General features: G+C 42.3%; 3 protein-coding genes across 5 annotated transcripts; all 3 read left to right on the top strand.

Annotated features, from left to right (window-relative positions):
• The first annotated feature begins 7,856 nt into the window (after positions 1–7,856).
• wdr89 (WD repeat domain 89) lies at positions 7,857–31,578 on the top strand. 3 transcript variants are annotated; one of them, XM_068038771.1, is made up of 2 exons: positions 7,857–7,882; positions 15,869–31,578. In XM_068038771.1, the coding sequence occupies exon 2, from the start codon at positions 15,897–15,899 to the stop codon at positions 17,061–17,063; it is 1,167 nt and encodes a 388-aa protein (XP_067894872.1). In that variant the 5' UTR covers positions 7,857–7,882; positions 15,869–15,896; the 3' UTR covers positions 17,064–31,578. The 3 variants fall into 3 exon arrangements, with proteins under 3 accessions (XP_067894872.1, XP_067894870.1, XP_067894871.1); XM_068038769.1 differs by lacking the exon at positions 7,857–7,882 and adding an exon at positions 9,862–10,071; XM_068038770.1 differs by lacking the exon at positions 7,857–7,882 and adding an exon at positions 15,394–15,553.
• A 20,586-nt stretch (positions 31,579–52,164) lies between these two features.
• ppp2r5eb (protein phosphatase 2, regulatory subunit B', epsilon isoform b) lies at positions 52,165–174,685 on the top strand. The gene is made up of 13 exons (XM_068038772.1): positions 52,165–52,463; positions 122,413–122,609; positions 126,949–127,050; positions 131,812–131,904; positions 135,606–135,736; positions 138,551–138,610; positions 140,555–140,663; positions 155,751–155,804; positions 155,900–155,950; positions 159,207–159,326; positions 164,818–164,945; positions 171,198–171,299; positions 172,182–174,685. Exons 1-13 carry the CDS (start codon positions 52,310–52,312, stop codon positions 172,273–172,275), a joined length of 1,395 nt encoding a protein of 464 aa, XP_067894873.1. The 5' UTR covers positions 52,165–52,309; the 3' UTR covers positions 172,276–174,685.
• A 77,889-nt stretch (positions 174,686–252,574) lies between these two features.
• Positions 252,575–259,131, top strand: gphb5 (glycoprotein hormone subunit beta 5). The gene is made up of 3 exons (XM_068038273.1): positions 252,575–252,588; positions 256,981–257,185; positions 258,943–259,131. Exons 1-3 carry the CDS (start codon positions 252,575–252,577, stop codon positions 259,129–259,131), a joined length of 408 nt encoding a protein of 135 aa, XP_067894374.1.
• The last annotated feature ends 29,227 nt before the right edge of the window (positions 259,132–288,358 follow it).

A 288,358-nucleotide genomic window follows, 5' to 3' on the forward strand; every position in this document is an offset into this window, starting at 1 on the left:
TCTTCAAATAGTACCATGGGATCTTTCACATCCACCTGAGTAGGCAGCCAGGCCTAGGTTTAACATCTCGCTTGCATTCCCTCTAGTTATTGCATAGTCAGTCTAGATTATGTCCTGAAGGCTCTGGAGTGGGCCTTGAATGCACAATCTTCTGTCTCAGACGCAAGAGTGCTATCACAGTGCTTAGGTTGACAGTCAAAACTCTGGAAACAAATAACAGTACAAGCTTGCTGGCTGTTTTCTTCCCCAGAACACTCAAAACTGAGATGACGGTACTGGTAAATATCATTAAGAAAAAAAAAAGCAATTTGGTAGGTCTGAGAATGCTGAAGAACAAAGAGCGAATGGCACTCATTTAGAAGTGAAAACCCAATAACAGACTTAATGGTCAAGTCGCCTTGTTTCTACCCGCCAATTTCTATGATGTGAAGAATTTATTACAATCCAGCCTTCCGTTCCAACACCCTTTATTCATGATCACTACAAAAGGACAGCTTCCAGAGCCACACCTGCGATTCCATACAGAAGCCTCAAGTGGCATTCCAGATAAACTTAACCTGATAAGGGACCATTTGCAAAGACATGAACAATGGCGACCCCACATCCTTTGTCAAACACAGACAATATGCATATTTACTCATACCTAGGCATAACAGAGAGTATCTTATTCAAAACAGCAGGCATGGTTTCCATTTTATATACCTCAGTACTGATGCTTACTAACAATTCAAATAAAAAAATGATGTAGAAATAATTTATAATTTGAAACAGTACAGACCCCCAATTCCAACACATATCCAGATGTGAAAATATTGACAGATAGGAACTGAATTTCTTTTCAACACAATAATATAGTTTAAAAGAGTTTGACAGAGTATTGAATTTGTGAAGAATTTTAATTAAACTGGATATTTTTGGTTTAATTCAGGTAAAATGCCTTTCAAATATTTCTTTAGAATATGTGTTTCTCAGGTAATAAAAGTTTATAACGACCCCTCACCTAGATTTCTCAACAAAGGGTTAAAAGCTTCTGAACAGCTAGCGTTGTGTGTTATTGTGCGAGAGTGAATATAAAAATCTGTGATGTGCACATATCATCTTCTTTGGCCTCCTTAGCTCGAGAGACAATGGGTAAGCGCCTGGAGGTGGTCAGTGGTGTGTGGAGCAGCGTCTGGAGTGGCTATAAGGGCCAATTCTAGAGTGACAGGCTCTTCCACAGGTGCTGCAGAAAAATTTGATTGTCGGGGCTGTTACACAGTTGGCTCTTCCCTTGCGCCTCTGTCTTTTTTCCTGCCAACTGCTAAGTCTCTTCGACTCGCCACACTTTAGCCCCGCCTTTATGGCTGTCCGCACATATCACTTATAGTTTTTCATGTGCTGCATTCTTCACAAAACTGAACAGCCCTTTGAGCATTGGTGCAATAGCTAAAAGTAGCTCTGACAGCAGAACTGATACTGCAGCCTCATCACCGTAGTAATGATTAACAACAATGATATTCTACAAATACAAATTATCTCTGCTTGAAAATGTAAAATGTCAACAAAAATTATTGTCGCTGGGTCAAAATCCTGGAACTCCCTTCCTAACAGCACCGTGGAAGTACCTACACCCTACAGACTACAGCGGTTCAAGAAGACAACTCACTGTCACCTTCTCAAGGGCAATTAGGGATGGGCAATATATGCTGGCCTTGCCAGCAATAGGCACATCCCACGAATGAATTTAAAAAAGTGAAATCAATAGAGTGGTCCATTGATGGTGTATTGTGGAAGCTCTTTACCTCATACAGGTGAAATAAGCCCACTAAAAAATTCCAATCCATGCAAGATTTGCTTATTCAAGGCCTGTGTTTTCAATAACAATTGCTAAATTGTCACTGTAGAATTTTATTTGGAAGGCATTTAAAATTTATGGAGTTGCTCTCCAATGTAGTCTGGAGATGATTATATTTTGGAGAAAAAGGTCTTTGGATAAATAAGATCTAGTTCCCTAGTGACTGTAGCACACTCTCTTGCGCAAAAACATATAGAATCATCGAAATTTATAGCACAGAAGGAGGCCATTCAGCCCATCATGACTATGCTAGCCGAAAAAGAGCAATCCAGCCTAATCCCACTTTCCAGCTCTTGGTCTGTAGCCTTGTAGGTTATGGTATTTCAAGTGCGTATCCAAGTATTTTTTAAGTGCATTGAGTGTTTCTGCCTCTACCACCCTCTCAGCCAGTGAGGTCCAGACTCCCAACACCCTCTGGGTGAAAAAATTTCTCTTCGACTCCCCTCTAATCCTTCGATCAATTTCTTTAAATCTATGGTATCTGGTTATTGACCTCTCTGCTAAGAGAAATATCCACTATTCCTATCCACTCTTTCTAGGCCCTTCATAATTTTATACACTTCAATTAAATCTCCCCTCAGCCTCCTCTGTTTTGAAGTAAACAGACTGAGCCTATCTAATCTTTCCTCATAGCTAAAATTCTCCAGTCCTGGCAACATCCTTGTAAATCTCCGCTATACCCTCTCTTGTGCGATCACATCCTTCCTGTAATGCAGTGACCAGAACTGTAAGCAGTACTCTAGCTGTGGTCTAACTAGTATTTTATACAGTTCTAGCATAACCTCCATATTCTTATATTCTAGGCCTTGCCTAATAAAGGAAAGTATCCCCTCTTGCTTCTTAACCACCTTATGTACCTGTCCTGCTACCTGCAGGGATCTATGGACATGCACTCTAAGGTCCCTCTGTTATTTCACACTTCTCAGTAACCTACCATTTATTGTGTATTTCTTGTTTGTTCTCCCCAAATGCATTACCACACACTTCTCCAACTGAATTCCATTTGCCAGTGGTCCATCTGACCAGTTCAATGATATCTTCCTACAGTCTACAGCTTTCTCAGTCTACAGCTTTCTTCCTCACTATCAATCAAACAACCAATTTTTGTATTATCTGCAAACTTCTTAATCATGCCCAGACATTTAAGTTTAAATCATTGATATATACAACGAAAAGCAAAGGACCTATTTATGAGATCTGAGGAACCTCACTGGAAACAGCTTTCTGGGCACAAAAAACATCCATCAATTATTATCTTTTGCTTCCTGCCATTGAGCCAATTTTGGATCCAACTTGTCACTGCCCTTCGGATTCTATAGGCTTTTACTTTTCTGACTAGTCTGCTATGTGGAGCCTTGTGAAAAGCCTTGCTAAAATCCATGTAGACTACATCAAACGCATTTCACTCATTGACCCTCCTTGTTACTGTCTCAAAAAATTCAATCAAGTTAGTCAGACAAAACCTTCCCTTAACAAACCTGTGATCACTGTCCTTAATCCATGCCTTCCTAAAAGATGAATACTGTCCCTCAGAATTTTTTACACCAATGTGCCCACCACCAAAGTTAGGCAGACTGACCTGTAATTATTCAGTCTATCCCTTTCTCCCTTTTTAAACAACAGTACAAGATTAGCAGTCTTCCAGCACCATGCCTGTAGCGAAAGAGGATTGGAAAATGATGGCTGGGGCCTTTGTTATTTCCTCCCTTGCTTCAGTTAACAGCTGGAGACATATTTCATCCAGGCTTGATGATTTATCTACTTTCAAAAATGCTAAGTTCATTAATATTTTTCTCTCGCTTTGTTCATCCCATCCAATATTTCACACTCCTCCTCCCTAATTACAATGTCTGCATCGCCACACTCTTTTGTGAAGACATAGGAACATAGGAAAAGGAGTAGGCCATTCAGCCCTTCGAGCCTGTTCTGCCTTTCTAGATCATAGCTGATTGTCTACCTCAATGCCATATTCCCATACCATCCCCATATCCCTTGATGTCATTAGCAACTAGAAATCTAATAATCTCTGTTGAACTTACTCAGTGACTGAGCTTCCACCACCCTCTGGGGCAGAGAATTCCAAAGATTCACCACCCTCTGAAGAAGTTCCTCCATACCTCAGTCCTAAATCGCTTGCCCTTTATTCTAAGATTGTGTCCCCTGGTTCTCGGCCCCACAGCCAGAGGAAACGTCCTTTCTGTATCTACCCTGTCTATCCCTTTAAGAATTTTGTAAGTTTCTATGAGATCACCTCTCATTCTTCTAAACTCCAGATAATAGAGGCCCAGTTTCCTCAATCTCTCCTCATAGGACAATCCCACCAACCCAGGAATCAGTCTGGTGAACCTCCACTGCACTCCCTCTATGGTAAGTATATCCTTCCTCAGGCAAGGGGAACAAAACTGCACACAATATTCCAGGTGCGGCCTCACCAATGCTCTATACAATTGAAACAAGACTTCTTTGCTCCTGTACTCAAATCCTCTTGCGATAAAGGCTATGTCATGAACAGATGAGAACCAACTGTAAATTGTGTTTTTGTGCACTTGGGTGTTGTCAACTGCCATTTTACACAGCCTGTTTATTTTACTTCTGTGTTCCACTTGTTAAAATAGAGGAGGAAAATCAAATGGGACAGCTATTTGAAGGAGTCCAGTCACATGACCCAGACCCTTTTCAGCCTGCCTGGATTTGAAACAGTAGTAGTTGAGGGAACAGCTTCTTCAAACCACAGCTGCCTTCAAGCTGCATTCTGACTTCTCTCTGAGGCCTTCCTGCAAAAAGCAGCAAGAAAATTTAAAACAAGATACAGGCTGCAAAACAGCAAGAAAATGAATAAGAAGATACAGTGTGCAAAGCAGCAGAAAAGTCTGCTCTCTGCCAGTTTCCTCTCCATCTAAAAAAGGTGACTTCAGAAATTAAGTTGCCTCCATTTACCTCCGAGAGTGCAAAGAAGAAAGTGTAACAGAAGAGGTATTTCCAACGACTCCTACCCCACTTGGCATTTCCAGTTGGTGACCTCCAGTGTTGCACTTTTTGTTAATTAAAACAGACTCCAGTTTCAACTGAAACCCATGTTAGTTTATAGTTAAGCTAATTTTCTATTTTGTAAATGTCCTTGCCTTTTTATGCCTTTATCCTTTCCTTGTATGTTTGTGAGTGTGCATTGCGAAGTTAATCCCCTTCCCGAGTTTAAGAGTGTGTGTTAATAAACCCTCTTCTCTGTTTTAACTTTAACAACAGTGTTGTTGCGGTCCTTTACAAGTCAAGGTTCAAGGGAGGGGAAAATTCAATCTTAATCTGTTCACGGACAGTTTGTGGGAAATACAGAGAAATTTGTTTTAAAAAAATTAATTACCTGTTTGTAATAGCTAACACACCGTTTGCCTTCCTAATTGCTTGCTGCACCTGCATGCTAGCTTTCAGTGACTTATGAACAAGGACACCTAGGTCCCTTTTGACATCAACACTTTCCAATCTCTCACCATTTAAGAAATACTCTGCACCTCCGTTACTCCTACCAAAGTGGATAACCTCACACTTATCCACATTATATTCCATCTGCCATGTTCTTGCCCACGCACTCAGCCTGTCCAAATCCCCTGGAAGCCTCTTTGCATCCTCCTCACAACTCGCATTCTCACCAAGTTTTGCGTCATCTGTACACTTGGAAATATTACAATTGGCCCCCACATCCAAATCACTGATATAGATTGTGAACAGCTGGGGCCCAAGCACTGATCTTTGCGGTACCCCACTGGTCACAGCCTGCCAACCTGAGAATGACCCATTTATTCCTACTCTTTGTCTTCTGCCTGTTCCCCAATCCACAATCCATGCTAATATATTACCCCCAAACCCATGTACTTTAATATTGCTTACTAACCTTCTGTGTAGGACTTTATCAAAAGCCATCTGAAAGTTCAAATATACAACATCCACTGGTTCCTCCTTATCCACTCTGCTAGTAACATCCACAAAAACGCTAACAAGTTTGTCAAACATGATTTCCCCAAAGTATTCATTCAGAACCATGGCCACCTCTTGCACCTCCACAAACAGGTTACCTTTTTGATTTTTAGTAGGTCGTACTCTTTCCCTAGTTATCTTCTTGCTCTTTATGTATTTATAAAACATCTTTGGGTTTTCCTTGACTGAGGCCTATCTGCTGTCTGAGGTGGATGTAAAGGATCCCATGGCACTATTCAAAGAGCAGGGGAGTTCTCCCAGACCTGGCCAACACTTATCCATCAACCAACTCCTAAAACAGATGATCTGGCCATTTATTTCATTGTTGTTTGTGGGAGTTTGATGTGAGCTCCTACATTACAACAATAACTACATTTTAAAAAGTGCTTTCTTGGTTGTAAGGCACTGTGGTACATCCTGAGATTGTGAAAGGCATTATATAAATGAAAAGTCTTACTTTTAAAGCAAGGAGAAGCAAGGGCTCCCTCAAGTGGTGGCATGCGCAATGTAACAAGATGTATTCAACACATCAGCATTTATCTTAAACCAAATAACATCTGATTCTGTGAATCAGCAAGTGAAATGCTGCACATTTCAACTGAAACTACACAAGATTCTATTTCAACCCCAAATTGGTAAGATGTATAATAGGGCTGATTTCAGCTGGAGTTGTGACCCTTCAGAGATTTAGAAAAGGGTATTTTTTTAGTTTGACTACCTATTAAAATTAATTACAGCTGGTAGTCCTGCCACTGCTGGTCCGCTTGTGTCTACTATGTAGAACGTTTGCAGTTTCCATGCCGCCTTGCCATAGTTGCATTGCATTGTTAGTGTGCCACTGCACGGGATGGGCGACCTGTTGTACGCAGATAACTTGGAAGCTGTCGGTTGTATCACTGATTTCCAACAACTCCGGTACATGTCTTTCAGGATCCAGACTGGTCGGACATTAGCGCCAGTGTCAATCTTGACCCTGAGTGTGTGTTTGCCCGCTTTCTTTGGGCACATGATGTTAATAGTGGTGAAAGCTTCCAGTTGTTTGACGTCATCAACACTATGTGTCAGATCACAATGTGGAACACCTTCTCCTCTTTTGCTGAGAATTGTTTCTCTCTGAGCCTTGTCTCAGGTCTGTTTCCCTGTGGACTTCGTGTACCAGCTTGCGTTTACACAGGTCTCTGGCACTCTCCTTGCTGCTGTTGCCCTGTTGCTGTGCCTGGCATCTGTTTGCTTGTGTCCTACTGTGACTTCTGGCTGCATCTTTGGAGACAGAATTTTTGCATAGGCAGGGCTAGTGTTCTTTTGCACCACACGCCTTACACAAGTCTTGAAATGCAAGAGAACTTTGCCTTGAGTGGAACCAACCACACTTACCACACAGCTTTCTTGCATTTTTCGACCTTGTTATGGTGCCGATACTGTTGGTTACAACTAGTGCTTGCAGGTGCTGTTGTCCAGCTACAATGGCTTCGTATTTCCTGTCACCTTCCAGCAGTGCATTAATGCTGTGACCTTTCTTTTTCCCCAAGAGGCCATTTTGAAACACTTCAATTGGTGTTGATATAATCACCAGCTCCATTATTCAGTCTGACAGCTCAGCTTCTGAAAAATTGCATTCCACGATCCCTTTAATACCACGGCATCTACTGACAAACTGGTCTATTGATTCCTGTGGCTGTTGCCTGTAGGACATCAATTCCAGCTGGTGAATTCTAAAATTTACTCTTGTTGGCCAGGGGCTGCAAGAAATACAGAATCAGTTACAAACTGCTGGGATTGTTTGACCTGTAGTAACCTGGAGCTCGGACATTGGCCTGTGCTGGTAAAAATCAGTTTGAACTAATTACTTTATGAGACAAGACAAAGGATCGATCACAGGAAAACAGCCTTATTTGGACACAGTGTGATACCGGGGTCTTTGGGCCTGGGCCAATTAGGAGAAGATGCGAACGAGGTGAGCAGGCTTAAACCAACCGGAAAGAGACAGCTCAGTTTTGGAGAGAATAATAATAGAGCTTTTTGGGCATAGAACCAGCGAAGACTCCGGAGATCAACCATCGTGGAAGTGGAAGACCCTGCGTGAGTAACGCGGCGACGACGTAAAAGAGAGAGAGAACAGAACGCCTGGCCAGCGTTAACTCTCCCTTTTTCGGGTATTATCCTTTGTTTTCTGTGACTAGGTCAGGGAAAGATCAGAGGAACCTAGTGGGTGTGCTTATGAATTCTAGCTAGTTTTGTTATTAACTGTATAACTCAGTTTGAGTTGCATGCTTTTGTCTAACTAAGTGTATAAGCCTTATTCTTACATTGTGCAACAACGTGAATAAAGTAAATTGATAGTTAAAGAAAGGACTGAGTTTCCTCCTCTTTGTACGAAGCCATTAACTGCAGCTGTGGATTAAGCTGGAGGGTGGCTCTCCTGTAACCCGATATCCCAAACACCCAGCCTGAGCCTGAATTAAGTGGACCTAGTCCCACGTGACGGCCAGGATCAAGTGGGTATAGGGAATAAAGGGGCAAGGGGGAGTTGACTCCGCGCCACGGTTTACACTCTTGATCGGAGCTGATCTTCTTTGCGGGACCTTTCTGTTCCTCTTCAAATAAGCCTGAGGTATTGATTCTGTGCAATTCCTCATTTCCAACTGCTATTATTATTTTTAGAGCTTACCTCTCTGGCTCTACTATCATTTGGTCAGTGAAGCATAACTGCATTCTCTGCTTGAAAGTTGGAACTCAAATAGGATATCCATGGTCTTCCATTTCATACTGGGAAATTTGGTGTCCATCTTTTTATTTATTTTATTTTATTTAGAGATACAGCACTGAAACAGGCTCTTCGGCCCACCGAGTCTGTGCCGACCATCAACCCATTTATACTAATCCTACACTAAGCCCATATTCCTACCACATCCCCACCTGTTCCTATATTCCCCTACCAGCTACCTATACTAGGGGCAATTTATAATGGCCAATTTACCTATCAACCTGCAAGTCTTTGGCTGTGGGAGGAAACCGGAGCACCCGGCAAAAACCCACGCAGACACAGGGAGAACTTGCAAACTCCACACAGGCAGTACCCAGAATTGAACCCGGGTCGCTGGAGCTGTGAGGCTGCGGTGCTAACCACTGCACCACTGTGCCACCCATTATTTTGCTTATCTGGCTTTAAGAACTTGCTCTATGATTCTGTACTGTTTCCTCTTTAAAAAAACTCTCTTGGCTGCTTTGATTGACAGGAGCAGGTGTTTAGGGGTGCTTGTCTGTTTTTCTAGCTTCCAGCACTCTAGTCTGTCGGTTTACACAGCTGTGCAATAGGCATTTCAAGTGCTCTTTTTCTCTGCTAGAGTTTGTTTATAAAGTCATTCAATAGGCAATTCTTCACACTTGAGTGGCTTTATGTTTTTTTAAACCTTTGTTTGAGTGAGTATAGGCCCTGCAGTGTTGGAGTGGTTTAATAGTTTCTTTTCGTAGCTTTAGCTGTGAGCTGTGCAAATGGAGGATTCCTACGCTTTTTCTCACGGATGCCTCCTATAATGGCGTCGACTTCGATCAGCCTTGGAGATAAGTCAGGTCTTCCCCATTTTTTTTATATGGAGCTTTTGCAAAAAAATTAATTCTTGAGGCACTTTAGGCACTACAGAGCTGCTTTTTTTAAAAACAGGATTGCTTGACCATCAGCACAATGACTCACCCAATTGACTTGCAGCTTGACATTCTGGGCTCTGTCTGCTACATCTTGACGTAAGTTCTTTATTTTTTACTGTTTGAGCCAGTATTTTGTTTTGAACTTTCTCTCTTCTGGCTGCAGGAAAGTCATTTTCAAAGCTGCTTCACCTGTGGTCTTCAACTTACTGACTTTTCTTCTCGCCACCATGAAATTTTTTTTTTATGTTGTTCTATGCAACATAAATGAGATGCATGGAGTCCAGTTGGCTGAAGATCTCAAATAGGTCAGTGCCCGCTGTCCCTTTAATAGTCACTGCTCACAGTCCCCTGAACATAGTCAGTGCCTGCATCCCCTTAAATACCAGTAGAGTGCTCGCAGTTCCTATAATACCCAAACAGTGCCCACGGTTCATTTAATACCCAGTGAGTGCCCACAGTCCCTTTAATACCTGGTCAGTGCCCGCGGTCCCTTTAATACCCGAGCTATGGGTTACAGGAAACAGCAACAACAAGCGTCCTCGATGTTTAATTCTCGAGCCCGCGTCGGCGCCACTTCCTCCGGAAATTAAGCGTGGATGCTTAGCCGGTCGAGGGGACACATGGTCAGTAAGGGGGAAGAGGGGGAGATAGACAGATAGACGGAGCCCTGAACTCGGCATCGCGGCTCCGGGATTCGCGGCCTTGCGCTTCCCCCGGGCGGTTGCATGGGAGTTTTTGGCAGTTTTCGTGAGGAGAAGTTGAGGGATGGGCTGGTGTTGGAATTGGAGGTGGGAGAGATTAAGGGAAGTGGTTATTTGGGTGGGGGCGTGCAGAGGGTCAAGGGGTAGGGGTGGGATTTGACGGACGGGGGTGGGGGGGGGTTGAGGGACAAGGGTGGAGGGGGGAGTTTGAGGGACAAGGGGGGAGGGGTGGAGGGGGGAGTTTGAGGGACAAGGGGGGAGGGGGGAGTTTGAGGGACAAGGGGGGAGGGGGGAGTTTGAGGGACAAGGGGGGAGGGGGGAGTTTGAGGGACAAGGGTGGAGGGGGGGAGTTTGAGGGACAAGGGGTGGAGGGGGGGTTTGAGGGACAAGGAGGTAGGTGGAGGGGGGGAGTTTGAGGGACAAGGGGGTAGGGGTGGAGGGGGGAGTTTGAGGGACAAGGGGGTAGGGGTGGAGGGGGGAGTTTGAGGGACAAGGGGGTAGGGGTGGAGGGGGGAGTTTGAGGGACAAGGGGGTAGGGGTGGAGGTTTGAGGGACAAGGGTGGAGGGGGGGAGTTTGAGGGACAAGGTTGGAGGGGGGGGAAGTTTGAGGGACAAGGGGGCGGGGGGGGTTTGAGGGACAAGGGGGCGGGGGGGGGTTTGAGGGACAAGGGGGTAGGGGTGGAGGGGGGGGAGTTTGAGGGACAAGGGTGGAGGGGGGGGAGTTTGAGGGACAAGGGTGGAGGGGGGGGGAGTTTGAGGGACAAGGGTGGAGGGGGGGGAGTTTGAGGGACAAGGGGGTAGGGGTGGGATTTGATGGACAAAGGGGTAGGGGTGGAGGGGTGGGAGTTTGAGGGACAAGGGGGTAGGGGGGGGAGTGGAGGGGGGGGAGTTTGAGGGACGGGGGGAGTTTGAGGGACAGGGGGGGAGTGGAGGGGGGGGAGTTTGAGGGACAAGGGGGGAGTTTGAGGGACAAGGGGGGAGTTTGAGGGACAAGGGGGGAGGGGGGGAGTTTGAGGGACAAGGGTGGAGGGGGGGAGTTTGAGGGACAAGGGTGGAGGGGGGGGGGAGTTTGAGGGACAAGGGTGGAGGGGGGAGTTTGAGGGACAAGGGGGTAGGGGTGGGATTTGATGGACAAGGGGGGAGGGGTGGAGGGGTGGGAGTTTGAGGGACAAGGGGGTAGGGGGGGGAGTTTGAGGGACGGGGGGGAGTTTGAGGGACGGGGGGGAGTTTGAGGGACAAGGGGGGAGGGGGGGGAGTTTGAGGGACAAGGGGGGAGGGGGGGAGTTTGAGGGACAAGGGGGGAGGGGGGGGAGTTTGAGGGACAAGGGGGGAGGGGGGGGAGTTTGAGGGACAAGGGGGGAGGGGGGGGAGTTTGAGGGACAAGGGGGGAGGGGGGGGAGTTTGAGGGACAAGGGGGGAGGGGGGGGAGTTTGAGGGACAAGGGGGGAGGGGGGGGAGTTTGAGGGACAAGGGGGGAGGGGGGGGAGTTTGAGGGACAAGGGGGGAGGGGGGGGAGTTTGAGGGACAAGGGGGGAGGGGGGGGAGGGGGGGAGTTTGAGGGACAAGGGGGGAGGGGGGGAGTTTGAGGGACAAGGGGGGAGGGGGAGGAGTTTGAGGGACAAGGGGGGAGGGGGAGGAGTTTGAGGGACAAGGGGGTAGGGGTGGGATTTGATGGACAAGGGGGGGAGGGGAGGGGGGAGTTTGAGGGACAAGGGTGGAGGGGGGGAGTTTGAGGGACAAGGGTGGAGGGGGGGGAGTTTGAGGGACAAGGGGGTAGGGGTGGAGGGGGGGGGAGTTTGAGGGACAAGGGGGCGGGGGGGAGTTTGAGGGACAAGGGGGTAGGGGTGGAGGGGGGGGAGTTTGAGGGACAAGGGGGGAGGGGGGTAGTTTGAGGGACAAGGGTGGAGGGGGGGGAGTTTGAGGGACAAGGGGGTAGGGGTGGAGGGGGGAGTTTGAGGGACAAGGGGGTAGGGGTGGGGGGGGGAGTTTGAGGGACAAGGGGGTAGGAGTGGAGGGGGGGTTTGAGGGACAAGGGGGTAGGTGGAAGGGGGGAGGTTGAGGGGGTAGGGGTGGAGGGGGGAGTTTGAGGGACAAGGGGGTAGGGGTGGAGGGGGGGGGAGTTTGAGGGACAAGGGTGGAGGGGGGGAGTTTGAGGGACAAGGGTGGAGGGGGGGAGAGGGGGGAGTTTGAGGGACAAGGGGGTAGGGGTGGAGAGGGGGGAGTTTGAGGGACAAGGGGGCGGGGGGGGAGTTTGAGGGACAAGGGGGTAGGGGTGGGATTTGATGGACAAGGGGGGAGGGGTGGGAGTTTGAGGGACAAGGGGGGAAATTGAGGGACAGGGGGGGAGTGGAGGGGGGGGGGAAATTGAGGGACAGGGGGGGAGTGGAGGGGGGGGGAGTTTGAGGGACAAGGGGGGAGGGGGTGAGTTTGAGGGACAAGGGTGGAGGGGGTGGAGTTTGAGGGACAAGGAGGCGGGGGGGAGATTGAGGGACAAGGGGGTAGGGGTGGAGGGGGGGGAGTTTGAGGGACAAGGGGGCGGGGGGGAGTTTGAGGGACAAGGGGGTAGGGGTGGAGGGGGGGAAGTTTGAGGGACAAGGGGGCAGGGGGGGAAGTTTGAGGGACAAGGGGGCGGGGGGGAGTTTGATGGACAAGGGGGAGGGGGGGAGTTTGAGGGACAAGGGGGAGGGGGGGGGGAGTTTGAGGGACAAGGGGGAGGGGGGGGAGTTTGAGGGACAAGGGGGTAGGGGTGGAGGGGGGGGAGTTTGAGGGACAAGGGGGTAGGGGTGGAGGGGGGGGAGTTTGAGGGGCAGGGGTGGAAGGGGGGATGAGTTTGAGGGGGCAGGGGTGGAGGGGGGGGAGTTTGAGGGACAAGGGGGCAGGGGTGGAGGGGGGGGAGTTTGAGGGACAAGGGGGCAGGGGTGGAGGGGGGGGGAGTTTGAGGGACAAGGGGGCAGGCGTGGAGGGGGGGGGAGTTTGAGGGACAAGGGTGGAGAGGGGGAGTTTGAGGGACAAGGGGGCAGGCGTGGAGGGGGGGGGGGAGTCTGAGGGACAAGGGTGGAGGGGGGGGAGTTTGAGGGACAAGGGGGTAGGGGTGGAGGGGGGGGGGGGGGAGTTTGAGGGACAAGGGTGGAGGGGGGGAGTTTGAGGGACAAGGGGGTAGGGGTGGAGGGGGGGGGGGAGTTTGAGGGGGAGGGGGGGGGAGTTTGAGGGACAAGGGTGGCGGGGGGGAGTTTGAGGGACAAGGGTGGCGGGGGGGGAGTTTGAGGGACAAGGGTGGCGGGGGGGGAGTTTGAGGGACAAGGGTGGCGGGGGGGGAGTTTGAGGGACAAGGGGGCGGGGGGGAGTTTGAGGGACAAGGGGGCGGGGGGGGTTTGAGGGACAAGGGGGTAGGGGTGGAGGGGGGGGTTTGAGGGACAAGGGGGTAGGGGTGGAGGGGGGGGTTTGAGGGACAAGGGGGTAGGGGTGGAGGGGGGGGGTTTGAGGGACAAGGGTGGAGGGGGGGGTTTGAGGGACAAGGGGGTAGGCGTGGAGGGGGGGGAGTTTGAGGGACAAGGGGGTAGGGGTGGAGGGGGGGTTTGAGGGACAAGGGGGTAGGGGTGATGGGGGGTTTGAGGGTAGGGGTGGAGGGGGGGTTTGAGGGACAAGGGTGGAGGGGGGGTTTGAGGGACAAGGGGGTAGGGGTGATGGGGGGTTTGAGGGTAGAGGTGGAGGGGGGGGTTTGAGGGACAAGGGGGTAGGGGTGGAGGGGGGGGTTTGAGGGACGAGGGGGGTGAGTTTGAGGGACAAGGGGGTGGAGGGGGGAGTTTGAGGGACAAGGGGGTAGGGGTGGAGGGGGGGGAGTTTGAGGGACAAGGGTGGAGGGGGGGAGTTTGAGGGACAAGGGTGGAGGGGGGGGGGGAGTTTGAGGGTGGAGGGGGGGGGAGTTTGAGGGTGGAGGGGGGGGAGTTTGAGGGACAAGGGGGTAGGGGTGATGGGGGGTTTGAGGGTAGGGGTGGAGGGGGGGGGTTTGAGGGACAAGGGGGTAGGGGTGGAGGGGGGGGAGTTTGAGAGACAAGGGGGTAGGGGTGGAGGGGGGAGTTTGAGGGACAAGGGGGTAGGGGTGGAGGGGGGGGTTTGAGTGACAAGGGTGGAGGGGGGGTTTGAGGGACAAGGGTGGAGGGGGGGGAGTTTGAGGGACAAGGGTGGAGGGGGGGGGGAGTTTGAGGGACAAGGGGGTAGGGGTGGAGAGGTGGGAGTTTGAGGGACAAGGGGGCGGGGGGGGAGTTTGAGGGACAAGGGGGTAGGGGGGTTTGGGACATGGGGGGGGTTTTGAGGGACTAGGGGTGGAGGGGGGGTTTGAGGGACAAGGGGGTAGGGGTGGAGGGGGGGGTTTGAGGGTAGGGGTGGAGGGGGGGGTTTGAGGGACAAGGGGGTAGGTGGAGGGGGGGAGTTTGAGGGACAAGGGTGGAGGGGGGAGTTTGAGGGACAAGGGTGGAGGGGGGGGGAGTTTGAGGGACAAGGAGGTGGGGGGGGGAGTTTGAGGGACAAGGGGGTAGGGGTGGAGGGGGGGGTTTGAGGGACAAGGGGTGGGGGGGGAATTTGAGGGACAAGGGGGTAGGGGTGGAGGGGGGGGAGTTTGAGGGACAAGGGTGGAGGGGGGTTTGGGACAAGGGGGGGGTGTTTGAGGGACAAGGGTGGAGGGGGGTTTGGGACAAGGGGGGGGTTTTGAGGGACAAGGGTGGAGGGGGGGTTTGAGAGACAAGGGTGGAGGGGGGGTTTGAGAGACAAGGGTGGAGGGGGGGGGTTTGAGGGACAAGGGGGTAGGGGTGGAGGGGGGGTTTGAGGGACAAGGGGTGGAGGGGGGGGTTTGAGGGACAAGGGGGTAGGGGTGGAGGGGGGTGTTTGAGGGACAAGGGGGTAGGGGTGATGGGGGGTTTGAGGGTAGGGGTGGGGGGGGGGCTTTGAGGGACAAGGGGGTAGGGGTGGAGGGGGGGGCTTTGAGGGACAAGGGGTGGGGGGGGTGTTTGAGGGACAGGGGGTTAGGGGTGGAGGGGGGGGGTTTGAGGGCCAAGGGTGGAGGGGGGGGGTTTGAGGGCCAAGGGGGTAGAGGTGGAGGGGGGTGTTTGAGGGACAAGCGGGTAGAGGTGGTGTCAGTGCTTAAGAGGGTGGGATGGGTTGGGGGGGGCGGTGGTGGGGCATTGGTCAGGATAGGTTTCAGGGTGTAGGGTGGTATCATTTTTCCAGAAGAAATTTGGAAGGAAAATATCTCTCTTGAACTGATGATCAGTGTAATCTGAATTGGGATGGCCCTTTGTACCAATGAGCTGCGATGTTACATTTTAGATCAGGATGTTTATTAGCTCCCTGATGGAGATTGAGTGAATTCGTTGTCTGACCTGGGACAGAATTCACAGATGTCAATTGGGTAAGGACACTACAACTAGCTTCTGTGTTTGAGTCAAAAAAAATTGACAGGGTTTCTGCACCTGATTGTCATCCAGTGGTGTGTACTCATTGTTAGTCTCATAAGAGACAGTCTCCGTTTTGATGGCCATTGCCTTCGCTATGAAACTTGTTCTGAAAGGTTCAGAGATGGAAATTTGAGCGACTGCTTCAGCTGCAGAATGCATTAAACTTGGAGTTGAGATTTTGGAGAACAGCACAAAAGAATAAATCTCTTCAGCACCAAATCAGGATGTACTTTGGCAATTTACTCATGTATGCTTATTTATTTGAACAGCTAACATTGTAGAGGGAGCCATTCACCCATGGAGGAGATTGAGCAGTGGTTTAATAACCTACGCATTGCAAAACGATCCACGCAGAAAGCTGAAGATTTAACCTACCTGCTGAATATTGATTGCCTAAAGGCACCCACAAGAAAAAGCGGTCAACTAGTTGCTGTTTCGTGTTCTAACTACTGTGTCCGGGTATACAATAAACAGACACTGACTCTAGTTCAACATTTCCAGGGCCACTCTGCTCCAATTAGTGGCATTAGGTTTGCACAAACCAATAGCCAATTGTTGTTCTCTGCATCATGTGATGGGACAGTGAAGTGTTGGGATGTGCGTTCATCCAGCACAGATGCAGTTCAGACTTATAAAGGCTACCCTAATAACACATTTATCAGCTTTGATATTAGCTGTAATGATTTGATTATCTGCGCTGGAACAGAAAAGGTTGATGAAGATGCTTTCATGGTTTTCTGGGATGCTCGAAGTGGGACAAACGTGGATAGTCCTGGAGGTCAGGAACCTCTCGGGGTTTATTCGGAGACCCACAACAATGACATCACCCAGGTATGTTTCCACCCCTCGAATCCCAACATGGTGGCATCAGGGTCAACTGATGGGTTGGTCAACATTTTTGACATCAGCCAAGAAACAGAAGATGATGCTCTTCTTGCAACTTGCAACTCTGATTCCTCAGTCAGTTTTGTTGGCTGGTCTGGTAAGGAGCAGGAGCAGGTTTTTTGCATGACCTATGATGAAGGTTTCTTTCTGTGGGACCTTGCCCACCTGCACAATGATGAGCCCATCACTCTCGTGAAAATGCAGGATGCCAGAGAAAGCTTGAAGCTTGACAGTGGCAACCTAGACTACCTGATTGGGGGTTTTTACCATAAAAAGGCTGAAAGATTGTTTGTATTAGGTGGCACCCATACTGGGAAGCTTCATTTTTTAAACTGTGACGTTGATGGCCTTGCCCACCTGTACACACTGCGCGACAGACACTCTGCTACAGTTCGTGCCTTTTACTGGGATTCTGAGGATAATTCTTTGCTGACATGTGGGGAAGATGCTCAGCTGTTTTTATGGAAAGAAAATGCCACAGAATTAACTACAGAAAAGAAGACATCAATGAAGCTTCCATCTGATGTGCATAGGAAAATGAGAGTTCACAGCAAAAATGCTTACAAAAGCAATAAGTAAGATATACAAGCAACTCCTCACACTTACCTACAGCTGAGTTCCATTGAGACTGGTTTCCGTTTTTCTAAGAGGATAATATATCTTCCTGTCTCTCAGGAATTCAGCCGTTCAACAGTTACTAATTGACTCCAGATTGCTTTTAAATAAAGTAGCTTTAATTGGGGAACCCTAGAAAGTGCAACATGAAAACATTCTAAAAGATGGAGCAAGAGATATCTGCTCAGAGCTGGAATTTCATTCAGATGATTCTTAGTTTTAGTTTAGTTAAGAGATACAGCACTGAAACAGGCCCTTCGGCCCACCGAGTCTGTGCCGACCACCAACCACCCATTTATACTAATCCTACACTAATTCCATATTCCTAACACATCCCCACCTGTCCCTATATTTCCATACCACCTACCTATACTAGGGGCAATTTATAATGGCCAATTTACCTATCAACCTGCAAGTCTTTGGCATGTGGGAGGAAACCCACGCAGACACAGGGAGAACTTGCAAACTCCACACAGGCAGTACCCAGAATTGAACCCGGGTCGCTGGAGCTGTGAGGCTGCGGTGCTAGCCACTGTGCCGCCCTAATTTTCTTATTTTAATTAAACAATCTTTAAAATCAGGAATTTAGTATCTTTGTAAAAACTGGCAAAATTTCTGCAAATATGGTCTATTGGGATTAAGTTCTCGAGTTGCATATAAATTAAAGGTATTGATTCTACAGTAATGAAAGATTCAAAGTGAATTGTTTGGTTGTAGAAGACATTGGTTTATTTTCTTTTGTAACTCATTTAAAACTGGACTGTTCGTTTTGTGTTGACACGGTCACTTTTTTCAAAATGGTCTCGTTATATAGATTTATCAAACGTCTCATGATATAGTGTGGGGCAGGACCCACATCACTGTAATCATAACTTCACTTTTTTAATGTTCTCTCATCATGTTGCTAATGAAAATTGTTCTGCACTGGAAGAGGTAAGATATGCTGCTGATAATTTTGAGTGCATGGGGCTAATTTTGACTTTGATAATGTTGATATCAACTGTTTTACACTATGTTCCTTTTCTGAGTTTTTATTTCCATTGTCTTCAATGCAAATCAGTATTAGTAGAGAAATGGTGTTGGGGAAGTTGATGGGATTGAAGGCCGATAAATCCCCAGGGCCTGATGGTATGCATCCCAGAGTAATTAAGGAAGTGACCCTAGAAATAGTGGATGCATTGGTGGTCATCTTCCAAGATTCTATAGACTCTGGAACAGTTCCTACAGATTGGAGGGTAGCAAATGTAACCCCACTATTTAAAAAGGGAGGTAGAAAGAAAACAGGGAATTATAGACCAGTCAGCCTGACGTGGGGAAAATTCTAGAGTCCATTATCAAAGATTTTGGAGAACAGTGATAGAATCGGGCAGAGTCAGTATGGATTTACGAAAGGGAAATCATACTTGATAAATCTATCAGAATTCTTCGAGGATGTAACTAGTAAAGTTGATGAGGGGGAGCCAGTGGGTGTGTTTTATTTGGACTTTCAGAAGGCTTTCGACAAAGTCCCATATAAGAGGTTAGCATGTAAAATTAAAGCGCATGGGATTGGGGGTAGTGTATTGCGATGGATAGAAAATTGGTTGGCGGACAGAAAACAAAGAAATAAATGGGTCTTTTTCCGAATGGCAGCAGTGACTAGTGGGGTACTGCAGGGATCGGTGCTAGGACTCCAGCTATTCACAATATACATTAATGATTTAGATGAGGGAACTAAATGTAATATCTTCAGATTTGCAGATGACACAAAACTGGGCAGGAGGGTGAGTCGTGCGGAGGATGCAGAGAGGCTTCAGGGTGATTTGGACAAGAGTGAGTGAGCAAATGCATGGCAGATGCAGTATAATGTGGATAAATGTGAGGTTATCCACTTTGGTAGCAAAAACAGAAAGGCAGATTATTATCTGAACGGCCATAAACTGAGAGAGGGGAATATGCAGCGAGATCTGGGTTTTCTCGTACACCAGTCGCTGAAGGTAAGCATGCAGGTGCAACAGGCGGTAAAAAAATCCTGGAACTCCCTTCCTAACAGCACTGTGGGTGTACCTACCCCACATGGACTGCAGCGATTCAAGAAGGGAGCTCATCACCTTCTCGAGGGCAATTAGGGATGGGCAATAAATGCTGGCCTGGCCAATGACGCCCACATCTCATGAATGAATATTTTTTTAAAAAGGCAAATGGTATGTTGGCCTTCATAGTGAGAGGATTAGAGTACAGGAGCAGGGATGCCTTGCTGCAATTATACAGGGCCTTGGTGAGGCCACACCTGGAATACTGTGTGCAGTTTTGGTCTCCTTATCTTGGGAAGGATGTTCTTGCTATAGAGGGAGTGTAGCGAAGGTTTACCAGACTGATTCCTCGGATGGCGGGACTGACATATGAGAAGTGATTGAGTCTGTTAGGACTATATTCGTTGGAGTTCATAAGAGTGAGGGGGGATCTCATAGAAACCTATAAAATTCTAACAGGACTTGACAGGGTAGATAGATGCAGGAAGGATGTTCCCGATGGTGGGGGAGTCCAGAACCAGGGGTCATAGTCTAAGGATGTGGGGTAAACCTTTCAGGATTGAGATGAGGAGAAATGTCCTCACCCGGAGAGTAGTGACTTGTGGAATTTGCTACCACAGAAAGCAGTTGAGGCCAAAACATTGTATGTTTTCAAGAAGGAGTTAGATATAGCTCTTGGGTCTAAAGGGATCAAAGGGTATGGGGAGAAAGCGGGGACGGGTTACTGAGTTGGATGATCAGCCATGATCATAATGAATGGCGGAGCAGGCTCGAAGGGCCAAATGGCCTACTCCTGCTCCTATTTTCCATGTTTCTATGTAACTTTCCTATGGGTCCTAGTTAAGCCTGTCTTTTTGCGGGTTATGTCGAACATTCCTTGTTCCAGTCCTACTCGGGCCCCCTCCCCCAACTCTATTTCCAGTACAATGATGACTGTATCGGTCCCGTTTCCTGCGCTCGCCTCAAACTTGAAAACTTCATTAACTTTGCTTCCAATTTCTACCCTTTTCACCTTCACAAGGTCCATCTCTGACACTTCCCTTCCCTTTCTTGACTTCTCTGTCTCCATTCCTGGCGTTAGGCTGTCACTAATCTACATTATAAGCCCACTGACTCCCACAGCTACCTCGACTACACTTCCTCACACCCTGCCTCCTTAAGAACTCCATTCCATTCTCCCAGTTTCTCTGTATCTGATGCATCTATTCTGATGATACAACCTTCCACAACAGTGCTTCTGATGTGTCTTCCTCAACTGAGGATCCCTTCTTCCCCACCCACTGTGGTTGACAGGGCCCTCGACTGTGTCTGACCCATTTCCTGCACTTCTGCCCTCACCCTTCCCCGTCCCTCCCAGAACCACGACAGGATTCCCCTATCCTCACTTTCCACCCCACCAGCCTTCACATCCAAAGTATCATCCTCCGCCATTTCCGCCACCTCCAGTGTGATCCACCAAACACATGTTCCCCTCCTATCCCCTGTCTGCATTCTGAAGGGATCGTTCCTTCCGCGGCACCCTGGTCCTCACTAACGTCACCTCTTCCCCTTTCCCTGCGATCACAGGAGGTGTAATACCTGCCCTTTTGCCTTGTCTCTCACCATCTAAGGTTCCAAATACTCCTTCCAAGTGATGTGGCCATTTACTTGTACTTCTTTCAATTTAGTATACTGTATTTGCTGCTCAAAATGTGGTCTCCTCTACATTGGGGAGACCAAACACATATTGGTTGAGCGCTTTGCAGGAACACCTGCACTCATCCATAAGCATGACCCCGAGCTTCCAGTTGCTTGCCATTTTAATTCACCACATTGCTCGCATGCCCACATTTCTGTCCTGGGCCTGGTGCAGTGTTCCACTGAAGCTCAGTGCAAGCTCGAGGAACAGCACCTCATCTTCCGATTAGGCACTCTACAGTCTTCTGGACTCAACATCGAGTTCAACAATTTCAGAGCCTTTATTTTATTTTAACTATGGGCCTATATTGTTTTTCAGGTTTTTGCTTTGGGACAGGGGCAGGAGTGGCGCAGTGGTTAGCACTGCAGCCTCACAGCTCCAGGGACCCGGGTTCAATTCTGGGTACTGCCTGTGCGGAGTTTGCAAGTTCTCCCTGTGACCGCGTGGGTTTTCGCCGGGTGCTCCAGTTTCCTCCCACCGCCAAAAACTTGCAGGTGATAGGTAATTGCAAATTGCCCCTGGTGTAAGGAATATGGGATTATCGAAGGTTTAGTATAAATGGGTGATTCTTGGTCGGCACAGACTCGGTGGGCCGAAGGGCCTGTTTCAGTGCTGTATCTGTAAATAAATAAAAATAAATTTTGCCATGAGCACTCTCTGGACTAATGCTTTGTTTTTTACCACAACTATTGGCACTCCCTTTTGCCTTTGTTCTGTGACATCTTTGTCATTTAAAATCTCCTGCCCTCTGCCTATCACACGCCTTACATTTTGTGCTTCTTTACCCCCCCCGATCCATTTCACTTGTTCAAAGCCTATTACATTTCTAACCTTTACTAGTTCTGATGAAAGGTCACAGACCTGAAATCTTAACTCTGTTTCTCTGCACAGATGCTGCCTGACCTGCTGAGTATTTCCAACACTTTGTTTTTATAACTTTCCTAATGTTCAGTACTCAAAAGTGCCCACTCCAGATGAGGTCTGCCCAAGGCTCTAAAACTATATCACTTCCTCACTTTTGAATTCCAGCCCCCTTGACATAAAGGCCAACACTCCATTAGGCACTAGCTTTAGTGCCTTGTAAATCCCTTTGCTTCTCCTGTCACGTCACCATTTGGAAAATAATCTGATTTCACTTTCTTGGCTCCAAAGTAACAGACACAGGTCTTCTCTTTCCACCCCCCCCCCCCTCCCCCCCACCCCACATATTGAACTCCATCTGCGTAGTTTTGCCCATTCACTGGGCGGATTTAAATCTGGCCTATGGGAGTGGATAGTGAGGGGGGGGGTGGGGGAGAGAAGGCGGGGGTGGGGTGCCTCACTCCATTCAATTAGGGGCGAGGAAGGTAGTGGATGGTCTTCCTGTCCAGAGGCCAATTGAAGAGCTTAAGTAGCCACTTAAGGGCCTCTTCCCACTGTTGCTGGTATTCTACCAGCAGCTTTCGGTGGGGCGGGATCCTCTGCCATGTGAGGATACCACTCAGTAAACGCTGGCAGCCTCTCTCCGGGCTTAGAGTGGGGTGGGGACGCTCCTGATCGGACACCCTCCCCCTTTCCTCTTGCCCATGATATCCTCGTCGTGGCCAGCCCGACCCGACTTACTTGAGGACTGCTCAATCTTGCTGGTAGTGCCAGGGTGCAGTCCCAGCAATGGGCACCGCTCCCAGTGATGCTGCTGGCCCTCTGATCGGCCGGCAGCTCTTGGGGGCTGGATCTTCTCCCTTAAAGGGATGGAAGCTTTGGTAGACAATTAGTTGCATGATGGGTACAGAATCACATCAGTGCTCCTGGAAACGGCCATGGCAAGGTTTCCCCTGGCTTTCTGGGCTGCCGTTGGGGGTCACTGCCACTGGCATTAAATTCAGCCCACTCAGTCTGTCTATCCCCTCTGTAACTTTCCACTCCTATCCACATAACTTACTGTGCTTCCTAACCCAACCCAGCTATTTGCATGTTACAGCAAGAGACTACTCCATTTCAAGAGTTGCCTTAGAGTTGCAGAACAATGGACTGTTATAAATGGTCTTGTGCTGTATAGTATATTGTCTGTATCTTTGCTTCTGTAAATCATTGAATTTTTCTCCAAAGTTTAACTTAGACAAATGGATACAGTAGCCTAGTGGCTATGGTAATACACGAATAACTCAACGATATTTGATTCAAATCCTACCCCGGTAAAGTGTGAAATTGAATAAAATAATATCTAATAAGTTCTAGTGCTAATAAGCACTAGAAAATGACCATTCAAGCTACATGAGTGTTAAAAGCCTAAACTGATTTGCTAATGTCCTTCAGGGAAGATAACCTGCCACCCCTACCTGGTCTGGCCTACATGTGACTCCTGTTCCATACTATGGTTGACTCATTGTCCTTAGTGCAATAAATACTACCTTGCCAGTATTACCCACATCTTAAACAAAAGGTGTTGGCCCACATCTTAAACAAAAGGTGTTGGCATATTCTGATTTTGTGGTTAATTATTGGACCTAGACTATACTGACTCAGTTCAACAGAAAGTAAATGTTGCATGTTTCAGCTTAGCAGAACCACATTCTGCTTGCCAAATCCTAGGCTGAGGAACAAGTGTTGTAAAGGCAGAACTATATTACCGAATCAGTTGGGTTTCATCCTAAACGTGTTATGGAATCAAGCAGCTGAGAAGGTGACCATTTGGCCCATCGTGTCTATGCCAGCTCTTTGAAAAATCCATCTACTTAGTCCCATACCCTTGCTCTTTCCCTGTACCCTGGAATTTTTTCCCCTTCAATATTATGCTGAAGCTGTTCAGTTCTCTTGTCAAGCCACACTTAAAGTGCTGTATTCCTTTCTGGTTACCAAGTTGCAAGGAAAATATCTAAGCCTTGAAAGAAGCACAGGACAACAAGGCAGGTCCCTGGTTTCAGAGGACTGAGTTATGAGGAAATGTTAGAAAAATGCAGTCTTCACCCGTGAAAAAAGTTGAATGACTGTTAGTTACTGGGCCCCAAAATGCACACCAAATTGGCTTAGTGATTAAGGTAGGTGAGAGCACGTGGGGCAGAAAATAGGACGGGACCGAGTTCTGGTAAGTCCCCACCCCATTTGCCATATGCTGGTAGTGGGGATGGATGTTTCTTGCATCTGTCCTATTGAATCCCAGTGTCACAGATGGGACTGGTAAGATGATATCATCCACCAGTTCTGTCTCCATTGTCCTCCAAGTGATGTATGCCTGCATGAAGCAGGTGGACACAATACGCCAGGACTTCATTGCTGGAAGTGGGGCCTGCAATATTTTGAAAAGTCAACTGCACTATAGCAACCAATCATTTTAGAAATGGAATGCTTTTTGTTTTAAATCTGTCAGCGATCATCGCCACTCCAATTTGATAGGGCCCATCAGTCAGGGTTTGAAATGGAAGAAGAATGTAAAGAAATATGTAGAGTAAATGAAGGAATCAGCTGTGAAATAGACAGAAGCAAGAGATAAAAGGTGAATTTAATGTATATTAGATTTAAAAGGTTCAGCACAAGTGTACTCAAAGGAAAGTGCAAACCTTATGTTCATTAATGCCAAGAATATGTAGAGGAAGCTGGTTGGACTGTTTCAGAAATGATATCTTGTATAAATAACATTCCTCAGAAATTTTGGATTGTGTTAGGCAGAGGACATAACTAGTTTTACATGATGCATTGAAGGAAATGAGATAGATAGGCCAAATGGCCTTTTTATAGCTCAGTCATGAAACAAATTTAATTATTTCTGTACTTTTCTTGTTCTCGTGTCCGTCTATAAAAGAAAGCATCTGCTTTTATAAAGCACCTTTCACAATCTCAGGGCAACCCCCACAGTATTTCAGTCAGTGAAGTACTTTTAAATGTAGGTAAACAGAATTTGCACAAAGCAAGGTTGTACAAACAGCATTGAGATATGACCAAACAATCTGTTTTTAGTGATGTTGAGGTCAGATAATGGGTGGGCCCCTGACCAGGATTCCTGCCTGTGTAGGCAGGCACCTTTCAGGAAGCGTGTGGGATTGGGTGGGGAGGAAAATTGTTGCCGCAGCTTTTGGCTGTAGGTAGCAGATGGTAGTGGCCTGTGAAGAAATTGACTTTTTTTAATTAAAGCATAGGGAGTGTAATTGATGACTACAATTTATTGCATTCCCTTAGGACCATTAAAATTTAAATCCCCGCACTTCCTAGCCATAGCAATGCAGTATAGCAGGAAACCATGTCATTCAGATTATTGTGATGCACCTGATGGGAAATACATTGCATAACCTCTTCCTGCCACTGGCATATTATCATAACATGTCCACCCATATTTGGGCAAACTTATTGGGAACCCACAGTCACTTTTTTTGGCAAATAATGCCAGAAGTGGGTGGCTACTTTCTCCTTCCCACCTGCTGAGTTACCCTGGGGAGCTGGGTCAGCTCCAGAAGAAAATCTGCCTCAACACGTTCTATGCAGAACTGATATAAAGAAACAGATGCAAGTGCAAAAACAGACCAAGGTTAAGCTTTCTTTGTCGGTTTTCCTTGGCCTTCCCTCATATCCAGTACCAGAATGAAAGGAATCCACTTTAATAATCATTATGATGTACATTTCTCTCATCTACTTTGAAAAATCAGCACTATGTCGTACATTGGAAGAGAGCTAGCAGTGACTCACTTGAAACCAAGAGTCCTGTTTTGATAAAATTAGATCCTTATGTGGCTCGGTGTCAAATGTTGCTTTATAATGCTCCTGTGAAGTGCCTTGGAACATTTTTATTATGTTAAAGGTACTATTATTACAACCAAGGTGGGACGAGTGAACTGTTTTTTCTAGTTCCACTTCTCCACAGGTCACAACATATATTTAAATGTTTACCTGGTTACTGATATGGTCAATCATAGACCTTACTCTTTATCCCAAAATAAAATACACCAACCAGGTTTCTTTAATAAACAACAAAATTATCAGTTTATTATAAAACTAGACTTATCTAGTAACGAAGCAAAGCATCAACACACACAGATTGAAATGTGAAAGTTCCCTTTTTACCTTAGCTCCTCACACACACACACATAACTGAAAAAATAGAAATATTCTCTTTAGATCTCTGTTACAAAGAAAAGGCCAGAAAGAATACTTTGGCCAAATACTTGCTAATTCTTGAAGAAAAAAAAAAGATATGGAAAGATGTCAGTTGTCCCTTTTTGGTTTGGCGCCCCAAATCCGCATAGACTGCTGTCACTAGGATCTTTCTAGAGCAGTTCTTTTCAGGTGATGTTGAAGATTAGTTTGGCAGGCTTTCCTGGCGAAATGTGGCATCTGGTTTCTGGCAGGCTTTCCAGGAGAAATGCAGCATCAGTTTCTCTTCCTTACACTTGATTCTCAGGAAGTTCTCAAAGAGATGGAAGAGGGTGAGCTGATGGTGACTGCTCTCTTGGCTGTTTAATTCCAACTGCCTTCAAAACAGTTCACACCCAACACACTGTCCAAAGTATAAATCTTGACCTGCCACTTCTCGGTAAACATCTTCCCCCAAGTCAAAAAGCCCCTTCTGGGTATTTATCTGAAGTCAGGTGATTTCCGGTGAAGGTTATTTACAAACCAAGCTCAAAAGATCTTCTGATGACCCCAATGAAAAAAATCCATGGAATCCTTTTCAGTTTTCCCAAATAAAACAATGTCCATAATTCTAAAATACATGAGTTCTTAAAAAAAAACGTTAAAAATATAGAACTGTCATAATGCTATATAAATATAAGTTGTTAGATAACTGATGACCCGTTTTAAAAAAAAAAAAAAAATTGCGAAAACAGGAGTTTTCAAATGTGCAATGTCTAAAACTTGTGATTTTTATACTGGGCCATTATTTTTGAAGAATTAGCCCTGTCTCTATATCAGGCTCTCCTACTCAGCTTGGATTAATCTGCTATATTAATGTGATGGGGAGGTCTTTCCTCAAATCAAATGGTCAAACTGAATATTAATACAATTGAAACAGAAAATGCTGGAAATGCAGCAGTGGATCAGCCAGTAGTAAAAAGAAAAGATGGGTTAACTGTTCAAGATTTATAACCTCCTACAGAACTGAAGACTAAAGCTGGGCGGCACAGTGGCGCAGTGGTTAGCACTGCAGCCTCACAGCTCCAGGGACCCGAGTTCGATTCTGGGTACTGCCTGTGTGGAGTTTGCAAGTTCTCCCTGTGTCTGCGTGGGTTTTCTCCGGGTGCTCCGGTTTCCTCCCACAAGCCAAAAGACTTGCAGGTTGGTAGGTAAATTGGCCATTATAAATTGTCACTAGTATAGGTAGGTGGTAGGGAAATATAGGGAGAGGTGGGGATGTTTGGTAGGAATATGGGATTAGTGTAGGATTAGTATAAATGGGTGGTTGATGGTCGGCACAGACTCGGTGGGCCGAAGGGCCTGTTTCAGTGCTGTATCTCTAATCTAATCTAATCTAAAAAGCAAGCAGGTTAGTTAAGTTGGGAAAAGTAGAGAGAAGGGTGAGGGAGAGAATCAAATGCATAGCCACAAATAGGGAATAGGGATAACATTTTGAACAGGATGAAAGAGGCAAATGAAGATCATAAAAAGGGAAAGATGGCAACTTTAAGGCTGGCGTTGCTAAAAGAAGCGGCAGTAAAGCAAACGATACAAACAAAAAGGAAAAACAGACTGCAAACGCTGGATATCTAAAATTAAATGACAATGCTGGAAATGCTTGTCAGCCAGCAGTGCTAATCTTGTTTGTAGCCACTAGATGGTACTAACAGTTCTGACTACATTCTTAGTTCCTCACCAAGTTGAGTGAGGTTTTGGAGAACATCTGGTGACTTGATAACTGCAGCAGGTTTACATTTTGAGTCAATGTATTGGTTGTATTAATCCACACCTCTGGTGCTTTATTTTTACACATTTACTTCTGTCTTATAGTATCCTGTAATTTGCTGAAAACAACTGTCAGAAAGCCTGTAGTAACAGTAAATACCTCCCTGCCAAGTCTTTCAGCAGCACAATTGAGACACTGCAATCAGATCTGAAAATTGCAAGGAACCCACGAACTTAAGTGAAAATGCAAGCTATCTAAAAATTCAATACTTAGTATCACTGCTTCATAAAATATTATGAACCAAGGGGCACCGAGACAAATTGTGGTGGTGCTGCCGCTCCTTTGGCAGAGATCAGCTCAGCCACATACTGGATAAGGTTGCTGAGTTAATAGGGTGAGCCTTAAACTTCAAAATCATCAAATTAGATCTTGCATAAAATATTTTAGATCAAGCATAAATGCTTTAGATGGAAGTTTCACATCAGCAGAAAACTGAGGTCAATTAATTGCTCACTGGATAAACTCGCTGAGCCGTCAGTCAACTTGAGAACCATTTGCAGTAGGTAAACATTTTGAGCTGTTAAACCAGAATTAATCATCCGGGGATTGAGGGCATATAACACAGGTATAGTACAGGCAGTATTGCCATGGTACCAATCAGTGTCTGATACTTTGGAGGTACAGCCCTCATTTATCTGCCCTTTCAATTCAGGTACAGTAATTTTCTTAATCAAAATAAATTCATTGGAGATGGGCAGTGTTCTGTTTCAGCCAATTATTATGGAGATTTTGTTTTTAATCGAGCGCAAAGTTAATCATTCTCAACAACACTATCGTTATTATTGATGTTGAGGTTTGGGAGGAATTGTTGGCTCTGACATGATCTTGAACGAGGCAGATAGCCTGCAGTGAGACACTGGCATAGAGAAATTAGATTTTTTTTCTACTTTATCATTTTCTGGTGTCTACAGATGCCTCATTCCCATTTATTTTATAACAAGGTAGCAGGAGTAGACACAATCTCATTAAAAATTTCAGATAGATTACCACAGTCAACAGATGTAAGAAAATTATCATTAAAATATTTTATTTTTAATCATGTGAGAATTTTTTTTTAACAGCAAGCAAAGAACTTTGCTAGGAACAGCTGTGTAAGCCTATTAAAGTTACAGGTTAGATGCACCAGAAATTGGGCATTTTTCATTTTTTTTTTAAGAAGGTGTCTCAAGATACTGCACATATTCAAGCTGATCTTTTTCACCCAAGAGTTTTATAGCTACAAAACAAAATGTCACCTCGAAAGGAGGACGTGTTCTGAGTTATTCCTGCCCCATCTGTTTCTTGGGGTGGGAAGGGAGGACTTCAGATTAAATAATATTTCCTCTTTCCTAGAGTATATGTAGTATTTTGCTTTTGATTTAAAAGCTGTTTAAGGTGAAAACTCCTCCCCTAGTATTGGCTGTATTTGTCCTTAGATGGATGATCATCTCTGAGTGAAGTTTCATTTAATGTCATTTCTATTAGACTCAAGGGCCCTAAATTTCCAGGATCACAATTACTCAAATTATGCAATATTTACAGCAGTTTCTGTGCTGTTCCTACTGTTGGAAATTTAAGCTGAAATTTCCTGTGGAGCTCATTTTCCTAGCATGGGTTGTAAAAACCTGAAACAAACACCACCAATTGTTTCTCATTTATGTTACCACTGTTGATGCTTTTTTTAAATGGTGAATTCTCCATAAAACCTAAAGACATTTTGTATTGTATTGCTTAGTGGAGATTTTCTTTCTTGTAAAATTTGGACACTTGCCTGTGTGGAGTATGAATCAGAACACAGTAGCAGTGCACACAAGCAGTGGGCTGGCAAGAACCACCAAAACTTGCATAATGTGTGGATGGAAGTGTGAATTGTAGTTAAATTTGGGTTTGAAGTCACTACTTCCCATTTGAGATCCCTGACATTTTATCACCAGGCATAATGGAGAGGAACCTATTTCCATTTTAGCCTCATTTCCATATGCAACTGAAAAGGCAGTGACTCCATCACTACACATAGTGACAAACATTAATTTGCACACCTTCACCATTTGGGAAGCATCTAGCAATAATGTTTGAATTATTCAGTTACCTTAAGGGTAACATCCTCAAACAGATTTTTTTTCCACTTTTGAGTAATTGGCTGAAAAATTTCTCAGAGCTACTCCAGCTTTGCTGGCATTATTTCACCGGAACTGCAGCAACAAGTTGCTTTGCATATGCAAATGAAGATTCCACCACACTTCTGCTGAAGTAATGCCAACAGAGTGGGATCAGCTCTGAGGAGCTTCCTGGCCATTGTGTTGCTGTGCCAGTGATGTCAGTGCCAATACTTTCTGTAATGGTGCCCTTAGAGTGTCTTATCTCTGCTGTTCCTTTACCTCTTGCATTGTAGTACAGAACAGGGAACAGGGGTAAGCCCAGTGGGAAAGTCACCCTATTTGCTTAGCCCTTCTGCCTGCATGGGAAGGAGAGGTCGTTGAAAAGTTTAGGTGCACTGAGACTAAATGCAGGTCACAGTAAGAAAATGTGGGGGAGAAAAAGCTTGGAATCCCACTCCAGAAATCTTAATTACACCAAACTCCAGATGACTTTGGTTCGGGTTGTGCTACAGGCTATCCTGCCTTGGAACTATATTGTTGTTCCTTCGCTGGCGGTGGGTCAAAAACCTGGATAAAAGCAAAATACTGCGGATGCTGGAAATCTGAAATAAAAACAGAAAGTACAGGAAATACTCAGCAGGTCTGGCAGCATCTGTAGTGAGAGGAGCAGAGTTAACATTTACAGGTCTGTGACCGTTCATCCGAACTCAAAAACCTGAAACTCCTTTCCTAACAGTACTGTCAGTATACATACAGCGGGTTCAAGAAGATGGCTCACCACCATTTTCTCAAGGGCAATAAATGCTGGCCTTTCCAGTAATACATCTCATGAATGAATAAAAAAGAATTCCTTCTGGATGTAGATCTATGTCAGCAAATCCAGGAAACTCACGCAACTGGTCTTTTGTATAAGGGTGGGGCGATGTAAATGAGCAGCGGAGGTTTCAGCAGACGGAAGAAATGCACATTGAGGAAATTCGCACATACAGCTGTTTAGTGTGAAACTGGCATAAATCAGTTACAAATGCTTAAACTTTCCAGGAAATTCAGGGCCAAGGTGGGGCGGGGGAGAGCAGTGCTTTGATTCCACCACCTCCTCGCACCGGAGCGGGCCACAGCCATGGTCACAGATCTTCCTGTGGTGGGGTTTTCCCTCCACGTTGATGAACTGGCAGCTTGGCTGGTGGTGAGAAGGGCCCTCCCCGTCAGATCCTTCATGCACGCTCGAAGTCTCGCCCCCTCCGTGCAATGCCCCCGCGGTGGCTGTGGTGGGGAAGAGACGGTTGCCCATCTCCTCCTGGAATGTGTCTTTGCAAAGCAGGTGTGGAAAGAGATGCAGTGGTTTTTGTCGAGGTTCATCCCAAGCAGCTCTGTAACACAGGAGTCTGTGCTCTACCGGCTGTTCCCAGGAACGCACACCAAGACAAACATCAACTGCTGCTGGAGGACTATCAATTCGGTGAAAGACGCCCTTTGGTCTGCCCGAAACTTGCTGGTCTTCCAGCGCAAAGAGTTGTCCACCGCCGAATGTTGCAGACTGGCACATTCCAAGGTCCAGGACTACGTGCTGAGGGACGCATTAAAGCTTGGGGTAGCCGCAGCAAAGGCTCAATGGGGAAAGACCACAGTGTAAGGTCCCCCCACCAAGCTGAACTGAGGGGCTGGATCCATGGGAAACCCCTCGAACTGTATCGGGAAAATTTTGTGTGCTGTAAATGTAAAAATGTATATGGCATAACAATGAAATGGAAGGGTTGTGAGGCAACTCATGATTGTATAGAAGGAAACTGATCACCTTTGCACTTTGTATTTTTCTGACTTGATGCTGTTTTAAACTGTTTGGGAATGTAATTTTTACAGATTTTTATGAATAAAGTATATTTTGGAAATTTAAAAAAAAGTTGATGAACTGGCAGCTGTGGACACAGGGATTTTTAAAAACATCACAATTCTTCAGAAGGCACCTCGATTGTGAGGTGCCCTCCTGGTCTCTTCTCTCCCAGTGACGCTCTTTAAAAAAAAAAAAAATTTAAAAAGCCTATCTAATGTGGTGAGGCCATGATGATTGTCACCATGAAGCATCAATAAGCCATATCATCCTCAAATATGGCAAATTGTACTAAAATACCATGCATTGAGTGAATTTGTCTATGTAGGACCCTTGTACAGGAACATAAATGAAAGATTGTTGCTTTTCTTGTGTGCAGAAGCCGAAGTCTTTTTTCAAATCGTTCCAAATTGCATTGGCTAACCAGATGCTTATTAGTTAAAGGTATACAATTATTTGACAGGAAGACAGTACTGCAACACATCAGCTGTCTCCCTCTTTTAGTAACAAATGCACACATAACATTCACACTGGCTGCTGAGAGGGTTGTGGATCCACTGAGGATCCATGTTGAGCCAAAAAAATGGATGAATTCCAACTCCCTATATAAATGAGCGAAACCCCACTGGCCCAGGCAAGTTACCTGCAATCTGACCCTTGACTCTCAAAAAGGTGTGGTACAGTGACAGATGGATAAACTCACCTATGTGCTGCTCCCAGATGAACTCTGGAGAGAGAGGCCGCACTAGCTGAGTTAAAGACATACTAGAAAAGAAACCTTCGCTAAAATATCTGGCAGGATAAAGGCACAAAATGCTATGAACAAAAACTGTTGATACTATTTATGAGTAGTTCCACACACTGTAGATTACATAGTCATAGGCTTGTTATTAAATATTCATACAGCTGCTACTGATAGAACTAAATGAATGCTAATGCTACATTTCACACTGTGCTGTACTTGCTTTGACAATTTGTTTGCACATTAGAACTTTCCATACTCTCAAAAAAAAAATGGTTTGCACCAATAGTTCTACACATGGCGAAAACTGTGCCTATACATGTCATGTTTTACCATGGAGAGATTATTACTCAGTTTAAAAGTCTAACAGGGACTGAGCGGAATTTTTGGCAGGCTATCAAATTTAATGCCCAGTTAACCCGATCAGTCAACATAACAAATGAATTTATACTCTTGCAAAGAATCATTATGTTGATTTGATCACTTTTTATCCCTCACAGATCAGTCATTCGTAAAGACTGCACCCTCAAAAGGTTCACAACTTAATTATGGGCATTCCTAGCAGATGATTGTGGTGTTGCAAAACTATTTGTAGTTATTTAATAGGTTCACAGGATCAGTTTGCATTTAGATAGAATTACTCAACAGCTTTATTCAGTGACAAACAGATTTAGAAGATATAATCAAAATATTAATCATGTACATACTATGAATATTTTTTTTCTCCACAGTGTGGAAAAACTTTTGAAGATTATGTGAAAAGAAATGCTCCATGGAAATAATGGCATTAATATAATTAAATGCATTGTGAAACCTTTTTTATTTATCATATAACTAATTACGATGATGTCACTAATGACAATCCTCCTGAATGGACAGTTTCACACAGAATTACATAGAACTTACAGGACAAAAACAGGCCATTCAGCCCATCTGGGTTGTACTGGTGTTTATGCTCCACACAAACAACCTCCCACCCTAGTTCTAACCCTATCTGCATATACTTCTATTCTTTTCTCCTAAAATTACAAAATAAAGTCCCTGTTCCTTGGCAGTGTTTGATTATTCCAGCAATACTAATACACTACATTGAGCATTGAAGCCAACTTTAGCAGGCCTACCACTGTCCCAGCTGAGGTCAACTAGCATAGCACAGATTGAGAACTGAGCCTCTGTTTGTATTATGACACAGAATCTTCATTTGGCAGAAACATTCCCACCAACAGCACACAGGCTGGAAAATGGTGCGTAAGTGAAATTCACTGTCTCTCTGCTCATTATGTGTTGTGTCTTATGTTCCATATCAACAGTGTTGATCATTCTTGCAGAGAGTCTGCAACTGCTTAAAAAAACATCAATGTTACGTGATATAGGATTATCATGAATCTTAGTGTAAAATCCTGAACATTGCAGGAATTGTGCAATGTACTCTGCTTTCCATTGGTAATGGAGCTTGAAGTCCAATCATGGTTTGAACTTTCAGGAAATCTTCCTTAAAGATGAATCACTGTAGTTTTGGTTGAGCAACCAAAATTGAAATAGATATTGCATTGAGTACTTCTCTCAAACTTTTCAGAGGTGGAAAAGAAAAGAAAAGAATAATGTGAGAGTGATTTGCTTGCACCTAACCCTCATTGTTATGTGCTGCATAACTTTGTCATCTACAGTAAAGGCCGGCTACCTGACCCTAACCCGACGGGACCCAAAGACATGTGTCAGGTTCGAGTCGGATCGCACTTCCGGGTCCGGCATTTGGGCTCAGGTCGGGCCGGGTCGGACACGCTCTATTACCACCTCCGGAAAGTGGCTACGATGTTAATGTACTTTTTGGACTGAAAGGTGGTTTTGTTGCAGTTATTTTAAGCTTGTGCAGATAGGCAAGGAAGTGAAAAATGGAAATAAAAACAAGAAATGCTGGAAAAACTCAGCAGGTCTGACAGCATCTGTGGAGAGAGAAAGCAGAGTTAATATTTCAGGTCAGTGACCCTTCTTCCGAACTGGCAAATATTAGAAATGTCAAAGGTTATAAGCAAGTAAAGTGGGGGTGGGGCAAGAGATAACAAAGGAGAAGGTGTAGATTGGACAAGGCCACAGATTAGCTGACCAGAACGTCATGGAGCAAAGGCAAACAATATGTTAATGGTGTGTTGAAAGACAAAGCATTAGTACAGATAGGGTGTTAACGGACTGAAGATTGAACAGCAGCAAGTACAAACATAAAAAAAAAGTGGGTAAGCAAACCGAACAAACTAAGATGAAATAAAATAAACATACAAAAAAAATGTAAAAAAGAAAAAATAACTAAAAATAAAAGTAAAATGGGGGGCCCCGTCATGCTCTGAAATTATTGAACTCAATGTTCAGTCCGGCAGGCTGTAGTGTGCCTAATCGGTAAATGAGATGCTGTTCCTCGAGCTTGCGTTGATGTTCAGTGGAACACTGCAGCAATCCCAGGATAGAGATGTGAGCATGAGAGCAGGGGGGAGTGTTGAAATGGCAAGCAACCGGAAGCAAACGCAGACTGGGTGACCGTTTTGCGGAACATCTCCGCTCAGTCCGCAAGCAGAACCCTGAGCTTCCGGTTGCTTGCCATTTCAACACTCCCCCCTGCTCTCATGCTCACATCTCTATCCTGGGATTGCTGCAGTGTTCCACTGAACATCAACGCAAGCTCGAGGAACAGCATCTCATTTACCGATTAGGCACACTACAGCCTGCCGGACTGAACATTGAGTTCAATAATTTCAGAGCATGACGGGGCCCCCCATTTTACTTTTATTTTTAGTTATTTTTTCTTTTTTACATTTTTTTTGTATGTTTATTTTATTTCATCTTAGTTTGTTCGGTTTGCTTACCCACTTTTTTTTTATGTTTGTACTTGCTGCTGTTCAATCTTCAGTCCGTTAACACCCTATCTGTACTAATGCTTTGTCTTTCAACACACCATTAACATATTGTTTGCCTTTGCTCCATGACGTTCTGGTCAGCTAATCTGTGGCCTTGTCCAATCTACACCTTCTCCTTTGTTATCTCTTGCCCCACCCCCACTTTACTTGCTTATAACCTTTGACATTTCTAATATTTGCCAGTTCGGAAGAAGGGTCACTGACCTGAAATATTAACTCTGCTTTCTCTCTCCACAGATGCTGTCAGACCTGCTGAGTTTTTCCAGCATTTCTTGTTTTTATGTCAGATTTCCAGCATCCACAGTATTTTGCTTTTATTTTAGTGAAAAATGGAAGGTAGGTTAACTGATGGTCGGGTCGGGGGCGGGAAAAAAAAATGAAAGGACTCGGGCTGGATCGGGCGCGGGGTCGGATGTGGTTCTGTCGGGCTTGGGTGGGGTTTCATTTGCAGACCTGAGCCAGCCTTTAATCCAAACAGCTCTAACAATGAGGTGGGTCAGAACAGCACACTGACAATGACCAGAGAATGTTGTCACTGGAACATCTTTACAACAACACAAAAGGAGGCCATTCAACTCATCATGGCTGCTGGTAGAGCTATCCAACCCTGTAAATTTTTTCTCTTCAAGAAGTTATACCAGGCTTGTCCAACATACGGCCCGCTAAAGGTTTCCATGTGGCCCGCCAATCTGCCTATGGCTCAGCTCTGATGCTCCCCTCTACATCCGGCAGACGGTGTAGGTGGGAACTGTGTCTGACGGGCAGGGGTACCCCTGTCTGTGATTGGTCACTCCCTGTGACTGATAGGGCTGCCCTGGCAGCGATAGCACTGATTGGTGGAATGCGCGCAGGCGCCCTGGGATCCGCCACCCCTGCTGCTTCCGCACGATTCAGTAAATGTTCTGAATCCTGCTCACTAGGCAGGTTTCCGCCTCCACTCTCCCCAACTTAAATAATACAGGCATGGTAAACATCTGGCTGTGGGAATGGCTACTGCAGGGAACACGGAGCGGGGAGCATTACCTTCCTTTTTAGGATCACAACTAAACAAGTTTCATGAACTTTGCTGGTATTTGAATCCACTAATGTGATCTTGTCAAAAGGTGATGACAAATTCCTCAGTCCTACCCAAGAATGCTATGCACTGTTGGTTGAATGCTGCACTTGCACAACCAGCTATTACCACCCAGTGTAGCACTAAGCCAAGCAGAGCAAAATGGCATGAGATTGATTCTTGGTCTATGCCAAGAGAGCTGATATTATCTCAGTGACCTTGGGCTAGAGAGGAGAAAAGTCAGCCTATGTTCCTGTTACTAACTCTTAGGTACTGACTCTGGTGACTGTCAGGTGGAGTGGATCAGAATCAGCTGTGATGCTGTACATAATTAAATAGTCCATCAATGTTTGCTATCTAGGTTCACACCTAAAAAAAATGGCTACTTAGCCAAGTAGTCCATGGCAGATGGCTCCCATGGGACCATATTATACATTGAAGAGTCAGCATCCACAGCAGAAGGAGAGAAATGTAAGAAAATAACAATAACTTTAGGAAAGATGTGAAGGCTTCGGAGAGGGTACAAAGAAATTTACTAAAATGGTTTCAGGGATGAGGGATTATAGTTACATGGATAGACTGGAGAAGCTGGGATTGTTCTCCTTAGAACAGAGAAGGCTAACAGGAGATTTGATAGGGATATTTATAATCATGAATGGTTTAGATAGAGTAAATAAAGAGAAACTGTCTCCAATGGTTGAAGGGCCAATCACCAATGGGAACAGATTTAAAGTGATTGGCAAAAGAACAAGAGGCAGCATGAGGAAAAACATTTTATGCAGTGAGTGTTTAGGATTTGGAATGCACTGCCTGACAGGGTGGTGAAAACAAATTCAGTAGTAGCTTCCAAAAAGGAATTGGATAAATGCTTGAAGGAGAAATTTTTTTTAGGGATATGGGAAAGAGAAAGGAAATGGGACCAACTGGATTGCTCTTCAAAAGATCCGTTGCAGACTAATGGGCTGAATGGTCTCCTGTGCTGTACTATTCTATGATTGTATGAACAATGCACTGAGGAGCAAATGGTTACCCATGGAGGAAATAGTACAGGTAGTAAGAATATGCAAGTAGTGATTGTGGGAGATTTTATAATCAGGGTAGTAAGTAGATAGCTTCTGGATGTGATCCAGAGTCCCATATGGTATGTTACAGAGACCTGGCTACAAGCTAGGCATGATTGGGAGATAAATATTCCAGATTACAGGATCTTTAGAAAGGATGGAAAAATTGGGAAAGGATGGGAAGTAGCAAAACAGATCAAAGACACAATACAGCAATAGAAAAGAATGGATTTCAGTAGGTAGTCAGACAGTGGAGACACTGCAAGTATAGTTAAGGAAGAGCGAAGCATGTAAGACTCTGGCAGGAGTTGTCTACAGACTTCCTGATAGTGATGTGTTGTGGGGAGGCGGTGTGGGTGGGTGGTGCTGGTGATGAATAAATACGCAGATCAGGGAAGCATGTAGCAAAAACAATGTGGTTATAATGAGAGATTTTGATGATCACATAGACTGGGAGAAGCAAAACAGATCAAGTAGTAAAGGTAATGAATTTCTAGAATGTATTTAGGACAGTTTTCTCGAACATTATTGCTTTTGAAGTGAAAAGGGAGCAGACCATACTAGATTTAGCAACAAACTAGAATTAGTTAACAGTCTGACAGTAAAGGAAGTAGCTTGGAAGTCGTAACTATGATATGTTTGAAGTTGATATTAGGTTTGAGTGGTAGAGGTACAAAAGAGGGTTTTAAATTTTATTAAGGTAAATTCAAAGGGATGAGAAATAAAATCACTACAGTGAACTGGCTGTACTGTTAATGGGTAAATCTACAGACAAACAGTGAAAAGTATTTGATACCATTAAAAACCAGAACATATTGCTAAAAGGAAAAAGACTCCACTTGTGCAGTTAAATCACATTTATCAACAAATGCAGGCTAAATGAAAACACTTACAAAGATGAAAGAAAAAGTGGAAATCCAGTAGACTCAGAGCTTTTAGAAAACGGTCCTCATAATTTACTCTTGAGGCCTGGTATTATTCTTGTCGATCTCGGCTGTAACCCCTCCAAGGCCAATATATACTTCCTGAATTGCGGTGCCCAAAACAGATGGGGTCTGACCAAATCTGTGCAACTGAAGCATCACTTCCTAACTTTTTTATTGCTAAAGGGGAACATTCCATTAACCCTTTTGATTACTTTTAGTGATTCAAGTGTTTGGACACCCAATCCCTTTGCCCCTCCACAGCTCTTAGCTTCTCACTGTAAAGAAAATATTCCAATTTGTCTTTCTCATATCCAAAGTGAATGACCTCACACTTGCCCACGAGTACTGCTCTCCCTCCTTCCTGGACAACCCGTATGCACAGTATCTGTATCCCTGCCGGCTAGCTTTCCTCTTCCCTATGCACACTGCCACTTGGCGCACAAATTGCACATCAAGCAAGCTGGTCGTGTCCTGATGGCACAAGAAGGCCAATTTCACGTGGGCCTTTTGTGTCATTGGTTGCTGTTGTTGCTCAATGTTGCGCCGGAATTTGTGAGCAAATCAATTTCCAGGCCCATGTTCTGCCTACTGCAGTTTTGTTATATTTTTTTCAGGTGTATTGTTTTGGAGCATACTGCACTTAAATGCAAGACTCTAAGGGAAATTTGAACTGGCTTGTTAAACTTGTTTTGTATCTCATATTGCTTACAATGCCAAAACAGGTATCATCAGTCTGGTGATAATTAGAACAGGTTTGTCTGTGAAGAGGCACGAGCCACATAAAGATCTGCTTCTGCCCGATCCCCTCCACATTCTGAACATACTGCTCATTAAACACATTTCAGAACTGAATTTTAAAAAAATTGAAATTTGAGAAATTTCACTTCAAGCAACCTTTCTCACACTGACCCATGAACTTTAATTTATTTTGCTATATAGTTTTGAGTAAACAACAGCAATGTAAGCTTACAGATAATGCAAATTATGTATTTAACATAAAATGATTTTATCCTTTTCAAACTGAATTAACTTTTTGAGAAACTTAAGGATATTTTGCCCTTAGGGAACTGATGTCTCATGATCTGATTAATGTTACAATTCTCTACCCTGCCTGAATTGCAGTGATAGGCACACCTAAATTGAGTATGCATGGTATGTCTTCGAAAGTCATTTCTTTTACCTGAGCAAAGCAGAATGTGGATGATTAGCTCCGTAAGAATCAGACTCTACAGCCAGAGTGTGAATTTGAATTCCTGTCTTGTGAGCTGTACACATACACATTTCAGCTTTAGTTCCTTGATTATATGAGGATGCACTGTTCAAGCTTAGGTAACACAGTGGACAATAGCAGAATACATTTGCTGTTACAAGACAACAAGATGTATAAAGGTGAAGTTTCAAGCTAATACTTAAATATGAGGTTCTTTAACTGCTTGCTTCAAAGTATCTAATGCCCATGAATCCCTCCTTTACTGTAATTGCAAAGCTCCATTTCCTTTAAGCCCTTCTAGAATGTTTGTTTCATAATATGACTTTTATTTTCCTCTAGCCACCTTGCCTTTCTCAACTGAAGAGACGAGTCAAAGATTGCTCCCACATTTCTGTATGGATAACTTAAGAGCTGGCCAATAAAGATTGGGCCCTGGGTCACTTACCCTCTAATTTTCCCTGCTTGTTTGCACAGTTAAGAGTGGGGACATAGCTTGAGAAAAATTGCATTGTCTATAAAAGCTACAAAGAAATGCCATCTCTTGGATATCTACATTATTATAGCCAAAAATGTGAATGCTTTCCTGATTTTTTTTCTAAAACAGAAAAGCCTGAGTTCAAAAGCAAAGAAGCTTATATTCTTGTGTCTTTCTCTGTAAAAATTTAGCAAGTGTGAAGCTATTTGATTTTTTTTCTAAAATTATTTCACATCACTCTAACCTCAGTGGGTACAATGAATCATATGGCATGGCACTGAGGCAGACAGATCAAGCTAATCCTAATTCCATTCTCTAATTTGTGCTGAGTTTGCCAGTCTCACCCAGTGGCACTACTATTGGTCTCATTAGTCCTGGATTGGAAGGGAAAGCTAAAATATCCAACTTTGGGATCCTGATTGCTATCCTTCACTGCTGTTGAAAAGTGCACCTGTCCATGCTTAATGAGGACAGGATTAGGTCGACTGTGAAGTTCACTTGCTGACAGAAACTGTCCAAGCTCACAGGAGAAGATTATCCTCTTATCAGGGTGCCAGATGACTGCCAGCACCTAGGACTTGCTCTCTTCAAGAAGAAAGGGTAAGGAGAGAAAGTTGGAAAATAACTTGACCCTTTTAGTAATCGTTGCTTTATTCTTTATGGTAAATAATCTGAGGCACATATCAGATCCTCACTGACAGGATGGGGAACAATGTAATCCTCATAATCTATCTAGTATTGTAACTGAAAACAGCCTGATTTTACTCCTCCATGAAGAAAAATATACATGCCCTATCCCAACTGATCTGACTGAGTTTTGGAAGTTTCTGTTAGGGAAAAAAAGAAAAACTACATTTATAGCTCACCTTCCATGACAGAAGAATGTCCTAAATTACTTTATGGCCAGTGAAGTACGATTGAGGGATATATTGGCCAGGACACTGGGGAGGAATCCACTGCTCTTCTTCAAAATGTAGCCATGGGATCGTCCAACTGAGAGGGCAGATGGGACCTTGGTTTAACATCTCATTTGGAAGCTTGCCTCCATTTTGCCATGGGTAAACACGACTATCGCTGTCTCTCACTTAAATTTGTAATGTGGGCCACTAGTGTGACTTCTCTGGGGAAGCTCAACTTGGTAAATAATATTCAGAATTCAATATGCTTCATGAGAGATGGAGTAAAAAAAGAATTGACAACCAGATCATACAATAGAAATTAATGCCAGGTAGGTAGTCTGAGCAAATTTCTTTGAAAAGTGTCTTCAGTGATTAACATGCCTCCCTCGGAAATGCTATGACTCATGTGGAAGTATCATTATATGAGTATACTGGCCTTACAGTAGTGCCATTCTTTGTGCATAAGCCTACACAGTGAATATTACTAAACTAATTGACAAACGTTTCATCTGGAAGCTTGGGTCTTTCTAACCTGATTGCATGTATTTCCAGCAGGGTTCATCAGATAGAGATCAGAAGCAAAATCCCTGACATTATAACCATAAAGGAGGCTATTCAGCTCACTGTGTCTGTGCCAGCTTCGTTAGAACAAATCAAACTAATCCCACTACCCTACTCTCTACTATTAGAACTCAATCCTCATCGAACTAATTTTTCCCTTCTCCAAATTAGAGATGTTTAGGCTAACTGTATTACCCCTACTGCCACCATAGATCAGGGATTGAACTTGGACATTTCCTTGTCTTTGTAACTCAGTACCACAAAGCACATTATCAAACTACAATTTTATAATACGTAGAGGTATTTAAAGACAAGAAAGAACTTGCAGTTATAGAGCACCGTATATCTCAGGACATCACAAAGTGCTTCACAGACAATCAAGTACTGTTTCTGATCTTGTGAAGCCTGCTGGAAATACATGTGGACATGCACTCCATTCCTCTACACTTCTCAGTATCCAACCATTTATTGCATATCCCCTTGCCTTGTTCGCCTACTCCAAATGCATTACCTCACACTTCTCCGGATTGAACTTCATTTGCCCCTGTTCCGCCTACCTGAGTAATCCATTGATAGCTTCCTGCAGTCTACAGCTTTCTTCTTCATTATCAACCACATGGCCAATTTTTGTATGATCTGTAAACTTCTTAATCATACCGACTACATTCAAGTTCAAATCATTGGTATATACCACAAAAAGCAAGGCACCTGTTACTGAGCCCTGCGGAACACCAATGGAAACAGCCTCCCATTCACAAAAATACAAATCGACCATTACCCTTTGCTATAATAAAAACAAGAAATGCTGGAACCACTCAGCAGGTCTGGCAGCATCTGTGAAAAGAGAAGCAGAGTTAACGTTTCGGGTCAGTGACCCTTCTTCGGAACTGACAAATATTAGAAAAGTCACAGGTTATAAGCAAGTGAGGTGGAGGTGGGGCAAGAGATAACAAAGGAGGTCTAGATTGGACCAGGCCACATAGCTGACCAAAAGGTCACGGAGCAAAGGCAAACAATATGTTAATGGTGTGTTGAAAGACAAAGCATTAGTACAGATTAGGTGTTAATACACTGAATATTGAACCTGCAAGTGCAAACCTGAAAAAAAAACAAGCAAATTGAACAAACTAAGATGAAATGAAATAAATGCAAAAAAAAATTGTAAAAAATGTGAAAAAGAATGTAAAAAAAAAGGAAGAAAAAATAACTAAAAATGAAAGTAAAATGGGGGGCTGTCATGCTCTGAAATTATTGAACTCAATGTTCAGTCCGGCAGGCTGTAGTGTGCCTAATCGGTAGATGAGATGCTGTTCCTCGAGCTTGCGTTGATGTTCAGTGGAACACTGCAGCAATCCCAGGACAGAGATGTGAGCATGAGAGCAGGGGGGAGTGTTGAAATGGCAAGCAACCGGAAGCTCAGGGTCCTGCTTGCGGACTGAGCGGAGGTGTTCCGCCTTTGCTTCCTGCCTCTTAGCCAGTTTTGGATCCCACTTGCCACTTTGCCTTGGATCCCATGGGCTTTTACTTTTGTGACCAGTCTGTCATGTGGGGCCTTATCAAAAGCCTTGCTAAAATCCACATAGAATACATCAAATGCACTACCCTCATCGACCCTACTTGTTACCTCCTCAAAAATTCAATGTAAGTCAGACATGACCTTCTCCTAACAAATATGTGTTGACTGTCTTTGATAATCTGTGCCTTTTTAAATGAAGATTCATCCTGTCCCTCAGAATTTTTTCCATCTAGGTTAGGCTGACTGGTCTGTAATTATTCAGTCTATCCCTTTCTCCTCTTTTAAACAATGGCACAATTGTTAGCTGTCCTCCAGTCCTCTGGCACCAAGTCTGTAGCCAGAGAGGACGGACAATGATATTCAGAGCCTCCGTTATTTCTTCTTTTGCTTCCCTTACCAGCCTAGACATGCTGGCTGTACTTAAAGTTGATAAGTCACTAGGACTGGATGAGATGCATTACTGAGGCAAGTGAGGGTGGAAATTGCGGGGGTACTGGCCATAATCTTCCAATCCTCCTTGGGTACAGGGGTGGTGCCAGAGGACTGGAGAATTGCAAATGTTACACCCTTGTTCAAAAAGGGTGTAAGGATAGGCCCAACAATTACAGGCCAATCAGTATAACCTTGCTGGTGGGAAAGATTTTAGAAATGATAATTTGGGACAAAATTAAAAGTCACTTGGACAAATTTGGTTTAATTAAGGAAAGCCAGCACAGATTTTTTAAGGGCAAATCATGTTTAACTAACATGATTGAGTTTTTTTGATGAGGAAACAGATTGCGTTGATGAGGCTAATGTGGTTGATCTGGTCTACATGGACTTTGTTGATAAAATGCCACATAACAGGCTTGGCAGCAAAGTTAAAGTCCATGGAATAAAGGGGACACTGGCAGCATGGGTATGAAATTGGCTGAGTGACAGGAAACAGAGAGTAGTTGTGAACAGTTGTTTTTCGGACTGGAGGAAGGTATGCAATGGTATTCCCCAGGGGTTGGTGTTAGGACCACTGTTTTTCTTGATATATATTAATGAGCTAGACTTAGGTGTGCAGGACACAGTATCAAAATTTGCAGATGACACAAAACTTGGAAGTATTGTGAACTGTAAGGAGGATAGTGATAAACTTCAAGAGGACATAGACAGACTGGTGGAATGAGTGGACAGGTGGCTGATAAAATATAATGCAGAGAAGTGTAAAGTGATTCATTTTGATAGGAAGAATGAGGAGAGGCAAGATAAGATAAAGTATACCATTCTAAAGGGGGTGAAGGAGCAGAGGGACCTGGAGGTATATGTGTACAAATCATTGAAGGTGGCAGGGCAGGTTGAGAAAGTGGTTAATAAAGCAAAGGGGATCCTGAGCTTTATGAATAGGCACATAGAATACAAGAGCAAGGAAGTTATGATGAACCTTCATAAAATACTGGTTTGGCCTCAATTGGAGTATTGTGTCTAATTCTGGGCACCACGCTTTAGTAAGGATGTGAAGCCATTAGAGAGGGTGCAGAAAAGATTTACAAGAATGTTTCCAGGGATGAGGAACTTTAGTTAAATGGATAGATCAGAAAAGCTGGGGCTGTTCTCCTTAGGGAAGAGAAGATTAACCAACTAGAGATAAAGCTATTTTAGATCTAATATTGTGTAATGAGGTATGGTTATTTAGTAATCTCATACAAAAAAAATAGCTGGGAAATAATGATCAAAATACAATTGAATTCCATGTTAAGTTTGAAATCGACATACTCCAATCACAAACAAGAAGCTGAAACTTAGACAAAGCCAATTACATAAGTATGAGGAGAGAGCTGGCTGAGGTTGATTTGGTAAGTAGACTAAAAGGTATGACAGTAAATAAGTACTGAGAAACATTTAAATAAACAATCCAAAATGTTCAAAAAACTGCATTTCATTGTAAAATAAAAACTCAGCAAGAAAGATCCATCTGTGGCTTACTCAGGAAGTTAAGGATAGCATTCTCTCTTCTCTCTCTTTGGCCTCCTTGTCTCGAGAGACAATGGGTAAGCACCTGCAGGTGGTCAGTAGTTTGTGAAGCAGCACCTGGAGTGGCTATAAAGGCCAATTCTAGAGTGACAGACTCTTCCACAGGCGCTGCAGATAAAATTAGTTGTCGAGGCTGTTACACAGTTGGCTCTCTCCTTGTGCTTCTGTCTTTTTTCCTGCCAACAGCTAAGTCTCTTCAACTCGCCATTCTTTAGCCCCGCCTTTATGGCTGTCTGCCAACTCTGGCGATCACTGGCAACTGACTCCCATGACTTGTGGTCAATGTCACAGGACTTCACGTCACGTTTGCAGGCGTCTTTAAAACAGAGACATGGATGGCCGGTGGGTCTGATACCAGTGACGAGTTCGCTGTACAATGTGTCCTTGAGGATCCTGCCATCTTCCGTGCGGCTCACATGGCCAAGCCATTTCAAGCGCCGTAGGGTGTATATGCTGGGATGTTGGCTGCCTCGAGGACTTCTGCGTTGGAGATACAGTCCTGCCACCTGATGCCAAGGATTCTCCAGAGGCAGCGAAGATAGAATGAATTGAGACGTCGCTCTTGGCTGACATACTGTCCAGGCCTTGCTGCCATAGAGCAAGGTACTGAGGACACAGGCTTGATACACTCGGACTTTTGTGTTCCATGTCAGTGTGCCATTTTCCCACACCCTCTTGGCCAGTCTGGACATAGCAGCGGACACCTTTCCCATGCGCATGTTGATTTCTGCATTGAGAGATGGGTTACTGGTGATAGTTGAGCCTAGGTAGGTGAACTCTTGAACCACTTCCAGAGCGTGGTTGCCAATATTGATGGATGGAGCATTTCTGACGTTCTGCCCCATGATGTTCGTTTTCTTGAGGCTGATGGTTAGGCCAAATTTGTTGCAGGCAGCCGCAATCCTGTCGATGAGTCTCTGCAGACACTCTTCTGTGTGGGATGTTATTGCAGCATCGTCAGCAAAGAGGAATTCTCTGATGAGGACCTTCTGTACTTTGGTCTTCGCTCTAAGACAGGCAAGGTTGAACAACCTGCCATCTGATCTTGTGTGGAGGAAAATTCCTTCTTCTGGATAGTATTAGATTAAAAGAAAAGGCTTATAATGTTGCAAAGAATAGTAGCAAGTCTGAGGATTGGAAGTGCTTAAAACCCAGCAAAGGGCCACCAAAAAGTTGATAAAAAGTGAAAAAATAGAGTACGAAAGTAAACTAGCCAGGAATATAAAAACAGATTGTAAGAGCTTTTACAAGTATATAAAAAGGAAGAGAGAAGCTGAAGTAAATGTTGGTCCCTTAGAAGAAGAGACAGGAGAAATTATTATGGAGAATGAGGCAATGGCAGAGACATTGAACAAATATTTTGTGTCTGTCTTCACAATAGAAGACACAAGATGCACACCAGAAATAGAATGAGGAAATTAAGGTAATTAATAGCAGTCGGGAAAAATGGATTGAAGAAACTTAAGGGGCTAAAATCTGACAAATCCCCAGGACCTGATGGTTTGCATCCTCGGGTTTTAAAAGATATAGCTGTGGAGATAGTGGATGCACTGGCTATGATTTTCCAATATTCCCTAGATTTTAGAACAGTCCCAGCAGATTGGAAGTTAGCAAATGTAACACTGCTATTCAAGAACAGAGGGTGAGAGAACACCGGGAACTACAGGCCATTTAGCCTGACGTCAGTCATTGGGAAAGTGCTGGAATCTATTATTAAGGAAGTTTTAACAATGCATTTAGAAAATCATGGAACAATCAGGCAAAGTCAACATGGTTTTTTACAAAAGGAAAATCATGTTTTGACAAATTTATTAGAGTTTTTTGAGGATGTAACTAGTAGGGTAGATTAACGGGAACCAGTAGATATAGTATACCTGGATTTCCAAAAGGCATTTGATCAGGTTAATAGGCAAGATAAGGGGCTGAATTTTACCAGCCCCTCGACGCCATGGATCGTGGCGGGAGGGCCTGTAAAATTCTGTGGGGAGAGGCCCACCTCGACGCCCGACATTGAGAAGGGCCCGCTGCATATTACCGGCGGTGGGGGGACCTCGGTGCCGCCCCCTGCTGCCAAGTGGCAGGGCCTTCATCTAAATATTTAAATTAACATAAATGCAATGCAAATGACCCTAGCTGCTGGTGGCGGACGTCCCACACTGATTTTACAGCCGACAATTGCAACTTGCATACCGTACAGAGTTCCAAGGCGAGAAACTAGTGGGGAGGGGGGAGGAATAAAATTTTCAGGGTGGGGGAGTGGGGAAAACAATTTTTATTGGCTGTAGGGAAGGTGGGAAGGGCACATGTCAGAAGGTTGGGTGGGGGGGAAGTTCAGGTCGGGAATAAAATAGGGCAATATAGGGCAATGAAAAGACCTTTGGGGGGTTGGGAAAGGGCCTCCATCTCCTAAGCATTTATTTAAATAAAAATTAACTCTAATACACCTTTAAAAATTTAACTCTTTGCTAAGGGCTTGGAGGCCTTTAAAAATGGCACCGGCACCTGCACGGTGGCATTGGACGGCATTGCCGGAGATGTGGCGGCCACCCCATCGATGTCAATGGGGGTGGCCGCTCCACCTCCTCTATTTAAATGAGGCCCTGCGCAATTTTTCAGGGGCTTGGATGCGGCACTTCCGTGTCGAAAGGCCACCGCTTTCACAGTGCTCTGCTGCAGAGCGCGGTACACTGATAAAGTTCAGCTCAAGGGCTCATGGAGTTGGGGGTAATATATTAGCATGAATAGAGGATTGGTTAAAGGACAGGAAGCAACGTCTAGGCATAAATGGGGCATTGTCAAGTTGGCAGGCAGTGACTAGTGGAATGCCACAAGGATCAATGCTGGGTCTTCAGCTATTTACTGAGGCAGGAGGAGTGTACTGTCTTTTCTAGTTCCACTTCTCCACAGGTCACAATATATATTTAAATGTTTACCCAGTTACCGATACAGTCAATCAGATACTCTACTCTTTATCCCTGAATAAAATACACCAACCAGGTTTCTTTAATGAACAACAAAATTATCAGTTTATTATAAAACAAGACTTATCCAGTAACAAAGCAAGCATCAACACAGAGATTGAAATATGAAAGTTCCCTTTTTACCTTAGCACCACCCCCCCCCCCCAGCCCCACACACACACACTGGTTAATCGAAAAATGGGGATTTTCTCTGCAAAGCTCTTTTACAAAAAAAAGAGAATACTCTGGCCAAGTACTTGTTAATTCTTGAAGAAAATGGAAGAAGATAGATGGGTTACGGCGATCTTTTCCGGAGCAGTTTTTTTCAGGCCATGTCGAGAATTAGTCTGGCAAGCTTTCCAGGAGCTCCTCAGGCAAAACACAGCATTTCACAGATTCAAGAGGAAGGCGGCCAGCTGAGTGTTTCTTTCTTGGCAGGTTAATCTCCAACTGCTTTTAAACACAGTCCACACCCCAACTGAACCAAAACAATATCTCAGAAACGAAACATAGCAGCAAGTCAGAACCTCCTGATCCTCATAAATTGTGACATGTCACTTCTCTGTAAACATCTCTGCCTAGTCACCAAGGTTTCTATTGTTTATGGAACTTAAGGCATGTTCTTCTTTGGCCTCCTTGTCTCGAGAGACAATGGGTAAGCGCCTGAAGGTGGTCAGTGGTGTGTGTAGCAGCGCCTGGAGTGGCTATAAAGGCCAATTCTAGAGTGACAGACTCTTCCGCAGGTGCTGCAGAAAAATGTGTTTGTCGGGGCTGTTACACAGTTGGCTTTCTCCTTGCGCCTCTGTCTTTTTTCCTGTCAACTGCTAAGTCTCTTCGACTTGCCACACTTTAGCCCCACTTTTATGGCTGCCCGCCAGCTCTGGCGAATGCTGGCAACTGACTCCCACGACTTTTGATCAATGTCACAGGACTTCATGTCGCGTTTGCAGACGTCTTTAAAGTGGAGACATGGACGGCTGGTGGGTCTGATACCAGTGGCGAGCTCGCTGTACAATGTGTCTTTGGGGATCCTGCCATCTTCCATGCGGCTCACATGGCCAAGCCATCTCAAGCGCCGCTGACTCAGTAGTGTGTATAAGCTGGGGATGTTGGCCGCCTCGAGGACTTCTGTGTTGGAGATACGGTCCTGTCACCTGATGCCAAGTATTCTCCGGAGGCAGCGAAGATGGAATGAATTGAGATGTCGCTCTTGGCTGACATACGTTGTCCAGGCCTCGCTGCCATAGAGCAAGGTACTGAGGACACAGGCTTGATACACTCGGACTTTTGTGTTCCGTGTCAGTGCGCCATTTTCCCACACTCTCTTGGCCAGTCTGGACATAGCAGTAGAAGCCTTTCCCATGCGCTTGTTGATTTCTGCATCTAGAGACAGGTTACTGGTGATAGTTGAGCCTAGGTAGGTGAACTCTTGAACCACTTCCAGAGCGTGGTTGCCAATATTGATGGATGGAGCATTTCTGACGTTCTGCCCCATGATGTTCGTTTTCTTGAGGCTGATGGTTAGGCCAAATTCATTACAGGCAGCCGCAAACCTGTCGATGAAACTCTGCAGGTACTCTTCAGTGTGAGATGTTAAAGCAGCATCGTCAGCAAAGAGGAGTTTCCTGATGAGGACTTTCCGTACTTTGGACTTTGCTCTTAGACGGGCAAGGTTGAACAACCTGCCCCCTGATCTTGTGTGGAGGAAAATTCCTTCTTCAGAGGACTTGAACGCATGTGAAAGCAGCAGGGAGAAGAAAATCCCAAAAAGTGTGGGTGCGAGAACACAGCCCTGTTTCACGCCACTCAGTATAGGAAAGGGGTCTGATGAGGAGCCACCATGTTGAATTGTGCCTTTCATATTGTCATGGAATGAGGTGATGATATTTAGTAGCTTTGGTGGACATCCAATCTTTTCTAGTAGTCTGAAGAAACCACGTGTGCTGACCAGGTCAAAGGCTTTGGTGAGATCAATGAAAGCAATGTAGAGTCTTTGACAAGATGGCTCCTGGGCTGTTAAGGCATGTGACCTCCAGTAAAGGTTGTTTCCAAACAAGACCTCAAGTGTTCTTCCAGTGACCTCTTTTAAAAAACAAAGTCCAACATCTATGGAATTACTTCAGTTCTCCAATGAATCCATGTTCACAATTCTAACACATGAATTCTCAAAAAAAAATGTAAAAAAGAAGCAACTTCATAACACAATCTATATTAATGACTGAGATGAAAAGACAGTAATGTATCTAAGTTTATTGATGATGATGTAGGGCGGCAAAGTGGTGCAGTGGTTAGCACCACAGCCTCACAGCTCCAGTGACCCGGGTTCAATTCTGGGTACTGCCTGTGTGGAGTTTGCAAGTTCTCCCTGTGACCGTGTGGGTTTTCGCCGGGTGCTCCGGTTTCCTCCCAGGTTGATAGGTGAATTGGCCATTATAAATTGCACCTAGTATAGGTAGGTGGTAGGAGAATATAGGGACAGGTGGGGATGTGGTGGGAATATGGGATTACTGTAGAATTAGTATCAATGGGTGGTTGATGGTCGGCACAGACTCGGTGGGCCAAAGGGCCTGTTTCAGTGCTGTATCTCTAAATAAATAAAATAAATGATACAAAGGTAGGTAAAACTGCAAGCTGTGAGCAGAACTCAATGTCAGTTCTGATGAAGGATCACTGACCTGAAATGTTAACTCTGCTTCTTTCTCCACAGATGCTGCCAGACCTGCTGAGTATTTCCAGCATTTCTTGTTCGTGTTCTACATTTTCTGGAGTTTAGAAGTATGAGAGATGATCCAATTGAAACTTACAAGATTCTGAAGGGGCTGGACAGGGTAGAATCTGAGAAGTTGTTTCTGCTGGTTGGGGAATCTAAACCACAGGGGCACTGTCTTCGAATAAAGGGAAAATCATTTAGGACTGAGATGAGAAGAAATTTCTTCACTCAAATGGTTGTGAATCTTTAGAATTCTGTACCTCAGAGGGTACTGGATGCTCCATCGTTAAATATATGTAAGGCTGGGATAGACAGATGTTTGGCCTTTCAGGGAATCAAGGGATATGGGGAGCAGGCAGGAAAGTGGAGTTGAATCCCAAGATCAGCCATGATCATCTTGAATGATGGAGCAGACTTGATGGACCATATGGTCAACAATTGTTTCTAATTCTTATATTCACATTAAGATTAAGAGGTTTGATAGATCTGTTCAAAATCATGAGGAGGCTGGAGAGAGTAGATAGCGAGAAACTTCCAGTTGGTGAAAGGGTGGAGAACCAGAGGACGTCGATTTAAGGTGATTGGCAAAAGAAGCAACGGTGACATGAGGAAAAACTTTTTTATACTGCAAGTGGATAGGATCAGGAATGCACTGCCTGAGAGTGTGGTGGAGGCCGATTCAATCCTGGCTTTCAAAAGAGAATGAATTATAATTTGAAGAGACAAATTTGCAGCCTTATGGGGAAAAGGGGGGGGGGGGGGGTGGGTGCAGGAGAAGTGGGACTAAGTGAGTTGCTCTCAAAAAGCTCAGCGGCCTCCTTCTGTGCTGTACCAATTCTATGATTTCATCTGGGCCTGAAGACTTAAACCAGTTAAAAAGCTGTAAAGCCCTTAATACATCCTCCCTCGCTATGTTAATAATATTTCAGCTCCTCCTCCCTGACTGCATTGCCTGCCCCGCCCCCCGCGCACAAATAACCTTCTCGCCTTTGTGACGTCTTTGGATTGACGTCGATATCGACCACTCAGAATGGCTATCGGTGTGACGACACATAGATTGACATGTCAAATTGACCAGTCAGCATACTACGTCATCGGCATTGGGGCGGGTTTCACCAATAGACGAGCGGCAAAGGGGAAGGACAATTCACATCGCCCCGCCCACATCGTCGTCGAAGCCCTCCTCCCCTCCCGCACGGATCTGACCACAACCCCATATTGGAAATGGAAGTGGCCTGTCAGTGTTGACACAAAAGGAAGAGGAACACAATAGAGGGAGAGTAAAACACACACAAACACACAGCAACTGAGGCAGAGAAGCGAGGTGCAGGGAGAGCAAGTGTGCTCGAGGAATGTGACAGTTTAAAAAAATAAATCAATTCGGTCAAACAGGAGGAGGATCCGATCCTAAAACACACGCCTTCGCCAGAATTTAATGGGCGCTTGAAGTGAACGAGAGGAGAGTGGGCGCCCGGACTCCGGCTCGAGCCCTGTGGGCACTGACTAGAGACAAGCCTGAGTGAACTCGGCCAACGCGACACCGAGGGCCGGGGTTTGGGGGTTTGGGGGGGTGGGGGGGGGAAGGAGGCCAGCCCTGTTCACCCGTGTGTGATCTGGTCTGGGCTGGGCTAGGGGGAGGAGGTGGCTGACTTTCCGCCTGTTTGTGGGCTGCCGTTCAACACCGCTCTCCCGAGGTGAGGTGACTCGGCTCGGTAGAGAGGGGATATGTCCTCGCCCACCGTCACCACGCCAGTGGAGAAAGTGGACGGATTTTCTCGGAAGTCCGTTCGCAAGGCCAAGCAGAAGCGCTCGCAGAGCTCCTCGCAGTACAAGATCCAAGGCAAATCCGTCGACTTGAACCCCCTGCCTCTGCTAAAAGGTAAGGGCCGGAAAAATCCAGGCCTCCCCCTCACAGCCGCTGCAGCATCATTTCAGCTTTGCTTTTATTTGCCAGTTCTCCTTCATGCGGTTTATCTTCGGTGGCTAGGCTTTAACAGTCCATTCAATCAGAAAAATAACTTTTCTTCAGCTGCTGGAGAGGTTACCATAGTAAAATGTAAGGAGGATGACTGGTGTAGTTTACTTGGGTGTAAATGTCCAACCTAGTTATTTAAACGTCAGTTGGAAGAAGACTATGTGCGTCGGTTCCACTCTCTTCTCCCCCCGCTCCCTCCCCCAATACTTTAATGGTTAAAGTACTTAAAACCTCACCAGATTGTTCTTTGCAAGTTTTCTGTGCGGCTTGTTGTGAGTTTTTAAAATCTGGATCATTTGTAAAGGACAGGATTATTACTCCCCTCCTGTCCAGGTGACCCAGCGCCATTGTGTGGTTGCCAGGCTGACAATGACTTGCTGAAGTAACAAAAGCGATGACTTTTGTAATTGTTTCCTTGTGGGGTGCCAGAGTTGAGTTTAGAAATAGTTCTGGTTTGATTACTGACTTCTGAGTTGTGTGTACCGGTAACATTTAACTAAATCACATTGATCAAGTGAGTGATTCTGTTACCAGTATATTAGGTGAGCATGGGTATTCTAATAGCCTTCGAAAGGCTGTATGTTGCCAAATCTGTTGTGGTTTGCCTCCTAAATCTAGAATAAACTGTAGCTAGCTGAAATTGACAACTTCAAAAATTGATGGGAGCTGGGGTTCTACAGGAGCATTTACAAATTGTCTTATTACAATTTCTTACTGTTGATTCTCATAAAGGAGGTCTACAGTCCTCATACCCAGGATTGTTTTAGGGAAGGGCAAGTAAGGATCAGAAAAGTCAGCCATAGATTGTACTGTTAGATTTTATGTTGCAAAGGACCATATGTATAATGTGGCTAATGAATGCCATGCATTTTCTTAAGATTGCGAGTGCTAAAATGCTAAAGATTTTGCATATGTGATTTAAAATTAATTACACATGCTGATTGGGCAATACTGTTTTACAGTTGGCTCTATTTTACTCGTAGTTGTGTGGAAATTGTGTTTGAAGTGTTCTCTACCACATTGTTAATAGAAATTAGAATATTGTACAGTTAATCACTTATTTTGGATACTATTATAGACAAGCATTTGTGTTAATGGAGACAAAGTTGGTTGTTACATTTTGATGGAAATCAGTCTATAACTCTTGTTTGAATTGCTGTTTTATAATGGAAGTGTAACTTTTTTTTTTACAGTCGTTGGCTTTGATATACAGACAGAATATATACTTAATTTAAAATAAACTGATTTTCCTCCTTCCCCAGAGCTTCCTCCCACATCTTTGCTAAAGGCACTGACTTTTTCCGGGGTTCAATTCTACAGGTACTGGCAGTTCTACAGTATCTTGTCTAAGGTACCATCCTTCGCTCCGTAATGGTGATTGTTAGTAACCTATTTATTGGTGGGAAATGGGGGGTGGGGTGGTAAGTATCATGACTACCAAGGCGAATGCCGCTCTCGCACACCCTTTCTGGTAGGGGTTACTGGATAATAATTGAGTATGAACCTGGTTGTTCATTTTTGCTTCACCCTTCCTTCTAGCCCTGGGTCTCTGAAGCCCAAATGCTCCAGTTATTGAGATTACTTATCTTTGGCACAGACTACCAATTGAATCTGGGACATCTTGTTTCCATATAGCTCAAGTGGTAAAGTGGCTTTACCCAGAAAGCAGGTTTTCAAAGAAAAAAATGTTAGCAGCCAACAATGTAAAATAAATGCAATAAGTAAACTTACTGCAAATGTATTACTTAAAGTAGGATTTTCCCTTGCAGGGCACTTGATAACATGCATCTTGTTTTAAGCAGGAGTGCAGTACTGCCTGAACTTGAAAATCCACAAGTGCTGTTAAATATTGCTTTGTAATTGTTCCTTAGGAAGCCTTACTTCGGTAGGGTTAGTGAGAAAACATTAGCGTTATCTTTATTTCAGCTCCTTCCCAAAGGTTGTACTGATTTTAGGCCCAATTGATCCAGTTGTTGGCATAAGAAGGTAGCAAGGACTTCTCTGTGTAGAAGACATATTTCAATTGAGTGGTTCAATTAACTGCCAGATCCTAAGAGTGGGATTAGAGTAATTTAAGTCCAACACTTAAATCCTGAAATTATTACTACTTTAAATTCACCAAGAAATTGTTGATAATATGTGCACCATAGTTTTTCTTAATCCAGTTAGTTGATATTTAAAGAACCCATCTAGCATCTGAAAAGATTACATGATGCCCATATTGTATATTGCTGTTCTAGTTTGGGATGGTGTGGAAAGTGTGACAATAAAAACATTCTTCATTATAAATACAATTCTAGTATGTACTTTGCTTTGATTTTGTAGCATTGAAAACATTTTACAAAACCGTTGAAATAAGCATCACTTACAGGTTATTGCTTTCTTCCTCAGTTTTTCAAACTCACGTTTAATTGTTTTATTTTCCCATATCCTATGTTGCTGTACCATTAAAAGTCATACCATTATGTTCTTGTCTCCAGTCAATTTTTCTTGGCAAAGAATATTCTTACAAGAAATGCTGTCTTGAAACGAGTAACATGTTTGTTTGAAAAGTGACATGTAATTTGCACATACCGCATCCATTATTTCTCCTGTATAGAAATGTTTACAAAGGACAGGATATTGAGGGAAAAAAACGTTTATTTGTGTGTTCTAGTTCCAATCTCTCGTAGGTTTTGGCTTGTGCTGGATGTTTCATAGACAATGATAATGTTGTTCAGTGAGAGGTGGGGTGGTTGAGTTTAATCTTCACTCAGTGTTCATATCTATTTATTTCAGTAGTGGTCACAAATGGAGTGAGAGCCCTGACTAAATTTCTTCCCGACCTTTCCCCCCCTCAAATTTATTTTATATTGAACATTGCTTTGGGACCAGTTCTGGGGCAGGACGCACCTATTCAAAAGGGATGGGTTGCACCTCAACAAGACTGGGACCAATATTCTTACAAGAATATTCTTATTGCTGAGAAATTCTAGGTGAAGGACAAAGGACTGCAGTACAGATCAGCACCAAGGTTGGAAATCATGAGACACAAAATGAGGTATATCAGGAGTTAATGATTACGACAAACCTAACCCATTAGGTTGTAGAGGAAACGAAAGGCTGAGGGAGGCAAGTAGTGATTAGGTGATGCCAAGCCTGGAAAGTTGTAGTGGCACTGAGGTCTTGTTGTATTGCCCCTACTGTGCTCCAGCCGAGATTAGCTAACTCAGCATAGACCAGAGGTGAAACCTGGCACTTTGATTGTTTACATGGCTGAGGCACTCGATGGATAGATAACCCCACTTAAGCCATCAGGACAATCAGTATTGACCTTTCCACCTTTCCTACAAGAAGGATAAATTTTCTGGTACTATGTGCCAATCTGACAGAGTGAGATTATTTTAATGCACTGGAATGTCTCTGCTTTTCTGGGAATTGCTTGATAATCACTTTGCTTTAGTTAACATGCCATAATAGTTGGGGTGTGATTAATCATAAATTACTTTTGTGAATTTTTCTTGACCAACAGATTTCATATAAATAACTTTAAATCCTAGTGGTTGTCTCTTTAGTCATACAATACTTTATATCATCAGCCTGTTTCTCTAATTTGTGTTATACATGGAGTATCACATGGGAGTCCCCAGTTGATCAGACCATATCAAACTCCTGCATTCAGTTATGGGCACCACATCTCAGGAAGGACTTATTGTCCTTGGAGGGGGTGCAACGCAGATTTACTAAAATGATACTGAAGTTTAGAGAGTTAAATTATGAAGTCAGGTTGCATAAACTTGGCTTATATTTCTTTGTGTATAGAACATTGAGGGATGATCTGATTGAGTTGTTTAAAATGTTAAAATTATTTGATAAGGTAGATGCAGAGAAGCTATTTCATCTGGTGTGGGGAGGGGGGGGGGGGGTGGGGTGGAAATTAAGAACAAGGGAATATAAACTGAAAATTAGAGTCACAGCTTTCAGGAGTGAAATCCAGAAGAACGTTTTCAAACAAAGGGTAGTAGAAATCTGGAGCACTCCTCCCAAAATGCTGTGGCTGCTAGGACAATTGGGAGCTTTCAGCTATCTGAGATAATAGATTTTTATTCGGCGTGGGTATCAAGGGATATGGAGTAAATAAAGGAAGGTAAGTTGTGCAGATCTGCCAAGATCTAATTGGCAGAGCAGGTTTGAGGGGCAGAATGGCTTCCTCCTGTACCTTTATGTTTCTGTGTTCGTTGGTCTGCAAAAACCCATGGCTTCTCATCAAATATTAACAATTGCTAGACTCGGCTGTTTTTGCTTACTGACTGCTAGACTTTAGAGCACAGTGAAAGGCAATTAAACTGATTAAACATCGTGTTAACTGCTGGGATATCTTTTTGACATTTCAGGAAGTTTGTTTTTTGGTACTGAATGAAATCTGTTTGTTCAAAGAGAGCATTTGAATTTTCTTATTGTAAACTATACTCCCACCTGTAGATGAGGAAGCATTCATGTTTTTCTTCCCTCCCCTCCCTGCAGAAATACTGAAAAGTAAAGCTTTTTTGTTTGAACCAAAGGTTAGTTAACTGACCAAGTGGAGCAGTAAGCTTGTCTGCCTTCAGCTGATCAAATAGTTTAGATTTGATAATAGCCCTCCATTACAGTAGAAATGTTCCAGCAATAAAATTTGTCTCTTAGCTTCAAAAACATAAGTCATTCATCTTTTACATAGGGATCATTAAGAGTTCAATCATGCAAGTAAGCAAGCTTTCTCCTGGAGCCTGATGCTGGCAAAGCAACTTCATCTGCAGGCTGTGTTCAATTACCTACCACAATTAAATTCTTCCTTGCTTAGTTGCAAATGGAGTCCTTGCAGGCACACTGATCAAATGATGTAAACCAGTGATGGCAAATTCTTTCTTGTTCCCCATTCCAAAACTGGTGACTTCTTTTCACCCACCATACGTTGCTCCCCAGTAGTCTTTTCCCCATAATTCTCAGCCTTCCCAGCTCCTTCCTTGCTTCCAAATGCCTAATAACTCTTCATTTTGGCTGTCCTTTCTGTCCACCAACTCCTTATTTCCTCCTGTTCAATGGCCACTTTTTCTTCTACTGTGATATATTTCTATGTTATATAATATCAGAGGTAGACAAATTTATATTTATTTTCTCTGTGGTTCTCTCCAGAGGCATGGTGCTGACTCCTGCTGGCGGAGATGCTAGCAGCCACCCAGTACCTCACCAGTGTGTGAGGCAATGTACATCAGCAGGTTGTTTGACTGTGGAAGAGTAACAGTTCCGTTTTCACATGTGCATGCTTTCTAGCAGGAGTCGCTCAATAGCAGTAGGCAGTGGGAACCTGGCATTATTTTTCCCTCACTTCACTGAGGCTAGTTTTTTAAAATTATGTGCTCTCTAGATTTGGATTACTCTGGCAAGGTCGCTTTTATTACCTAAGCCGTTGTCCAGATTGCGCGTTGTTTTCTTCTCTACAAATGGCTGGCATGCAAGGCCACTTCAGAGGGCATTAGCAATCAGCCAAATAAAATACACATGAATCCGACTCTAGAGAAGTAGCAGTTTCCCTTTACAGGTTTATGTCCCTTAAACATTTTTTTTGAAGCAGTTTAATTTTTACAACAATCTGACAACTCTCATGGTCATATTTCCTTATGCTAGACATAAACTACCAGATATATTGAATTTCAAATTCACAGCTTGCCATGGAGGGATTTGAATGGATTTGGTATTCCAGTATTATAACCACTACATAACCATCACTGTAGATGCAACCGTTGTAGTTTAATTGTTAAAGTGGCTGCAATCAGTTAATAGCACAGACTAAGGATGAACCAGCGCACCCTCACCCAGTCTTTTTGCATTGGTGTTATACCATGTGGTACCTCCCCTCAGTGTCATGCTTGGAGTTTGATATCCAGCAGTTTTGGCTTTAGCCTGTGGGATAATAAATTCAGTTGTGGCCATTGGAGAGAGATGTTAGATTGCTGATTATATGCGTAGTGGTATGGAGCTGTTGCAGTAAAGAAATCAACTGCAAATCAATGACCGATTGACAAAAGTGAGGGAATCAAAAAGCCAACATCATCTGTAATAAAAACAAAAAGTGCTGGAAATACTCAGGTCTGGCAGCATCTGTGGAGAGAGAAGCAGAGTTAACATTTCAGGTCTATGACCGTTTGTCTCTTTTAGCCAACATTAGCTGCCATCTTTGTTGTTTTTGATGTAGCCTGCTTCATTTTAATGTTGGGTTGCTTTTATTGATTTGCAAGTAATTTTATCCTGTTTTGGTTTTCAGCTCTCAAACAAAAAAACAACTTTGTGCATTTTTGCCTGTCGTGGACTTGAATGACGTCAATGCAGTGCGGGAGGGCGGGGGGGTGGGGGGGGGGGTGGGGGTTGGGGGAAGGGGGGCAGTGACAGTTGCTGACTCTCATGTTATTTTAGCATTAGTGCAGTTGGTCATTTTAAAAGGGTGAAAAGTGCAATTCTAAAGGACTTCATTAACTGTATTAATGGTTTTAAATACGGTATCCGGTCTGATGCTTAAAATATGACAGTTGTTGGCCAAGTGCGCTGCTCTTTGGCACATTCTTAAATATTCTTGTTCTGGAGCATTTCCTCATTGACAATATTGAAGTTGCAATTAAACATTTGTTTGGCATAACATCTTTATCAAATAAAGAAACAAACTGAAAGGAGCTTCCAGTTTGAATATGGCAGTAACTAAACTGGGTTTTTCAACAGCATTTTCCAAGCGTAGATCATCATCTTGTGTTACCACAAGTGACCAACGAAAAAAGGTAATTGAGAAATGTTATTGATACAGAAGTTATAGATTTTTTTTTGGTTGAATTAAAATAGCACTTGCATCTTCAAAACGTGTTATCTTTGCTGAATCTGTTTGTGTGTTGATGATGCATCGATTGTGCTTGCATCTGGTAATGTGTGAACACCCCACAGCTGCATGGAGATATTTACCAACCAGCTACTCGAGGTTGGATTTATTTGAATTTTTTTATCCCAAATAACTAACATCAAGTATATTTTATTTGTGGGATTTTTTAAATCACCTTTTTAAAGTGTTAATGGTGCTGCTAAAAGTACATGAAATGCTGTCTTGAAGCAAGTAACATGTTTGTATGAAAAGTGACATGTAATTTGCACATACCGCATCCATTATTTCTCCTGTATAGAAATGTTTGCAAAGGACAGGATATTGAGGGGAAAAAAACATTTATTTGTGTGTTCTAGTTCCAATCTCTTGTAGGTTTTGGCTTGTGCTGGATGTTTCATAGACAATGATAATGTTGTTCAGTGAGGGGTGGGGTGGTTGAGTTTAATCTTCACTCAGTGTTCATATCTATTTATTTCAGTAGTGGTCACAAATGGAGTGAGAGCCCTGACTAAATTTCTTCCCCACATTTCCCCCCTCAAATTTATTTTACATTGAACATTGCTTTGGGACCAGTTCTGGGGCAGGAGGCACCTATTCAAAAGGGATGGGTTGCACCTCAACAAGACTGGGACCAATGTCCTTGCAGGGAGGTTCACTGTTGGGGAGGGTTTAGACTAAATTGGCAGGAGGATGGGCACCAGCATATAGTAGAAAAGTGAAATAAGGTGCATAAAGGAGTGAGTGTTGGATAGTACTAGAGAAGGAATGAGTACTATATTAGATAGGAGCAGGTTAAGAATGACTACGAGGAATACAAAGATGGGTTTAGAACGCATGTATGTAAATGCACAAAGTATGGTGAATTAGGTTGCTGAGCTGCAAGCACAAATAACTGTGGGGATGTGATGTATTGGCAATAACTGAAAGTGGCTTACAAAAGGTGAGGATTGGGTGCTTAATATTCAGGGATGCAAAGTGTTCAGAAAAGATAGGGAAGGAAAAAGTGAGGCAGTACTGATTAGGGAAGATATTGTAATATTGGAAAGAAAGGATTTCCTTGAGTGGACAAGGACAGAATCCATTTGGTTAGAGTTCAGAAGCAATCAAGGGATAATCATGCTACTGGGGGTGTTCTATCGGCCTCCAACTAGTGTGTGAGAGAGAGAGGAGCAAATCTGCAGGGAAATTGCAGAGATGTGCAAGAACCATAAAGTGGTAATATTGGGGAATTGAATTATCTAAATATCGATTGGGATAATAGAGTAAAAGGTAAGGAGAATTTCTGAAACGTGTTCAGGAGGACTTCCTTGACCAGTACGTTCTCGGTCCAACTAAGTTGGAGGTGATGGGAAATGAGGTGGGCCAAGTGGACCAAATGTTTGTGGGGAAACTCTTAGCTAAGAGTAATCATCGTATCATGAGGTTTAGATTAGTAATGGAGAAGAACAAGGAGAAATCTAAAGTAGAACTTCTAAATTGGAAGGGGGCTAACTTCAGTTGGATCAGAGGGGGTCCAGCCAGGGTAAAATGGAAACAAAGACTGACAGAAAAAGTGGTAATGGAACAATGGGTGATCTTTGAGGAGATATTTCAGGTATAGGCTAGGTACATTCTAACAAGGATGAAATGTAGGGGAACCAAAGCCAGGGCTCCTTGGATGCGAGAATATGATGGAACAAAAAAGAGGGTGTATGATGCATGTTGGGTGAATCCTTCAAGTGAGAACCAGGCCAAATACGGTAAGTGAAGAGGAAGATAAGATTGGCAAAGAGAGAAAATGAGAATAGAATAGCAGTTAACATAAAAGGGAACCCAAAAATCTTCTACTGGCAAGTAATAGTAAGCAGGTGGTAAGAGGTGGGATGAGGCCTTTTAGGGACAAAGAAGGTGAGGTATGCTTAGAGGCGCAGGGCACGTCTAGAATACTTAAGTACTTTGTATCTGTGTTTACGAAGGAAGAGGATGCTGACAAAAATCGGTAGAAGAGATGGTCGAGGTAATGGTTGTGGTGAAAATCGATAGGCAGGTTGTACTGGAAAAGTTGGCTATGCTTGGAATGGATGAGTCACCGGGTCCGGATAGCTTGCCTTCCAGCTTGCTAAAAGAAGTGGGAGTGAAGGTAGTGAAAGGGCTTGCCGTAATCTTCCCCAGATCTGGGGGAGATGCCAGAGGATTGGAGAGTGGCAAATGTGACATCCTTATTCAAGAAAGGATGTAAAGACATTGAGTAATCGGACAAAATCAACAGGCACTTGGAGAAGTTTGAGTTAATTAAGGAGAGCCTGCGTGATTTGTAAAAGGCAAATTGTGCTTGACTAATTGAATGTTTTGTTGAAGTAACAAGGCTAGTTTTTTTTTCAGCTGGCGCAGAAACAATAGACTGGTCTCTGTGCTGTAACTTTTCTATGGTTCTGTGGTAACAGAGAAGGTTGATGAGGGGAATACAATAGATGTGGTCTATATGGATTTTAAGAAAGCATTCAGTAAAGTGCCACAAAAGGTTGGTTACCAAAATTGAGGCTCATGGAATAGGAGGGTCAGTGTCAGCTTGGATAATTGGCTTAAAGACATAAAACGAGTTGTGGTGAATGGTTGGTTGTTTTTCAGACTGGATGATGGTAGACAGTGGTGTTCCCCAAGGGTCTGTGCTAAGACCACTGCTTTTTTTTGATATATCGAAATGACTTGGATATTGGAATACAGAGAAAATGTAAAAATTTGCAGATGATTCCAAACTTGGTGAGGCAAACCATAAGCATGATACAAATCAACTGCAAGATAACATAGGCTAGCAGAATGGGCAGGCAATTGGCAGATGGAATTTAATACGGAGAAGCGTGCGGTGATGCATTTTGGCAGAAGGGATACGGCGAAGCAACATAGACTTAATGGCACAGTTCTGAAGAGTGTGCAGAGACACAGGGACCTTGGGGTCCTTGAAGGTGGCAGGACATATTGAGAGTAGTCAGCAAAGCATTTGGGATCTTGGGCTTCATAAATGGAGCTTTTGATTACAAAAGCAGGGAAGTTATAAAGCTCTGGTTAGGCCACAACTAGAGTATGACGTCCAGTTCTGATCACAGTTTAGGAAGGATGTGAGGATTCTTGAGAGGGTGCAGAGGAGATTCACCAGAATGGTTCCAGGGATGAAGGACTTTACAAGATTAGGTTGGAGAAGCTGGGGTTGTTCTCCTTGGAGTAAAGGAGATTGAATGGAAATTTGATAGAGGTGTACAACGTTATGACAGGCTTAGATAAGTTAGACAAAAGCTGTTCCCATTAGCTGATGGTACGAGGACTAGGGAACACAGATTAAAGGTTTTGGGCAAGAGATGAAGGGGGGCTGTGAGGAAGAACTTTTTTACACAACTAGTAGTAATGACCTGGAATGCGCTGCCTACAAGGGTGGTGGAAGCAGAGATGATTAATGATTTCAGAAGAAATTTGGATGTGAATTTGAGGGAAATAAACTTGCAGGGCTATGGAGATATAACAGACAAATGAGACTGACTCGATTGCTCTACAGAGAGCCACCATGGACTTGATGGGCCTCCTTCTGTGCTGTAATGACTCTGACAGAATCTACAGAGGAAGAGGCCATTTGGCCCAACTGATCTATGCCAGTTTTTATACCTTACGTGAGCTCTCTGCCCTCTGTATCTCTTCCCACTCTGCTAATCCCTCATGTATGCATTAAGTCTCTCCTTAAATTCTTCAATGAAACCTGCTTTCACCACTCCCACTGACAGAGCACCACATTCTCACCACTCTATGTAAAGAAATTGGTTTTTTTTGTTTTGTTTGTGGCTATCTTGTATTTATGCTCCCTTGTTCTGGATTTGGCCACCAGTGAAAACAGTTTCTCCACATCTACCCTATGAAATTCCTTCAGATGCTCAAAGACCTGTATTGGGCCTGCACTTGATATTTTCCAGAGAAGAGTTGCTCACTTGTTCCTGATGATGGCATTTTCCCAAGGTTGTTAACATCCCTGTAAATCTTTTCTGCACTTTCTCCAGTACTTTAATAACCTGTATGTAATGTGGAGACCAGAACTGCACACAGTATTCCATGCGATCTAATCGAGGTTCCTTCCAAATGAATTTAAAATTAATTCTCTTTTTTTTGATTTCTATTCAATTCCTCTAGAAATAAACTTGGCATGCATTTTGTTCAATGGTTCAGAAGTGTATTTAGATATGTGGGACTCTATTGATTTTTAAGACAGGTCAGGGTATGCTATCAGTCACCTGTGTAGCTGGGGCCCATCATGGTTGGTGTTACAGGAGTCTCTTTGGTGAATGCTCCCTGGAATGTTTGGTAGATCTGTTGATTGGAGTCATGAGTTGGTATGGGGAAGAAATTTGGATGGGCAAATTAGCTATTCCAGCATCAGCTGATCTTGTCACTCGGAGCGGAATAAGGGTCCCACCTGAGGCAGGCAACTGAGGTTGTGATGTGGACTTTTTACATTGTCAGTATGCTGAATAGCTGAGTTTTGACTGCAAATCAAAATTTTTGCAATTGACCGTACTTACTCCTAACATTATGCATGATCTTACCTGATCTAAAAAACCTCCCTTGCCATCGTTAAACCATTATTTAAAAAATTTTCTTTTCAAGTTTAATTATTTAGATTTTCATCTGATCCACTTCCCTCTCCTGCAACTTTTAAGGTAGTCAGTAAGAGCTGTGTACTTCTGTTATAGGTTAATATTTGTGTGTGTGTTCTCTTCTGATAGTCTGGTTGGGATCAGAAAATGATGAATGGAAAGTCCCAAACATCATGTTGCACTCTGGGTTAAAGCCTGGCTACCCGACTAGACTCGACTACATGTGTCGGGTTTGGGTCGAAATTCCGAGTCCAACATTTGGGGTCGGATTGGGCTGGACACTGCTTCCGGGAAGTCTCGGGATCAGGCTTACCCATGATTCCCCACAACTCCAGCTGCAGGAATAGCCTGCTGCTGGAACAGATGAAGGACATTCGTGTCGGGTTGGGCGCAAAAAAAATTAAAGGGGTCTGGTTTTAATTTTATACCCAAGCCAGGCTTTACTCTGGGTTAGTGTAGTATAAAGCAAATAAGTTAACTTCCTGATGTAAGCTTTAGGTAAAAATGTGCTCATTACAGAAATTGTGACTACAAGCCCATGAAGAAGGTTGGCTTGTGAAACTTGTACCATATTAAACTGATAAGTTAGTCAGATATTTCTTAATTGAGAGTGCTCTAAACTGTCAGATTTCTCTTGCAGAGTAAATTCCAGATTTGTGGATGTATTTTGATGTGTGCTGAGGAATATGGTAGCAAATTTGCAACGGAACAGGATTTTAATTAGATGTTGGTCTCAACAGCAAATTACATAAAGAAAAGTGCACCTCAAGAATAGTTGAGTTTCATTTGAATTAACATCTCAAGGTTTTCTGAGTGCTCTATGCGAGTGCACCAGTGGTCTCTCCTTAAATGAAGCAATGCAAACTTCACCGATAATACTTATCCTAGAGACAACATTTGAGTATCACAGAAAATTGCAAGGTAGTATTTTCTGTTTGTACTGTTTGATTTGTATAGTTGACTGTTAGTGAATGTTTCTAAGTATAGAACACTCCTGTTGCATGTACTGTTGTTTTCTGCAATTTAAAAACAACTAATTATTGACTATGCTTACGAATATTGTCTTTGGTTTAAAAAAAAAACATTTGAAAATCTGCAGTTTTCTAATTGCAGTACTAGGAAGATTTTGAAGACAGTGATTTTAGATTGTGATGTTTGTAGCCTTAAATAAATATTGTTAAACCATAATGCTAATATAGGCTTTGATAGGTTTGAATGAGTGCACATTTGGTTGTGCTGATTAGAAATTAAAACAATTTCATCAGTAACATGGTCAGTGTGGTTATATGATAAATTATTGTAGTCATGCTCTGAACAGGTGAAGTAGGCCCTCTACTAAATGGGTGTTTTGCAGTGAATTGAAGTGTGTGTGCCTCTCACCTCCTCTTGCTTCCAATTTTCTTGTCTTTGGCAGTGAATGTTCTACTGGGGTAAGGTGCCATAGTTGCTGGCTGTTATCTGATACCATGTGTTTTCAGGCTATCAACTTTGGGGACACAACAACGAGCCCGATCCTGCCCTTGCCCGTTATCCACATGTGCAGTTTGCGCTGGGTTTACTAGATATTAATCAGGAATCCGAGACCTGGCAAGGATTTTGGTTTCCTTGCAACCCAGCTGAGATGTAACTAATTTAACACATGCTCCTGGTTTGTGTGGCTCATTGTGTGCCACACGGAATGGTGCCTTTATCCATCAAGAGAATGTAAAAATGTGATCAGTGCGCAGTTCTTTTAACTCATTTTGGAACTCCAGGTATGTATAAATGTGCGTAGTGAAGACTTGTGGAATCTTAGGTGGGGTAACATGGCGTGTAAATCATATTGGAGCTAGTTATAAACAGCTGTATGCAATGTTAAAAGTATTGCATGCCTTTTTATCAAAGTATTTTAAATGTATCTTTATAAAGTAAGATTTTAGTGGAAACTTCCAATTACTTGTGGATTGTGAAATGGATATTTGTATGTATAATATGGAATGATGTTGGTAATATTCCTCCGGACTTTTTTCCTCCACCAAATCTGTTCTTGATTCAGTTCATATGGAAAAATATTGTGGAGATGGTGTTAGCAGAATTGAATTTCTTGTAAAAAGGTTACAAACTCCAAATCACTGACATGAATGGAATTTTACAGGACAGTGTTCTGAGTGTATCGCATACAGCTTATTGGTCTAGTTGCGTAGTGCTCACTTTAATTTCCGGACATGAAAGCTGCTCATCGTGCTTGTGAATTCAAGCCGGTAACCAAATATCAAAGCTGTGATTTGTTCTTTCTATTGCATCTTCAATATTATTGTCAGAAGAAAACCAGTTGTAGACGTTTAGACTCCCCACTGAAATGTACAATGCATGTTTAGATTTTGTGATATTAATTTTGTAATAAATTTGCTTAAATGGTTCTACTTAGCATTGGAAATTGCCAATTAATAGATATTAGAACTGTACGTGATCAGAAAAGACCATTATGGTCTAATATGGACAGTCCCTAAGTAGATCTTTCATTACCATTAAAAGTAGTTGTATTGCTGTTGGATGCTTGCATCATTCATTGGTACAGTTATGTAAGCTAATTTTTGCTTTGTATCACAATTGGAAAAGTATTCTGTTGAAAAATACTTAAACTAGTAGAGTTTAATGCTTCTTTGTACATAGAATGTTAAAATCAGAGGAGTAAATATTGAGAAACAATACAACTTTATTCTGGAGAAGTTGAACCTTTTAGGAAACGGGGCAAATACATAATAAAAGCAAAATACTGCAGATGCTAGAAATCTGAAATAAAACCAAAAAGTGCTGGAAATACTCAGCAGGTCTGGCAGCATCTGTGGAGAGGGAAGCAAAGTTAACGTTTCAGGTCAGTGACCTTTCATGAGAACTGATGAACAGAAGAAGGCAAATACAGTTCAGTGTAGATAAATGTAAAATAATTAGCTTTAAGTGAGAAACCAAATCAGGGTGTTATGCTAAATGAAGCTTATATGTAGGAACAGGATTTGGGGTCATTGTGGGCAAGTTCCAGTGTAAAAACATAAGGTATTGTATCGCATGAGCAGAAGCATAGAAAATAAACCAAATGAGATAATACTATTTAAGGCACTGGTTAGACCCTACCTGGAGTAATATGTAGAACACTAGTCACCAAACCATAAGGGATTTTAGAATCCTTTGTGACTCAGTGGTAGCACATTCACCTGAGTCAGCAGCTTGTGGTTCAAACCCCATCCAGAGATTTGAGCATATAATTTAGGCTGACATTCCATGGAGGGAGTGCTGTGCTGTTGGAGGTGTTGTCTTTCAGAGGTGTCCTCTGGAAGACAAAAGATCCCAATGGTGCTGTTACAAGTAGAGCAGGGAATTCTGTGTCCTGGTTAATATTTATCCCTCTATCGATTTATCTTTTGAAACAGATGATTAATTGCTGTTTGTGGAACCTTGCTGTGTGCAATTTGGTTGCTGCATTTCTGTAGATTACAGCAGAAACTATGCTTCAAAAATACTTAATTAACTCTGGTATTTTGGGATCTCCTGCAGCCATAAAAGGTATGTAAAGTGAAATTGTTTAATATTGAGCTTGAGGGAATGTGGGATGGAATAGCAAACATGATTTTATATCTCCTGGATTTAGTTGAGAAAAACTTAAATTTGTGCATGTTCTGCAAAAAGAAATCACCCTAAAGTAACCTAACAGAAGTTTTCAAAATTAAGAGGTTTGGTAAAGTAGATAAATTAACACTGATGAAGGGGTCACAAAGTAGGATACATAATTTTGAAATTGGGTGTAAATGGGAACTTCAGATAGAACTGAGTTCACAAAAAGTAATAGACACATAAAATATGTTTCTGAAGAAGGTCTTGCAAATAAATTTTTTAATGGATCCAAGGAACTGATTTCAAAAATAATAATGATTTCTTCTTTTACTGGAGAAGGAAAGGTATGGGAAGAAGATGGGGAATTAGGATTAAATTGGGGAGGTGGTGGCGTAGTGGTAATACTGAACTAGTAATCTGGAGCCCAGGCTAATGCTCTGGGAACCTGGGTTCATAACCTACCATGGCAGATGTTGAAATTTGAATTCAATTAATAAATCTGGAATTAAAAGCTAGTCTGATGGTAGCCATGAAATTGTTGTCAATTGTTGTAAAAACCCATCTGGTTCATTAATGTCCTTTAGCGAAGGAAATCTGCCATCCTTGTATGGTCTGGCCTACATGTGACTCCAGACCTTAGCAATGTGGTTGACTCTAGCTCCCTTCTGAAATGACTTAGCAAGCCACTGAGTTTAAGGGCAATTAGGAATGGGCAATAAATACTGGTCAAGCCAGCAACACCCACATCTCAATGAATTTTTAAAAATCATGAATTGTTCTTAAACCTGAGATTTCACCCTTAGATAAATCCATTCTGAAAGGTTGTTTCACTTTGTAGCATTTATTTGTCATTTGCCAGGATAAGAGAATTCTGACCATGATAATGCCTTCTAGTCATCATGTGACAGGAAGGCAGATTTGCCAGAAGTTAATTCTTTGCTCACTGGGTGAACAGCCCATTAACATGTCATGGGAGATCCACTAGCATATTTTTGTAATCTAAGTAGGAAGAAATACAATTACATAATCACAGTGCTTAAGAAAAATGAGTTAATGCTTTTATTAAAGTTCTAAAGCTGATCTTAGGACGTCAGTTTTCTATCATGAATGATATTTTGAATTAGCTATTGGTGCTTGTGAGCAAGTACTCTAGGGAAATTGGTAAAAATAGTCACTAGACAAGGAGTTGGGATAGATCAAAGGCTTTTAGTGTTGGTTGTAGGTTTAAGAGCTTATTGAGTAACAGCAGCCTGTGAAGAGATTTGGGGCAGAATTCCACATAAGTCTGAAGATAGAGTTCTGTTAATCAGATGTGTATTGACATCCACGCACCTGAATTGCCTGATGTACTGGATGGCGTGACTGTTTGAGAGGCCAAATGACAGTTGGTGACCAAATATTGTACTAACTGAAGTTGAATATGTTGTGTTTTTCCAAATTTTTGATCTTAATTGCAGTTAATGCAATCTTAATTTGAGTGTATACTTTCTGCTGATGCATTTTTTTGGCATGGGGAATTTAGAGAGATTGTCACTTTGGTTAGTTTTAGAATCCAAACTTTTGACTTTGTAAAACTGTGGTATGGTGGCAATAATCAAGTGAGGGGACTGTTACCTTAAATACACAATTATTGGACTGAGAAACAGAAAGCTTGGAAATGACTTCGTTACTGTGAGCCATTGAGACAAGTTTCTACAGCCCAATAACAGTGAACAAAGTATAGACGTTGAAAACTGATCTTGCCTCCACATACTTTTTAGGAGACCCTTAATTTACCATTTTATAGCAACTTGGAAGACTGTAGTTGCAACTGGCTGCTGGAACAATGGGAAATGGTGATAAGTGATGCTTAGACCAAGTAAATTTTAAACTTTGTGATTTAATTGCCTCCCAAGGTAATCCTGTAAACTATGCTCACCCTGTGGTTTAAGTCAGTGGCTCGGTAAATGGCAACTTACATCAGTTTGAACCAGTTTTTTAGGTGTAACTGGAATGCTGAAAGTAAACCAGTATCAGTTACATATTATGTTGGCTTTGTTGCTAAACCCCTTATTAGCAACACAAGCTGCTTTCTTGAATGGATCTAGTAGAGGAAGGGACATGGTGTAGTGTATCCAAATTTTCTGACGATACAAAAATAGGTGGGAAGGCATGTTGTGATGAGGACTCAAAGAATCTGCAAAGGGATATAGATAGGTGAGTGGGCAAAAACTTGGCAGATGGTGTTCAATGTGGGAAAGTGTGAGGTAATCCACTTTGGTAGGAAGAATAAAAAGGCAGATTATTATCTAGATGGAGAAAGACTACAAAATACTGCAGTACAGAGGGATCTGGGTGTTCTTGTGCATGAAACACAAAAGGTTAGCATGCAGGTGCAGCAAGTAATTAGGAGGGAAAATGGAATTTTGGCCTTTATTGCTAGGGGGTTAGAGTTTAAAAATAGGGAAGTCTTGTTACAACTGTACAGGGTGTTGGTGAGGCCACACCTGGAGTACTGTGTACAGTTTTGGTGACTGTATTTAAAGAAGGATATACTAGCATTGGAGGCAGTTCATAAAAGGTTCACTAGGCTGATTCCTGGGCTGAAGGGGTTGTCTTATCAAGAACGGCTAAACAGCTTAGGCCTTTATTCTTTGGAGTTTAGAAGAATGAGGGGTGATCTTATAGAAGCATATAAGATTTTAAGGGGGCTTGACAGGATAGATGTTGAGAAGATGTTTCCACTAGTGGGGGAATCTCAAACTAGGGGACATAGTTACAGAATAAGGGGGCACACATTTAAAACTGAGATGTGAAGGAATTTCTTCTCTCAGAGGGTGGTGAATCTCTGGAATTCTCTGCCTCAGAGTTGTGGAGGCTAGGTCACTAAATGTATTTAAGGAGGAGGTAGATAGATTTTTGAAATCTCAGGGAGTTGAGGGTTAGGCGGAGCAGGCCCGAAAGAGGAGTTGAGGCCTGGGACAGATCAGCCATGATATTGAATGGTGGGGCTGAATGGCCTACTCCTCCTCCTATTTCTTGTGTTCTTATGTAGATACTTTATTCATCATATCAGTAAATGATTACCAAAATAGTTCATTGACACAGCCCTTTTTTTTGCAGCATATAAAAGTTGCACCTTTCCAATTGCATTAGTTTCTGTCCTCTCTCTCAGGCCAACATCCCCTGTTGAGACACTGGTCAGGGCTAGTCAGTTACATTGGGCAGGCCACATCGTGTGCATGCCTGACACAAGACTCCCAAAACAAGCTTTCTACTCCGAGCTCCGTCACGGCAAGGGGCTACCAGGAGGGCAGAGAAACCGCTACAAGGATGTCCGTAAAGCCTTCCTGAAAAAATGACATTTCTACTGATTTGTGGGAACCTCTTGCCCGAGACTGCCCAGAATTTGAATAGAAGATGCTAGCCAGTTCAAACTATGTTGACATGCCCAGGCAGTGACCAAGTGCAAACAGCAGAAGGAGCATTCGGAAACTCGAGCATCCCATTCACTCGCCTCACCAAACACTACCTGTCCACCTGTGGCAGAGTGTGCGGATCCAGAATTGGACTATCAGTCACCTAAGGACCCACAACACTGGATTGGAAGAAAGTCATCCTCGTTCCTGAGGGACTGCCTAAGAGAAGAAAAGAGTTTCTGCAGAAATACCTAGTACGTGAATATTTCCCATTTAGCAATCAAAAATTCAAAACTGTTTGCTGTATAAGTCTGTTTGGTGAAAATAATGTTATCACCTAAATCTTTCCAGTGAAAATATTATCTAGAATTTAAATGTTCATAGTCCCTTTCTGCGTAAGCTTTGTGATTTCTGTCATTTAAAAAACACAGCAAATCAAAAATGATATGTGACTGGCTTCCATTTTGAAAGTTCTTGTTTTGCTGTGAAGAGTAAGTATACTTAGGTGATTTTTTTTTTTAAAGCAGTGTTTCACTTTGTCTTGATAACAGGTTTACTGCACAATTATTTTCACATTCACTTAGGGGTATGGTGCCTACTATTTGGAACCAAAATATAAATGGTGTTAATAGCTTCCAGTGGAAATTTGAAAAGAATAGGTGCAAGAACCTCATAGAAGCGTCAATAGGCCTAATTAAATGCCGAATGTTTCAATGTTATATACCAGCTTGTGTTCTATGTCTGTTTCAATATTAAATTTATGAGTTGCACATGGTCAAGAGAACAAAAAGATAAATTGGGCACTTAGATAACTAACTGCTGGCTGTGTTAAAATGAAAAAATCTAATTCTAATTAACAAACAAAAGACCAATCAGCTTGGCATCTTTAAAAAAATTTGGCAGATTGTGTTTTGGGGGGTGGGGGGGGATTCTTTTAAGGTTGTATTCCTCCAATCCACCTGTCTACAGTATATTAAAATTCTTCTTCATGCCAATGTCCTTTGCTGTCTTCATCTGGTTACAAGGCTGCAAGTATTTACTCCTATCTGTTAAAAACAAGTTATTTAATGGTGTAAATGTAATTTCTTTCACAACCCTGGTATCATATTTGACCCTGAGGTGAGTTTTCAACCATATACCAGCACCATCACTAAGACCCTCTATTTCCATCTCTGTAATATTGTTACACTCTGCCCCTGCCTCAGCTTTTCTGCTGCTGAAACCCTCATCCATGACTTTGTTACCTTCAGACTTGATTATTCTAATGGACTCTTGGCTGGCCTTCCACATTGTACCCTCTGTAAACTTGAGGTCATCCAAAACTCTGCCCATGTCCTAAATCCTGTTCATCCATCACCCCTGTGCACACTGACCTACATTGGCCCCTGCTTAAGCAATGCCTCAATTTTTTTTTAAAAATTCTCATCCTTGTTTTCAAATCCCTCCATGGTTTGGTCCCTCCCTATCTCTGTAATCTCCTCCAGCCCTACAGCTCCCCAAAATATCTGCTCTAATTCCAGCTTTTTCAGCATCCCCAATTTATAATAACTCTACCACTGATGGACATGCTTTCAGTTGCCTAGACCCTAAGCTCTGAAATTCCCTCCCTAAACCTCTCCAACTCACTTTCCTCCTTTTTAAGACGCTGTTTAAAATCTACCTGTTGAACCAAGATTTTGGTCATCTGCCCTAATATCTCCTTATGGCTCGGTGTCATTTAAAAAAAAAAGAATGGCTTTATGAAATGCCTCTGGATGCTTCATTGCATTAAAGGCGCTATATAAATACAAGTTGCTGGTGCCGTCCCCACTAACCCACGCCCCCCTTGCCATTCCTGGGCCTGTCATTGCCACTGTTCTTCATGCCCTTGACAGGTGTTTGTGGGCTTCTTGGATACCATTTTCATCAATTAAAATTTGGCCTTTCAGTTTAGTGGTTTTCCAGACACAGCTGTCTGCTCATTTAGATGTTGAGCTGACCTATCATATAGTTTAACTCAATAGATAAAGACAAGGGGAGAAATCCACCTTTACAGAGAATCCAGGGTAACCTACCCTTCAAAGTCATACCACACTTAAAAGCATATTGGTACACAAAAGGGGAGATGCTGGGTCCTATTGCAGAGGGAGTCCATAACTATATATCACAGATATATAGAAGGGACACATAATAGCACAGACAAAATAGACACAAATCAGTATATTGATATAACCTTGCTGTATCCCCAAAAGAGAAACATTTACAGAGCACTGTCGCTGTTGATTTTTGCTAAATGTTTTGATTATGAATAACATTTCTGGATAGAAGCAGTAGTTAAAGAAAAACTTGCATTTAAATAGTGCTTTTCATGACCATCAGACGTCTCTCAACACTCTAAAGCCAATGAAGCATTATTGAAGTGTCATCACTATTGTAATGTAGGTAACACCGCAGCCAATTTGTGCACGACATGCTCCCGCAAATAGCAGTATGATAATGACCAGATAAGCTATTTTTGTGATGTTGATTAAGTAATAAATATTGGCTGGGACACCAGGGATAGCTCCCTTGCTCTCCTTCGAAATAGTGCCATGGTAGTCACCTAAGCAGGCCGATGGAGCCTTGGTTTAATATCTCATCCGAGATGTACTACCTCAGTACTGACCTGGAGTGTCAGCCTAGCTTTTTGTGCTCAAGCCCTTGAGTGGGACTTGAATCTGGAACCTTGTGATTCAGAGGCGAGAGTGCTGCCAACTGCGCTATGACTGACATCCATGGCTTTTATTATAAAGCAAGGGGCCTTTGGGCATTCCCACCTTTTTCCAAACCACTTTAGAGAATGTTTCGACCTTTATTATTTCTTGAAAGACTGTTGTCACTTTATTGATAGAACATCAACATTATATGTTTCAAACAAGTTTGTTTAAGGTTTTGAAGTATATTGTGCAGAAATCTAGTTTGCATCACAATCCAATCCTGCTAAATGGTTTATATGGTAGAAAAAGTGCCAGAAAAAGTGCAAAAGCAAAATACTGCAGATGCTGGAAATCTGAAATAAAAACAGAAAGGTCACAGAACTGAAAGGTTAACTCTGTTTCTCTCTCCTCGCATGCTGCCAGAATTATGGCAGTTGGGGCAAAAACTTTTCTCTACAGCTATCAAAAAATTTTCCCAGTCACTGGATCTGTTGATGGCAAATCTTTCTTCAAAAGAAATCCAAATTGAAGAAATAAAAAGTAAGTGCTATAAATACTCAGCAGGTCTGGCAGCATCTGTGGAGAGAGAAAGAGTTAACGTTCCATCAGAACTGGCAAAGGCTAGAAATGTAATGGGTTTTGAGCAAGTGAAAGGGGGTGACGATGAACAACAAAAGAGAAGGTGCCATGGAACAAAAGGCAAAGGGGGTGATAATAGTTGTAGCAAAAGACAAAGCATTTGTCCAGAATGTTAATGGCAGAATAATGAATAACAATTCAAGAACTACTGATTGTGATGGTAAAACAAAGACCAAATACAGCGCTGATGTTCCAAAACGTAGAGTTTGGCAATTATTGGCAAAATTTTGTAGGTCTGAATTACAAATAATAAAGCAGAATCCTCCACCTCTTCAATAACAAAGTGATTCCTGACAACGCACTGACGTCATCAGGCTGCGCCGCAGCACGCACATGTGCAGACGGTCTCCTGCTCTCTGTGCATGCGCTGTGTTCCGGCTTGCCAGGACTGGTTAGCGCATGCGCCGATGACGTCATCGCATGACGTGTGCTTCTTCGGGCATCGCGCCTGGTCGGCCTCTGGAATTGTTGAGGTTTTTGATGTTATTTTCCCGACTTTGCAACTGCACTTCAGATATTCAACTGCGGTGTGGTCCCTGGGTGGTGGGGGTGGGTTGTGAAGGCGTGGGGGAGGGAGTTAAATTCAGAAGTTCCTGAAGAGGGGGATGCAAAAGGCAGGGACCAGAGAGCTGCAATGCTTGAAGTACAGTTGAGAAGTAGGGGAGAAAGCGGCTTGATGCAGGATCTGCACCTGGAGAGAACGGCTGGATGGAGAGGGCCAGAAGCGAGAGGCCGTAGAGAGCCGCGGGGAGCGAGCGGCCGAAGACCTTGGTGTCGCCGGGTGCAGGTAAGTTTGGTAACTCTTTTGCCATTGCAAATTTATGGCGCATGCGTAGAAAAACGCACCCCCCCCCCCCCCCCCTCCTTTCCACGCTGCTGCCTCCGGCTGCTCCGCTTCCCTCCGTCACTGTGCTGTTTGCTCGCCCACTCGCCGGCCGCTCCGCTCCCCGCAGGCCAGCTCCGCTCCCCTCCGTCACTGGGCCGGTTGCTTGTCCACTCGCCGGCCGCTCTGCTCCCCCCAGGCCCGCTCCGCTCCCTCCCCAGCCCGCACACCGGCCAGCTCGTTTGCTCTCTCACTCCGCCATTGTGTGCTGACTTGTGTTTGTTAGGTTGCCTCCGTGTGATTATTTGAGCAGCGCCATCTTTAGTCCTGGCAGCTGTCTAAAGTCGCAGTCTGTGACATCATAGTGGCACATGCTGCATTTGCGCATGTGCCGCAACAGCACCCCCTAGCAGTAGCGTTGTCAACAAATGCAGCCCTTCAATAATGTGCACCTGTGTGTGCGTTTTTGGCTGTGTTCCAAAAAAGCTCAAGCTAAATTCATCTTTAGGTTTATTTTCCATTCATTTCATTACTGATAATGTCGACTTTTACTCAGTAAGTCAGTAGATTGAGTTAAACGTCCATCCCCATCATTTCAACACATAATTTAGGCTTGCATTAAGAAGCAAGGGAATACAGCATTGTCCGATGAAATGTTAAACTGAAGACCTATTTGCCTGCTCAGGTGCAGATAAAAGATTCCATGGCACTCTTCGAAGAGCAGTGTCATCTGGTCAACATTTATTCCTCAAGCAACAACAATAAAACATCTACCATATTGTTATTTGTAGGACTTTTCTATGTGCAGATGGCTGCTGTTTTTATCTACTTTTTCCTCTTAGGCAGTCCCTCGGGAACGTGGATGACTTTCGTCCACTCCAAAGCTTTGGGTCCTCAGGTGACTGAATAGTCCAATTCTAGATCCGCACACTCTGCCACAGGTGGGCACGTGGTGGTTGGTGAGGCGAGTGAATGGGATGTTCGAGTTTCCGAACGCTCCTTCCGCTGTTGGCAATTGGTTGCTGCCTGGGCAGTTGTTCGAACTGGCTGGCACCTTCGCGGTTGCTTCTTTATTTTGGTTGCTCTCGGGCAAGAGATTCCCACGAATCAGCGGAGATGTCACATTCTTTCAGGGAGGCTTTGCGGACATCCTTGTAGCGTTTCCTCTGCTCTCCTGGTAGCCTCTTGCCGTGACAGAGCTCGGAGTAGAAAGCTTGTTTTAGGAGTCTTGTCAGGCATGCAGACGATGTGGCCTACCCAACATAACTGACTAGCCCTGATCAGTGTCTCGATACTGGGGATGTTGGCCTGAGAGAGGATACTGATATTGGAGCACCTGTTCTGCCACTGAATTTGCAGGATCTTGCTGGGGCATCGCTGGTGATATCTCTCCAGAGCTTTGAGATGTCTGTTGTACAGTGTCCATGTTTCCGACGCATACAGGAGGGCAGGTAACACTGTGGCCTATAGAGCATGAGCTTGGTGCCAGGTTTGAGGCTTTTGTCATCAAACACTTTTCTTCAGATGACCGAAGGCTGGGCTGGCACGCTGGAGATGATGCTGAGTTTCATCGTCGCTGTCTGCCTTTGCTGAGAGGAGGCTCCCAAGGTATGAGAAGTGATCGGCGTCCAGTGGCTTGCCGTGGATCTTGATAGTCGGGGGGGCAGTGTTGTGCTGCGGGAGCAGGCTGGTAGAGGACCTTTGTCTTCCGGATATTTAGCTTAAGGCCCATTCTTTCATACGTTTCTGTGAATGCATTGACAAAGGTTTGAAGCTCGGCCTCTGTGCGCATACACAAGCGCCGTCAGTATACTGCAGCTCAGTAACCGAGGTTGGAGTGGCCTTGGGTCTGGACTGGAGGCGACATAGGTTAAATAGTTTTCTACATTAAAACAGTCATCGCTATTCAAAAGTAATTCAGGCCTAATAAAAACCTTAGTTTGTTTTTACCTGAGGGATTTGTTAAAATTTGATTCATTTCTCCCCATCTACCCAAACTGTGGTACTAAAAACATTCTCGCAACTCGCCTAAGTGGGCAATCTTTCTGACAGATCTTAGATGGTGTTTCTACAGGCACTTTGGCTGAGATCATCTAACTCAAACCAGGCTAGGGTTTGAATCTGGGACCATTCTGATATAAAAGCAAAATACTGCAGATGTTGGAAATCTGAAATAAAAACAAGAAATGCTGGAAATACTCAGGTCTGGCAGCATCTGTGGAGAGAGAAGCAGAGTTAACGTTTCAGGTCAGCGGCCCTTTATCAGAACTGGCAAATATTAGAAATGCAATAAGGTTTAAGCAAATAAAGCGGGGTGGGGCAAGAGATAACCAAAGAGAAGGTGTTGATAGGACAAGGTCACAGAGAATAACTGATCAGAAGGTCATGGAGCAAAAGTTAATGGTGTGGTGAAAGACCAAGTGTTAGTGCAGAGAGGGTGTTAATAGAAAAATAAACAGCTTGGCCCCAAGCACAAACATGAAAAAAAACAGTGGGTAAGCACTGTAGAAACAAACTAAAATAAAATAAACAAATTAAAATAAATTAACTAAAATTGAAAATAAAAAGGGGGGCCCCGTCATGCTCTGAAATTATTGAACACTGCGTTCAGTCCAGCAGGCTGTAGCATGCCTCATCGGTAAATGAGATGCTGTTCCTTGAGCTTGCATTGATGTTCACTGGAACACTGCAGCAAACCCAGGACAGAGATGTGGGCATGAGAGCAGAAGTGTGTGTTAAAATGACCAGCAACTGGAAGCTCGGGGTCATGCTTTGGGACTAAGCGGAGGTGTTCCGCAAAGCGGTCACCCAATCTGCGTTTGGTCTCCCCAGTGTAGAGGAGACCACATTGTGAGCAGCGACTACAGTATACTAAATTGAAAGAAGTACAAGTAAATCACTGCTTCTCCTGAAAGGAGTGCTCGGGGCCTCGGATTGTAAGGAGAGAGGAGGTAAATGGGCAGGTATTACACGTCCTGCGATTGCATGGGAAGGTGCCGTGGGAAGGGGGGGGAGGTGGTGGGGGTAATGGAGGAGTGGACCAGGGTGTCGGGGAGGGAACGATCCCTTAGGAATGCTGACAAGGGAGCAGAGGGGAAGATGTGTTTGGTAGTGCTATCATGCTGGACGCGGTGGATGATCCTTTGGATGTGGAGGCTGGTGGGGTGGAAAGTGCGGATAGGGGGAACCCGTTCGTGGTTTGGGGAGGGAGGGGAAGGGGTGAGGGTAGAAGTGTGGGAAATGGGCCGGACACAGTTGAGGGCCCTGTCAACCACGGTGGCGGGGGGGGATTGCTCGGCTGAGGAAAAAGGAAGACCTATCAGAAGCGCTGTCATGGAAGGTTGCATCATCAGAGCAGATGTATCGGAGGGGGAGAAACTGGGAGAATGGAATGGAGTCCTTACAGGAGGCAGGGTGTGAAGATGTGTAGTCAAGGTAGCTGTGGGAGTCGGTGGAATATTAGTAGACAGCCTATCCCCAGAGATGGAGACAGAAAAGTCGAGGAAGGGAAGTGTCAGAGACGGACCATGTAAAGGTGAGAGAAGGGTGGAAATTAGAAGAAATTAGAATTCCCTTTCTCATATATATAGCCTGATGCCAACTAGGGTGCTGCATTTATGCACTATACCATCATAAATAGTATATGTAGTAAAATGTGTATTCTAGGTGCCTGGTTTTATGTCAAGAAATATAGAAAGCTTTCATTTTGATTTGAAGTAGCTTTACTCCCCATCGCTCCTGGAGTTAATGACTCTTGCTGAGTGCCAAGGTCTCTTTCGTACTTTGTCCCAGTTGCTGCTTTTTTCCGTGTTGGCTGGCAGGCTGTCTGTCTGGCCATGGTTGGAGACATGGCAGCTGTGTTTGATCCTATTATCATTTGATTCCCATGAACAATGACTTTCCAGGATGTGTAACTGTCTTATTAGGAGTGGGGCCGGTGCCTTTTTGTTTTACTCTTCCTCATCCCAAGAGGCTATGGCTATTGTACCACTGTCAGCCAACAACACAGTAAACCTGAGACCTGCCTGATCTATATGATTCTGTACTGTTTTATGCAATGCATTTGCCCACTGAGTCATTAGAGGAGTTGCAGATATAGATTTCTGAGTAAACTTGTATTTATTCTTTAAAGAGCTTAAATTATTTATTTCCATTTTATGGTTCGCCAATTTGACAAATCATTATAAAGGAACAAGTTGAATCAGCATTTCTAGAACCAGTTGCCCAAAATGCAGTGAATGTGGGTGTGCTTAGCAGGCAGTGACACATCACTCCAATTTAGCAATGGTATGAGGAGGTTTTATTGTTTGTAAGTCAGCTAAAATGACAATATTGGCGAGGAAAGCCAAACTGGATTATAGTAATGAGTAATTCTACTTCAAAATCACATTAAGGACTTTGTCAAATGGTGAGCACTCCAATATTTTGAGGTGAAAATATAATTCATAAGTGTTTGACCAAGTAGCTTCCCTATGCAGAAATATGAAAAGATATGTAATTTTGTGATGGTGTTTTGAATCCGCTTTTCCCACTGATCAGGGTGTCTCCATGCTGATTTGAGATCATCTAGATGTTAATTTTTGATGAGGAAAATTTATAGATTGACAGTTGCTGTTAAATTTCAGGCTCCAGGTAAGCAGAAACCAGTATGGAATAACTACCTTTGAAGTGTGATATATGAATTTATAGTGGATGTATACTAAAGACAAGACATACACTTTGTGGTTATAGATTGTTAACTGAGCTCTCATTTTTCAATAGTAATAGTTATATGTACCTAATATGTTTTTAAGTGTAGGAACATTTGTGTGTAGTGGTTTTTGCTTACTGTAGAATGATGCATAGCCCTTCCCATTATTTCTGCTAATGATTTTGCAATTCTGATAAATTAATTGGATGTTTCTTGGCATTTCTACTTTCATCAACCCCTCCCTGTAATTGTTATTAATACAAACTGAACTGTCATGTTTGTACTGATATTTACACTAGGATAACTCAAAATATAGGTAGTTCTGGGCTGTACATGCACGAAACTTTGGTTGTTTCTGCAATGACTTCCATTTTTAGACTGTGCCACCTGCCCCTGCCCCCCTGCCAATGCACACTTGGGGTTGGATTTCACCAAGCCCTCGACCTCGTGATCCGTGGGGGGGGGGGGCCTGAAAATGGCTCTCGAGGCCCACTGCAGACCTTGAAGTTGGGAGGGCCCGACCCGATCCTTCTGACAGTGACGAGGCTCCGTGGCGGCGCCATCACCCCCAACCCCCGCCGAAGCAAACTTTAAACAGAAAGATAATTCTGGTAATAGTCCATGCTGCTGTCGCAATATTTTTTTTTGCGGTGATAAAGGTGCAAAGTAACTCCAGCGTTGGGGCCTGACTCCAGAGAGAAGCATAGGAACATAGGAGAAGGAGTAGGCCATTCAGCCCATCGAGCCTGCTCTGTCATTCAATACGATCATGGCTGATCATCCACTTCAATGCCTTTTTCCCACACTATCCCCTTATCCCTTTATGTCATTGGTATTCAGAAATTTGTCAGTCTCTACTTTAAACATAATCAATGACTGAACTTCCACAGCCCACTGGGGTAGAGAATTCCAAAGATTCACAGCCCTCTGAGTAAAGAAAATTTTTCCTCATCTCTGTCCTAAATGACTTTTCGCCCTTATTTTGAAATTGTGTCCCCTGGTTCTAGACTCCCCAACCAGGGGAAACATCTTAGCTGCATCTACCCTGTCTGTCCCTTTTTAAGTATTTTGTAGGTTTCAATGAGATCACCTCTCATCCTTTGAAACTGTAGAGAATACAGGCCCAGTTTGCCCAATCTCTCCCCCTAGGACAGTCCCGCCATCCCGGGAACAAGTCTGGTGAACCTTTGTTGCATTCCCTCTATGGCAATAATATCCTTCCTAAGGTAAGAAACTGCACACAGTACTCCAAGTGTGGTATAACCAAGGTTCTATACAATTGAAGCAAGACTTCACTACTCCTGTACTCAAATCCTCTTGCAGTAGTGGCTAACATACCATTAGCCTTCCTAATTGCTTGCTGCACCTGCATATTAGCTTTCAGTGACTTATTGACGAGGACACCCAGGCCCCTTTGTACATCTACACTTTTGAATCTCTTACCGTTTAAGAACTGCTCTGCACATCTATTCCTCCTGCCAAAGTGGATAACCTCAGATTTTTCCACATGATATTCCACCTGCCACGTTCTTGCCCACAGACTAAGTCTGTCCAAATCCCCTTGAAGCTGCTTTGTATCTTCCTCACAACACACATTCCCATTTAGTTTTGTGTCATCCGTGAACTTGGAAATATTACATTTGGTCCCCACATCCAAATCATTGATATATATTGTGAACAGCTTGGGCCTAAGTACTGAACCCTGCAATACCCCAATAGTCACTGTCTGCCAACGCGAGTGTGTCCCGTTTATTCCTACTCTCTCTTTTCAGTCTGTTAACCTCTAGTGGAGTCTTGCTTCAATTGTATAGAACTTTGGTTATACCACACCTGGAGTACTGTGTGCAGCTTAGGAAGGATGTTATTGCCATAGGGGCGGCATAGTGGCTAGCGGCACAGTGGCTAGCACCGCAGCCTGACAGCTCCAGCGACCCAGGTTCGGTTCTGGGAACTGCCTGTGCGGAGTTTGCAAGTTCACCCTGTGACCGCGTGGGTTTCTGCCGGGTGCTCCGGTTTCCTCCCACATGCCAAAGACTTGCGGGTTGATAGGTAAATTGGCCATTGTAAAAAAATTGCCCCTAGTGTCGGTAGGTGGTAGGAGAATTGAGGGAAGGTGGGGATGAGAGGGATAAATGGGATTTATGTAGGATTAGTAAATGGGTGGTTGATGGTCGGCACGGACTCATTGGGCCGAAGGGCCTATTTCAGTGCTGTATCTCTCTGACTCTGTGACTCTAACCAATCCTTAATCCACACCAGTATATTACCTCCTATCACATGTGCTTTAATTTTGCTAACCAACCTCCTTTGGGGGCCGTTATCAAAAGCCTTCTGGAAATCCAAGTATACTATGTCCACTGACTCCCCTTTATCAATTCTGTTAGTAACATCCTCGAAAAACTCCAACAGGTTCGTCAAACATCATTTCCCATTCATAAATCCATTTTGACTATGCCCAATCAGATCATTATTATCCAAGTGTCCATTTATCGCATCCTTTAGAATAGATTCTAGAATTTTCCCAATGACTGATGTAAGGCTAATAGGTCTACAGTTCCCCATTTTCTCTCTCCCTCCCTCAAATAGCGGGATGACATTTGCTACCTTTCAATCTGCAGGAACTGCTTCAGAATCTATAGATTTTTGGAAGGTGATCACCAATGCATCCACCAGCTCCATGGCTACCTCTTTCTCTGCCATTTGTCTATTCCCATGAACTTACGAACTTAAGTAGTTATTACACTGACCTGACTGCCACGTGAAATCAGAATGAAGCATATAAATAGATGAGATTTCATGACTGTTTGAGTAGGAACTAATACTTAACATTTGAAGGGGGAAAGTTTGCTGGATGTGGGGAAAGAGTGGAGGAGTGGGATGAATTGGATAGCTCTGCCAAAGAGCTGACACAAGCTAAATGGTCTCCTTCAATGTGGCATCATTCTACCTTTCTGTATTTATTACAGTATTTTTAGTGGAGTTGCTTCTATGGCTGGAATAAATTACACCATATTAGTATTTGAAATATTTAGATTTAGAAGTTTGGGAAATCTTAGATTAGAGATCCTACTGTAAAGATTGAACTTATGTATATGTATGTAGTAAGTCACATGGTAAAGCCTTCCATAGTAGGCAAACAAACACATTTTTGGTATGTTGGGAAATTTGTGCCAGTTAAACACTTGCCAATGTCCACATGTTTCACTGTTTCATGGATTTCCACCATATCCTTCCATTCACTGTAAGCAATGTCACAGGAAATCTACCAGTCTTCGCTAACTATTAATTCACAAATGGTTAGAAAATTTCCTGAATTGGTGGTATATCCTGTTTATGCGCTAACATCTTGCTTCATATAGTGGCCTGATAAAGTTTTGTATTGGCATTTTTTTCTTTCCCTGCGTTACAGCTATTCCTGGATCTCTGCTGATGTTGGAGAGTCGCAGATTTGAGATCACTTTGTGGTGGAGAAGGGGTTAACAAATATGAATTTTAACCCTGGTTGTTCTGTGATGAACCTCTGAACCACAGAGGTGCTTGTTTGCCATCTTGGCAACTTGATGTGGGAAATATGAAGAGTCTTTTTAAAAAAAAAACAGAAGGCGCTTCCCTGACTTAAATATGTACCTTTTTGGTGCTTCTTTAATTCTACATAGAAACAGTCTTGATTAAGGCTTTTTAAACACTTCAACTTCAGTGTGCCATTAAGTAGCATTGTAGAGTCGGATTGTTACTGAATTTTTTAAATCATACCTACAAATATGATTGATTTCCAGTCTGCATAAGTGACTGGATTTAGCAGCTATGCATGCTTGCTATTCAAAGTATGTTGATTATTCTCTAGTAACTAGTTTAATGGTAGAAAAATAGTAATTTTATTTATCCATAATTCATTAACTAATCACTAAAATGCAGGCCTTGGGGTGATTTTTAGGTAATGTTTGCATTCATACATGGGGTCACAGATCAGTCATGATCTTATTGAATGGGATAGAACAGGCTTGAGGGGCTAAATGGCCTTCTCCTGTTCCTATGTCCCAACATGTTTTTTCTGAGAGTGTAGGCAATTATTTAATAGTTCAACACATAACGAGTTATTGGAGCAAACTTAAAAAAAATAATTCTGGTAATAGTCCAAGCTGCTGTCACAATTTTTTCTTTTGCAGTGATAAAGGTGTGAAGTAACTCCAGAGCTGGGGCCTGACTCCAGAGAGAAGCATAAGAACATAGCAGCAGGAGTAGGCCATTCAGCCCATCGAGCCTGCTTCGTCATTCAATACGATCATGGCTGATCATCCATTTCAATGCCCTTTTCCCACACTCTCCCTATGTCCCTTTGTCATTGGTATTTAGAAATCTGTCAATCTCTACTTTGAACATAATGACTGAGCTTCCACAGCCCTCTGGGGTAGAGAATTCCAAAGATTCACAGCCCTCTGAGTAAAGAAATTTCTCCTCATCTCTGCCCTAAGTGGCTTCCCCCTTATTTTGAAATTATGTCCCCTGGTTCTAGACTCCCCAACCAGGGGAAACCTCTTAGCTTCATCTACCCTGTCTGTCCCTTTTTAAGTATTTTGTAGGTTTCAATGAGATCACCTCTCATTCTTCGAAATTCTGGAGAATACAGGCCCAGTTTCCCCAATCTCTCTTCATAGGACAGTCCCGTCATCCCAGGAACAAGTCTGGTGAACCTTCGTTGCACTCCCTCTATGGCAATAATATCCTCCCTAAGGTAAGGGGACCAAAACTGCGCCCACTACTCCAGGTGTAGTATGACCAAGGTTCTATACAACTGCAGCAAGACTTCACTACTCCTGTACTCAAATCCTCTTGTGATAAAGGCTAACATACTATTAGCCTTCCTAATTGCTTGCTGCACCTGCATGTTAGCTTGCAGTGACTTATTGATGAGGACACCCAGGTCCCTTTGTACATCTACACTTTCTAATCTTTTACCATATAGATGGGCTGGTAAGATGGCAGAGCAGTGGCAAATGGAATTTAATCCTGAGAAGTGTGAGGTGATACATTTTAGGAGGACTAACAGGGCAAGGGAGTATGTAGTGGGTGGTAGGACCCTAGGACGTACAGAAGGTTAGAGGGACCTTGGTGTACTGAAGGCAGCAGCACAGGTAGATAAGGTGGTTAGGAAGGCATATGGGATACTTGCCTTTATTAGCCGAGGCATAGAATATAAGCGCGGGGAGGTTATGATGGAGCTGTATCGAATGCTAGTTAAGCCACAACTGGAGTAGTGTGTACTGTTCCGGTCGCCACACTATAGAAAGGATGTGATTGCACTGGAGAGGGTGCAGAGGAGATTCACCAGGATGTTGCCTGGGCTGGAGCATTTCAGCTATGAAGAGAGACTGGATAGGCTAGGGTTATTTTCCTTAGAGCAGAGAAGGCTGAGGGGAGACCTGATAGAGGCATACAAAATTATGAGGGGCATTGATAAGATAGAAAGGAAGAAACATTTTCCCTTAGCGGAAGTGTCAATAGCCAGGGGGCATAGATTTAAGGTAAGGGGCGGGAGGTTTAGAGGGGATTTGAGGAAAAATCTTTTCACCCAGAGGGTGGTTGGAATCTGGAACACACTGCCAGAAGGGGTGGTAGAGGTAGGAACCCTCACAACATTTAAGAAGTATCTAGATGAGCACTTGAAACGCCATAGCATACAAGGCTACGGACCAAGTGCTGGAAAATGGGATTAGAATAGATAGGTGCTCGATGGCCGGCACAGACATGATGGGCGAAAGGGCTTGTTTCTGTGCTGTACAACTGTATGACTCTTTGACCATTTAAGAAATACGCTACACGTCTATTCCTCCTACCAAAATTGATAACCTCACATTTTTCCACATTATATACCATCTGCCACGTTCTTGTCCACTCACTAAGTCTGTTCAAATCCCCTTGAAGCCACTTTGTATCTTTCTCACAGCACACATTCCCACTCAGTTTTGTGTCATCTGCGAACATGGAAATATTACATTTGGTTCCGACATCCAAATCATTGATATATATTGTGAACAGCTGGGGCCCAAGTACTGATCCTTGCAGTACCCCACTAGACACAGCCTGCCAAATGCGAGAATAACCCGTTTATTCCTACTTTGTTTTCTGCTTGTTCACCAATCCATGCCTGTTTATTACCACCTATCACATGTGCTTTAATTTTGCTAACCAACCTCCTTTGGGGGACGTTATCAAAAGCCTTCTGAAAATCCAAGTATACTAAGTCCACTGACTCCCCTTTATCAATTCTGTTAGTAACATCCTCAAAAAAAACTCCAACAGGTTAGTCAAACATCATTTCCCATTCATAAATCCATGTTGACTATGCCTAATCAGATCATTATTATCCAAGTGTCCATTTATCACATCCTTTAGAATAGGTTCTAATGTTTTCCTTACTACTGATGTAAGGCTAACAGGTCTGTAGTTCCTCATTTTCTCTCACCCTCCCTTAAAATAGTGGGGTGACATTTGCTATCTTCCAATCTGCCGGAACTGTCCTAGAATCTATAGAATTTTGGAAGATGATCACCAATGCATCCACTATCTCCATAGCTACCTCTTTCAACACTCTGGGTGTTGAAAGAAGCAGTGCATTTGGTGGGCATAGTCTCCCACTATGTGAAGTATAAGTGTGATGTCAAACTTGGTTATAAAGGATGCTTGCTTGAGTGCTTTGAATTGATCTGAAGTTGATATGAAACAATTAGGAGGTGCAGCTCTCTAAACATTGAAATTTTAACCCCTGGGGGAGTGTGCACGCAGAATCACAATTTGAATCAGGTAGTTTACAAACAATACAGCTGCACTGAAATCAAAAATGAAGCTGTTGCTCTTCGGCCCGTACAAATATTCCATTAAACTTATTATTTGTGACAACCAAAGCTTTTTCTAAAGTAGAAATTTGTTGGGATTTACTTGTGATTTATTCTTTAAGTGTCCGGTGGGTCTGATACCAGTGGCGAGCTCGCTGTACAATGTGTCTTTGGGGATCCTGCCATCTTCCATGCGGCTCACATGGCCAAGCCATCTCAAGCGCCGCTGACTCAGTAGTGTGTATAAGCTGGGGGTGTTGGCCGCTTCAAGGACTTCTGTGTTGGAGATATAGTCCTGCCACCTGATGCCAAGTATTCTCCGAAGGCAGCGAAGATGGAATGAATTGAGACGTCGTTCTTGGCTGGCATACGTTGTCCAGGCCTCGCTGCCATAGAGCAAGGTAGTGAGGACACAGGCCTGATACACTCGGACTTTTGTGTTCCGTGTCAGTGCGCCATTTTCCCACACTCTCTTGGCCAGTTTGGACATAGCAGTGGAAGCCTTTCCCATGCGCTTGTTGATTTCTGCATCGAGAGACAGGTTACTGGTGATAGTTGAGCCTAGGTAGGTGAACTCTTGAACTACTTCCAGAGCATGGTCGCCAATATTGATGGATGGAGCATTTCTGACATCCTGCCCCATGATGTTCGTTTTCTTGAGGCTGATGGTTAGGCCAAATTCATTGCAGGCAGAGGCAAACCTGTCGATGAGACTCTGCAGGCATTCTTCAGTGTGAGATGTTAAAGCAGCATCGTCAGCAAAGAGGAGTTCTCTGAGGACTTTCCGTACTTTGGACTTCGCTCTTAGATGGGCAAGGTTGAACAACCTGCCCCCTGATCTTGTGTGGAGGAAAATTCCTTCTTCAGAGGATTTGAACGCATGTGAAAGCAGCAGGGAGAAGAAAATCCCAAAAAGTGTGGGTGCGAGAACACAGCCCTGTTTCACACCACTCAGGATAGGAAAGGGCTCTGATGAGGAGCCACCATGTTGAATTGTGCCTTTCATATTGTCATGGAATGAGGTGATGATACTTAGTAGCTTTGGTGGACATCCGATCTTTTCTAGTAGTCTGAAGAGACCACGTCTGCTGACGAGGTCAAAGGCTTTGGTGAGATCAATGAAAGCAATGTAGAGGGGCATCTGTTGTTCACGGCATTTCTCCTGTATCTGACGAAGGGAGAACAGCATGTCAATAGTCGATCTCTCTGCACGAAAGCCACACTGTGCCTCAGGGTAGACGCGCTCGGCCAGCTTCTGGAGCCTGTTCAGAGCGACTCGAGCAATGACTTTCCCCACTATGCTGAGCAGGGAGATTCCACGGTAGTTGTTGCAGTCACCGCGGTCACCTTTGTTTTTATAGAGGGTGATGATGTTGGCATCGCGCATGTCCTGGGGTACTGCTCCCTCGTCCCAGCACAGGCATAGCAGTTCATGTAGTGCTGAGAGTGCTGCAAACGCGACATGAAATCGTGTGACATTGATCACAAGTCGTGGGAGTCAGTTGCCAGCATTCGCCAGAGCTGGCGGGCAGCCATAAAGACAGGGCTAAATTGTGGCGAGTCGAAGAGACTTAGTAGTTGGCAGGAAAAAAGACAGAGGCGCAAGGGGAGAGCCAACTGTGCAACAGCCCCAACAAACAAATTTCTCTGCAGCACCTGTGGAAGAGCCTGTCACTCCAGAATTGGCCTTTATAGCCACTCCAGGCGCTGCTTCACAAACCACTGACCACCTCCAGGCGCGTATCCATTGTCTCTCGAGATAAGGAGGCCCAAAAGAAGAAAAAAGAAAGAATTCTTTAAGTGTCACATCCTCTTGCCAGGTTTCATTTCTGCACAGTTTTTTAAAGAATCGGTTACACAAAGGGCATTTGTGGGCATTCTGTGTTCGCTTCTGTTTGAAGATGGGTAAAATCAAAGCTTTCAGTTCATGTAATATGATTATTGGTTTGTGCAGTTGTGATGTTTGCCCAAGTACAGCCTTTATTTCATGTTCTTCCTAGAAGGGCTATTTAAGTATAGTAATTTTAGAATTTTAGTACCCTTAATTTCTGAATAACTCATAGATATAGATTTAGTGAGCTCTGTTTTTGGGGGGCTGGGGTTGGGGAAGAGATTTATTTTCCTCACTTTTTTTCATTGCTGCTCCCTCGCAAAAATAAACATTTTTACAAGTATAATTTTGCCTTTCCCAGGAGATTTACATGGCTGGAGGGGTATAGGGGGCGATAGTGCACAGAATTCCACTGTTAGTACAGGACAGGCTTGATGAACCTGCTGATCTTTACCTGTTTTTTTTTGTATGTTCTTGTATATTTTATGAATGAGAGTGACTAGCTCTATATTGAACTTCTACCATATTCATAACTTAAGAGTTGTGTGGAAATTGTTCCAGCATGCTTTGGTTCACTGAAGTTTTGAGTCAAGATATCGAAAAGGATTTTCACAAATTGAAAATGAGAATATGATGGAAATCAAGTGCATTGTACTTTAGATGTGAAGAAACACTGTGGCACAATATTTGGGGATTTGAGGAGAAGTGTTTCTTGTGAACAAAACTGATAAAGGTTGCTGAGCGACCTGTTAGCCATGGAAGAAAGATATTTAGAGTGATATTGTTGAAATGCACCATACAAACCACGTACTCTTGTATGAATTCTTAGCTTCTGAATTTAAAAAAAGCAGAATATGTATGTTGTGTATTGGAGCAAATCCATTCGCCCTGTCTGACACTACCATGGTGTGAAGGAATTAAAATGCAAAGAGGCTGGAGAGAACACTCTGCTGTGAGATGAGAAAGGGTTGATTGTTACTGCATTTGTTTTTTTATTAACCGATTTGCTGATACAGCATTACTGTGTTGAAACATTAACAGTTGTATTTGCATTTTGACTGCTGGGTGTTGATATTTATCTTGTGACTTGGTATCTCTAGTGAAGAAAGTTGTTTTGCAAATTTAGCTTGTCTATCTAGAATAATTTGCATTTCCCATCTTGTCATCTAACTATACTGAATGAACGTAAGGTTTTTGGCTCCCTTACCTTATCCAAAAGATCATTTCAGATGTTAATACTGTATGTCTTTACATGAAGAAATTTGCCCCAGCTTCTCTCCTGAATTGCCCTTTCACCAGTGTTACCCTGTGCCTGTTTATTCTAGGATTTTATCTGTAAATTTGTAGCACTGCTTAAAAATGTTGTGTATGCAGTTTCCTATGTTGTAGGTTTGTATCATCTTCATCAGTCCCTTGAAACGAGGATGACGTCTGCCAGGGTTCATGATTTGTGTGTCCTCAGGTGATTCAGCAGACCAATCCTAGATACACAGGGCTTTGCGCAGAGAGGACAAGTGTTGCTCTGAGGGAGGGCGGGGTTCTTGAGCCAGGGCCCTGCTTGCTGTCCTTCCTCTTTTGACGCTTCTCTGCAGCAGTTTTATGTGGTAGTTTCCAAATGTGTTGTGGCTTGTTGAGTGAGCTGTCGCCACATGACATGGTTAACGGTTTGTATAAGGCCCCCAAGAGCCCCACTTTTTCCAGTCTTGACTGGTAACTCAATCCTTTAACACTTGAGATCAGCCTCATGGTTTTTCGTTGCATCTCCTCCAAGGCCTCCTTGAATGTCTTAATTAAAATTGAACACTGCACTTGATGCACCCTGACCCAGATACTGTAGTTTGTTGGATTTGATAGAGGTATTCAAAATCATGGGTCTGGACAGAGTGGATAGGGGAAAACTGTTCCCACTCATGAAAGGATCAAGAATGAGAGGGCACGGATTGAAAGTAATTGGCAAAAGCAACATGAGGAAACATTTTTCTCACAGCGAGTGTTTAACATCTGGTGTGCACTGCTTGAGAGGGTGGTGGAGGCAGGTTCAATTAGACATTCAAAAGGGAATTAAACTGTTAGCTGAAAAGGAAGAATCTGCAGGGTTATGGGGAGAAGGTGGGGGAATGACAGGTGAATTGTTCATTTGGAGAGCCGGTGCAGATACGATGGGCCGAATGGTGGCCTGTGCTGTAACAATTCTGTGATTCTGTAAATGCTGAATCATCATATTTCTACTTCACATTTTTGCTATTGCCACATCGTGTATATGTATAAACCTATCTTTACTTTCAATGTGTACTACCTTGGACTTGTCTGTATCGAATTTCAACTGCCATTGTTCTGCCGTTTTGCAGATCTAATCCCTCTATAGATTTCTGGTTGCTTCTTACTCTTGTTGCAACCCTTACCACCCCCTACAATTATTACCATCTGCAAATTTGACCAGTTTACACTGGGTTTCAGATTCCTTTCTCTGCTTCTCCCCCTCCCACTTATATTAATCCCCGAACAATTGCAGTTTTATTTTCCTTCAGGCAATTTCATATCCACACCCAAGTTTTACCTTGAATTCTCACTATTTTCCATATAGCTTAAGATTTTCCACTGTTGGTGTTTTTTCAGAAATAAAAGTAAAGGTTGGTCAGGCAGGATCTTTGTCTTCTGAACCCTGTTATTTATTCATAGCATTGTGGATTTTTAAAGCACCTGTGTCAGCTTTGCTCATAGTTTCATTCCCCATATCTTTTTAATTTTTCAAAAAATTATCAACATCTCTTTTAGAAGCTGTTATTGATTCTGCTTCTACCGTTCCAAGTTCTAACAACCTTCTGTGTATAAATATAAAGAAGTGAAAATCTTGTAACCGCTCCCTTCATTCTCTGGTGATTTTAAATGTACGCCTTCCACTTTCTGATTTATCGCATCAAAACATCAGAATTTTGAACACCTTTTTTTTAAGTCTACTCAATCCTCTTTTCTCAATGTTAAGGGCCCTAGTTTCTCTAGTATGTTGTAACTAAAGCTTGTCATCCTTTGTATCATAATGAATCTCTTCTGTACCCCTAGCCTTCACATCCTTCCTAAAGTAAAGCACCCAAAAGTAGACACAATATTCAAATTGCAGTCTAATTTTCGGTGGTTTAGGGTTGCTTTTGTACTTCATATCTCTGTATAATATACTTTATGTATAAGGTAATCTGGAATATATTAAATAATCCCCTCATTTTTGAAGGTTTGTATTTATGAATCCTGAAGTTTCTTCTATGAATTACAAAGTTTTACCCTTTAGTGGATAATTATGAATATTCTTATAGTTGGTCCCATTGTTTTACCAGTTATTGATATAAGACTGGTCTATAGTTGCTTGGATAAGGTTTATCAACTTTTATTTCTGAATATGGTTATATATTATCTTGTTACTGATCAAGTAAGACCTCCATTAATGAACTTGGGAATGGATATTACACAGCTGCATAGTTCCAATGGACACAATGCAAGAGGAGGTTTGGGGACTTTGATGGAAGATCTCTGAAGCTTTTACCATGATGTGAGGCAGAAGTAAAGACAGCTTATAGGATCTTGGACTGTACAGCCGGGGGAATGGGGCACAAATGTCAGGTGATGATTAAGTTAGCACACAACACTAATCCATCCCACATGCCTTCAATAACTCCCTCATGATGGTTATCAGCACTATGTAGTGCACTCTGTTTCAGAAGAATAGTTTTGTTGTTTATGCAAATGTTAAAAGTTAGAAGGCATAGGAATGTGCAGGGTCAGGAAAGGCTATTAGTGTCCATTAGGCTGATCCCAATACCAAGATAATTTATCCATTATACTTGCCATACTCCTTCATCAAATTTTCCCCAGCTGCTTATCCAGCTCTCTTGATGCAGTCAGCTCCCACTGCCTCCATTGGCCATTCGTTCCATTCATTCAGTACCCTCCCTTGCAAAGTAGTTAAATCTAAACTATCTTATCACCCTCCTACTTCTAGGTTCAAGGCTATGCTCTCTTATCTGACTGTGTTAAATCTATTCACGTTTATACTGTCTATACCAGTTAGCATCTTGAATATTTCTATAAGATGACCCGTCAGTCTTCTGTTCAGTGTAAGCATCCCCAGGTTTAGAAACCTCTCCTCATAACTCAGCTATCAATTTAATTGCCCTTTGCTGCCATCTCTTTGTCATCCTTCTCAATACGGTGACCAGAATGGTAAACAGTACGTAAGGTGGGATGGATTAGTGTTGTGTTAGTGTTGTATGCTAATTTAATCATCTCCTGACATTTGTGCCCCATTCCCCTGGCTGTACAGTCCAAGATCCTATAAGCTGTCTTTACTTCTGCATCACACTGAGGTAATAACTTCAGCGATCTTCCGTCAAAGTCCCCAGACCTGCTCTTACATTGTGTCCACTGGAACTGTGCAGCTGTTTAATATCCATTCCCAAGCTCATGAATTTGTCTTTTTAACACTAAGTTTTCACTTAGAGGGTTGTGAGTCTTTGACATTCTCTACCTCAGAGGGCTGTGGGTGATCAGTTACTGAATATATTCAAGGCTGAGATCGATAGATTTCTGGACTCTAAGGGAATCAAGGGGTATGGAGACTGGGCAGGAAAGTGAGTTAAGGTCATTTTATTACATGGCACAGCAAGGTCAAGGTTCCGTATAGCTGCCTCCTGCTCCTATTTCTTAGCTCTCATGAATGACCTGCCACTTTCCTTTTACAGTACAGCTTCTTAATACTTTCGAACAATCGATCCAAAGAGAAGGCTATTTGTTGCTGTAACTTAAATTGGCTAGTTCAATCTCATTTGTATTAAGCAGTTGATCACCTGCACTTTGGTATTACTGTACAGTAAATACTTTGTCCAGTAGGGCTGTATTCATCTATACTCCATTGGCAGAAGAGATTTACTAGAATGGCACTGGGATGAAAGACTTTAGGTGACGAGAGAAACTCTGTTCTCCTTAGAGCAGAGAACATTGAGAGGTTTAGTAGACGTGTTCAGAATCATAAGGGTTTTGATCTAGTAAATAAGGATAAACTGCAGTGGCATTGAAATAGGAAACCTGAGGGGACAGATTTAAGATAATTGGCTAAAGAATTAGAGGCGACATGAGAATTTTGTAATGTAGTGAGTTATGATCTGGGGTGCAGTGCCTGAAAGGATAGTGGTAGCAGGTTCAATAGTAACTTTCAGAAGAGAATTGGAGAAGTACTTGAAGTGCAACAGTTTGTAGGGCAATGGGGAAAGGACAGAGGAATGGGACTAATTACTGCCTCCTGTGCTATATCATTGTATGATTCTATTTACAGTAAAAACTTAATTATCTGGCATGTGCTGGACCTGAGGGTTGCCGGCTAATCAAAATTTCCGGTTAATGAAGAGTTGTACGTGGAACTCTGAAGCAAAACGCGTCTGACTGCAGGGACCAAGAATCCCATTATAGTGAATGGGAACCAGTCAACTAGGCTAGGTAACAGTTCCACCTACAGATGGCCACCTTGATTCCTGCGGTTTTTGGTGGTCCAACATGATATGTTGAGAAGTCTCCCAATCTGCTTCCTGGTGTCCGACTGGGTTGATTCTGGTACCATTGGATGCCCCTTGAGCCCTGCTACCACCAACCGCTGCACGGAGAAGGTTGGCCTTCGCCTTGCAGATTCAAGAGACGGAAAGCGGTTTCCGCCTTTCCTGTTACTTGGCCGGGCAGAAGTGGGGCACGGATACTGCCTGTTGCGCCTCACCTGCCGTTGTCCGGATGGAGATCTGACCTTTCATCCCGAAGTTATTGTCGGAGGACTGAAGGGTACCCAGGACCCGGCATTGGAAAAACTGTTATTCAATTTTCCCTTAATCCTTTGGGGTTGGTGCATCAATAGACCTGTGATATGCGTGAGTGCATTCGGGAAAAGTCAAGAGAGCTTTGGGAGATTTTGGAAATTCTGAATAATAAAGCTTGCCAGTAGGTAAAGTGCCGAATAACAAAGCTTTTACTGTATTTCCTAGCTTAGATGGTGGGAAAGAACTTGCTGACCTCCTGCTAAAACAGCTCTTGATGACTGATCCCTTAAGTTTAGGTGGTTGAAAGGTGACCAAGGTGGTTAAAAAAGGTGGCTAAAATGATAAAAAGATTTGATAGGAAAGATATAGAGAAACTAATGAAGGCATTCAGAACATGGGAGCACAATCTAAAATTAGAGCTAGGCTATTCAGGAGTGAAATCTGGAAGCACTTTTCCACACAAAGGGTTGTGGAAATGTGGAATTTGCTCCCCCAAAGGCTCTGGATACTGGATCAATTGACATTTTCCAGACAGAATCATTTGCAGTTTCAAGATTTGCAGATAAAACAAAATTTGGAAATATTGTGAACTCTGAGGAGGATAGTGATAGACTTCAAGAGGTTTTAGACGTTCTGATGGAATGGGCAGACAGGTGACATGAGGTTTAATGCAGATGAGTGTGAGGTGATACATTTTGGTCGGAAGAATGAAGAAAGGCAATATAAAACAAAAGATACAATTCTAAAGGGTGTGCAGGAGCGGAGGCACCTGGGGGCATATGTGCACAAGTCATTGAAGCTGGCAGGACAGGATGAGCAAGTAATTAATATGGCATTTGGGATCCTGGGCTTTATAAATATAGGCATAGAGTATAAAAGCAGAGAAGTTATGATGAACGTTTATGGAGCACTGGTTTGGCCTCATCTGGAGTGTTGTGTCCAATTCTGGGCATCACATTTTGGGAATGATGTGAAGGCAGAAAAGATTTACAGCAATGATTCCGGGGGTGAGACTTCAGTTTTGAGGATAGATTGGCGAAGCTGGGGCTGTTCTTTTTAGAGAAGAGAGGATTGAGGAGGGGTTTGATGGAGGTGCTCAAAATCATAAGAGGTCTGGGCGGAGTGGATCGGGAGAAATCGTTCCTGTTGACAGTAGGGTTGAGAACCAGAGGATAGGTGATTGGCAAAAGAATCAACGGCAATTTGAAATTGCACAGCGAGTGATTAGGAATACACCTCCTGAGAGTGTGGTGAAGACAGATTTAATCATGGCTTTCAAAAGGGATTTGGATAATTATCTGAAGAGAAAAAATTTGCAGGGCTATGGGGAAAATGCAGGGGAGTGGGACTAGTGAAGTGACTCTTAGCTAACATGGACACAATAGGCTGCATGGCCTCCTTCTGTGCTGTAACCCTTCTATGATTCTAGGGTAAGCGTGCCAGCTGATATAGAGCAAAGGTGGGAAACATATGCATCAGCCATGATTTAATAGAATGGTGCAGGCTCAACGGACTGAATAGTCTATTCTGTTACTGTGCATGAGGTGTAAACCGAGACACTGAGGCTATTTACTGTGGGGTGGGAGCCATCACAGCTGAGTCTATCCTGTCCGCTTGCTTCATCATGCACGTGTACATGCACTTCCCAGAAGTGGTTTCTGGAGAGTGGTATGATTTCCCTCTCCCAACCCAGGGATTCTGAGGTTAAGTGTAGTGCCATGACTGCTGTCTTGTCTATGCACACTGAAACCAGCATTGGTAGAGAATTGAATCTGTGACCATCTTGATCTGTATGAATCATCAGTTGAGTCATTGGAAGAGTTAGTCCTGTTCAATTGAATGTATTTTTTTTTAGATTTTAGAGATACAGCACTGAAACAGGCCCTTCGGCCCACCGAGTCTGTGCCGACCATTAACCACCCATTTATACTAATCCTACACTAATCCCATATTTCTACCACATCCTCACCTGTCCCTATATTCCCCTACCACCTACCTATACTAGTGGCAATTTATAATGGCCAATTCACCAATCAACCTGCAAGTCTTTTGGCTGTGGGAGGAAACCGGAGCACCCGGAGGAAACCCACGCAGACACAGGGAGAACTTGCAAACTCCACACAGGCAGGACCCAGAATTGAACCCGGGTTGCTGGAGCTGTGAGGCTGCGGTGCTAACTATTGCGCCACTGTGCCGCCCTGTGTAATTATCAATTGAAAAATTAAGTATCTTCAGAGACACAATAGGTTAGTGTGCTTTAGAACACACCTTGGATCTGGGGTTGATTAAAGGTTGATCATTTACTGGAATGTGTCTTGAAGCATTTAACTGTTGAAACAATTCATTCTAAACGCATATAAAATTATTGGTGAGGCCACATGTTAAACATTGTGTATAGTTTTGGACATCTAGCCAACAAAAGGAATGCATCTATTGAAGAAGGTTCATGGAAGAGGAACAGTGATGTTTGCAGTAATGAGGGCTCTAGCACTGCATTTCTCCAGAATAGACGTGCGTATAGTTTAAAAAAAAATCAATGATTCTCTCAGCTAATTGTTTTTATAACTTCTCTTTTAAGCATTAACTGAAAATCTGTGATCAGCAGATTAAAGTTTGACTTGGAATTTTAAAAATATATACTAGCCTGGGCTGAATTGATCTTGTATTCAGACTGAAATGGAAGCTCCTTGAGTGCCACATTGCTTTAACACAAGCTGCACTTCTTAATGACTAGGTAGTTTTTCCTTTATGTGCTGTTTGTTTTTCATTCCCAGCATGGCATTTGGTCATTTGTTAGCATGCCAAGTTTACCACCAACTTTCTAATAACTATGTGAATACAGCTAACATCTGCAACTGTAACTTGAGGTTTGCATTTTCCTCACATTGACTAATTCACGTTCTAGCTTAGCACAATTCAACCTGTCAGATCCTCATGGAAAGATATATTTGGGCAACTAATTAGTGTAATCCCCAGTTGCTGAATTCTATTAGAATACTGTATTTACATAAGGCTGTGAAATAGGCAAAGGATGTCACTTTTAGTTAGTGCTGAAGGTTGAAGTTGACAAGTAGGTAAAATTGAATAAAACTAGATAATTGCCATTCCAGCTGATGTGAACATTGGATCACATCCTCCAGCCTTCATATGTAATTAGGTATACGGCTCACAACCTATGCAGATGTTTGTCAAAAAAACCTGCTCTGCTAATCTACTTTATTAGCGACAACTCAGATACTGAAGCAGCCTGTGTAGAAATCCAGCAAAACTTGGACAATATCCAGGCTTGGGCTGATAAGTGACAAGTAACATTTGTGTCACACAAGTGCCAGGCAATGATGAGCTCAAACAAGAGAGAATCTAACCATCTCCCATTGACATTCAATGGCATTACGATCGATGAATTCTCCACTATCAACATCCTGGGGATTACCATTGACCAGAAACTGAACTGGAGTAGCCATATAAAATACCATGGTTACAAGAGCAGGTCAGGGGCTCGGAATCCTGCAGCGAGTAACTCACTTCCTGACTCCCCAAAGCCTGACCACCATCTACAAGGCACAAGTCAGGAGTGTGATGGAATACTCTCCACTTGCCTGGATGAGTCCAGCTCCAACAACACTCAAGAAGCGCGACACCATCCAAGACAAAACAGCCGCATGATTGGTGCCCCATCCACAAACATTCACTCCTTTCACCACTGACGCACAGGGGCAGCTGTGTGTACCATCTACAAGATGCACTGCAGCAACGCACCAGTGCTCCTTTGACAGCGCCTTCCAAACCCATGACCTCTACCACTTAGAAGGACAAGGGCAGCAGACACATGGGAACACCACCACCTGCAAGTTCCCCTCTAAGCCGCACACCATCGTGACTTGAAACTATATTGCCGTTCCTTCACTGTTGCTGGGTCAAAATCCTGGAACTCCCTTCTTAACAGCACTGTGGGTGTACCTATCCCACGTAAACTGCAACGGTTCAAGAAGGCAGCTCCTTCTCGAGGGCAATTAGGGATGGGCAATAAATGCTGTCCTAGCCAGCGATGCCCACATCCCATGAATTAATAAAAAAAATTAAGCCATAAATTGCTAGTTACTTAGCATTTCTATAATCATAGAAATTTAGAGTCTGGCAGGAGGCCATTCGGCCCATTCATCTGGGTGAAAAAATTTCCCCTCAAATCCCCTCTAAACGTCTTGCCCTAAATCTATGCTCCTCATTATGAACCCCTCAACCAACGGGAATAGGGCCTTCCTGTCCCCCCTATCTAGACCCCGCATAATTTTATACACTTCAATTAGGTCTCCTCTCAGCCTCCTCCATTCCAAAGAAAGCAACTTTAGCTTATCCAATCTTTCCTCATGACTGAAAATCTCCAGTCCAGGGAACATCGGAACCCTTCCGAAGAAGGGTCACTGACCCGAAACGTTAACTCTGCTTCTCTTTCCACAGATGCTGCCAGACCTGCTGAGTGATTCCAGCATTTCTTGTTTTTGTTTCAGATTTCCAGCATCCGCAGTATTTTGCTTTTATCCTTGTAAATCTCCTCTGTACCCTCTCTACTGCAATCACGTCTTTCCTGTTGTGCGATGACCGGAACTACATGCAGTACTCCAATTGTGGCGTAATAATGTTTTATACAGTTCCAGCATAATCTCAGCTCTTGTATCCTGTGCCTCGGCTTATAAAGGCGCAAGTATCCCAAATGCTTTCTTAACCACCTTATCTACCTGTCCAGCCACCTTCAGGGATCTGTGGACATGCACTCTAAGGTCCCTCTGTTCCTGTACATTTCTTAGTATCCTACTTTTTATTGTGTATTCCCTTGCCTTGTTAGCCATCCCCAAATGTCTTACCTCTCAGTTCTCCGGATCGAACTCAGTTTGCCACTGTTCCTCCCCACCACCTGACTAGTCCTTTGATATCTTCCTGCAGTCTACAGCATTCTTCATTATCAACTACATGGCCAATTTTTGTATCATCTGCAAACTTCTTAATCATATGCATTCAAGTCCAAATCATTGATTATATATACCACAAAAAGCAAGGGACCAAGTACTGAGCCTTGTGGAACCCTACTGGGAACAGCAGGCAGGCAGCATCTGTTGAGAGAGAAGCAAAGTTAACATTTCAGGTCTGTGACCTTTCATCAGAATGATGACACAGATGCTGCCTGACCTGCTGAGTATTTCCAGCACTTACTGTTTTTATTACACATCGACCATTACCATTTGTTTCCTGCCTCTGAACCAATTTTGGATCCAACTTTCCACTTTGCCTTGGATCCCATGAGCTTTTACTTTCGTGACCAGTCTGGCATGTGGGACCTTATCAAAACCCTTGCTGAAATCCGTATAGGCGACATCAAATGCACTACCCTCATCGACCATCCTTGTTACGACCTCAAAAAATTCAACCATGTAAGTTAGATATGACCTTTCCTTAACAAATTCGTGTTGACTGTCTTCGATTAATTTGTGCCTTTCTAAATGACTATTTATCCTGCCCCTCAGAATTTTTTCCAATAATTTTCCCACCACTGAGGTCAGGCTGACTGATCTGTAATTATTCGGTCTTTCCCTTTTTCCCTTTTTGTACAATGTTAGCTGTCCTCTAGCATCACGCCTGTAGCCAGAGAGGATTGGAAAATGACGGTCAGAGCCTCTGCTATTTCTTCTCTCCCTCCATTTCGTCCAGGCCTGGGGAATTATCCATTTTCAAAGATGTTAAACCCCTTAATAGTACTGAAATACTGAAAGTATTTAAAGAGGAGGCAGATAGATTTTTGAAATATCAGGGTGTTGAGTGCTATGAGGAGCTGGCACGAAAGAGAGTTAAGGTCTGGGGCAGATCAGTCATGATCTTATTGAATGGCGGGGCAGGCTTGAGAGGTCGATTGGTCTACTCCTGCTCCTATTATATTCTTATGTTAATATTTCCTCTCTCTCTATGTTAATTGCAATGTCTTGAATCGTCCCTCTCTTTTATGAAAACGCATGCAAAGTATTAAGAACCATACCCATGTCATCCACCTCCTCACACAGGTTACCCTAATGGGCCTTACTCTTTCTTTTGTTATCCTTCTTGCTGTTTATATATTAATAAAAAATCTTTGCGTTTTCCTTGATTTTACTTACCATGTTTTTTCACGCACTTCCTTTGCTTTCCTAATTTCCTTTTCAATTTTACCCCTACACTTTTTATACTGCTCTAGACTTTCTGCCTTTGGTATCTGTCATAAGCTTCTGTTTTTTTTTCTGTATCCTCTCCTTTAAGCCCCTTGACATGAGAGGGCTCTGGATTTGTTAGAAGTGCAGAGGGAATTCTTGCATTATTGGTACACAGCTAAAGAAGTCAGTAATATTTCCTATCCATTGTTAATTTATTCTCTGGATGTGGGTGTTTGTGGCAAGGCAAGCATCTATCCCCTGAGAAGGTGGTGGGCCATCTTCTTGAACCGCTGCAATCTTTGTGAATATGCTTTAAATACTGTTCAAGGATTTTGACCCAGTGCTGATGAAGGAATGATGATATATGTCAAGATGGGGTGTGACTTTGTGTTCCCATGCATCTGCTGCTCTTGTCCTTCTCAGTGGTGCAGGTCGCAGGTTTTAGCTGTTTTTTTATGCATTCACGGGATGTGAGCATCACTGACACAGCCAGCGTTTACTGATCACCCCTAGTTGCCCAGGTTTGTTAACTGCTGGGTTATTTCAGAGGGCAGTTGAGAGTAACATTAGTGAACCAGTTGGGTTTTTACCATGATCTGACAGATCCATTACCACTTTTACTAGCAAGGGGGAATTTTAACTTGAGTTCTTTCGATTACTTGTCCAGTAACACAGCTATGCTACCATACCTGGGCTGCAGTGCATCCTGTAGATAGTGCACACTGCAGCCATGGTACAGCGGTGGTGGAGGGAGTGAATGTTTCGGGTAGTCCATGAGGTGCTGATCGAGTGAATGGCCTTTTTTGGGTGTGATTTGTTGATTTTATCAAGTATATTTTCAAATATCAGAAACTGCAAAACGATCCTGTACTTTATAGACATATGATAGTGAAGAAAGGAGTTTTATCAACTGGGAGGAAGGATCGGTTTGCAAGAGTCTGTCCAATTCTGTGTAGCCAGTCACACTATGTTGTTAGAAACTGCAGAACAGCATTTTAAAAAAAGGGAAACTTTTGGTAATTGATGTACTCTAGTTTTTGGAAATTTTCAAACAAAAAAGCATGGAATTAGTACATACTAACTGAAGAAAAACTAATCGTTCCTCTTGCTGCAGCTAGGCATTTTGAATATTTTAGTTTGGTTAGTCAGATTTGTGCTTTCCTTTTGAGTTTACAAACATTTTGCTTTCCAACCTTTGTCTCCTATAACTTGATTTTCTTTTAATTTTATTTCTTTCAATCTTTCCTTTGCCTTTGTCCATCCTCCCACATTTCATTTATGGGTTAAGGAAAATGTTTTTAAGACTTATTGTGTAATACTGATTTTAGGCATTGGGTTGTCTTGGAATGGGTGTCTCTGCTAAAATGTCACGTTGTACTGTTCTGCAGTCCAGTTCCAGGCACCAAGCAGCAATGAGCAGTGAAACTAATTAGATGATACATTTGTAGATATATATTTTTACATCACCATCTTGTGGCTGAAATTGGGAGCAAGCAAATAGGAACAGCCCTTGAGCCTGATCTGTGATCCAACTCTATGGGGCTTTGTCCCATATCCCTTAATACCTTTGGTTAACAAAAATCTATCAATCTCAGATTTAAAATTAACAGTTGATCTAGCATCAATTGCTGTTTGTGGAAGAGCATTCCAAACTTCTGCCACCCTTTCTGTGTAGATTTGTTCCTAATTTCAAGTCTGAAATGACTAGTCTAATTTTAGTCTATGACCCCCAGTCCTAACTCCACAACCAGCAGAAATTCGCTTCTCTCTTAGTACCCTATCTGTTTCCCTTATATTAACAATGCAAATTGTTGCACCAGCACCTACTGGCCAGAATAAGGAATGTCAGTTCTTAAGGCATTACGGAAACATGTACTCCTTGGCCTCCGATCATAAATCCATTGTAATCATGGTTTTTTTCTGTTCCTATGGTCTTTGTATGTTCTCCACACCATAATTTTGATCACCTGATCGGTGTAAAGTAATTAGATATATAGTAGAAGTGCATTTAAGCAATTTTGGGGTCAAACGTTGTTTAGGAGCAGGGTTTACTGTACGCACATTTGTCTTTATTTCAGAGCTGCTAGTACAGATACTTGCATGAAAAAGTGATCTGACTTAGTAATGCTGCATGGGCTTACCTTCACCTATTTCCCTTACCTGCTTGGATGTTTTTTTACAATACTTTTCCCACTTGCTTTTTTAATACTCCATTTATAATATCTTTTAGCAGCAAAAACCTCCAGCATAGTCATTTGTGTAGGACCCATTAGATATTTTGGTAAACTTTGTGCAAAAAACCCCCCAATGTATTACTGTTTGCTATTCTTCTACATGCTGCTTGCAATTCAATAGTTTCAGTATCTAAGTCTGTTAGTTCCTGCCAGTGATGAGAGTTGCTTATGACAAAATAAAACCTATTATCCTAACAGGATTTAGCACACAAGAACACTGCCAGACTTCTATGTTTTGAATTCAGTTTGACATATAAGTGGTGTCGTGGTAAATTGCTTGCAGATGAAAAGCTTTTTAATTTAGATTAAAGAGCACTGTATTACAATCCAGTATTCAATCACAAGATATATTTTCATTTTCCCTCCCTTGTTAATCTGTACTTTTATCTCAGTTACTTGACAATCTTCAAATTTTCAATTGTACTTATTAAGGGCTTGTCCTTGTGTGTTTTTCCTTGATGTTGGGCAACCAGAAAATTCATGTGATCATCAAAATGTACTTGGGACTGCTGCAAATTAGTTTTGGTCTGGCAAGCTGGATTTGTGGTTGGAAAACCCAAACACACCATCTGTTCCTATCACTTTAGCTTTTATTCATTGTACAAAATCATGTGATTGTCGTGTAAAACAAATAATCTTCAAGAATTTTTTTTTATATACAGAAACTAATAGCTCAAATTTAAAGATTGCTTGTTCAGCAATATCAGAATTTTAAAAATAAATTAATTGTGAGGCAGGCTTTAATGAACTTAAATATTACAATCTTGCATGCATTCAGACCTGCAAAGTTGTCAAGGTCCTTCAACCTACCACTACCAGTAATTGATGACATCCATGTTCGCTTCATCTCTTTAGTCAGTAAAGCAGTAAAGATGTATGAAAATGATCAGCAGTAATGTATTGCCATCCTTATACTTGCAATCAAGCAATCTACAACTTATTAGAAAATTTGGTCATAAATACTGATTGCTGGAAAACAACTTGAGGTTTAAAAATGCAGTCACAGTCTCATTGTTTTCCAAAGCACGTGCTGAAATTTTGATAAGCTAGAACCAGCACCTCCGTGGGTAAAACGAAATAAGCTAAACAAACAAAATGACCCAACCTCCTAATTGCAGATGTTACCTACCAGATATGTTGAGATGTATTTAATGTTCTCTTTCCACTCTTCAAAGTCACCTTTGAGTTTTTAAATCAAAGGAATTTATTTTGTCCAGCAAAACTACCCTGTAGCGTAGGAACAGTGTACAACAATTTTTCAACAGATCCATAAGCTTTCCGTTATAATTTTCCACAATATACACATTTTCATAAAGGAATCATGAGCCGTTGCTTTAAAATCAAGGTCTTTGTGCTGCTATCAGGACTGAGATGACATTTTACATTGGAACCTGGAGCGCTTGAAAATTGCCAAGCGTCCGATTGAATTACTTCAGAAGTTTTTTTTATAAAAAAAAAATAGAATTGACCATTTTCAGTTGTTCATGAACTTAGTTTTCTCAGTTTTAAGTTACGCAAAGTTGCTAATTGTGACTAAGAAATGACCAGGAAGCTGTCAGATTGTTGTAAAACCCAACTGGATTACTAATGTCCTTTAGGGATGGAAACTTGCCATCCTTAACTGGTTTAGCATATATACGACTCCAGTCCTACACCAGTGTGGTTGACTGAACTGCCTTTGAAGTGGCTAGCAATCCAGTCAGTTTTGTCAAACCACTACATGCAGTTTTTCGTAGGGCAACTATGGTGGATAATGAAAGCCAGCAATGATTCAAAAAACACCTGAAGTGCTGTGGAAAGCTGGAGATGGTTAAATAGCAAAAGTGATATCATGAGACGCAAGAGACATCAAAGAAATTAAAGAAATATGAGATGGAGAATATGCAAATAGCACAAGAGGTGCTGGGTTATGGGAGGTAGATATAAAAACATGAAAATATGGGATTAGTGTAGGATTAGTATAAATGGGTGATTGATGGTCGGCACAGACTCAGTGGGCCGAAGGGCCAGTTTCAGTGCTGTATCTCTAAATAAAAAATAAATAAATAAAAGCTGGCCATGCAAAGTGAGCCCCAAAAATCTAGAAGCCTGGGAGAAGAAAACAACACAGGTTGACATCAAAGGTGCAGACCACTCTGCAGCCTGGCTGATGACTTAATCTGATCAGCTACAAAGTTTTAGATGCTTTAACTCCAGTACTACCTCAGTGAGCACTTGGGGGACCTAAGCTGTCTGGACTTGTGTTAGTGAGACGTGTTCCTCCAATGAGCGAATGTGTGCTTTATATTGGACAAACAGAAATCCTACAGGTGAGTGTAATTTCTCAGTAGCTTGAATTGGAAACTCAACAGTGTGATGGGTTCTGCACACGTTGGGAATCCCCAACAAAAAGCACAGCAGAATTGATTTGACAAAAAGAAAAAGGTATTGTAAAGTGCTGAAAGTTCAGAGGTTGAATGAACCTTATGGTGCGGCTCTTAGCCAACAAAATCCAGAAAGTCACCTGAGTTAATAGATTGTAGCCGGAGGCTGAACAATTACTCCATGGAGGAGAAAATGGACTGATGCTCTGGGATATCAAAATCAGTGGCAGAATTTATTTTTCAGTTGAAAATGCTTATAAATTAAAATGTAATAAACAGCCTGTCATGTAATAATCATGTCAGCTTGAGGTAAACATAATTGACTTGTGACTGACCTGGTCAGCTGACCTGTGAAGATGCTAGCTAGGATTAGTCTTTTCTGTATGCATAATATCAATGTTTATCTGTTTTGAATAACACGAGAAGAGGAGCTCTTTCCTATACAAAAAGCTGTCATGTAGGTGTTGGTTCCTTAGATACAGTGCTGTTCAGTTTGACGTGTCCAAATGTCAATTATTGATGTGTAAATGGCCATATATTCAGTGTGGAAGGCATCACAGCCTCACCAAATATCCACACATAGCACTTACAGCAGGGGTCATTGGATAGCTATCAAAGAGAATCCTGATTAGATTTCCTCTCCTTAGCCAGGGATGCTGAGGCCAATTGATGTGCTGTATTGCTATCCAAGCTGAGATTAGCTATTTTGGTGAGATCAAACCTGGGACTTGGTTTATACTGCTTAGTAACTCACTGGACTTGCAGCAAGTGGTGTTCCCATGTGTCATGGTAGAGGTCGTGGGTTTGGAAGGTGCTGTTGAAGAAAGCTTAGCAAATCACTGCAGTGTATCTTTGTAGATGGTACACAATGCAACCACTGTGTGTCGGTAGTGGATGGGGTGCCAATCAAGTGGACTGCTTTGTCCTGGATGGTGGTGAGCTTGAGTAGTGTTGGAGTTTTGCAGTTCCAGGCAAGTGAAGAGTATTCCATAACACTGCTGACGTGCCTTTGGTGAGTGGGGAGGTGAGTTACTCGCTTCAGAATTCCCAGCTTCTGACCTGCTCTTGTAGCCACAATATTTGTGTAGCTGGTCCAGTTAAGTTTCTGGTCAATGAAAGCCCCCAGGATATTGATGGGGGATTCAGTGATGGTAATGCCATTGAATGTCTAGGGAAGATGGTTAGATTCTCTCTTGTTGGAGATGGTCATTGCCCAGCACTTGTCTGACAGGAAACAAAGGGTAGTAGTCAACGGATGTTTTGCAGATGGAAAGCAGTTTCCAGTGGCATTCCACAGGGGCTCAGTGTTGGGACCGTTGCTGTTGTGGTATATATTAATGATTTGGACTTAAATGTGGGAGGCATGTTTGGGAAATTTGGAGGTGACACAAAAATTGGCTGTGTAGTTGATAGTGAAGAGGATAGCTGTAGACTGCAGAATGATATCGATGGTTTGGTTGAGTGGGTGGAAATGTGGCAAATGGAATTCAATCCAGAGAAGTGTGAGGAAATGCATTTGGGGAGGGCAAATACAGCAAGGGAATACACAATAAATGGGAGGATATTGAGAGGGGTAGAAGAAGTGAGAGACCTTGGAGTGCATGTCCACAGCTCCCTGAAGGTGGCAGGACAGGTGCATAGAGGTGGTGAAGAAGGCATATGGAATACTTTCACCTTTTGGCCGACGTATAGAATACAAAAGCAGGAATGTAATGCTGGAACTGTATAAAATGCTGGATAGGCCGCAGCTGGAGTATTGCGTACAGTTCTGGTTACCACATTACGGGAAGGACGTAATTGCTGTGGAGAGAGTACAGAGGAGAGATTTAGAAGAATGTTGCCAGGGCTTGAAAGTTGCAGCTATGAGGAAAGATTGGATCGGCTAGGGTTGTTTTCCTTAGGAGGCTGAGGGGTGACTTAGTTGAGGTGTACAGAATTATGAGGGGTCTGTCTAGATAGAGTAGACAGGAAAGACCTGTTTCCCTAGCGGAGAGGTCAATTACCAGAGGCATAGATTTAAGGTGATTGGTAGAAGGATTAGAGGGGACATGAGGGAAAACTTTTTCATCCAGAGGGTGGTTGGTGTCTGGAATTCACTGCCAGGAACAGTGGTGGAGGCAGAAACCCTCAACTCATTTAAAAGGTACCTGGACATGCACTTGAAGTGCTGTAACCTGTGAGGCTATGGACCCGGTTGGAAGGTGGGATTAGGTTGGGCGACTAGAATTTTTGGCCGGCGCAGACATGATGGGCTGAATGGCCTCCTTCTGTGCCTTAATTTTCCTATGGTTCTAACTGTTGCTTGCCTGAATGCTGTTCAGGTCTCAAAGCAGTTCATGCCTGCAGACAGTATTATCTGAGGAGTTCCAAATGCAACTGAACACTGTGCAAACATTAGTGAACATTTCCACTTCTGACCTTTATGATGGGGGGGTGGGGGGAAGGTCATCGATGAAGCAGCTGAAGATGGTTGGGCCTAGGGCATGCCCTGAGGAACTCCTGCAGTGATGTCTGAGCTGAGATGATTGGCTTCCAATAACCACAGCCATCTTCCTTTGTGCTAGGTATGACTGCACCCAGTGGAGAGTTTTCCTCCTGATTCCCATTGACTTCAAATTTGCGAGGGCTATTTGACGCCACACATGGTTAAGGACAGTCACTCTCACCTCACTTCTGGTGTTCAGCTTTTTCGCCCATGTTTGGACCAAGGCTGTAATGAGGTCAGGAGCTGAGTGGCCCTGGCAAACTGAACATTGACGAGCAGGTTATTGCTGAGTAAGTGCAGCTTAATAGAACTGTCGATGGCACCTTCCATCACTTTGATGGAGAGTAGACTGATGGAGCAGTAATTGGCCGGATTGGATTTGTCCTGCTTTTTGTGGAGGACATATTTGGGCAATTTCCCTCCTTGTCGGGTAGATGCCAGTGCCGTAGCTGTGCTTGAACTGCTTGGCTAGGGGCATGGCTAGTTCTGGAGCACAAGTCTTTACTACAGTGGGATGTTGTCAGGGCCCATAGACTTTGCTGTATTCAGTGCCTTTAGCTGTTTCTTGAGATCATGGGGAGTGAATTGAATTGGCTGAAGACTGGCATCTGTGATGCTGGGGACCTCAGGAGAAAGCCGCGATGATCATCCATTTAGCACTTCTGGCTGAAGATGGTTTCAGACGCTTCAGCCTTGTCTTTTGCACTGATGTGGTGGGCTCTGCCGTCATTCAGGATGGGATGTTTGTGAAGCCTCCTCCTCCGGTTAGTTGTTTAATTGTCCACCACCATTCATGATTGAATGTGGCAGGACTGCAGAGATTTGATGTGATCTGTTGGTTGTGGTCTTTCTTAGCTCTGTCCACAGCATGCTGCTGCCATTGTTTAGCATGCATGCACTCCTGTTTTGTAGACTCACCAGGTTAGCACCTCATTTTTAGGTATGCCTGGTGCTGCTCCTGGCATGCTCTCCTACATTTGTGATTGAACCAGGCTTGGTTTGATGGTAATGGTAGAGTGAGGGATATGCTTGACCAAGAAGTTACAGATTGCAGTGGCGTATGATTCTTCTGCTGCTGGTGGCACACAGCGCCTCATGGATGCCCAGTTTTGAGCTGCTAGATCTGATCTGAAACTATCTCACTTACCTTGGTGGTAGTGCTACACAACACAATAGAGCATGTCCATAGAGCGTCCTCAGATGGTCTTCGTTTCCACAAGGGCTGTCCAGTGGTCACTCCAACCAGTACTATCATGGACGGATGCACCTGCAACAGATAGATTGGTGAGGGCAAGGTCAAGTAGATTTTTCCTTTGTATTGGTGTTCTCACCATTGCTGCAGGCCCAGCCTGGCACCGATATCCTTCAGGATTGGGCCAGGTCGATCTGTAGTGGAGCTGCCAAACCTTTCTTGATGGAGAATGAAATCTCCCACCCAGAGTACATTCTGTGTACTTGCTATCATCAGTGCTTCTTCCAAGTAGTGGTCAACATGGAGTACTGATTCATCAGTTGAGGGAGGGCAGTATTTGGTAATTAGCAGGAGGATTCCTTGTCCTTCTTTGTCCTGATGTCATGTGACTTCGTGGGATCCAGAATCAATGTTGAGGACTCCCAGGGCCACTCCTGACCTTATACCACTGTACTGTCACCTCTGCTGGTAGGGCAGGACTTAACCAGGGATGGTGATGGAGGAGTCAGGGACATTGTCTGTAAGTTATGATTCCGAGTATGACTGTCAGGCTGTTGCTTGACTAGTCTGTGGGGACAGCTCTCCCGACTTTGGCACAAGTTCCCAGATGTTAGTGAGGATGACTTTGCAGGGTTGACTGGGCAGGGTGTGCCATTGTCATTTCCGGTGCCTAGGTCAGTACTGGGTGGTCCGTCTGATTTTATTCTTCTTTGACTTTTCATTAGTGGTTTGATGCAACTGCCAGGCCATTTCAGAGAGCAGTTAAGAGTTGATGTAACTATTTCAGAAGGGAGGGAGAGGGAGAATGGAGAACTACAGACCTATTAGTTTGACCTCAGTAGTAGGATCTATTATAAAGGTAACTGGACACTTAGAAAATAATGGTAAATTAGGGCACAGTCAGCATGGATTTATGAAGGGGAAATCATACTTGACAAACCTGTTGGAGTTTTTTGAGGATGTTACTTGTGGCATAGATAAAGGAGAACTAGTGGATGTGCTGTATTTGGATTCTCAGAAGGCTTTTGATAAGGTCCCACACAGGAGTTAGTAAACAGAATTCGAGCACATGGGATTGGGGGTAATATACGAGTATGGATTGAGAATTGGTTAACAGACAGAAAGCAGCGAGTAGGAATAAACGGGTCATTCTCAAGATGGCAGGCCGTTACTAATGGTGGACCACAGCTGTTCACAATCTATATAAATGATTTGGATGTGGGGACCAATTGTAATATTTCCAAATTTACTGATGATACCAAACTAGGTGGGAATGTAAGTTGTGAGGAAGATGTAAGGAGGCTTCAAGCAGACTTGGACAGCCTAAGTGAATGGGCAAGAACATGACCGATAGAACATAATGTGAATAAGTGTGAAGTTGTCAGTTTTGGTAGTAAAAAACAGGAAGACAGTGTATTGCTTAAATGGTGAGAGGTTGGGAAATGTTGGTGTCCAAAGGGACCTGGGTGTCCTTGTTCATGAGTCACTAAAAGCTAGCATGCAGGTGCAACAAGCAATTAGGAAGGCAAATAGTATGTTGGCCTTCATCACAAGGGGATTTGAGTACAGAAGTAAAAGTGTTTTACTGCAATTGTATAGAGCCTTGGTGAGACCGCACCTGGAGTATTGTGTACAGTTTTGGTTTCTTTATCTAAAGCAGGATATACTTGCCGTAGAGGGAGTGCAACGGAGGTTCACCAGAATAATCCCTAGGATGGCGGAATTGTCTTATGAGCAGAGATTGAGGAAACTGGTCTTGTATTCTCTAGAGTTTCGAAGAATGAGAGCTGATCTCATTGAAATTTTCAAAATTCTTACAGGGTGTGACAGGGTGGATGTAGATAGGATATTTCCCCTGGCTGAGTCTAGAACAAGGGGTATGCCATTTAAGACTGAGATGAGGAATTTCTTCTCAAGGTGGTGAATCTTTGGAATTCTCTACTGCAGCGGGCTGTGGAAGCTCAATCACTGAGCATGTTCAAAGCAGAAATGGATAGATTTCTGGAGACAATGACATCACGGGATATGGGGATAGTGCGAGAAAGTGAGGTTGAGGTAGTTGATCAGCCAAGATCAAATTGAATGGAGGAGCAGACTCGACGGCCTGAATGGCCTACTGCTGCTTCTATGTTAACCACATTGCTGTGGCCTGGTGTCACATGGGCCAGACTGGGTAAAGACATTCGTGAACCAGATGGGTTTTTATGACAATCCGGTCGTTACATGGTCACCACTACTAGTTTTTTATTACCGATTTGTGAATTAATTGTATTTAAATTCCCCAGCTGCTGTGGTGGGAATTGAACTTGTGTCTCTGGAGCATTAGTCCAGGCCTCTGGATTGCTAGTCCAGTAACGTTACCAGTATGCTACCGTTCCTGATAGCTCTATTGCTAATATCATTTTCTCCTCTTTCCCTGTACTTCATAACACTTGCCCTTTCTCTTTATAGGTCTTGGAACATTAAATAGTACTGACTGGATTTAGTCTTTGTAATTGTAACTTATGCAGTCACTGCAGAAAACATTGTATAAATCCTCTACTCAAGTGAAATTAAATATAATTCTGTTGTAAGTGATCCAATTTGATTTATTTAGAGAGACTGACTTTCTTCAATATTTCTTGGTATTTGGGCAATTGCATTATGAATAACATTACCAAATGTTCTCACTATTTTGTAGAGCATTTCTAATAAGATATAATTGTAAAAATAGAGATGTTTCCTAGACATTATACATTTTAAGTACAAAATTAAGCAAATTAATAAATGATTAAAGAAATTGTTTTTTAATAGTGAAATAAAATTGTTGCCAACACTTAGTTGAAATTAAACTCCTGGCAGTATTGTTTTTTTTTGTTGGAATAATAAATTAAATGAGTTATTGCATTTGGAAAAAATAAACAGAACGCACTGATTTATTGTGCAGTATATGTAATGTATCCATCCATATTTGTCAGCAATAGGCCATGTGCTTCCATGTTTGATGCAGCAATATACAATTCTCTAAGTTCTTATAGTTCAGAGCATTTGGTACTGTTATATATCCGTCACTTGATATGACAGTTATCCTAGCCCTTCCATTCAGGAAGAATCTGTTGTGCATCTGTTCCAAACACTGCATCCAATCTTCTACAAACTATTATAGTTTATGCTTCCACTATCCTACCTAGAAGTTCATTGTTCTTCCTTTTTTGAAATTGTGGTTGGGATGTGGGTGATTTGGGTAAAAGCAATGCTTATTACTTGTCTCGTCTTGAGTGCATCAAGAGTCATCCATATTGTCTAGGACTGGTATCACACATAGGCCAGACTGGACAGGGATGGCAGTTTGATGCAGAAGTTAAACTAATTTATACTTAACCTGCCAATATGTAATGAAATTTGTGTAATTTGTTAACCCTTTGACATTTTCATCTAGTATGATGTATGATTATAAAATGCAAACAGAAAATGCCAGAAAAGTACAGCCAGTTGGTCAGATTGTGAAAGAAACAGGGTAGCAATGCAGTGACTCATTTGAAATGCTGTGCATTTGCAATTTTTCTATATTTGTTTTCATAATTGTGGTATTTGTGCTTTTATTTTCTACATTGACATGGTGTTCATTTTGAACAATTGCAACAATCTGCATTCTACTTAATTGTGACATAGAAATGAGTTTTTTAAGTGGCTAATGGTAGTCTGCTGTGCTAATGATAGATTGTAATCAGGCATTTCAACAATTAAGCATATTTGAATACATTCTCATCCTGGTGCATAAGGCATTTCCACTTTCTCTGCACAAATAATCCATGGTGTATTCAATTTTATAAATGTTTAATTTTTTTTCCTCTTCAGTTTTGTTAGCAAGCTACTTTATTATATTTTTGAAGAATCAGTAGAAGCATAGAAAGTTTAAGGCACAGAAAGAGGCCACTTGGCCTGAAGAGGTTATGATTTTAAATATGGAAAGAATGTAAGTGCAGTGAAATGATGATGTATATATTGGTTACTCAGAATCGTGGAAATACAGCATAATAAGTGGTCATATGCAGATTCATTGAGGAGTTAGGATCCAAGTTGTGTTTTTTTCTGGCTCACTACTTTGCTATCTTGGGAGTTTGGTGCATTGGTGTATTCATATGTAGGTTTACTTTGGCTTGAATTCTGATAAAATCTGGTTTTCTCATAGCTATGTGATTTGTTTGGTTATCCTCCATCCAGACAGCCAGTCTGTAGGGTAGAAAGCTACATTGACAGACATAATTACCTCAGAGAAGTCTCTTCTAGATAAGATGAACAGCTGCAGTTATCAGCTGTTCTGTTTTTGTATGTAATGAAGCATGGCTGTACAGTGCTACATAATTACTTGTTTGATGGCAGCTGTTACCTTATCTATTCCTTTTTTATGTGCTTTGAAATCAGTAAAAGTGAGTTCATTAACATGCTTAACATTTGAATTTTATCTTCTCATCACAGCAGGACAAATTGTTTTATTCGTAGTGTTAAAGTTGTATACTAGAATTTCAGGTAAATGAGCATTGTTGGTTGATGGCTGAGCCATGTATAGAAATTGAGTTACACTACAAAGAAATGTTAACCTTTTCTTCCCTCTCCAATTCCACCCCCCCCCCCCCCCCCCCCCCAATTTCTCTCTTCCCCCATCTCGCTCTCTGTCCCCTACTCCCTCTTGAATGCACTGAGCTCTTGCTGAACCAAAATGGAATGCCATACTCCAGATGTCTAACCAAGGCTCTGTACAAGTGAAGCATCATTTCCTCACTATCGTATTTTAAACCACTTTGAGATAAAGGCCAACATTCCATTAGCCTTTATGATTTCTTTTTTGTACTTGTGCATGACTATTTAGTGATCTGTGTACACTGACAATTAAGACTGCATTTGTTGACCACGCTATCGGTAGGTGGCGCTGTTTTGGCATATGCGCAAATATAGCATGTGCCACTAAAACGTCACAGCTTGCGACTGTAGCAGCTGCCAGGACTAAAGATGGCGCTGCCAGGACTAAAGATGGCGCTGCTCAAAGAATCACACAGAGGCAACCTAACAAACACGTGGCAGCATACAATGGCCGGAGTGAGAGTGTGGAGCGGGCCGGTGAGAGCAGCGCGGGGGGCGGGGAGACCAGCGTGGGGAGAGCAGCGGCGACGACGCGGGGGGGTGGGGAGGAGAGCTGGGGGAAAGAGGGAGGGGAGGGAGAGGGAGGAAGGGGAGAGGGTGGGGGAGAGCGGGGGGGTAGTGGAGGAGAGCGGGGGGGGGGGGGGAGCAGCGGAGCGGAAGAGGAGTGCCTTTTTCTGTGCATGCGCCATAAACACAACAGCAAAAGACTTACCAGCCAGTCCCTGCACCCGGCGACACCAAGGTCTTCAGCCGCTCGCTCCCCGCGGCTCTCTACGGCCTCTCGCTTCCGGCCCTCTCCATTCAGCCGTTCCCTCCAGCTGCGGATGCCCAATCCAGTTGCTTTCTCCCCTACCCAGTTGCTTTCTCCCCTACTTCTCAACAGTACTTCAGGCATTGCAACTGTCTGGTCCCTGCCTTTTGCATGCTCCCTCTCCCCACCCCACCCCGCTCTCCCCTCTCCCTCTTCACCTCCCCCTCTTCACCCACCCCCTACCTCCCCCCTCTTCACCCACCCCCTACCTCCCCCCTCTTCACCCACCCCCTACCTCCCCCCTCTTCACCCACCCCCTACCTCCCCCTCTTCACCCACCCCCTACCTCCCCCCTCTTCACCCACCCCCTACCTCCCCCTCTTCACCCACCCCCTACCTCCCCCTCTTCACCCACCCCCTACCTCCCCCTCTTCACCCACCCCCTACCTCCCCCTCTTCACCCACCCCCTACCTCCCCCTCTTCACCCACCCCCTACCTCCCCCTCTTCACCCACCCCCTACCTCCCCCTCTTCACCCACCCCCTACCTCCCCCTCTTCACCCACCCCCTACCTCCCCCTCTTCACCCACCCCCTACCTCCCCCTCTTCACCCACCCCCTACCTCCCCCTCTTCACCCACCCCCTACCTCCCCCTCTTCACCCACCCCCTACCTCCCCCTCTTCACCCACCCCCTACCTCCCCCTCTTCACCCACCCCCTACCTCCCCCCCGAACCTCCACCCACCCCCTACCTCCCCCCCGAACCTCCACCCACCCCCTACCTCCCCCCCGAACCTCCACCCACCCCCTACCTCTACCCCCCGAACCTCCACCCACCCCCTACCTCTACCCCCCGAACCTCCACCCACCCCCTACCTCTACCCCCCGAACCTCCACCCACCCCCTACCTCTACCCCCCGAACCTCCACCCACCCCCTACCTCTACCCCCCGAACCTCCACCCACCCCCTACCTCTACCCCCCGAACCTCCACCCACCCCCTACCTCTACCCCCCGAACCTCCACCCACCCCCTACCTCTACCCCCCGAACCTCCACCCACCCCCTACCTCTACCCCCCCCTACCTCCACCCCTCCACCACAGTTGAATATCTGAAGTGCAGTTGCAAAGTCGGGGAAATAGCATCCAAAACAAAACCTCAACAATTCTGGTTTTAATTATTGAGAAATTTTATTAAGTTCATTAAGCATCCGAGGAACTGCTGTACATGAGTGTTGTGTCCAGCATTCCCGTGAGACAGACAGGCCGAGTCTCTGCTATGCACAGCTAAAGAGATTGTTCCTGGAGAGCCTTGTGGTGAATGAACACTTGGCTCTCTATTTCACTACTGTATTGTCCATGTGAAGAAGGCAAAGTCACAAGAGTCTGAGCTCAGTCTATTCTTGGTGAATGTTCCCCAAGCGCATCCCAATGTGCACTCTCAATTCATCCATAAATGCAATGTTCCTTTCCACATCGTGACAAGCTCCGCAGCATGATCCAGTTGCCTTCGTTGCTTGAATGCTGACCTTCAGTCTCAAGGATTGTTTTATCGACGGCATGTTTTACATAAAATGAAATAAAGCAAATCAGAGTCAGAGCTTGCCTCCCTCCATCCACTGAAATTACTGTTGTGCACACCTTTTTAAGTTCTGCAGTGAAGGCACCAATTGATAACGTCGCCAATGAAGCACTTATTACCCACCTCAGATGCAGGAATCAGCACATCCTTACGTCCTCTCCTGCACTGCCTCCTTTGCTTGAATGCCGTCCTTAAGACTCAAGGATTGTTTTCTCAAGGGCACGTTTTACATGAAAAGAAATAAGGAAAGAACATGAGTATCAGAGCTTCCCTCCCTCCAATGAAATTACCGTTGAGCATGCTTTATGCTCTGCAGGATAGGCATGTACTAATAACACCGCCAATGAATCACTTAGTACCCACCTCAGCTGTAGGAGTCAGGATGATGTAACTGCCCCTATCTCGTGATGGTTCAGTGCTGCTCTCAGAGAAAACATGAATGATGTGAGGGTGCTGGAAAAAGAAGCACATTTCTTTTGGACTATGAACATAAAGCAGGCCATTTAGCCCAGCTGTTCCCTGCTAGTGGTTATGCTACTCCTGCACCTTCCCATACGCTCCCATTTCATCCTGCCTACTACTATCAGCATCACCTTCCATTTCTTTCACTCTTGCCTACCTTTGCCTTAAAGCAACATTGAGGATGGAGAATGATGTGGCTGCACTCCCACCTCACCAGTTGTGTACGCAGCAAGAGCATTCACATACGTGCTACCACTGGACACGGCATGCTTGTTTCTTTTAGTGCTCAGTCTCTTCTTGCTGAATGTTCCCCAAGTGCTTGACCCCTTTGGACGCCCTCTCTGCTTGACAGGCAGCAGCTGGCAATTGCGGAGTCTCACAAGGCTCTGCATGGTTGTTTCAAAGGCGGCTGGGGAAACAGGTGGCTGTGTGTCCATGTGCACTGCTCGGATGGGTGCAGGAACAGGTGGCTGTGTGTCCATGTGCACTGTTCGGATGGGTGCAGGAACAGGTGACTGTAACTGAACAGCAAGGAGAGGTTACCGCAGGTGGGGGAAGTGGAGCTCTGAACAGGCAGGCATATGTTCAGGAAGGCTATTAAGGGACCACATGGGAAACATGAGATGAGATAAGAAATACAGAATGCACTCCATTGAAACGTTACAAAAACGAAAGTGATCGTTTAGATGGAAGGTTGTTCGCTGGACTGCAGCACATGTACTGCCTGCACAGAGCAACTTACAACAGGGACTGGAGTACATCCAGTGCCCCAGACAATGGAAATGTTTTCAGAGCAGCTTACAACAGGGACTGGAGCACATGCAGTGCCCCAGACAATGGAAATGTTTTCAGAGCAATTTACAACAGGGACTGGAGCACATACAGTGCCCCAGACAATGGAAATGTTTTCAGAGCAACTTACAATGGGAGAGCAACTTAGCTTGGAACAATCTCCTCTGTCTAATAAAAATGAAGCAAATCTCCAAAACGACATGCGAGAAAATGCCCGACGAAACCTCTCCTCCTTCCACTTTCAGAAACTCGCGCCGAAGCTTTGACGCATGTGTGAATACCGGAAGATTGACGCATGCATGAATATCCAGTGGCGTTGCATGAAGCGCATGCGCAGAGGCCAACCTGGCGCGTTGCCCGAGGAAGACGACGTAACGCGATGACGTCACCGGCGCATGCGCAGACTGGTCCTGGCAAGCTGGAACGCAGCGCATGCGCAGAGAGCAGGAGACCGTCTGCGCATGTGCGCACCGCGGCGCAGCCTGATGACGTCAGCGCTGGCCAGCGTTGTCAGGAATCACTTTGGACAATTAAATCCCATTGTCCCTCCGCAGCTTCTACTCTCTTCCATTTAATATGCTGATTTGTTTTTCTTGGATCTGAAGTAGATGATGTCACACTTCCCCACACTGAACTCCATCTGCAATAGTTTTGCCCACTCACTTAGTTTTTGTCAAATGTTAATTCTTCAAGTATGCAATTAGATAGCAAGTTTAAAAGGAGCCACCATAGCAAAGTATCTTTTGCTCACACAATCCTACTTTCCAGCAGTATCATTGGTTAGTAACTAGAGTAAAAACCCGGGTGGTATTTCTCCACTGTCTTGACTGAAGTTGATGAATTCAGTCAAGACAGTGGAGAAATACCACCTGGGATTTTGCTCTCGATTAATTCAGTGATGATCAGAGATTGAATTGGGCACTTTTTATTTAATACTGTAGCCCAGCTGTCTTCTATTCAATATAATTAATGCAAAAATATATATGATCCTTCTTAATGCTCCTTCAGATCAAACATCCAGTTACTGACACTAGCTAACAAGGAAAGATTAGTTATTTTACCTGAATAATTATTAAAATAGTTCTTTTATAGAACCCACAGAGTGATGACTGCAAGCACTTACTGATCTTAAAATGTCAGGAAATTATCTTGTTCCATTGCATGTAATTAAAGATTAAGAAATGTTATCAACGCCTGCATACAATACAATATAATAAAAATGGAACTACTGCGGATGCTGGAAATCTGAAATGTATTCACAGGAATTGTAAACAAACATGCTGTATGTTAAACTGTGATATATGTGAAAAGCATGGTTTTCAATCTTGATTATCCATTGAGATTTATTGATCAATATATCAAGCACACAGAGGATAACACCTAATCTTTCAAGCAGCAGCTAATTGTGGTAATTTGTCACGCATGTTGGATAGAAGTGGGACTTGCATGGTATTTTATATTTCAAAATCTATTTTGCTACATGTTTTGGAATAAAATGCATTAGTGTTCAAACAATTTTACAGGCATAACAAATTTGGGGTCTACTATCCAAATCCTCTTGTTCAGTGGTGCTAATCATGCTTATAAAGTGTCTGCACGTTATGGCCTAGAAATTTGACTGAAATGGGTGCTAAATGACCAGAAGCGCCACTTACTGAGCTGGAATTGTGTTGCCTGCCATATTGGTATAGGCATCGAAGTCCAACGCCTAAAACAGGCATTAAGCCTTTTTAGGTTTATTTCAATGTGCTAAGGATCTAACACCTATTTGAAGCCCATTCACGATATCAGGCTGAACAGGGCCAATGCCGGGCTGGCTGTGTTGAGGAAAACCAGGTCTGCATGCGCCTAACAGGCCATCCTTCAAGGAACTGTTGAAGGCTGCAATCACAAGGTAAATGTTTCAAATATGCTTACTTGAATGTGAAGCTCTGAGGAGCGAGCCCTCCTTCTGACTCCCAAGTTAAAGCCATGCAAACTGCTGCACCACTGGATTTGGTTTTAAAATCATTGTTTTTCCCAATTATTTTAAGCGATATATTAGTACCACGGTACTACTTAACTGTGGTTAAGATTATAGCAGAAGTGCCAATTTTAAGGCTTTCTATTAAGGCTAGGCATGATGGCATCTATCCGTCTCTGGAGACGATGGACTGCGCCCGGGGTGTATGTCATTTCTGGATTGAACATCGTTTGTCGTGGTTGTAGAGGCCGACTCCTGAATGACAATCCCTTTTGCAGCTGGCACAGACAAATAGCGTTGGCTCGAGGTCGACTGGTATTTTTCCTTCTGCCGGGCTCTCTCGCTCCCACCATCTGGTTGTTTACTTTACCCTCTGTTTTTTCCACACACAATATTCGTCTGAGGCAGTGGATGTGGAAGCTGTTCAGTTGCTTTTCTTGGCTTGCATAAGTTGTCCGTGCTTCACTACTGTAAAAGAGGGTGCTGAGAACACAGGTCTGGTACACATGGAGCTTTGCATTTTCAGCTAGTTTACTATAGGTCCACATTCCACACTCTCCTTCTCAACTTTGACATGACAGCTGCGGCCTTGGCAATCCTGGTGCTGATGTCGGCATCGAGGAACAGGTTGCTGGTGATTGCTGATCCAAGGTATGTGAAGCTGTTAATGACCTCCTAAGTGAGGTTGTCAGTGTTGATGGAAGGTGCAGTTTCTACATCCTGGTCCATAACTTTGGTCTTCCTGACGTTGATTGTCAGTCCAAACTCCTTGCAGGCCTGGGAGACCCGATCTGCAAGCTGTTGGAAATGAACTTCTGTATGGGATGTCAGTGTGGCGTCATCAGCAAGCAGCAACTCATGGACTAGGACTTTACGCACTTTGGTCTTGGCGTGCAGTCTTGCCAAGTTGAACAGCTTACCGTTAGCTCTGGCATGCAGGTCGCTGAAGGTGTACAATAGCAGCATGGAGGAAAGTATGCGAGAGATGGTGCCAGGACTCAGTACTGCTTTACCCTGCTGCTGATATTGAAAGCAGCTGATGTTGCTCCATTGTAACTGACGGAACTGTGCATGTTCTCATGGAAAGAAATAGCGACACCAGGAGTCCAGGAGGACAGCCTACTTACAGCAGTTTGAAGAGTCCTTCTCTGTTGCCGAGATTGAAGGCCCTGGTGAGTTCTATAAAGGCGATGTAGAGTGGTCTGCGCTGTTCGCGGCACTTCTCCTGTAACTACCGAAGTGAGAAAAATCACGTTCACTGTTGATCTGCCAGCTCTGAAGCCACACTGAGACTCAGGATAGATGACAGGGTCTGCAATCTGGTCTTTGAGCAAGCCTAGTTTCTTGCAGCGTAGCAGTATCCACTTTGAACCTTGTACATTTTTTGTTGTTCACACCTGTCTTGCGTGCACCATCAACCTGCAGCAGGTCGTTGGTAAGGCCAGAACGCATGGTGCTTACATTCCAGCTTGCGATGCGCAGGACTGGTGTCTGAATCTGTTTTGCCTGGTGCATAGATTATTGACTCGCCTGTTGAGGGATGATTTTCTAAGCTCCAAGCACCCATTGAAGCAAGCAGGCCATGGTGGGACAGCACCTAACTGACTGGGGGCTGCCCAGCTTGGGGGCAGGCAGTAGCTATGCAATGAACCACTATGATCTCTCCCACCGTCGGAAGTAACCACTGGCGCTCGTTCTTTATGCCTGTCGAATGAGAGCTTATAACCAGTACTGTTGCTTCCTGTGTTGTGCAAATGTAAACCACAAAGCTGCAGTGTCCCCTCCAGGGTGCAGGCCTGGGCAAGTAGTTTGGAGACCCTGTGTTGCTCAAGCATCAAGACTGCCCGCTTGGCATTGCTAGTATTGTCTAAAGGAAAGGTTTTAAAAAAAAAAGTACTGTTTGGTAATAGCTCTGCTGTAGGAGTTGCTGGAAAGCTGTTTTGATAAATAACAAATAATCGCCTGCGGGTCTCCACTCCGGATTTTCTGGCAGGGTTTACTCTCTTAGCTGCCTTCTCTCCTAGGACACCCACAAAGCAGTGAGGCTGTTCAGCATAGTTGGGGCTCTGGTTCGTGGGTACCAGATGGAACCACACGCTAGTGGGCCTGTATGCCAGGTGTCTGGGGGCCAGGCCTCCTCCGAGTCCCCTATAATTTAGCCTAGGATCGCAGGGCACCCAGTTTACTTAAGTTGCCACGGGGAGGCACTACATCGGGCTTACTGATGGAAAGCCTATGTACTGGCAGGGAGAGGCTGAAACACTTGGCTCTCTGTTTTGCAATGCTTGTACTTGTACTGCTAGCCATTGGTGACAGCTGAAAGCAAGAGGTGACAAGCAGACTAACCGCTACACGTACCCACTCCACTAACGCACTTGACGCATCGCATCAACAGGAGACTCATACAGCTAGGCATAGGGTCAAAGTTATAGTGTAAGGCAACACTTAAGTTTGAAAAGAATATGTGTGAGAATGAAATGGGGGATCAGGTGCTACCAAGCTTTGCTTTTAAAAGCAACAGCAGAATACTGACTCCAGTGTCCATCCAATTATGTCTGTAGATTGCATTTTGAGGGGGGGAAACAAAATTTGTTCACGTAGTGCTGCTTCTACATAGATTTACCTCGATTCACCTGGGCAGACAGTGCTCTGGGACTGCTATCTGTGTGTCCTGCATGGCATCCTTCAATATCAACAATGGAAAACACTGTGCAGGTGGTGGCCTGAGGTGTTGTCTGCCCTTAGGGAATCGACGCAAGTCTGCGTAGTTCTAGATGTTGGTAGTGTACGATCTACAGATGCTGGCAAGGTTTGGAGGGATGAAATTTTAAATTGTATTGCGTGATATTCTTCATAGTTCAAGTTGGCAGAGATTTTTTTAAAACATTATACACCATTCTCCTTTATTGAAATCAGAGTATGGAGGCTGAATGAGAAAAGGGAGGAACGAATAGCAAGGTCAAGGAGTGAAAAGTTAGTGGGTTGCAGTGTCCATCCTGGGTTGCTTGATGAGGATTGCATATTTTGTTTTGATTCAAAGCAATTTGTATTTGACAAGGCATTTACACTTGAAAGGGACATTGTCAATCATGTTTTCATGTTGTCAACTCTGTCCTCTAATTTAAATGTGTTCTTTGGATGTTGTGCTTAGTTTGCTGGTCTGTTGGGGTAAGATTCAAGTACTCACAGTATTCACTGAGCTAACTTGCACATTTCTTTTGATCTTGAACCAAGTATGATCTGGATCATAGGTTCCTTTTCTTAAAAAAAAATCTAGCCTAGAATTGTTTTTACTGAGTTGCTTTTCTGTTCATGGTTTGTTTGAAGGAATGCTAGCTTAATTTTTTGCTTGCACTAATACAAATTATGGTTTGAAATTCAAACTCATTAAAAATGAAAAATTCTTGCTCTTAACTGGGCAAATTGCTATAATTCACTCATTCTAAATTTAGTCTGTTTCTCATCCCTCTTCCAGACGTTGCCACGACAGAAAAAACAGCGCTGTTCCAGAAAAAATTACAACAGTGTTGCGTTGTGTTTGACTTCATGGATTCATTAGGAGATCTTAAAATGAAGGAGTACAAGCGTTCTACTCTTAATGAACTGGTGGACTTTGTCGCAGTAGGTCGAGGAATCTTGACGGAACAGACATACCCTGAAGTAGTTAAAATGGTAAGTTTTTGACCAACAAACCCTCAAAGTCTCCTTAACTCTGAGTCTAGCCTTTTCTGCATCTAGTCCTCTCTTCGCCCTATCATCCGCAGTCATGACATCAGCCATATAGGCCCCACCCTGGAATTCCCTCCCTGAGCTCTCTGCTGCCAGTTCCCTCCCAAGGTCATCCTCAAAACACCTCTTTGACCAAGATTTTGGTTATCCCTCTGGATATCGCCTTTGTTTTAATGTCATTTTTGTTGTCTTATCTAGCTGTGAAGTACCATGGGATGTTTTCCTACATAAAGGTTCTATATCCTTTTACTGTCTCCAGTTTCTTAACATTTATAGACTACTCTTTGCACCCCACCCCCATTCACTAAGAAATTTCTGCAGCTGTCAAATCTGCTCTATCGCTCCATTACTTCCATATTTGATACCCTTATCTGTAATAAAATGTTTACTCTCTCCATCTTTCACCTTTTCTACTGATATTGCTCCCTTAAGTCCAAGTGTATTGTTTCTCCTCATTCTCCTCCATCAACCACACAAGACTTAGCAAACATGAATGTGTGTGGAATTGGAGCAACCTATTAAACTGGGTCAGAAGTTGGTTAGGAAGTAGGCTGCAGATGAAGGGATAATGATTATGTACTCCATTTGATAGGATGTGACTAGTGATGTTCTCTGGGAATTTGTACTTTGGGTCATAGCTTTTCTTTGTATTTATCAGTGACTTAAATGAAGGAATAAAGAAGTATATCCAAATTTATTAATGACACTGTTGGGTAGCACAGTAAGTAGATCAGACCAGGAATTTGCAAGGGGACATTGATGGATTAAATGAGTGGGCAAAGTAGATTGAGTTCAGTGCGGGAAATCATCCACTGTTACCTCTGGCCTTCCCCAAGGATCTAACCTTGGTCCTTTTGTTTCTCACCTGTATTTCTCATTACTCATTTTCTTTTTCATCTACATACTGCCCCTTGGTGACACCATCCGAAGAAATGACATCAAGTTCCATGTACCCCAATGACACCCAGCTCTACCTTGCAACCACTTCTCTTGCCCCCCTGCCCCACTGCCTGTGTGTTAGACTACTAGTCCAATATCCAGTTCTGCATGAACTGTGTTTTCTCCACCCCCCCACCCCCAATTAAACACTGAGAGGACCAAAGTCATTGTCTTCTGTCTCTGCCGCAAACTCTATTTCCTAGCCACCAATTCCATCCCTTCCCTGGTTACCGTTTCAGACTAAAATAAACTGTTTGCAACCATAGCATTTTATTTGACTCTGAGTTAAGCTTCTGACCCCATACCTGTCCATTGCAAAAGCCACCTACTTCTGCCTTCTTAACATCACCTGTCTCCACTCCTGCTTTAGCATACCTGCTGTTAAAATTATAATCCATGCTCTTGTTATTTCCAACCTCAACCGATGCAACGCTCTCTTGGCCAGCTACCCATTATTTTACCCTCCATAAGTGAGCTCATCTAAAGCTCTGCTGTCATATCCTGGCCTGCACCAAGCTCCCCTCACCCATTACTCCTATGCTGTCTGACATACTCTAATGCTTCAATTTTAAATTTCTCATCCTTGTGTTCAAATCCCTGTATGACCTTGCACCTTTCTATCTCTGTATTCCCCTTGAGCACATTCTCCAAGAACCCTGTATTCCCCCAACTGTTGAATCTTGTGCATCATACGCTCTCTATGTCCCATTACTGATAGCCGTACCTTGAACCATCTAGGTCCTAAGCACTGGAAGTCCTTCCCTAAACCCCTCCACTGCTTTCGCTCTTTTTCCTCCTTTAAGGCCCTCCTTGAAACCTAACTCTTTGACCAAGCTTTTAGCCACTTGTCCTAATGTTTCCTTTGGCTCAGTGACCAGTTTTGTCTGATTTAAGCTCCTTTGAAATGCCTTGAAATGTTTTCCAACATTAAAGGTGCTATATAAGTGTGAGTTGTTGTTGTTAATCAGGCTTATTACTGTATTACGTAATATATGCAAACTGATGAAAAAAATGAAGCAATTTTATACCCTTTTCTTGAAAGTGCTCTGATATGGCTCCAGGAGTGCCTGCAGTTATCTCGTAACCTGTCCAAGTGGTGGTTCTTCATCAATAAACTCAAACAGTAACTGTTGGTAGCTGGTTTCCATGGAGGGCATTAGAATTAATCTGTTGATCTCATACTTGCATTTTCTAGCAATCAGGAATATACTTTTTCCTCTGTTTAGTCCTGGGGGACTCAGCCAAATTGTAGCTCTACATGAGATCAACTAACTCAACATAGTCAGTGTATGAACCTATGGGTCATGATCTGTATGCATCAGTACCACACTAGGTGGTGCTTTTACATGAAAAAAGCTGACTCTTTAATCTGTGATTTATTAGCTTTCAGAATGCTGTTAAAGTCCTTGTTCAGGTTGTACTCAAAGGTTTACAAATACAAGGATTTATTGCGACGTTGTCAACTTGTCTGAGTCAGCATGAGTTTATTTTGTTTGTTTATTGAATACTCAATCTGTACAAATTTAATGCTAAATAAAATATAGTACTGAAGTGGAAGAGTATAGCTGTTGAAAGTACAGGGCTTTCCCAGAATTATACATCATTTTTTGTTAAAATTCTAAACTGTCAAGCATTCAAGAGCATTGGCACTTGCGCTCGAAAAAATCTGTTTACATTGGGAAATACAGTCCATTCCCACACCACCTCCACCTAAAATGTTTTCATGGTTTGATCTACAATGGTAAAATAAACCAATTGGTACAAAGCAATGCCATATACTCCGAAGTCAATTTATCTGTTAATTCAAATTGAAATTGTGGGAAAAACGCCGCCGCTTGTGCTGTTTATTTAAGTTGCTCAATTTATGTTTATTTTCAGCACAAGGTAATTTTAAACTAATAGGAGTAGACTAGTTTTCGGAGTACAATCTGTACCAAGTTTTTAACAACATTCTAAAAGTTGTCATATTTTTTAAAAATTGTTTAGTCTTTGTAAAAGCACCACCTGGTGTACTGCTAATGCATACAAACCTAAGGGGTTTACCGTTGGCATGTATTGCAACCAGTTGTTAGCAGTACCCTCAGCGAAGTCTTTTTGTGTCGCTGTATCTTTCATTTAAATAAAGAGCCTAAAAATTGTCTTGCACGTCAAATGATACCTTGATCAACATCATCAAGCATTTTCCTTCCTGTTCTTACATTTTTTTTCTTCTCCCTTTGCTTTTTTTTTCTCTGATAGCAAAACCTAATGGGCTGCATGATCTTACTCCAGCATGCAGCTGTGGATGTTGGACAGTTGCAATATCTTTAAATTATTCATGCTCAGGAATTGGGCATCGTTAGCAAAACCAGCATTTATTACCCATTCCTAATGGGATTTGAAAAGGTGGTGGTGAGCCACTGCAGACCATGTGGTGAGGGTAGTCCCACAATGCTGTGGGATAGAGTTTCAGCGACAGTGAAGGAGAGGTGATAGATGTCCAAGTCGGGAAGGTGTGTGACTTGGAGATGATGGTGTTTCCATGCACCTGCTACCCTTGTCCTAAGTGGTGGAGGCCATGAGTTTGAGAGGTGTTGCCAAAAAAGCATTGGCAAATTGGTGCATTACATCAAGTTGATAGTAATAACTGTGTCCATGGTGGTGAACAGACTGAATGTTTAATCTGTTGGGTAGGGTGTCAATCAAGCAGCCTGCTATGCAGGCGTGGTGCCAGGCGTTTGAGTGTTCCAGCTGTGTCCATCCAAAGTGATCTTGCCATCATCTAGATATCTGCTCTCTTTCTCCTCTTTACTTTTTCCTTTCATTCAAAATTCTCTTCAGACTATTTCCCATTCTGCTTCCTTTTTCATATTTTCTCTTTCTTGAAAAATATAATATTGGGCATGAAAACTGCTTGTTTGGAGGTGGTGGAGGCAATGTGTTTGTTTTTATTTATGTATAATATGTCTACCTGGTTATTTTGATCTGTATTAGCAGTTCAACATAATAACAAAATCGATCAGATATGTTTGATCAAAAATCTTGAAGTCCATCTTCCAAAAATCTGAATATCTAAATATTGGTTTGTGCCTGGTGTTCAGAGTTTCTCATGTGCTATGTACATTATTCTCGACAGCAGGATTGTTTCCACAATCTTCTATATCAGTCTATTAGCTGTGATTTTGAAGGCAACCTTCATTTTTCCAGTACTTAATACATGGAACTTTGACAGAGAAGTGTGAAGTTGCGATTGAAATAGCTGCACAACATGTTTTTGTTAGTAGACAGCTCTCTAAATTAAAGTGTGTTGGGAGGGGGTTGAAAGTGAATTCAGCACTTAATTTAGTACTCTATTTTGTTATAGGTTTCTTTCAATATATTTAGGACTCTTCCACCTTCGGAAGCTTCTGAGTTTGATCCAGAAGAGGATGAACCAATGCTGGAAGCATCCTGGCCTCATTTACAGGTGAAATTGCAAGTTCATATGTAAAATAGCTAGTTAATATGCTTTAGTTATTAGATATGTAGTTTGGCCATCTTTGCTGTATTATGTATTTGAAATACAATGTTAATGGATAGGGTTTAAGATTCATAACTCCTAAAATCTGGATCCATTAGACCTGAAATTTGAATTTAATCCTTTCCACTAGAACAAATTTAATATTAAAGATTGCACAAACAGACGATCTGCAGTAAAGATCTTTTTTAAAAACAATGTTTATGGGATTCGTTTCATACTGACAGTATTTACTATCCATCCCTAATCCAATCACAAAGTTTGTTACTGGGGTGCCATGTACAGGTCAGCCCAGGTATGTCTGCCAGGCCTGTCCCTAAAGGATATTTGTAAACTGATTTTTTTTTTGGCAATCCAGAAGCTTTCATAATTTGTGGGCTAGTACCAGATAAACTAATATTAGGACTGAGGCAGGAGGAGTGCACTGTCTTTTCTAGTTCTGCTTCTCCACAGGTCACAACATACATTTTAAATGTTTACCCATTTACCAATTCGGTCAATCATATACTTTACTCTTTATTCCAGAATAAAATACACCAACCAGGTTTCTTTAATAAACAACAAAATTATCAATTTATTATAAAAACAAGAGTTGTCCAGTAAGGAAGCAAAGCGTTAACACACAGATTGAAACATGAAAGTTCCCTTTTTTAAATACCCCACACACAAACTCACTCATACACTGAAACAAATAGAAATTCTCTCTGCAGAGGCCTTTTCCAAAAAAAAAAGACAAAAATTATTTTGGCCAAATATTTGCTAATTCTTAAAGAAAGAAGATATGTAAGGATGTCAGTTGTCCCTTTTGGTCTGGCATCTGGGTACGCAGAGACAGGTCACTGGGATATTTTCAGCAGTAGTTCATTCTGAGATGTCAAGAATTAGTCTAGTAGGCTTTCCAGGAGAAACGTGGCATTTCAGTTATCACGCTCTGGATTCGCAGGGATTTTTCAAAGAGGTAGAGAAAGAGGAGCTGGATTTCTCAGGGTCTCTTGAAGAGGTGCAGGAAAGATGAGCTTGGGGTTTCTTTTTCAGCAGGCTACAAAACCAACTGCCTTTCAACACTGTCCACACCCCAACTGAACCAAAACAATATCTCAGAAGCGAGGCCAATTCCTCACCCTCATAAATCTTGACATGTAATTTCTCTGTAAACATCTTCCCCCTATTCACCAAGGTTTCTGTTGTTTACTCAGCTTAAGGTATGTGATATCCAGTAAAGGTTTGTTTTCAAATAAGACCTCTGTGTCCTTTCAGTGAGCTTTCAACAAAATCAAAGTCCAGCATCTATGAAATCTTCAGCCTCCCAAAATGAATCCATTTCTACAATTTTAATGAGTGCTCAAAAAAAATTAACAAAAAATGGAACCACTTTTCTCTGCTGCTAAATTCAGTTTCCTAACTTTCCATGGTGGAATTTAAACTTCTCACCTTTTGGATTATGAGTGCATTACCATCGCCACTATGTTATCTTTTCCCATAGACTTTCCTTCCCCTTCATTTTTTTTCAGACCCACCCTCTTTGGATAAACTATGTTCAACTTCAAGTTTTAACATTTAATTCAGGTGATCTTAATCACTTTTGATACAATTTCAATATTGTCTGCTCTTGCCACCAATATTAATTGAAAACATTGACGTTTTCTTCATCTTATAGTGAGTCTCCTAGAGTTGAAAGTTTTATCTCGGGAATGGTCATTAAAACTGACAATCTTGTAGAAATAAATGGTTTGTTGTTTTAAATTTCTGAGTAATCGTGTTAGGTTGAGAACAGCACAAAAAGACTCTCATGAAAGAAAAATTGTAAAATTTTTTGAGAAATGAATGACAGTAAATTTGTTTATTCAAAGGCATTATTCTTGTGTGAATATAATCACTTCAGTGGCGCAGTGGTTAGCACTGCAGCCTCACAGCTCCAGTGACCCGGGTCCAGTTCTGGGTGCTGCCTGTGCGGAGTTTGCAAGTTCTCCCTGTGTCTGCGTGGGTTTCTACCGGGTGCTCCGGTTTCCTCCCACAGCCAAAGACTTGCAGGTTGACAGGTAAATTGGCCATTGTAAATTGCCCCTAGTGTAGGTAGGTGGTAGGAGAATGGTGGGGATGTGGTGGAGAATATGGGGTTAATGTAGGAATAGTATAAATGGGTGGTTGTTGGACGGCACAAACTCGGTGGGCTGAGGGGTCTGTTTCAGTGCTGTATCTCTAAATAAATAAAATTTAAAAAAAAATAAAATAAATAAAACCTGAACTTATTGTAACTTTGTATTCTAATTCTGATGAAGTAATTCATCAAATTGTTCCCTTTCAGCCCCCCCCAAAACTCAGTTCTGGTCTGAAATTGGTGGAGGATTTTTTTTTTGCCCCTACCATTCCATAATTTGTTGCAGTCATTTTAAAATGTGGACACTTGATTGGCACCCCATCTACAAACATTCACTCCCTCCACCACCGACGCACAGTGGCAGCAATGTGTACCATCTACAAGATGCACTGCAGCAATGCACCAAGGCTCCTTAAACAGCACCTTCCAAACCCGCGACCTCTACCAACTAGGAGGACAAGGGCAGCAAATACATGGGAGCACCACCACCTGCAAGTTCCCCTCCAAGTCGCACACCATCCTGACTTGGAACTATATCACCGTTCCTTCACTGTCGCTGGGTCAAAATCCTGGAACTCCCTTCCTAACAGCACTGTGGGTATACCTACCCCAAATGGACTGCAGCGGTTCGAGAAGGCAGCTCACCACCACCTTCTCGAGGGCAATTAGGGATGGGTAATAAATGCTGGCCTGACCAGCGACGCCCACATCCCATAAATGAATTAAAAAAACATTGAACAACTAGTTATCTGGCAGTAAAAATCAGCGACATGAGAAATTCACTGATTTCATAATGTAATCTTGAAGAGATCTGGCAGGTAGAAGGCCTTTGTGATCCGCTTTCTTGCATGTGCTACATAGCTAGTCACAAATCTCTGTTGCAACAAGGATAGCTCACGTGAAATAACAGAGCATGCACTATCGAAAATTTTGCTCTCAACTGAAAAATATCAGATTTTAAAAAATATCTTGAACAACTTGGTACACTCACGCAAAATAAGCTTCCAATCTCTCCACAACAAGAAGTTACAGGGACAAGTATGGATTAGGATAAAACACTGCTATTTGGAAGGAGAGAATAGTCTGTGAAGGATAGCCAGCCAGCACTGAATGCTGGAAATTGGGGGGCGGGGTGTGGGGGCAGGGGAATGGCTAGCTATTCGAGTTTTGCTTGATTGCTCTTGGGTTCTGGGAGATTAAATAGTGAGGATGAAGACCATACTGAAGTAGACTATGGGCTGTCTTTGCAAGTGACCTTCATGGGCCAAATGGCCTTTTATATTCTGTGCTTTCTAATGTTCTTGTCAAATGACCAAGCTGTGATTAAACCAGTTCACCTTAAATTTTGAATTTTCCATCATCAGTTACTTGCTGTATGCAGATGGTTTTCCTTATTTGTTTTTTTTCCAGGTTGTTTAGGATAGGCCCATCATCCAGAATAAAAAAAAAAATCCGGTGAGGGGAATCTACTCCATCAGTGGCAATTCAAGAGTTTAGCTTTTTATTCGTTCATGGGATGTGAGCATTGCTGGCAAGGTCAGCATTTATTCACAATCGTAATTGCCCTCGGGCAGGTGGTGGTGAGCCACTGCAGTCCATGTGGTGTAGGTACACCCACAATGCTGTTAAGAAGGAAATTCCAGGATTTTGACCCAGCAATTTTGAAGGAACAGTGATATAATTCCAAGTCAGGATGGTGTGTTGCTTGGAGGGGAACTTGCAGGTGGTGGTGTTCCCACGCACCTGCTACCATTGCTCTTCTAAGTAGTAGAGGTCGTGGGTTTGGAAGGTGCTGTCCAAGAATTCTTGGTGAGTTGCTGCAGTCCATCTTATGGATGACGTACACTACTGCCACTGTGCACCAGTGATGGAGGGAGTGAATATGTGTTGAATGTAGTGGATGGGGTGCTGATAAAGCAGGCTGCTTTGTCCTGGAAGGTGTTGGAGCTGCACTCATCCAGGCAAATACTCCTGACTTGTGCCTTGTAGATGGTGAGCTGGCATTGGTGAGTCAGGTGGTGAGTGACTCACCACAGAATACACAGTCTCTGGCCTGAAGCCACAGTATTTGTATGGCTGGTCCAGTTAAGTTTTTGGTCAATAGTAACCCCCAGGATATTGGTCACAGAAATGTTGCATGAGTAATATCCTCCTGCTCCGAAAGTAGATACAAGCTGTAGCTACAGTCTGTATTTAGCTGTATGTCAGTTTTTTTTCCCCCTCATCCTGAGCAATATCCCACTGTTGCTCTGCCAGCAGGGAAAAGTTCAAGTGTTCTCTGTCAGAATTGCTGATTATTTATTCAGCCTTTACACGCAGATAGGAATTGCTAACTTTGGATCATGACCGTTAATTCACCTGTATCACAATGTGATGCATCTTTTACTAAAGCACTGAGATCTTTGTAGGTGTGTACGTGTTTCCCACCTACACTACCCAACTTTGTTTTGATGGGGTGGGGGCTGGGGATGGTGGGGGGAGGGGGAAATTTGGAAATCAGCAAGAAGTGATGGTTGAAAGCAGACTCTTTCAAACTTGATCTTTGTGCTGATGGTTTTCCAGTTAGATGTGAATGTGTTTTTACCTTTTGTAATTTAACTTGTCTATTGCAGCTTGTATATGAATTCTTTATTCGATTTTTGGAGAGTCAAGAATTCCAACCCAGCGTTGCGAAAAAATATGTAGATCAGAAATTTATATTGCAGGTGCGTATATGCTGTTTTTTTGAATAAGTAAATAATAAATGGTACATTGCCTTTACTTTCTAGTAACCAACTGTTCATGAAGTTTAGCAATATATTCTGGCACTATGTTTATAAATTTGGGTATAGGTGATCTGTTGAATATCCTTTGAAACATGTTCTTGTAAACATTGTTCATTGTGCTATTGATTCAATTTAAGGGTTGCATTGGCCAGTGTGAGTGCTTTTATTCAATGTATACTATGTACAGTTGGTCTGAATAGGCTATAAGGCTACCATGGCTCTTGATGAAATTGTGGCTCATCAGTTTTGCATTAACAGTTCTGTATGTCTTCCCTAAATTTATCTGATCTGTTCCAAGTGTCATGCAGGCCCCCACCTGCCAAGAATGAGGCATATTAATTTTGTCATATGAACATTGATTTTAAATTTGCTGGCAAGGGAAGGCTTGTTACAAGGGCTGCCAGACACTTAGCTGAAAAAAATTGCATACTAACAGACAGTGCTTGTGGAGACAAAAGGACCATTCCCTGACACATTCAACCCACAATGGATTTTGATCATCAGACAGTGAAGGTGTAAGGGAAAGCATTCCAGAGACTAAGGTGATACAATCCACAAAAGCCAGGACTGACCATTTGCCAGTTCTGATGAAGGGTCACTGACCTGAAACGTTAACCTGCTTCTCTCTCCACAGATGCTGCCAGACCTGCTGAGTATTTCCAGCATTTCTTGTTTTTATTTGGTCACATGACTAACTGGCTGGTCCAGGATTTTTTGAACTAGCCACAAAGAGTTTGAACAAGAGAAAGACTGTTTTGCTCCTGCAGTGAGAAGACATCTCCTGTCTCTTCCCATCTCTTTCTCACAAGCCTCTGGACCCACTGAGGACACATTAACTTCAAGAGAGAAAAGTCTCCTACATCGAACAAGGTTTAAGAAGAATACTGGGCCCTAACGAAAAACGAGACCTACCTACAATCAGGGACTTTACAGCCAGCTCAAATAACAGTAACCAAAACCATCTTGAGATATTGCCTCAAACTATTCTCTTTTCTGTCTCTATCTGCATGTGTGTATTGCATATGCATGCTGGCGGCGTGTCACCCATTGGTAGGAGTTAACCAAATTAGAGTTTAATAAAGTTTAACCTTTTTTTTTAAACCTAAGAAAACCTGTTTGGCTAGTTACTTTGCCTTATAATTGGAAGTTAATGAACAACAATTTACTAAGGGGGAGCCAAAAAAAAGGTGTGCTCAAAATTAAACCCTGATGCAGTAAGACCAGGTGAAGACTGAGAGGGAACCCTAGACCCCTTTCTCACCTGGTCCTAACAGAAGTTTAATATTTTCTATTCAGAATGTATTACAACTTTCTCACAATACTTATGTACTGTTTACATTTTTGGTCTGGATAGGATTGAAGATAACTGTTGCAGAGGTTTCTAATTCTATCAAACTCTAAAAGATCTGTTCCTCTTTCCATCACCAATCTCGTGCATGGAAAGAATTTATTCAAGAAATTCAGGAATATCCTCTGATTCAGTGCATTGGGTTCTTTGGATGATCTATGTTTAAAATTGCCATTCGATAACTTGCACGTAAAGTCTTTTCAGAAGAAACTTTTCTCTGGATCCTTTGACAAGGTCCCACATGGGAGACTTATCAAGAAAGCAAATGCACATGGGGTACAGGGTAACTTGATAAGGTGGATTCAAAATTGGCTTAGCTGTAGGAGAACAGAGAGTGATGACAGACGGCTGTTTTAGTGACTGGAAGCCAGTGTCCAGTGGCGTACCACAGGGATCTGTGCTGGGTCCCCTATTGTTTGTCATTTATATAAATGACATAGATGACTATGTGGAGGGAGGATCAGTAAGTTCGCGGATGACACAAAGATTGGCCGAGTGGTTAACAGTGAGGTGGAGTGTCTTGGGTTACAGGAAGATATAGATGGGATGGTCAAATGGGCAGAAAAGTGGCAGATGGAATTTAACCCTGAAAAGTGAGAGTTGATACACTTTGGAAGGAGTAATGAGACACGGAAGTATTCAATGAATGGCCTGACACTGGGAAGTTCTGAGGAACAAAGGGACCTTGGCGTGTTTGTCCATAGATCTCTGAAGGCAGAAGGGCAGGTTAATAGGGTGGTGAAAAAGGCATATGGGACACTTGCCTTTATCAATCGAGGCATAGATTACAAAAGCAGGGAGGTCATGTTGGAGTTGGACAGAACTTTGATAAGGCCACAGCTGGAGTACTGTATGCAGTTCTGGTTGCCACATTATAGGAAGGGGGTGCAGAGGCAATTCACCAGGATGTTGCCTGGGATGGAACATTTAAGCTATGAAGAGAGGTTGGATAGGCTTGGGTTGTTTTCGCTGGAGCAGAGAAGACTGAGGGATGACCTGATCGAGGTGTGCAAGATTATGAGGGGCATGGACAAGGTGGATAGGGAGCAGCTGTTCCCCTTAGTTGAAGGGTCAGTTACGAGGGGTCACAAGTTTAAGGTGAGGGGCGGGAGGTTTAAGGGGGATTTGAGGAAGAACTTTTTTACCTAGAGGGTGGTGACGGTCTGGAATGCCCTGCCTTGGAGGGTGGTAGAGGCGGGTTGCCTCACATCCTTTTAAAAAGTACCTGGATGAGCACTTGGCACGTCATAACATTCAGGGCTATGGGCCAAGTGCTGGCAAATGGGATGAGGTAGACAGGTCAGGTGTCTTTAATGCATCGGTGCAGACTAGATGGGCCGAAGGGACTCTTCTGTACTTGTATTATTCTGTGATTCTGTGATCCATTTGGATCTTCTAGTTTGTGATGGGGCTGGATAAGGTAGTTAGAAATTCACTGCTGCTTAGGATATTTGTGTATCTGAGACTGAAGTTCGCTGTTGCATTGATATGTGCCAGCATACACCAAAGTTGGGACATTAGTACTCAATGCAGAATGTTCGCCAGATGACTGTGTAAAATTTTACTCACAAATGAGGCCATTAAACTCATCACACTTGCACTGAATTTATGGAAGAGCTGTTCACTTTGTCCTGTTCCTCTGCCCCTTCTCCATTTTCTTTTAATCTTGTGTCTGAGCTTCCTCCCTTCCAGGGATATTTCTTAAACAAGTTATTCCTTTAAAGTTAGATTTCCATGCCTTGCCATACTCGGCTGCTTTTTGAGTTTCAACAATTCTTTGCTGATCTGCCACTGACCACCCAGGATCTGGTGATAAGTAAATTTCAAAAGTGTCAAAACCTTAATGTTTTAAAATATTTGCTCCTACAGTTGAATTCTATGACTAGAAAATGTATAATATGCGATTTGAACAGCGGTAATGTCAATGTTTGTTTATAGGGGAATGCTATTTCTTGCATATATAAACATTTCAGCATGCAAACTACTGAATTGAAAATTCACCAGAATGTTATATTTTGACCATTGAAATATTCTGCCAGCATCGTCTGAAGAGATTAGTTCCATTTGCAGCCTATATGTTTAAATTAAAATTCTATCATTAGACTTCTCAGCAAAATCATAGAATTATAAAATGGTTCTTGGGCATATATATGCTTTGGTGTTGAAATTCTGTGATATGATGTTGAAAGTATGGTGACCTACGAAAAAAAAATTAAGGCAAGCTCCATAGATTTTGTGATCTAGGCAAAAGCTTTACAGTAAAGTTGAAGTGTGATATTTTTGGTACTTTCAGCTTTTAGAGCTATTCAACAGTGAAGACCCCCGCGAGAGAGACTACCTGAAGACTGTCTTGCACAGAATTTATGGAAAGTTTCTTGGACTTAGAGCATTTATCCGGAAGCAAATTAACAATATTTTTCTACAGTAAGTGTGTAGTGATTAACTGTTGTGTCAAAGGTTGTCTTTATAGCCACTCCAGGCGCTGCTTCACAAACCACTGACCACTTCTACCCATTGTCTCTCGAGACAAGGAGGCCAAAGAAGAAGACAAAGGTTGCTTCAAAAATAATTGTTTGTGCCTTTTTTGTGTGGTTGGGTGAGGGATGTGAAGGAAGTTAAGGAAAGGAATGTTAGGATGCTGCCAGACACTTAAACTAATTTAAGATCTCAGTGGCAGACTCGCCCCTACCCCACCAAAATTTAGTTCCTTATGCACAGCTCATAGTGGCCAGATTGAGGAATGCAATCCAGGTTGCTTGCCATAGGAAAATGGCAATAGTATATGGTTACAGAAGCTATCAATAACTAATTAGACCTGTAACACTGGAGGGGAATTGAGACTGCTTAAGATTATTCCTTGTCTTAACTGCATCATGGCTTCTGCCAGGGAGACTAATTGGGGCATTTTTGCGGATTAAATTGCTCCCTAAGTTTGAATAACTCTGCTGCCCTAAATCTTCTATAAAAGGTCCTCAGAGAGATGGCATTTTCTTGGGCTTGCATGGAAACTCATTCCAGTCTGGCTTTGCAATTTAGTCAGGCTGGGCGGCACAGTGGCGCAGTGGTTAGCACCGCAGCCTCACAGCTTCAGCGACCCGGGTTCAATTCTGGGTACTGTCTGTGTGGAGTTTGCAAGTTCTCCCTGTGTCTGCGTGGGTTTCCTCCGGGTGCTCCGGTTTCCTCCCACAAGCCAAAAGACTTGCAGGTTGGTAGGTAAATTGGCCGTTATAAATTGCCCCTAATATAGGTAGGTGGTAGGGAAATATAGGGATAGGTGGGGATGTGGTAGGAATGTGGGATTAGTGTAGGATTAGTATAAATGGGTGGTTGGTGGTCGGCACAAACTCGGTGGGCCGAAGGGCCTGATTCAGTGCTGTATCTCTAAACTAAACTAAATTTGAATTAATAAAATAAATCCTTAATTCAATGCAATTTTGATGCAAACTTTTCTAAGTCTTTTTTTTTCCAAAGTGTCATTGATGTTTTTAAGCGTTTAATTTTCAAAAATCTTTAAAATACATTCTTGGCTTTTCAAGAACTCAGTACTGTTTAAATATTTGGAATGTTTGCATATTTTTATAAAGCGCTTCAAGTAGTACTGTGTAGGTTGTCTGGAACAGCTGCTTTCCCAGGATTATTTTGATCCCCTTTTTGCTAGTGTGTCTGTCATTTGGTTAATATTGCAAAGTCCAAGAGGCCTTTGAGCAAGAACAATTGCAAACTTCACATGGGTTTGCTCAAGTAGGTTTATTCCCTTTGTTAGGACAGCAGACTTTGACACGGGTCCATTCTCTTGCTATTGGGATTGTTGTCCTTCTGAGGGAAGGACTTATGCTGCAAGGAAGGAGTTTTAGCAATAAGTTCCAAATTGAACTAGACTCTCTGGTCATCTTTTATCCCACGCCACACGGATCCCTTTATGAACCCCACTTTCTTCTTGAAACCCCTCCACTGAGTTTCTTACTGTGGTACTCTCTATCTCCCAGCTGCCTGGTCTTTAGCCGTCCATTCACTATAATTTCTCTATAGGTACCTATGTGCTCAACATTCCCTCTGCTATTGCCCAATGTTCCCTTTAAAATTTAGATGTTGTGCACAGCCCGTTTTTTTTCAGTGTGCAGTCCCTTTTAAATTTTTTGGTGTGTCCACATATACACGTTATTTGTAATAGAACAAAGCTTGCCCAGTACCTTTTCAGGCTACTGCGCAGCTGCATACCTGTGCAGTTTAACAGGAACATTGCTATTGTACCCAGTAAAACACTTGCCATCTTCTATCTGTCATTTCTCTTCCTTTCCCTCTGGTCCAAAAGCGCAAATTTTGAAAAAGCATGATTGATGCACAGCTGACTTAACCATTGGTTACCAGATGTAACATAACCACATCAGGCTCTATTGGGCCTCTCTTCTGCTAAAGCTAATATAGGATCATTTTGGAGGACAAAGAAAACCCTAAGCTCCATTTCTGTATTGCCAACTGTTTACTTAGTCTCCTGACTTCTAACGTGCACAAGGTGCTGCTGGACTTTTTTGCTACTAAACTACAGACCGTTGTTCTGTTGCCTCTGCTGCTTCCCCACCCTTCTCCTCGTCCTTCAAGACAAACAACAATAACTTGTATTTATATAGTGCCTTTAATGTAGGAAAATATCCTAAGGCACTTTACAGGAACGTGACCAGACTAAAATTGACACTATGCCAAAGAAGAAGCTAAAAACTTGGTTAAAGAAGTAGGTTTTAAGCAGGGTCTTAAAGCAGGCTGGAGAGGTGGCGTTTAGGAAGGAAATTCCAGAGCTTAGAGCCTATAAGGCTGAAGGCATGTGCCAATGGTGGAATGGAGGGAGTGGGGGAATGAATAACAGGCTGGATTTGAAGGAAGTCAGGGTTCTTGGAGGTTTCATAGCTGAGGAGGAAACAGATGGTAAGGGGCATTATCTTTTTCTCTGCAATTTTCTCAAAGGCTAGTGAACCAAGTAAGATAAAATAAATAACTTAAAAATCACATCTGTGACATTTCTGTTGGCTAGCCAGCCAGCAAAATATTGATTATATCAACATCCTGCAGGTAACTTCAAGTTTGAATTTGCTATTTGGGAATATTAAAATGATGCCTTTAAATTTAAATGTTTTGTTAATACTTGCACATTTCTATTTCAAGTTTCAGCATTCTGCATTACTTCCACGTGCAAGTGTTGCTTTCTGTTTACGTGTATGTAGTTACCGTCAGTTTTCATTGCAGGTTTGTTTATGAAACAGAACATTTTAATGGCGTAGCAGAGCTTCTGGAAATATTAGGAAGGTAAGCAGCCATGCACTCAGATGTTTCTAATTTTTCTTCTCTCCTGAACTTGTTGAATCAAGCTGGTGTGCAACTTCATAGCATTCTGATACCTTTCCCAAATGGCTGTTCAAAGCAGGCAGTGCTAGTTAACTAGTTGGTTGGGGGAACATTATGGCCAAGCCTTGCCAGCAACTATACAAATTAATTTTTCAGCACTGATCACGAAGCAGTACGTGCTCCAGGAATTCCTCCTCTACAGTATTATTGCTAATTTGGTTTGCCGAATTTATATGTCGATTAAAATCGCCCATAATTACAGTTGCACCCTTATTGCATGCGTCTCTAATTTCTTGTTTAATGCTATTAAATTAAGAATTATTTAATTATTAAGAATTCAACATTAAATATCTACTACCTATTTCTTTTACTTTACATCTGTAACAAAGTACGACGTCAAGAATGTGATGGATAACACACCGGGTGCATTACATTGCACAAGTCTTTGATAAAGATTTTCCTCAGTACACCTGAACTAGAAAGGTTTAGAAAAAAAAAATAATCAGCTGAGGTTTCAACCCCTGATCACAGTGAGTGGAGGGAGTGCAGCGAAGGTTCACCTGACTGATTCCTGGGATGGCAGGACAGATGTAGGAAGAGAGATTGGGTTGATTAGGCTTGTATTCGCTATGGTTTAGAAGAATGAGAGGGGATCTCATAGAAACCTACAAAATTCTAACAGGACTGGACAGACTAGATGCAGGAAGGATGTTCCTGATGGCGGGGCAGTCCAGGACTAGGGGTCACAATCTAAGGAGAAGGGCTAAGCCATTTTGGACTGAGATGAGGAGGGATTTCTTCACCCAGAGAGTGGTGAACCTGTGGAATTCTCTACCACAGAAAGCAGTTGAGGCCAAATCATTAAATATATTCAAGAAAATGTTATAGTTCTTGGGGCTAAAGGAATCAAGGGATATGGGGGAAAAAGCAGGAACAGGGTACTACTGAGTTTGGACGATCAGCCATGATCGTATTGAGTGGCGGTGCAGGCTCGAAGGGCCGAATGACGACCTCCTGCTCCTATTTTCTATATTTCTTCTGAGCTGCAGCCAAAAATTTACAAGCAGGTACATTGACCTCTAAATGGCTTCAGGAATTTATAATCGGCCACAGTTAGCTATTTCTGCTGATTTAAAACATGCCTCTGCCAGACGTATTTGAGCATTGGCCTTAAAGAGTCAGGCCATGTTGAACACAGCTCCAACTTAGTAGCTAAACACCATAACTGTACTCCAGCTAGGGTGACAAAACTTGCTTTTCATAATAAATGACTTAAAACGTAACACACAGTGCATTGGAAATGTTTCAGATTTTTTTGTGGTTTGTTGGCCTTTTCTCTTCCCTCCCCTGACCCCACCCCTCGCCAAACCCCTCATATTTATTATGGGGTTGTGGTGTGGTGGAGAGATGTACACAGCATATATCAGTGCCATTCTGTGGCTGTCGTTCTAACATTTTATGTTTTTAAAATATTGTTAGTTAAGATGAGCTTTTTGCAAACCGGTGTTGTATTTTCCTTACTAGCTGTGAAAGGCAACTGAAAATATTTGAGTTAACATCATTGTTATTGCCCAATCTAAGAGTTCAAATTTTGCCACTCTTACTTGCCATAGAGTTACATGTACTGTAATTCCTAGGTGCAATAAATTGGGATGTGTACTTGGGGGTTCTCTTTGTTAATTTGGTCAGACACGACCAGCATTTAGGCTTATAGATTTTGTGAACAAATACCCGGTGTGCTTAAAATATTAACTGTGAGCCTCATGCATGAGATAATCACTTGCAGTTGGAGCTGTTTTTTAAAAATATGGATCCTTTGTATAAAGTTATCACGGACTGAGTATTGTATTAGCATGTAAGGCTGTAGTATTAGGTGGATAATTTTTCCTCTTTTTCTGTTGACAGTATAATAAATGGGTTTGCATTGCCTCTGAAGGCTGAACACAAACAATTTCTGGTTAAGGTGCTACTCCCTTTACATACTGTGAGGAGTTTATCACTTTTCCATGCACAGGTAGGAATGGTGCTTGATCTATTTATATTATAATTTTCTTCTCAGTTGTTCAACATCTACACACAGATGGAAGATTGCTCTCATCCATTGGCGAAAATCACCATGGTACCATCCATTTGAGAACTTTTCAACATATATGGCAGACATGACCACCCTCATTCCAATACATATTGGGATGTAGCTTTCATTCTTTTCTTCTGTCAAAGACTACAAATCAAGCTGTTCCAAATATAGGGGGAAGGGCATAAAATATGACCATTCATCAATTCTTTTTGACAATCCATAATTGTCTTTTGCAATCTGTTTTAGTTCTCAACAGATTTTATAGCTTTTTTTGGCAAAGTTTGGCAGCATTCTCTAACTAAAGCTAAATCGCTTGTGTAATCTTTAGTAGCATTGTGTCTTTGAGTTTGTTCAATCCTATTTTGACTCCAACTTCCCCTCTGATTATTTGCAACAAATCTGGGTCTGTTATGGATTTTTTCCCAGAGATCAACTTACACAACGCATGTCTTTGTTATTTCCTGTGGTCTCATGACTTTTAAAAGCTTATTGCCTGCTTGAAAATCAGCATGGGGTTCATTTGGAAGGTTATTCTGGGATGTCAGAACTGGATTCTATCAGAAAATAAACAAAATGTCAAGGAGAATGTTCACAGGACGCTCCAGAATAAACGCTGAGATGGGAAGAGGTACCATGAAACCTTTTAAGTTTCACACAACCTCTTCTGTCAATGACGGAGTTGGGCAACCTTTGGATTCTATTGTAGCAACTTTGGAATGGTTAGACAGTGGTCCTTTAAGTTTTTGGTTAACATTCAGGTTGTTCTGTAGTTTTCACCAGCAGTCTTTAAAATAATTTGATATAGTCACCTATGCTCCGCTTTATCATCAATCCGGATCTAATCTGAGATCGTGACCCATCAAGGAGGTCCATCCGCTGCGTCCTGCCTCTATCTTATAAAAGACAAATCAAAGTATTGGTTGAGGATATTGCCTTAATGGACTTCTCTCCATTCTGTTTGTGGCACTGCCACAGAACTGTCTTGAGCAGCTCCAGCTTGGGATATGGCACATGTGTTTGAACAATATATTCAAGACTTTTCCCAATTTTCAAATGAGCAATTTTTCTTTAAAGGGTGAGAAAAAGGGAGGGACTATTTAGTGCTGCCTGAGATGCTGATTATGCTGCTGACTGAGCATATATCTTTGATAAGTACGTTGTTTAAATAGTGAGTTGGGGGTTCAATTACAAGAATATACTTGTTCTCAATTAAATTTTGCTAATTCTACTCTTGTCAAGAAGGGTTAATGAACTGCACATGGTGGTGGACCAAACTTATTTTGTTTAGCATCCACTGAAGTTAATTACTCTTTCACATTTCTCCAACCCGCACACTACCAGTAGCACCAACGTCCCCCCCCCCCCCCCCCCCCCAACCCACCCTTGGCCCCAAAATATCTGTTAGTGCTTTTATATCACAGAAACATTCCCTTTGAAGGAATATTATGTTGAATGATATTTACAGCTATGAGCTGACATCAGTATCCTATTTATACATGTATAGGTTGCTTATCGAACAAGGAAGACCAAAGCTAAGATAGGAAATCTAACAAATTTGTGTGTTTTTTCAGTTTATCAGTAATATTAAGTGCCAGCAATCATTTTTTGTTTCTGTTAGTATGCAGTTACATTTTAGACCACAGTGATGAAGTAATTTGTGAAATGCGTTGGGATGTTTTGCTGTATTGAGGGCGCTATAAAAGTGCAAGTTTTTCATTTTGATTATTCTTTCTCAGTGTTGTGCATCTTTTGCATTTGTGCATGATCCCTCTGCCCAGATAATTTTATGCACATTAGTTAGGTCACCTGCAATGTCAAAGCACTATGCTTAATAGAAGGTGATTTTATGAGGTTGTGACTGATGTACATTGTTTGGCAGAATATAAAAAGTTTTAATTTTCACCTATCTAGGAGTGATTAGTGCTGACTTTGAGTGCCTGTAGTGGAAAGCATCTATTTTTACCAGCACTGAGATTCTTCAACTTGCAGAGCACAAAAATGAATACCCAAAACACCTTGGATAAAAGATCTAATCTTAAGTTCCACATGACCCTTGTTATGTTCATTAAAGGAAAATGGTGAAGTAGTGTCAGAAAATGCCAGTAGATCTGTTATCTCAAGAGTGACGAGACAGGTTAACATTTCATGTATAGACACTTAATCATATTTGCCAGTGCTGGCAAAACGTGTAAACTCAAGTTGGCCTGTGTTCTCTTCAGATGCTGATGAACTTGATGCATTTCCAGTACTTTGTTTTTATTTCAGATTTATAGCTTTCATTTTTTTCTTTTTTAATGGTGATGTGGGATATGTTATACTGTGGGGTCTTTGCTCACAATGAGAACCTCTCTGCCTCTCCACCTCCTTTAAAACTGGACTCTTTAAGCTTTTAGTCACATCCTCCTGATATCACCACTTTTTGTAGGGCATTGAATTTTCCCCATATGCATCTGTAAAGCACGTGGTAATGTTTCTCTACATTAAAGCTGCTATACATGTGCAAGTTGTTGTGTTGTCGTTGAGAAATATAGGTAAGTAGCTTAGTTAACTCAAACGAAGTGCAGCAAAGTACTGAACTAATTCAGGAGCCAGTTTGAATCTTGGAGAACTTGGAGACTGTTTTGAAAGTCATTATGCTCAATAGATTTATATTTCCAGTTAGCTGACAATGGAATGCAATTGATGGCAACTGTAGGAAAGTCTGTTGTGAAGTAGCATTATTTCTGGGCAATTTTGAAATTTTTTCACACTTTTTAACTTCATTGAAGTGTGTTGGTATGCTTGAGTTTTGTTTACCAGTGGATCAAATTTTGATTCTGAAAAAGAACACCATCAACTGTTTAGGCAGTATTGCTGAAAATAGACATTTTGTTGAAGCTTTTCATCTTGCACTCATCAGGACAATTTGCAAGAATACTGCAAGAAAGTGCTGATTGGTTGGCAGTGGACTCTGATAGAAGTGTTGCCATGGAGAATGCACCAGTTAGTTAGTCAGACTGTCAGTCACCATAAACTGGTTCATTCTCCATGGCAACGCCTCGACCAGTCAGCGCACTCTTCTCATATAGTATAAATTTGTTGTTTCCCTTACATTGGTATTCTTGCAAATTGTCCTGATGCGTGCAAGACGAAAAGCTTCGGCAAATGTCTCTCTTTTCAGCAATACTCAAGTTCTGTGCTACCAAATGACTATTGGTTTAGGAAGTTGCAGGCACGTAATGTAACAAAGGATCTAGTTGCCTTTCGTATGTGATGGTGAATTTTTGTTTCCTTTATTGACAGCATAAAAACAAGTGACTTCTGCAAATGAGTTGATGCATTAGTGCTTCCTGGAAACTGACAACACCTTTCAGTAAACATTTGCAGCACTTAAAGTTTCATATTGAGCGTTTGGCATATAGTGTAGGGCACAATGACCGATACAAAGTTCTGAATTAGGAACTATAAATTTTGCTTGAAGTAAAGCTTTGATTTCCATCTTTTCATTTACTTGAGGGAATTCTTGGGTTGAATAACCTTACTGTAGTTTTGTGTAATTGTCAATTAGTGATGCTTCCTGGGCTAAGTTGCAGTTTGATTTATGTTTTGCTCAAATTAATTAACCTTGAAAATATTGTAGTGGGTAGCTTAGATACATTCTTGGTCTTCATAACAATTTCAGATAATTTCTTTCCGATGTAAAGCAATGTTTCAGGGAAATTAATGATATTTAACACATTTCTGTCTTAGTCATTCATCTTCTCAGTTAACTTCATTACCAGTGTTATAATTTTTTCATTTGTCTTGCACATGCTTCCATTCATAATGCAGTAACAGTACTGTAAGTGGCGAGTAGTGCTTGAAATATATTTAGTGGAAGCTTATACCAATTGCAGAAAGGAAACTTGAATGCAGAGTGGTAGTCCATAGCAATGGGAGTAAAAGAAAGATGTTAGTATGATACATTTAAAGTAACCTAAAAATGAGGTGTCAGCCTGGTGAAGCTACAACACAGGGCTACTTGCATGCCAAACAGCGAAAGCAGCATGCAATAGACAGGGCTAAGCAATCCCTCAACCAACAGATGAGATCTAAGCTCTTGTTAAGGGAAAGTTGTGTCTTATTAATTTGATAGAATTTTTTGAGGAAGTAACCAGGAGGATTGATGAGGGTAGTACAGTGGACGTGGTCTACATGAATTCTGGTAAGACATTTGACAAGGTCACACACGGCAGACTGGTCAGAAAAATGAAAGCCCAAGGGACACAGGAGAATGTGGCAAGTTGAATCCAAAATTGGCTCAGTGACAGGAAACAAAGGGTAGTGATCGGTTGTTTTTGAGATTGGAAAGCAGTTTCCAGTGGTGGTTCACAGGGCTCAGTGTTGGGTCCCTTGCTGTTTGTGGTATATATTAATGATTTGGACTTAAAAGTGGGAGGCATGATTGGGAAATTTGCAGATGACACAAAAATTGGCCATGTAGTTCATCGTGAAGAGAATAGTTGTAGACTCCAGAATGATATCAGTGGTTTGGTTGAGTGGGTGGGAAAGTGGCAAATGGAATTCAATCCAGAGAAGTGTGAGGTAATACATTTGAGGAGGGCAAACACAGCAAGAATATTGAGAAGGGTAGAGGAAGTGAGAGACCTTGGAGTGCATGTCCACGGGTCCCTGAAGGTGGCAGGACAAGTAGATAGAGTGGTGAAGAAGGCATGCTTTCCTTTATTGCCCAAGATATGGAGTACAAAAAGCAGGGATGTGATGCTGGAACTGCATAAAATGCTAGTTAGGCCACAGCTGGAATATTGTGTACAGTTCTGGTCGTCCCATCACAGGAAGGACATAATTGCTCTGGAGAGAGAGTACAGAGGAGATTTAGAAGTTTCCAGGGCTTGAAAGTTGCAGCTATGAGGAAAGATTGGATTGGCTAGGATTGTTTCCTTAGAACAGAGGAGGCTGAGGGGTTTCAATTGAGGAGTACAAAATTATGAGGGGTCTAGATAGAGTCGACAGGAAGGACCTGTTTCCCTAGTGGCGAGGTCAATTACCAGGGGGCACAGACTTAAGATGATTGGTAGAAAGGTTAGAGGGGACATGAGGAAAAACTTTTTCACCCAGAAGATGGTGGGTGTCTGGAATTCACTGCCAGATTGATGATGGAGACAGAAACCCTCAACTCTTTGAAAAGGTACCTGGACATGCACCTGAAGTGCTGTAACCTGCAAGGCTACGGACCAAGTGCTGGAAGATGGGATTAGATTGGGCAGCTAGTTTTTTCAGCCAGCACAGACATGATGTGCTGAATGGCCTCCTTCTGTGCCATAATTTTTCTATGGTTCTACATCCCAGTCGTGAATAGTGGTGGACAATTAAACAACTGACAGGAGGAGGAGGAGGCTGCACAAATATCCCCATCCTCAATGATGGGGTAGCCCAGCACATAAGTGCAAAAGGCAAGTCAGAAGCTTTTGCATCCATCTTCAGCCAGAAGTGCCAATTGGGTGATCCATCTTGGCCGCCTCCTGAGGTTCTCAGCATCACATGCCAGTCTTCAGCCAATCTGATTCACTCCATGTGATATCAAGAAACAGCTGAATGCACTGGATACTGCAAATGCTATGGGCCCTGACATTATTCCGGCAATAGTACTAAAAGCATGTGCTCCTGAATGAGCCGCACCCCTAGCCAAGCTGTTCCAGTACAGCTACAACACTGGCATCTACCCAACAATGTGGAAAATTGCCCAGGTATGTCCTGTGCACAAAAAGCAGGACAAATCCAATCCGGCCAATTACCACCCCATCAGCCTACTCCCGATCGTCAGCAATGTGATGGAAGGGGTCATCGACAGTGCTATCAGGCAGCACTTGCTCAGCAATAGACTGGTCACTGGCACTCAGTTTGGGTTCCGTCAGGGCCACTCAGCTCCTGACCTCATTAAAGCCTTGGTTCAAACATGGACAAAAGAGCTGAACTCAAGAGGTGAGATGAGAGTTACAGCCCTTGACATCAAAGCAGCATTTGACTGAGTATGGCATCAAGGCACACTGGCAAAACTGGAGTCAATGGGAATCGGGGGGGTGGTGGGGGGAACTGTCCGCTGGTTGGAGTCATACCTCGCACAAAGGAAGATGGTTGTGGTTTTGGGTTAATCATGTTAGTCCCAGGGCATCACTGCAGGAGTTCCTCAGAAGGAGTGTCCAAGGCCCAACCATCTTCAGCTGCTTCATCAATGGCCTTCCCTCCATCATAAGGTCAGAAGTGGGGATGTTCGCTGATTGTGCAATGTTCACCATTCGCGATAACTCAGATGCTGAAGTAGCCCATGTCCATATGCAGCAAGACGTGGACAACATCCAGGCTTGGGCTGATAAGTGGCAAGTAACATTCGCGCAACACAAGTGCCAGGCAATGACCATCTCCAACAAGAGAGAATCTAACCATCTCTCCTTGACTTTCAATGGCACTACAATCGCTGAATCCCCCACTATCAACATCCTGCGGGGTTACCATTGACAGAAATTGAACTGGACCAGCCACATAAATGCTGTGGTGACAAGAGCAGGTCAGAGGCTGGGAATTCTGCAATGAGCAACTCGCCGCCTGTCCACCATCTACAAGGCACAAGTCAGGGGTATGATTGATACACTTCCCTTGCCTGGATGGGTGCAGATCCAACAACACTCAAGAAGCCAGACACCATCCAGGACAAAGCAGTCTGCTTGATTGGCACCCCATCCACCACCTTCAACGTTCACTCCCTTCACCACCAATGCAGTGTGTACCATATACAAAATGCACTGCAGCAACTCGCCAAGGCTCCTTCGACAGCACCTTCCAAACTCGTGTCCTCTGCCACCTAGAAGGACAGGGGCAGCATGGGAACACCACCACCTGCAAGTTCCCCGCCAAGCTACACACCATCCTGACTTGGAACTGCATCGCCGTTCCTTCACTGTCGCTGGGTCAAAATCCTGGAACTCCCTTCCTGATGGCACTGTGGGTGCATACCTATACCCCAAGGACTGCAGTGGTTCAGGAAGGCAGCTCACTACTGCCTTCTCAAGGGCAATTAGGGATGGACAATAAATGCAGTGGCGCAGTGGTTAGCACCACAGCCTCACAGCTCCAGTGACCCGGGTTCAATTCTGGGTACTGCCTGTGTGGAGTTTGCAAATTCTCCCTGTGTTTGCGTGGGTTTCCTCCGGGTGCTCTGGTTTCCTCCCACATGCCAAAGGCTTGCAAGTTGATAGGTAAATTGGCCATTAGCAATTGCCCCTAGTGTAGGTAGGTGGTAGGGAAATATAGGGACAGGTGGGGATGTGGAAGGTATATGGGATTAGTGTAGCATTAGTATAAATGGGTGGTTGATGGTCGGCAATGACTTGGTGGGCCGAAGGGCCTGTTTCAGTGCTGTATCTCTAAACTAAACTAAAACTAGCCAGCAATGCCGGCATCCCACAAATGAAAAAGAAATTCAGTTGCCATAAAGATGTCATCAACAAAGTTGGTATATTAGATTGATAGATCTGATACTACCATTTAATACAAATTAAATTCTCCACAATATTGATAAAACCAGAGCTGAAATGAAAAAAAAGCTGAATTTTGGATATTTGAAACAAGCCTAGAAGCTGCTTGAAATAGCAGTTAGTTAGTTTCAGGAGAGTTAATATTTTAGGTGTGGGCTCTTTGTCAGAACTAGAAGATAAACCAAACTTTTTAGGACTGAACAGAGTTTGGGGGAGAACAAGTCAGGTGCTCGGACTGCTATCACAAAGGTAGTTATTAGATTTAATGGCCTAAAAACAGGTTATTTAAAGTTTAAAAATTAGGATCCCCTCAGTCAGAGTGTGTAGGAGGCCTCAATTTTAAAATTCTCATCCTTGTGTTCAAATCCCTTCATAGTCACATCCTATCTGTTGAACATCCTCCTGTCCTGCAACCCTTAAAAAAAAAACTTTGCATTCTTTCAACTCTGGACTCTTGCAATTCCCCAGCCCCAATTCCCTTTGCCCCACCATTGGTGGCTGTGCTTTGAGCTATCTAGGATATCTAATGGTCTACAAAAATGTCGATTTTACCTAAACAGCCTTTTGTGTGATTTTCCTCATATTAGAGTTGTATTTTTATGAAAATAGATTTGTTAGACTTCATAATCTCAACTACATTAATCTTATGTCTGTAATATGTTTGATAATTGGAGATTGCTGCTGTTAAATACCATTTATATCTATTTACATTTATTTAATCTGTCGTTATTTATTCAACTAATTGTTTTTTCTCACAAAGGTTTATGTTCACTAAATGCTGGAGCCATTCAGAATGTAATGTTGCAAAAATTAGAGTAATTCATATATGTTATTGTGTATTAGTGTATAAATAGAACTTAATAGAATTTGTTGCCTTTATTAAAAGAGGCTACTTTTGAGTCAATAAAAGAAATTAACTTTTTTGTAATTATTTTACCACTGCATCCTCACTCCAATATCCCATCCGAAATGCATGTTTGCGAGCTGTAACTGAGATGTAGAGGATAGCAAATGTTGTCCTGATATTAAGGAGCAAATCATGAATATGGAAATTCTATTGACCAGTTAAGCCCAATGTCTATAATGGAGAAAAAATGGGCTATTTTCAGCACTCATCTGAGTAACAGAGGTGGCAGTACGTTGACATGTGCTTACAATTTTTCAAGCATGGGTGGAGGCCATCTGACTCTTCTTGCCTGTTGTCAAATATAGGCCCCTGATTTTGCATGGTTCTGCTTTTTCACCAAACTAATCCATTGTGGAACGGTTTGATGGAGTAGATGTAGCGAAGATGTTTCCACTCGGGTGGAGATTAAAGACTAGGTGCCAGAAATATAAGCTAGTCACTAATAAATCCATTAGGGAATTCAGGAGAAACTTCTTTACCCAGAGACTGGTTAGACTGTGGAATTCGCAACCACAAGGTATACTTGAAGTGAGTTGCATAGATGCATTTAAAGGGAAGCGAGCTGAAAATATGAAGGAGAAAGGAATAGATTATGCTGATGATTAGTTAAAGACAGGTGAGAGGAGCCTTGTGTGGAGCGTGACTACCAGCATGGACTCAAAAGGCTTGTTTCTGCACTGCACGTTTTATGTAATCATATGTATTTTTCTGCTTTCTCTCCATATCCTGTTATATTCTGTGAGTAATTAGTCATCACTTCTGGTAGAGCATATTACTTTCAATAATGTTCCTCATGAAATTATCTGTGTTTACCTTGTCTATTCCTTTTATCCTTCTATCAAATCTTCCTCCTTCGATCTTCTCAGAATCATTAGCTCATCTTTGATGAAATAACTAAACTAGCAGAGACTTCACAGGGGATTGGGGAGTTATAGGGCCGGAGGAGATAATGCAGAAAACATGAGAATAGGCATGGAGAGATTTGAAGGAAATACATTTAAGGCATTGGAAAACTGGAAGCTAATGTATGTTAGTGAGGATAGGAATGATGGGCGAGTGAGACTTTAAGACATGGACAACTAAGTTTTGGACAGGCTGGTGTTCGTGGAGGGTAGGAGGACAGCATTGGATTATTTGATTCTGGAGGTGACAAAGACATGTATGAAGGTTCTTGTGGTAGATGGGCTGAGGTAGGGTTGGAGGCAGGTGACGTTGAGGTGGAACTGTGTAGCCCTTATGATGAAGAGGATATGTGGTTAAGAACTAAGTTTATGGTTGAACAAGATGATAAGGTTCCAAACTATCTGGTTCAACAACAGCTTGCATTTATGTAGCATTTTTAACATTAAATTTTTAGGCTGTTCACAGGAGCATTACAAAACAAAATTTTACACTGAGTCATATAAGGAGATATTAGGACTGATGATGAAAGGCTTGGTCAAAGAGGTAGCTGTTAAGGAGTGCATTAAAGGAAGTAGGTGTAGAGAGGTGGCAAGGTTTAGGGAGGGATTTCCCGAGCTATAGGGCCTAGGCAGCTGAAGACAGAGCTTCTGATGGAGCGAATAAAGTCAGGGATGTGCAAGAGGCCAGAAGCAGAGCAGCACGGATATCTCAGCAGGTTGTAGGGCTGGAGGAAGTTAGAGATGGGTAGGGATGAGGCCATGGAGAGATTTGAAAGCAAATATGAACATTTTAAAATGGAGGTGCTACTGGACCAGGTACCATTGTAGGTTAAGTGAGCACAATGGTGATAGGTGAATGGGACAGTGCAAGTTAGAATTGAGCAACAGATTTTTGGATGAGCTCAAGTTTATATCGGGTGGAAGATGGGAGGCTGGCCAGGAGAGCATTGGAATAGTCGTCTAGAATTAACAAAGGCAAAAATGAGGGATTCAGCAGCAGATGAGTTCAGGCGGGGTAGAGACGGGTGATGTTAGAGATGAAAACAGGCGGCCTTGGTGATGGAGATAAGTGGTTAGAGGTTCACCTCAGTCATATACAACACCAAGATGGACAGGAAGAGAATGGAGTTATAAAAGCAAAATACTGTGGATGCTGGAAATCTGAAATAAAAACAAAAAATGCTGGAAATACTCAGCAGGTCTGGCAGCATCTGTGGAGAGAGAAGCAGCGTTAACATTTCAGGTCAGTAATCCTTCATCAGAACTGCAGGGAATGGAGTTGATGGCTATGAAATGCAGTTTGTGGCAATCGACAATTGCTTAAGCCTTCCCAGTATTTAGTTGGTGTAATTTCTGCTTCAACCACTGGCTGTCAGACCAGCGGTGTGACAAATCAGGATAAGTGGAGGGGTTGAGCGAGATGGTGAGGTAGAACTGGGTATCATCAGAATGCATGTGGAACCTGATGTGTTTTTGGATGATACCGGCAAGTGGCAGCATGTAGATCAGAAATAGGAAGGGCAAGGTGGGGGGACTCCAGAGGTAACCGTACAAGAGAGGGAAGGGATTCTCTGGCTATGACTGGATAGATAAGAATGGAACCAGGCAACTTGACGATGGAGAAGAGTTGTAGGAGGATTTTGTGGTCAACTATGTTGAAGGCTGCAAACAGGTGGAGAAAAATGAGGAGAGCGAGATTACCACAGTCAGTCACACTGAATTTCATTTGTGATTTTGATGAGAGCTGTTTGAGTGCTGTGGCATGGCAAAAAAATGATTTGGATGGATTCAAACCTGGCGTTGCAGAAGGATGGGCACAAATTTGGGAGGTGACAACATGTTCAAAGACTTTGGAGAGGAAAGGGAACTGTATCATAGTGGTTATATTACTGAACAAGTAATCCAGAGGCCTGGACTAATTAATATAATATAAGCCCACTGACTCCCACAGCTACCTCGACTACACTTCTTCGCACCCTGCCTCCTGTAAGGACTCCATTCCGTTCTCCCAGATTCTCCATCTCCGATGCATCTGCTCTGATGATGCTACCTTCCATGACAGCGCTTCTGATATGTCTTCCTTTTTCCTCAAACGAGGATTTCCCCCCCCCCCCACTGTGGTTGACGGGGCCCTCAACCGTGTCCGGCCCATTACCCGCGACTCTACCCTCACCCCTTCCACTCCCTCCCAGAACCGCGACCGGATTCCCCTTGTCCTCACTTTCCACCCCATCAGCCCCCATATCCAAAGGATCATCCTCCGCCATTTCCGCCACCTCCAGCGTGATGCCACGACCAAACGCATCTTCCCCCCCTTCAACTGTCAGCATTCTGAAGGGATCGTTCCCTCCGTGACACCCTGGTCCACTCCTCCATTACCCCCACTGCCTCATCCCCTTCCCATGCAATTGCAGGAGGTGCAATACCTGTCCATTTACCTCCTCTCTCCTCACTATCCCAGGCCCCAAACACTCCTTTCAGGTGAAGCAGCGATTTACTTGTACTTTCAATGTAGTATACTGTATTCGCTGCTCACACTGTGGTCTCCTCTACACTGGGGGAGACCAAACACAGACTGGGTGACCGCTTTGCGGAACACCTCCGCTCAGTCCGCAAGCAGGACCCCGAGCTTCCGGTTGCTTGCCATTTCAACACTCCTCCCTACTGTGTTGCTCACATCTCTGTCCTGGGTTTGCTGGAGTGTTCCAGTGAACATCAACGCAAGCTTGAGGAAGAGCACCTCATTTACCGATTAGGCACACTACAGCCTGCCAGACTGAACATTGAGTTCAATAATTTCAGAGCATGACAGGTACCCCATTTTACTTTTATTTTCAGTTTTTTTTCTTTTTCCTTTTTTTAATATATATTTTTGTGTTTATTTTATTTTATTTCATAGTTTGTTCAGTTTGCTTACCCACTTTTTTCATGTTTGTACTTGCAGCTGTTCAATTTTCAGTCCATTAACACCCTATCTGTACAAATGCTTTGTCTTTCGACACACCATTAACATATTGTTTGCCTTTGCTGCATGACCTTCTGGTCAGCTATTCTGTGACCTTGTCCTATTTACATCTTCTCCTTTGTTATCTCTTGCCCCACCCCTGCTTTACTTGCTTATAACCTTTTACATTTTTAATATTTGCCAGTTCTGAAGAGGAGTCACTGACCTGAAACATTAACTTTGCTTCTCTCTCCACAGATGCTGCCAGACCTGCTGAGTATTTCTAGTATTTCTTGTTTTTATTTCAGATTTCCAGCATCCGCAGTATTTTGCTTTTATTATAGCCTGGACTAATTATCTGGAGCCATAAGATCAAATTCCAAAAAGAAAAATCAAAATCTGTGCTGTAATGACTGGGCTCAAATTTGTTCTGTCGATGGGGGTCCAGGCAGTGAGCTGGAAGTTGGGGGGAGACCCTGTCTTGCCCTCCGGCAGATACCCGTTGCTCTTTCATGGCGGGCAGGCAATTAACTACCCACCGTCCGGGGTGCCATCCCTTTAAGGGACGAGCTCCTGCCTCCAAGAACTGCTGGCCAATCAGAAGGCTGGCACCTCTGCACTACTGGCAGTGCCGTTAATTGGCCACTTAAAGGCCTCAATTGGCCTGGGGCAGGAAGGCCGTTCATGGCCTTGCCCGCCCTGGACTAAATTGGAAGGCATCAGAAAGACAACAGGCACTCCTTCCCCCTGCCTTCCAACGCAATGTTATGGGTTCCCCAGCCTCCGTTACCGTCCCTAGGGGCCCCATAAAATTCAGCCCTATGATTCTATGGCAGCTAGGAATTTTAGATTCAGTTCATTAAATAAATCTGGAAAAAAAGTAATGGTGACCATGAAACTACAGAATTGTTGTAAAAACTCATCTGGCTTGCTAATGTCCTTTAGGGAAGCAAATCTACTATCCTTTTCACGTCCGGCCTATGTGACTGCAGGCCCACAGCAATGCAGTTAACTCTTAAACCACCCAATTGTCAAGAAAGTGGCTCACTGCTCTATTTTCGAGAGAAATTAGGGACGGGCAATAATTGATGATGCTTGCCCGCATCTGGTGAATAAATTTAAAAAGAAAAGACTAAGTCATAATCTTGAACGGAATCAGTGGCAAGGAAGCAGAACTTATGATGGTTGAGGCAGTGGTTCTGGCCTTTCCCATTTATGCAGCATTTTTCCATGGGACATGAGACGTAAGTGTGAGTAGTCCATGAAATGATGGCTATATGTGCTCTGTTAAAGGAGTGTGCCTAATGCAGTTGGAGGTCTTTCCTCAACAAATTTGTGTTATGCCAGTGGTCGCATACATAAAGATTTCCACTGCAGTATGTTCTGGTCAGTCATTGGGCTGGACTTTTCAGGGGTTGTGGCGGAGGATGTCGGAATGTGCCTCCAGCAGAGGCCCTCGCCGTGGGCCTCGTTCCATTGCCCTATTGATGCTGGTGGCTGGTACTCGCGCGCCTTTGGATCTCTGTCCAGAGATCCGATGCAGGATATTGTTGGGCTGGGGGAAACAGGTAAGTATTTCAGTAGCGGGGGGTGGGGGGGAGCAGGGTCAAACTAATCTGATTGGTGTAGGGGATGGTGGAAAGGGGTGAAGTTAAAAGTTTATGAACTTTTGGCAGCGGGGGGGTGGGGCAATGTCAGGTACACAAGGTAAGTATTTTAGGGAGGGAGAGGGCCAGGAATGATTTGTATGGTTATTGGGTTGGGAGAGAGGCTAGAAACATTTATTTAATTATTTTAAATAAATTTTACATGACTGTCGCTTTAAAAATTTAAATAGCAATGTAGGGCTCAAAGCCCTATGTAGGGCTCTGCAAAGCTCAGCCTGCATGTGTAGGTCACCATTGTTTATGGCCACAGCAACATAAATTTCAGCCCATTGTCTTTTTTATTTTAACCAATTATGAGGCATTTTTGAAATATCATCCATATAATAAACCTGGTCAATGACTTAGTTTAATGAAACGCTAAGGGTTTCCTTTCAAAGTGAACATTTGATTACAAAAGTATTGCTGAAATCATATTAAGCCGACCAGCTATTATAGACAACTGTTCACAGATTTTTCTACTCCTGCAGCACATTTCAGAGACCTGTACACTGCACTTTTACATTTTCTCTTTCACATTTTATGTTTCACCAGGTGGAAATTCTTATAACTCAAGAAAATAATACGAATATCTGCCTTTTACTACTACAGTATCACCATTTACAAGCATGGTTATAGTTAGGTTCGCACAATGAGGGAAGGCTGACAAGTTGTTGTTGACTTCTGGAATGAAAAAAACAAAGCACTTTTATTTTGGAATTTCACTAGGTCTTTCACCATATACAGCCCATTTGTTAGAGTGGACAAATTGCATTATCACCATTGCACCTGCTATAAGTGGTGGGAACTGTATTAGGGGAATAAGAAATAATACCACACTATTCAAGGGCTATGTCTTGCAGAAGAACCATTAGAATCCACTTTAATTTCTCTCCTCCTTTCTGTCTTTTGTAAACTTGAGGATAGATGGGTATTTAAGGTCAAGCCTGATTTCAATTCATCTCAGATTGCCATCTCTTAATTTCTTTGCAGATTGGATGAAAAGAGTAATTGGACCTTTTGGCTCAAATGTAAAAGAAACTGTGAATATTCCTTTTTTTTTAAATGTCCTTTTTTTTTTACGAGTTTTAACAGCCATTTTACTTTTCTTCAACAGTTGGCATATTGCATTGTACAGTTTCTAGAAAAAGATCCAACGTTAACTGAATCGGTAAGTTTCGCTAATGTTTCTCAATTAATACTTTGTTCTAAAGAAAAGTTTAAAGTGGTTTGATCTTACAATATTTGTCCTGTATGCTTCTTCAGGTCGTCAGGGGTTTGCTAAAGTTTTGGCCAAAAACTTGCAGTCAAAAAGAGGTAAGCAAACTGTTTGAACCCACGCTTTCCTGAATATGTGAAAAGGAGGGTTTAGGCTGATCTGATGTAATAATTTATACGTGCGATATACACATTAGGTATTCTTATGCAAAATTTTAATAAAAATAAAACAGTTCTCTGTTCAATCACTCCAGTTGCTTCTATAGCACTCTTATAGCATTCTTAAACACTTAATGCACTGATTCAGAGCATCTTTAGAATTGTGTTATGCATATGTTTCTATTAGTAACTTCAGCATCAGGCAGAATTTTTAGCTTTCTAAGATTAAGCTCCCATTGCAAAGCAATGTATTGGAAAGTTTTAAAATGTAATTTTTTTGATTTTGTAGATCAGCAATAAGAATATGGGAACTAGTAACACTCATAGATATTTATTAAGATCCCACTTACAAAGTATTTACAATCCCATAATCACTAGAGAAAATTAAGTGATCTGAAAAGCCATGGAACAACCACATTCTTGTATCAGTTATGAAGATCTGTTGTGAGCGTACCTACAAGCTAAATACTTGGTTTCCTATATAGTTTGACTACCACCACTTAATGTAATCATACGGGTTTTATGTTTGTACTTTGAAGATTGTTTGTGAGAACGTTCACATTTTTAACTAGCGCTGCTTCTGTAAGAATGGAGACATCATGTAGTCCCCTGGTGGTTGACAGTTACCCCATCAGTAACCCCGCCATTTTTTTCAAATACCATTATTAGGATTGTAATTTCAGCTTCAGTTTGTTGTTCTTAGTAGATTAAAATTTTCATTGTCCTGTATATTGATAGCAACCATTATTGAAGTATTGTCAGGAAAGCTTAACTGATTATAGCCACCAGTAATTTGGCTATAATTTCCATTATTTGGGAATGCAATATGATTAATTGAAATGATTGTTCTGGACTGTCTGCAGCATATTCATAATTCATGCAGGTGAATGAACATTGACCACAATAGTTGAACTGTTGGATAATATCTTGGATGGGAATGAATACAGTATGCAGTTAAATCAGGAAGTGGGAGAATAGCTAGTAGAGAACTGCAGGTTTAAATCAATTAAATTAATATGCACAGTCTCTCATTTCTAATGAAAACCTAATAGTTTGCTAATGACAGAGATTTTGGTATGCTGTGACCAATTTTCATGTGATGTATAAAATGTTCATTTTGTTTCCAAATTTATAATTTTTGAAGTTTTGAAGACTTTAGTTTCTTTTTCCGTAAACTTAAAAGCTTTGCTTCATAGAAACGTTCACATTTTTTTTGTAAAAACTCATGCCATTTCATAGGCTTGTGCCTCTAAAATTATTTTTCTAAGATACACGCATATGTCCTGGTGTCACAACTTCCATCTGTTCCCACTTCCCCATTGCACGGTGAGATCATCTATGTTCTGTGTGTCAGGTATGATTGACGGTCAGTCATCTCTGACACTGAACCAATCATATTCCAGGTTTCCAAGTCAGAATATGGGGACAGGCATTCCTGCTTATTCGGGTCACAGCAGCACCCCAAGACTTTGACAAAATAATGATCCTGGTGAAGTAGTAAGATTACTTATTACTTTTCTTTTCTGCATCACAAGCAGTAGAATTTTCTAAATTAACCATATCTTCGACTATTGAATAAATCAGTTGTAAACAAATCAGATCCTTAGTGTGCTTGGTTTTTTGAGAGACTGTATTTAAACACTCTATTTGTTGCATTATTAAACCATTGTGCGTAAGAAGTGATGGCCAGGTAAAATACATATGCTCAAGTTTACTTGGATTTGAGGAAAACCTGTGAAAGACCCAATTAATAATTGGCAATAAATAATGATGTTTGTTGGAACTTTCAACTCTGACAATAACACAAAATTGGTCTCATGAAATCAGCCACCTGTAATAACCAAACCCACGCATGGTCCTCCTTTCCTTCAACTTCCATAGGGTTGGGTTTATAACAGGTAGCTGATCCACTGCCACCTGCTTCATCCCTCTGCCAAAGTTGGAAGTTCCACCTGTTATTTTGAAAAGCAGACTTTCATTTAAAATTAGTGGAAGCAATATTTAGAGATCCTTTGTGCCAAAATGCATTGTGACCACAGTGTGCTATATCCTTAATTTTCTAATGCGTTGCACTTTTTTAATCTCTGGTTTCAAAATAGTGCAGTTGCGATATTTAAGAGGAATCCAGCACGTTACTGAACTCAACGCTACAGGCCCTTTTTAAAGAAATGCTCTCAAGTGCTTCCACCTTGTGATGAAATACTGATTTTTATATTAGTATAAATTTTTAGATTTCCCAAAAAGTGTAGAATGTGCTTTACATGAGTAATAAAAATGCCAAAAAGGATGACTTTTTTTTTTGTTCTATAATTTTGTTGATACCTAGCTCTTTCATTGACAAAACTAATTGCGATTAAATTAAGGTTAGCCAACAATGTGTGGTGAAGACTGACTAAAGAGACACTGAGATGTGTTGTGAACTTTGCTAGCAAAGTTTCTTATGATTGATATGCTGATTAGCAAAACAGAAAAAATTCTGTTGCTAGTCTATTAGAATGTGATTCCTGAAAACTGAAACATTATCCACAGGCCATCAGCACTTGAGTTAAATTATTGATTTTTAGAAGGAATAAAGTAATATTCTGCAATCATTCGAAGTACTGAATAGAATGAAGACTCAGAGATGTTCTGGGATCCCCAGTGTCTCAGCTGTTACAAGTATGTAGTGGAACTCTGCAGATCAGAAGATCATGGTTTGATCCCTGACCTGTGCTAAGGTAGTAAATCATAGTCTGTGTGGCAGTAAGGGTGCTACTATAATTGGCCTTTGTGCTCCGAGGCTATAATTGGCCTTTGTGCTCCGAGGTTAAATAGGGAAATATCAACCAGTCACTAACCAGTCATTCTTGATGGGAAGCAGATGTTGGGTGAGGGGATGATTAGGCTCCGCATAGTCAAACAATCTGCCAACAACACATGAAGATTGGCCACCTGGGTGAGGTATCAGAGGGTTGATGACACTTGTAGAATGGCACCTTCCAGCAATGGATACTTTCAGGAGGGGCAGACAGGGAGGAAAATTGACTTGAAGAAAAGTTACTAGATTAAAATGTACAAAATTTACAGAAATATTAACATGTTTTGAATTACAAATACATAATTTTAGATGATTTATATTCAGAAAATTGCTAAGCACTAAAATATGGTGTTGTGAAAATGTGATGGAAATTAATGACATTACTTTTTTTTGTACCAGGTCATGTTCCTTGGGGAGTTAGAGGAAATCTTGGATGTTATTGAGCCTTCACAGTTTGTAAAAATTCAGGACCCACTCTTCAAACAAATTTCCAGATGTGTTTCCAGTCCTCATTTCCAGGTAGAAGTTGCTTCTAGTTCCATAGATTAAAACATTATTGCTGGTTGCACACAAAGTGAGGGAGTTTAATGTAAATTACTTTCTGTAAGTACAACAAAAGAAGTGCACTCAGTCTGTTAGTGCAACAGATTAGTTTGCTAAGTGGGGGCTTTTGAGGATAAATGCATGATACCCTCTGCTTTATTTCCATATATATTGGATATTGAAAAAATCCCACTTAGAGCTTCAGAATGAAAACTACAGAATCAGCAGGTTATATTTGCTGCTGGTCGTCTTAGCTCTATTTGTTTGTCTCTTCAAAGTAGTAGTTCTAAAAGAATTTTTGAATAATTTATGCTGATATCAAGTTTAAATTATTGTCAAATTGTAGCCTATACCTTGGTGCATTTCTGATTGAAAATACATAATATGAAGGTGTCAATTAAATACTCATAACTGAGAAAATGAATAGCAATGCCATGTCACCCGGTCTCTGGGCAGTGATATAATTATTGCCAAGAATAACCACATCACTAGAAAAAAAATTAGTCTCAGGAATTTCAGTAACCTTGAGCAAGGTTTTTCCTGAATTGCCTTAGGTAATCCTGAAACCTGCCTTCAGTCCTGTTTGTGCTAGTCTGTTCAATGTTAATACATAATTATTTTTACTTTGTCGCATGGTATACAACAGTTTGAAGGCTCTGACTTTTGTTTTCGGTGGATTAGACTGTGCTTTTGGTGATCTCTCCGTTCAGTTAAGATGGTTGCCTTTATATCAAAATGTCACTGCTCATCCCCATAGCCTGAATTATGCAACTATCATTGGTTTACCACCAGCGTTAAATTAATCAAAATAAATGGGTTGATGCCAATTGGAAAATCCAGTTTTGTTGGCTCCATTCTGTGGCATATGGTCTGCTGGAAAATGAAGGAGAACCCACATGTAAAATGTATCTGTATGAAAATCAATTTTTCAAATGAGAGCTTTAAGAAATGGTGTGTACATTAATCTCAACATCACATTCCTATCTTCATATTGCAATGGAACCTTGATTATTCACAAGAATTTTCATGAATGATGGAAGACGAATAGGAGTCCAGATGCTGATATTTTGTTTCTGAGCTTGGTTCTCTTCCACTGGTTTAAGGATGATTCCTTAACCCCCTCACTATAACACCTCACTTATGAAATGTCTGGTGTTTACTGCCTAGTTTAGGTCTATAAATGAATAAAGCAAAATTGATTTACAATCCAGGTTAAATTTGAGCTTGCTATACCAATTCTCAGTTGGGATACTTATGAACTATTGAGTGAATGAAGTAACTAATTTTGCCAAATTATCAAAGAAGACAGATCACAAATTTTTTTTTTAGATTAGAGATACAGCACTGAAACAGGCCCTTCGGCCCACCGAGTCTATGCCGACCATCAACCACCCATTTATACTAATCCTACACTAATCCCATATTCGTACCACATCCCCACCTATCCCTATACTTCCCTACCACCTACCTATACTAGGGACAATTTATACTGGTCAATTTACCTATCAACCTGCAAGTCTTTGGCATGTGGGAGGAAACCGGAGCACCCGGAGGAAACCCACGCAGACACAGGGAGAACATGCAAACTCCACACAGGCAGTACCCAGAATTGAACCCGGGTCGCTGGAACTGTGAGGCTGCGGTGCTAACCACTGCGCTACTGTGCCGCCCTAATCATGCACTAATGACTATCCATTGGCTACAAAATGACAATTATCACTATTTAAGCACTGAGTATACAGACGATTAATAGAAATAGCAATGGACAGGTTTACCTAGCAATTGTAATAAATAATTGAATTACTTAACAATGATTAACAGAGATGGCAAAGGTAATTAATAGTGTCACTGAACTCAGTATTGTTGGATCACTGATTTATGAAATTATGGTTGAAATCGGCATCCAAAACAAACATACGAATTAGGAGCAGAAGTAGGCCATTCAGCCCCTCTAGCCTGCTCCGCCATTCAATAAGATCTTGGCTGATCTGTTTGTGCCTCAAATTCCACACTCCCATCTACCCCGATAACCTTTGATTCCCTTACCTAACAAGAACCTATCTACCCCGCCTTAAAATTATTTGACCCCGCCTCCACCACCTTCTGAGGCAAAGTATTCAAAAGTCGCACAACAATCAGAGAAAAAAATTCTCATCTATCCTAAAAGGGTGACACCTAATTTTAAAACAGTGCCCCCTAGAATCCCCCACAAGAGGAAACCTCCTTTCCGCATCCACCTTGTCAATTCCATTCAGGATCTTATATACTTCAGTCAAGTCTCCTCTCACTTTTCTAAACTCCTGTGAAAACAAGCCCTGTCTATCCAAACTTTCCTCATAAGACAACCTGCCCATTCAAGGTATCAGTCTCATAAACCTTCTCTGAAACGCCTCCAATGCATTCACATCCTTCCTTAAATAAGGAGACCAAAACTGCACCAGTTTTCGAGATGTGATCTCACCAATGCCCTGTACAACTGAAGCATAACATCTTTGCTTTTATTTTCAATTCCTCTTGTAATAAAGGATAGCATTCCATTAGCCTTCATTATTACTTGCTGTACCAGCAAACTAACTTCTTGTGACTCATGCACTAGAACACCTAAATCCCTCTGCACCTCAGAGTTCTGCAGTAGTTCTCCTTTCAAGTAATACTGTGCTTTTTTTTATTCTTCCTGCCAAAGTGAACGACTTCACATTTTCCCACATTATACTCCATCTGCCAGATTTTTGCCCACTCACTCTATCTATATGGGTCTGCAAGCTCCTTATGTCCTCTTCACAACATACTTTCCTACCTATCTTTGTGTCATCTGCAAATTTAGCTACTATACTCCCCTCAGCTAAGTCACTGATATAAATTGTAAAAGGTTGAGGCCCCAGCACAGACCCCTGCGGGACTCTACTCATCACATCCTGCCAATCAGTAAAGGACTCATTTATGCATACTCTGTTTTCTGCCAGCCAGCCAATCTTCTATCCATGCTAACATGTTACCCACTATACCAAGAACTCCTACTTTTATGTGGCCCCTTGTCAAATGCCTTCTGGAAATCCAAGTATAGTATGTCAATGGGCTCCCCTTTATCCATGGCACATGTTACTCCTTCAAAGAACTCCAATAAATTGGTAAACATGATTTCCCTTTCACAAAGCCATGCTGACTATTCCTGATTACCTTGCGTTTTTCTAAGTGCCCAGCTATAACCTCCTCAATGATCGATTCTAACACCTTCCCCATGACAGATGTCAAGCTAACTGGCTTGTAGTTACCTGTTTTCTGCCTCCCCCCCCCCCCCCCACCCCACCACCCCCCACCTCGCCCTAGCCCCTTCTTGAATAGAGGGATTATATTTGCTATTTTTCAGTCTGATGGAACCTTTCCAGAATCTAGCAAATTTTGAAAAATTAACACCAACGCATCTACTACCTCATTAGCCACCTCTTTTAAGTTCACAGCTCCATCAGTTTGGTCAGTACTGTTTTCCCGGTGATTGTAATTTCAGCAAGTTCCTCTCTTCCTTCCATCTCCTGATTTACAATTATTACTGGAATGTTTTTTGTATCCTCTATAGTGAAGACAGAAGCAAAATATTTGTTCATTTCATCTGCCATTTCCTTATTTATTATCTACTATTAACTCCCCATTCTCACTCTCTAGAAGACCAACGCTCACTTTACTTACTCTTGCCCTTTTTAAATACCTGTAGAAACTCTTGCTATCCATTTTTACATTTCTAGCTAGCTTCCTCTCATACTCTAATTTCTTGCTCCTGATTAACCTTTTTGTCATTCTCTGCTGTTTTTTTATATTCTGACCAATCATCTGACCTGTCACTCATCTTTGTGCAATTATATGCCTTTTCCTTAAATTTGATGCTTTCTTTAACTTCTTTTGTTAACCACGGGTGGTGGGTCTTCCCCTTAGAATTTTTCTTTACAGTAGGAATATACTTCTGAGTATTTTGAAATATCTCCTTGAATGTCTGTCACTGCTTCTCTATACATAAATTCTTGAAATTAATTTAGGGTTAAACTCCTTAGTTATCTATCAAATTAGCAGCATTGGAATAGACCATCTATTGAATAGATTAGTGTCGATATGCGGGTGGTAAACAATGCTTCCGGTGTATTACGACCGAGGCGGGAACAACGTACCGTCAATTCAGTCCCATCACTCCACAGGTCGCAGCATATTATTAAAGTTTTCCCACCCAACCGGAAGACAGCCAAATTAAACGCTCTAGTAACCCCTGGAATACAACAGACCAAACCATGTATCTTTAGACAACACCAAATTAACTATTTATTTAAAAAAACTAAATCTTAAACACTATTCAGATAAACCTATGTCTAAAGACCTTATAACTTCTTATTTTAACCTAACTTCCCCATACACGCACATTCACTCAGAAATCACGGTTAACCAGTTCCTTTTTAAAAAATTATGTTTTAATGAAATAGTCTGTTCTTGATGGACATTCAAAACGCTTTGGCTGCAGCAAGCATCAAACAGCTCCTTTAACGATGAGCACAGCAATAGGTCAACTTGAATTGCAAAATTGACAGTCTCTCAGTCGAAACTTCAGCAATACAGACGGTCTCTTCAAAATCAAAAGGGCTTTTTTTTTCTGGCAATTAACTCAGCCTGTAGCTCCTTGTAAAATTTTTGCTGAGAAAAATAGACAGCTCTTCTCTTCAGTAGCACGCTTTGCTGGAGAATCTCTCAAAACTGGTTTCAGACGGTTTTTACACAGTTAAGTGGAAACATTATACCATGTGACCTCTCTCTCCTGCTGTCACCTAGTTAACAAAATGCAGCTGGCACACTGTGCCTCAGAAATCCAGAAGCTTCTCTCTGTCTTAAAGGTACACTGTTTTAATCCAAGGAGAAATAAATACAAGTCCGTGACGGGTGCTAATATAACCTTATCCTTAATGAGTTGCAGATTTGAACTGATTTTCCTCCTCTGCTGATGATGACAGTAGTGCCTGTTAGAAGTGATTGACACCAAAAGAGGTGAACCTTTGGCACATGTCACCAAATGCCAATTCCTAGGCATGCCAGACTGACTTCCACTCCTTTTAACATTAGTCTTTTTTATGCAGGCATTGCATAGTTATGTAATAAAAGCAAATACTGCAGATGCTGGAAATCTGAAATAAAAACAAAGTGCTGGAAATACTCAGCAGGTCAGGCAGCATCTGTGGAGAGAGAAGCAGAGTTAACGTTTCAGCTCTGTGACCTTTCATCAGAACACACCAAACCTACCTGTTTCAACAGAAAAAATTGTTTTTGTTCTTGACTGATGCATGGGAGGTCACTCAGTAACGAACAAATATAAAATATGTATAGTGGGTCCTCTGCACTAGAGATATTTCTCTTCCTAGTATTTATTCTGCTTTTACAGAACAATAAAAAGGCTTTTTGAAATATTGATGAAAATGTAATTGTTCTTTCTCTTAAGGTGGCTGAGAGGGCGCTTTATTACTGGAACAATGAATACATTATGAGTCTCATAGAAGAGAACTCTGCTGTAATCCTACCCATCATGTTTCCCAGCCTGTACAAAATCTCTAAAGAACACTGGAACCCGTATGTATTTTTTACATTTAAAATGAAAATACCTTTGTTGCCTTTGAGAACTTTATTTTTCTGTGTACTTTCTCTAATTCAATAATTGCTATGTCAAGATTATTCTCTTTTTTGTTCTTGTACCTGAAAGACTGCACCTTCCAATTCCATCGACCTTTTTGACTGCTCACTCTGGCAGAACTCAGTGGTGCTCAACCTTGTGTCTTGGTTTAAACACATGTTAGGATTAAACCCATGCTGGGTCCGTCACCAAGACTGCCTGCTTCTTTGTACCATCGCCCACCTCTGTCTCTATCTCATCTCCATAGTCACCAGAACCCTTTCCCATATCTTCACTTCTCCACTTCCCTCCTTGCTGACTGGCTTCCCCATCTCCACTTTACACAATCTCCACCTCATCCAGAACTGTGCCATCCTGTAGTAAATTCTGCTCAACTATTGCACCACCACCCCACCTCGCACCCCCCATTCCAGGTCAGTTGCACCTAGCTCTCCCCACTCTACAGCATATCGATTACAATTTCCTCACTTATGAATTCTTCATTGGACTTGTACCAATAAAACTTGGCAGCCGTTTCCAAATCTATATCACAGGTTGCATTTTGTGCTGTTCTAACTCCAGTCTATTGTGTTTCCCTTTCCTTTACGCCACCAGCAGTTCAAGAGCCTGCAAGCCATCGTTTCCTCCCCACACTCTGCACCTTCCTTCTCAAACCCATCTGTTATGTGATTGCCTTTAAGAGTAACTTACTTTTAAGATCTTAGTATGCTAATGAGCTACATGCAGGATGTAGTTATGTGACTACATGCAAGCTGTAAAAATAATGATTGCAATTGGAAATGAGGGATTGCACAGAATAAGCACCTCTGGATTATCTGAACAGGGCCAGAAAGGTCCCGCTAAGATATGGAAAGTGCTGGAAGATCAGCTCAGACTAAGTGAATTTTCAAATTGGTGTGCTACTGGAATTGATGTGCGACAGGAATCAAGAGACCAGTTCATAAGCAAATGCCGCAATAAGGGCAGCAAATGCGATTTCTCAGAAACTGGGCTGCTAGAGCTGGTGATTCTATCAACACCCATTGAAGCATTCCAGAAAGACCTCTTAGGGGAAAAAGAAAGGTCACAGCATCGATGAACGGCAGGAAGTACGAAGCCATTGTAGCTAGACGACAGCACCGACGAGCACCAGGTGCAGCCAACAGTATGGCACCATAACCAGGTCGAAAAGAGCAAGCAAGCTGTTTGGTGACTGCGGTCTGTCCCACTCGCAGCGAAATTGCCCTGCATTTCGAGATCTGTGCAAGGCATACGGTGTAAAAGGATACTGGGCCCGCCTAAGCAGGAATTCTGGTTCGAAAGACGCAGCCAGAAGCCATGGTCAGACACGAGCTCATAGAAGACAGGTGTAGGAACAGTGCAATATGCATAAATGCAAGCCAATTCATGAGGTCCACAGCAAAACAGACCTGGAACAAGACCCAGGTAGGAGCAATTCTCAGTCAGAAGACAAGCAAGCATTCCACATTAATTGGTACATTAACATTGCGATGCAAATATGGCAAGTCGGCTTCGAAACCACAAACGTTCTACCTAGTAGACACGAATGGACCAGCAGTGGCAGGACTGCCAGTATGCAAGGATCTCAGCATCATAACTATCCACGAGGACAACGCCAAGGAGAAAACTCCAAGGACTGAAACCAGCTCGCAGACTCCGACTAGCGCCAAACTGCAGTCTGGAAACCCAGCAACAGCACAACTATGCCACGCCTTCATTTCTGCTCTATAGAGAACCGCCAGCACAACGAGCCAGAATGGACAGGTATCTCCATGAGACCCTTACCCCCAAAAAGTCCTCGACCTTGAGCCCCAAGTCTTCAGAAGCGGAAGATGAGGAGAGGTGAAGGACGCATAATGTCGTGAAGACGCAGAGGAGGAATGAGTTGAAGCAATGTCTATTGGCTCTTCGAGATGAGGTGCCGGAACTTTCCAAGAATGAGACGTCCTAAAAGGTGGTCATCTTGAGAAAAGCAACAGAGTATGTTAGCAGGCTGAAGGCAGAGCAACAGAGACTGAGTGCAGAGAGGGAGAAACTTCAGAAAGAACAGCAACAGATGTGACGCAAAGTCCCTGAGCATGAATTGTCTAACGACCAAGCCAACCTATGGACTTTTGAGCGACTATTCTTGTAAAGTTCATAATCTCCAGCCATGTGTAAATAATTTTGATATCTAATTTTGTGTATCTTACTTTTGGCTTACAAGGCTTATCTTTGGAAAGAAGGGGGATGTTGTCTTTAAGAGTAATGTACCTTTAAGATCTTAGTATGATAATGAACTATGTGCCAGGATGTAGTCATGTGACGACATGCCACTCCCACTCTACTGTAACACCAAGAGGCAAGACCTGCAAATAGATAGTTCTGTACTGCATATAGTTAGCTGTTCAGTAAACCTTTTTGAGATCTTCAAACAATCTGAACTCCAGGCATCTCATTTTATGCAGAATCAGACAACAGAAAAGAAGCATCGCATTTCACCATTCACCTTACTTCATTTCATCCCTCCTTCAAAGGCTCTTCAAATCTTGCCCTTTTGATCACATCTTCCCAGCTGGTTCATCCAACTCCTGCTCATTATCTGACGCCCCAGTGAAGCACCATAGGATATTTCATTGCAATAAAGTTGTATTGTTCAAGTTGGAGGTGATCAGGTCATTAAAATGATTTAATTGAGGATTTATTTCCGACGCAGACACGGTGGGCTGAATGGCCTCTTTCTGTGCCATAACTTTTCTATGGTTTTCTATTATTGAATAAAATCAGGGAGTGAAATGTATTGACACATTTTTAAACTATAGCTGCTTTTGGTCATTGCTTATTTATTTATACAGATCACAAAATCATTATTTGAGTTTCTTACTTAATCCGGTTAAGGTTATAGTAGGTCATAGGATGTCTAAAAAGTAATAATTTCCTTCTCCCCCTGAAGAGATTCACTTGCATGCTTGGGTGATTCAAAAGGTGCGATAGTGTAAATGAAATCTAACTCTTCCTGATTTATAGTGTAAATACGTATTAAACCAGCAGGGGATAAAGGCTTTGATAACTCCATGCATGCATCTAGCTGCGTGCTGAAACGCTCACATTTTCTAAAGTTTGAAGAAGCAATGGCCCAGATAAGTGCTAACAAACTGGCACAAGAGGGTGAGAGTCCGAGGAACAGACATAGTGGTGGCTCGGTTTTGAGTGATAATGACGTGAGATTATCCTTCAGAAACAGCACCCTCTATAGGGTGATATTTCTTCTGTTCCACTTTGAATAGTTATGTCATGACTTTTATTTACTTTACACCTTGCATTTCATGGAATTGCTCTTGGATTTGAACAATGAGCACACACTTTTATGATTTGAGAAAATGTTTAATTGAAGTTAAGGCAGGGAGGAAAATGGTTATTTTTTTTTCTAGTACCAAACAAAAATGGTTGGTATAAACAATCTTTAGCAACACATTATTTCCAATGTACTGAAAAATGATACCCTAAGGTTGTTTTTCTATACAGGCATCTTCTATTTTTAAATTTTGTTCGTAGCACATCTTAAAAATACAGTGTCAGAGAGGAACTGATAACAATACATTTATTCTTTGGTTTTATTTAGTCCCAAGATATCTTGGCTTTGTACTTATGAGCACAATCTGATGGCTTGATTACAGAATTACAGAATCGTTACAGTGCAGAAGGAGGCCATTCGTCCCATTGTGTCCGCACTGGCTCTCTGAAAGAGCAGTTCCCTCAGTTCCATTCCCCCACCTTCTCCCCGTAACCCTGCACATTCTTCCTTTTCATATTCCCTTTTGAATTCTTCAATTGAACCTGCCTCCACCGCGTTCTCAGGCAGTGCATTCCAGACCTTAACCACTCGCTGCGTGAAAAAGTTTTTCCTCATGTCACTTTTGCTTCTCTTACCAAATACTTTAAATCTGTGCCCTCGCATTCTCGATCCTTTCACGGGTGTGAACAGTTTCTCTCTATCTACTCCGTCCAGACCCCTCAAGATTTTGAATACCTCTATCAAATCACCTCACCGCCTTCTCTCCTCCAAGGAAAACAGTTCTAACTTCTCCAATCTATCTTCATAACTGAAATTCCTCATCCCTGGAACCATTCTCGTGAATCTTTTCTACACTCTCTCCAATGCCCTGACGTCTTTCCCGAAGTGCGGCGCCCAGATCTGGACGCAATACTCCAACTGAGGCCGAACTAATGTCTTATACAAGTTCAACATAACTTCCTTGCTCTTGTACTCTATGCCTCTATTAATAAAACCCAGAATACTGTCTGCTTTATTAAACACTCTCTCAACCAGTCCTCCCACCTTCAAGGACTTCTGCACGCATACACCTAGGTCTCCCTGCTCCTTTAGAATTTTACCCTTTATTTTATCTTGTCTCTCCATGTCCTACCAAAATGAATCACTTCACATTTCTCTGTATTGAAATTCATCTGCCACCTGTTCACCCATTCCACCAACCTGTCTGTCTTTTTGAAGTTCTACACTGTCCTCCTCATGGTTCACAATGCTTCCAAGTTTCGTATCATCTGCAAACCTTGAAATTGTGCCTTGTACACCAAGCTCTAGGTCATTAATATACATCAGGAAAAGCAAGGGTCCCACCACTGATCCCTATGGAACTCCACTGTAAACCTTACTCCAGCCAGAAAAAACATCCATTAAGCTCTACTTTTTGTTTCCTGTCACTCAGCCAATTTTGTATCCATGTTGCTACTGTCCTTTTTATTCCATGAGCTACAAATTTGCTCACAAGTCTGTGGTGTGGCACTGTTTCGAATGCCTTTTGAAAGTCCATGTACACCACATCAACAGCATTGCCCTCATCAGCCCTCTCTGTTACATCCTCAAAAAACTCCAGCAAGTTAGCTAAACATGATTTTCCCATAAGAAATCCATGCTGGCTTTCCTTAATTATCTTGCATTTGTCCATGTGTCTATTTGTCCCGAATTATTTTTTCTAGATGTTTTTCCACCACCGAAGTTAAACTGACTGACCTGTCGTTGCTGGGCTTATCTTTACACCCTTTTTTTCTTCATCTTAATTTCTACCTCTTTTTGTTATCCAGGGTGCTCTGGATTTGTTTACTGTTTGAAATTGTATACACATCACTAGTCATATTTTCTGGTAATCAACTTTGGGATTTGTCAATATTCCTTCAATACTGTAGTAGCCATGTGTTTTTCTGACAGATTTTTTTAAATTGTGAAGCGTTTATAGACGCTTTAAAAATACATTTCATGCATACATGGTAACTTGGTCAAACCTGTTTTCTAAGCATTGTTCTGTTTTGTGCAAGGCAATTGTAGCTTTGGTCTACAATGTACTGAAAGCTTTTATGGAAATGAACAGCCCCTTATTTGATGTGTAACGTTTACAATTCTCCAGTCCTCTGGCACCACCCCTGAGTCTGAGGAAGACTGAATAATTATGACCAGTGCCTCTGCAATTTCCACCTTCACTTCCCTCAGTATTCTTGGATGCATCTCATCCAGCCCTGGTGCTTTATCCACTTTAAGTACAGATAGCCTATCTTAAACTTCCTCTTTATCAATTTTAAATCCTTCTAGTGTCTGACTTGCCGCCTCTTTCAACAATGCCTGGGTTGCATCATCTTCCTTGGTAAAGACAGATGCAAAGTATTCACTTAATACCTCAGTAGTGCCCTCTGCCTCCATGTGTAAATCCCCTTTCTGGTTTCTAATCGGCCTCACTCCTCCTTTTACCACCCTTTTGCTATTTATATGCAGATAGAAAACTTTGGGATTTCTTTTAATGCTAGCTGCCAGTCTCTCTTCATGCTCTCTCTTCGTTTCTCTTATTTGCTTTTTCACTTCTCCTCTGGACCTTCTATATTCAGCCTGGTTGTCAATAGTATTTTCTACCTGGCATCTGTCATAAGCACACTTTTTCTTCTTTATCTTAATTTCTACCTCTTTTGTTATCCAGGGAGCTCTGGATTTGTTTACTCTTCGAACTTGTATACACATCACTAGTCATATTTTCTGGTAATCAACAGTTGGGATTTATCAATATTCCTTCAATACTGAAGTAACAATGAGTTTTTCTGACATTTTTTAAATTGCGGAGCGTTTATAGATGCTTTAAAAGTACATTTCCTGCATACATGGTAACTTGGTCAAACTTGTTTTCTAAGCATTGTTCTGTTTTGTGCAGGGCAATTGTAGCTTTAGTCTACAATGTACTGAAAGCTTTTATGGAAATGAACAGCCCTTTATTTGATGAGCTGACAGCAACTTACAAGTCAGATCGCCAAAGGTAAGATATTTTAGTGCCTTTAATTGGGCTTATTAATAGATTAATGATGGTTGAATGTAGGATTTACTTGATGATTCTAAGCTTAATTTAAGCTCACAAAGCTTCTGCCTGCATAGATTTATGTGTTTTAGTGCTACAGTGAGGCACAGTTATAGTGTAGATTTAATCAAAAATCATCGTGACATCTCTCTGACAGGAAGAGTGTGGAAAATAATTAATAGAATCAGGAAAAGTGCAACAGCACGAAGGTAAAAAAAAAACATGTATCGGGCACTTATTGTCTTCTAATGGCACATACACACTGATGGAATAATAGGTGTTGTAATACATTCTCATGTATAATTGCAGTCCACTTTAGAGACCCAATGAAAATAAACATTGAAACTTAATTTTATTCAACTCTAATAAGACACATGACTTGTTTCCCTTCTCCACCGTCCCCACCCCAAAGAACCGAACAGTAAAAATAGTCAAGAAAAGGGTGAAGAGGTTTGATAGCCTTCATTTTCTTTGATCTTGAGTTTTGACTGCTGCTACCACGATGCCTCTTCAATTTTAAAAGGATGAAGCTATCTTTTGCTTACTTCCCCTGGGTGGTGCCAGTTCCACTCGGCAGTCACCTCGCAAGAAGCTTTGCTCTGTGAGTCAAAACTGCCAACTTTCACCCAGTTTTGACAGCCAGGTTCAAATGGGCATTACATCTAAGAGGGAAGTAATAATTCTGTGTTTAGAGTCTACCATACTACCCATAAAAGTGATTGAGCTCCAATAGTGGTTTATTTTTCAAATATTTGCTACTGTAGATTATGAAATAAAATAGTAACTTGCAGAAGGAGATTGCGCTCATAACATGGTCCTATTTTTTAAAAAAATGTTTTTCAGGGAAAAGAAAAAGGAAAAGGAGCGAGAAGAACTTTGGAAAAAGTTGACTGCTCTTGAAATAAAGAAAAGTGTGAGAAAAGGGATTCCAACTTAAAGAAACATGGTGCTAATATTCCCATGGTATAATTTATGTAGTAAGAGGTGGAGCAACAGTTTTCTGTATTGTGCTACTTACTTTATAGTAGATTTTACATCTGTTTCATTATCAATGACAGTCGGTTCTGTAACAGTACTGTATATAACTTCTCTTCACGTTTAAATGATATGTCAAAAGGAAGGGCGTCAGTCCAAAACATGTACAGTAGATGGATGTCTGAGAGCTCTTCTATAAATGTAGTCATTGTTTTAACTTTTTTTTCCAAAAAAAAGAAAAAAAATTAAAATCCCTATGGGTGGCACAGAAACTCCAAGAAGATTGCTACATCAGAATACCTGGATCTAGAGTTCCCTACTTGTTGGTGGCAGACTGCAAGCAAAATATATTTTTAGACTGGAGATCGTGTTCCTGCTTGACCCTGTGACTTTGCTGCATTTTAATTTATAGTTAAGGAGAAGTTATTTCTTACAAGTTTGTGGAAGTTTTGTTTTTAATTTGGTGGTTTTAAACCTATTGTGGTGTTAAAATACCTCTTTATACACAGCACACTGGTTGTGTAAGGGTAATGTCCATATGCATTAAGATGCAGTTAATAAGTTTTGTATTGGTAGAAGTGTATTAAAGTGCACTCCCTGCAGATACACTAGCAGTACTGTACATTAGAGTAAGTATCTGTTAAAGATACATAATTGTTTTGATGGGATACAAGAGAAAACCAATGACTAGCCAAAGTGTAAGTTGGTTGTACAAGGTCTTGTTCATAGGCAGTATAAGCTACATATCCTTCTATTACCTGCTGTATTTCACATTTGCACCACACAAAAATTAATTCATGCAAATAGCTTTAACTTGAAGGTTCCTGTAGAGAAATGCACACCCTACCTAACTCCATGCATAGAATATAGTTAAGTGCATTATACATTGTGTGTATGAGTTTGCTTGTTTTGGTGTATGGTCAGTGTGGCAAGACACGAGACTAACATTGTTGTGATTGTGTCCATGACTGCTTTAATGTGTGGGGTCATCAACACCATACACACCTCAACATTCTTAATGCAGCAGTAGGGAAATAAGTCATAATGTCTTATGGCATAGTATGCACTGTATTGATCCAGTTGGAATGTTACAGTACCAGTGTTATATTGCTCTGTGTGTTACACCACTATGTTGATAAAACAGCTTTTATCCCACCAGGTGTGGGAAAATGTATGGTATAAAACTTTCTTTTTAAAAAAAACATTTTTTGTAGTTTTTAAATTTACTGCAGATTAGACATACATATCATCTTGCACTGTTCTCAACCTTTTAAGAAAACTAACTTCACACTTCAAAAAAAATTTAAATTACCATTAAGTTTCATTGGTTGTCCTCAATCTTTTTGCTCTTGAAACTGTTGGAATATCAGTATAGAATCTAATCAGAAGCTGTCCCTTTTAAATCAGACAGCAAACAGAATTTGTAAATTTGACTTCTTTCAGCTTTGAAAAAGGGCTGGGGTGGGCCAAACAAGTTACTGTCTCATCAAGAAATATGTGCTGTTAATCACTTGTTGGTTCAAGTACTGATGCAAGATATTTGCACTCCGCTAGAACCGGTTTCTATACAGTGGATGCTGTACTTCAGAACTGCACCTTTGAAGGTGCTAAAGTAACTTGCGAACTGATGTGGGTATGCTACATATGAATCTTTGTTTTTTGGGTGATAGGCTAAAGCAAAACATTATCTTAAGTAGAAATAAGATATATTTCAGGGATGAGTAGGGCTTGAAAAAAATATATTACAACTTTTTTTATATAAAAGTTGACCAGTAAAACACAAGTTAAGACGGTCTTAAATGGACTCCACTGTACTTTCAAAAATACTAAATGGTGAATGTGATACACTCTAGTCAGTAAATAGTCAATAACCTCCTTCGTTTAAGCAACTAAACTGTTGCTTACTGTGCACATTGGTAGTATATGATGGTTTTTATATCAACACAAAGCAGTTACTGTATTTCATGACAGATTACTGTGTGAACACTCTTAGGTTCACTTTTTGACCACATACTGTAAATAGGCTGTAATCAGAAGCTCATGTATTGACTAAGGAGTTTTAAAATACAAATCTTACCAATGAATTTCTTGTGTTACCTTCTTTATCATACACGGAAAAACAATGTTACGCACTTAGTATTCTTTGTATGGAAAGTGCACTTGAGATTTTTCCATGTCTTTTTCTGTCAGACGTATTACTAAAATCCTGACTCTGTAAGTTATGTACATTGTTGCATAATTGTACAGTAATGAATCAAATACATTCTGTAAATTATGTTCTTAAAACTGAGATTAACCTTCTTGCTTTGTCAAAAACATTGATTCAAAAAGTATTTTCGACAAAGTGGCATTGCATTAAACATAAAATGTTAGCACCTTGTATCAGTTTATGTTAAGCTGCTGTTCTCATCTAAGATCAATTCAAAAGCACTCTGCACAAATACTAGGTATATATTTTCAGGGTGCCACTTACATCAATGACAGGCTTGAGTCAGATTTTAAAAAATCAAATATTGAAATGCAAATCCAAGTAGTTTGTTCTGTTACTTGTTGCAAGATCTTCTATGTGTCTCATACCTATGTTCCTTACTAAAGAATTAGTTGAAAATGAATTGCTTCAATCCTGGAGCCTATTTATAAGCAAAACAGCCATCCATATATACAGAAAACTGAAAGTGGGTACTTCCTCGTATAAATGCTAAAGAACTGATGACATAAATACTCCTCAAAGAAAACTAAATGACATGAAACATGGCATGTTGAGGAATAATTTTGTGAAATTACACCAAAAACCGTATGAACAAATGTAAATTTTTAAAACTTAATTATATAACATTAGCGGCGCAGTGGTTAGCACCGCAGCCTCACAGCTCCAGCGACCCGGGTTCAGTTCTGGGTACTGCCTGTGTGGAGTTTGCAAGTTCTCCCTGTGTTTGCGTGGGTTTCCTCCGGGTGCTCCGTTTTCCTCCCACATGCCAAAGACTTGCAGGTTGATAGGTAAATTGGCCATTATAAATTGCCCCTAGTATAGGTAGGTGGTAGAGAAATAGAGGGATAGGTGGGGATGTGGTAGGAATATGGAATTAGTGTAGGATTAGTATATATGGGTGGTTGATGGCACAGACTCGGTGGGCTGAAGGGCCTGTTTCAGTGCTGTATCTCTAAACTAAAAAAACTAAACTAAACTATATAAATTAATTTAAGGTTATGGTGATCTCACTGGGCTGGAAATAACATTTTGCAAAACTGAAATGGATGAAACTCTCAAAACTAAAAAGCAATTTGTTTTTCATTTTAATGACAAATTTTCTAAATAGGTCAACTTTGTTCATGGCTGCAAAACGCTTCAGTTGAGGCTTGATATTCTATTACTAAAATCTTATTTTGAATTTTTGAAAGAACAATAGGTTTTTCACTGGAAAAGGAGTATTGGGCTTTACAGATGGTTAATAAACTTAAATCTGTAGTCTATATGCATCTAGTTCTAAAGCTGCCTTTTATTAAACACTTCTAATGAGGAACAAATATTAAACATTAGTAACCTTTAGTCTTATAAGGTACGACTTAAATATGCAACAATTGTGGTGGGGCTGTTTTATAGCAGTCAGGAGAGTTGTATAAATTGTCGTCAGTTTTGTGATCAAAATTTGTTTAGGTTTCTACAAAGCTGTACTGGGAAAACACTCATAATAGTGCTATTCTATAAATACTAATTTGTTATCTAAAATGTTTTTAAAAAATAAAATTGAGCGAATTTTAATCCAACTTCCCTATTATAATGCCTAGAGCCTTTTAACAATTAATAGTAATGGAGCAACTTTTCTGTGAACTTGGTTTAAAAACACTTGCATGAGTTCTTTGTGCAAAATGATTGCTGACTTGATGCATATACAGCCCAAATACTCAAAAACCTTCACAAATCCTAGACCAAGATTCAAATGCAAGAATGGTGCAAATTCTGGTAGGTACAAAACTACATATGAAGCAAGAATCAGAATGTGACAGCACAGAAACAGAGCATTTGTTTGGCCCATCAAATCTATGGTGGTCTAGTCCAAGCTCACTTTACTACCTGCACCTGAAATCCCTTTGCTATTTCCTCCTTTCAAGCAATTAATTTCCTGTTAAAAGAATGTATGGAATCTGCTTAAATAATGGTTTGTGGCAGAGAGCTCTGTATGCTGGCCTTCCCTTGCATTGTTTTTGTGAATGTCTTAAAATTGTTACCATCTTGAAAAGCAATGGAAATGATGTTACTTATTTACTTCCTCCTAACTTTGAAGAGCTCAAGCAGGTCACTCCTCAACCTACACAGATTTGATAAAAATGCCCCAACTTTTCAGGCATCTCCCCATAACTTTAACTACCACCCCGCCACCTGCATGAAGTACTTTTCCAAGTACTAAGTTTTTTTTTCTTTTTTTAAAGTGCCTGTTTAGGAGGGTGGAATTTCTCTTCTGTAATCTGGTTAAAACTCAAGGCAAATACAGCATATGAAAACAGAAAATGCTGGAAATACTCAGCAGGTCTGGTAGCGGCTATGGAGAGAGAAAGTTAATGTTTTAGGTCTGTGACCTTTCATCAGACCTGAAACATTTCTCTCCACAAATGTTGCCAGACCTACCTGAGTATTTCCAGCATTTTCTGTTTTTATTTCAGCTTTCCAGCATTGAGAGTATTTTGCTTTTGGAAATACAGCATGTCTTTAATAAAATCAAGGCTATATTAGGCTACCTTATATTGATGTATTGCATATACTATCTAAGATGGGCTGCTTTAAATCACAAGTATTGGCTACTGTTTGTGAAATGATTAATTTCTCGGTGCTTAACCTGCAGGCTATTGTTAGTATATAATGAGCTCGGTCACTCTTGTGGAGAAACTTGTAGCATGTTTTTTTTTCAATAGTACAGAAAAGGATTGTGTACTTGGAACTAAAAGGCATCCAGAGACTCATGCTCACATGATACAACTTGTGTGTTTCACTTAAGGTTTGTGAGAGAAGGGATGAAAGACTGATATTATGTCACAGCCCAGCTGGAACTTTTAAATTGGGCAGAAATTTAACAAAAATCTGAATCGAAGAGCTCCTCACAACTGAAGCCAAATTTGTGTGTCCATTTTTACTGGCATCTTGGGTGGGAAGCATATTAGCTTATGTAGAGTTATAGTCATTGCAGCACAGGAGGAGGCCATTTGACCCAATTAGTACTAAATTCAGAGCTCACCAGGGAGACAGAAGATTTAGAAGTGATTTAATTCTCCAGATAACTTTTCAAAATATGATTTGAGGTCTTGCATTGTGTAATTTTCACAGCTTAGTTTTGTTTCACTGACCCACACTCAATGGTTCAGTGATTTACCTATTATTGACAGTGTTTTGAATTTAAGGTGACTGTGCTCGGGAACAGCGCTATTTTTCTTTTCTTTCCCAATGGGAGTTGCATACAAGGTTTTCTTGATGTTACAACACAGGTTGGAAAAAGCTATTCCACTTCAGTGGGTCTAACTGCAACCTTGGAATCCCCCCCTTTCCCTTTCTCCCACTGGCTGTTTTTTCTGGGGTCTGAGTGAGGCTGATACTAAACAAAAATGTCCAGTTTAGTTTAATAGTAATCTTCTTTGGCCTCCTTATCTCGAGAGACAATGGGTAAGCACCTGGAGGTGGTCAGTGGTTTGTGGAGCAGCTATAAAGGCCAATTCTAGAGTGACAGGCTCTTCCACAGGTGCTGCAGAAAAATTTGTTTGTCGGGGCTGTTACACTGTAATAGGCCACACTTGAGCAGGAACTGGATTTTCTTGAGCAGAAGAGACTTTTTCCAGGCTACTGTGGAATCAAACTTGGGTGATATTAGTGTTGTTTCATCTCGTCCAGCTTTTAACTTTTTTTTATGAAGTTGTGTGTTTCACCTCAGTACAGCTGATATTTTACCCACATTTAAAACAATTTACCTGATGGACAATCTGGGCGCTCCTTAAACTTAAGAGGGCGGCACAGTGCATAGTGGTTAGCACCGCAGCCTCACCTCCAGGGACCCGCGTTCAATTATGGGTACTGCCTGTGCGGAGTTTGCAAGTTCTCCCTGTGACCGCGTGGGTTTTCACCAGGTGCTCCAGTTTCCTCCCACAGCTAAAGACTTGCAGATGATAGGTAAATTGGCCATTGTAAATTGCCCCTAGTGTAGGCAGGTGGGAGGGAATATGGGATGACTATGGTTAGGATAAATGGGTGGTTGTTGATCGGCACAGACTCTGGGACGAAGGGCCTGATTTAGTACTGTATCTCTAAATAAAAATAAATAAATAAAGATTAAATGTCAGCTGTATGCTCACTGCAGCTCTGCTAGTCGGTGAGAAACTTAACTTTGTAATGTAAAATGTGTATTTGAACATTTATATTGGTACACTTGTAATATCACTGTTGGGGGCAACAAACCTACTAACCTTAAGGGCCCTAGCCATGCTATAATATTTTCATAGCAGTATTGACATTTCACAGATTTGGACAGACCCACTCAGGTGTATGAGGGAAATTAGGAGATGTGGCTGACGGTGTAGTTGAATAGAGTCTTTTTGAAGGTGCGAAGAGTTATAGAAAAATGGAATTTAAAAATGAGTTCCAAAATTTGAGGAATGATGGCTGAAGACATTGCTTGTGATGCTAGAGAGGGGAGTGACGGGGTGGAGAGAGGGGAAATGATGGTACAGGGAACCACAGATGGACAACTGAATGCTATAAATGGGGCTAGGCATAGTTTAAAATGTCGGGAAAATGAGGCCCTACATCAAACTGGATGAAGTCTATTTGCTGACCGATGGGGAGCCAGTAGAGGTCAGTCAAGAGCAGGGGTGATAGGTGTTTGGGAATGGTGGAGTACTATAAGAGGTGGAGCTTTTGAGGAGGAAAAGTCAAAGCATGAATGAGGGCTAGACAGTACTCAGTAAAGTTAGATTCCTGATCGAAAGAGATGCAGGATTCATTTACAGGAGAGACTCATGTACTAACTCAGGATATTTAGTATAGACCTGAAATTTAACAATGAACGACCTGCCAAATCTTGGATGTAAGGAATAACCCAAAAGGTGGGATGTAGTTCTCAAGCAAAAGGCAAATTTTTAAGAAAAATTTGAGAACTGTTGTACCTCTAGAGCATTTTCATCTCTTTTGATTTCTGCATCAACAAAGAGATCAAATAAAATGAGAACAAATACAAGTCTCCTGTGGTAGGAAAGCAGTCCACTTTGGGGATTTTCTGTGGCCTGCAGCATTTTGTCACACGACTCCATATCTCATGATGCAGCCTTTGAAAAATAGATACTGTATTAATGTGAAGTCCAGTCAGTGGGTGGAATCCAGCTTCTGAGAAGCATGAAACAAAAATAAAAATTGCTGGAAAAATAAATCATCAGAAAGTACAATCCATGTTTCAAAGTCGTACCCTTTTTCCAGGACATCACTTATTTGTTTTCTCCATAGATGTTGACTGGCTTGCTTGTGTTCCCAGTAATCTCTTTCTGATATCCAGCATTTTGATTTTCTGAGAAGACTGTCACAATGTTCTAGGTCCCTTTCAAGTACTAGGTGCTACTAATTTGCTTTAAAATAAAGTTAAAGTCCATCTTTTGCACATAAAATATTATTTAAGTCATAAGTTGGAAACATTTATCATAACATTTTGTCATGCCATGAGTACAATATCTTAAAATAGTGATGCTTCAGGAAAATATCAAAATGCCAACTCGTGGAATAAAGCTGGTTTGTTTACTTATGTGGTGTTTTCTGTGACTGAGGTTTTATTTATTAGTAAGGTATTTTATGATTTTATTAGATGTGTATGTAAACACACACAAGAGAAAGAGAGACCCCTCTAAAGTATGTTTGTACCTCAATTCAAAGGAGCCAAAAGCCAGTTGAGGGCTCATTTCCTCTTTTATCTATCTTTAAGGATATTAGCACCTTGAGTTTTGAACATTCATGAAATTAGAATTTAATTGCATTTTTAACTATTTTAAAACTTTTCAGTAGTAGGCGGTGGTGTAGTGGTATTTTCACTGGACAGGTTTGCGGCTGCCTACAATGAATTTGGCCTAACCATCAGCCTCAAGAAAACGAACATCATGGGGCAGGACGTCAGAAATGCTCCATCCATCAATATTGGCGACCACGCTCTGGAAGTGGTTCAAGAGTTCACCTACCTGGGCTCAACTATCACCAGTAACCTGTCTCTAGATGCAGAAATCAACAAGCGCATGGGAAAGGCTTCCACTGTTATGTCCAGACTGGCCAAGAGAGTGTGGGAAAATGGCGCACTGACATGGAACACAAAAGTCCGAGTGTATCAGGCCTGTGTCCTCAGTACCTTGCTTTATGGCAGCGAGGCCTGGACAACGTATGCCAGCCAATAGCGACGTCTCAATTCATTCCATCTTCGCTGCCTCCGGAGAATACTTGGCATCAGGTGGCAGGACCGTATCTCCAACACAGAAGTCCTCGAGGCGACCAACATCCCCAGCTTGTACACGCTACTGAGTCAGCGGCGCTTGAGATGGCTTGGCCATGTGAGCCGCATGGAAGATGCAGGATCCCCAAAGACACATTGTACAACGAGCTCGCCACTGGTATCAGACCCACCGGCCGTCCACGTCTCCGCTTTAAAGACGTCTGCAAACGCGACATGAAATCCTGTGACATTGATCACAAGTCGTGGGAGTCAGTTGCCAGCGTTCGCCAGAGCTGGCGGGCAGCCATAAAGACGGGGCTAAATGTGGCGAGTCGAAGAGACTTAGTAGTTGGCAGGAAAAAGACAAAGGCGCAAGGGGAGAGCCAACTGTGCAACAGCCCCGACAAACAAATTTCTCTGCAGCACCTGTGGAAGAGGCTGTCACTCTAGAATTGGCCTTTATAGCCACTCCAGGCGCTGCTTCACAAACCACTGACCACCTCCAGGCGCGTAACCATTGTCTCTCGAGATATGGAGGCCCAAAAGAAAGAAAGAAAGAAGAAGTAACTTAGAGACCCAGGGTATTTCTCTGGGGACATGGGTTCGAATCCCACCAGAGCAGAAGGTGGAATTTGAATTTAATTAATAAATCTGGAATTAAAAGCTAGTCTAATGATGGCCATGCAACCCTTGTTGATTGTTGTAAAAAAAAAACCCATCTGGTTCACTAATGTCCTTTAGGGAAGGAAATGTACTGTCCTTACCTGGTCTGGCCTACATGTGACTCCAGACCCACAGCAATGTGGTTGACTCTTACATGCCCTCTGAAATGGCCTAGCAAGCCACTCAGTTGTGCCTAACCGCTACGAAGTCAATAAAAAGGAATGAAACCGGATGGACCACCCGGCACCGACCTAGGCACCAGAAACGACAACGGCAAACCCAGCCCTGTCGACCCTGCAAAGTCCTCCTTACTAACATCTGGGGGCTTGTGCCAAAGTTGGGAGAGCTGTCCTACAGACTAGTCAAGCAACAGCCTGACATAGTCATACTCACAGAATCATACCTTACAGACAATGTCCCAGACACTGCCATCACCATCCCCGGGTATGTCCTGTCCCACCGGCAGGACAGACCTAGCAGAGGTGGTGGCACAGTGGTATACAGTAGGGAGGGAGTTGCCCTGGGAGTCCTCAACATCGACTCCGGACCCCATGAAGTCTCATGGCATCAGGTCAAACATGGGCAAGGTAACCTCCTACTAATTATCACCTACCGCCCTCCCTCAGCTACTCCATGTTGAACACCAATTGGAGGAAGCACTGAGGGTGGCGAGGGCACAGAATGTACTCTGGGTGGGGGACTTCAATGTCCATCACCAAGAGTGGCTCGGTAGCACCACTACGGACCGAGCTCGCCAAGTCCTAAAGGACATATCTGCTAGACTGGGTCCGCGGCAGGTGGTGGGGGAACCAGCACGAGGGGAAAACATACTTGACCTCGTCCTCACCAATCTGCTTGCTGCAGATGCTTCTGTCCATGACAGTATTGGTAGGAGTGATCACCGCTCAGTCCTTGTGGAGACGAAGTCCCGCCTTCACATTGAGGATACCCTCCATCGTGTTGTGTGGCACTATCACCGTGCTAAATGGGATGGATTTCAAACAGATCTAGCAATGCAAAACTGGGCATCCATGAGGTGCTGTGGGCCATCAGTAGCAGCAGAATTGTACTCAACCACAATCTGTAACCTCATTGCCCGGCATATCCCCCACTCTACCATTACCATCAAGCCAGGAGACCAACCCTGGTTCAATGAAGAGTGCAGGAGGGCATGCCAGGAGCAGCACCAGGCATACCTCAAAATGAGGTCAACCTGGTGAAGCTACAACACAGGACTATCTACGTGCCAAACTGCATAAGCAGCATGCCATAGACAGTTCCGAAGAAGGGTCACTGACCCGAAACGTTAACTCTGCTTCTCTTTTCACAGATGCTGCCAGACCTGCTGAGTGGTTCCAGCATTTCTTGTTTTTATGCCATAGACAGAGCTAAGTGATCCCATAACCAACGAATCAGATCTAAGCTCCGCAGTCCTGCCACATCCAGCCGTGAATGGTGGTGGACAATTAAGCAACTAACTTGGAGGAGGTGGCTTCACAAATATCCCCATCCTCAATGATGGGGGAGCCCAGCACATCAGTGCGAAAGATAAGGTTGAAGCATTTGCAACAATCTTCCGCCAGAAGTGTTGAGTTGATAATCCATCTCGGCCTCCTCCTGAAGTCCCCAGCATCACAGATGCCAGACTTCAGCCAATTCGATTCACTCCGTGTGATATCAAGACACAACTGAAGGCACTGGACACCGCAAAAGCTATGGGCCCTAACAATAATCCGGCAATAGTACTGAAGACCTGTGCTCCAGAACTTGCCGCGCTCCTAGCCAAGCTGTTCCAGTACAGCTACAACACTGGCATCTACCCTGCAATGTGGAAAATTGCCTAGGTATGTCCTGTACACAAAAAGCAGGACAAGTCCAACCCGGCCAATTACCGCCTCATCAGCCTACTCTCAATCATCAGTAAAGTGATGGAAGGTGTCATCAACAGTGCCATCAAGCGGCACTTGCTTAGCAATAACCTACTCAGTGACGCTCAGTTTGGGTTCCGCCAGGGCCACTCAGCTCCTGACCTCATTACAGCCTTGGTTCAAACATGGACAAAAGAGCTGAACTCAAAAGGTGAGGTGAGAGTGACTGCCCTTAACATCAAGGCAGCATTTGACCGAGTATGGCATCAAGGAACCCTAGCAAAACTGAGGTCAATGGGAATCGGGGAAAACCCTCCGCTGGCTGGAGTCATACTTAGTACAAAGGAAGATGGTTGTGGTTGTTGGAGGTCAATCATCTGAGCTCCAGGACATCACTGCAGGAGTTCCTCTGGGTAGTATCCTAGGCCCAACCATCTTCAGCTGCTTCATCAATGACCTTCCTTCAACCATAAGGTCAGAAGTGGAGATGTTCGCTGATTGCACAATGTTCAGCACCATTCCCGACTCCTCAGATACTGAAGCAGTCCATGTAGAAATGCAGCAAGACCCGGACAATATCCAGGCTTGGGCTGATAAGTGGCAAGTAACGCGCCACATAAGTGCCAGGCAATGACCATCTCCAACGAGAGAGAATCTAACCATCTCCCCTTGACATTCAACGGCATAACCATCGCTGAATCCCCCACTATCAACATCCTAGGGACTAACATTGACCAGAAACTGAACTGGAGTAGCCATATAAATACCATGGCTACAAGAGCAGGTCAGAGGCTAGGAATCCTGAGGCGAGTAACTCACCCCCTGACTCCCCAAAGCCTGTCCACCATCTACAAGGCACAAGTCAGGAGTGTGATGGAATACTGTCCACTTGCCTGGATGGGTGCAGCTCCAACAACACTCAAGAAGCTCGGCACCATCCAGGATAAAGCAGCCCGCTTGATTGGCACCCCATCTACAAACATTCACTCCACCACCGATGCACAGTGGCAGCAGTGTGTACCATCTACAAGATGCACTGCAGCAATGCACCAAGGCTCCTTAGATAGCATCTTCCAAACCCGTGACCTCTACCAACTAGAAGGACAAGGGCAGCAAATACATGGGAACACCACCACCTGAAAGATCCCCTCCAAGTCACACACCATCCTGACTTGAAACTATATCGCCGTTCCTTCACCGTCGCTGGGTCAAAATCCTGGAACTCCCTTCCTAACAGCACTGTGGGTCGACCTACCCCAAATGGACTGCAGCAGTTCATGAAGGCAGCTCACCACCACCTTCTCAGGGGCAATTAGGGATGGGCAATAAATGCTGGCCTGGCCAGTGACGCCCACATCCCAGGAATGAATAAAAAAAAATTTTCATAACCAGCAGTTTGTGCTGTTTAATGAATGGAAATGGGAAGTGGAACAGAAAAAAAGATGGTTCAGCATTCCTAACACTAACTCACCAGCAACAGTTTGTATACAAAGTAGTGCCCTTATACTTTTATGTATTTTTCTACATTAATCAGCCATAAGTTAAGATTATTCCCTTCGCAACACCCTGGTCCACACCTCCATCACCCCCGGCACCTCATTTCCCCCTCCCACAGCACCTTCCCATGCAATCGCAGGAGGTGTAATAGCTGCCCTTTTGCCTTGTCTCTCCTCACCATCCAAGGCTCCAAAAATTCCTTCCAGATAAAGCAGCGATTTACTTGTACTTCCTTCAATTTAGTATAGTGTGTTTGCTGCTCACAATGCAGTTGCCTCAACACTGGGGAAACCAAATGTATATTGGATGACCGCTTTGCTGAACACCTCCGCTCAGACGGAGAGCATGACCCCGAGCTTCCAGTTGCCTGCCATTTCAGCACACCACCCTGCTCTTATGCCCACATTTCTGTCCTTGGCCTGCAACAGTGTTCCAATGAACATCAACGCAAGATCGAGGAGCAGCACCTCATCTTTCGAATAGGCACTCCACAGCTTTGTAGACTCAATGTTGAGTTCAACAATTACAGTGCATGACTGGCCTTGTTTTTTATTTATTTTTCTAACCCTGTGCCTGTTTTTTATGTTGTGCTTTTGGACAGAGCTGCTCATTACTCTGCCATTAACACTCTCTGAACTAACGCTTTGTCTTTCACCACAACCATTAACACTCTCTTTGCCTTTGTCCCATAACATCTTTGTTATTTAATCTCTCCTGCCCTCTGCCCTATCACACACCTTCCCTTTTGTTCACTTCCCCACTCCCTGCCCCTTTACTTGCTTAAAACCTAATACTTTTCTAACCTTTGCCAGTTCTGATGAAAGGTCACAGACCTGAAACGTTAACTCTGCTTCGCACCGCAGATGCTGCCTGACCTGCTGAGTATTTCCAGCACTTTCTGTTTTTACTCCCTTACTAACATGTCCTTTGTTTCTAAAAGTTTTGTCAAAGAGGTGTGTTTTAAGGAGGGCTCTAAAGGTGGAGAGTTGGAGTTTTAGGGAGGTAATTCCAGAGCATAGGGGCTACATGGCTAAGGGCGCAACTACCATTAGTGGAAAAGGGAGTGAAGGATGTACAAGAGGCTGAAGTTCGGGGAACACGAGTTCTCAGAGGGTTGTCGGGCTGGAGATGGCTGAAACGCTGAGGCCATGAAGGAATTTGAACACGAGACTGAGGCCTAGGGGGACTGGGAGCTGTTGAATGCAGTGAACAGAGGGTTGATGGGTGAGCAAAATAGGATATGTGCATTTGAGATTTTTATAGGTTGAAGTTTATGGTGCATGGAGGATGGGAGGCTGGCCAAGGAGCATTGGAATGGTGAAATGTGGGGGTGATAAAAGCATTGATGAGGGTTTTCGCAGCAGATGAGCTGAGGCAGGGGCAGAGACCGATGATAAAAGAGGTGGAAGTAGGCTTTCTTTGGAATGAAGAGGATATGGGTCAGAAGCTTAGGGTTATATAGGGCACTGAGGTTGTGAACATTCTGTTTCAATGCGAAACATTGGCTGGGCAGAGGCATGGAATTAGTGAGTTTCTTGTGGGGTCAAAGATAATGGCTTCGGTCTTCCCAATGTTTAACTGGGGAAAGCTATGACTCATTCTGGACTGGATGCAGTGCTACTGAAGGAGCTGAGAGGAAGATCTGGTTGTCATGAGCATATATGTGGAGTCTGACCCTGTGTCTGCAGATGATGCTGCCAAGCAATAGCATATAGATGAGGAAGATGAAGGGGCCAAGGATAGATTTCCTGTGGAAAGACAAAGAGAAGCTATTGTTAGAGATTCCTGGATCTGGCTGGGGACAGCTAAGAGCATAATGGGAATTAGGTTAAGAGAGTAGGAGGTGGGTTTCATGGACAATGTGGACTTGGAGAAACCATGAAGAGAAATAGGAGGGAAGCGATAACAGTTGTCTGCAACATAATGTAAAACCGAAATACTGAAGAGTAACTTGATTGAAATTCCCTGAAACCTAAATTAAAATAACGTTAATAGAACCGTGATATTGGTAGAGACCATGTTCAATATATGATTTGTCCACTTCCAATATCTAATATCACTGATTGTAATCATAGAATACGAACATACAAATTAGGAGCAGGAGTAGGCCACTCGGCCCTTCAAGCCTGCTCCACCATCCATTCAATAAGTTCATGGCTGAACTGACTACTCCACATTTCCACTTACCCCCGATAAACTTCCACCCCCTTGCTTATCAAGAACTTCTGCCTTAAAAATATTCAAAGACTGCTTCCACTGCCTTTTGAGGAAGAGAATTGTAAAGACTCACGACCGTCTGAGAAAAAACATTTCTCTTCATCTCTGTCTAAAATGGGCGACCCCTTATTTTTAAACAGTGACCCCTAGTTTGAGATTCTCCCACAAGGGGAAACATCCTTTCCACATCCACCCTGTCAAGACCTCTCAGCATCTTATATGTTTCAATCAAGTCATCTCTTACTCTTCTAAATTCCAATTCTGTCCAATTTTTCCTCATAAGACAGCCCACCCATTCCAGGTATTAATCTAGTAAACCTTCTCTGTACTGCCTCCAACGTATTTACATCCTTCCTTAAATAAGGAGACCAGTGTTGTACACAGTACTCCAGATGTGGTCTCACCAATGCCCTCCCTACTTTTGTCTTCAATTCCCCTTGCGATAAACAATAACATTCTATTAGCTTTCCTAATTATGTGCTGTACCTGCATACTAACCTTTTGTGTATGAGGACACCCAGATCCCTCTGCATCTCAGAGCTCTGCAATCTCTCACCATCTAGATAATATGCTTCTTTTTTATTCTGCCTGTTAAAGTGGACAATTTCACACTTCCACGTTATACTCTATTTATTAAAATTTCTAATTGTTTGGGGAGAGCAAGAATTTTGAACTAATTGGTGCAATCGCTCAGGGATAAATGTTCCCACAGTTAAGTTAACCCAAGACTAGTTAATGCATTAAGCTCTCCACAAACAGACATTTTAGAACAAAGCCCATTTTGATGAATGAGAATTCTTTGACACTCATCACTTAAAACTGTTCCTCTGCTACTTGGAATCCACAAATAAAATACCCCTTGTCCTTCAAAGTGTCAATAATTTGATTTGCTTGAATTCAAAGAAGAGGGAGGCTTTCGTCCATACAACCTGAGCTACTTCTTTATATAATAAGCTTTCCTGCAGATGATAAAGCTTCACATGACAAGCAAGTTTTACAGCTTGAAGTAAGAGTGAGTTCTACTGTTATCACAGCTTGATTAAAAAATCCTGCATGTTATAATTATGTAAACCCTTACAATCCTGAGAATGATGCACTCTGTACATAGGCTAAATCTTTTTAACCACATTTTTATTTTTCAAAAGTTAATTTGTGGTTTGTGATTTTTTTAGTTTTTTCTCCTCATCAAAGTAACATCAGCAATGAAAATTAAAGCACCGCTCACTCCAGGCAGCTCCCAAAGACAGCATCCAGTGTGCCCAGCAGAGCTATAATACTGTTAGATGCCAGGCAAAGCACTCTCTACACTGCTCCAACTGCACAAGATTTACCCTGTACTACACCAGCTATCCTGTGATTGTCTGTTTAGCAATGGAGGAGTTTTCTGCCAATGCTCACTAGGCCCGTTTCTTTGCACATATAACCCTTACAGACAGGTGAACCTTATCTCAACCATCCGGCTACATTTGACTCCAAGCCTAGAAAAGTGAGGCCAGTGTCTAACGCCCTTAGGTACCCAGTCTTTCTAGTAATATGTTCTACAATGAATTGTTTTTGTGGAATTAGGTTTGAGTCATTTCAGAGGTTAACAACTGATCTGGTATGTCATAGAATCATAGAAGTGTATGGCACAGAAGGCCATTTGGCCCATTGTGTCTGTGCTGGCTGGAAAAAGCTATCCAACGTAATCCCACTTTTCAGCTCTTGGTCCATTGCCCTGTAGGTTACAGCACTTCAAGTACATATATTCACATACATTTTAAATGCAATGAGGATTTCTGCCTATACTACCCTTTCAGATAGTGAGTTCCAGACCTCCAACTCCCTCTGGGTGAAAAGTCTTCTCCTCAACTCCCCTCTAATCCTTCTACCAATTACTTTAAATCCATGCCTCCTGGTTATTGACCTCTCTTCTAAGGGAAAAAGGTCCTTCCTGTTCACTCTGTTTAGCCCCCTCATAATTTTATACATCTCAATTAAATCTTCGCTTAGCGTCCTTTGTTCCAAAGAAAACAACCCAGCCCATTGAATCTTTCCTCATAGCTAAAATTCTCTAGCCCTGGCAGCATCCTTATAAATCTCCTTTGTACCCTCTCTAGTGCAATCAAATCATTCCTGTAATGCAATGACCAGAACTGTGTGCAGTACTCCAGCTGTGGCCTAGCCCGTGTCATATACAGATCTAGCTTACTCCCTTTTCTTACATGGAATGCCTCAGCCTTCTTAACCACCTTATCTGCCTGTCCTGATACCTTCAGAGATCTATGAACATGCACTCTTAAGGTCCCTCTGGTTTTCTACGCTTCTCAGTAACCTACCGTTTATTGTGTATTTCCTTGCCTTGTTTGCCCTCTCCAGATACATTAACTCACACTTCTCCAGATTGAATTCCTTTGTCATTTTTCTGTCACTTGATTATTTTGAGTGGGTTGGGGAGAAGTTAACAGTCTGAATGATTACTAAAGGCAAGCATTATTTTATACACTCTGAAGCTACTAATACCTTTCTTGCTTAAACTGATGTCATTTTAAATTACATGACGGTCTTTTGTCTGCTACCATGTGAGGGCAGTAAAGATCTTTTAATGAAATCTTACCTATATCATACCATCAGCTGATTATATCATTGGATTATCAAATGCTGGATGCTTCTAAATCTTTTGAAGAAAGCATTGTATATCATGTTACTTGAATGATTATTACTTGAATGGTAAAAAGTTGCAGCATGCTGCTATGCAGAGGGACCTGGGTGTCCTTGTGCATGAATCGCAGAAGGTTGGTCTGCAGGTACAGCAAGTAATTAGGAAGGCAAATGGAATTTTGTCCTTCATTGCTAAAGGGATTGAGTTTAAAAGCAGAGAGGTTATGTTGCAGCTGTATAAGGTACTGGTGAGGCCGCACCTGGAGTACTGTGTGCAGTTTTGGTCTCCTTACTTGAGAAAGGATGTACTGGCACTGGAGAGGGTGCAGAGGAGGTTCACTAGGTTGATTCCGGAGTTGAGGGGGTTGGCTTATGAGGAGAGACTGAGTAGATTGGGATTATATTCATTGGAATTCAGAAGAATGAGCGGGGATCTTATAGAAACATATAAAATCATGAAGGGAATAGATAAGATACAAGTGGAGAGTATGTTTCCACTGGCAGGTGAAGCTAGGACAAGAGGGCATAGCCTCAAGATTAGAGGGAGCAGATTTAGGACTGAATTAAGAAGGAACTTCTTCACCCAGAGGGTTGTTAATCTATGGAATTCCTTGCTCAGTGAAGTAGTTGACGCTTCTTCAGTAAACGTTTTTAAAGCTAAGGTAGATATCTTTTTGAACAATAAAGGAATTAAGGGATACGGTGAGAATGCGGGTAAGTGGATCTGAGTCCACGAAAAGATCAGCCATGATCTTATTGAATGGCGGAACAGGCTCGAGGGGCCGGACGGCCTACTCCTGCTCCTACTTCTTATGATCTTATGATCTTATGTTATAAAATTGCTCTGTTATTTTGTGAGATAAATATAGTACATCATTTCATTTTCTGATCACTTTGTTTAAGAATCACTAGAACTGAAATCTTGGCCAACTCAAAAATGATCATTTCCATGGAGGGGTGAAAGGATTGTTTATTAATTTAAAAAAAACAAGGAACACATTATAATATAAATGAATGAAACATTGAGCCCTGGTATAGCTGCAACCTCCTCAAAGTTTTTCAAAAGATTTTCATGGGCTGCAGGCATTGCTGGCAAGGCCAGCATTTGTTGCCCATCCCTAATTGCCCTTGAACTGAGTGACTTGCTAGACCATTTCAGAGGGCAGTTAAGAGTCAACCACATTTGCTGTGGGTCTGGAATCACATGTAGGTCAGACCAGCTAAGGATTGCAGATGAACCAGATGGGTTTTTACAAAAATTGACCATGGTCACCATTAAACTAGCTTTTAATTCCAGATTTATTACTTGAAATCAATTTTCATCATCTGCTGTGGTGGGATTACAACCCATGTCCCCAGAGCATTAGCCTAGGCAACTAGATTATTAGTCCAGTGACATTACCACTACACCACCACCTCCCCATAAGTGAGGTATGTTAAACTGGCAATCTCAAAAATGGTTGGTGTGGGAAATGAAAACAATTCAGCACAATGCAGTTGCTTTGTTGAGCTTATGTTGAACAAACATTGTTGGAACACGCAGTTTTCGTCTTGATTTCTGCTTCACATGAGCTGGAAAAGATTGACGTTCATGGCTGGACCTCAAAGTTGGAAAGTGCTCCATTCTCCAGCAAAAAGGGTCCAGAATTCCAAAAGATCAAAAATGAGGGTGTTCAATATAACATATTAATAGTATTACACAGACATAAGGAAATATAATTTATCACTCTTATTCTAGATACTGTCTACGCTGCTCTGTAAATGGCAACTATTTTGAATAGGGAGATAGAAGTAATAAATCATTCAGAGATTTGAAAGAAAGAGCAACAAATGTGTTTATTGTCGCAATTAATGCTAATGTTAATGCTAATTACCCCTGAAATAATCAAGAGTGCCAAGTCTGCTATACTCTCAGCACTACATGAACCACCCGAAAGGTGGACTGATACACCGCACCAAACAACATGAAAAAAGGAAAGAAGGTACCAGCCCTTCGCTTTGCAAGCTGGAACGTCAGAACTATGTGTCCTGGCCTGTCGGAAGACCTTACACAAATCAACGATTCTCGGAAGACCGCCATCATTAACAACGAGCTCAGTAGACTCAATGTGGACATTGCAGCACTTCAGGAGACTCGCCTCCCCGCGAGTGGCTCTCTAGCAGAGCAAGACTACACCTTCTTCTGGCAGGGCAGGGATCCTGAAGAACCAAGACAGCATGGAGTGGGCTTCGCCATCAGAAACTCCTTGCTCAGCATGATAGAGCCTCCCTCAAATGGCTCGGAACGCATACTGTCCATCCGACTGCTCACCACCTCTGGTCCAGTACACCTACTCAGCATCTATGCTCCAACACTCTGTTCCGCACCTGAAGCTAAAGACCAGTTCTATGAACAACTCCATAACATCATTAGCAGCATCCCCAACACCGAACACCTATTCCTGCTGGGGGACTTTAATGCCAGGGTTGGGGCCGACCATGACTCATGGCCCTCCTGCCTTGGGCGCTATGGCGTTGGAAGGATGAATGAGAACGGGCAGAGACTGCTTGCGTTGTGTACCTATCATAACCTCTGCATCACCAACTCGTTCTTTCACACTAAACCCTGTCACCAGGTTTCATGGAGGCACCCAAGATCACGTCGTTGGCACCAGCTAGACCTCATTGTCACAAGGCGAGCCGCCTTAAACAGTGTTCAAATCACACGCAGCTTCCACAGTGCGGACTGCGACACCGACCACTCCCTGGTGTGCAGCAAGGTTAGACTCAGACCAAAGAAGTTGCATCATTCCAAGCAGAAGGGCCACCCGCGCATCAACACGAGCAGAATTTCTCACCCACAGCTGTTACAAAAATTTCTAAATTCACTTGTAACAGCCCTTCAAAACACTCCCACAGGGGATGCTGAGACCAAGTGGGCCCACATCAGAGACGCCATCTATGAGTCAGCTTTAACCACCTACGGCAAAAGTGCGAAGAGAAATGCAGACTGGTTTCAATCTCATAATGAAGAGCTGGAACCTGTCATAGCCGCTAAGCGCATTGCACTTTTGAACTACAAGAAAGCCCCCAGCGATTTAACATCCGCAGCACTTAAAGCAGCCAGAAGTACTGCACAAAGAACAGCTAGGCGTTGCGCAAACGACTACTGGCAACACCTATGCAGTCATATTCAGCTGGCCTCAGACACCGGAAACATCAGAGGAATGTATGATGGCATGAAGAGAGCTCTTGGGCCAACCATCAAGAAGATCACCCCCCTCAAATCTAAATCGGGGGACATAATCACTGACCAACGCAAACAGATGGACCGCTGGGTTGAGCACTACCTAGAACTGTACTCCAGGGAGACTGCTGTCACTGAGACTGCCCTCAATGCAGCCCAGCCTCTACCAGTCATGGATGAGCTGGACATACAGCCAACCAAATCGGAACTCAGTGATGCCATTGATTCCCTAGCCAGTGGAAAAGCCCCTGGGAAGGACAGCATTACCCCTGAAATAATCAAGAGTGCCAAGCCTGCTATACTCTCAGCACTACATGAACTGCTATGCCTGTGCTGGGACGAGGGAGCAGTACCCCAGGACATGCGCGATGCCAACATCATCACCCTCTATAAAAACAAAGGTGACCGCGGTGACTGCAACAACTACCGTGGAATCTCCCTGCTCAGCATAGTGGGGAAAGTCTTTGCTCGAGTCGCTCTGAACAGGCTCCAGAAGCTGGCCGAGCGCGTCTACCCTGAGGCACAGTGTGGCTTTCGTGCAGAGAGATCGACTATTGACATGCTGTTCTCCCTTCGTCAGATACAGGAGAAATGCCGTGAACAACAGATGCCCCTCTACATTGCTTTCATTGATCTCACCAAAGCCTTTGACCTCGTCAGCAGACGTGGTCTCTTCAGACTACTAGAAAAGATCGGATGTCCACCAAAGCTACTAAGTATCATCACCTCATTCCATGACAATATGAAAGGCACAATTCAACATGGTGGCTCCTCATCAGAGCCCTTTCCTATCCTGAGTGGTGTGAAACAGGGCTGTGTTCTCGCACCCACACTTTTTGGGATTTTCTTCTCCCTGCTGCTTTCACATGCATTCAAATCCTCTGAAGAAGGAATTTTCCTCCACACAAGATCAGGGGGCAGGTTGTTCAACCTTGCCCGTCTAAGAGCGAAGTCCAAAGTACGGAAAGTCCTCATCAGAGAACTCCTCTTTGCTGACGATGCTGCTTTAACATCTCACACTGAAGAATGCCTGCAGAGTCTCATCGACAGGTTTGCGTCTGCCTGCAATGAATTTGGCCTAACCATCAGCCTCAAGAAAACGAACATCATGGGGCAGGATGTCAGAAATGCTCCATCCATCAATATTGGCGACCACGCTCTGGAAGTGGTTCAAGAGTTCACCTACCTAGGCTCAACTATCACCAGTAACCTGTCTCTAGATGCAGAAATCAACAAGCGCATGGGTAAGGCTTCCACTGCTATGTTCAGACTGGCCAAGAGAGTGTGGGAAAATGGCGCACTGACACGGAACACAAAAGTCCGAGTGTATCAGGCCTGTGTCCTCAGTACCTTGCTCTACGGCAGCGAGGCCTGGACAACGTATGCCAGCCAAGAGCGACGTCTCAATTCATTCCATCTTCGCTGCCTTCGGAGAATACTTGGCATCAGGTGGCAGGACTATATCTCCAACACAGAAGTCCTTGAAGCGGCCAACATCCCCAGCTTATACACACTACTGAGTCAGCGGCGCTTGAGATGGCTTGGCCATGTGAGCCGCATGGAAGATGGCAGGATCCCCAAAGACACATTGTACAGCGAGCTCGCCACTGGTATCAGACCCACCGGCCGTCCATGTCTCCGTTATAAAGACGTCTGCAAACGCGACATGAAATCGTGTGACATTGATCACAAGTCGTGGGAGTCAGTTGCCAGCATTCGCCAGAGCTGGCGGGCAGCCATAAAGACAGGGCTAAATTGTGGCGAGTCGAAGAGACTTAGTAGTTGGCAGGAAAAAAGACAGAGGCGCAAGGGGAGAGCCAACTGTGCAACAGCCCCAACAAACAAATTTCTCTGCAGCACCTGTGGAAGAGCCTGTCACTCCAGAATTGGCCTTTATAGCCACTCCAGGCGCTGCTTCACAAACCACTGACCACCTCCAGGCGCGTATCCATTGTCTCTCGAGATAAGGAGGCCCAAAGAATGCTAATGAGGCACTTATAGAACAGAAATGACAAATCGGGTGCTCAGAGAATTTAATTGAGCAGTTTCAGATTGGTTGCTAAGGGTTTCTTTAATAACTTTCACCTTTTGCTTGCATTTTATCAAAAGTATACCACTAGATTAAACATTGAGTTGTACTCAACAACAGAATCTATTGTTAGAGCTTCACAGGAGATCTTTGCAATGCATGGTATTCCTGACGAGGTTGTGTCAGACAATGGACCACAATTTGCGATCAATACTTCACACAATTTGCAAGGAAGTGGGAATTTGAACATCTCACAAGTTTCTCTTGTTACACTCAGCAGCAGTGAAGCAGAGAGGAGTACGAACTATCAAATTGTTGTTGAAAAAGAATGAGAATACAAACATACGAATCAGGAGCAGAAATAGGTCATTCAGCCCCTCTAGCCTGCTCAGCTATTCAATAAGATCATGGCTGATCTGCTTGTGTCTCAAATTCCACACTCCCATCTACCCCCGGTAACCTTTGTCTCCCTTGCCTAACAAGAATCTATCTACCTCTGCCTTAAAAATATTCAATGACCCCCCCTCCACCACCTTCTGAGGCAGAGAGTTCCAAAGTCGCACAACACACTGAGAGAAAAAATTTCTCCTCATCTCTGTCCTAAAAGGGCGACCCCTAATTTTAAAACAGTGCCCCCTAGTTCTGGACTCACCCACAAGAGGAAACATCCTTTCCACATCCACCTTATCAAGACCGTTCAGGATCTTATATACTTCAACCAAGTCTCCCTTCACTTTTCTAAACTCCATTGAAAACAAGCCCAGTCTGTCCAACCTTTCCCTATAAGACAACCCACTCATTCCAGATATCAATCTTGTAAACCTTCTCTGAACTGCCTCCAATGCATTTACGTCCTTCCTTAAATAAGGAGACCAAAACTGCACACAGTATTCGAAATGTGATTTCACCAATGCCCTGTATGACAGAAGCATTACATCTTTACTTTTATTTTCAGTTCCTTTTGTAATAAAGGATAGCATCCCATTAGCCTTCTTTATTACTTACTGTACCTGCATACTAACTTTTTGTGACTCATGCACTAGAGCACCTAGATCCCTCTGCACCTCGGAATTCTGCAGTCGTTCTCCTTTTAAATAATACTTTGCTCTTTTATTCTTCCTGTCAAAGTGAACAACTTCACATTTTCCCACATTATACTCCAATCTTCCAACTGCGCTATTGAATTATCGAACTACTCCATTGTAACATGGTCTTTCACCTTCGGGGCTGTTGATAGACAGGAAGTTAAAAATTCAGCTTCCCATTCTACCCAGAAAACTACTGGGTACATGACTACAGAAAAGTTCAAGACAAAGAGAAGTCTTTCAGGAACCAACAAGCTTGCAGTTATAATAAGCAATTTAGTACCAGAAACCTGCCAAGGTTGGTGAGAAAGTATGGATACGACATCTAGGACGTAAAGGTAGAGTTATCCAGAGAGATGAAGTTCATCCGAGATCTTACGAAGTACACACTTCCAAGGGTACTATATGCCAAAATAGGAGAAACCTTATTCCTATACCTCAAAAACAACAACGAGTCATATATCTGGAGGCCAGATGATGATAAACAAACCCAGAGACAACAGGATACTATATACATTGGTAAAGGCCATCCAAATCGTCAAGCAATTCTTTCAAGAAAGACTACTGATCTTCTGAGTCTGACAAGAACACCGTCAGAGAGAGTTTTTTTTATTTGTTCGCTGGCTAAGCCAGCATTTATTGCCCATCCCTAATTGCCCTTGAGAAGGTGCTGGTGAGCTGCCTCCTTGAACTGCTGCAGCCCTTCAGGAGTAGGTACACCCACAGTGCTGTAAGGAAGGGAGTTCCAGGATTTTGACCCAAAATCGTGAAGCCTCCTGAACAATTGAATCTGTGATGTCAGAGACTTGGGGGGAGATGGGGTAGTATGTAAGGTCATAATGAATGTGTGTATGTACATATGACAAAGACGTGGGGGGAGAGGTGGTATAAGGTAAATGTTTGGGACAGTGAGAGTAACTGCTCCCACTGTAGTGATGACGTGGTAATAGTCACATGTGCAGTAGGCTTGGAAAGAACTAGAAGCACCATAAGAAGTGCGAGCTAGAGATCCTAATGGAGAATGCAAATAGAATAAAGAGTTGATGTTCAGCCATTCAGAGACTCTGAGACCTTTATGAAGAGCACTATAACTAGGCTACCAACAACATACAATATCGTGACAGCGAATTACAACAGCCTAATTTGTGGGTCCTCATCTACACTTCCATCTGGTTTACGGCAAGGGTGTGCCAAAAATCCTGTGGATTTTTGTGATCCTTGTAGTTACTATTATGATCCTACAATGAGAACTTTGGGCATGAGATCTTAACAGAACAACAGTCAGAAGAGAGAAGGGCTGAAGTGAAAGAAAGTTCTTGGATTGATAAATTTCAGTTAAAATAATATAAAAATCTCATTGGTATTTACTTATGGTTGGTTGGCATCCTTCCATCTACAAAAGATAATGGACACGCAGCAAACAATCCATTTAAGTGGGTGTGAAGGCCAATCCTTGAGAGGCAGGTTCTGCCACAAGTGCTGCACGTGAAGCTGCCAAGTGACGCTGTGAATTGTTGTTTTTGACATTGGCAGCTGTTGCCAAGCTGCTGTAGCAACTGATCATCATGGTAGTGCACAGTAGTCCACAGGCTATGTTGCCATTTCCCTCTTTCGCCAGCTAGTGACTCTCACGTGCAATAGTCAACATTTAAGGTCTTTATGTCACACATGCAAACATCCCTGAGCATACTAATGAAATAAAAACAATTCAAATAATAATGCAGTATTTACAGGCAATTACTAAATTGGAGCCATGCAGATTCCTTATTGGAAAACAAACAATATATGAAGGCAAGAACAATAAAATGCCATTTACCTTGGCTGTCAAATTTAATTTAGCCTGCCTTCTTCGGCTGTTTTTTCAAATCTTCCTTAAGTCCTGACATAGCTTCTTCTAGTTGGTGAGGACAATAGAAAAACTGTAATTCACTGATTGTCATGTTAAAATAAAGTGTTATCAGTATTTAATCGCTTTGTATGGACTACTGCCCTTGAACACAAATGAGGATTTCCCTTTACCATAATTGACAGGGTCCTCAACCGTGTATGTCTCATTTCCTGCACTTCTACTCTCTCCCCTTTCCCTCCCTCCAAGAACCATGATAGGGTTCTCCTTGACCTCCACATTCAACCCACCATCCTCCAGATTCAACGGATCGTCCTCTGCCATTTCAGCCACCTCAAGCATGATGCCACCACCAAATACATCTTCCCATCCTTTCTCCTTTCATCACTTTGAACCATTCCCTCCACAACACCCAGGTTCACTCCTAAATCACCCCCAACACCCCTTCCCCTTCCCATGGCACTTTCCCGTGCAAGTGTAGGAGATGCAACAGCTAGCCTTTTAAATTCCTCTCTTCATGCCGTCCAAGGCCCCAAGCACTCCTTCTAAATGAAACAACGATTTACTTGTACTTTCAATTTAGTATACTTTATTCACTAATCATGATGCAGTCGGGGAGACCAAATGCAGATTATGAGACTGCTTTGTGGAATATGTCTGTTCAGTCCACAAGCATGACCTCAAGCTTTAAGTTGCCTGTCCTTTTAGTTTTCCGCCCCATTTCCTCTCTGACCTTTCTGTCCTCAGCCTCCTACATTGTTTCAATGAAGCTCAACTTAAGTTGGAGGAACAACACCTCATCTTTTGATTAGGCACTTAAAAGTTTTCCAGACTCAACACTGAATTCAACAATTTCAGATCATAACCTCTGCCCCATTTTTTTCAGACAGCAACTATTGTTATTCTGCTATTCCTATTTATACCTCCTCTAGACCCATCTTTTTTTGCTTTACTTGTCCCATTACCATCTCCTTTTGCCTTTGCACTATCATCCATTTTGTCATTTAATCTCTCCTGCCTTCACAGGGCTTCCCCCAACCTTTTCCTGCTACTGCACTTGCTTAAAATCTGTTAAATCCCTAACATTTTTCAGTTCTGATGAAAGCTCATTGATCTGAAACATTAACTTTGCTTTTCTCTCCACCGATGCTGCCCAGCCTGCTGAGTATTTCCAGTATTTTCTGTTTTGGGGCTGAATTTTATGCCCTCTTCCCACCCCCCCACCCCCCCCCCCCCACTCCAAAGAGTGGCGCAAAATGGAGCAGGAGGCTCGAGGGGCCCTTCCCGACCTGCTCCTGCCTACGCCGCCACTTTACGCAGGGCAGCGGGGGCATAAAATGGCCCACCCGCCCCAGGCCAACTAAGGCCCTTAAGTGGCCACTTAACAGCCACTTAAGGGCCTTCGCCCGCCTCCACGAGGATTTTATGCGTGGCGTCCCAGACCCGAGAAAAACCTCCTGACAAAAGCAGGTGGCTGTCTGATGACCTTTGGGGGGGCCTTCATGATCAGGCACCCTGTGCCCGACAGAGGGCCGCCCCTGATGCCCAAACCACTCTCAGCACCCAATATGCCCCCATCCCCCAATCGACCACACTTACCTCGCCAGGGGCCGACTGATCACCCCTGGTGAGGCAACAAAAGCTTATCTGCCTTCTGGGGTTCCCCGACATCTTCCTTGCGTTGCTGGGTGCAGCTCAACAGTGGCCACCGCTCCCGACATCCTACCCCAAGTGTGTGGAAGTCCCGTCTCAGACTAATTAAAGCCTGGGGACCCACAAAATACGGGTCGGATCCCCAGGCCAGGCGGCAGCGGGTTCGACACTAACTTTTCAGTCGGTGGACGGCTCCCATCCGCCTAGGGTAAAATCTCGGCCAATATTTCAGATTTCCAGCATCTGCAATATTTTGCTTTTGTGATAATACAGGCTGTCTCTCTGATTTTCACTATGAATGATTTCAACACTGGTTATCAACAGGTTAAGAGAGAATCTGAAGAATAACTTTTAGGACCAAATATAAATTGCATCAATTAAAATGATTCCTTTTGGGCAAAGAAAATTTGTCTTAGTGACCTTTGAGGGACTAATGGAAATGTTTCAAAGACACTTGAACTTGCTTTAACTGGATTATGTCATTATCTTGTCACCCAACTAGTTACAACAGCTTTCAGATATAAAGCAAGTTACAGAAAGGCTTAAAGTACCAGGATTAACATGTAACCTCCAAAAATTCAGTGGTGTCATGCAGAATTGAAGTACCTAAGGCAGCTTTTGACATCTAGGGTACACAAATTGATGCAGACTAAATTAAAATAATGTTGCAGTTTCCTATAGCTAAAGAAGTAATTGAAAGTCAGCAGTAACAAGGGCTATATTTTTCATTAGATTGTTTTAGAAATTTAGCCACCTTTAAATATGTGAAGGAAGCAGAGAGCAGTGTGGAAAAGGAATGCAAAATGCTTACAAAGGAAGTATGAACTTGCATTTATATCGCATCTTTCACAACCTCAGGACATCTCAAATGCTTCATAGCCAAAGAAGTACATTACACTTCAAAACAGCAGCTAATTTGTACACAACAACGTTCCACAAATAGCAATGAGAAAAATAAATGGATAATCAGTTTTAGTGCTGTTGTTGAAGGATAGATATTGACCAGAATGCTCTTATCAGATTCTGCCATGGCATCTTGCACGTCCGCTTGAGAGGCAAAGGTAGGCATCAGTTCAACAATTTATTTTAAAGACAACACTCCCTCCCTAAACCTCTCTATCTCTTTCTCCTCCTTTAAGCTGCTTGGTAGTACAGAACTTGAGTATTGCTGAGAAAAGAGAAATGCTGTCGAAGCTTGACGTCTTGCACTCATCAGGACAGACGCAAGAATTCCAACTTTCAAAGGGAGCAACAATTTATACTGCATGACAAAAGGATGCTGATTGTTTGGCAAGTTGACTCTGATTGTACAAGGCGTTGCCAGGGAGAATGCACTAGGGAACTCTTTTGTTAAATTCAAAAAAGGCACAAAAGGAACATGTCCAGGCGTTGCATCTTTTTAAAATTAAACAAAAGTGTGGAGGACAATTGTTTGCTGCTGCATTCTCCATGGCAACGTCTCAACCAATCAGAATCGACTTGCCAACCAATCAGATCCTTTTCTCATGCAGTTTAAGATGCTTCTTAAAACTGACCTTTTTGATCAATCTTATCCTCTCCTGTCCTAATATTTCCTATTTGGATCATCATCAATTTACTTCAATAACGCTCCTGTGAAGTGCCTTGGGACATTCAACTATGTTAAAGGTGCTTTTTAAATGCAGGTTATTTGTTACAACATATCCTCAGTACTGCCTAAAGATTGTGCTCATGTCTCTGGAGTTGGTCTTGAACACGCACCTTTCTGACTCGGTGTGTCAAGGCTGAAATCTAGTGACCCAAAGAACCTTGAATTCCATTATAGTCCACCTAGCTTTTGTTCATAGTACATATGAACAATGACGGTTAAGTCATTTGTGCCACACAAGTGACAGTCAATGACTATCTCAAATAAGAGATCATCTAACCATCTCCCCTGAATGTTCAATGGCATTAGCATCGCTGAATTCCTCACTATCAACATCCTGGGGTTACCATTGACCAGAAACTGAACTGGACCAGCCACATAAATACTGTGGCTACAAGACCAGGTCAGAGGCTGGGAATTCTGTGGCGAGTAACTCACCTCCTGACTCTCCAATGCCTGTCCACCATCTCCAAGGTACAAGTCAGGAGTGTGATGGAATACTCTCCACTTGCCTGAATGGGAGCAGCATCAACAACACTCAAGAAGCTCGACGCCATCCATGACAAAGCAGCCCATTTGATTGGCGCCACCTTCAACATTCACTCCCTTCACTACTGACGCACAGTGGCAGCAGTGTACACCATCTACAAGATGGAATGCAGCAACTCACCAAGGTTCCTTCGACAGCACCTTCCAAACCCACGACCTCAACCTTCTAACAGGACAAAGGCAGCAGATGCATGGGAACACCACCACCTGCAACTGCCCTTCCAAGCCACACACCAGCCTGACTTGGAACTATATTGTCATTCCTTCGTTGTTGCTGGGTCAAAATCCTGGAACTCCCTTCCTAATAGCACAACACATGGACTGCAGCTGTTCAAGAAGGCAGCTCACCACCACCTTTTCAAGGGTAATTAGGGATGGACAATAAATGCTGGCCTAGCCAGTGATACCTACATCCCAAGAATGAACAAGAAAAAGGCTATAGACACCGGGTTTATTGAAACTTTCAAGACACAGATTGATAGATTTTTGTTGGATGAGGATATCAAGGGATATGGAGCTTATCCCTGTTCTTATGTTTCTAATGTTCCTGCCAAAAGCAATAATGAATTTTGGGCTACACTGTTTATCTTGGAAGGGAATTCATGGAACAGGTATGAGAACACCTCTACCTTTAACAAATTATTGGTGCTGCAGTACCACATAGATCACTTCAGCATTTGCTTTAGAATAATGAAATAACTATATTTCACAGCAAGTGGTAACAATAGTGACCATTCATCAATCTATAAATGGTGTTTATTTTTCCAAAGTTTAAATCACCCAATGTGGACAATTAAACAACTGACAGAAGCAGGAGGCTCCACAAATATCCTCATGTTGGATTGTCCACGCCATGATGTGGTTGATGATTCCCTGGGGAGAAAGGTAACAGAAACCTACCTTTGCATTCCTCCCATCCAAAAAAACACCACCTTTAAACAAAAAATTGCATTCAGTTTCTTCAAGAAAATGACTCATTTTATTCAATATTTTGAAGGTAGGATCGAATAGCAAATGACCTACCTGGGTGTGTACTGTGGTGAGAAACCTGTCAGTTGAAGAACTTAATCTGTGGTTTTGTTCTTCAAGCAGTTAGCCAATCCTTAGTCACCCAGTACAGTGTATGACCTCATACTGAATTGTGTAATTCTATTTTTACGATTCACATATGCTACTTTAATTATTTTATTCATTCATGCAGAATAACTCAGGGGATGAATAAATTTTAGGTACATAATACATTTGTAATACATTTAAACTGTCTGAAACATTAAATAACAATATAAGGAATCACTATGTGCATTTGACATAAATTATTTACCTGCAAGACAAATTCTATTTAGTTTCACACAATCATCGTTATCCTTTGTAAAAAACAGAATATTTTAAGTGACTCTTAATTTTGCTACTTACAGATTAGCACAGAGTACTTGTTTAAATAAGTTTGAAAGAAAACTGTTTTCTTATTTTACTAAAGGATAACTTTAAGTGGTGTGTAATTTGGCTGGAATTCTGGTCTAAGTGCCATTACTATTTCAAGTCAGATACTATCAGTATGTGGGTGGGAAACTTGAAATAATTTGCACAGATCTTTCAGTTATTTCAATCCTAATCTTTGAAACTTTTTCTAAAGCCATTTCAGTTTTTTGTCTCTTCAATCAGACCTTCAGTATCTTTTCCTTCCCCCTGCCTGTCCTGCCTGAGGTCCAATTTCCCCCGCAAAACAGACAGGAGTTTTAATTTTTACACCAGGAGTGCTATCTAGAGGCATTTAACAGCAGAAAACATTAAGCAAAATAATTGGCACACTAATGTAAGATCTCTAAAATGTTTATCAGTAAACAGGGTGGAGTGACGGTGGGCTTAGGGGTTAGGGAAATTGGTTTGTTTCTTATGTGAAATGTTTGCCTTGATATAAAAGACAAGTAGTGTACAATGTCAGTTAAAGTCTTTTTGCAAAGTAACAAATTTTCAAATCAACAACTTCGGTTTTACAAAGTGGTTTTGCAGTACTACTGTGTTGAACACTCATTCATAGGCTTTGGATTGAAATTCAAGCCAACTGACAGTCAAAGACAGTCAGAATTTTTTGCTTCAATGTTCCTGACACATGCAAACCAGGAGTGAACTTTGAGAAATTATGCAACCTGTAAGAAATGGAACATTTTCATAAATACTCCTTCAGAGTAATATAGAATTCTTATAGAAACAGTAGGCATAGTAAGAAACAGGCCCACAGAAAAGCTGTTTTCCTCTATCTTTCAAAAGCGACAGAGAAGCAATTCCTAATGCCAGTGTCATCACTGGTGTAAATATGATAGGGAAAAGGGATCATGACATTCCCGAGGGGGCTATATAGAAGCCACTAGACACCATAAACATTCCTAAGCTGATGGGATGGAATCTTCTTGTGCCTTCTGTACCCTCTTATCTGTGCAAGTGCCTGGTAAGGGCTAACAAATGGCCTTTAATATGAAGCAAACTGGAAGATGACCTCGAGCTGAGCTGATGGACAAGGGGGAGGTGACCACCCCTGACACCTCTGGTACCTGTCCTATATTCATTGGTTAGCAGAGTTTGAATAAGTGATTGACAGAGGGTGAACTACCGGCCTCTAGAAATAATGTATATAAACAGGTGATCAGGAGAGAAATGGTCAGTCTTTGAAGGACAGAAGGGCAGCTTCCCCAAACCTCGGCTTTGGCTGAATGTTAGGGTTCGGCCTAACACTTTGGTTAACTTGAGAGGACTCAGGACCACGAGGACCGAACAGACCACCTATACCTCACCTGCCTTATTCATCAGGGAGACTGCCAACACTGTTCTATTCCACTGTATGATCTGGGATCGATAATCCATTCAATCTGTTACGGCTCATATGTCTTTTCTGTTTATTTAGCCAATGAACTGTCTCTTCTACAAATATTAGCACCATGACTGGTCAATTCTTCCACCCCCAAGTCTGAATATTTCAACCAAAAGAAAGAACTTGCACTTATATAGCACCTTTCATAACCTCAAGTTGTCCCAAAGCACTTTGTCAATGGAATACTTTTGAAATGCATTCATTGATACAAGAACTATATAATCTGCGTTTTAGTGATGTTGGTTGATAGATGGCTAGAACACCAGGAGAACTCCCACGTCTTTCTTCTAATAGTGCAATGAGATATATTAAACTCCCCTAAGAGGGCAGATGGGAACCCAATTTAATGTCTCATCTGAAAGACAGCAACTCCAACAGTGCAGCACTCCCTCAGAAGTGTCAACCTAGATTCTCTGCTGAAATCTCTGGAGTGGGACTTGAACCCCTGACTTTCTGACTGAGAAGTGATGCTGCTACCACTGAGCCAAGGCAGGCACTAATTGACTAACACAAATTGACTAACACAAATTTTACAGTACAAACAAAAACAGGATTATAATTTTCCATAGATTTCATTCACATAATGGCATTTAAATTTAATAATTTAATGGACAAACAACGGATGCCCCTTTATGTTGCCTTCATAGATCTCACCAAAGCCTTTGATCTCATCAGCAGACATGGTCACTTCAGACTACTAGCAAAGATCGGATGTCCACCAAAGCTACTTAGTATCATCACCTCATTCCATGATATTATGAAGGGCACAATTCAGCATAGCGGTGCCTCATCAGACCCCTTTCCTATCCTGAGTGGTGTGAAACAGGGCTGTGTTCTTGCACGTACACTGTTTGGGATCTTATTCTCACTGCTGCTCTCTCATGCATTTAAGTCTTCAGAAGAAGGAATTTTCCTCCACACAAGATCAGGTGGCAGGTTGTTCAACCTTGCCCGTCTTAGAGCAAAGACCAAAGTGCGGAAAGTCCTCATCAGGGAACTCCTCTTTGCTGATGATGCTGCATTAACATCCCACACGGAAAAGTGTCTGCAGAGACTGATCGACAGGCTTGCGGCTGCCTGAAACAAATTTGGCCTAACCATCAGTTTCACGAAAACGAGCATCATGGGACAGGATGTCAGAAATGCTCCATCCATCAATATCGGTGACCACACTCTGGAAGTGGTTCAAGAGTTCACCTACCTGGGCTCAACTATCACCAGCAATCTGTCTCTCGATGCAGAAATCAACAAGTGCATGGGAAAGGCGTCTGCTGCTATGTCCAGACTGGCCAAGAGGGTGGGGAAAATGCGCACTGACACAGAACACAAAAGTCCGAGTGTTTCAAACCTGTGTCCCCAGTACCTTGCTCCACGGCAGTGAGGCCTGGACAACATGTCAGCCAAGAGCGACGTCTCAATGCATTCCATCTTCACTGTCTCCGGAGATTCCTTGGCATCAGGTGGCAGGACCGTATCTCCAACGCAGAAGTCCTCAAGGCAGCCAACATCCCCAGCATGTATGCCCTACTGAGCCAGCGGCACTTAAGATGGCTTGGCCATGTGAGCCGCATGGAAGATGGCAGGATCCCCAAGAACGTATTGTACAGCGAGCTCGTATCAGACCCATCGGCCGTCCATGTCTCCACTTTAAAGACGTTTGCAAACATGACATGAAGTCCTGTGACATTGACCACAAGTCGTGTGAGTCAGTTGCCAGCGATCGCCAGAGCTGGCGGACAGCTATAAAGGCGGGACTGAAAAGAGGCGAGTCGAAGAGACTCAGCAGTTGACAGGAAAAGAGACAGCAGTGTAAGGAGAGAGCCAACTGTGTAGCAGCCCCAACAACCAATTTTATCTGCAGCGCCTGTGGAAGAGTCTGTCACTCTAGAATTGGCCTTTATAGCCACCCCAGGCGCTGCTTCCCAAACCACTGACCACCTCTAGGTTTCTCGAGACAAGGAGGCCAAAAGGAAAGAACAAAGAACAAAGAACAAAGAAAATTACAGCACAGGAACAGGCCCTTCAGCCCTCCAAGCCTGCGCCGAACCAGATCCTCTATCTAAACATGTCGCCTATTTTCTAAGGGTCTGTATCTCTTTGCTTCCTGCCCATTCATGTATCTGTCTGGATACATCTTAAAAGACGCTATCGTGCCCGCGTCTACCACCTCCGCTGGCAACGCGTTCCAGGCACCCACCACCCTCTGCGTAAAGAACTTTCCACGCATATCCCCCCTAAACTTTTGCCCTCTCACTTTGAACTCGTGACCCCTAGTAATTGAATCCCCCACTCTGGGAAAAAGCCTCTTGCTATCCACCCTGTCTATACCTCTCATGATTTTGTACACCTCAATCAGGTCCCCCCTCAACCTCCGTCTTTCTAATGAAAATAATCCTAATCTACTCAACCTCTCTTCATAGCTAGCGCCCTCCATACCAGGCAACATCCTGGTGAACCTCCTCTGCACCCTCTCCAAAGCATCTACATCCTTTTGGTAATGCGTCGACCAGAACTGCACGCAGTATTCCAAATGTGGCCAAACCAAAGTCTTATACAACTGTAACATGACCTGCCAACTCTTGTACTCAATACCCCGTCCGATGAAGGAAAGCATGCCGTATGCCTTCTTGACCACTCTATTGACCTGCGTTGCCACCTTCAGGGAACAATGGACCTGAACACCCAAATCTCTCTGTACATCAATTTTCCCCAGGACTTTTCCATTTACTGTATAATTCACTCTTGAATTGGATCTTCCAAAATGCATCACCTCGCATTTGCCCTGATTGAACTCCATCTGCCATTTCTCTGCCCAACTCTCCAATCTATCTATATTCTGCTGTATTCTCTGACAGTCCCCTTCACTATCTGCTACACCACCAATCTTAGTGAAAGGAATCGACAAACATATGAATGGAACTGTCCAACTCAAAACCAAGGTAAATACCATTCAGCCTAATCATAACTGTAGGATAAGCCAGGGTTAGTAGTTTTTAAAAAATGTATTCAGAAAATTTTAACTTTTCAAACCTTTTTTTCTTTCTGTCTCTTTTCTCTGCACCTGATTTGACATTGAATTTACCCCCTTTAATTCAGCCTCCTTCTGAGTCTTTGCACTGTTCTTTTCTCAAATCTTCAATCTGATTAGGTATGGAGATACATAGTTCAGGTTCCAGAGGCTTGGTTTCTTTTGCTGCACCATTATCAGCTCTCACTTTCCGCAAATTGCCATACAAAAAAAGTAAAAAGTGCAAGGGCAAGTCTAATTAATGGCAGATGCTGTTAGATGCTCTGCTACAACAAAATCTGAGCCATTGTTTACTGTGTTTAAAAAATATTGCAATGAGATAAAAACAACTCTGTGAATATCTTTTCCATTTACCTTGAAAGACTTAAATTTTCAGCACCTAACAACCACTTTCAAACTCTCTATCTACAAACAATACAACAAACAAATGCGAGCTCCTTTGACATCAAAAAAGATTGCTACTTTAATGGAAAATACCTGTGACATTAATAGGATTTAATAGATACAGGTAATAACATGGTTTCACAAGGGAGTTTACCATTTGACTTTATTACCAACAAGAAAGTACTCTACTAATTAACTCTTGCATCACTTGTGTTACGTCTTGAAAACAGTAAAGGAAGACCTGGTATATTATTTAATCCAACCTGGCTGATGTGAAACAGTATGGTGAAAAGAATGCACCCAATGTGATTAACATGGGTCAATCCTTCTAATTGATGTCCAAAGTAAAGCATGGGACATGTACAAGACACAACTTACATTTGAACAGTACAACTTTACTATTAACAATATAAATGGGAAGGTTTACATTGATTTATGAAAGCGCTTTGTTTTGACTGGTATAATGAGAGGCACATATCAATAATTCCACATATTTTGTAACCATTTTCAAAGCCGTTATACTCAATAGTTATGTATTAGTATATTTTAGAGTTTTACTTTGGATACTTGCTTATATCGGTGAATCTCAAATTGCACTGTATTGGTGATGCTCTGCAAATATTCACATTCACACAGAGAGAACCCTAACCCCATCATCCAGACTTGCTAAAGATAGTGCCAGTTATTCAAAGGAAAGCAGTGTTGTCATTACAGTAAACATTTTTATTAGTATAAAGCAATAGAAAATACCAGTCAGTCAACAAATAAATACAATAGAAATTTGACGGAACAAATAAAAGACTTTGCAGATCCCTTGGATAGTCTTGTAAACCCTAGTTGGAAAACCTATGGCCTAATGATACCTGAAGATGCTATTGCCCTTAAAAACAAAGTTAGCTCTTGGTACCTCAAGACATATAAGTATCTTCTTCACTCCAGGAGATCTGCAGCAGCATTTTAACATTAAATTCAAAATAATGGCAGGTTACATCTAGACTACTACACCGCTGACAGTGAGCCACAGTCAACCCTGAATCACACAAACAAAATTTCAATGGCTTTTCATCATCAGCAGAACCACAAGAAAAGTATTGCCTTGTTCTGTATTTGTTTGTCACGTCAAGCAACAGTTGACTGAGCTCAGGCAATTATAATAAGGTCAGGTCTCTTATAAATATGATCCTTGTGATTGTTACCAACAAAGACTAACTTACAGAGATCACACTGTTATGACCAGGTGTGAAAGGTGTCTAGGGGTCTTTTGCTGTCTTCACCTGGTCTTATTGTAACAGGGTTTTAATTTTAAACACACTGTGTTTTAAGCTCCCCTTTTATGAATCCTTGTTCACAGCTTTCCAATTATAAGGCAAAGAAATTAGCATAAACAGGCTTTCTCAGGTTTAAAGAAGAAACGTGAAATTTTATTAAAACTTAGACTTAAACTCTGATACAGTTGATGCCTACGGATATACGACGTGCCCATGCTAGCATGCACATGTGATATACACATGCAGATGTGGACAGAAAAGAGAAGAAGAAAAGATAAAGTGGAACAGTTTGAGGCAATATCATGTTAATGTGCTTCGAGCTCACGGTATAGTCCTTTTGTAGGTAACTCTTGCATTTCATTGGAGCCCAGTATTCTGCTTAAACCTTGTTTACATAGGAGACTTTTCTCTCTTTGAGGTTCCCGTGTTTTCACAAGATTTAGTTCCGTGGGAAGGAGATGGGAGCAGGCAGACAGGAGAGAGGTCTTCTCAAACCAGGAGCCAGGAGCTTTCTGAGTTCAAATCCCTTGTTGGAAGTGCAAATCTCAACAGCCAGCTAGTCATGTGACGAAAAATGGTCTGACCACTTCTTGTGTGTTTGTGGATTCTGCTATCTTAGCAGTCAACCTGGAATGCTAGATCCCCCCACCTTCAATGTCTGGTAATCAAAGGTCCATTGTTGGTTGAATGAGTCAGGGCATGGCCCTTTGTTCCTTGTTACCATGCCAATGTCTTTCCAGTCATGGGCTTGCAATTTTAAGTTTTAATGTTCATATGGCGAAATAATGTGTGCCTCAGTCTTGGTAGGTGGGGGGCTCGCCTGACAGCACCATGATGCAAACAGACAAGCCATTTGCTTCAAAAGGCATGGCTCAGCAACTCCGTATTTGGATTTTAGGTACTGGAGGCAAAACTCTAGGGTTCCTTAATGAAACTGGAATATAATATTCATTTTAACTTAAAAGACAAAAAAAAAACAAGGAAAAAGAAGTTTATATACATCAGTATCTGATATGATCTTACAGTATTCATTGCCTGGAACTTTATCTCTTGTACACAGAGGTTCAAACATATAATTAATCAATCACTTGATGCAATATGAAATGGGCTATGAAAATCCTGGGCTTGCATATAGGAAAAGAAATGGATATCTGTAACTGTACATGAAAAACTATCTCTTGAAGAAAAGTGTTAATTCTACATGTGAACATCAAGAACCCCGGCCTATTTCACAGAGGGATTAGAGTGGGAGTTAAGGTATGTAGGGTATAACCATTGCAAAATTAATGGTACTATGTCTAAATGTGAGTAATCCAGACTCTTCATTTGTCCTAATCCACAGCATGAGTCATTTCCCAAGGTAAGATCTCTTAGGATGGAATCATCTGTCTGGGATCCAAGGTACAGCTCTGTCAAACTGCAAATTCACTCAGTAGTTTACTTGTACAGTATTGTTTGGTGAATAAAATCCTAGAAATCATAAAATCATAGCACAGAAGGTGGCCATTTGGCCGATCGCACCCACCCTAGCCCTGTGAAAGAGATATTAACTTACTCTCATTTCGTTGCCCTGTCTCCTATACCCAAGTCCATCTCATTTGTATATACTGAGAAGAGCAATGGTCCTAACACTGACCCCTGGGGAACAACACTGTTTAAATCCCTCTTGCCCAAAATAAACTATTAATTGACTACTACTCTCCGTTTTTTAGTCAATTTTCTGTCTATGCTGCCATATTTCCTTTACTACCTGGTAGGGAAACTATTAGAGAGGATTATTCAGGACAGGACTTACTCCCATTTGGAAACAAACGAACTTATTAACGAAAGACAGCATGGTCATGTCTTACTAATTTGATTGAGTTTTTTGAGGAAGTGACGAAGATGATTGATGAAGGAAGGGCAGTGGATGTTATCTATATGGACTTCAGTAAAGCCTTTGACAAGGTCCCTCATGGCATACTGGTACAAAAGGTGAAGTCACACGGGATCAGAGGTGAGCTGGCAAGATGGATACAGAACTGGCTCGGTCATAGAAGACAGAGGGTATCAGTGGATGGGCGTTTTTCTGAATGGAGGGATGTGACTGGTGGTGTTCTGCAGGGATCAGTGTTGGGACCTTTGCTGTTTGTAGTATATATAAATGATTTGGGGGAAAATGTAGCTGGTCTGATTAGTAAGTTTGCGGACGACACAAAGGTTGGTGGAGTTGCGGATAATGATGAGGATTGTCAGAGGATACAGCAGGATATAGATCGGTTGGAGACTTGGGCGGAGAAATGGCAGATGGAGTTTAATCCGGACAAATGTGAGGTAATGCATTTTGGAAGGTCTAATGCAGATAGGAGGTATACAGTAAATGGCAGAACCCTTAGGAGTATTGACAGGCAGAGAGATCTGGGCGTACAGGTCCACAGGTCACTGAAAGTGGCAACGCAAGTGGATAAGGTAGTTAAGAAGGCATACAGCATGCTTGCCTTCATCGGTCGGGGCATAGGGTATAAAAATTGGCAAGTCATGTTGCAGCTGTACAGAACCTTAGTTAGGCCACACTTAGAATATTGCATGAAATTTTGGTCGCCACACTACCAGAAGGACGTGGAGGCTTTGGAGAGGGTACAGAGTAGGTTTTCCAGGATGTTGCCTGGTCTGGAGGGCATTAGCTATGAGGAAAGGTTGGAAAAACTCGGATTGTTTTCACTGGAACGACGGAGGTGGAGGGGCGACATGATAGAGGTTTACAAAGTTATGAGCGGCATGGACAGAGTGGATAGTCAGAAGCTTTTTCCCAGGGTGGAAGAGTCAGTTACGAGGGGACATAGGTTTAAGGTGCCAGGGGCAAAGTTTAGAGGAGATGTGCGAGGCAAGTTTTTTACACAGAGGGTGGTGAGTGCCTGGAACTTGCTGCCGGGGGAGGTGGTGGAAGCAGATACGATAGCGACATTTAAGAGACATCTTGACAAATACATGAATAGGAAGGGAATAGAGGGATATGGGCCCCGGAAGTGCAGAAGGTTTTAGCTTAGGCAGGCATCAAGATCGGCACAGGCTTGGAGGGCCGAATGGCCTGTTCCTGTGCTGTACTGTTCTTTGTTCTTTTGTTCTTTGTTCTACCATGCAGCTTCATTTTGTCAACTGGCAGCTTATCAAATGCCTTTTGAAAATCCCCAACACAGCATCTACTGCATTTCTTTGTTTTCTCAAAGAACTCCACTAAATTTGTCAGGTGCAGTTTGCTGTTTGCAAATCCTCGCTGGCTGTCCTTAATTAACCCATGCCTTTCTAAATATCTATTTAGCAATTGTATCACATATTATGGCTTCTACAAGCTTCCTCACGACCAATGTTAGGTTGATTGATCTGTAGATTTCTGTTGTATGACTTTCTCCTCTCTTGATAAGAAATGTTAAGTTTACAATCCTGCAGTCCTCTTCCAAATCAAAAAAAATGTGCTTGAATGATTGTAGTCAGAACCTCTGTGACTTCCTTTGATTTTTTTTAGCATTCTAGAACACAAGGCATGAGGAACTGACACCTTTTTCACTAACTTTTTCAGTGCTATTTCTTTAGCTTTATATATCCTATTTAATCGCTCTACCTTCTCCTCTTCTCCCCTATCATTCTCATGTTCACACTCCCTTGTTTGGAAGGTTCCCCGTACTGACCCACTGAATTATCTGTCAACTGTTCTTGCTAATTTTTCTGAGTTACTTTACTTCTTGTTGAAATTTACTTTTTATAATCAAATATCTTATCTTTCACTGCTTAATGTCTTTTAAAATTTTTATATTGAACCTAATTATGTCAGTTTCTTCTTGATTTTCCTGTACCCTGACATTACCTCCTGACTCTGCTTAATTTTCTGGAACTGGATCCAACATTGCCTCGCTCTTTATTGGATTTAAATTTATTGAACAAGAAAGCAATTCTGAATATTCTACTCTTTGGCACTTACATTACTTACACCCAGTCTATCATTGGATAATTAAAGTCAATCATTATTATAGCTTGTTGTTCCTGTAATTTTCTACATATCTCTCCCTCTGTCCACACTTTAATCTATATTAATCTCTCAGTAGGGTAACAGTTCTCTTCTTATTCATTAACTTTAATCAAAAAAATTTAACTTTTGCACCAGCTCCTACATCATTTTTAGATTCTAGTGCTGCAAATTATTTTAACTAAAATAAAATAACTTTTAATAAAATAACTCTATTTAATACTGCCATCCCTTCTTTTATTGACTTAACTGATGATACTTTAATATCATACCCCATAACAATTTATACCATACCCCATAGCAATTTATATTATACCCCATAGCAATATATATCATGGCCCATAGGAATTTATATCATGGCCCATAGGAATTTATATTATACCCCATAGCAATTTATATCATACCCCAGAGCAATTTATATCATGGCCCATAGGAATTTATATCATGACCCATAGGAATTTATATTATACCCCATAGCAATTTATATCATACCCCAGAGCAATTTATATCATGGCCCATAGGAATTTATATCATGGCCCATAGGAATTTATATTATACCCCATAGGAATTTATATCATACCCCAGAGCAATTTATATCATGGCCCATAGGAATTTATATCATGGCCCATAGGAATTTATATTATACCACATAGCAATTTATATCATACCCCAGAGCAATTTATATCATGGCCCATAGGAATTTATATCATGGCCCATAGGAATTTATATCATGGCCCATAGCAATTTATATCATACCCCATAGCAATTTATATCGTGGCCCATAGGAATTTATATCATGGCCCATAGGAATTTATATTATACCCCAGAGCAATTTATATCATACCCCATAGCAATTTATATCATGGCCCATAGGAATTTATATCATGGCCCATAGGAATTTATATCATACCCCAGAGCAATTCATATCATACCCCATAGCAATTTATATCATGGCCCATAGGAATTTATATCATGGCCCATAGGAATTTATATTTTACCCCAGAGCAATTTATATCATGGCCCATAGCAATTTATATCATACCCCATAGCAATTTATATCATGGCCCATAGGAATTTATATCATGGCCCATAGGAATTTATATTATACCCCAGAGCAATTTATATCATGGCCCATAGCAATTTATATCATACCCCATAGCAATTTATATCATGGCCCATAGGAATTTATATTATACCCCAGAGCAATTTATATCATGGCCCATAGCAATGTATATCATACCCCATAGCAATTTATATCATGCTCCATAGGAATTTATATTATACCCCATAGCAATTTATATCATACCCCAGAACAATTTATATCATGGCCCATAGCAATTTATATCATGCTCCATAGCAATTTATATCATACCCCATAGGAATTTATATCATATCCCATAGCAATTTATATCATACCCCATAGCAATTTATATCATGCTCCATAGGAATTTATATTATACCCCATAGCAATTTATATCATACCCCAGAGCAATTTATATCATGGCCCATAGGAATTTATATCATACCCCATAGCAATTTATATCATGCTCCATAGGAATTTATATTATACCCCATAGCAATTTATATCATACCCCAGAGCAATTTATATCATGGCCCATAGGAATTTATATCATGGCCCATAGGAATTTATATTATACCCCATAGGAATTTATATCATACCCCAGAGCAATTTATATCATGGCCCATAGGAATTTATATCATGGCCCATAGGAATTTATATTATACCACATAGCAATTTATATCATACCCCAGAGCAATTTATATCATGGCCCATAGGAATTTATATCATGGCCCATAGGAATTTATATCATGGCCCATAGCAATTTATATCATACCCCATAGCAATTTATATCGTGGCCCATAGGAATTTATATCATGGCCCATAGGAATTTATATTATACCCCAGAGCAATTTATATCATACCCCATAGCAATTTATATCATGGCCCATAGGAATTTATATTTTACCCCAGAGCAATTTATATCATGGCCCATAGCAATTTATATCATACCCCATAGCAATTTATATCATGGCCCATAGGAATTTATATCATGGCCCATAGGAATTTATATTATACCCCAGAGCAATTTATATCATGGCCCATAGCAATTTATATCATACCCCATAGCAATTTATATCATGGCCCATAGGAATTTATATTATACCCCAGAGCAATTTATATCATGGCCCATAGCAATGTATATCATACCCCATAGCAATTTATATCATGCTCCATAGGAATTTATATTATACCCCATAGCAATTTATATCATACCCCAGAACAATTTATATCATGGCCCATAGCAATTTATATCATGCTCCATAGCAATTTATATCATACCCCATAGGAATTTATATCATATCCCATAGCAATTTATATCATACCCCATAGCAATTTATATCATGCTCCATAGGAATTTATATTATACCCCATAGCAATTTATATCATACCCCAGAGCAATTTATATCATGGCCCATAGGAATTTATATCATACCCCATAGCAATTTATATCATGCTCCATAGGAATTTATATTATACCCCATAGCAATTTATATCATACCCCAGAGCAATTTATATCATGGCCCATAGGAATTTATATCATGGCCCATAGGAATTTATATTATACCCCATAGGAATTTATATCATACCCCAGAGCAATTTATATCATGGCCCATAGGAATTTATATCATGGCCCATAGGAATTTATATTATACCACATAGCAATTTATATCATACCCCAGAGCAATTTATATCATGGCCCATAGGAATTTATATCATGGCCCATAGGAATTTATATCATGGCCCATAGCAATTTATATCATACCCCATAGCAATTTATATCGTGGCCCATAGGAATTTATATCATGGCCCATAGGAATTTATATTATACCCCAGAGCAATTTATATCATACCCCATAGCAATTTATATCATGGCCCATAGGAATTTATATCATGGCCCATAGGAATTTATATCATACCCCAGAGCAATTCATATCATACCCCATAGCAATTTATATCATGGCCCATAGGAATTTATATCATGGCCCATAGGAATTTATATTATACCCCAGAGCAATTTATATCATGGCCCATAGGAATTTATATCATACCCCATAGCAATTTATATCATGCTCCATAGGAATTTATATTATACCCCATAGGAATTTATATCATACCCCATAGCAATTTATATCATGCTCCATAGGAATTTATATTATACCCCATAGGAATTTATATCAATCCCATAGCAATTTATATCATCTCCCATAGCAATTTATATCATGGCCCATAGGAATTTATATCATATCCCATAGCAATTTATATCATACCCCATAGCAATTTATATCATGCTCCATAGGAATTTATATTATACCCCATAGCAATTTATATCATACCCCATAGGAATTTATATCATATCCCATAGCAATTTATATCATGGCCCATAGGAATTTATATCATGGCCCATAGCAATTTATATCATGCTCCATCGGAATTTATATCATGCTCCATAGGAATTTATATTATACCCCATAGCAATTTATATCATACCCCATAGGAATTTATATCATATCCCATAGCAATTTATATCATGGCCCATAGGAATTTATATCATATCCCATAGCAATTTATATCATGGCCCATAGGAATTTATATCATATCCCATAGCAATTTATATCATACCCCATAGGAATTTATATTATACCCCAAATCAATTTATATCATACCCCATAGGAATTTATATCAATCCCACAGCAATTTATATCATATCCCATAGCAATTTATATCATGCTCCATAGGAATTTATATTATACCCCATAGCAATTTATATCATACCCCATAGGAATTTATATCATATCCCATAGCAATTTATATCATACCCCATAGGAATTTATATCATACCCCATAGGAATTTATATCATGCCCCATAGCAATTTATATCATGCTCCATAGGAATTTATATTATACCCCATAGGAATTTATATTATACCCCATAGGAATTTATATCATACCCCATAGGAATTTATATCATGCCCCATAGCAATTTATATCATGCTCCATAGGAATTTATATTATACCCCATAGGAATTTATATTATACCCCATAGGAATTTATATCATACCCCACAGCAATTTATACCATATCCCTTAGCAATTTATATCATTCCGCATTGGAATTTATATTATACCCCATAGAAATTTATATTATACCCCATAGGAATTTATATCATACCGTATAGCAATTTATGTCATACCCCAATGTGCCTCAATCTTACCAATTTTATTCAGAATACGTTGCGTATTTAAATACCAACATTTTCAAGTCAAATTCTGTTTGGCAATCTTAATCTTTTAAAGTCCTCCTTCTGCTATTCTCTCTTGTCTTTTCTATGTCCCTTGCCTTCCTATCTCATTTCTCATTTTGTTTTTTTCCCCTTCTATTCCCCGCATCATATCACTTTAAAGACCCCATTACAGCATTGCTACATTGCTCGAAAGGACATTTGTCCTGACCTTATTCAATCGAAGCGCACCCATCCTGTACAGCCTCAACTTCCCCAGAATTGGCCCTAGTATTCCAGGATTTTGAACCCTTCCCTCCTGCACCAGTCAGTATTTACTTCCCTTGTCTTACTAGTCCTATACTAACTAGTCCACAACACTGGGAACAAACCTGAGATTACTGCATTGAGGTCTTGCTCTTCAGTTTATTTCTTAATTCCTGCACCTACTTTTTCAGGCGGAGTTCTATTCCTTCCTTAATCATTGGTTCCAAATCAAACCATGACAGCTGACTGTTCCCCTTCCCTTTCCAGAACCTTTTGCACCCACTCTATTGCAACCCCTTACATTGGCATCTGGGAGGTAACACACTCATGACTATGGGTTACAGCTACAAGAGCACCTGTCTATTTCCCTGACAATGGAATCTCCGATTACTACTATGTTTCTGAACCTCACTTGCCCAGCCCTTGGCAATCACTTACTCCATAACGCTGTGGTTTTGCTCATGGTTGATCTTATCCAAATAGTTGCTGTTGTCACAATCCTGTGCCAATACAACATTTTCAGGAGATCCTTCAGTTTTCTCTCCTCCTAGCCTGATGGATGATGTCCCACTTCCTTTCCTCACTAATTCCATCAGATGTCCATATTTTATAGGCTGAGAGCAAAGAAGGAGGCCATTTAGCCCATTGTGCCAGTGCTGGCTCTTTGAAAGAGCTATCCAATTAGTCCCAGTCCCACGCAATTCCCCATAGTCCTGATTGTTTCCCTTTTTCAAGTATATATATCCAATTCCCTCTTGAACGTTACTGTTGAATTTGCTTCCACTACCCTTTCAAGCAGTATTCCCAGATTTCAAGTCATTGCATAAAATCGAATTCTCCTTCTCTCCCCTCTGGTATTTTTGTCAATTCATCTGAGCTTGAATGCAAACAGTTGCATGTGTGGTGATCCTAGAACACAAAACATCCCGGACTTGGCACGTTGTACAGATACTTCACATCAAGAGCCTCAGCCAGCCCCTATTAGAACATAAAAATAAGAACATAAGAAATAGGAGCTGGAGTAGGCCATTTGGCCATTCGAGCCTGCTCCACCATTCAATAAGATCATGGCTGATGTGATTGTGGTCTTATCTCCACTTTCCTGCCTGCCCCCCATAACTCTTACCGTCCCAGTGAATCAAAAATCTGTTTCACTCAGCCTTTAATATATTCAATGACCCAGCCTCCATTGCTCAGAACAGAATTCCAAAGATTAAAGATCCTTTGAGAGAAGAAATTCCTCCTCATCACTATCTTAAATGGGAGACCCCCTAATTTGAAACTGTGCCCCCTAGTTCTAAATTCCCCCATGAGGGGAAACATCCTTTCAGCATCTACCCTGTCAAGCCCCATCAGAATCTTATGTTTCAATAAGATCACCTCTCATTTTTCTAAACTCCAATGAGTATAGGCCCAACCTGCTCAACTTTTCCTCATAAGGAAAACCCCTTCATCTCAGGAATCAGCCTAGTGAACCTTCTCTGAACGGCTTCCAATGCAAATATATCCCAGGAGACCAATACTGTACACATTGTCTCACCAATGCCCTGTATAGCTGTAGCAAGACTTCCCTACTTTTATACTCCATTTCCCTTTCAATAAAGGCCAACATTCCATTTGCCTACCTAATTACTTGCTATACCTGCATGCTAACATTTTGTCATTCATGTACAAGGACAACCAGATTCTGCAGTCTCTCTCAATGTAAATAATATTCCGTTTTTTAATTCTTCCTGCCAAAGTGGACAACCTCACATTTTTCCATATTATACTCCATCTGCCAAATTTTTGCCCACTCATTTAACCTATCTAAATCCTTTTCCAGACTCTTCACAACTTTTTCACTACCTCGTCACAGCATACTTTCCTACTTATCTTTGTATCATCAGCAAATTTGGCTACAATACACTCAGTCCTTTCATCCAAGTAATTTATATAGTATGATGGAAACCATACCTGCCAAATGGAAAATATTAATTTTGTCATATGGAACCTTATTTGAACGCTTACTGGACATTGAACATAAACTTGTTTAAAAGACCACAGAACAGTGGCTGAAAAAATAGCTGCACATTTGCATTCTGAAAGACAGTTGCTTAGAGAGACAATGGGATTAATCCCTGATCCAATTAGCCAGATGGGTTTTGTCAATCATGATGATCAAAAGACATTGAGAGTCATTGACTATGTAAGAGCTAGCATTCCAACCCTCCCCGCCCCCGCACCCCCCCCCCTCCCACCCCACCACTGAGAGTGTCTGGTAAGCTTGGATGAACCTTGCAGGAGAAGCTGTTTCAAACAGGGAGCTAGTCAGATGACTAACCTGCTGGCCAACCTGGAGTTAATTGAATTGTACTCACAGAATGGTTTTTTGAAAGAGACTGCAATTGAACTTCAAGGAGGAAGGTCTCCCTCTCGCTGTCTTTCTCTCTCTCTCTCACATAAAGTTCCAGGGACCCACATAAGTAACTTAAGCCTCAAGACAGACGACCAGAGAAACAAGTTTGAAAGTGTGCACTGGGCCCCAACGAGAACTGCAAGACTTAACTTCAATCAAAGACTTTACATCCAACCCAAAACCAGTACCTGAACTCCATCACTTCAAACCTTTCCCCTTTAATTCTTTCTCCTCCTCTGTCTCTATTTGCATGTGTGTTTATCACGTATGCATGCTAGCGTGGTTGCATCGCATATTTTTAGTAGTTTTAACTGAGTTAGAGTTTTAAGGTTAATAAACTTACATCTTTCTTGTTTAGATCTGAGAAAACCTGTCTGGTTGATTTCTTTGCAATTACAATTAGAGAGCAGTGAGCAAGGACTCACTGAGGGGAAGCTAAAAACATTGTGTTTTCAAAGTTAAACCCTGTTACGGCCAAACCAGTAAAAGACTGAGAGGGGAGCCCTAGACCCCTTCCTCACCTGGTCGTAACAGTAAATTGTAAACAGTTGAGGCCCCAACACTGATCCCTGTGGCACTCCACTAGTTGCAGTTTGTCAACCTGAAAATGCTCCATTTATCCCAACTCTCTGATCCCAATCCTCTGGTTGGCATCCTTCCATCTATGAAAGATGATGGACATGAAGCAAACAATCCATTGAGGTGTAATGCCTTCTCTTAGTGCACCTTTGCTGATGGCTGTGAAGGCCAATCCTTGAGAGGCAGGTTCTGCCACAATTGCTGCATGTGAAGCTGCCAAGTGATGCTATGAGTTGTTGGTTAGGTTGTTGGTGCCTGTTGCCAAGCTGCTGTAGCAACTGATCATTGTGGTAGTGCACACAGTCCACAGGATGTGTCACCATTTCCCTCTTTTGCCAGCTAGTGACTCCCAAATACGACAGTGGACATTTGGGCCCTTCAGCCCATCGCGTCCGTGCCGGCCATCAAGCACCTATCTATTCTAATCCCATTTTCCAGCACTTGGCCCGTAGCCTTATATGCTATGGCGTTTCAAGTGCTCATCTAAATACTTAAATGTTGTGAGGGTACCTGCCTCTACCACCTCTTCAGGCAGTGCATTCCAGATTCCAACCACCCTCTGGGTGAAAAGACTTTTCCTCAAATCCCCTCTAAACCTCCCGCCCCTTACCTTAAATCTATGCCTCATGATTATTGACACCTCCGCTAAGGGAAAAAGTTTCTTCCTATCTATCCTATCTATGCCCGTCATAATTTTGTATAATCAGGTCCCCCCTCAGCCTTCTCTGTACTAAGGAAAACAACCCTAGTCTATCCAGTCTCTCTTCATAGCTGAAATGCTCCAGCCCAGGCAACATCTTGGTGAATCTCCTCTGCACCCTCTCCAGTGCAATCACATCCTTCCTATAGTGTGGCAACCAGAATTGTATACAGTACTCCAGCTGTGGCCTAACTAGCATTTTATACAGCTCCATCATAACATCGCTGCCCTTATATTCTATGCCTTGACTAATAAAGGCAAGTATCCCACATGCCTTCCTAACCACCTTCTCTACCTGTGCCTTCAGTGAACAATGGACAAGTACACCAAGGTCCCTCTGACCCTCTGTACTTCCTAGGGTCCTACCATCCATTGTATATTCCCTTGCCTTGTTAGTCCTCCCAAAATGCATCACCTCACACTTCTCAGGATTAAATTCCATCTGCCATTGTTCTGCCCATCTTACCAGCTCATCTATATCATCCTGTAATCTAAGGCTTTCCTGCTCACTATTTACGCCACTACCAATTTTCGTGTCATCTGTGAACTTACTGATCATACCTCCGATATTCACGTCTAAATCATTAATTTACACTACAAGCAGCAAGGGTCCCAGCACCGATCCCTGTGGTACACCACTGGTCACAGGCTTCCAATCGCAAAAACAACCCTCGACCATCACCCTCTGCCTCCTGCCACCGAGCCAATTTTGGATCCAATTTGCCAATTTGCCCTGGATCCCATGGGCTCTTACCTTCTTAACCAATCTCCCATGCGGGACCTTATCAAAAGCCTTACTGAAGCCTATGTAGACTACATCAACTGCTTTTATCCTCATCTACACATCTAGTCACCGCCTCGAAAAATTCAATCAAATTGGTTAAACATGGTCTTCCCCCTGACAAAGCCATGCTGACTATCCCTGATTAATCCCTGCCTCCAAGTGGAAATTAATCCTGCCCCTCAGAATTTCTTCCAATAGTTTCCCTACCACTGATTAGGCTTACTGGCCTGTAATTACCTGGTTTATCCCTGCTACCCTTCTTGAATAATAGTACCACATTCGCTGTCTTTCAATCCTCCGGCACCTCTCCTGTGGCCCAAGAGGATTTGAAAATTTATATCAGAGCCCCTGCAATCTCATCCCTCGCCTCACATAGCAGCCTGGGATACATCTCATCTGGGCTTGGGGGTTTATCCACTTTTAAGCCTGCTAAAACAGCTAATACCTCCTCCCTTTCAATGCTAATTTGTTCAAGTATATCACAATCCCCCTCCCTGATCTCTACACCTACATCGTCCTTCTCCATAGTGAACACAGATGAAAAGTAATCATTTAAAACGTCACCTACGTCCTCCGGCTCCACACACAGATTGCCACTATGGTCCCTAATGGCCCTACTCTTTCCCTGGTTATCCTCTTGCCTTTAATATACTTATAAAATGCCTTGGGATTTTCCTTTATCTTGTCCACCAGTGTTTTTTCATATCCCCTCTTTGCTCACCTAATTACTTTTTGTTTTTAAGTTCTACCCACATGGCCTTATTTGAAGAACCTTCTAAGATATCATCCTTCCTTACTGCAGTAATTGACTCCTTGATGAATAGTGCAATGCCACCTCCTCTTTTACACCACCACCCCGCTCCCCCCCCGACCCCCCCCCCCCATCACACCTGAAAATTCTATACCCTGGGATATTGAGCTGCCCTTCCCTCAACCATATCTCTGTGATAGCAATAATATCATATTCCCAAGTGTTAATCAATGCCCTCAATTCATCTGCCTTAGTTGTAAGACTCGTTGCATTAAAATAAATGCAATCCCGCCTTGCATTATTCACTTGTGCCTTAACAGGTCTATATTTGCTCTGCCTTCCAGAATGATTCAGTTTCTCTTCTATATTTGACTGTGCATCACCCCCTACTGTACCTCCACTCTGTATCCCATCCCCCTGCCAAATTAGTTTAAAACCGCCCCCCCCGCCAACAGCACTAGCAAACCTCCCTGCAAGGATGTTGCTCCCATTCCGGTTCAGGGCAACCTGTCTGACTTGTACAGGTCCCACCTTCGTCAGAAACAGACCCAGTGATCCAGGAAACTAAAGCCCTTCCTTCTGCACCGTCTCTTCAGCCACGCATTCATCTGCTCTATCCTCCTATTCCTATACTCAGTAGCACATGGCACCAGGAGTGATCCAGAGATTACAACCTTTGAGGTCCTGCTTTTTAATCTGCTACCTAGCTCCTTAAATTCTTGCTGCAGGACCTCCTCCCTCTTTCTACCTATGTCGTTGGTACCAATGTGAACCAAGACCTTGGACGGTTCACGCTCCCCTTTCAGAATGTCCTACAGTCATGCTTGCAAGCATCCTTGAAGTGGAGCTTTGGGTGCCCCACTGGTCATCTGGCCCTGGCTAACTCACCATATAGAAGAACCGTCTTCCATCCTGCGACACATCAGATCCACCGAAGTCACCTCTGTTTGGTTAGTGCCAACACACTTGGGAGCTCTGCCTTTGAGAGGACTGCTTCATTTATGATTTTGTCCTGCCAGGATATACCCATAATGCACCGCAGACAGCGAAGATGGAAATTATTGAGCTTCTTTTCCTGATAGCTGTAAATTGCCCATGTTTCACAGCCATACAGCAAGGTGATGAGAACACAGGCCTTATAAATCATCAGCTTGGTCCTAAGGGTCAGTTTGGTTTTATTCCATGTGCCTCTATCCATGCTAATTTATTACCCCCAACACCATGTACTCGTATCTTGTGTAGTAACCTTTTATGTGGCACCTTATCGAATGCATTTTGGAAATTCAAATACACTACATCTACTGGTTCCCCTTTATCCACCCAACTTATTACATCCACAAAAACTCTAATAAATTTGTCAAACACGATTTCCCTTTCATAAAACCATGCTGACCCTGCCTGATTGTCTCATTCTAAAATAAATTGTTTTAAATGTTTAATAAAAACAAACACAACTTATTGACTTAACCCCTCATTTATGGTTTTAATTAACCCTCAAGGTTGAACCCCTGCTGAGGTTAATCTCCACATTCTCCTGGCCCTTTGTACTGCACTAGTCTTTCACTGTCAAGATGATTTCTTTGAAGTCACTGTGATTGTTTTAGAATACCACTCAACTAGTTTAGTCTAGAAAGCAGCTAACGTGCAAGCAAAATGTTCCTTTTTTCAGAGACCACCCCCAACACACATCTCACCTCCCCCCCACCCCCCCCCCTGCCACCTCCAACACCACAACCTCCATCCCAGTCTGCTGGTATTGCTGTAGCAAAATGCAGAAAAACAGTCAACAGACTACCTCTAGTTTTGACTGCATGGGCCATAACAATAGCGCCAATAAACCAATCTTTCTGGATCTCTTATAGTAGCAGCAGGATAACTATCAATTATTACTAAGCGCAATAAACATTCCATTAAAAAATTTGTGCAAAAGAGGCTTTTATGATTTTGTGCTGAATGGAACTTGACTATCAAGGTAGGCAGGATGTGAGTGAAATAGTATTATTTCCTCAGGGCAGATCTTGTTGGGTGGCTCTGTCATTAGGGAGTATGGTCTACATTTTTGGAGCTCCTTCTTCCGATGTGGATGGTGTCTTGTTTGAAAGGAGCATAGGTCAGTGTGCTTAATTTGTGGAGCTCCTGATTTTCCAGTCATTAAAAGAAATGCACCTACCCCTCCCTTCCCCTGTCAGCATTCCGAAGGGATCATTCCCTCCGCGACACCCTCAATCACTCCTCCATCACACCCACCACCTCGTCCCCTTCCCACGGCACCTTTCCCTGTAATCGTAGGAGGTGCAATACCTGCCCATTTACCTCCTCTCTCCTCACTAGCCAAGGTCCCAAACACTCCTTTCAGGTGAAGCAGTGATTTACTTGTACTTCTTTCAATGTAGTGTACTGTATTCGTTGCTCACAATGTGGTCTCCTCTACATTGGGGAGACCAAACGCAGATTGAGTGTCCGCTTTGTGGAACATCTCCGCTCAGTCCGTAAGCATGACCCCGAGCTTCCGGTTGCTGGCCATTTCAACACACCCCCCTGCTCTCATGCTCACATCTCTGTCCTGGGATTGCTGCAGTGTTCCAGTGAACATCAACGCAAGCTCGATTAGGCACACTACAGCCTGCCGGACTGAACATTGAGTTCAATAATTTCAGAGCATGACAGGCCCCTCTTCTTATGTTTAGTTATTTTTTATTTTTTAATTTGTTTATTTTATTTTAGTTTGTTTAGTTTGTTTCTACTGTGCCTACCCACTTTTTTTTAAATGTTTGTGCTTGGAGCCAGGGCTGTTCATTTTACAGTGTGCTAACGCTTTGGCTTTCAGCACACCACTAACATACCATTTGCTTTTGTTCCATGACCTTCTGGCCAGTTATTTTCTGTGACCTTGTCCGAGCAACACCTCTTTTGTCAACTCTTGCCCCACCCCTGCTTTACTTGCTTAAAACCTTTTACATTTCTAACCTTTGCCAGTTCTGATGAAGAGTCACTGAAATGTTAACTCTGCTTCTCTCTCCACAGATGCTGCCAGACCTGCTCAGTATTTCCAGCATTTATTTATTATTATTTATTTAGAGATACAGCACTAAAACAGGCCCTTCGGCCCACCGAGTCTGTGCCAACCAAGAACCACCCATTTATACTAACCCTACCGTAATCCCATATTCCCTACCACTTATTTCTTGTTTTTATTTCAGATTTTCAGCATCTGCAGTATTTTGCTTTCATTAAAAGAATGAGGACAGTCACATACCAGATAGGAGCATCTGAAAATTTACCTTTATAGCTCAGTAACTCAGTGAGCTGAGACTAAAGGCAAAGGTAGTGTTTTTTGTAATGATATGGTCACGGGCCCAGATGCAGTCAGTATGGTTTATATCCATGCTAAAGAAATGGGTCTGATGAGTTTTCTGATTTTCCAGACCCAGTCCATAATCATGAATGGCCCATTTAGGGAACTGTATCTGGGCATTGTGAAATATTTCAATAGACACCTTCATACATTCTGATCAAGCTGAATTTTAGCTCTTTACCAGGTTAGTTCTGATACAAAAAGAAAGAAAGACTTGCATTTATATAGAATCTTTCATGACCATCAGGCGTCTCAAAAAGCTTTACAGCCAACAAAGTACTTTTTGAAGTGTAGTCATGGTTGCAAAGTAGGAACCTCAGCAGCCAATTTGTGCACATCAACAAGCTGCACAGCAAGCTCCTACAAATAGTAATGTGATAATGAGCAGATAATCTGGTTTTTGTGATGTTGATTGAGGGATAGATATTGGCCAGAATACCATTGATAACTCCCCTGCTGTTCTTCAAGATATTGCAATGGAATCTTTTACATCCACCTGAGAGGGCAGACAGGGCTTCAGTTTAATATCTCATCCAAAAGATGGCACCCCTGACAGTGTAGCACTTTCTCAGTACTGTGCTGGAGTGTCAGCCTTCATTTTTGCATTTCAGTCCTGGACTTGCACCCGGAACCTTCTGACTCAGAGGTAAGAATGCTACCAACTGAGCCAACATTTCAGTATTTGAACAGTAATTTACAGAGAAGTAAAACAATGTTACCCCATTCCTCCTCTGGGTAGAACGCGTAATCCATCTGGCCCCTACCTGTGCAGCGTCTCGATCGCTACATGTCTACCCAGTGATATGCTGTTCCTTTACACAGTTCTAGTCAAGTACACCCTTTCAAACAAGGAATTGTTTTTCAGAAACCTTCAGATGGATATCCAGAAAATTCAATTGTTTTCCATTAACAGTCTTACCAACTCGCCGCTGATCTTGACAACGAGCTTCAAAGACGGCGGCAAACACGCGCGGGATTTACTCCATGAAGCCGCTGCGATATTAAATGAGGCAGCTCATTTACATGGTCGGGGCAGACTGCCCCCCCTGATGACTTGGGAGGGGACAGGCAGCCGTCCTCAGCAATGGCGTCCGGCACCATTGCACAGGCGCCAATGCCATTTTTAAAGGGTTTCCAGTTCTTCAACGTAATTAAAATTTTTAAAGCTACATGAGTGTTAAAAATTAAAGTTATCCCCACCCTCTCCCATCGCCCCAATTACCATCAAATTTATTACTTGCCCTCTCCCCCCAAAAAAACTTACCTTATGCCCCCGACCTTCCCCCCCCCGCCCCCCAAAGTTGATAAACTATGAAATTTACCCCATCTCGCCACCCAGTAGATGAATCGAAAATGTTTAACCTCTCTCCCCACCCCCGGCCTGAAAACTTACCCTCTCCCCCCTCCCAACCAGTGTTCCACCTTGGTTTGCCAAACGGAGATCTAAAGGTCAGGCTTGCCGGCCGCCGCCACCAATATGGAACCGAGACTGGGAGCGTTTAAGTATTTAATTCATTAGCTTAAATACATTAACTTGTTCAAATTGTGATGCCTCTGTTGGGAGCCAGGGGTCCGCCACGAGGCCTTGCTTCCGGCGACAATATGGGGTGGAGCCTTCCTGGCATCGAGGCCCATGGCGGGCCACTCCCGGAGCCATTTTCCGGGCCCCCCGCCACAATCCCTGATGTCGGGGGGGCAGGGGGGGGGGCCGGTAAAATCCAGCCCAACATCTCAGAGCTATTATTCTGCTAACTTTCCACAGTCAGGCAGGCAGCTTGTAACTGTTTTGTGATTTGAGTTATCTAAATTCAGAGATCGTGTTAAGCTGGTAATCTTCCACTTTAAGAAAAAGCAATCAAGAATGATTCGCAATGGTATATGGCTAAGCAAGAGATGTGCATTTTAATCCCAATTGCAATATTCTTACGGATGGATCTGTTATAGAATCAAGGTGAACTAGTTCAGTTTTAATAGTCATCTGTGCTTGAAGTAAACATACGGACATACGAATTAGGAGTAGGCCACTCAGCCCCTCGAGCCTGCTCTGCCATTCAACAAGATCATGGCTGATCTGATTGTGACCTTAAATCCATATTCCCGCTTACCCCCAATAACCTTTCACCCCCTTGCTTATCAAGAACCTATCTACCTCTGCCTTAAAAATATTTAAAGACTCTGCTTCCACCACCTTTCGAGGAAGAGAGTTCCAAAGACTCACCACCCTCTGAGAGAAAAAATTTCTCCTCATCTCTGTCTTAAATGGGCAACCCCTTATTTTTAAACAGTGACTCCTAGGGCTGTAGTATCCAATCCGGTGTCGCCTCTGAATCCCTTACACATCCTATGTAACCTTCCAGGAAATCTGATACATTGAAAAATCATAATCTTCTGTGCCACTACAGGATCCTTTTGATCTTTATCTTTGAAATTGGAGATTAGACAGAAGGCATGCTAAATGGACATTCCAGGAGAAATTTTTACTCTTGCTTTTTGATATTGAGGTACACTGCCTGGTACAAATAAAGAAGACTCCAAAATAAAGAGTTTATCAATGCTGAGTTAACCAGTCTTCTGGTGGCACTAAACTGGCCTCAATACCTCTGAAGAAGGACATAAAAATGTCAGCCAGACTTTTTAACCTGATAATTATCCACTGACCCCTGCCAGAAAATCTATGTGTATGGACATTGTGCAAAGATCAGATGAATCTCAACCATTCAACCTTGCCCGTCTAAGAGCGAAGTCCAAAGTACGGAAAGTCCTCATCAGGGAACTCCTCTTTGCTGACGATGCTGCTTTAACATCTCACACTGAAGAGTGCCTGCAGAGTCTCATCGACAGGTTTGCGGCTGCCTGCAATGAATTTGGCCTAACCATCAGCCTCAAGAAAACGAACATCATGGGGCAGGACGTCAGAAATGCTCCATCCATCAATATTGGCGACCACGCTCTGGAAGTGGTTCAAGAGTTCACCTACCTAGGCTCAACTATCACCAGTAACCTGTCTCTAGATGCAGAAATCAACAAGCACATGGGAAAGGCTTCCACTGCTATGTCCAGACTGGCCAAGAGAGTGTGGGAAAATAGCGCACTGACACAGAACACAAAAGTCCGAGTGTATCAAGCCTGTGTCCTCAGTACCTTGCTCTATGGCAGCGAGGCCTGGACAACGTATGCCAGCCAAGAGCAACGTCTCAATTCATTCCATCTTTGCTGCCTCCGGAGAATACTTGGCATCAGGTGGCAGGACCGTATCTCCAACACAGAAGTCCTCGAGGCGGCCAACATCCCCAGCTTGTACACGCTACTGAGTCAGCGGCACTTGAGATGGCTTGGCCATGTGAGCCGCATGGAAGATGGCAGGATCCCCAAAGACACATTGTACAGCGAGCTCGCCACTGGTATCAGACCCACCGGCCGTCCACGTCTCCGCTTTAAAGGCGTCTGCAAACGCGACATGAAATCCTGTGACATTGATCACAAGTCGTGGGAGTCAGTTGCCAGCGTTCGCCAGAGCTGGCGGGCAGCCATAAAGACGGGGCTAAAATGTGGCGAGTTGAAGAGACTTAGTAGTTGGCAGGAAAAAAGACAGAGGCGCAAGGGGAGAGCCAACTGTGCAACAGCCCCGACAAACAAATTTCTCTGCAGCACCTGTGGAAGAGGCTGTCACTCTAAAATTGGCCTTTATAGCCACTCCAGGCGCTGCTTCACAAACCACTGACCACCTCCAGGCGCGTATCCATTGTCTCTCGAGATAAGGAGGCCCAAAAGAAAAAAAGAAATGCCCCTACTAATTAAATTGCCTTAATTTTTTTTTAAAATATTGGTATGTTAGAGTTGGAAAGATTCTTAAACTTCTCAATAATTTTCTTTCAGCAATCTTAAGCCCTTTTATTCAATTTTTGTTGCTGATTCTAAAACACCAATTTGCTTTAATAGAGGGAAGTGATTGGGGTTAATATTAGAAATATTAAATGGAGAACATAAACGGCATATTTTGTAGAGAAACCTATAATTTTTGTAATCCCATAAGAACATCAGAAAAGTGATAATGAAAAAGGAGCATTTAGCTCTTTCTTTCTATTTCAATTGCTCTATGCTCTGGATCTATTCAGGCAGACTCAACTCTACTGCCAAACCTATATCCTTCTATTTTCCATTAAATTGGATTTATTTTCACTGAATATGGTGCCAGTTTTTTAATTCACATTATTTTACAGCTGCATGTTAACAAGCTGCACCTTAAGTTGCGATTAGCTCACTGTTTCCGAAACTTAGAAATAAGACGGCCAATTCTGATTTGGCAAACAAAAAGGTCCACACATCCTTGTTGGAAATTCTCTCCATGATTTTAAAAGCACAAATTAAATCCTCAGAAGTCAGTTTTTTAAAAATATGATGGTTTGAATTCTCTCAGTTTAGGCTTGTGCTGGGACAGGTGTTCGTTGTGTTGGGATAGTCAATGAAAGTCAATTATTTAAAACTTTTCAGAATGCAGGTATTAGACATAGTTATAAGTACAGTGCAATGTATTTTGGAGTGAAACAGTATTATATTAGGACTGACACACATGAAAGTTCCATCATTTAAAGACTGGGATTTAAAGACTCATATGGAAGGATGAAAAAAAGTACGACTAAAACTGAAATATGAACATTTGCAGTTACTTACCTCCAATACAATCCATGGCAGTTAGTTGAACTCAGAGATCGTCTGTACAAAGCAATCAAACATTTCTCTGCAATGGTTGCCACAAAACAGTAATTCTACTAAAAATATGTGCAAAATATAAACAGTATTAATCAAACAGTAGATTATCACATCAATGCCTATGATAGGTATTCATTACAATACTAAAACATATGGGGATATTTTTAACCTAAATTACCAGGTGGAAACCGGGGGTGGGGCAGGGGGTGTGGGGGGGGGGGGCATTGGTGCAATGCCAGTCCAATGCCCCCTGCCCAATATTACGTTGCATTGACTTCAATAATAAAATCAGGAGGGGCAGAGCACCCAATCTCGTCAGCCTGCCGATGAGTGAGTTAGGTAAAAATTGGCCCCAAAGTTACTCAGTTACATTTATAGAAACTAGTTTCTGAGGTTTGTGATGATGCTTGTTTTGAAAGAACCTCGCTCTGGATGGGAGTCACATTTGCTACAGGGGTCAGAATTCTGCAGATGAGGAAATCCTGTTGCTAGGGCTGAAAGCAGTGGGTGACCTCGCTTTGGCCGGTGGTGGGACCCGGGAGCCCATTTTGCTGACAGCGGCCAATTAAGTGTCTGCCACCGGGGCTGCCGTCCTATTAAAGATGGCTACCCGCTCCCAAGAGCTGCCAGCCCAATCAGAGAGCCGGCAGCTCAGCAGCCTCAGCAGTGCCACTGTTAGTAGTGGCCATTGCTGCGGCTGCACCTGGAGGATGAGGGCATATTGGTGGCTGTGCACCCTCAAAGCCAATTAAGTGAGGTCTGGGGGCACTGGGGCCAGTCAGGCAGGCCCCAGTGAGGTGGGATTGGAGGGGGCGTGGTTGCTGAGAACAGGCGGTGCTTTTGCCACGGAGTCAGCCATTACTGCTGGGGTGAGCCCTTCCGTGGGCCAAAAAGTGCCCAAAAAGGAGTGCCCACCAAAAGGGCCCTCTGGAAGGCTGCTAGGGTTTACCTGGCTGTCTTCCCATGTGGTAGCGGGCCCTCCCAATTTGGCCAAAATGCACGCAAGGGTGGGAAAAGGCCCTTAATTGACCACTTAAGTGGCTCAACTGGGCTTCGGCTGGGCGGGCTGTCTGCCCCCTTTCCTGCTGTTGGCAAAATGGCATGTTGGCAGGAAGACATTGGGCACGCCACCTGATGCCTTCCCACACCATTTTGCTGGCCTTCCTGCCTCCCAGCCTGTCCCCAAAGGGCTAGTAAAAGTCAGCCCAGAATGTTGGCTTCGCATAAAATACCTTTGGATAACTTGAGGGAGTCCTGAGCAATTACATCCTGGAGCAACATGGAGGGAGGCTGTCTTGTTTGGTATCAATGTAGCAAACAATTGACAGGAAAAGCTATCAGGTTTGCTTGTTTGTGTCCAGTCAAGCAACATTCTCACATATCAGGCTGTTCCCAGACTGCATTCTGGCATAGACATTTACAATGGCCTGTTAAAATAGGCACACACTCTTCTCAAAGTTCTGGGATGTTGAACGGAAGCTTGTGAAAGGATAGCATTTGCTTTAAGTGTCCTATAAGCCTCAAATGCTTCAGGTTGGCTGTAGGAATGGTTCAGTGCCAGGTAGTGGGTTTGCTTAGTCAGCATGCTGTAGACTTCCCACCTACATCCATGACTCTTCTGACACCCTATGTCATTTTGACAATGTCCAGTTTCCTCTTCACTATGGACGTCCAATCTCTCTACACCTCCATCCCCCCACCAGGACGTTTTGAGGGCTCTCCACTTCTTCCTTGAACAGAGGCCCAACCAGTCCCCATCCACCACCACCCTCCTCCACCTGGCTGAACTTGTTCTCACATTGAACAACTTCTCCTTCAACTCCATTCACTTCCTTCAAGTAAAAGGTGTTGCTATAGGTACCCACATGGGTCCTAGTTATGCCTGTCTTTTTGTGGGATATGTCAAATATTCTTTGTTTGCAGACCTACTCAGGCCCCTTCTCCCAACTCTTTTTCCGGTACATTGATGACTGTATCGGTGCCATTTTCTGCTCCTGCCCTGAACTGGAAAACTTTATCTACTTTGCTTCCAATTTCCACCCTTCTCTCACCTTTACATGATCCATCTCTGACACTTCCCTTCCCTTCCTCAACTTCTCTGTCTTCATTTCTGGGGATAGGCTGCCCACTAATATTATTACAAGCCTACCAACTCCCACAGCTACCTCGACTACACTTCTTCACACCCTACCTCTTGTAAGGACTCCATTCCATTCTCCCAGTTTCTCGTCTCCGACTCCTCTGCTCTGATGATGCAACCTTCCACAACAGCGCTTCTGATATGTCTTCCTTTTTCCTCAACCGAGGATTCCCCCCCACTGTGGTTGACAGGGCCCTCAACCGTGTGCGGCCCATTTCCCGCACTTCTGCCCTCACCTCTTTCCCTCCCCCCCAGAACCACGACGGGGATCCCCTTGTCCTCATTTTCCACCCCACCAGCCTCCACATTCAAAGGATAATCATCCACTATTTCTACCACATCGAGCATGATGCCATCACCAAATGCATCTTCCCCTCCCTTCTCCGTCAGTATTCCTAAGGGATCATTCCCTCCGCGGCACCCTGGTACACTCCTCCATTACCCCCGACACCTCATCCCCTTCCCACAGCACCTTCCCCTGCAATCGCAGGAGGTGTAATACCTGCCCTTTTACCTCCTTTCTCTTCACTATCCAAGGCCCCAAATACTCCTTTCAGGTGAAGCAGCGATTTACTTGTACTTCTTTCAATTTAGTATATTGTATTCGCTGCTCACAATGCTGTCTCCTCTACATTGGGGAGACCAAACGCAGATTGGGTGACCGCTTTGTGGAACACCTCTGCTCAATCCGAAATCATGACCCCGAGCCTCCGCTTGCTGGCCATTTCACACTCCCCCCTGCTCTCATGCCAACATTTCTGTCCTTGGCCTGCTCCAGTGTTCCAGTGAACATCAACGCAAGCTCGAGGAGCAGCACCTGATCTTTCGATTAGGCACTCTACAGCCTTATGGACTGAACATTGAGTTCAATAACTTCAGAGCGTGCCTGGTCTTTTTTTATATTTTATTTTTTAACCATGTGCCTGTTTTTCATGTAGTCAGAGGTGTTCATTATTCTGTTTTTAACACTCGCTCTGGACTAATGCTTTGTCTTTCATCAGAAGCGTTAACACACTCTCTGCCTTTGTCCCAGGACAGCTTTGTTATTTAATTTCTCCTGCCCTCTGCCCTATCAAACACCTTCCCCTTTGTTCTCTACCGCACCCTCTCTCCTTCACTTGCTTAAAACCTAATTCTTTTCTAAACTTTTCCAGTTCTGATGAAAGGTCACAGACCTGAAACGCTAACTCTGCTTCTCTCTCCACAAATGCTACCAGACCTGCTGAGTATTTCCAGCACTTTTTGTTTTTATTAATGCTGTAGACTTTCCCTTGCTCATGATGCATCATCAATCTCTGGTTCCTTGTCCCTGTGCTCGGAAATGTTGTGGATGGTTGCAGTAGGACAACTTGACTGTCTATATGCAATATATTACTGGATCGTGCCCACTGGAACTAGAGGACTGATGCAGATGATTTATTCCTGCACACCAATATATGCAGGTAAAGTGCGTCTGTGGACTATTGTACAAATTCTGTAACGCATGCAAGACCTATACAGGCTGATAGTGACATACTGCTTATGGTATAGTTATACACAATGTTTTCCAGCTACTTTTATTGCGTAGGGGGAATCTTACAGTGGCGCAGTGGTTAGCACCGCAGCCTCACAGCTCCAGCGACCCGGGTTTAATTCTGGGTACTGCCTGTGTGGAGTTTGCAAGTTCTCCCTGTGTCTGTATGGGTTTTCTCCGGGTGCTCCGGTTTCCTCCCACAAGCCAAAAGACTTGCAGGTTGGTAGGTAAATTGGCCATTATAAATTGCCCCTAGTATAGGTAGATGGTAGGGAAATATAGGGACAGGTGGGGATGTGGTAGGAATATGGGATTAGTGTAGGATTAGTATAAACGGGTGGTTGATGGTCGGCACAGACTCGGTGGGCCGAAGGGCCTGTTTCAGTGCTGTATCTCTAAATTAAACTAAACTAAAAGATAGGGGTATTGGATCCCCCCACATTGAAATGTATGTAAAATGAGGCCCCATGAACTCATGATTTTTTAACTAGCACTCCTTGTGACCATTGCCCCTCACTGATTTACTTTGGATCATTGAACTCTTTTTTCCCCTTTTATTAAGGTTGGTCATTCGTTTTCTGCTGTCTCATGGCACTTGATGAGTTTTCAATATTTTGTTGACTGTGCAATAATGTAATCCAGGCAATTGTAGGGCATGGTGCATGGTTAGCCTTACCATGTTGGAAAAAGTATTGATTTTGGGGCCTTGGTAAGATAAACAGTTTATGAACTATTCAACTAAAATAAATAAAGCAGTTAATTATTTCTGCCTCCTCCATTTTGCACCTTCACCGAGATAGGGTACCACTTTTGTTAATATACATAATATACTTATTGACGCAATAGCTTTGAATAATTCCATCTAATTTAAGGTTGGATATATTAATATACCACAGTTGGTAAGTTAACCCATTGTGTGTCAGAAATTGCACAATTCCTCTATGGACAATAAGTGAAAGAATTTATACCACAAAACTGTCTAAAGAGCCTTAACCTCGCTAGTTGGCAAATCACTTGCTTCAGCCAGAATACACCTTCTTATTTTCAAATAGACGAGTTACTAGCTTTATGAGCTCTCTTGAAAGAATAGCATAAAAGTAATGCTGATCTTTTAGATTTGGAAATAACAGGTTTTAGTGTTAGATATGAATAATGTAGGAGTTGTGATAACCAAATATTACCAACCAAAAGCAATATTTCAGATAATTAATCTTTGTGCTTCACATGTTAATAAACAAAGAATGCCCAACCCTTTTGAAGCAATAAAATATGTTCTATGACATATTACAGCCTCAGTTGCAACTCCTCTAATATTTGTGTAAATGAAAAATGATTCTGTTCAAAATAGTTCAGTAATATTTTCCAAAACCGTTTGTCTTTGGCACAAACTAGGCCGTAAACCTATTGGGCTGTATGGCCTGTTTCTGCGCTGTAAATCCGATGTAAATTTTAACCAGTCATTTTTGGATCATTGTTCATTGTGCCTCCCTCAATTATCTCTCCCTCACACAAACACGCGCATAAATATTGCTACAAAGCTTACACATTGCCAATGTAATTACTGCGAAAATCGTTGAATCTAACTTCATTCTTTGATCGAGGCTTATCTGCCATTCTGTTTGCATCCTGATCGAATCAAAAATAAGAACCCAACAAGCTCTGGTGTCTTAATCCCGCAATATCACAGTATTGACAATCCACACTGACAGTAGCAGTAAGTGCACGTAGTGTCATCTTTTCAGTGTTTGTAGATAGGGTTAGATTTAATATCTGGATGGACGTCCTGAGGTTTGGAGCTGTATATAACAACTTTACTATTTTAATAGTTTTTTAATAGTGTTGCTTTGTAAATGTCGTGTTCATCAGAGCAGGGGAAAGGCAGCTGGGAGAAAAAATATATTCTTCTCTTGGTGCCCAATCTGATTATCAGGTACTTCCAGTGTAGCTGCAAAATGAGGCAACAATATAGCATAGCCTTAGTAACAACCTCAGAAAAGGACATTGTGTGCTGCATTAGTGCAGTATTTCAGTTTCTCGCACCTTATCCAGGTAAGATTTCCCAGGTCATGAACTACATATAGCTATGGGTATCTGTGAACTGGACTCACTGCTCAAAGACTGAGGATGGAGACTTTTGGTCCATTACTAGACTGGATTCAAATCCAGATCCTTGAGATGAAAGAAGCATATTTCACCGCCTTTGTGATTTCTGTAGAATTGAAGTGATGAATAGAGAAGAGTTTTAGCCTATGTCACTTTTTATAAGTAATATTAGGGTTTATGGAGATAAAGTATTTGCTCTTAAAATGTCAAGGTGAGAGATTGCTCTACATCCAGGCACATTGTGATTGTCTTTTGGCAGACTGGACCACAAAGCATAGTGGTGCGTTTTAACAAAAGCTGCCACATAATTATGCTCTTCCGTGCAAACCTTTGTAGTGACTCAAAACTCCTAAAACACACTCAATCTTGGTCCGCCATAAGATAACTTCAATTTTCCGCGTCACCTAGGTAATCGGAAAATATCACCTCATAAACAAAGATGACGCATGGCAAAAGAATGCTTCAGAGATCTGACTACTAACAACATAAAATGTTTCACAATTAGACAAATGTTCTCCACATAATAACACAACCTAATTATGAAGTTCCATAAGTAACTGCACAGCCTGAAGGAGGGGATTATGGAGTTATCTCATAGCTGATCATACTGTCACAAAGGCATCCGCTTTTATCAAGTTTCCATTAGCTAAAAGCAGTTCAGATAGTCAAGTGTGTTATTTTTGTCAAATAGGCACCCATTCGTCTCTCTATAGCCAGGTTAATTTGGTATACACACAGGATAAATACAAAGAGTTCTTAAGCTTAAAAAGAGAAATGAGGATAAAAATATATCATTCCAAATGGAACTAACAACCATTTTAATAAATCCCAGGCACATCTGATATTTCAATGTGCCTACTCTCAGTTTTTGCCAGTTTTCAACTAGGGTGGTAAATAGAACACTTCAGTACAACAGAATACTGTGTTAGGCACAAGGAAAGACTAGCTGAGGGTGGGGGTGGGGGAGGGGGGGGGGGTGGTGGTGCTGGGTGGTGATGGTGGGGAGTGTAGTTGATGGGGGTCCAGAGCAGTCTTAATGTCTGCTGCAGCTCGAAGGCCACTATCACCACCAGCAGCTTGCCTTTATAATGCAAATCAGTCTGTCTGTTTGTCTGTCTATCTATCTATCTATATGAAAGAGCATGGGATAAATTAGAAAGGCGATAGAACCAGGAAAGTTAATGCCAGACCATAGTCAGTCTTATTAAAATGAAAAGTTTGGATTAAGTCAGATTTAATGCAACACATTCTGGTCAAGTCAGTTAAATATAACTCCAAGGTTCTGAACACAACTATAATGGCTCACAAGACAAATAATTCACTACAAGAACATTGGTACAAAAAATTCTATATCAAAAATTTAGATTTTGAGACCCAAAACCCATGCTCAGCTCTGCTTTCGGCTAATGTTTGAGTTTAGAAATTAGCTTGAAGAAATAAATTATGTTAAAAAAAAACCTTTGACAGACTCTGGCATTGTGAATTTTTAGCAAGTTACTATCAAGGGGTAAGTGGTTTCCTCTGTGCTCTACATAATTGTATCAAAACTGTAAGCCCATTGCTTTTAAATCGGTTTAAACAGAGCCCACAGAATAAATCTTTCCCATACTATCCCATTGAAGTTATACTTATGGTTACAGATTCTTCTCAAACCAATCCTTCTATGCCCACAATATTGATATGGAACAGGTGCTAGTTTGAAACTAGTAGCTGTTCATAGCTATGTGGAAGCAGCTGACCCAAGTTATACTGCTGGCTTCAAATTCTGTCAGCCAGGAGAAAACAGTCCAGCTCTCCAAATGCCATAGAGTCATAGAGAGATACAGCACCGAAACAGGCGCTTTAGCCCATCGAGTCTGTGCTGACCATCAACCACCCATTTATACTAATCCTATATTAATCCCATTTTTCCCTCTCACATCCCTACCTTCGCTCAATTCTCCTCCACCTACCTTCACTAGGGGCATTTTTTTTACAATGGCCAATTTACCTATCAACCCACAAGTTTTTGGCATGTGGGAAGAAACCAGAGCACCCAGAAGAAACCCACACGGTCACAGGGAGAACTTGCAAACTCTGCACAGGCAGTACCCAGAACGGAAGCTGGGTTGCTGGAGCTGTGAGGTTGTGATGCTAGCCACTGTGCCACCCTAAACTCCAATGTTAACAAAGAATTGACGGCACTCTCATCACTTAAGCTTGCACCTGGTAACAGTTATACTGCAGATAGTGCAAAGCCAAAGTGCCGTGAAAATACTTCCCAGAGGTAGTTCTACACTCCTTGGCAAATCTCAATTCAGGCAACTTCTTGTGTAACATTATACAGTTATTGATGAAATGTAGAAACTGCTTTGTACTGATGCAGAATGCATGTTATAACTACACAATATCTATCCTGCAGAAGTTTTATCCTGCAGAAGTTAAAAACAGAAATTACATCTTAGAATTTCCTTTCTTCTAATCATGACTTGTATTGCCAATAGTTTAACTGACAGATTGGTCTTGTAGTTTTTGTTTTTACTACATTGATGGAATCTTCATATATATGTTTTAAAACTTTTACAAAATAAAACAGAAATACAGCCTTCAAATATTTGGAAATGTTTATCTAAAGGATTTTCCCCCAAGCTGTACATAAAATATCAATAAAGGTTATTTGATAAGAAACAATATTTGGATACTGTTCTTTTGTATGGCAGCATTTTACATAACAGATTTAGTAATGAGAATTAAATAGCAACTGTTATGGATGACTAATAAACCAATATTACTTTAACAGTGAAGCACAGTGATATAAATTTTTGACTTGTCAGGTTGTCAGAATGCTTGTTAATGATAAATTACACGTTCATACTGCTTGGAGTGTCTAAAGTTTTGCACCTGCTATAACAGATGCTTTGCTCCGTTTTACTACTGAGCACTTTCAAGCTTTCATTTAACATGCTTACTGGTTCGCACCTACACATCAGAAGGAATTATGATGTTGATGGTAAAGCTCTGTGCAGGTTATTTGCACCCAAAATTTCTCTCCACAGATTGCATCCCATGGATGGAACAGTATTGAGAATTATAGATCTGTGCAATGAAAATTTAATCTTACGATTGTCTGAGACTAATTTTTTACTGCACTCAGCTGTATTGTAATGTTAACTTTTGTGCTGCTGGTAATATTTCACATTGGCATGATCGATGCATTGTGCTAAAAAGTGACAGAACATGGCACTTGTGGTTGTAAGCTTGTGGTTTACTAGACCACTGACTCCCAATATAAATTGGGCTGGCAGAGAAGAAACCAAGTGCAGGCACAACTCCTCCCCAAAAGGTGAAGGAGCAAGTCAAAAGTAGGACTCTTACACTAGGATTGACCTCAGCAATAATAAGGGTAGAGAGAAGAAAAAGAACCATTATGACAGAAGAGTCTTGGCGATATTTTATTTAACGAATGCAAATCCCCAGAGCCAAGCGATAGCCTTCTCACTTGCTAAATTTAAGGTGATTAGTCCACCACTTACTCTGTAGAGGGCCACTCCTTGGTAATGTGCAGCATTTTGTGTGTCTCTCCACAAATGCATAAGGGGTTTGTACTGAGGCCCCAGCAGCAGAGGTTGGCTGCGCAGGGGCCCTGGCTTGTCCTGAACCTGTTTAGCAAGAACCACTCTCACCGTGGTTGTTCAAAACCTGCCATTCGACAGATGGGGAACGACTTCCCGTGTTTCCCATTCCTTGATCCAAAGGATGTCTGCTGGTAGATCTTGCTCAGGAACGTTGCTCCAAGTGGGGCACTGAGATGGAAAGTGGGCAGTAGGTGGATTGAACATTTCATTATGGAGCGGTAAATGAGGTGCAGCATGGATGGTTTCAACCAACTTGTGGGTTTTTGTCAGTCGGTGGATGTATAGAAGAGTTTGCGAGGACAAGAAGTCAGGGGAGGAGTGTTGAGTGGAGGGTTCCAGTTATGATGCACATTGTTGCATTTAATTGAGTATCAACAAGATGTATGTGTGATGACCTATGCCAGACAGGTGTACAGTACTTTGCTGCTGAGTATGATAGGGCAAGTGTTGAGGTTCGGAGTGTTGTGGCAGCAACGTCCCCTTGTCAGTATGCAGGCGCCATTGGGAAAGCAAATGATCCTACCAGCAGACTGAATTCCAAGAGAAAATTAAAGGACTCCGAAAGAGCCCCTTTGTGAATCTCTGTCACCCCAGAACCACCAGTCTCAACAGTGAACAACCCTCTGGCTTTATGACAATAGGGCACACTCTCCGAATCTTCGACCTTAATGTTGAGGGCCTATCAGCCTATCATTGAATATCTTGCCCCCCAACACTCCATCGACATAATTTGTCTCCAAGAGACATTTGCCTACAAGAGACCCATATTGGCTGATATTAAGAGACTCCCACTAGAAAGTGAATGGGGTTGATTTTAACTTGTTGAAATCAGTGTTAAAGAGTGGCAAGACTCAAAACGGGTTGGTAGACTAACACCGCATGAACACTGACAAGCTTCAACTCAGTCAAATCTACTGCCTTTCTCTTCTGTTACTGCTAGGGTCAAGGATGTCATGGAACGGCTGCAGGACATTCTTTTAGGGGAGGGTGAACAGACAGAAGTCCTGGTCCACATTGGCACCAATGACATAGGAAGAAAGAGGGGTGAGGTCCTGAAAGCAGTATTTAGAGAGCTAGGAAGGAGATTGAAAAGCAGGGCCTCTCATGCAGTAATCTCAGGATTACTGCTGGTGAGTATAGAAATAGGACGATTGAGCGAATGAACATGTGGCTGGAAAAATGGTGTAGGAGGGAGGGCTTTAGATTCCTGGAGCATTGGGACTGGTTCTGGGGCAGGTGGGACCTGTACAAGATGGATGAATTACACCTTAACAGGACTGGGACTAATATCCTTGTGGGGAGATTTGCTAGTGCTGTTGGGGAGGGTTTAAACTAGCTTGTCAGGGGGTTGGGAACCAGCAAGGGAATTCAAATAGGAGAAAAACAAAGCTGGTTATGGGAAATAGAAAAACTGTGAATGAAAATGGAAAGCAGCAGAAACAAATGCTAGAACCAACCAGGGTCAAAATATAGAATAGTGTTAAAAAGGCAGAATTAAAGACACTCCATCTGAATGCATGCAGCATTCGCAACAAGGTAGGTGAGTTGATTTAATTATCATTACAGAGACGTGGCTGCAGGATGACCAAGACTGGGAACTGAATATTAAAGGATATTTGCCATTTAGGAAGGACAGGCAAAAAGGAAAAAGAGATAGGGTAGTGCTGATAATAAGGGATGGGATCATTTATTAGTGAGAGCGGCTCTTCGATCGGAAGAAGAGGATGTAGAACCTGTTTGGGTGGAGCTAAGAAACAGAAAGGGGCAACAATTATTTGTAGGAGTGGTTTACAGGCCATTTCTGAATGGGAAATCATGTTTGACGAACCTGTTGGAGTTTTTTGAGGATGTTACTAACAGGATTGATAAAGGGGAGTCGGTGAATGTGGTATACTTGGATTTTCAGAAGGCTTTTGATAAAGTCCCACATAGGAGGTTACTTAGCAAAATTAAAGCGCATGGGATTGGGGGTAATATACTAGCATGGATTGAGGATTGGGTAACAGGCAGAAAACAGAGACTGGGAACAAATGGGCCATTCTTGCATTGGTAGACTGTTACTAGTGGGGTACCACAAAGATCAGTGCTTGAACCCCAGCTGTTCACAATCTATATCAATGATTTGGATGTGAGGACCAATTGTAATATTTCCAAGTTTGGGATGACACAAAACTTGGTGGGAATGTGAGTTGTGAGGAGGATGCAAAGAGGCTTCAAGGGGACTTGGACAGGCTGAGTGAGTGGGCAAGAACATGGCAGATGGAATATAATGTGGATAAGTGTGAGGTTATCCACTTTGGTAGGAGGAATGGAGGTGTGGGGTATTGGTTAAATGATGAGAGATTGGAAAGTGTTGGTGTTCAAAGGGACCTAGGTGTCCTTGCTCGTGAGTCACTGAAAGCTAGCATGCAGGTGCAGCAAGCAATTAGGAAGGCAAATGGTATGTTAGCCTTTATCACAAGAGGATTTGAGTACAGAGGCCAAGAAGTCTTGCTTCAACTGTATAGAGCATTGGTGAGGTCGCATCTGGAATATTATGTGCAGTTCTAGTCCCCTTGCCTGAGGAAGGATATACTTGCCCTAGAGGGAGTGCAGCAGAGGTTCACCAGACTGATTCCTGGGATGGAGGGATTGTCCTATGAGGAGAGATTGAGGAGACTGGGCCTGTATTCTTTGGAGTTTAGAAGAATGAGAGGCGATCTAATAGAAACTTACAAAATTCTTAAAGGGATAGACAGGGTAGATGCAGAAAGGATGTTGCTCCTGCCTGTGGGGTCTAGAACCAGGGGACACAATCTCAGAATAAAGGGCAGGCCATTTAGGACTGAGATGAGGAGGAACTTCTTCACTCAGAGGGTTGTGAATCTTTGGAATTCTCAGCTCCAGAGGGTGGTGGAAGCTCAGACACTGAATAAGTGCAAGACAGAGATCAATAGATTTCTAATTGCTAATGAGATCCAGGGATATGGGGATAGTGCGGGAATATGACGTTGAGGTAGACGATCAGCATAATCTAGAGTGGCGGAGCAGGTTCGAAGGGCTGAATGGCCTACTCCTATGTTTCTATGCTTCTCTAAGTGTATTGGCTGTGGCTCAGTGAGTAGCACTCTTGTCTCTAAGTCAGAAGATTGCTGGGTCTAAAGCCCCACCAAAGAGTTGAATAAATAATTTACCCTGATACTCTTGCGAGGGAGTGCCTAACTGACGGAGATATCATCATTTGGATGAGATGTTAAACAGAGGCCCTGTCTACAAAACACTTTCAGATGTCCTGAATGGTGCCAAGCAAAGACAAGTCTTTTTATATATACGAGAGCATATTTCAAGAGGATAAGCCGAAGGACAGATTTGTTCAAGTTAATAGCTGGATTTATTTGAATTAATAATTAAATTGTAATTTTTTTTAGAGAGGAAGTTTAACTTGTACGTTCAGGAGCATAGAATCATTTATCAAAGGAACTTACAGAGTAAGTGCTGCATTATTTACATATTCTTCATTTTTTCTTCTCCAGCCAGGGCTTGAGTGTTGACGAGCGATAAGTGGTGTTGGTCAAATACAAATGTGAATTTATGTTCTTGTTCATCATTCATTTGAAGTACAAATTTAAATTTATGAGTACATCATTAGATTGCTATGTGTTACTATATTTAGCTGCGACAAGCAGGTAAACACAAGTCTGAATTGATTTTAAACTGAGCAAATTTGGATTCAAAGCTGACACTCCAGTGCAGTACTGAGGGAGTGCTACATTGTTGGAACTGCTGTCATTTGGATGAGACATTAAACTGAGGCCCTGTCTATCCTCTCAGGTGGAAAAAGATCCCATGGCACTATTTCAAAGAAGAGCAGGGGCATTATCCTGATGTCCTGGCCAACATTCATCCCTCAAACACCATTAAAACGATTATTGTTCATTATCATATTTCTGTTTGTGTGTCTTTGCTGTGCGCTAATTGGCTGCTGAGTTTCTTACATTATAACAGTGACTACACTTAAAACTTTATTGGTTGTAAGGCGCTTTGGGATGTCCTGTGCTGTGAAAGGAGCGATAAATGCAAGTCTTTTTTTTCCCTTTTCAGCAAGGACTTTGGTGCTCTCTTCCCACCCCTCCCCCCCCCCCCCCCCCCCCCCACAAATCATAACTGCTCCTTGCTCAACAATGTATTTTGCAGGGCAGAACTTATCCTGCCAACAATTGAGTGATCTGTTGCCATATAGTGTCAGAACTAAAGCATTTCACCAAATGAGTGATAACAAGTTCAAATGTCAGTCAAGACAATGGTTTGATATTAAAGGCTTCAGGTTCAGAGTTCAACACTACAGGTGGAGCTGCTAAGCTCTCTAATGCAGCTTTTCCTATTCACAAATCACCCACAAAATAAGTTAAAGTCAGTCTAAGAGCATCTGTGGAGGGGGAAACAGAGTTAATGCTTCAGGTCAATGACCTGAACTGATGAAAGGTTATCAACCTGAAATGTTAACTCTGTTTCTCTCTTCACAGATGCTGCCATTTCTGCTGAGTATTTCCAGCATTTTCTGTTTTTATTTCAGATTTCCATCACTGGCAATATTATGCTTTTGTATCAGTCAATCTAGGCTTGTTAGCACTAAATCTTTTACTGGTTTATAGTTCAGAGTTCTTATATTTTAATTGAGATACAGCACTGAAACAGGCCCTTTGGCCCACTGAGTCTGTGCCAACCATCAACCACCCATTTATACTAACCCTACACTAATCCCATATTCTTACCACATCCCCATCACCTACCTATACTAGGGGCAATTTATAATGGCCAATTTACCTATCAACCTGCAAGTCTTTGGTTGTGGGAGGAAACCGGATCAGCCGACGAAAACCCACGCGGTGCGCAGGGAGAACTTGCAAACTCCGCACAGGCAGCACCCAGAATTGAACCCGGGTTGCTGGAGCTATGAGGCTGCGGTGCTAACCACTGTGCCACTGTGCTACCCTGTCTGACTTATAATCCTGTCTGACTTCATACACAGAGGTTGCTGAAGATCGCAATCTAATAAAATGGACTTTTAAAAAAGAAATCGGAACTACTGTACTTTTGGACTCCAAAACTGGCAGAAATATCTCATGGGACTTGTTTTGAGTGCATTGTTTTAACGTGCATTTGTAAGTCGTACTAGAAAATTTTGATGTGCAAAGTCTAAAACTAACTGTGCTGCTTCACTAATAAAAGGACTGTGAAATGTTAAGTATTTCCTTGATTTCCAAGTGACATGTTCCTTAATATAGTTTATAAATAAATGCTTGTATGTGCAAGATAGTTTCCCAGGAGGGATACTTGTATGTGGGCGGCGTGCTGAGCAAGCGTTGATAATAACTCATGCCTGCATGAATGTGTGGAGAATGACAGGGTTATGCTTTGAGACTCTGAATGACAGTTTGGTGCCAGTTTTCCCAAATATGTCTTATCTGACATTACTTCTTTCACTGCAGTTATTGTGGTGACGGTCACTGCTCAGCAAGGCAGTAGCTCAGACGACCAGGCTTTTTATTGGAATTGCCCCACGAAAAAAAGACTCCATCAAATAGTTGCCTGCTTGGGAATGCTATCCACAAAATGGGAGAATGTGACGACAGGAATGCTTCCATTAACATCTGCTGTTCAGGATTTTAACTGCTTCAAAGCAATTAATAGAAGAAATTAAACATAACATACATTTCAAACCATTTTCATTGCATGGCAAACCAGAGTTTTATTTCATTAAGTTTTACTTTTAGTATGTGCATAATATTGTTCCATAACCTGTCCTATCATCTGAAAAACCAATTCTGAACCCCAATTTTATGAATCCAGGTAAATAACTTCATTAGTATATACCAACAACTGTTATTACAATACATCATAAACATATTACAAATCTCGGACAGAAGTAGGCATCTGGCCCATCATGCCTCTGCTGGTACTAACTCTCCCACTGAAGAATCAGATGCAACCAGTGTTTTATGTGATAAAAACTGAAAACATTTTAAAAGCTCAGTAGGTCAGGCAGTATCTGTGGGGAGAGAAGGTTAATGGACCCGATGTTGGCAGGGACGGGTTGTGTAACGACATTTGGGAGGGTGGGTGCGGGTGGTGGTTGTGGTTGCCAAGTTTTGGCAGTTTCCCCATATACTGTGGAGTTTTATCTCCACAGCGTCCATCTACCTTTTCAACAGGTTCCCCACTTGGAAGCCAGCCTGATTGGCTGACTTGGCTCCCTGTTGGGTTGGGAATGTCCCAGCGGAGGCCTCAGAGGTAGAAGCAGAAGCAGAACTTGTTTCTATGTTAGCGGGAGCATGTGGGGTAATGCGGATCTTGGGCGGCTCCGATCCCCAATTCCAGGGTTGCCCAATCTGGGGGCACGGGGCGAGGGAGAGTGGGTGGTGGTGTCAGATCTCGGATCCCGTGGAGTGGAATCCCAGATCTGGGGGGGGGAACCGATCCCCGATTGGGAGATTTTTGGATGGGGTTAGGTCCAATGGCAGTGAAGAACGTAGCTTAATGGGTTGGGAGGAAGCAATGCTCCTCCTGGCCCACAAACAGTGGTGTAAGCGCACTTATTATTTCCTCCCTTAACTTGCCAGCCAGGGTTAACCTGTAAAACAGGTTAAATGTGGTGGTTAGGAAAGTACAAAGAGGAAGCTCTGTGTTAGCATGGCGGTCTGCAGCGATCAAATGACAAAAGGGATGATAGCGTAAGGCAAAAGGAGGTGATAACGAGACAAGTAAAGAAACAAAAGATGGGTCTCGAGGCGTAAATGGTAACAGCAGAACCAATGAATTACATGTTATGTTCTGGCAAAGGGTCACACATCTGAACTATTAACTCTTGTTTCTCCCTCCATAGATGCTGCCTGACCTGCTGAGTATTTTCAGCATTTTCTGTTTATATTTCAAATCCAGCATCCTCAGTATTTTACTTTTGTACTGTGTAGATACATTATCAACTCCTTGCTTTAATATACATTTTATTAACACATAAATCATATTAAATGGTTGCAGTCCATAATAACTTGATTCTTCATGAATTCGACCCAGTCATCATTAATGTTCAAAATTATTGTAAGTTTGTATGGGTAGAAAAATACTACTGGTAATTTCATCTTTCCTTCTGCTATCTTAAGAGGAGATAAACCGTTAAAATATTGAGAGGATGTGCTCAACTTTTATACAATTACACAACCAACAGTAATTTCTACCCTAGGTTGTTATTTTATGTAAATGTTATTGAATGTTAAAGAAAATTCCCAAGTTTATTTTTCTCTTCTGTCTATGCCCTCCATGGCAAAAGCACATTCAAGAAATCTCCTCCAGGCCTCTGCCAGTATTGCTCTGTAACCGGCTTCTTTGTAATGCGTGAGAATGGCCCAGGATGACTCTTTCAAGGTCCCACCCTCACTATGTGGGAGTGGGAGAAAATAGCTGGACTCAGCACCTCAACCTAATAGCATGAACCAAGAGTGGAAAACGTCTCACTGGGCCATTGCAGATGGGCCACTCGACACAATGCTCCAGTATGCTCTCTTATTTTTACTAAGACTTTTTGAATTCATTTATTTTTACAGAAATTTATAGCAAGCATGTACAAGATGACATTTACCATTAGTGACCTTATATTCTTATATAAACAAAAGATAAATATAACATTTTCCTGTAATGTACTGTATAAAAAAGCACGATAATATTCAGATTATGCACCATGTCTATAAGTCTGTTCCAGTACAGCCGGTAATATCCTTTTGTGGCACTACTTGGATTTGCATAAGACCTGAGAAAACTTCCAAAATAAAGGGACATTATTACCCTGGTAAAAATGTTGTCATTTGATAAGTGGAAATATGCAATGATATGATGGCATCAATGGGCTGAATTTTCTTAGCGTGCCGCAAATCGCAGTGGCCGCTTTGAAGTTGGCAGCCTTCAGGTGTGGATATGCCATCGCTGAGCCCCCACGATATTATGCATGGGGACTCATTTAAATGGAGGGGGCAGAGCGACCGCCCCCGATGGCGGAGAGGGGGCGGCAGTTCCGTCCCCAACAATGGTATGCGGCGCCACCGCGCAGACGCCGGTGCCATTTGTAAAGGGCTTCAAACCCTTCAGTGCTATTTAAATGTTTAAAGAGACAGTGTTGTTACAAAATTGCAATAAAATTTTATTAACACTTCCAACCCCGTCTCCCACCGTCCCCCGTCCCCCCACCACCCGAGCGGAGTTCCGAAGGCCCGCAAGTTGCGGCTGACATCTCGAATATCGGCGTGGCACGGCTGCCGGGACAAAGAAGTTAATTTGCATTTATTTGACTTCATTTCAATATTTAGATGAAGGCCCCGCCGCCGAGCAGCGGGGGAGCTGCACCGAGGCCTTGCTACTACCGGTAAAATGTGACAGGACCTTCTCAGCGTGAGGGTCGTGGTGGGCCTCGCCCAGAAGAATTTCCCCCCCACCCCCACAACCCCCGATGCCAGAGGCCTCATAAAATTCAACCCAATGTGTCAGTAATTGGTGGGGGGGGGGAGGGGTGTCATTCTGACTTTTTGTGATAGTGTAACTATTTTTTTGGAAAATGGTGTAACTCAATTGAGATGTCATACTTCGGACACTGTAAGACCATAGCTCGTCATACTAATAACCTCCTCATGTATAAAGTGCATATACTGAATTAATGACAGCTACTTTTTTCATAATGAGAAGGAATTTTATACAAATAATGATGCTGAAAGGATGTATTAGAGACACTTATAGGTTCTATCTTACTTTTGGGCTTGTCTAAGCATCAAACTAATTTGGGAACACATCTTTAATTCACAGCTGACTGTAGCATTTTACATACTGTTATTCTTAGAACATGCCATCATTTTAAAAACTTTTATTGTTAAGTGTTTCAGATGTAAACCAGCACATGCAGTCACACATAACACACAGGAAATATGAGTCCCAATCCATTTTATTCTTCCAAAAACTAGAAATTAAGTTAGACTGGTAGGAGATGGGGTTACATCTGTATTTCCCCATGCTAATTCATCCTGTCAGCTACGTCATTGTTGCATCCAATCGTTTTTCCTAAAGATTATTTCAAGTTTTTCACCCGCACTACTTTACCTGGCATCTGGCCTAGTCTTCCATAACTCAGAATGTCTGATTCCACTTACGAAAGTATGGGAGCAGGCCCCAGTCCATTTCCTAGATCTTGTAAATGGTGCAAAAAGGAAAATAATTTGACAGTACACAGTGTACAGTGAAATAAAGTGAAATAAATCAGTGACAGTTAAATGTTAAATTTAGATGGATTTGTTTGAAAAATACGTAAGCAATTTTATAAACACATTCTTGTCAAAAAATAGACTAATCTTACACAGAAAAAACTGTTTTGCATTTGGATATTGTAAATGATTATAACACTAACAGTTTGTCAACATTACCTATATTTGAACAGCACAAATCTTCAACATTTTGATTCCAAAAGTACTGTGGGGTAGAGTTTTCGTTTGGTTGCGCTGGATCTTTATGGTGTATCTCTCCCAATCATGACCGTGGATTTCAGTCACACTGTTCAGATCCTAAGTGCACTTGTTTTTAACTCAAACTCAACTAGGTTCACAGTAAGAAACCTTGAGCATGGAGAGAAAATGACATTTCAAAGCTTTGTTGTAGATGTTGCTGTCAGCTGCAGAATTTCATAGTCCCTTTGTGAACAGATCTAAGTCCCATAAACACTTCAAGCAGTCTACATGTAGGCAGAGGGGCAAGTCAAGTTTGTGAAAGCCAACAAGAGAGGCTACAGAAAAGCTTTTAAATGCTCCTTTATCTCTGAGTACTTGGTATCCTACTGTAGTTCTCAGAGAATGACCTGCCTGTGTTACTATTACACTCTGAGTGAGAATCTTCTCCATGCACTCTTAAATATAACTGTATTTAATAACTCAATTCAGCCCCTCTGACTCCACCATCTGGAATTATATGTTTCTTAGAATTGAGATGAAGATCTGACTAATACTTGAAAGCTCTTATATGTGGTTGCATTGTTAACACAGTTTAATTACTGAAAACTGTATAGCTGTTTGCTATTTGGAGAAAACAGTTCAACCAATGTGTGCATAAGAGAATTGTGCACTTAAATATGCTGTTTCTGACCATTATCTGTCCTAATAGGTTATACGATAAAATGAAATGAAAAGTATTAAAGAAATGGTATTTAGAAAACCAGATGGTATAGTGATCTAGCATAACTGTCCTCTTAGCTCTGGAGTTCGGCTTAACGAAAAGCCTAGCCTGATGGACTGCAAATCTCTCTGTTCTGACAATTGTAAGAATGCTAACCAAAATGAGTGCAGGCAGTCTCAACCTAATTTCCCATCATGACAACACGTGGATACGACAAAAACAACTGCTACGAATAGTATAAAAATACCTAGTGGTAAAACCCGGGTAAGGTCCATTGTTGCGACTGTATTGAAACAAATTTATTTCTGCATTAAAGGAACGATATCAATGCAAGTTGCTGTTGTGCTTGATTTGGGAGTGCATGGCAATGATACTGGATTAAAAAGTAACTATCATCATTAATATAAAAAAGTATTGAATAAGAAGAGCCACTGAACTCATGAAGCCCCATTCTTCCATAGACCAGATGCATTCTACCTATCATAGACTCAACCCCATTTATTTAATCTCCCACACAAAAGTAATGCCTATGTATTTCCTCCATGTATAAAACTCCAGCATATTGCCACTAATGAGCGTTAGCCACAAGTGACATGTGCTTGACCACAGCAACACATTGTTCATTTCATGAAGCGTTTGATTATCTCTTTCTATCCTGTAACATACACTGCCATTCTGAGGATGCAGGAAGCAATGGGTACGTAGGGATTGCTCTACCAATAATGGCAAGAATCATGGGTTTAAAGAAAAACATTTGTTTCTGGCCAGGGTTCATGGGGCTGCCAATGGAGTCATGTTAGCAGCAGGAATGCAGGTAAGTCAAAAATCCTGCTTTATTATACCTGTTTATCAATAATCATTTTTGAGGGATCGATGGACACCATGTTAATTTCCTTTGCTGGAAGTCTGTTCCACATATCCTTTATATTGTGGAGGAAAAAAATGTCTTAATCTTTACCTTCACTTGAAGCTGATTAATATTTCAATTCCTGTCCTTTTGGGTTTACCCTACATTATAATGCTTGCTTCCTCTATATTGTCGATGCCTCTCATCATTTTAAAGACTTGCTTTGTGTTCCCCCAACAGCTCAATTTCTTATTACTAATAAAAATAAACATGGACAGAAACTCTCATCTCAAAAATCATATTGTTTTTTTAAATTGTCCAGTCATGTTGTTACACTAGGCAAGAAACAAACTCAAATTTTGAATCTCACTAAAATGGTAGTAGCCTAATGTAAGTCCACTCAGTCCTTTCATTTGGACTGACTATACCTCTAAAGACATTTTTAATCATCACAAGATAAAGAGGGCTACAGATTGCACCAATTTTACCCGCTGTAGAAATCAGGGCAGACATTTATACTATTATATTGATCTTAATTTGGAAAAACAGGTAAGCTACAGGATCTCTGATGTTTAAAACATAGCAGCCTGACAAAACCTTTAGTAGCTTAGGGCTATTAACAACTATGGATTACAAGCATTGCATTATACGAACACTACCTTTGAGTTATTTTGGACATTTTAATACTGTACTTGATACCTGCTCTGCTTGCTCTAAGACTGTACTTCAAAAAATACCGTGCCCCACAGTAAGGAGGAGTTAAATGTTCATTATTCTTACTGAGCCCGTGCCTTCTTGGTTTTGTCTTTGGCTGTAATATTGCAGGTCAGGTATCCATTGATCTGAGTAGTCTGTGACAGGTTGGAGGGAGGAACTGCAGGACGCTGATAATGATTGACAGTTGCTTTCTCCATATATTTCAAAACTGCGAGAGCTTCGGAACGAGCAGCTAGAGACCTAGCATCAAGGGCGCTGATGATTTTGATCAGTCCTTAGATAATCGGTCTTCCAATCTTTAGTGTTTGTTTGAGTGAATGTTAAAGGTGAAGCTTTTGTGCATCGCGAGGACTGAAAAAATAATTTTGAAGTGTCTCAACTCTTCGAAGAGAGTAAAAGCTGATATAGATCAAAAGATGTGGAGTCACAGGTGAGTGACACACTTTCCCTAGTTTGGAATATTTTGAATTTGCAATGTAAAATCAACCTTACTTAACTCTTTGATTCCTATGTTTTTTAAACTTTTACAGGAACAAGTGATGCCTAATAGTGCAGTTTTACATTTGATACTGGTATAAGGTTACCATTTTTGAAACAACACAAGTGAATAGCACAGAGTTATACTAACTTCATGTGCTGCACTTGAAGAGAAGAGAGAGCTCTGCATATGCACACGCAAAGCTCCACTCAACAGTGACCAACTTTAAAACAGCGAAAGAGCTACTTTGTTCTATTATTATAAGATTAAAGTTTAGAGGATTCATTGGGCCCATTGACTTGCATTTAAGGTTTAAGCTTCAAAAGCCACTGGTTCCAGTTATGCGGCAAGCTGGTGTGAAACCAAAGCCATGCAAGACTACTTCCTTCAGGAAACATGGCAAGTCAATGTATGTTCAATACAATCATAGTATTCGTCTCAAGTGCATTATAACCATTCCATAAGTTGTACTGAAAAACAAATTAATTACTGGTTTTGAAGTTAATATTTCAAAGTTGAAATGATGATTTCAACCAACATTTATTTCAATTTAAAATGTTAGAAATCACTTAGGACTTTTAACTGAGTGAAGAAAACAGATGTTTTCTTTAACAGGATGTAAACTTAAAACATTTACAAGTAGCTTGTGTATAGTTACATTTCACACACTTGCATTTGTAAAGCAACACTTGAACTCATCCAAAGGCTTTGTGGTCAGATCCATCAACCAGTGTGGGAGTGAGCCATACAGACCAGGATGTTTGATTTTTTTTCGCCTGCTCTCAGCTGGGCTGCTGCTGGGGTGCCTGCAGGGTAAGTGACTCAATGAAGTGTGCAAATGCACGGACAGGAATAAGCCCAAGATCAAGCTTGATCGTGATCCCACAGTCAAACAGCTTGCTCACACATGAAAGGAAGAATGATTTGCATTTATACAGCCCCTTTCATGATGTCAGGATGCTCCAAAGCCTTTTACAGATAATTAAGTACTTCTGAAGTGTGGTCACTGTTGTAAAGTAGGAGATGTGGCAGCCACTTTGTGCACAGCAAGCTCCCACAAACAGTCATCAGGTAATGACCAGCTATTCTGTTTTAGTGATGTTGGTTGAGGGATAAATATCGGCCAGGACACTGGGTAGAACTTCCCTGCTCTTTTTTGATAGTGCTATGGGATCTTTCGCATCCACCTCAGAGCGTCCTGGCTTAATAGCTCATTCAAAAGACCGTGGCCACTAAATTCATTCGTGTAGTGCCGCTACCTATGCAGATTTCCTGAGGGCAGGCAAAGTCATGTGCGGCATCCATCTTTGATGTGGGCAGAGGCCGATGCGTCCCCTACGCGTTCCCGAACACCTGGAAATGGTGCTATCCTGATGTCACACAGCCCAATCGGCTCTTGTGATGCCAGGATACCAAAATTGGGCAATGTAGCTCCTGCCAACGCCTGCATTGTCCAGAAATGAAAAAGCATGAAGTAGCACGAAGGTAATAAAACCAAAAAGTACTGGAAATACTCAGCAGGTCTGGCAGCATCTGTGGAGAGAGAAGCAGAGCTAACGGTTCTGGTCAGTGACCTTTCATCAGAACAGTTCTGATGAAAGGTCACTGACACGCAACATTAACTTTGCTTCTCTCTCCACAGATGCTGCCAGACTTGCTGAGTATTTCCAGTACTTTTGGGTTTTATTTGATTTCCAGCATCTGCAGTATTTTGCTTTTATGATAAGTAGCAAGAAAGGCCCTGGAGTACCATTCCTTAAAGGGCCAGGTACCCTGGCTGCAGGTAAGTAACATTTTTGGAACAACTTCTGTTGGAAAGTGTCTGAAAATATTTTGGAGTGGTTTTGGAGGTGTTTTAGTGCATTTGCCAGAGATTGTTGCTGCATCCTCATAGAGATGGCAGAGGAGTAGGTGACTTGTGCACACAAAGTTTGCAGTAGGTTCGGTGAAGTACCTCTGGGTCTGCAGCAATGCAAGGAGATGAAGCAGAGGCTGCAGAGAGGCCGCCAAGCTCCGTGCAATATACTCTGCCAACTTGGAGCCGGACTGCTCCATGCTCCTTGACAGTAAGTAACAGGAGGCTGTCTGGCAGGCCAGTCAATGCATCCAGCAGCTCAGTGAGCATGTCCATTCAGCAATCTCCTGCATGGCGTCCCATTGAGGTCTTCAACGGAATCCTCTGCAGCAGTATTTGTCTGCCACCTCACCCTCCGCAGAGCCGGCAAACAAACCATCCTTTCACCCTGGCCTGCACGCTGTCCACTTATGCCCAGTGACTCACCACATGCAGATCCCACCTCTATACTCCCCTGTAAGGTATGTGTAGTGTCAGTATCCAGCTGGTGGCTGAAAGTGTCAGATCAAGTGACGGGGCCTCTTCATCAGTGCTGACCTGATGTGCTCGCTCTTCTTTCATGGGCTCCTGTGGCTGGGCAAGTGAACCTTTTTGGGTCTCTGACAGCAGAAAATAAGAAGTGGAAGGTTGGAGTGAGGGAAGAGGGGTAGGCTGGGAAGCAGCAAGTCCATGGTCACACCATCAGCTTGCTCATCATGCAAGATAGCTGGATGAAGGAGAACTGGGAGTTGAGAAGGGACATAAGGTTGGAAAGTGCTGCCATCCTCAATATTGCCCGATGCCACGGGCCCTGTCACAGCCTGCCCCATGATGCAGACAACCATCTCCTCTGTATTGCTCAGGAGATGCAGGTGTCTTTGCCCTCAGCTGGCTCTGTTCCCTCCTATTGTGTGCCACCTTTTGCTGAAAGAGAGGTCAGAATCTCAGTAATTGTGTTGCACTGTGTTTGGGTGATGTACCTGCCATGGTTGGATAGCTGAAGGAATATGGAGGAAGTGAGAAGTGGATGTGAGACTGGCAGTATTGGTAGATGTGTGAGGTTAGGTGCAGTATCTGGATGTTAGCCATGAGTTCTGCGTGCCAATGAATGCTGATGACTGAGTGAAGGGAGTGTAGTGCATTGAGCAGTGTGAGGGTATGTGGTGTGGTGGGTAGGAAATGTCGTGAAGATGCATTCACTGATACTGACCCCAGACCACCAGCATGTGGTCATTAGACTTCGTGTAGCACTGCTGTCAGGTCTTCAGATCCAGATGTTGGACTTGACCTTCCTGGTCACTGCCACCACTCCCTTCTGAGGGCGGTCCTTGACGGTCTCCTGGTTCCACGTGGGACCATAGCAGCTCTCCTCCAAGCCAATAATCCGTAAAGCAGTGGTTCTCAAATTCTTTTGGTTAAAGGACTCCTTTTCAAATAGATTAGAAATCATGCACCCCCCATCTAAATTATTATACTTATATGAAAGTGCTGCATGTAAAAAGTTTCATGCTGCTCTCGGTGCTCCTCCATGCACCCTCCCTTCCAGATGAGACAACCAGCCACTCTGCGCTGCATACGTAGTGGACACAATCCACTGCCATCTCCCGGCTCACACTTTCAATCAACTTGTGGACCCCAAGGGGTCTGTGGATTGCAGTTTGAGAACGACTGCCTTAAAGGAACCACGGAAGCGCTCAGACCACTGCTTGCCCTGCTGCCAATCTCCTCCCTGCTCTGGACTCACTGTAGATCCAGTGCCAGCAACCCCACTAGCCAATCTTCATCTACTTAGAAACCAAGACGCTAATCATATCCTGATGCCGCAAGTGGGCGTATTTCACATGAACATCTTGTGCATCGATTTGGGTGTCACAGTTTGTTGTTGCCATTGGATTTGTGCCTGAATTTGAGCACAAAGCAATTTCAAGGCCTTTGTGTTACTTTTCAAGTTAGGAATTAAGTACCGCACAAATTAAACATAGCTGTGCTATATTCATTTCACTTGTGTGTGAATTTATGTCTTTTAATAAATTATTAGTAGTTCAGCCTGAATTATATAATCTGGCAAACTGGTGTTTCTCCATATATTGAAGCAATTAGAAATACATGGTGAGGCTATGGGGCATTGGGTCAAACAGTACAAAGGGCCAATGTTCCTAATAAATATGCCACTACATCCTCGGGTCTACATATTGCACTATAATACCTTAAGGAGCAACCTGGCTGTAACATAAGATTACCAGAGTAACAGGTCTATTGTACAGCAAATAATTAAGGTCACAAGTTCACTATTTTTTCCAATATTCATAATCATATTTCGTATTTATCTTGTTACTAGGTTCTTACAATCTTCTCTCTTAGATTGAGAATCACATGCGAGACTAGATTGATATCCTTTTGGTGATAAACTATCATTTGCTATGCATGAAGTATGCTTTATTATTCCTTAATTTATTGATTTTAGCCCTCTATCGTTACCATTAATAAACTAAAATGTGTGTTTATTCTAGACTGAATCTGCACCACATAATATGGGGGAGTCTTATTCTTCAGTTGCTGGTCGTTTATGTAAATGTTCTTCCAGCCTCCAACATCAGCTTGCGGACATTCATCGGTTGTGCTGTAAGAGAGTTTACATTCCTGGCCAAGAAACCTGGTTGTAAAGGGTTACGAATCAGCACAGATGCCTGTTGGGGACGATGTGAGACCTGGGAGGTGAGGCAGGGAACCTGATTGTATCATTTCCTTCATGAGTTCAATTTGTTGTACTCAGTGGGAGACAAACATAAAACTGAATAAAGATGTGAACCCTTTTCTGTTTTGTCCTTTATATGACAAGGTATTTTCTAAAAACTGGATATACAATTTAAAAAAGAATACAATATTATTACATTTCACTTTTCTGGGACCAATGATGTAAATTCAAATCATGCAAATCCTATGGAAATAGATAAGAGGTATTTTACATAAATACTGCAACAACACTTGAAATGAAAGGAGAATTTTTTCAGTGATTGATTATTTGTGATGCTGTTACAGCTACCAACATCAGATCTATAACATTTCACAATTGTTACCTTAGTATGCAATATGGTTAAATACTGCCCAACTCATCATGATAAATAAAAACTCATGCTATTATTTTCAATCTGAGCAAAGTCTTAACTTCATTTTTTAACATGCCAGCACAGCTAGCAATTAGGAAGGCAAAGAGTATGTTAGCCTTCATACAAGGGGGTTGGAGTACAAGAGTAAGGAAGTCTTGCTGTAATTGTACAGGGTTTTTGTGAGAGACCTCACCTGTGAATTGTGTACAGTTTTGGCCTCCTTACCTAAGGAAGGATATACTAGCCTTAGAGAGGGTGCAGCAATAGTTCATTAGATTGATTCCTGGGATGAGACGTCTGTCCTTCTGGGCCTATATTCTCTGGAGTTTAGAAAACTGAGAGGTGATCTTATTGAAATATATAAAATTCTTGAGGGCTTCTCAGGGTAGATGCTGAGAGGCTTTTTCCCCTGGCTGAAGAATCTACAACTAGGGGTCATAGCCGCGTGACAAGGACCGAGAAATTTCTTCACTAAGAGGTTGTGAATCTTTGCAATTCTGTATCTCCAGAGGGCTGTGGGTGCTCAGTTACTGAGTATATTCAAGACTGAGACAATTAGATTATTGGGCACCAAAGGAAATCAAGAGATATGGGGATAGGACGGGAAAGTGGAGTTGATGTAGAAGCTGAGCCATGATCTTATTGAATAAACCATATAACCTACTCTGCTCCTATTCCTATGTTCAGCTTATTCCCACAACACATACTCAAATAATAATGATGCTAAAGATAGAAAATGCAAATGTAAAGTGCATGAAATTACTACCTCTCACATCGGAACAAGGAAAGGCCATTCGATATTTGCCTCTCAACACATGACTCAACCCACTTCCCTACAGATGTGGAATTGGTTGCCTCTCGCAACCATCTGCTTTGATGGCTTTTTCTGGTAACTTTTTCCACAAGTCCTCTTGAGTGAAAGATTACAATCTGTTTTCCTTTCTTACTTGTACCTTTCAAATTTTCATCTAGTTAAACAAAGTATTACTTGTTTGCTGTCCTCCTACATAAACAACGCTCATGAACAAACATTAGGGGTTTTTCCTGCTTTATTTTAGCAAAAATGTTGGCACGTGTATAAATTGGGGATTTTTAAGACTCAGCTGGTAAAGGCAAACAGAGGAAAATATACTCCTAGTGTATCAGTAAACTTTTAACTCCTTACAGAGGGAATAAAAATAAAAACAGAAAATGAGGGAGTATTAAGTTGGACTCCTGCAGCAAAGAGCAGATTAAACAGTTTTAGGGTAGAAATTAGAGTATTATTGTTAGTTTGCCTTTGTTTTGAATATTTGCATGCAGTTAGTGCATTGTTCTTACTGTTCCTGGAATTATTTTGTAAGTGTTCTATGCTTTTACTCACAGAAACCGGTTCTCGATCCTCCGTACATAGACGCACACCATCGGGTCTGTACCTATAACGAAACCAGGTTCATCACAGTGAAACTACCCAACTGTCGGCCTGATGTAGATCCATACTACACCTACCCCGTGGCAGTGCGATGTGACTGCGGTGTCTGCTCAACTGCAACTACTGAGTGCGAGACTCTATAAAAACTCCATCTTGCCTCAAAGATCAAAAGTCAACCTTACAGAAAATAGTTAATTTTTGGAGTATTTTGATTTATTAATTGAAGCTGAAATCCAAAATAAATATCTCCATAATAAACCACATATGGCGATCATTTTTAATTTCTCTGGGGGAAGATTATTTTATCGAAAATGACAGTCATAGAGAGATACAGCACTGAAACAGGCACTTCGGCCCACTGAGTCTGTGCAGACCAACAACCACCCAGTTATACTAATCTTACATTAATCCCATACACCTACCACATCCCCACCATTCTCCTACCACCTACCTACACTAGGGGCAATTTACAATGGTCAATTTACCGATCAACCTGCAAGTCTTTGGCTGTGGGAGGAAACTGGCATACCTGGTGGAAACCCACATGGTCACAGGGAAAACTTGCAAACTCTGCACAGGCAGTACCCAGAACCGAACCTGGGTCACTGGAGCTGTGAAGCTGCAGTGCTAACCACTGCACCACTGTGCTGCCCCTGCTATAGACACCTGCTTAGAAATTTGCAAAGATCTGTTTCGAAAAATATCCAGTTTTGAACACATTTTCCCTATACTAAAAACAGTAGAATCATAGAACACTACAGCACAGAAACAAACCATTTACCCATCAAGTCTACACTTAAGTTTTTCTCAATGAGCCACCCAGTTTAATCTCACTGCACTGCTCGGTCTCCATACTCTTTAATATTCCCATTTTCAACCAACTATCTACTTCCATTTTCTTTTCAAAGTAGGAGGTGAGATTTTAACTCATTCAAAACCCATCCACTTACCCAGAGTTAAAATCAGGCCATGTATATGGCGTCTGCTTCAATAACAGTTTGTAGCAGAAAATTTGGCATTCAAATTACTCTCCACTTAAATAATGGTTTTCTAACCTTCCCTTTAATTCTTTTTGTAATTATCGATTAACACACCAAGTGCAATATTCAGGTCCAGTGGGGTTAGAGCATGGAAAGGAAGAGTGAAGAGGAAAGGAGAGAAAAGAGGGATAAAGGATAGCATGAAGTAGGAGGGGAGGGAGAAGGAGAGGGGGAAGTGAGGAAGATGGAGGGCGAAGTGGACAGGAATAGGGAATGGTGAGGGGTGCAGGAAATAGGAAGTGGGTAGGAACAGGAAAGCATAAACAAAAGGGTGAAGTTGTCAAGCTCTGTCAGTGACCATTTTTCATTCTGGGAGGTGAAGCTAGGCTCAATACTGCCAGGCCTAGTGGCAGGATGGAAACTCAGCTGGCATCATCAAAGGTCAGTGTAGCGGTGTCTTTTCCATTGATGATCACTAATGCTGAATTAGGAAGAGGAAGTTATATTTAAAGGAGAAGTATCCTTCTGAAAAATAACTAAAGCCCTGGGCTATCCTGAGAGGTTTTGCTTGAAGTAGATGTACATGTATGTACCAGTGACACCCACTGGTCAGAATGTGTAATTGCATGAATACTTGAATAACCTGAATTGAGTTGCAATTTCTGCTTCTGGTTGTAACATTACATTTTAATCTTTAGATTCCCTATCACAGCACCTTGCAATAGTTTATGCATGGAATGTTGTGGGCTGCCTTTCATGTTTAATGTATTATTGATGACCTCTCATTACTCCCTTGCCAACCAGTGGAAGCAACCTTTCACTGTGTACATTGATGTAACCCTTAATGATCTTAATGTATCTCTCTCCTGATCCCTCCTTAGTCCTCTCAGTTTTTCTTTAAAAAGCCAATCTTCCCCTATCTCCCTTCCCTTACCCCCTCTCCACATTCCATATCTATAACCCCTTGTCCCCAGTAACATCCTGGTGATGCTATGTTGCACCTTCTCCCCTGATTTTATATCTTTCACGGGGTGCATGAAACGGTCCAAAATTTTCCAGCTGTAAGCTAACTTGGCTTGCACAAGTTCAGTATTATGCCCTTGCTTTTGTATTCTGTTTACACAACCATCTATTGAGGACTATCCATTTCTGCTTTCACTTTTAATGCTATGTGTCTGCACTCCAAGGTCCCGCTACACTTCTATGCCACTTAAAATCTTACCATTTAAGGTGCATTTTCTTTCCCCATTCTAACATACAATATCTAATATTTAAGATTTTTCTACATTAAACTGCATCTGCTGTCCATTTGCCCATTCTGCTAGCCTACCTATATCTTCCTGTAGTTTTTCACAGTCCTTTCACAAAGCTACTTAGTAGAAAATGCACCATATTTTCTGGATCACTCTCATTTGCCCAGATTTTGAGGTCAGTGGCAAATGAACAGTGCACTCATTACACTGTCCCACAGACTTTCTATGGGGTTTTGTACTGGAAATTGCTGTGAATAGAGAGCTAAAAACAGTCTGGTGCCTTCTACAGAGGATCTGGGACTTGTGTGAACAAGACAAACAATTGTGTATCTCCTTAACCAATCAGATGGAAGCATCCTTACTGAGGTACGCAGAGTCTGACCAGGAAGTGTAAAGTAGAATGGTTAAGTTAATGACAAATCATGCACAGAAAGCAAAATAAAAAGAATAGGAAAGAAAGATAAGATTAAAAGAGAGAGAGAGAGAAAAAGGAGACAGAAAAAGTTAAAAACAATGATTATTTTACATTTTTAAAAGCCTCCAACAATAATTAAAAATCTGAAGGAATGAGAGTCCACACTTGTCAAAGTTAATTTTCAGTGCCAAAGAGGTTGCTTGGCAGTAATTACAATTTATTTATTGTGCTAAATAATTATTTAGATTGGAATGGACAAGCCCTAACTTTTTTGGGCAAGTTTAGTGGGTATCTATCACATGACTACCACAACTTCATGACCTTCCACGTGTTTTAATGCCAAGTCTCTCAGTGAGATTCCATTATTATGCAGCTTCTGAAGGAGCAAGACAACTCGGGCAGCAAATTCCTGATTTCTGCGTTTAACTGCGCATGTGCATTTACCAGAAGTTGCTGTTCGATTTACCATTTAATAAACAGTGAGTGCTGTTGGTCTCACCTTTATTTCTACCTCAAAACCCAGGCCAGTATCTTGTGAAAAAATTGGGGAGTCTGCATGTCTGACATTAACCTGAAGTAATGTAATCAGAAATCTATTTTACCTGTTCCATATTATAAACATAAGAAAGCATTCAATGAGAAAACACTGTTTCACCACTAAACGCACTCTTCCTGCAGTGCTTGTTCACTTGTCGGCATCACTGACTAGACTACACCCATATAACTTTTCAGGAAAAATGTGCAACAAATTCTCTAAAATCATCAAATATATTCATCCACGATTCCAGAATATTTGCCTGTCTTTCCATATTCACTGTGCAAACACTATTTAAATCTAGTCTTAATAGAAGTTTGGGTAAACAGGAAAAGAGCAGATTAATTAACATCAGCCTGTTCCTCATGGGTGTTACAAACAGTACTGTATGCAATCAGAACACAGATGTCAAAGAGATGCCTGATTATAATCATTAGTAATAAAGAGCAGTGCCTATTCTCAGCTCCTGGTAATGATCTCCCTTCCATTCATAAACCTCATACAATGAAAAGTGAAATTATTAGCACTCAGTGGGGATAAACTGCTTTTACAGGCTTATGATCATAATCCATTTCCCTATTTATATGTGGAAGAACAGAATTTCAATAGTCTCCCGAAAACAAGATATATTTCAGGAGCAGCGTTATCAGGGACTGGATTTTCTGTTATAGAATTTGAAATTAAACTGCCATTAATAAATAAACTTCCACCAGCGCAACTTTTCATGCCTCAAAGGACCCCAATCACCACTGCTGAAATTGTTAGCCATTCTTTTGTTTGATCAATATTTGACTTCTGCCGTGCTTCCTCATTGGCCTCTGGAGCTCCGTTGTACACAAACTCTGACATTCTACCATCTGCATCCAGTTCTGTGCTAAGTTCCTTAAGACCCATTACTCTTGCACCCCCACCCCCAACCCCTCCAAATGCACCAAATTCAAATTCTTTGCATTTTCTCTCCTTACTTCATCCACTCTACGTTCATAATCTCCTATCTTACATCACAGCTTATGCCTTTCAGTTCCATGATTCTGGTCTCCTATACAGACCTCTGACTACTACCACTAATCCATCAATGGCAGAGCTTAGAAGAATTTGCATTTATATAAATGGCTTTCATGACCTCAAGATGTCCCAAAGTGCTTTAGAGCCAATGAAGTACTTTTCAAGCGTTCTTACTGTTGCAATGTACAGCAAGGTCCCACAAATAGCAATATCATAATGACTTGATTTTTTTTTTTAAGTGATGTTGGTTGAGGGATGAAGATTGGCCAGGATGTCTCAGCCTCACTTTCTCTAGAAAAGAAAGAACTTGTATGTACATAGACATCCAAAAGTGCTTTGTAGCCTATGAATTACTTTACAAGTATAATCGTATCATAATGTCACCAAATGCAGCAGTCTGTCTGTGCACAGAGAGGTTCCATATGCAGCAATGAGATAAATGACCAGTTAAGCTATTTTGGTGGTGTTAGTTCAGGGATAAATATTGGCCAGAAAAATTCCCTGCTTGTTGAATAATGCCATAGGATTGTTTATGCCAACCTGAGCAAACAAACAGAGCCTCAATTTAACGTCTGATCTGAAAGGTAGCACCACCAGCAGTGCATCACCCATCAATATCATACTGAAGGGAGAGCCTAGATTATATGCTTAAGTCTCCAGATTGGATCTTGAACTCACAACCTCCTGCCTAACAGGTGAGAGTGCTACCACTGAGCGAAGACTGATAGAAATCTGATCACCATGATATTTCCCTCCACACATTTAAAATCCTATCTTTTCAACCATGCCTAACTCTTCTATTACTGCTCAACACCAGTTTTTCCTCTGTGAAGCAACATTTTGGTAAATTAAATCCACGGTTGGTCATCTTCTTGTGATTTAATTTTCTATTTTCTATATAAAGCTGACAAAATAATATCATAGTTATTGGATATGCCATGCTGAATATGTAAAATGTAAATATAGCTCCTAATTAGAGTGAGCCCTAATGCAAACCACAATTACTGACAAATCTGTTATTCTTGTTTAAAATAATTTGCCTTGCAATTGGCTTTTAATAATAGTAGTGTTTTATTATATTGCTACACTTAATTAGTACTTGTGTTTAATTGGCAGTTGTTGCAATAGGAATATAATTTTCCTTGTAAGACTTGGGTAAGGAATTATGAATTATTCTAATTATGTGACTATTTTAATCAACTGAGAGGTGCTAACACATTTGTTATACTTTTATTAAAATCACAAATTTGTCATGCTCTTTCTGTTCGTAATTTGATTTTTGCTGATCACAAATAAAACTGCATTGCAGTTTAATAAATGTTCTATATTTAAGGCTTTATGATTCATTTCCATTTTATATTGTCCCCCTCACTAAGGGTCTTTAAAAATGTTTAAACTTATATTTCCTCTTTTTTGACTTTCCCTTTACCATTCACCATTCTCTGGTTTGGCTGAGAATACAGGCAATGTTTCCGTCTGTAAACCTCAATATCTGCCAGTAGGATTGAGAATGGAGCAGCCTCTTGGGCAGATTTTTCCTTCTTCCTGGAGAAGTGCCTGGCTTACCCTCAGGCTTTCCCTTGGACAACTTGGCTGAGACTGGGAATAGTGGAAGCAAAGCCACTGTACTGTTGGGTCGTGCACTTCATGCTTTTGATAACATCTGACACACGAAAAGCAGGACAAATCCAATCTGGCCAATTACTGCTTCATCAGGCTACTCTCAATCATCAACAAAGTGATTGGAGGGGTCATTGACAGTGCTTAAAAGTGGCACTTACTCACCAATAATTTGCTCAGTTTGGGTTTGACTAGGACCACTCGGCTCAGTTTGGGTTCGACTCGGACCACTCGGCTCCTGACCTCATTACAGCCTTGGTCCAAACATGGACAAAAAAGTTGAATCCAGAGGTAAGGTGAGAGTGATTGCCCCTGAATTCAAGGCAGCATTTGACCGAGTGTGACATCAAGGAGCCTTAGCAAAATTGAAGTCATTGAGGATCAGGAGGAAAACTCTCCACTGGCTGGAGTCATGCCTAACACAAAGGAAGATAGTTGTGGTTGTTGAAGGCCAATCATCTCAGCCCCAGGAGTTCTTCAGGGCAGTGTCCTAGGCTCAATCATATTCAGCTGCTTCACTAAAGACCTTCCCTCCATCATAAGGTTAAAAGTGGGGATGTTCGCTGATAACTACACAATGTTCAGCTCCACTTGCTACTCCTCAGATAATGATGTAGTCCATGTCCACATGCAGCAAAATCTGGACAACATTCAGACCTGGGGTGATAAGTGACAAGTAACATTTCCGCCACACAAGTGCCAGGCAATGACCATCTTCAACAAGAGAGAATCTAACCACCTCCCCTTGACATTCAAAGGCATTACCATTGTTGAATCTCCACCACCAACATCCTGGGGTTATCATTGACCAGAAATTTAACTGGATCAGCCACATAAATATGTGGCTATAAGAGCGGGTCAGAAGCTGGATATTCTGAAGTGAGTGACTCGTGTCCTAACTCCCCAAAGCCTTTCCAACATCTAAATAGGCACAAGTCAGGAGTGTGATAGAATACTCTCCACTTGCCTGGATGAGTGCAGCTCCAACAACACTCAAGAACTCAATACCATCCAGAACAAAGCAGCGCTTGATTGTTACTCCATGAACCACGGGTGCAGTGTACCATCAGCAAGATGCACTGCAGCAACTCGCCAAGGCTTCTTCTTCTCCCAAACCTGCGACCCCTACCACCTGGAAGGAAAGGGCAGTAAGCACATGGGAAAAGCACCAGCTGCACGCTCCCCTCCAAGCAACACATCATCCTGACTTCGGGAAATATAGCATAATTCCTTCATCATCACTGGGTCAAAATCTTGGAATCCCTCCCTAACAATATCTTCATCATACGAACTACAGCAGTTCAAGAAGGCAGCTCACCACCACCTTCTTGAGGGCAATTAGGAATGGGCAATAATTGCTGGCCTTGCAGTAATGTCCACATCCTGTGAATGAATTAAAAAAATCATTTGCATGGACAGGCTTAAAGGGCTCAAAACCAAGAAATCACCAGAAAGACATAGCATATATTGAAGGGTGCTAAGTGAGACTAGGAACAAAATCTATGAATAGCTGCTGGTCATCATGAAGGAGTCAATCGATACATGGGGTAGAGTGGGGGGCTACTGGAAGGGAAACAAGAAAAGGTGACACTTATTTTCAGGAAAGGTCACAAATCAGGGTAGTGACATGGCAGTGGCATAGTGATAATGCCACTGGACTAGCTATCCAGAGGCCCAAGCTAATGCTCTGTGGTAACAGGTTCAAATCCCACCATGGCAGCTGGTGGAATTTAAATTCAATTAATGAACCAGGAACAAAAAAAACCTAGTCTAAGTAATGGTGACCATGAAACCATTATCAATTGTTTTAAAAACCCATCTGGTTCACTAATGTCCTTTAGGGAAGGAAATCTGCCATCCTTACCTGGTCTGGCTAACATGAGACTCCACAGCAAATGGCCTAGCAGGCCATAAAGTTGTATCAAACCGCTAGAGAAAAGTCTAAAAGGAATGAAACCGGACGGACCGCCCGGCATCGACCTAGGCACTGGAAACGACAATGGCATACCCCCCCCCAGTCCTGTTGGCCCTGCAAAGTCCTCCTTACTAACATCTGGGGGCTTGTGCCAAAATTTGGACAGCAGTCCCACAGACTAGTCAAGCAACAACTTGACACAGTCATACTCATGGAATCATACCTCCTGCTGATTACCACATACCGACCCCCTCCACCACCCCCCCACCCCGCCCCGCTGGCTGATGAATCAGTACTCCATGTTAAATACCACTTGGAAGAAGCACTGAGGATGGCAAGGGCACAGAATGTACTCTGGGTGGGGGACTTCAATGTCCATCACCAAGAGTGGTTCGGTAGCAGCACTACTGACAGAGTCCTAAGGGACATAGCTGCTAGACTGGGTCTGCGGCAGGTGGTGAGGGAATCAACAAGAGGGAAAAACCTACTTGACCTCGCCCTCACCATATCTGTCACAGATGCATCTGTCCATGACAGTACTGGTAAGTGTGACCACCGCACAGTCTTTGTGGAGACGAAGTCCTGTCTTCACATTGAGGATACCCTCCATCGTGCTGTGTGGCACCACCATCATGATAAATGGGATAGATTTTGAACAGATCTAGCAACTCAAAACTGGGCATTCATGAAGCACCGTGGGCCATCAACAGCAGCAGAATTGTATTCAACACAATCTGTAAACTCATGGCCCGACATATCCCCCACTCTACCATTACCATCAAGCCTGGGGATCAATCCTGGTTCAATGAAGAGTGCAGGAGGGCAGGCCAGGCATATCTAAAAATGAGATGTGAACCTGGTGAAGCTACAACACAGGACTACTTGCGTGCCAAATAGCGGAAGCAGCATGCGATAGACAAGAGCTAAGCGATCCCACAACCAATGCATCAGATCTGCAGTCCTGCCACATCCAGTCATGAATGGTGGTGGACAATTAAACAACTAACAGGAGGAGAAGGCTCCACAAATATCCTCATCCTCAATAATGGGGGACCCCAGCTCATCAGTGCGAAAGATAAGGCTGAAACATTTGCAACCATCTTCAGCCAGAAGTGCTGAGTGGATGATTTATCCCAGCCTCCTCCTGAGGTCCCCGGCATCACATATGCCACTCTTCAGCCAAGTCAATTCACTCTGCGTGGTATCAAGAAATGGCTGAAGGCACTGGATACTGCAAAGGCCCTGACAACATTCCGGCAACAGTACTGAAGACGTGCTCCAAAACTGGCTGCGCCCTAATCAAGCTGTTCCAGTACAGCTACAACACTGGCATCTACCCGACAATGTGGAAAATTGCCCAGTTATGTCCTTTAAACAAAAAGCAGGACAAATCCAACCCAGCCAATCAGTCTACTCTCAATCATCAGCAAAGTGATGGAAGATGTCAACGGTGCTATCAAGCAGCACTTATTCAGCAATAATCTGCTTACTGACATGCAGTTTGGGTTCCACCAGGGTCACTTGTTTCTTGACCTCAATACAGCCTTGGTCCAAACAACAGATGAACTCAAATGGTGAGGTGAGAGTGACGGCCCTTGACATCAAGGCAGCACTTGACAAACTGTGGCATCAAGGAGCCCTAGCAAAACTGGAGTCAATGGGAATCAGGGGAAAAATTCTCCATTAGTTGGAGTCATACCTAGCACAAAGGAAGAAGGTTGTGGAGGTCAATCATCTCAGTCCCAGGCAATCACTGCAGGGGTTTCTCAGGGTAAAGGCCTGCTCAGGTCAGGAAAAGATAAATCTGACCCGAACCCATCAGAACAACATCAGACCTGAGCCCAACGCGGCCTGAGTCCTTCCATTTTCTCCCTGTGCCCGACTCAACCTGAGCCCGATCCGACCACTGGAATATTCACTTTACCAACCTTCCGATTCCGAATCCGTTTTTCACTTTTTCAGTTTGTGCAGATAAGCAACAAAATCTATAATTGGACTTGGAAGGTTGTTTAATAAGATGAAGATTGGAGCCATGAAGTCAGTGATTGTTTGGTCACGAGTTAAACAGAAACCCATGGAGTTGTGCCCAGATAGGTTGTGCCACACTGTACCAGTATTGCTTAAAATAAACAGCAATTGCCTTAAGGCTCAGAAAATATCATTATACATTCTTAAGCTGCTTCACTAAAGAACTTCCCTCCATCATAAGGTCAGAAGTGGGGATGTTTGTTGATGATTGTACAATGTTCAGTACCATTCGCAACTCCTCAGATACTGAAGCAAGCCATGTAGAAATGCAGCAAGACCTAGACAACATTCAGGCTTGGGTTGATAAGTGGCAAGTTCCATTCGTGCCACACAAGTGCCAGGCAATGACCATCTCCAACAAGAGAGAATCTAACCATCTTCCTTTGACATTCAATGGCATTACCATCGCTGAATGCCCCACTGTCAACATCGTGGGGGTAACCATTGACCAGAAACTGAACTGGACCAGCCACATAAATACTGTGGCTACAAGAGCAGGGGATTCTGCAGTGAGTAACTCACCTCCTGATTCCACAAGCCAGTCCACCATCTACAAGGCACAAGTCATGTACCATATACAAGATGCACTGCAGCAACTCACCACACCTCCTTCGACAGCACTTTCCAAACTCGTCCTTCCAAGTGGAAGAGGTCACAAGGGTAGCAGATGCGTGGCAACACCACCATCTGCAAGTTCCTCTCCAAGCAACACACCTTCCTGACTTTGAACTATATCACTATTCCTTCACTGTCGCTGGATCAAAATCCTGGAACTCCCTCCTTAACAGCACTAAGGGTGTACCTAAACCACATGGACTACAGTGGTTCAAGAAGGCAGCTCACCACCATCTTCTCAAGGGTAATTAGGGATGGGCTATAAATACTGGCCTAGCCAACGATGCCCACATCCTGTGAAAGAATTTAAAAGAAATTGGTGTTTAATTGTATTCAGGTTGTGGGCAATATTGAGGACTCACCTGACACAGTTAACTGCCAAGCTTTGTTTAAACAATATACAAACATTGTGCCTGTTTCAGCTGAACAAAGTAAGTGACAGGCATTCACTGGTTCATTCCTTAGGGTAATGCCTTGACCAGAGTCAAGCTGCCTGGTTTATATTTTAAACGAAGCTTGGCAGTTAACTGCCAGTCACTGCAAACCTGTGCATTCGCCATGGCAACACCTCCACCAATCAGAGTTCACTTGCCAACCAATCAGCACTCTCTTCTCATGCAGTATAAGTTGTTGTTTTCCCTTACGTTGGTTATTCTTGCGATTGTCCTGATGAGTGCAAGACGAAAAGCTTTGACAACGTCTCTATTTTCAGCAATATATGTAATTAATGATACCTACCAACAAAATAAATTCTTGAAACGTCAATCACGTCGGTTTGTTTGTTCTTTGAGTTTTGCAGTTGGTCTGTGATTCAATTATCTTCCAAACATATTCCTCTCACAAGTAGCAACTTTAAAAGCAAGCCACCAAAACCTCTCAAAGAAAAAACAAGAGATATTCGAAGCACCAACATTCCAATTGAATCACAGAATTGCTGCAATGCAGAAGGCGGCCATTTGGTCCGGCTCTCCTAATAAGCATTTCACCTAGTGCCATGACTCCACCTTCTCCCCTGCATATTCTTCCTTTTCATAGAACTATCCCTTTTGAATGCCTCGATTGAACCTGCCTCAACCACACTGTCAGGCAGTGCATTCCAGACCTTAAGCACACGCTGCATGAAAAAGTTTTTCATGTCTCTTCTGCTTCTTTTACCAAATACTTTAAATCTGCGCTCTCTCGTTCTCGATCCTTTCTCAAATGGGAACAGTTTCTCCCTATCTACTTTGTCCAGACTCCTCTATCAAAATTCCTCTGAGCCTTTTTTTCTCCAATGAAAACAATCCCAACTTATGAACATACAAAGTAGGAGCAGGAGTAGGCTCCTCGAGCCATTCAATAATTTCATGGCTGAACTGATTACTCCACATTTCCACCTACCCCGGATAAACTTTCACTCCCTTGTTTATCAAGAATCTATCTACCTCTGCCTTAAAAATATTCAAAAACTCTGCTTCCACCGCCTTTTGAGGAAGAGAATTCCAAAGACTCACGACTCTCTGAGAGAAAGAATTTCTCCTCATCTCTGTCTTAAATGGGTGACCCCTTATTTTTAAACAGTGACCTCTAGTTCTAGATTCTCCTACAAGGAGAAACATCCTTTCCACATCCACCCCTCAGGATCTTATATGTTTCAATCAAGTCGCCTTACTCTTCTAAATTCCAGTGGATAATAGCCTAACCTGTCCAATCTTTCATCGTAAGACAGCTCGCCCATTCCAGGTATTAGTCTCGTAAACCTTCTCTGTATTGCCTCCAATGCATTTACATCCTTCCTTAAATAAGGAGACCAGTACTGTACACAGTACTCCAGATGTGGTCTCAACAATGCCCTGTGTAGCTGAAGTATAACCTCCCTACTTTCGTATTCAATTCCCCTCGCGATAAACGATAACAAACTATTAGCTTTCCTAACTACTTGCTGTATCTGCATACTAACCTTTTGCGATTCATGCACTAGAACACCCAGATCCCTCTGCATCTCAGAGTCTCTCACCATTTAGATAATATGCTTCTTTTTTATTTTTCCTGCCAAAGTGGACAATTTAACACATTCCCACATTATACTCCATTTGCCAGGTCTTTGCCCACTCACTTAACCTATCTATACTCCTTTGTAGCTCCCTTATGTCCTCTTCACAAGTTACTTTCCTACCTATCTTTGTGTCATCAGCAAATTTAGCAACCATACCTTCGGTCCCTTCATCTAAGTCATTTATATAAATTGTAAAAAGTTAAGGCTCCAGCACAGATCCCTGTGGCACACCACTCGTTACATCTTGCCAACCAGAAAATGACCCATTTATGCCTACTCTGTTTCCTGTTAGCTAGCCAATCTTCTATCCATGCCAAATTGTTATCCCCTACAACTTGAGATTTTATTTTCTGTAATAACCTTTGTTCTGGCACCTTGTCAAATGCCTTCTGGAAATCTAAGTACAATACATCCACCGATTCCCCTCTTTCCACAGCACATGTAACTCCCTCAAAGAACTCCAAGAAATTGGTTAAACATGATTTTCCTTTCACAAAACCATGTTGACTCTGCCTGACTATCTTGAATTTTTCTAAATGCCCTGCTATAACGTCTTTAATAATAGCTTCTAACATTTTCCCTAAGACAGATGTTAAGCTAACTGGCCTGTAGTTTCCGGCTTTCTGTCTCCCTCCTTTTTTGAATAGAGGAGTTACATTCGCTATTTTCCAATCTAATGGAACCTTCCCCGAATCTAGGGAATTTTGGAAAATTAAAACTAACACATCAACTATCTCACTAGCCACTTTGTTTAACACCCTAGGATGAAGTCCATCAGGACCCAGGGGCTTGTCAGCCCACAGCTCCAAAAATTTGTTCAGTATCACTTCCTTGGTGATTGCAATCTATCTTCATAAGTGAAGTTCCTCATCCCTGGAATCATTCTATGAATTTTCTGCACCCTCTCTAACACCTTCACATCCTTCCTAAAGCACAGCACCCAGAATTGGACGCAACTAACCAGCTGAGGCTGAACTAGTGCCTATACAAGTTCAACATAACCTCCTTGCTCTTGTACTCTATGCCCCTATTAATAAAGCACAGGATACTGTCTGCTTTATTAACCGTGCTCTCAACCTGTCTTGCCACCTTCAGTGACTTTTGCACATATACACCCAGGTCCCTCTGCTCCTGCACCCCCTTTAGAATTGTACCCTTTATTTTATATTATCTCTCCATGTTTTTCCTACCAAAATATATCACTTCACATTTCTCCCCACTGAACTTCATCTGCCACCTGTCTGCCCATTCCACCAACTTGTCTATGTCCTTTTGAAGTTCTACACTATCCTCCGCACAGTTCACAATGCTTCCAAGTTTCGTATCATCTGCAAACTTTGAAATTTTGCCCTGTCCACCAAGGTCTAGATCATTAATATATATTAGGAAAAGCAAGGGTGCCAACACTGACCCCGGGGAACTCCACTACAAACCCTCCCTCAGCCCGAAAAACATCCATTAACCATTACTCTTTGTTTCCTGTCACTCAGCCAATTCCGTATCCATCTTGCTACTGTCCCGTATATTCCATGAACTACAACTTTTCTCACAGATCTGTTGCGTGGTACTATATAAAAAGCCTTTTGGAAGTCCGTGTACACCACATCAACAGCATTGTCCTCATCAACCCTCTCTGTTACCTCCTCAAAAACAACAGCAAATTAGTTAAACACGATTGCCCTTAAGAAATCTGTGCTGGCTTTCTTTAATTAACACACATTTGTCCAGGCGACTACTAATTTTGTCCCGAATTATTCTTTCTAGAATTTTCCCCACCGCTGAAGTTAAACTGACTGACCTGTAGTTGCTGGGCTTATCTTTACACCCTATTTTGAACAAGGTTGTAATGTTTGCAATTCTCCAGTCCTCTGGCAGCACCCCAAAGTCTAAGGAAGACTGAAAAATTATGGCCAGTGCCTCCGCAATTTCCACTCTCACCTCCCTCAGTAGCATCTCATCCGGTCCTGGTGCCTCATTCACTTTAAGTACAGACAGACTATCCAATACCTCCTCATCATCAATTGGGAGTGGGAGCAGACAAAGAAGAGAACATAGGTAAGTATTTATATAAGATTTATGGAATTTGATTGGGAACTGGGGAAATCAAATGTGCCTGTAGTTAGGTCGCCTCTCTAGCAGTTATATAAAAACAATAAGCCATTTTGTTTCTGTTCAGGAGATGAAGAGCCAGAAGAATTGTGCATCATTTTAATCACAATGGCACAATGTTACATTTCTATAATATATAACTTTGCACAGCATTTCCACAAATGGGAAAAAAAGTTGCTTAACCGTTATTCACGATGATGATGTGCCCCTTTAAGAGTCTGTGAAAAATCATAACAGTAAAGAAAAGAAGATATTGATTCAGACCAATGAAGCAGTACTTAATAAGTTGTTATAAACCATTGGTTGTAAATTTAAATTTTTTTCAGTTTTTATTGCAGTTTGTTGCAATGACTTATTATGTAAGTAAGTGATATCATGTGTGCAAGTTGCAATGTTTTCCCCGGTATTAAGTAATGCTGGGTATACAGTCATGTACATTACAACAGTGACTGCATTTCAAAAGTATTTCATCTGCTGTAAAATGCTTTGGAATGTCCTGACGCCATGAAAGGCGCTATAAAAATAAAAGTGCTTTCTTCCTTTGTATATAGAATATGGATTTGTATTAATATACTACACGGCACCCTAAAGTGGTAATTCCATTCATCTCAGCCCAAGTCACATGTAGACCAGACCAGGAAAGGACAGCAGATTTCCTTCCCTAAAAGGACATTAGTGAACCAGATGGGGTTTTACGACAATTGATTATAGCTTCATGGCACCATTACTGAGATTAGCTTTCAATTCCTTTTTCAAAAATTAATTAATTTGAATTTAAATTTGAACCCATGTCTCCAGGGCATTAGCCTGGGCCTCTAGATCTGTGGAGTCCAGTGACATTACCACTACATCGCCATCTCCCCCGTCGTACTAAATGTGAAGCTGATTAAAGTGATTTAGCCCATTCCAATCTCTCTGTCTCCATAGTGCATGTTTGATCAACCAACAAGGAACAAATGGACTGGTAAAAGGGTCTGTTGTGCAGTTGTGGCAGGTGGGGGCTGGCGATGGGTGAGGGGGAAGACTCCTGGCCAAAGAAATGGGCACAGAGGCAACAGAAGAAGAGTTCAGTGTTGTACTGAGCTTAAAATTCATTGAGGTGGGGGTACAAAGGTGTGGAGCTGAGGCCTTTGCTGAGGACAGATTAATTAGGGTCAGAGGGGAAGGTTGGAGGGTATTGTGAATACATGGCAACAGGTGAGAAAAGAGGGATGGGGTCAGAGGAAAGCGAAGGGAAAGAAGGGACTGGAGGGGCATTAGTATCGAAGTGTTAAAAGCGATCCTTGACATCTGAAAGGAAGAAAGAGTTTTTTTGTTAAAGTGTCAGATGAGGCAAAGGATGAAATGAAACTGTGGACCAGGACAGCTTGGAGATACAGGTGAGCCAGTGCTGCTGAAGAGAGAGGTCAAAAGTGTGCACCTGGCAGTGCATGGTATGGAATGTGAATCTCAGGATGCGGCAAGAACAGCGGTTTGAGGAACACTGGATATCTTGGAGATATCAGTTATCATAGATCCAAAACATGAAGGATAGAATTTCAGTTGGAATCCACGTGGAATAAGTCGAAGTCAGTTGCTGAGGAAGATGTGGCTGCAGATCTGCTCCACAGATGCTGCCAGAGCTGCTGAGTATTTCTAGTATTTTCTGTTTTTATTTCAGGTAATTCCAGTATCCATAGTATTTTGCTTTTGCAAGGAACAGTTGGATTCTAGAATTTTCACCTGACCAGACCAGGCCCAGTCCAGAGACCGGGGTTGTTGTAAATAGTCAGAGTGTCTAGTAACACCACTGTGTCAGCCAATAAGTTAGAGGTGGAGCAGGACTTTTTAAGAACAGTAGCAAACAGAACTCATGATCAGAAATACAGCAACATATCCTGATAAAAGCAGGGTGATTTCTCCAGAAAAATGCAGTAAATGGAAGACAGTTAAATAATACAATTGATTATTTCTCCATAAAAATGCAGAATGGAGGATAGTTACATAATACAAATTATGTGCATAAAATCAATCCCAGTTACTTACAGCAATGCGGTCTCCAGGTGTGATTGAAAGTATCTTATTCAATTAGTTGCTTTGCTAACTTGAAAGACAATAAAGGAACTCCTAGAGTTTGACAAGGACATCAAAGAGAACAATATGAAAGGGTCTTATAACAAACTAACAGGTGGTATATCACATCATGTGTCCAAGAGGCTCTTTGATGAGCACAGATGTTCACAAAGAGAGAGATAAGGGCATCTGTGCAATTTGAAGCTGTCATAGAAACATAGAAAATAAGAGCAGGAGTAGGCCATTTGGCCCTTCGAGCCTGCTCCGCCATTCACTATGATCATGGCTGATCATCCAACTCAGTAATCTGTTCCCGCTTTCCCCCCATATCCTTTGATCCCTTTTGCCCCAAGAGCTATATCTAACTCCTTCTTGAAAACATACAATGTTTTGGCCTCAACTGCTTTTTGTGGTAGCGAATTCCACAGGCTCACCACTCTCTGGGTGAAGAGATTTCTCCTCATCTCAGTCCTGAAAGGTTTACCCTGTATCTCTAGACTATGACCCCTGGTTCTGGACTCCCCCACCATCGGGAACATCCTTCCCGCAATTACCCCATCAAGTCTTGTCAGAAGTGAAAAGTGTTTCCTTGGACTATAATCCATAGCACATGACACTGAAAATATCACTGTAGTTAAAGGATTCAAAGAGCAATAAAAATGCTTGCGACATAGTGAAATTGGTCTACAACACCAGTGCAAAATGGACTCATAGCGAATCATCAGTTTTAAAGCGCACCCAATTTTCTTTTCCACTCCTTTTCCAAATGCTAATGAGGGGTAAATGCCAGTTTTAGAACCTCTCAGGGAAATTATAATCCCCTGACTAGAATGGGTATTGGGCCTTATTTTCAAGGCACATTAAAAAAGGTGGGGAGCCAGGAAGAGCAGGATTTCTCCTCCTGTCCCCACAGAACTCCCAAGGGCCCCCGCCAATTCCCTTGCACCCTCCCCTCCCTCCCCACATATACTCCACCTCCCTGCTGGAAATTACCATGAGGTCACTGCCCTGTCTGAATTTCATTTCCAGTGGGAAATAAGGGCAATGTGGCATATTATCAATTTAGGACAAATGAATATTTAAGTTTTTCTGATGACTTGCCACAGGCTTAACTTCATTAAAATGCTTAAGCTGCTGTGGTTGAGTTTTGTAGTGCAATATCAATATTTTCCTAATTTTTTAAACTGACATTTTGACCTTCAGGGAAGCGATAGCAGGAAAATGAAACCTTCGCACGAGATCAATTGTACCATCACACTGGTGTTCTCACTTTCCTCTTGAGAGCACATTCATCAAGCGTAAATGGCATAAAGTTTACCTGTGTTACCTAAAGTGGAAACACAGTGGTTATGGACGAGACAACCCAGAGTTGAGAGTTCAAATCCCATCATGGCTAGTACCAGGAAAAAAAGAGAGATCATGAAAGCTGCTGGACTCTTATAAAAATTGGTTTATTTGAACAGAACATACCACACCTACCTAGTCTGGACTACACATGACTACTGTGTCACACTGTATAGTTGATTCTTAATGCCTTCTGAGATGGATCAAAGACTACCTGTAATGCAAGTTTCCAAATGCAGTTGTGACAGTGAGAAGTTGAGAAATACCTGCTTTCACAGGAGAATGGATCAAAGAAAATCAAATTGAAGGGAGAGAGAATAAAATACACATTATAGCTTGCTTAAGTACACCTTCCAACTATTATAAAGAAGGCATTTTTGTAGTGCTGGTGCACAATCAGCAGCAGCAGTTTAATATATATGTCGCCATTGGACTAGAGAATATAAAGGAGCACAACCCGGAGGCTCTGTTATCCTGGATCTGACTCTTTGTGGGTCCAAGTGACTGTTGCAGGAAGGGAACAATGTGTATTTTCTTCCCATTGGCACTTTGATGGGTTCTACAATTGCCAGCAGCATACAGGCAGGTTTAAAAAAAGATACATATGCTGGGAGGTCACAATATCCATTTGAATGCTGCTCTCCCAGCACTCCAGAGTTAGCATAAAAGCATCTATAGTGACAGTGACTGAGGCTTGACAGCTAGTCTGTTGCGTCTTCTCACCTTCAAAAGATGCATCATTTGAGAAGACGTCAGGAGAGAGAGTGAAAAATAATAACTGACAAAGATGAAAGTATATTTAAACCCATACGTCTGATTTTCAACTAATATTTAAGTAAATAAATAGTGCCGCAGTGGTTAGCACCGCAGCCTCACAGCTCCAGCGACCTGGGTTCAATTCTGGGTACTGCCTGTGTGGAGTTTGCAAGTTCTCCCTGTGTCTGCGTGGGTTTCCTCCGGGTGCTCCGGTTTCCTCCCACATGCCAAAGACTTGCAGGTTGATAGGTTAATTGGTCATTATAAATTGCCCCTAGTATAGGTAGGTGGTGGGGAAATAGAGGGACAGGTGGGGATGTGGTAGGAATATGGAATTAGTGTAGGATTAGTATAAATGGGTGGTTGATGGTCGGCACAGACTTGGTGGGCCGAAGGGCCTGTTTCAGTGCTATATCTCTAAACTAAACTAAATTGCTTCAAATTGTTTTTACAGTATCACACCAACTTTTGAATGGAATTAAAACCTTTACAGTTGCCAAGAAGCTTTTACAAAGGCAGAACACATACCATGGTGATGAAGCAAAATTCCTTCGTTAAAAAAAGCAAAACACATCCCAGTGCAGCTTGTATGTATATCCACTGTACACTAGCAGCAGCATGGTTAGCTCAATGTATATTTACATAAATTCAATCAAATTTGAATTGCTCTGGTGAAATTCTGCCTAGGTACCCTGCTCACTGGTTCTACTAGTTGAGCACCACAAGAGGTAAAAATAAATTGCCTCCAATGCTCAAGAGAGTATCCCTCATCATACCAAGAGAAAAAACTTTCAAGATCACTGTTCCACATACTTGCCAGTGCAGATATAGTGCACGATCAGTCTGAGACTGGTGGACGCACGTTGCGATTTGCAGCCTGCAGCATACGCTATACTATGGACTATGAAACAAACCGGAAAGAACTTTGAGCTGGATTTTCAAAGCCCGCTGGTGGTGGGAACTGCTGCGAGCGCAATTTGAATGTCATGTTTGGCACTGGATCCCATCACCTCCGGAATGTGGTGCTATTTTTAAAGTGCAGCCAGTAGGGAGAGAATAATTGGGTTCTCACCTCCAATTAAGTGTCTGTTGAGCTAGGAACATAGGAATATAGGAACAGGAGTAGGCCATTCAGCCCATTGAGCCTGCTCCGCCATTCTATCAGATAATGGCTGATCATCGACCTCAATGACACTCTCCCGCACTATCTCAATATCCCTTGATGTCATTAGTCTCCAGAAATCTATCAATTTCTGTCTTGAACAGGCTTCCACAGCCCTCTGGGGGTAGAGAATTCCAAAGATTCACCACGCTCTGACTGAATAAATTCTTCCTCAACTCAGTCTTAAATGGCCTACCCCTTATTCTGAGATTTTGTCCCCTGGTACTAGACTCACCAGCCAAGGGAAACATCCTATCTACATCCACCCTGTCACACCCTGGAAGAATTTTGTAAGTTTCAATGAGATCACCTCTCATTCTTCGAAACGCTGGAGAATACAGGCCCAGTTTCCTCAATCTCTCCTCATAAGACAATCCCGCCATCCCAGGGATTAGTCTGGTGATCCTCTACTGCACTCCCTCCATGGCAAGTATATCCTTCGTTAGGTAAGGAGACCAAAACTGTACACAATACTCCAGGTGCGGTCTCACCAAGGCTCTCTACAATCGCAGCAAGACATCTTTACTTCTGTACTCAAATCCTCTTGCAATGAAGATCAACATACTATTTGCATGCTAGCTTTTAGTGACTCATGAACAAGAACACCCTCATCCCTTTGAACACACTTCCCAACCTCTCACCATTTAAGAAATACTCTGTCTTCCTGTTTTTTCTACCAAAGTGGATAACTTCACATTATGTTCCATCTGCCATGTTCTTGCCCATTCACTTAGGCTGTCCAAGTCCGTATGAAGCCTCCTTGCATCCTCCTCACAACTTACATTCCCTCCTAGTTTTGTGTCATCAGCAAATTTGGAAATATTACAATTGGTCCCCACATCCAAATCATTTATATAGATTGTGAACAGCTGTGGTCCTAGCACTGATCCTGTGGTACACCATTAGTAACGGCCTGCCATCCTGAGAATGAACCATTTACACTTACTCTCTGCTTTCTGTCTGTTAACCAATTCACAATCCATACTGGTATATTACCCCCAATCCCATCTGCTCTAATTCTGTTTACTAACCTCCTGTGTGGGACCTTATCAAAAGCCTTCTAAAAATCCAAATACACCACATCCACTGGTTCTCCTTTATCTATGCTACAAGTAACATCCTCAAAAAACTCCAACACGTTTGTCAAACATGATTTCCCTTTCATAAATCCATGTTGACTCTGCCCAATTTTACAATTATTTTCTAAGTGTCCAGTTATCACATTCTTTATAATAGATTGTAACATTTTCCCTACTGCTGACATCAAACTAACAGGTCTGTAGTTCTCCGTTTTCTCTCTCGCTCCCTTCTTAAATAGTGGGACTACATTTGCTACTTTCCAGTCTGCAGGAACCTTTCCAGAATCTATAGAATTTTGAAAGATAACCACCATTGCATCCATTATCTCTTTCGCCACCTCCTTCAATACTCTGGGATGTAGCTCATCTGGTTCAGAGGAGTTATCAACCTTCAATCCAGTTAACTTTTCAAGCATGACCTCTTTACTAAAACTAATTTCTTTCAGTTCCTCAGTTTCACAAGTCACTTGGTTGCCCAGTAATACTGGGAGATTTTCTGTACCTTCTTCCTTGAAGATAGACACAAAGTAATTGTTTAGTTTCTCCACCATTTCCCTGTTCTCCATTATAAATTCTCCTGTCTCCACCTGTAATGGGCCCACATTTGTCCTAACTAATCTTTTTCTTTTCACATACCGAAAGAAGCTTTTACCGTCCCCCTTTGTTTCTTGCTAGCTTGCATTCATATTCTCTTTTCCTTTTCTTTATCAGTTTCTTGGTCATCCTTTGCTGGGTTCTAAATTGCTCCCAACCCTCAGGCTTTCTGCTTTTTCTGGCATCCTTATTAGCCATTTTCTTTGATCTAAATAAATCTTTAAATTCTTTTGTTAGCCACAGTTGATTCACCTTTCCCGTTGCGTCTTTGTGCCTTAGAGGAATATATACCTGTTGTAGACCCTGTAGTACTTCTTTAAATACTAGTCATTGCCTGTCTACCGTCAAATCTTTTCGTGGATTTCCTAATCCACCACAGCCAACTTGCCCCTCATACCTTCATAGTTCCCCTTGTTCAGATTTAAGACCCTAGTTTCAGAATGAACTAGATCACATTCAAACTCAATGTGAAATTCTATCCTATTATGTTCACAATTTCCTAAAGGCTCCTTTACAGCAAGGTTATTAATTAGCCCTTTCTCATTATATAATACTAAATCTAAAATAGCCCAATCCCTAGTTAGTTCTTCAACGTACTGCTCCAGAAACCCATCTTGTAAACACTCCAGGAATTCATCCTCCACAGCATTAGTACTGATTAGATTTACCCAGTCTATATGTAAATTAAAGTCACCCATTATTACTGTATTACCCACGTTACATGCATCTCTAATTTCCTGATTTTTACTGTGCCCAACATTACCACTGTTGTTTGGTAGCCTATAAACAACTTCCAATGTTTGCTGCCCCTTGCTGTTTCCTAGCCCCACCCAAACTGATTCTACATCTTGATCCTTCAATCTAAGATTCTCTCTCACTAACATACTGATCTCTTCCCTTATTAAGAGTGCTACCCAACCTCATTTTCTTTTTTGCCTATCCTTCCTAAATGACATATGTCCTTGGATATTCAGTTCCCAATCCTGTAGCCACTTCTCTATAATGGCAATTAAATCATACCCATTTACCTCATTAACAGATTATTAACAGGCGTGCCCATTTCAGGGAACAAGATTTAAAAGCTGGGAATGGGGAAAGACACCATGGGGGGCGGGGGTGGAATACGAAAGGGTTGTGAAAACATGAACAGTATGGAGGGCCATAAGGGCTCTGGGAGGTGCTGATTAAAATAAAGCAGAGGCTGCAAATAAAGCTCAGCTGCTTCACATGTGTGGCTATTTTTGCAGCTGCAAGAGTTGAACATCTCAGTGGTGGGTTGGGGGTGGGGTGGGGGGTGCGGGTGTAGGATACCGCAGGAGGGATGTGAGGCTGCTGGCATTACTGTGGCAGTTAGCGTTGGCAGGGGAAGGCATGGTGAATGTACAAAGCTTAGCTGATGGAGTTCAGATGGGAACAGGCTACTCTGACATTGGACAGGGCCGCCAGGACGAGCTTCAGCAGATGCAACCTCCTGGACAGGCCAAAGATGCACAGCAGGGGGCTACAAGGGGACAAGGGAAATCCCTTGAAGAGATGGTTACTGACCCCTCTGTAGGAGTCCCAGATGAGCCACAGAGGTGAAACAACCAATACCACCTGCTCAGCAGGCCAGCCACTGGGTTTGCGAAGATGCGATTCTAGTACCTGGATTGGTCCGGTGGCACCCTCCATTACCCTCCTGCAAGGGTCTTGGCCATTGTAGTGGTCTGCTGCATTCTCCATAATATGGCCCTCCAGAGAGGTGTGAACCTCGAAGACAGTGAGGCCCAGGAAGGAGATAGCTCACTGGGGAGGAGCAGGAGGTAAAAGAGGAGGAGGAAGAGGGGGGTGAAGGTGGATAACACTGAACAGAGAGGTGTCCCTGCTGCACGATGGGGTGGCCTCCTCCTGCCACCCTCTGGTAAGAGGACCTTTCTCCTCTCCCTCACTGCCTCCAGCACTAGGTCCAAGTGGGCATTGATGAAGTGAGGGTCTGCCCTGCCCCTAGTACCAGGCCTCCAGCTCCCAGGACATCTCACTTCCCTCTGGTGCTGTGGAAGGCAGATCTGCCCCTTAGGACAACCAGCAGCCTCAATGATGGCTGTCGTGGAAGTCTACATGAGCCCCACACTTGATCTACCATTTTTAATCCCACTGACTCTAAGAGGATAGGAAACTCATCTCCATACCTGTTATGGCTTTCCCCCTTAAAAATTGCAATCTGAAACAGCTTCTCACAGGAGTCAAGTTTCAGACCCCAAACCAGACCAGACTCCCGTTTCCTACCCTCATGTTGAAAGTCCAGCCCTCTGTATCCATGCATGCTTACAAACACACAGCTGTGCAGGTCCTGTTTTAAATTTATGTAATGCTGATTACTATTTAAACCCAATCTGACATTGCACTGGAGTTAAACTTCATGCAGTTTCAAGCCTCCAAGTGCTCAGAGATAACCTACCTGACTGGCCTCACATTCCACAGTCAAATCAGGACCTGAATCAACTTGTTAATATTCTCTTTTGCACTGGTTGAAACAATACCATGTCACCACAAACGCACCTTTAAAATATATTTTAACAAATCATTTCTTTGATAGTATGAGCCTGTGTCTTGATTTCTATGGTTATATTCTAACTATTTTGACCATTTGTATTTCTTCTGCAGTGAGCCCTCTGGTACCTCAACGGGACCATTCTTCATATGTAGGCAGTGCGTGTTGGGAGGCTATTAAATTATCAAGGAGTGGGGGTTACAGTTGAGTTAGATCCTGTCCTTGCCCAATGATCATGTAGCTTTCATGGATCACAGCAATGGGATCTGTAGTTGACTTTTCCCTCTTTAACACAGGGGTGAATGTAGCACCCCTACCATTAATCAGCTGAGAGCAGCTAACAGGAACTGAACAAAGGATTTCTGGTGGGTAAGGATCAGCTGCATGCTTCCTTTACCAGTGAAAAGCAAATGGATTTATTTCTAATGTATTTTACATAAGCATGATATCTCTTCTGTAAAGTTTGTAAAAACACAATTCATATTGTAAACCGTGAAATCCTTAACAATGAACAGAAAAAGAGTACTGTAATAAAGTTTAGAATTATGACTGGGTTTGTCTTGGCAGAGGTGGTCTAAGGGCTACAAATCTGATATGTTTATATTAGTGCTGCGTCTTGATGACCCTACCTGTTGTATTCCTCTATACTGTAGTTAGAATTATTTCTCCCATTAAAATGTCATCTTTCATTTAAATATAGATCCTCGGTCATTACCTATAATCCTGTCAGGGTCTTCAAAATGTGAACTCTCTAAGGAAGAAGCTTGTACTGTGCAGTTAGTGCCACTTTGATGGCCTTTCTGCTAATGTGGCCTGCATGTCAATGGATAAAGAATGAATATCATGTTAGTATCAGGTTTTGAAACAAATAATTTGCTATGCATTCTGCGCAAGCATAAATGGGTGAAAGCTCAGCCTACCACAACATCTGTCAAGGGGCCAAAAGAACACATCTGCAGTTTTTCCAAAGCAGCAAATGCAATTACAGAACAAAAGATAGCCAGCCAAATATGTCCAATAAACTTTTACTTTCATCAAAAAAACTATGCACAATGAACTGAATTTAAACAAAAATTAAAAATACAAATAAATTGCCATAATAGTGAGTACTTATATCTGTTGCATAGAAATCAAAAGCAAACATGGAATGAAGAATACAAATGCTAATTACAAGTTGCATTCCATATTTTAACAAGATTAAATTATGTGGAATTTGCATTTCTATTCGTTTTCAAGTTATTGCTGCTTCTGAAATGTTAATACCTGCATTTACCTAATACATGGAAACAATATTAAGGCACTAAAAATATAATGTACTTGGATAATGTAAGCAAAGATATTAGACACACCAGAGACTCCTAGCATAGAATTCTACCCAGTAAAACTAGTTATTTTCCAACACTTATGTCATTCAGGATTTCATGGTTGCTAATTTGTGCAAAGTGGGAAAAAGAAAAGCTTTAATTACTTGGCTTTATTTTTACTTCAAGTGCATCTCTTCTGGGTTGTGATTGAAAACTAAACATAGATATTAAAATAATGTTCACATGATTTAAATCTTAGCATTATACAGTGCAGTAGTTGAATCATTTGATTTGATTAGATGTCAGGTCAGTGGTACAGTCCCATTTAATTGTTTGCAAGATGTATATGAAAGTTTACTAATGATACAGTTTTGAATTGCTTTAACATAATAACCTAAACAATTGATGTTACATCAGCAACATGGTGACCTTTCAACTACATTACAATTACATTGCAAAAAAAGTTACCAGATATATTTTAAAATCTGCTTGTCTTTTGATTATCCTGACAAACTTAATTCCTAAGAGAAGTATTTTACAGTGTTTTGAAACCTTCAAAAATCAAATACACTTTCACCAGATTATTTTCTGGAAACATAACTAATGTTATAAATACTCTTGCTAAAAAAAATGCATTGAACTTCACTGGGAAGTATGAAAGAATGCTATGGAGATCTGTTATTTAATAAGCTAGGCAAAGAAAGAATCACAGATGTACTGACTGGTATTTATTTATTAATACTTGTTAAAATATGCTAGCCAGTTGTTTATATAATTTAATATTCTATTCAAAAATCAAAACATGGTACCAATTCCTTGTGAGAAATATTGATATAAAGCTGAACTTTATAACAATAAAAAAATACCTAAACTAAATATTTCAGAGATGCATTTAAAATCTGTAACTAACAGTTTTGTTATCCAAAGCAGCAGTCTTCTGTAGAGTAAAATTGAAACAAATGAATCAAACATATACAGTACTGTATTATGCCAATACTGACTACACAAGATGTTGTCAGTTAAAAATAATTGGTCTAACCTTACATAGTTAGCATCTACTACATTTTTCCAAGAATCGAAGATTATGTATGCAACATTTGATTCATCCATCCATTCTGATGCTTAGACGGAGTTTCACCAGAGACTTTTTTTAAAAACAAAAAACTACAAAGAAGTACTAACTGCTTGTGCGGTTCTGTGCATTTTGGTACTTTTATATTTTTTACTAATAAAAAATGAATGATGTAGTTGGTAATGCATGCTTGGAAGGGGTAGTGATACCAGATGCGAGTAACTCTAAAGCGCAGTTAAAGCCAAGCACTCCCTGGTTAAGAAGATTGCAGTTAATTTACTTTGTAACTATAGGATTGAGAGACTAAAGCAGTTGGAATCCCTCGGAAACTCTTTTTGATTAATTATGACCCAATTTTAACTTGGGACAGGTGACAAACCGTGCAATGACACCTGGGCGATTTTAACGTCTGACAATAGATTGGCATAAGATTTTTAAAAATACTAAAGTGTACATCAAAATATTATTCTTGCAACACTGCATTCAGCTTATGTAATGCATTTCAGATGAAATTACTATACTGTGCATGCTTCTCTTTTATATCCTGAGTGAAATTACATTATATATCGAGTAACCAAATTAGTTATGGTGTCTGATAATCTAATAGACTATTTTACTTGCAGAAAATTACTGCTCTTTTAGCTCATAAAAGAGGGGGTGATTATAATGCATAGGTGGAATGCAATTCTATCCATTTGACATAAAAATACTGCTATGTTCAAAGAAATTGCATAGGCCCTAGGAGAAAACTACAGCAGTTCCCTGACCAAATAACTGAACCAGTAACTGGAAGACTCCAAACATTAAGGTGAAAAACCCTTCAGAAAATGTCACAGGCACATAACTGTAAGTATTGGAAGACTAAAGAGCAGCTAGCCCAATGTGTTTGTTATAAGTAACATCCCAGTTTCTTAAAAAGCAGCAAATGTTGCAACAATAATGAAAAGTTATTTCAGACTGTACAGTCGTTACTTTAAAATGGATGTAATTTCTATAAATACCATTTTAATACTGTATTATGTCATACTACTGTGAGACTATTTTTAAATGGCATCCTAAATATCTTCGAGAAACTTAAGTATAGTGCAGTGCTCAGTAAAGTTCTTCCTAGGACCTCCATTACAATACACAGCTAATGAATACAAGATCTAATTTTTCATGGCACTGTCCAACACAACCATTCATCAATAAATGCTAACTAGACAGATCTTCCAGCAAACCCTAGTCTATCAGCAGAACTGTCTTGTTAATCTGCCTGGGAAGTCCCTGATTGCCATATTAAAAACAAAATAAAATTTTATACTAAATTAATCCAGGAAGCATCATGTAAATAGAAAACAGGTAGAAGCTCCATAGAGTATATTTGCAAAACAAATGGACTGGACATAAAAAAAATTACAACCAGCAATTCCTGATGTGTTACTCAGGGAGTCTGATTAGTTGAGTAATTGTATCTGGACCACTGACATGAACCCTTTATTTTAGAACAGAAAGAAAAGACTTGCATTTATATAGCGCCTTTCATGATCTCAGGATGTCCCACAGTGCTTTAGAGTCAATGAAGCATTTTTGAAGTGTAGACACTTGTAATCTAGTAACATTATAATTGTGTTTTTATGTCCATTCGTTTGTGAGATGAATATACCCAATGGGACCACTAGCTGTTTTCTATTTACATGATGCTTCCTGTTTTAATTTGGTTTCAAATTTTATTTTGATCTTAAATCAGGGACTTGCCAGGCACGTGAACAAGGAAATTTTGGTGATAGATCAACTAGTGCTTGCTGGAAGGAAATAATGACTTTCTAGTTGTCATTTATTGATGAATGGTTGTAATATATTATAATTTTATATTATAACTTGATAATAAGTTGATCCAATGCTGAGTATTTATTGCTGCTGAGCCCAGAAAAATATATTGAGAAATTACAAGTCAAATTCCAGAGCAGCTCATATATATGCTTTTGAAAAACACTCCCATGGCCCTGAAAAGTCCTTAATTATAAGAACATCCTCCTGGATGAAAAGTCCCCAAATCTCCTCCCTTCAAACCAAGCCTACGTGTAATAAAATTCAACTGTTAAAATTTGTGCCGTTGATTCATTTGCACTGGAGACCAGACTGAATCTTGCTGTCAGCAATTCCCAGGATGAGTACATTTAGCAGATAATGAGGATTCTTTTATTTTTCCATCCCTGTACTAATCTTCCATGGTGAAGAACCATTATGTCAGTGTGTTTTATCCTCATTGTCTTAATTTGTCTACTCCATTCTAATTAAGCAGCTGATTATTGCATATTGTCCAACAAAACTATTTAAAACATAAGTCATGCAATTGGTCTTCTTTTGAACTGAGGATGATGTGGCGTTCATTTCATAAAGATGCTCTTATTACAACTTGCCTTTATATAGCGTTCCTCATATGCACTCAGGGTACTTCACAATAAGGAAAAAATGAATATGGTATACATGTAACATGGGAAAGGGATGGGGGGGAATAGAATGGAGTTGCTGCATTGTGGCAGAATGGAAGATAGAGGAGGTTTTTGAGAGCAGAGAGGGGGTTATCAAGACAAAGGATACATAGTTGAGATTTTGAAAAGGCAGAAGTGATTGTACAAGCAGTTATCCATGGTGGAGAGGAGATAGGGAGAAGTTCCATGTAAGAGAAGCAAAGGGTGCATTTATGGGTACAGGGAACAGGAGGATAAAAAGGACATGGAGAGATTTGGAAACAAGGATGAACATTTTGAAATTGACCCACCAATGCACAGCAAGCTAGTGAAACGTAGAGAGGGTCCGATGAAGGGTCACTGACCCGAAACGTTAACTCTGCTTCTGTTTCCACAGATGCTGCCAGACCTGCTGAGTGATTCCAGCATTTCTTGTGTTTATATTTGAAACGTAGAGAGGATTGTCTTGCTGGAATCACGGGACTTAATTGTTGGGAAGGACCCAGGTTGCAGC

This window comes from Heterodontus francisci, chromosome 9 (assembly GCF_036365525.1).
Source record: "Heterodontus francisci isolate sHetFra1 chromosome 9, sHetFra1.hap1, whole genome shotgun sequence".
NCBI lineage: Eukaryota > Metazoa > Chordata > Chondrichthyes > Heterodontiformes > Heterodontidae > Heterodontus > Heterodontus francisci.

What these genes read in the sequence shown, in the direction of transcription:
- gphb5 (XM_068038273.1), top strand. An exon ending in GACGATGTGAGACCTGGGAG is followed by an intron (nt 257,186 to 258,942) that starts GTGAGGCAGGGA and finishes TTTTACTCACAG; the next exon opens with AAACCGGTTCTCGATCCTCC.
- ppp2r5eb (XM_068038772.1), top strand. Translation starts at nt 52,310, where the DNA reads ATGTCCTCGCCCACCGTCACCACGCCAGTGGAGAAAGTGGACGGATTT. An exon ending in ACCCTGAAGTAGTTAAAATG is followed by an intron (nt 122,610 to 126,948) that starts GTAAGTTTTTGA and finishes ATTTTGTTATAG; the next exon opens with GTTTCTTTCAATATATTTAG. An exon ending in TTTCCAGTCCTCATTTCCAG is followed by an intron (nt 159,327 to 164,817) that starts GTAGAAGTTGCT and finishes CTTTCTCTTAAG; the next exon opens with GTGGCTGAGAGGGCGCTTTA.
- wdr89 (XM_068038771.1), top strand. Translation starts at nt 15,897, where the DNA reads ATGGAGGAGATTGAGCAGTGGTTTAATAACCTACGCATTGCAAAACGA.